The sequence below is a fragment of the Corvus cornix genome, chromosome 17 (genome assembly GCF_000738735.6).
Source record: "Corvus cornix cornix isolate S_Up_H32 chromosome 17, ASM73873v5, whole genome shotgun sequence".
In the NCBI taxonomy this organism is placed as follows: domain Eukaryota; kingdom Metazoa; phylum Chordata; class Aves; order Passeriformes; family Corvidae; genus Corvus; species Corvus cornix.
Window position 1 is genome coordinate 3,029,416 of NC_046346.1, and position 231,406 is coordinate 3,260,821.

General features: G+C 50.0%; 1 protein-coding gene across 4 annotated transcripts; it reads right to left on the reverse strand.

Annotated features, from left to right (window-relative positions):
* Window positions 1–33,051: 33,051 nt before the first annotated feature.
* COL5A1 (collagen type V alpha 1 chain) lies at window positions 33,052–166,663 on the reverse strand. Of its 4 annotated transcripts, none has more exons than XM_039561502.1 (66): window positions 166,280–166,663; window positions 136,266–136,433; window positions 130,858–131,071; window positions 130,115–130,277; window positions 107,334–107,465; window positions 105,529–105,675; window positions 105,167–105,415; window positions 102,126–102,278; window positions 101,805–101,861; window positions 98,176–98,217; window positions 97,894–97,956; window positions 91,649–91,723; window positions 89,975–90,067; window positions 87,319–87,375; window positions 86,965–87,018; window positions 86,325–86,378; window positions 85,294–85,347; window positions 83,682–83,735; window positions 83,074–83,127; window positions 81,700–81,744; window positions 79,016–79,069; window positions 77,551–77,595; window positions 76,856–76,909; window positions 76,227–76,271; window positions 75,123–75,176; window positions 72,764–72,808; window positions 71,708–71,761; window positions 70,199–70,243; window positions 69,461–69,514; window positions 68,823–68,930; window positions 68,264–68,317; window positions 66,988–67,041; window positions 62,812–62,856; window positions 62,457–62,510; window positions 61,550–61,594; window positions 60,871–60,924; window positions 60,299–60,352; window positions 58,261–58,314; window positions 56,823–56,930; window positions 56,566–56,655; window positions 56,414–56,467; window positions 55,701–55,808; window positions 54,315–54,422; window positions 53,690–53,743; window positions 52,954–53,007; window positions 52,648–52,755; window positions 52,511–52,564; window positions 52,321–52,428; window positions 52,139–52,192; window positions 51,692–51,799; window positions 50,661–50,714; window positions 50,468–50,521; window positions 49,952–50,005; window positions 49,458–49,511; window positions 48,715–48,822; window positions 48,272–48,325; window positions 48,122–48,175; window positions 47,516–47,623; window positions 46,997–47,050; window positions 46,375–46,410; window positions 45,574–45,627; window positions 44,970–45,228; window positions 44,506–44,618; window positions 42,417–42,485; window positions 38,129–38,362; window positions 33,052–35,988 (listed from the first exon to the last, which is right to left on the reverse strand). In XM_039561502.1, the coding sequence occupies exons 1-66, from the start codon at window positions 166,377–166,379 to the stop codon at window positions 35,842–35,844; spliced, it is 5,514 nt and encodes a 1,837-aa protein (XP_039417436.1). In that variant the 5' UTR covers window positions 166,380–166,663; the 3' UTR covers window positions 33,052–35,841. The 4 variants fall into 4 exon arrangements, with proteins under 4 accessions (XP_039417436.1, XP_039417435.1, XP_039417438.1 ...); XM_039561501.1 differs by lacking the exon at window positions 42,417–42,485 and adding an exon at window positions 42,541–42,609; XM_039561504.1 differs by lacking the exons at window positions 42,417–42,485; window positions 166,280–166,663 and adding an exon at window positions 42,541–42,609 and having other exon boundaries at window positions 131,015–131,071; window positions 136,266–136,291.
* Between the last annotated feature and the right edge of the window lie 64,743 nt (window positions 166,664–231,406).

The window sequence follows — 231,406 nt, forward strand, 5'->3', positions numbered from 1 at the left end:
TCAGGAGTGGTTTGGGGGGTTATGCTCTGCTTTTCATTCCTGCTCATGTAAAACATTTGTATTTCCTATCCATTTCATCCAGGACCCTTGATTCCCACTGCTTTTCCTCTCAAAAAGCTTGGCACTGACCTGTCCAGCTGAAATCTGTATTTGCTTCGAGGGGTTGAAATCCTAACCCAGCTTCATGCCCCGTTCCTGAATACAAACCAGGAGGTGAAAGGCAGCATTGTCACCCCAGTCATCGTTTTCCTGAGCCATCTTTACTGAATTTATGCAATCATGGAATGGTTTGGGTTGGAAGGGACCTTAAAGACACCTCATCCCACCCCCTTTGCACTTTCCACTATCCCAGGTGGCTCCAAGCCCTGTCCAACCTGGCCTTGGACACTTCCAGGGATGGGGCAGCCACAGATTCCCTGGGCAGCCAGGACCTCCCCACCCTCCCAGGGAAGGGGAACATCCTCACAATGCCCCTCCTTGCAGTTTCCCTTGGGATACCACAGGCAGAGCTGTTTTGGGAGCTCTGTGTTTTGATAAAACAAGTGGGATAAAAAATAAACAGTTCTTAATGACCCTCATCTAGTACAGATAAACAAATGTGTTGTTTCTAAAGCTGGCTTGGACTATTTCAGGTTTTAAATGCTGTCACCAAAAAGAAAAGCACTGATTTTTTGCAATTATGGGATGCCCAGCAGCTCTGTCCCTCCCAACACTAAGAGAGAGGGACCCTCCCTGAGACCCTCAGGGCTGAACACACCGCACAGGGAGAGAGTTGGGGTCTGTACTGGAGAACACTTGGAAAACCTTTGGAGAAACAGTTCTAAAAGCTGGGGGCTGGGCTGAGTGTGACAAAAGGGACTTGGAATCGAGGTGAATCATCCCCAGGCTCCACACGTGAGCTGGATGGAAACGTCACACCCACCATGGAGCCGCACGTCACCTGAGCTCTGAGGGACACGGATCCAAAACAAGGAAAAAAACCCATTAATCTCCCCCAGCAGCACTGGGACAGCATTCTCCCTCCTCTCCTCAGTGCCAGCATTGGATTGTTTAGATCATTTACGGAGGAGCTGTGTCTGCTTCCACTGCCTTGTGCTGGGGCAGGGCTGGAATCGCTCATCCAGGGGGGAAAGCGTGACAATATTTCATGCCCGAGCGATCTGCCTTGTGAAAGAAATGAGGCTTACACGGTGTTTGGGCTCAGCTGCTCCTTATCTCCTGATGAGACACATTTCCAGGGCTCATCATCGTCACGAAACCAACTGTGCACAGCCCTGTGCACCAGGCAGCTGCTGGGAGGCATCCGAGTGGATTCTGTTTTTCTGGCTCTAGGAACAGAGCTGGTCCTGGAGGAGCCGAGCTGGAAGCTGATAAATGAGGGTCGCTGAGGGATTTAGTGCCTTGATTCCAATTTTGGCTCAGCTGGCTGTGATTCCCAGTTCCCTATTCTCAGTGGGTGCAGCTCTTGCTTTTCCCTTCTTTTTGGGATGACCAAAGAGACTGAGCAATGGAGTGACCCCCAAAGTGATAGACCCAAAGTTACAGGTCTGTGATGGAGATGTTGGCCTGGCTGTCAAGTTTGGGGTGGTTACAGCTGCACCAGACCAGCACCTTCTCTTCCTTAAACATCCTCTTCCAGTCAACTTCACGCCAGAAGCCCCCCACTTAGTGTCTGCTGAGGGGGGATGCAGGTAGGGCATGGCCAAGGTGGGGTTGTCCATAGAAAAAAGAAGTTGGAAAAGCTCTGTTTAATTCAGGGAGCTCAGGGGAAGACAAAAATCCTGCCTGAATGTCCTTCCCTTGCTCCTAACGCAGCCCACTGCTCCTGCATCCCTGGAGCAGGGCTAATCCTTTACATCACCATCCACTTCCCGTGGCAGATCCTGAACAAGATGGATTGGTGACTTAGGAAAGAGGGCAAAAAATCCCTCAGGAACTGCAGAAGGCAGTGGTTTTACTGCTCCAGCCCTTGCTAACTGAAGCTGTTGTACACTTGTTCTCTGCTCTGAAGCCTGATGGAATGTGCTGGCACCTGGGATGTGATTTGACTTCCCTAATTTTCTCCATCACCAAAAAAACCCCACAGCAAAACCCCATTTGTTCCGCTGAGCTCCCTCTGACCTCGCCGTGGGAAACCAATCCCTCCCCATCCCTGGCAGACTCCCAGATTCTCCTTATTTTGAGGCTGGCATTTGCAAATCTCTGTATTTACAGCCAATCCCTGCTTTTGCTGAGGTGCTGTTGGTTAAACCAGGCTGGAATGAGGCAGGGACACGTTTCATTTTCGAGCTGCACATTTGGGTTTTGGTGTGGATTAATGGCCCATCAGCTGAGGCCTGCAGAGGAACAGGGACATTCTGCACTTGATGGCTGTTTGGGACAACAGGTCCAGGCAGTAAAACCGGGTTTTTTCAGGAAGAGAAGACCATATTTATAACTGAGATTTTCAAACAAACAGGAAGCTCTGGGCTGGGATGAGTCTGGGCAACAGCACAGGGTGAGGTGTGGGAATATTGGAAATAGCCAATGATCAGTTAATTGCTGCTCCTCTGGGACCTGAGAAATGGAATAACAGCATCAATTTCTGTTTTCTCTGCTGAGATCAGTGGCCTTGAAGCTCCATTACCCCTCCTTTCCCTGGGAACTGGGAAATGGGGTTGGGTTTAGGGATTTTTTGGCAATGGTTGATGCTCAGTGCAGCATCCTGGGGTGTGTTGGTGGCAGAGGGATGTCCCCTGAGGGGGTCACAGCTCTCTGCACTCATGGCCCATCCCCAACCTGCCAAGAGAAAGAGCAGAGCTGGACAAAACCCCAAATTCCCATTCCTTGAGCAATTCTAGCACTTCCAATCAAGAAAAAGAAGGAGGCACAGAGCTGAGTTGCAGGGTAGTGCAAGGGTTAACAACAGCAGCAGCAATAAAATGTTTGAAATGTTTGATAAGGAACTGTTCCTTGCTCCCAGGCTTGAAGCTCCCCTTATTTTTCTCCCTCTTTGAAAGATCTCAGAGCGGTGAGGATTTTAAACACATCCCTATAATGCAGCTTCAGACAGCAAACAGGATTAAAAGCTGCCTCCAGAAAAGGAAAGGAAGTCAGATTACTTGTCAAAATTAAATTTGCCTTTGGATGCCATTACATTCTGCATTAAAAAGCTCTGGGGATTAGGAGATAAAAGAGCTAAATCCAATCTGGAGACAGGCTCAGAGGAAAATGTCAGCCTGCCAGTAATCCAGGCTCTTTGCTCTAATAGGATCTTCCTGGAGTCAAAGAAAGTGAGAATAATTATTTAATTCCATTTTTGGAGCCTGGCTTCTTTATCGACCTGGCTCAGCATCGCTGAATCAACTGGTGGCACAGAATTCCCAGCTCCAGCCACCTCCAGGAGCAGTTCCCATCACCCTCTGTGCCAAGTGGGATTTGTGTCACTCAGGGATGGGTTTCATGGGACTGCACCGTGCCCAGCGAGGAGCAGGGAATGCTCCAACAGCTCCAGCTGGGTCATTTGGGTGTAACTCCTCACCACAGCCCATGACCAACGGGAAAAGTCCTCTCTGGGGCATTTCTTCCTTTTTTAAGGGCGCAAAATAAATCAAAAAGCAAAATTACGCCAGACGCAAAGGCGCCATCACCACCACCATAAACCCTGACACCTTCCCTCTCCCAGCCACCCGGAGGAAGAGCCTTTCCCGGCACATTCCCCTTCATCTCTCGAAGATGCCAAAATTACAGCCTGCCCCAAATATCCCAGCACCTCCACGCCTGTAACCATGGTTGCAGAGCGCTGGCAGCCGTGCCAGCCCGCACAGCCACGCCTGGCTTGACTCAGAGGATGAGTTCATCCTCCAGCGTGGTGCAGGAGCCACGAGACGCTCTGTGCCATCTGATGGAGCCGTGCCAACCTGAGCAAGCTCTTGGGCTGCCACCCTGGATGGGAATTAACGATCAACAAACACCAGAAAGTGTCAGGGCTGAGCGACGTCCACGAGCAGGGCTCTGGCTGCCAGACCCAGGAGAGCAGGAATGGGATGTGCAGCCCATAATGAGGTGATCCTGGCAGTTCAGAGCGAAGGCAGATGTGAAAATGTTATTTTTAATAGGAGAGGAGAGCAGGTGTCTCTGGAGGGCTCGAGCTCGTGCACGGGGGTTCGGCTGAGCACACGTGTCAAGCTGCAGGTCAGGAATTATTTATCCAGAGGCACTGTTCTGCTCCGAAAAGGAGGCAGAGAATTGTCTTGGGAAGAAGCCACAGGACTCTACCACCAAGCAGGGGAAAAAAAAATGGGTCTAGGAAACCCCAATGATTTTGGGGCTGGAACTGGACCTGCTCCTGCCAGCTGTGCAGCTCGGAGGTGCTGCAGAAGGCAAATAAATGTCACACAGGATGGAAAAAACCCCACTTTTCATGCCTCCTGTTGCTTGCTAAGAGCTGTTTTCTGCTGGTCCAGTGCAGGAAGGAAAGCCAGCAACCCTCAGCCCCTTCAAATCCAGAGCCAGGGGGCCCCCAGTACCTCCCTTCCAAAATTAAAACCTGTCCTGTCCTTCAGATCTTCGATAACACTGGCAAGAGATAAGGACAGCGAGGCCATTGCCACCAGCCCTGGCAGCCTGGCTGGTGCCACCCGGGAGCAGGACACGGACAGAGGAATCACTCCCTGCTTTTCCTTCTCCTTTTGCAGCATCTCAGATGTCTGAGCCTGGGGGGATGTGAATTTATCCAAGGAAAAGGGCAGTGAGGGGAAAAACTGCAGCAAATCTGGCCAAGTGGAGGCACTGGAGGGGTTTCTGGAGCTGGCAGTGTGGCTTTAGTGACAGAGGGTGACACGGGCTGCCCGTGCCAGCCCTGCCCTTCCTGCCTTGGCACCAGGGACGAGGCCCTTCAGGCCTGATGCATTGCCTTTTTTAATTAAACAGGCTGTAGGGAAATATAACATTTTCCTTCAGTAATTCATCCCCACGGCTTCCCTGTTTTGTCATTTTAATTAAAACCAGCCCCAGCCAGGGTTTGGATGTTTGCAGCCACGAGTATTAAATCAAGCCCAGGCCTCGGGGACTGGCCCCTCTCTTGCATTTTCTTGGGTTTTTACAGTAGAAAACCGCAGGTTCTGAGGGTGAACGTGTGAAAAGGGCAAACCAGAGACACCAGGCTTTGCCAGGAGGAGTTTTCCCAGTTTGCTGAGCTCCTGCTGGCTTTGCTCATCAGCTGGGAGAGGCAGCCAGGTCCGGGGCTTGGATGGGCAATGTGGGAAGCAGCAGCTCCTGGGAATTTGCTGCTGATGGAGGCAGGACCAGCACTGCCCTGAGCAGCTCCTCACAGGTTTCTTTAGGATGGAGAGCAGGCAGTGGGGTTGTGACACCCCAAAACTCAGCCGTGGGGACTCCTGAATTTTTCAACCAGAGGTCTGCATTCCATTTTGTTTTGGAGAACTGCCAGTTGTATTTATTATTATTACTATTACTATTATTACTATTATTATTATTATTATTATTATCTGAGTAAATCCAGTGTTATCCCTCACCCTGCATACACAGAGCAAAAGACCATCCCAGATCTTATAATGTGGAATTTTTTTCCATGCCCTGGGCACATGGAATCAGTCCCATCCCTGGCCAACCATTCCTCCCTCCCACCTGGAATTTTCCTCAATACATCTCCTGAACTTCCCTTTCTTCAAGGTTAAATAACCTGCCCAGTCTGCTTTGATCCCTGGCAGGGTTTTTATCGTGATCTATGAGGTTTTCAGTGTTTTTCTTAAACCCACAGCTTCAAGGCTGGGCTGTTACCTGGGAATCACACGTTTCACTTCAAAAAAAAAGAAAAGCTTTTCATGTTGGCCTTTAGAGTGGGAAAACATGATCAGTGCCTCAGCTAATGGCTCAGAGACAAAGGAAAGAAGGCAAAAGAAAGGAATCCAAGAAGAATTTGCGAAATTCGATTTTTTGGACACGATTACAAGTTTTCCCTGTGCCTGATTCTGAGTATTCCTGAGAAGCACAGCAGTGCTCAGGGATGGGGGGGAGGAAAAGGGAAGCAGCCCAGCCAATTCCAACTACCTGAGCAGCAGCAGAAGGAAAAAACAGGAGGAAGTCTTGCAGGATGACTCAAGAGTGGGTTTTGCACAAGGGAAAACTGTTCTTTCCAAAAGCACAAAACCCCCGAAACGCAGAGATGCTGTCACCAAGTCCCTGGGATCATGGCAGCCTCACACCCAGCTTCCCACACGCCACGACTGAGGGGAAAATGGGAGCCTGCAGAGCCAGGGAAGCATCAAGTCAGGGCTCTTTCCTGCTCTCCTGTTCCCCTGGGTCACAGGATTGCCTGGGGAATGCTGAGGGAGGCCAGCTAGAAACAGAGATGAGACAGGATTAAGGGAATAAAGGCAGGTATTTATTTGAAAGGCCTTCAAAGGTACCCCTGGGGAGCCTGAGGCTGTTCTCAAAATGGACCCCGAGATGGACGGCAGGGCACGAGTTCTTCACACTTTTATAGGTTTGGTTCATTTGCATAGCAGGGTTCATTCTCCAATTAAAGCTTCAGTTAATGAGGTAATTTTCCCTCCGCTTGCCCTCCCTTTAGAGGCTTTTGGTTTATAGTTTTTGGGCCTAGGACAGTCTGGGTGTCCTTGGAGAGCAGGCCTGGAGAGGCTTTGTTACGTCTGCCTGGGACGAGAGAGCAGAAATGAACAGGCTCCAAGAAACTCCAGAGTTACACACCAGGCAGTGCAGGATTGGAAAATAGAAAAGCTAAAACCTAAGGCATCAGATGCAGCCCCCAGGAACGCTGTGGATTGCAAGGAAACACTGAAAATTCCCTCCTCTGACCTCCCCATGAGCAGAGGGAAGCTCGTGCCCATCAGCACAGCTTTATGGGAGAGCTCCAGCAAGGCTGGAGAATAAATTAAACCATCCAAGTCCCCTCAAAAAAATGAATCAATCTCATTTGCACGTCTCCCCCACAACTCTCAAAGTGCTGATGCTGGGAGAAAGTTCCTCAGATTTTCCCTTCTTTCTCATTTTCCTCACAGACTGTTGTGGTTTAACCCCCGGCAGCTGGTGCTGGGTTTGGGGGAGAAAAAAGCAAAGATCTGTGGATGCTCTTCTCCTTGGAGGAGATAAACAAGATTGGGAGCCCTGGGCAGGAACCCTTTGGATTGAGGCACTTTGGGATGTGAAGCATTTCTGAGATTTCCTCCTAATCACTCCCAGTATTTTATCTACTTCCAGACTGAACCTGGCTCGTGGTCAGGAAATCTTTGGTCATAAATTGATGAGGTCTAAATGAATCAGAGGCAGCTGGGAAAGGGCTCTGGAGCCCAGTGTGGTTTTTCCCATTAAAATATCAGGTGGAAGAGCAACTGGAAGGGTCTGACCTGGGACTGTAGAACTGGGCAGGAAACATTCAAAGGGTTTAAAGTGCCAGAGAACAGGATTAGATGAGATATTGGGAAGGAATCCTTGCCTGTGAGGGTGGGGAGGTCCTGGCACAGATTCCCAGAGAGGCTGTGGCTGCCCCAGGATCCCTGGAAGTGCCCAAAGCCAGGTTGGAGCAACCCAGGATAGTGGAAGGTGTCCCTGCCCATGGCATGGGGTGGGATGAGATGAGTTTGAAATCCTTTCCAACCCCAACCACGCTGTGATTCCATGAAAGGGATGCTTGAGATAAACGAAGGACAAGTTTTATCTGCAAAACTGCTTTTTAAAAGTGAGAATTAGAGGTGAAAGCTGGAGGCTCTGGGCACACCACCCTCCCAGGTTAACCCCCAGCAGCACAGGGAGATGTTTACCCACTGCTTCCCTTGGAGGGAATATTTACAAGCCATGAAATCAAAATAATGATGCAGGATCAGCTTTCCAGGCTTGGCTCAACGGAGAGGGAGGAGGAATCCTGCAAACCCAGAGCCTTCCGTCCTCGCCTGTGCCTGGGAAGAGTCTGTTCCTAATGAAGCTTGAACTGGAGCCAGGGAAGTTGTACAAATGTAAAGGAGAAGGAAAAAAAACCCAAAATACAACAAGAAAACCCCAGGCCTTGTGCTTTAAGTCTGCATTAAATCTTGCCTGCTGAACGGATATTAAATATTACAGATAATTTCACGCCCGTGGGTGATGAGAGGCAACAACACAGAGTGCAGCACCTGCTGTGTTTCATGTTTAGGCCTGGGATGCCGGGAATCCAAGGAAAATAGACTGGAAAACAGAGCTGTGCACATGTTAAACAGGAGAGATGTCGTAGCAAACCCCTCAGCTGTGGGCTGGCACAGCCTGTCGGACCCTGTAAGGAGGGGGAGGAGGATCTCTAATTTATGAATGGGGACTTCATCCACAGAGCTTCACTGCTCTTTATCAGCCTGGATCTGGCAGCTCTGGGAGGGATTTGGAAGCAGCAAATCATTTCCTACACTGCCTCAAAACTGACCTAAATAAACCCCGAGGGACCAGCCACTCCGTGGCCACTGCTTCCCTCCAGCTCTGTGCTCCTGCCATGATTTTATCTGCAGTTGTCTGAGCACCTGTCCCATTTCAGAGCAGCTTTCTGATGAAGATATCCCATTTTCTCCTTTTCTTTTCCCTCTCTTTCCTTTTTTCCTCTTTTCCTTTCCCTCTCTTTCCTTTTTTCCTCTTTTCCTTTCCCTCTCTTTCCTTTTTTCCTCTTTTCCTTTCCCTCTTTCTTTTCCCTCGTCAGGAGAAAGGGAGGTGCAACTTTGCCGGGGATATGAAGAGAGGAAGGGCTGTTCACCCATTCCTGTGCACACACACATAGCTGGCTCCTGCTGGATCCCTCTGCAACCCTTTTTCCATCACTCCAGACAACGCTGGCTGCGGGTTTCTAGGAGTTAATCAGGATTGCAGCCTTATTTTTTCCCTGCTGTTCACCCTCTGAGAGCTGAGCCAAGGGGTGACAAGCAGCAAATGCCTCCTGTCACTCCAAGCTGTGGTAGCGCCCTGCACCAGTGCAGCTCAGCAGAGAGGATTTAATGGTTGGACTGGCTCAAGTTGTTCCTGGAGCTTTGTCAGACACCACTGAAATCATGAAGAGCTTAGCCAGTGACTTTGCCAGGAGCTTTGTTTGATTCCCAGAGTGTTTGATAAGAGCTGGCCTCACTCCTGTCAGTGACTGATCGCACGCTTGAGGGGTCCCTGGTGGTCTCAGGAGGAGTTTCCTACACTGGCACCTGGAAGCTGAGCAGGATATGGGGCCATGGAGCACCAGGGTCTGCCTCACCCCTGTTCTGGGGAGGATCGTCCCCGCCAACACGAGCCCCACATCTGCTCTGACCCATTTCCTCACCCGGTGAGGAGCAGCACAATGCAAAACCCTCTGTGACAAACAGGTTTTCCCCAAGAACCCCATAAACGACTCGGAAAGGACATTTATGGCTTCATAAAGCACTTTGCTAACTACTTGCTTTACCACTGCTAAATCAACTGGAATCATTTCGCTTTGGAACTCGGAACTTTCCACATTCGGCCTACGGGGAAAGGGGGAAAAAAATTAGAAAAAGGAGTGCTGACATTTGCAAAATACATCTCAACCCAGATTAGATGGCGTTAATTAAAATGACTTGCTGGGTAACGAGCTATAAAAAAAAAAAAAAAAAAAAAGGAAAAAAGGGAATCAATGAAAGTCTGAGTTCAATTAAACCCAGCAAGCTCTGCAGGCAGGGACAGACAGGGATGGGGTCCCCTCTCGAGGCTGAACAGCCCCAAATCCCTCAGCCTTTCCTTGTCAGAGATACTCCAGGCCCTTAATCATCTTTAGGCTCTGCTGGACCCGCTCCAGGAGCTCCACACAACAGCTCCTTCCTCCCTGTGACACCCTGAGATTCAGCTCACACCTTTCTGAGGGTTAAACCACTCCTGCCATGGCTAAAGGAGCAGCCAGGTTGCCTCTACAAGGCAGTGAGGGAAGGCAAATGCTCCTGCTGCTCTTTTTTTTCTGGCATTTTCCCTCCATCCATCCCTGCTGGGAGCAAATCCCAGTGACAGGGACTGCACAGAGCCCCTCACGTGCCCTGGCTCACCCCACTTCCCTCCCAGCACGCGCTGCAGGACCTGGCTCTGATCGATGCCAGCACAGAGGTCAGAGGATGCTCCAAGGACACTAAAAAGTGTCACAAAACAAAGCAACGAGAATGAAATTCACTGTTTCATCCCCCAAAATGAGCCTTTCAGGTGGGTAAATTGTAGAGCACATTAACAATGGGGGGAACATTTTATGGCCCAACTGCAGGGATGCTGTGCCTGAAAAGTGAATTACATAAACCGAGATGTAACCACCTCTCCAAAGCAGGGAATTTCAGTGCTTTATTGTGAGACAGAGCCTGGCTGGGGATCTTGGAGCATTTTGCTCCAAAATTCATGTAAACATCTGTCTTGGTTTAAGTGCTTCCTTAACACCAGGCTTTACTGAGCAGGAGCTTATTTCAGAAAATGCACTACAAGGTTTCTGCCTGCTAAAGCTCTTATTAAGCGTCAGAACAAAATGGGCAAAAACTCGCTGATAAAAGGAGCCTGGCTGTCAGCAGCAGAGAAAAGTGGCCTTTATTCATCTCCTGAACAGGTACATTCAGCCAAGCAGCCATAAAAGCTCCGTGCTCCCCCCAGCCCAGCCCTGGAGGACAATATACAGAGATAGAGGGGAAGTTGAGTCTCACAGCCTGGCTACCAAATCCATACAGCTCATCATAAATAACAGAAATGGCCTTTTTTTCATGGGTTCTCTCGAGACCTTTATCTGAGCTGCCAACCTGGGGAGCAGCAGGAGAGCTCAGGAAGGGGAGCTGCAGCTCCAGCTCAGCTGGGCTGAGCAGAGGCTCCCAGAAGCAATGAATTAAGCAATTGCTAAATTCCCTCTCAATTTGAGCTGGGCTTTGCAGCAACACTGCAGAACCAGAAGTTTGTGTTTCCAGCCTGTATTTATGCTGCTTCTAAACATTCCCCTTTCACCATTTTCACTGTGTTTCTAAAGCCGAACCAGAAAATGCAGTTTTTTCTCCTCTCCAGCCCTCACCACCCCATGCGTGTTCAGACCCACCACGGAGCAAACACACCTTTCAAATCTTGAAATAAAGAACTTATTACTGCCCAAGGATCCAGGAGCCTCCCCCATCACCTCCCCCTATTCCCTGCACACAACGGGAGTCTGGGCAGAGCCAAAGCAGCAGGAGGTTAAACAGGGAGAGGGAAGAGCATCTTCTGTTCCCGGTGCCCACGGGAGAGAGCTCTCCTCCCATCTTCCCTCATTCCCATTATCCTGCCATCAACAACGAGGCACAGCTGTGGTGATGATGGAAAAGTCCTGGAATGGGGCTTGATAAGAAATTCTGCTGGTCACACAAAGGAGAGAATTCCTGCCTGTCACCAGCAGCAAAGCTGGCACGGGGGGACCCAGGATTTTGGCTCTGAGCTCTCAGGCTGGTCACCAGGCACACCTGGCAACAGGGCATGGAGCTTTCCTGCCTGGTGGAGGCTCAGATAATTGATAAGAGCTGTCAGGAAAGGTTGGGATGAAGGCCACAGTACCCACAAGCCCGAAGCTGAAGCTTCTATTTATTCCTGCAAAGCCCCTGCAAATCAGGAGGATGGTCACATACGCACTTCAGATTTAATCCCTTAAATAATGGATGGTTAGAAGGGATGAGAGCTGCAGGAGGGCTCTGGGAAGGCAGCTCTGAGACACCACGGCTGTGTTGCAGCTCCAGGGAGGCCAGGGCAGGTCCTGGATCCAGATCCACACCTCTGGAAAAGCAGAATCATGCCCAAAAACACGTGTAGGGAGTTGTTCTGAAAACCCCAGTGCCTCCCTGCTGACAGTGATGGATATCCCTGAATTTTCCCCAGCAAGCACCAGGCTTCACTCTGGGGAAGAGACAAATAGGAGAGAAGATGGGGAGCGATGGGGATGAGGTTTTTATAAAGCAAAGGGGATCGAGGCATGTGGGGATGAAGGGTTTGACAAAGCTGAGCCTCTCGCCGGGGCTGGAGCCTCGGCAGGGATGTGCCACCCTCTGGAACGGCTCAGAGCATCCAGACAGCAGCGACTCCACTCCTCACACCTCGGCAGGGCTGAAACCACCTCCCCCTCGCTTTCACAGCCAGCAGAAATATTCGTGTTCTCTGCAAGGAAGACAAACAAAGGGGAGGGGAAGCGATTCATCGCCATCTGAGGATGATTCTTTTGGAGTCTGTGGAAGTTCAAGGGGTAAAATAGGGGAGTGGGCACGCCTGGCTGCACCTGAGCTGCTCCCTTCCCTGCTTCCACCCTTCCTGGGGCTGCCTTTTTAGTTATCTGCACGGAGAGGCTGTTTTGGTAACGGGAAGAGAGATGGGAGCATAAATACAAATCCCTTTTCAGAAGGAATCCTTAGGGAACCCAAAGCTTGGTGCACACCAGCACTGTCACAGCCAGGCCTGAAAGACTCCAGATCCAGCACAGAGACCCCACAGTTGTCTCTTCTTCACGGGTTTTCTTTTTTTTGTCCAAAAAACGAACAAAATCCGGTTCTCCATCCCCTAAAAGAACGGGGCACCAATGTCAGGAGGAGCAGGGAGATTTTGGGGTAAAGAACATCCTTTATTTCTAATAAATTTGGCAGGACTCCCTTTAGGAAAAAGCAAATAAAAAGTGCCTGTGTCATTTAAAAAAAAAGGGTTAAGGAGATTTTCAACAGAGATAGAGATGCCAGAAGAAGTGTTGCCTTCAGAAAACACTTAGCAGCATCCTTGTCAGAAGCCTGATCTCCCTCTTTCTTCATAAATTACCAGAGATGAGGGGGATGCAGGAATAAATGATGAATTAAAGACCTTAATTAAATACTAAAAAAAAAAAAATAAGGACTTGGGGCACTGTATTTCAATTCAGGCTTCTGACAGGGCTTCATAAGCCTGAGGACAATATTTTACTCCCATTTTGTAATGCAAATGAACTGCTGCGCTGGCAACCATCATCCCCTGCTCGAGAGGGAAGGTGGGAGAGTGGAAAGCTTTGGAAAAAACACCTTTGAGGGGCCTTTTTGGAGAAAAAAATCCATAATAAGCAGTTTTCTTGAGCTCCCAAATCTGTGGGAGCTGTGAGTGTCCTCCCCAGCCCGCTCAGTTGGGGCAGATTTTCCCAAAAGCTGAAAATCAGGGAAATTCAGTCACCCCAGGAAAAAGGGGTCCCATGGGCCAAAAGCAGAGGTTGTGAGGGGAAACATCAAGGACAGGGGCTTTTTTATCCTCAACTTTGCACCTCAGAAGATGAACCCTCCTTTTTGGGTGGGTTTAACCAGGAATTGGGTCCGTGAGGCCCTGAGCACCACAGAGGCCTGATGTGCATCATCAGGCTGGGCAGGGTGCAGAAGAAATGCGGTGTTGGTGACCCTCTCCTACTTGGAGGCAACATTTAGAGCCAAAACACTCATTAAAGTGATCAAAAGTATCTTTCCAAACACTTTCAGAGCCTTAATATATTCTACCCAAAACGCCAGGCCTTTAACACCCACATGGGCCTGACTGGAGTAGCTGCTCCCCACAAAAAAAAAAAAAAAAAAAAAGGGATCAGCCTCTGCTTTTGGATTATTTCTATTAAAACCTCAGCCCAAGGAGGCTGCAAAGGTGCCTCCCAAAGCAGCATTCCATCATTTTGGGTCCACATCACTGCAAGCACAGCGAGAATCCTAACAAAAAAACATTCTCTGAGAGCTTTTCCTTCTTTCCTTTCTCTCCCAACTCCTTCCAGCTCTACTAAACCAGGCTCACAGACAGCTCCAGCCCGAGATTTACTGCATTTAAGGCTGACAGCAGAGCTGGAGCCCTTCAGAGCTGGTTTGTATTCAGCCCCAGCCATGGGCTCAGGGAGTGGAGCTGAAATTCCCTGATCCACAGGACAAGGCTTGAAAGGCTCCAGGCCCAGTGTCAGTAGAGGTGGCTGGAATTCATTCATAAGTTTTTTAATAAGATTCCCAAGTACTCCTTTCGGGTTAAGGGAGGATTTATGGGCTTCAAGAGGAGAGGTTCTCAATACATTTTATCAGAAATCCCAGCAGGAGTGGAATAATTCTTTGGGAGACAAATGACAGCGGCCAGGGCAGTGACAGGGGACCTGGCTCCTGCAGCTGGGTGTGCTCCTGCTCCCGAGTCCCCATTACAACCCGAACAATCCTTCTCTTTCCCAGACCAGTCTGGAAGCTGGAGAAAGGGTGGAGAGGCTGGGTGCTCATTCACAACCCAGTTTGGGGTGTGCTCCTTTGCTTGGAGTATTTTGATTTAGGCAATTCAAGGCACCCAGAAGCATTTCCAAGCCTTTTCCTTCAGCTGCACCAGCAGGAAGCAGAGCCTTTCTCCCATGAAATCCCAGAAGCTCCTTGATTTTAGGGTGTTTCACCGAGCAATCAATGTCAGAAAGCTTTTGCAGGGTAATTCAGGTTTCCTGATACAGAGCCCAAGGTCCCACTGAAGGGAGGGCGGGTACCACTTGCATCCCAGCAGGATTCCATCTGGGAAGATTCCTTGGAGACTGGGCAGCCTTTTTCCTGGAGCTGCTGGCAGGGCAGAGCTCCTGGAGTGCTCTGGCAGCCAAACTGACAGCTCCCAGCTCCAGCATCAATATTAATCGGCTCATTAACAGAGCCTCGAGAAGCCAGGCCCAGGGAGGAGGGGAGGGAAAAATGGATGGAATCAGCAAACCAATCCATCCTGGAGATTTTTGGGCTTTTGACTATGGATTTCTTTCTTCCGCCCTGACTCAGCTGGAGCAGGGAGGGGGGTGAGACCTGTGCAGTTCAACAAATCAATTGATGAATTTTCTCCCTGACATTCAGGGTCTGAGTCCTGAGCTAATCGTAAAAAGGCACTGCCAGAGGATTTTAATAAATCCCTTTAATTAAGTGATATGTTTTAGAATTAAATTATGATGAAAACCATAAATCCTTTCCCCACAAATGGAGTTCAGTGTGCACAGAAGGAAAAGGGCATTCCTCTTGTATCCTGCTGTTTTTTCCACCCCTTAATACAACAAGATTCAAGCAATTCATTATCAAACAATACAGGAAGCTGGGCCATTAATCACCCTGCAATCCAGGCTTTTAAATTAGTGGGACTTAACCTTGCACTAACTAATCCTGTGCCGGCAGAATGGTTGGGATTTTTTTTTCCCCTTCCCACCTGGAGCTTTGCTCCGAGAAAATTCCCCACAGCTGAGGCTGGGGCAGCACCTTGGAATGCAGGTGGGATCTCTCCATGGGATGCCTCCGCAGCGTCCCCTCTCCAAGTTCAGGAAGAATAAGAAAAATCCTCAGTTTCTTCACCCTGACCAGATCCAAAGGCAGAGAGGAGAGGAGCTCCTTGCTCCAGTCTGGGGGGCTTGAGGAGAAGGAGTGAAATGGGAATTCCAGAGGGAAAAATGTGTGGCTGTGCTGCTCACACCACCCTCCCTGTGCCTCCCTGCTGCGGCTGCTCCTCAATTCCTGCTTTATCCTGGAGATTGAGCACAAAGAGAAACCTCGAGCCAGGGCAGCCGAGAGCAGGAATTGCATGAAAACAACTTGGGGGGGGAAAAAACCCCCACCCCCCAAACCACACACACAGCCCTTGCACGAAGCTTTCCCTGCTCCAGGGGCTGCTTTATCCATCACATTCGGGGGTGGGAAGCGAGAGCTGCCTCAGTGCGGCACAGAAAGTCAATAACGACGGGAGGGAAACTTAACAACAGGAGCGATTGCTCCCCCAGACGCTGCCTTGTCACAGCCGAGGCAAACAGAGGCTCTTTGTTCACATATTTACCTTTCCCCATCATCGTCAGAGTCGCTGCATAAATAGAGGGGCTCATTTTGCTCTCCCTCCTCCGCTGGGATAGCACAGCAAACAGCTCAGAGTCCCAGGCTGCTGTCGTGCCCTCCTCCGACAAGGCTGATGGTAATTTCAGAGAGAAAGAAAATAAAAACCCCCAGCAAATCCCCCATTAAAATCGCTGCTGAAGGTTACAAACAAGGTGAGGAAAAAAACCACACAAATAAAAGAATGCAGTGCTGAGAAAATAGAGGCTCAGAAGAGCAACTTTCTCAGCATTAACTCCTCTGTTGCTATAGAAGGAGCAGGGCTCTGCTGCTATTTCTGGGCTCCACCAGGACCAAGAGCAGCTCTTGCCTCACTCCCTGCTTCCACTGGTAAAAGCGTTGCTCCATCACTGAGCAATTTACCCCCAAACCAAGCAGTGTTAGAGCCACTTCAGTTTTTCTCATGAATCTTCTTTAGACAGCGAGTACTTCAGGGTGTATAAATTCACAGAAATTGTTCATCTTCATTAAAAAAAAAAATCCCAACCCTATTATTATAATTAATTTTTTAAAAGCCTGAACCTCACTCAGCATTTTATTCTAATTTTTTTTTCCTCCATTTTCCAAATGCTGCCAGCACTAAACCTCCTGGCTTACCTGCACCTGACTCCCCAAGCCTTCTCAGCTTGCAAAGGGACACAAAGCCAGCAGCTGCTGGGTTTTTATGGGGTAAAAGCAATGAGGAGCCTCACCTGAAGAAAACGAGCTTTACTGCCAGGTGTCTCTGAATTAACCCTCTCAAACTTGGGGAATAATGCAAATTTGAATTCTTTACAGATGGATTTTCTGGGGATTTTCCTTTATTTTGTCACAGCGTCACCTCTTCCAGAGCAGGGGCATTTTGCACAGGGACACTTCCTATGTACATTTGTCACCTCTTTATTGCCAGCAGCCCCTTGATCCCAGACTTCTGCCTCTGGCAATGTGCAAAAAACCTACAGGAATCACAAGGTGAGACCAAGAGCAACAGGAGCTGCTGTTTTCCTGCTCCTCTGTGAAACCAAAGGTCATAAATTTCCCAGTTAAAACTCTCTTGATTGATGAAACACAACTTATTGCTGGTAAAACACCCTTGTTTTCAATAATTAATATACAATATACCTCTTAGAAAGGCAGAGATCTGGCGGAGGGGAAGGTGCAATTATTGTTTCATTAAAGATTGATTACATGTGCGGCCAGTCATTTGAATAATGGCTCTGCTAACACCTGAAATGGAATGATAAATGAGGCTGGGGCCACTGGATGCACAGGTTGGCTCTGGAATGCCAGGGAGAACTGGCAGCATCTCTGCAGCCCGAAAGGTCAACTGAAATATTAAAGAGCTGAAGATCAAGTAACTGTGAATAAGGTCAAACAGAGTGTTATGGCGACAGGAGAGGAATTAATTGAGTGATAATTGTCCTGCGTTTATGCACTCATTTTTATTTCATTTTTTGTTGGGAGAAGAAGCCAAAGGAACGGAAATTCAGGGGGATTTGAAGCAGCCACGGCAGAAGGGTTTCCCTGCTCGGAGGTGCCCATCCTAAGTGACAGGAGCCATCTGGGAAAGGGAGTTGCCACCAGAGTGCTGTCATCTGCTCCGGGGAAAAGTGCCATGAAATATCTGGGAGGGACAGGAGCCACCTCTTTATGATCAGCTGAGCTGTGCTGTGTCACCTCCTGTCCCAGGAGCAGGTGTTGCACCTGAGGTGGCTTTTCTGAGGCTGAATCCTGGCAAAGGCTGGGGACAGCATCCCCTGACTCCAGAGCTTGATGGATCCCCCCCGCCAGACAGGAATTCCCAGCCTGGAATGAGGAGGTGGGATGCTCCTTGTCCCCACTCACCCAGGGCGCTGAGCAAGGCTGATCCAACCTCCCCAGCCCCAGGGCTCTGCAGGAGGAGAAGGAGCCCTGGATTTCCTTCCTGCCCACCCCATCCCTGCAGCTCCCAGCAAGGACACAGGGAAGGGAAGCAGAGAGGGGACAGGTTTGGGACAGAAAGCAGCTCCTGGTTCAGCTCAGGGCCCAGGCAGGTGAGGGCTGCTCTGCTCAGGTGCCAAGGGCTCGTGTGGCACCCAGGGCAGGGACAGCAGTCCCTGAGCCTCCCCCACCCCTCCAAACACCCCGTGGGTGCTGGTCGTGCTCAGGATAAAAGCACAACACCCCGGTGGCTGCAGCATCCTCGGGTTGCTGTGCGCAGCAGGGGTGAAATATTCCCCTCTTTCCCACAACAAAGTGAGGAACAGCCCGACTGACTCCAAGGTCATCCCGCAGCCAGGAGTCTGCCAGGCGGGAGTTACAGTAAGAAGGAACAAACACATGCTGGAAGTAAATGCCTTAATTATATTAATGATCAGTTTTGCCCTCGACTGCGGCGCTAAGGAGACCCTCTTCTATCAAAGTCAATTAAAGGGTTGCTACTCTCCTGAAGCCCAGCAATAAAACAAGAGCTGTACATATCCATTAAGCTGCAGTACACATCCATTAAACTCGCTTTTGCTGCTGCAGTTCATTTACTGCCAGGTTTGGACTGGATTCTGCTCTCACTTCTGTGGCTTTTACCCTGGTCTAACAGCAGAGACTTGGCAGAGCAAGCCCAGCTGATTTACTCCAACCCCGTGCAGATCCAGACGTGGTTACAAAGGGGATGAGACAGATACTCCCGTCTCAAAGACCTGCAAATAATCGTCGTGCATCAATAAACCCCGGAGATTAAGGGCGTGCTGAGCAGCCCGGGTTATTCTGAACACACACACACAAATCTATCTGCGACTCTTGGAGCAAATTTCTCCTGGAGATGGGGAAGCTTTCTCCCTCAGGAAGTTTGGGAGGAAGAGGAGCACTGTCTGCAGCTCCTCCTGTCCCCCTGGATCCTGGGAAACAGAGCTGGAGGTGATGATGAGGGTGACAATGAGCTGGGCCAGCTGTACTAAGTTAATTTCCCTCTGGAAAACCAGCTCCATTCCCAAATTGAAGCAAATCTCGAGCAGACCCTCAGCTGCACTCAGTTGTTAAATTAATCACTTGAAACCAGTTTTTTTCCCCTTTTATGAAACTTGGCTGGGAGTTCCTCATGCCAAGATGAGCAAGTGTGGGACTGAATTTCTCCTCAGTGTTTTATCAGACACCAGGAACTTCCCTGGATCTCACTCTGCTCTCAGCCAACCCTTCAAAGATCAGCCTCCACAAAGGCATTCCGAGCTTACCTGCTGTACTGAGACTAAAATCCAGTCTCACTTCCATCCCCACAGAGCTCCAGCAGTGCCCTGGGAAGAGAAAATCTCTGTTCTCTCCTGGGGGCTCAGGTTTTTCCCCACAGACAGTGCCAGGGAAGATGCTGCAGTGGCAGACACAGCTCAGCCACCAGCCAGGGACGTAACACATCCAGCAAATTTAACTTCTCATGATTAGTGTTGGTATTTCAAAGAGCTCTTGGGGAATGTGCTGGAGCAGTGCAAGACAAGGTGTTGAAATCATCAGCACTTTAAAGGTGCCTTTGCTTTCTTCAGGTTTCCTTCAGAAGTCTCATGGCAGTTTTCTTAAAAGGAGCTGGAGATAACAGGGAAGTGGTGAAAAGGTAGGAGAGGGAATGGAGAAATCAATGTTTGCCTGTGGGCAGAGCACAGGGGATGGCAGGGGAGCAGGGGGACACTTCCTGCAGCACACTGGGACGTCCCAGTGGTTTTCATGCCAAGCTGAGCAAACATGAGGAAGATTCCCAGCCCAGCAGACCCCAAACCCTCTGTCCCTTTGTCCCCTTGTCCCATCAAACATGAGGAAGATTCCCAGCCCAGCAGACCCCAAACCCTCTGTCCCTTTGTCCCCTTGTCCCATCAAACATGAGGAAGATTCCCAGCCCAGCAGACCCCAAACCCTCTGTCCCCTTGTCCCTCTGCCCACCCCCAGCTCCCTGTGCCTCACTCCAAGGATGCCCAGGAAGGAATGCCTGGGTGGAATCACCTCTCCTCACTCCTGCAGGATGTGTATGGGGTTGTGGCTCTCACTTTGCCTTTCCCACAGCTGGGAGCACGGAGCTGGAATGTCACAGCCCCTGGGATGAGCAGGGCTGGAATGAACCCAAGGAAAAGGGAAGGAAAAGGAAAGAAAAGGTCAGCACACCCTTGGCTGTCAGTGTGGCCCTGCAGAAAGACCCAGGGACTAATTAGAACTCCGGGCTCCACAGCCAGGAATGCAAATCCTCACATCTGTCCTGGCCTTCATTATCCACCTCAGAGAGCTTCTTCAGAAAAGGGAGAAACAACCCATATCCAGCCTAATTGGCTTAATTTCTCTAACTGCCTTCCCCTCGAGATCTATTTCTAAAACAATTTCCACTGTTCTTTCAATATCCTTGTCTTGTCTCCTTATCATCATCTCATTCATTCCAATTTGGAAAGAGGCCCCATGAAAGAACAAAAAACCCCCAAGTTTCTTTTGTTGTATGCAGCACATGATGTGAATTTCCCAACAGCAAGATTTTAGGGTCTCCTCTTAATCAATCCTTGATTTCTTTCATTTCTGACTAAGAATTAAAATGATATTTTTGAGGCAGAAAATTAATAACAGCAGCAGCATTTCCCCCATGTTTGTGGTGGAGTCTTCTCGATTTTAAAATTGAGCCAGGCTATTTTTGTAAATCAAAAGTTCAGCTTCAAAGAGGAAAAAATTCACTCACACACAGGAGGGCTGAGCCACCTCTCCCATCTGTCTCCCACTCTCCAAACCCTCCAGAAAAAGTCCCAAACCCATGGACTTTACAAAGGCTTTGAGTCGTTTTCCTTCTCAGTGTGGTTGTTAATAATTAAAGAGGAAAAAAGAAAAAGAAGAAAAAAAGGTGAGAGCTTTGAGATTTACTGTCCCCAATAAAGGCTCTGTACACAGTGATTTACAGAGCCACAGCTCTGCCAGCTCCAGGAGAGAAATGTGTGCCACTGCCTGATTTGTGAACACCCACCTGGCATTTGCAGAATTCCTCGAGCAGCAAACTGTTGGGTCAGTGACTCTGTCCGTGCCCACCCCCGGGCTCAGACACTTTGCTTGTGTTTATTTACCTTTTATTTACCTTTCATTTACCTTTTATTTACCGTTTTAATATCCCTTTACCAGCAACACTGAGCAAGGACACACCAGGCCCATGGAAATGGGTGGGTGTGAAGCTGCACATTCCTGGTTGTGGCTTTGGGGTGGATTTCATGGCATGGAAACCATCAAAGCCAAGCCTTTATTTTGGCTGTTTCAGCTTCCCAGGGCAAATCCTCTGTGGATGCAGATTCTGACCTCAGGCCTAAGGTGGGGAGCTGGTGGATGATACCAGAGAGGAAATGCTCCAGGTGCCTAAATCCCTTTTAAAACTCATTCAGTTTTTCTCTGTTCATTTATTTAAATGAAAACCAACCGGTTTCAGGTGTGCCCTTAGCCTGGAGCCCCTCAGTTCAGCAGCTTCTGAAAGCTTTTGGTCCCACCTGCCTGAGGAGACAGCAAACAGCCCCCAGCACGTGATGCCTGTGCCCAAAAGGATGGATTCCCTTTTTTAATCAATCCCACAATGTCTCTACAGACTTCCTGCACAGGAGGCCGTGTCTGGGAGTGCCACCCTGGTAAATGATGGCGGAGGGAGAGAATAATCCAGAGTGCAAGGCACAGGAGCTGGGAAATGCTTCCAGTGAAGGATTGGAAAGCAAAGGGGAGTGGATGGAGATGAACAGGGAGGGAGAACAGGCTACAAGAGAGGTGAAGGACTTTCGGCATGGAGGGGGAGTGGCTTCAAACTGAAAGATGGGAGCTTTTCATTGGACATTAGGAAGGAATTGTGCCCTGTGACGGTGGGGAGGCCCTGGCACAGGGTGCCCAGAGAAGCTGTGGCTGCCCCTGGATCCCTGGCAGTGTCCAAGGCCAGGTTGGACGGGGCTTGGAGCAGCCTGGGATAGTGGAAGGTGTCCCTGCCCATGGCAGGGGGTGGGATGGGATGAGCTGTAAGGTCCCCAACCCAAACCAGCCTGGGATTCTTTGAAGGCTGACACAGGCAGAGCTGTGATAGTGTGGAGGAGACAGGGGGGATGTGAAAGGAAAGGATGGCAAAAAGCCTCAAATTTCTTTTCCCCTCTGTGCTGATGGCCAGGACCCCCATTCCCTGGAAATACACCCCTCCCTGGAGCTGGAGCCATGACAAATTCCAGCCTGTGAGAAGCCTTTAGATCATCGATCTTTCCAGGATGATCATTTCATTCTCAACCAGGTCCAGCAAACCTCAGGCTGGGCGTGAAGCTGAGCACTGCAGTGCTCTCTCCTCTGGCTTCTTTTCCCTTTCCCCCCTCATTCCTGAAACCCCGAGCACTATTCCTCAGTGCTGGGATATATTTAGCCATCCTAAAAGCCACGGAATAAATGAGTCAGCAGCAGCCGAGCTTGGTAATGAGAGAACTCCTCCGAGCAAAAGAGGGTGAGAACTCCATGCCACGGTTAAGCCCTGAAACATCAGCCCCATTCCGCTGCTCCCTCTCCAAAGGAGTTTTCCTGTTGGTTTTCCTGGAGGGGAGGGAGTGCTGCTGGTGTGGAAGCTCAGGAGTGGGGACAGATGGCCCCGGCTGTGAGTCCTGGCGTGGGGGCTCCGCAGGGCAGCCGGTGAGGGAAGGAAATCAACTCCATGGGCTGGAAGCTGCCCGTCCCTGCCAAGGAAACTCAGGAAAACTGGGCAGGAGCAGCCCCTTGTCCCCCTCCCTGGCTGCCAGCTTGGGAAAGCTGAGGGTGATCCTTGTGCGACCCTTGGAAGGAAACCTCTCCATGTGGTTGGAAGCTTTCTGGATCCATCCCTGGAAGCTCCAAGCGGAGAAAATTCTCCCGGAAAGCCTGAGGAGAGCACAAAAACTGTGGCTGCCCCATCGCTGGAAGTGTCCAAGGCCACGTTGGAGCACCCTGGGATAATGGAAGGTGTCCCATGACCCATGGATGAGCTTTAAGGACCTTTCCAAGCCATTCCCTGATCCTATAAAAAGTCATTTAGCCCTGAGCCAGGGGAGGTGCACACAGGGGAGGAGGTGATGGGCTGGAAATGAGTTTTAGCTGAAGTTTCTCCATCATTAACATATTAATGGAGTTTTTAATAACACGTTAACCTTTCCTTGTTCCTCCACCCTGGAAAAATCACAGCACTCCTTTGGATCAGTGGAAAGGGCTGCCCAGTTGATCCAGTCATTAATTTTGGAAAAAGGAATTTGTTCCTCTGGAAAACCCTTTGGGTGGCTGAAATCCCCCCAAATCCCCGGGCATTTTGTCCGTGGGACAATCCTTCCCTTTGCAGCTCCAGGCCCAGAAGAATCTGCCTTTTTCTTTCTTTTCTTGCCAGCATTTCTTCACTGTTTGGTGCATTTTATTTTTCCATCTGCAAACACGACAGGGTAAAAACCCAGCAGGGATAAGAGATGCTTTATAGGTGCCAAAAATAAAACATCAGCAGATGCTACGCAGGAACTAAAGGTGTTGAAGAGCTTTCACAGCTCTCGTGCTCCTTGGGAAGTGCTGCTCCTTCCCTCTCTCCAATCTCCAGCGATGGAAACGCAGTTTTCTCCCCCAGTATTTCATGCAGGAGACTCCAGTTATGAACCAAGGATGTGCAGTGGGGCAGAGAAGATCCATCCCTCAGCCTCTGAGAAAAATCGCTCTGGATAAAATTGATTCCTTTGCTCCCTGCAGCCTTTTATTTCACACAGGTGGCTCTTCCAGCTTCTCCTGAAGAAACCCAGGCCAGGCAGACACCGAGGGTGATTATGTTTCATTTCTCCTCTCATGGCCACAGGCTCAGAAATCTCTCCTGAAATGCAACGCTACTCGTAAAGGGCAAAGCTTAAGCTCCAGCCACGCCGTGGGATTGATGAATCCACATCATCCCTGCCTTGCTGGGGCTTGCAGAGCTCCTACATTTCATTTTTCCTGCTGTGATTTATGGCACCGGGAGGGGAAGGCCCTGCTTGGGTTACTTTGAGGAAGGTGATGGGTTTTGCAAAAAGAAAACTGCTCTGACCCCAGCAGCAGCAGCCACAAATGGGGAGGCCCCACACAGGGAGAAGGACAGGGAAACTTCTCCAAAGTCTCTCAGAGCTGGTGATGACAAGGAAAATACTGATTTTCCCTTGATTGCCTGTCAAGCAAAATGATTCCTCCTGGGTGAGCAGATATTTGCCAGGCTGCATTTCCGTGGTATTTAAACATATGGGCAGCGCATCCATCACCGAGATAAATGAAGCATGACGGATTTAGAAAAGCAGCTACACCCCAAATCCAGGCAGGGACTGGGAATTTTTATTTTTTTCCCCATTTTTGGAGGAGCTGGAGCCTCTGAGCATCACCTCAGAGGAGAAACCTGCCCTGCAGCAGGAGCACGTGAGATGTGGCCGGGAGCACCAGGACAGCAGAGCTTAAATTAACAAATGAACCCAGTCTAAACAGGAAAAGATGTTTATCCCTCCCAACCTCAGTCATCCTGAGCAATCCTGATGGATTAATACACACCTGGGACGGGATTTACCTCTGCTCCTGGAATTCTGGCTCTGGAAAACAAAGGGGAGCAGCGAGAGCCCCATCACAGCAGGAAATGGGGCATTGGGGCTGCCTGGCTGCCTCTCCCTGCACCCCAACATCCCCAAAAGAGCCTGATCCAAATGAAACTCTGCATCCTGGGAGGAAATCCATGGATCTGGTCCTCACCCCGTGCAGTGGAATCCACGGAGCATCTGCCCCAGCTGGGGAGGAGACCAGGACTTGCTTCATGGATTGCAACCAAAAAGCATCTTCCTCCAATCCCCTGTAAATCACCTGCCCAGCCCCTGTAAATCTCACCAGCCAAAGGCAGCAACGCTCCGTGATTTATTTGTACAGCCAGCTGAAAAATGTCCCTCAAAGCATCTCTTTGAGGAGCAAATGGCTTTTTAACAATATGGACATCTGGCAAAGTTCCTCGTTTGGAAAAGTTTTCAACCCGAAAAGACCAGTTTCTGAAGATTTCTGGAATTTTGGGTGATGACAGAAAAATGGAATTTTTTTTCTTAGTTTTTCTCCCTGGAGAAAAGGGACAAATGTATTTGAACCCCGTTTAGTTTTTCAGTGTTAGTTATGTTTAGGGTTTTTCCTAGGGATGTGTTACAGGGCATTCCCAGCATTACCTGACACAGAAAAATCTCTGCCCCAACAAGCCAGGCTTGGAATATAATAAATTAATGATGGGAAAAGAGATCAGGACTTGGAGAGGGCGACAGGCTGGGACCCAGCCATGCCTTTGGTCCCTTTATCCACCTTAAACTCCTCATGGCCTTGATTGGACCACTCCAAATTCCTCCCTCACCTCCTCCTGGAGCTCCTGTCTCCCTTTCCCTGCCCCTATTTCCAGCCCAAAGCTGCTGCAATAAACGATCCCAGTCACTCCATAACGAGACTCCCACTTCCCCTCGCCTTCATTCGATTTTTCAGCCTCCATTCCTGAGCTCCTCTTTCCTCCAGCTCATTTTCACCATCTCAGCTGCAACGAATGGGCACTTTATTATCTGCAATTGGCCCCTGCCAGAGGACTGGGGCCGTTCTCGTGCTGGCTCTGAGCTCTGGTGGGTTTTTTTTATTATCTCTGAACCGTATTTCCAAGCCCTTCCCCGGGTGAGGAGAGAGAGAACATTTGTTATTGACAGAATTTCCATTTAAATTGAGGATGTTGCTCAGTGCAACACGTGTTAAACCAAACTCTTTCCCCCCAGCGAAAAGCAGCAAATTATATGAGAGGGAAAAAAAATAATGTTAGGAAGGGGAGGGAGAAATCACAAAAGCTGATGTGAAATCCAGCTGGAAATATGCCTGTAATGAGACATCTCGATCTTAATAAGGCTGTGGGTAAAGCTTGGATTACACACCCAGCTTTGTGCTGCTCAGCAGCTGCTTCCCCTGAAAGCTCCTTTCTGTGCTTGCCAATCCGATTAACTCTGCAAAACGAGAGACAAAACAACGCGAAATCTTGGGCTTTTAAAAAATAAACAGGAATTCAGCCGTGTGGAGGGCGCTGGATCAGCCCCAGCAAAGCCTTTCCAAGTGGGGAATGGCACGGAGGTTTTCAGGTGGGTTTCCTGTGAGCCACAAAGGGCTGCTTGTACTGGAAATTAACGGGAGGGATCCACTGAACTGCAGGAAAATCCATCCTGATGGAGCCTGGGAGTTTTCCCCATCCCTGGGCAGCAGGAAGAAAACTCTGGAGTAAGGAGAGGAGGATGAATAGAGTCTCCTCCATGACCACACTCCACCAGCTCTGCAGCGATGCTGGGGCTGATTTAGACATCCTGGGTTGGACATTCGGAGGTTTGGGGACACCCTGCTTGGATGGTTGAGGCTTTGGGGACATCCTGGTTGGATTTTGGGGCTTTGGGGACACCCTGCTTGGATTTTGGGGACACCCTGCTTGGATTTGGGGCTTTGGGGACATCCTGGTTGGATTTTGGGGCTTTGGGGACACCCTGCTTGGATCTTTAGCTGACCCTCCTCACTCAGCTGGAGCCACCCTGGATCTGTCCCAGGATTCCAAAGCAGTGACACAAACCAGCCCCTGCCCCTGGAACCTGTGGTGTCCCCTCACTGCAGCCCCAGGACGGGTTTGGGCTAACCCAGGGTTGGCTCATGGAATCACAGGATCCTTAAGGCTGGAAATTCATGGAGCCCAGCCTTTAACCCAGCACTGCCAAGGCCACCACTGAACCGTGTCCCCAAGTGCCACATCTGTGTCTTTTAAACCCTCCCACCGCTTCCCTGAGCAGCTTTTTCCAGCACTGAGCAACCCTTTCTGTGAAGGAACCTTTCCTAACATCCAGTCCAACCCACCCCTGGCCATCTCCTCTCCCCGAGCCCACTTGATCGCAGCAAACTGAGGTCAGCAGCTGAAACTGGTGACCTGGAGATGTTCCTGCTCCTGCTCCTGCAGCCCCAGAGAACAGGGAGAGATTATCCAGGTCATGGAGAGGGCAGCCCAGGGTGGCTTCCAGGTGCAAGGACCTGGTGGGATGGTTCATCTCCAGCTACTTTCAGATGTTTTTCTATTTCTAATCAGACAAAAACCCTAAAAATAAAGGTTTTGCAGTGAGCCAGCCTTGCTGTCACACTTCCTCTGCTCCAGGGGGCTGGGGCACGATCCAGAGGGCACATCCATGCCAGCCCAAATCCCACCATCCCATCAAGGAAGAATATCCATGGAAAACACGTTAATCCCTGAAAAAAGCAGCTTTCATCTTCATCTTCTCCAACAATGCCCCCAGCGTGGACCCAGCTGGCCCAGGTAGGGACAACAGAGGGATACCAGGCCCTTCTGCTGCTTTCTAGGATGAAAATGCTGAGCCATCTTCTGTTCCAGGCTGGTTTGTTCCTCCCTGGAAGGCCAGGATCCACAGAAAAGGGGTTTTTTTGCTGTTTGCAGGGTCACCCCCGAGCCTAAATGCCAGGTGTGAAGGAACGGGCTCCATATTGCACGTTGGCGGTTGCTATGATGAATTTATCACCCCTCGCAAGAGCTGGAGAAAGAAAGATAGAAAGAGAAAGAGAGAAGGAAAAGGAATAAGAAAAGGAAAAAAAAACCCCAAAAAACCTCAGAATGATTCTGCCTGAGCTGCACAGGGACATTATTTATGGTCCAAAAACCCCCCCAAGCCTCTGAATGTAAAGCAGAATCACATCATCGATAATGCTGTGCCCTGATCAGAGGGAAGAGACATCTGAGGAGGGGAGGGAGGGGAATGGCACATTTTCAGCCAGCTGGAGAGATTGCAAAGGGATTTTAATTCTGAGGATGCTGAGGAAAATTGCAGATGAGATTCTATGAGAATAAATAGTGTCTGGTCATAGATCAGCACAGCTTGATTTTCTCCCCTTTAAGTGTCACGGTATCAATCTTGGGAGGGGAGGGAAGGGAAAAGATCAAGGTGGCAAATGAATTATTCCTCAAATCTTCCTCCTCACCTAGGAGGGAAAACAAACCCTTGCACTCTCCCAGGCTTGGAGGAAACTGGCTTTGGCAAACTGGCTTTGGTGGAAGGAGCCTGAAATGCAGATCGGGAGAGGAAATGGGGGAGGTGGGAAAGAAGGTATTTATATACAATAAATATTTAATCCTGCTCGGTGTTTCCTCCTAAAAACTCAGAGCAGGGATTAATTTGTACATTCCTGCCCGCTCCACTGGCGCCCTTCAGCAAGGTTAATCTTTGCCTGATGCGAGTTTGGAAATTAAATCCATGGTGGTGGACAAACTTCCTGTGAGGTTGGATTTAATTTCTTCCTTCTCTTCCTTCTCCCCCCCCTCAAAATGATGGATGTGTGTGGAATCCACGAACGCTGCCTCGTGGAGCAGATAATTCCTGAATGGATGAATGGATGCTCCCCTCCTTCCTCCTCCCCCTCTCTCCCTGTTGTGTGTCTTAATTAATGTTTCGAGTCTGGCAGCTTTTTGATTTCCATTTCAACAGGGGTCTAGGATCAACCTGCTTGAAGAGAAAATCCCCAAATGGGACAATTTTGGGGTTTTTTTAGTGGCTGCTGCTCCCTCCTGAAATTCAGCCTCGTGCTGGTGGCAGTGAGGAGCAGGTGGGGCCCAACCTTCAGCTTTGGGGGAGATGGGGACCGAAGGGAGGCAATTTTCCAGCCCAGTTTTCCATCTGGGAGCCGCCAGGAGACCTCTGGGTGTGGATCTGTGCTGCAATCCTGAAGAGATCGGACTCTTCACCACACTTGGGATGTGTGAGACCACCTTTGGCAGACCCCCAGCAGCTCCTGGTCCCTTTAAACTTAAAAAGGCACAGTCAGGGCATTTTTCCCTCTGGGGCACAACAGTGGCAATGCCCATCCCTGGGGTGGAATCCACCTTCAGGAGGGCTTGGTCATGGGATATTCCCGAACAATCAGCACCAGCACGGTGCTCTCCTGACTTGGTTACTCTCTTGGCACCTTGGAATGCTCAGGGAATCACAGAATCCCAGAATGGTTTGGGTTGGAGGGACCTTAAAGCTCATCCAGTGCCATGGGCACGGACACCTCGACTATCCCAGGTTGCTCCAAGCCCCGTCCAACCTGGCCTTGGACACTCCCAGGGAGGTGGCAAAAAGATCCCTCAGGCTCTGCTCTGCCCGAGCCAAGAGAACAGAGAAAACAAAAAATCTGCGAGCTGAGAAGCAGCCAGGAAAAAAAAGAATCCAAGCACGGCGCAGGAAATTTTCCGCAAAGAACAACATCTCATTGTCAAATTAACATATTAATAATTAGGCAGGATGAGAACACGGAGTCCCAGGGAAGACGTGTTGGCTCGGGCTGCTCAGCTGTGCAGCAGCACTTCCAGGGGTGCTCGGAGCGTGACAGCCCGCGCCTTACAAGATGTAATTTCAGCGCTTCACAGCTCCCCTCGTTCTGCAGCTCTGAAGGAACAAGCGCGTTGGCTCCTCTCTGAAGGAGGGGAACAGCTGCTTCTGCAGGGTTTTCACGTGTTTGGTTTCTTTGGGGTGTTTGTTTTTGCTCGGGGCTGTTTGAGCAAAGCTGTTCAAAGCGAGCGTGGATTGGGGAGTTGTGTTTGCTGCCGAGGTAGGAACAGGCAGGGGCTGGGGGAAGCAGCAGGTTTGTGCCTCTGGAGGAAATCACTGCCACGATGCCCCGGGATGGGAAAAATCTGCAAGCAGAGGAGTTACAAGGAATAAATGAAGTGGCAATAGGTGCTGTTAATAAAAGTACAGCACATGAAACTCATCCTGCTCAAAAGCAAAACGGGTTCGAGTGCAGGAGCCCCAAATCCAGCACTTCCAGAGAAGATGCTGAAGATCCCCTTGATGTGAAAAGGGTTTCCCCAGAGCTGGAAGTGCTGAGGGAAGGATGAATTAAGAGTCAGTTATTTCCAAAGCTGGTTTTGGGCCACTGCACGATGGCAGGAGGGCAGCCCTGCCTAAACAGCCACTGACAGATATTGGGAACATCAGCCCAGCTTGGCCTCAAAGGTTGCTCTTGCCTTAAAGGAGAAGCACGTGGGAAGAAAATAAAAAGGAAGGGAAATCCAGGTTCTGCAGGGATGCAATAACTGATGGATAATGATGACAAACCCTTGCTTCCCACCTGCTCACGGCAGAGGGACACTGGCCTCGTGGTGCCAGGTGACACACGCAGCACCTAGCAGCCCTGTTAAAAAACGTGTTAAAAAACCCATGGGAATTGTCTGTCTGGAAAGCCAGAGCAGGGAATTTGCAGAGGCACAGCTCCTGGGCAAGGTGTGAAGAGAGGGGACACATTTCCCTCGCACTGTGTCAGCCTTTCTGGGCACTCTGCAGGTTAATTTACAGGTGGTGCTGAGCTGCCAGAGGCACCTCCAGCTCACTTGTTTTTTCTCACAGGAACACGAGAGGGTTTTTTGTGGTTTTTTTTCCTTTTCCCAGAGCTGTGGGTCAGATCAATTCTGCTCTTTTGCTTGAGATATTAATAAAAATAAACCCAAGTCAAAGCCAGCCTGGCTGGGAGAAGATGCAGGACAAAAAGCAGCTGAACAACAAGAACAGCTCCAGCTCCTTTGAATGCCGTGAAAGCCTCACTCTACCCAACAATTTGCATATTTTCTCCATGCTAATTCATGCACAATCCTCTCCCCTCCTCATTCCAGCCTCCCACTTGGTCCTGCTGTTTCTGTGTCTCCAGGAGCGCTTTGGTGGCCCTGAGGATGCTCAATCCTTTGTATGAAACACCCACTCACAGCTTTTCTCCTGGTTTGCCAAAACTCACCTAGACAGGGAGGGGATGCCCAGGATCTGCTCTCTACATTGAATCAGTGCCAACGCTCCTTTCTTGGCCATTTTTATTTTTACCAGTCTGCTGTAAACACAGGATTTCAGGAGATGGGAGGAACATCTCTGGGAGAGGCGACAGCAGCAGGAGCATCCCAACCAGAGCTGTGATGAAAGCAAAAGGTGTGGTCCCAGTGTGACCCCGAGGGGCACAGGGAGTGGGACATAGCAGGACTGTGATCCTGGTCCCCTTCCCCAGCAGCTCCCAGGAGGAACTGGGATGTGCTGGTCCCTGCTGGTGCAGCCGCAGGTCAAAGCACCAAAGTTTGGTGGGAGCCTCTTGGCTCCTTTCTCTGCCCCACTCTTACAAACCACATAGGATGAGCTTTTTTAGGGACAGCCAGTGCTCCCCCAGTTGGATCACTGAATTCTTTAGGTTGAAAAAGCCCTTGAAGATGACCGAGTCCAACTGAAGCAAGCCAAGGGAATCCAAGATAAAAACCAGGGAGTCACCAGTCACAGAGCAGCATGAGGGGCTGGGCCTCTTCCTCCAGAGCAGGGCTGGAAACCCAACCAGGGAACAATCCCCATCTCACAGGCAGACAGCAAATCCCACAGCAGCTCCTGGTTTACCTCTGGAAGCAGCGGGAAGCACATGGACACATCCCCATGCCTGGGTCAGCTCAGGCAGCTGCACGGGGAAAACTCTGCAGGCTCCACCTGCTTTCCTCACTCACAGCAGGGCAGAAACCCAGGCCAGGGCAGCCTCAGCCTGTTAGAACAAAACCCCACACGCAGGGCAAGGCAGAGCAGCAGCCCCCAGCCCTGCAGCCACTCCTTCCCTGCTTTAAAAGCTGTGGAAACCCCACTGGGATCAGGTGCCCTTGGATAATTCTCAGCCCTGGGCTGTGTGCTGCTCTGCTCCCCCCTGGGTGCTGATCTTGGTGGTTTTCATCCTCTCTTTGCTGCATCCCGAGCTTTGGGCTCCTGGTCCTGCCCTTGTAGGATCCCTGAGGTGGGGAGGCAGCTGCTGCTGGAGTTTGGGATGAGCAGCCCCATCCTCACCCTGCAGCTGAGCAGGTTTGGGTGCTCACACTGTGTCTCAATAATCTGCTGCTCTTTTTGTGGCTCTGCTAAGAATTCTCCTCCGTATTTCACCTGCTGGAGCCACAGCTTTGGAGCTGGAGCACTCAGTCACGGACTTTGTTATATGAAGAGAGGTGAAAAATCTGCCACACTTCTGTGTCTGGCAGTGCCACAAACAGTCAGATCCCTCCTCAGATCTTTGTTTTTCCCTAATAGCAGATCAGAGCTGCTCTCAGCACAGAGGCATTTGCTGCAAGCAGCAGTGATTGAGTGCAAATCACAACTGGCGAGGTGGGGCTGGGGTCACCTTGAAGCAGGATGGAGATCCAAGTTGAGTACTTCCAGCTGGGTTGAGGTAAGTAACGTTATTTTGCCCTCATTTCTTCCTGGAGCTGGGGTACCTCTGGGGTCCATTGGGATGAAGATTTAGCCATAATAGCCCAAGATTTCCCAAAACTACTCCTGGAAGTTAATGACAGACTAAAGTACCAAAGATTGAAGGATTTCAAGGCCAGGCTGGATGGGGTTTGGAGCACCCTGGGCTATGCAAGGTGTCCTTGCCCATGGAACTGGCTGATCTTCAATGTCCCTTCCAACCCAATCTGGGATTCTGTGACTTTGGCCCCTTCTCTGGACACCTTTTAGCAAAGAATGAAAATCATCAAAGATCTTCTGCAGCCAAAGAAATGAAGGGAAGAAGCTTTTGGGCCACAGAGCTTGGCTTGGTCACCGCAAAGCCTCGTGCAGAGATGGGCTCGTGCACTGCCCATGGTGGCACCTGACCCACCTGCAGGGCTCCAGATGTCACCTTCTGAAGGTCCAACATCTCCTCAACGGCAGCACCAACCAGAGGCTGCTTGAAGAAGCCCCTGAGATCCAGAGTGACACAGATCTGGATCAAGAATCTCTTGGAGTGAAACCTGCAGGAGAGGAGGAGGAGAGGATGAGCAAAGCGTCCCCCACAGTGTTTCCCTCCACACAGCAGAGCCCTGGAGCCAAGAATGGGAATTTGGGGGTTGAGGAGCTCACCAAGAAGCTGGAAAAACGTTTTTCCCTGAATTTGCCTTGGGATGAGAAGATCAGCAAGAGAAAAAACTCCTCTGGTGATGTTTCTGTTGCTGTGGGGAAGGTGCAGAGCTGGTGGCCACACAATCTTCTCCTCCAGATCCCAGCCACCAAAACCAGGTTGGATTTTTGCACCGGAATTTCTCACTGAGAAAAAAAAAAAAAACAAAGAAAAGATTCCAGGCCTGGAATTTTTCCCCACCATGGGTTTGGATTGTATTTTACAGCATTTATTTACCTTTGAGCACTTCCACTGCTCCTCTGATGAACTTTTCGGGCTCCACGGGGCACAGGGGTCCTGGGGAAATCCCGCTGCAATCAACTCCAAGAAGAGATTCACATCACGGGGGTTTAGGTGGAAACAGTAAACTTGATTTATTGAAAAAAAAAATCTATTACATTTATTCCTTTATTACACAGGTTTAAAATATTTAAAAATAGCTCTTATGGGCATTACACTTAAATTTTATGACATGTTTATTGGACTTTGAAGAAATGTACAATATGGCATTTGACACTATATTTTAAAAAGGGCCTTATGTACTAAAAGTTTGGGGTTTTTTTTTCCATAGGTTTTATTTTTCTTATCAACATTTGTTCAAGTCAATATATATTAAGGGGAGGAGGGAAATAAAATTACACAAAAAGAAGGTCTGCAAATACAAGTAGTAATTTTATTGCAATATACCGTAGCTAAGTGGTCTGGGGAGGATCGGAACAGTTTGGAGCTCAGTACAATTACAACACCGTGGAATTCAACACAGGAATTTTTTATTCTTTTTTTTGTTTTTTTTTTTTTTTTCTTCTTCTTCAAGCAGAGAAATCAAAGGGGGAAAAAAAAAAAAAAAAAAAAAAAAAGAAAAAGCTCCCTTGATGAGAATGAATTGAGAACAGAATCCCATGACCTGGGCAGACACACAGGTGTGGACAAATATCAGGATATGGCTTTGCTGGGATGTGCGACCTTTCCCAACCTTCCCACTGTTGCCAAGGTGACTGAGAAGCTGAATTCCTTATTTATTATCCTAAATTCCTTTTCACTGCTCTGCTGCCGGAGTCTGCAGTTTTTAGGGTAGCACCTTTTGGAGTTTTTTATTCCCTTAAGTAGGAGAGAGCACAAGGGAAGAAGGGAGAGGGATGGACACGGCTCCTCCAGGCCTAAAAAAGCACCGCTGGCATCGCCGCTCCCTCCAGCACGGCTTTGCCTCCCTTCCTCGGATGCTGCTGCTCTCAATTTGGGCAGGAGGGGGGAAAAAGACATCATATATAGGCTTTTTTCACAGTTAATGTGATGTCTTTTCCTTTGGGGTGAAAAATCCCCCTTGAGCTGAATACTCCAGGCCAAAGAATAATAATAATAATTAAAAAAAACCCCACCTTGCAATGATTATTTTCCAGCTGAGAGACCTAAAGAAGGAAAAGGGCTGAGGAGGAAAAAGAAATGGCAAAAGAAGAGGGTGTCAGCACGCTGTGAGCCGTGGAAGGAATAAAAAAAGTGGGAAGAGCAGGAAAATTGCAAATTCCTGGGATTGCTGGGTGGGCAGCACCCCCACGGCTTCAGGACACCCAACATCTCCATAAATTAGCACCACAAACATTCAGCCACCGAGGACAATCTGCTGTGCTTCCCACCGGGAAAAGGTGTGGATATCCTTGGGGAAACCAAAAAACAAGAATGGAAAAAAAAAAATTGGAAGCACATTTAGTGCTTTTTTCGACACAGGCCCGGCCAAGGAAGGAGAGGAGCAGGATTTGGACAGAAGAGATAAGAAGGTGCCATGCATTTATCAGCAGCCCAAATCTGCCTGAAAGTGCCTAAAAAAGCCAAGTGGGAGATTGGCCAGTGGCAGGGTATCCCCAGTGTTGTGTTGAACTTATCAAAGAGATAGCACCACAGAGATATGTAAAAATAACTATAAAAAGCACCTTTTCTTTCTTCATTTTTTGTGTTTTTCTTTACACTTGATATTCAGAGAGGACAAATGGATTTCCCCTGCCACTGGAATCTGCCACTGGGAATGCATTCAGGTTTAATTATTATCATTTTAAAGGAATGCTGAAGGAAAAAAAGAATTAATTTAAAATACGTGTGTTAAGCAAGTGAATAAAAAGGCAGAGTCTCAATGCAGATCCTGCTTTTAGATCAGGGGATTGTAGGAAATTTGTTAAAAAATGGCTTTAATTCCCTCATTTTGAAAGGAATCATTCCAAAAGGCATCTGTGGCTCAGGGGGCTGGTTTGCACCTCATCCTGGGGGTAATTCCAAGGCCTCCAGATCCCAGTTTGGGGCTGGGAAGAGGCAGAAGTGGGGACAGAAGCTGCTGTCTTCATTCCCAGGTGGAAGCTTGGCTGGGATGGGGTGGCTTTAATACAGACAAGGTCACTTGCATGGTTTGAAGGCAGGAACATTCCAACATCTCAAATAAAATACAACACAAATATTTACTCACAAACACACAAAAATAGAAGCACCTTTAAGACATGGCAAAGAGATGCCCAGTGTGACCTTGAGTCAGCACTTTGGAAAACGTGGAACGAGGCAAACTCAATGGAGGAGACACGGAAAATTCTGGAATTGGCCATGGCATCTCCTTGCTGGAGCTGATCCAAACCTCGCGGAAGGCAACAAAACCTCTCCGAGGAGCTTCGGATCCAGGACTGCCGGGAGTTCAACGTCGAGCTGAACGTGAGGAATTTCAAGTTTTTTCCGTATTTTTTTTTTCCCCTTAGGAACAAACAAACGCTTCCTGGCGAGGAGAAGAGGAGGAGGAGGAGGAGGAGGAAGGAGGAGTTTGCTGGAGGTGGGCTCAGCTCGGTGGCCGCGGGGCAGCAGCGGTGGCAGCAGGGACAGGGCCAGGTCTCCGCATGTGGCTGTCGGTCATGAGATTCCAAATCCGTCCTGGGAATGGCTGAGGGGGCACGGAGGGATTTGGGCAAAACCAGGGACACAACAAAATAGTGGGGGGGGGAGGGGAAACCAAAATAATAACCCATCGCTGTCCAGTTTCAGACCGTGCACGTGACGAGGAATTCTTTTTTTTCTCTTTTTTGTTTTCTTTTTTCTCTTTTTTTGTTTTTAATTAAATGGCGCAATGAGGTTACGAGGTTGCTCATTTGGAGACTAGGTTCAGGTGGCTCTTTTAGCCCAGGAAGCAAGCTGGTCCCACCTCGAATCCAAATTTCTGTGCTGCTTCTCCGAAGTCATTGAACATGATGTCGACTATGGGGACCTGCTCCACTTTGGGCGTGTTGATTTCCAGGATGGTTTTCTGGTAGCCCTTCCTTGCCTGGAGGGAGGGAAAGAGGAGCTCTGAGGATGCCTCCAAGCCAAGACACAGCTCAATAATCACCACTCTGCTGGGAATATGCTGTTGATCTTTCCCAGGAATTTTTGGACCCAAATCAGAGGCGCCACCACCCAAACACAAATTTATTTGCACATTTAGCACACGAGCCCTCAGGTGACGGCTGAAAAACCCCTGGGAGATGCCCAGACCTTGGAGCAGAAGCAGATCATGACACTCCAACTCTACTCCAGCACATTTCCAAGCTGGAAAGGGAGCCTGGGAAACCTGTTGTGGCTGTGGAAGGGTTGTTTTCCCTCCCCGAGGACACGCCTGGCTTGTTGAGCAAATGGGAGCGATTTAATTTGAATGTATTAGTGAAAAGATCACATTTAAAGTTTGATGGAATTCACAAGGTGCTGCTGTCTTTTTATCGTGCCTGGTGGCCACGGGGTTCTTTCCAAAATATAAATAATTATTAGAGGAGCAGAAGTGCCCCCGAGGGAGAACAAAGCTGCACAAACAGAGAATTTATGGAGCAGCTTTTGGCTCTGCCTTTCCCCGTGATTTTTGTGTCTCAAAAGAACAGGCTGGAGCACAGCTACTGGGAAAGGGCTGGAAGTTCAGGAAAAACATTTTCAAATAATGGGATGAACATCAGCCCTGGAGCTCCTCTGGCTTCAGCAGCCTCCAACACAGTTGGTCCTACCAGGACCTCTGTGGCAACACCGTGTGGGGCAGCCCAACCTCATCTCCACAGGGTAGGGCTCAATCCTGGAAGTATTTAGGATGGAAAAGACCTTTAGGACCATTGAGTCCAACCATTAACGCAGCACAGCCGAGCCAAGCACGTGAATGCGTTGTAGCACTCCCTCCCACAAAAGAAGCAAAAGCATCTCTCAGCTCCTGGTGGAGTTCTCTAAATTTCTAACGGCCTTTTTGTGGGTCTAAGAGTCAGATTAAAATCACCTTCCATGGAGAGAATTTATTGTAAACCCCAAACTCCTTTAAATAAATAAATAAGTAAATCTCAAATATCCTGCCTGTGCTTTGGGCAGCACAATCTGCCAGGGTAGCAGATTAACCCAATTTATCTGCCTAAAAGGCAGAGGTTTTCAGGAGACTTGTCCACCTTAAAACGTGCAACCCGTGGCTCTCCAGCACCCCTGAGATCCAGAAGGAGAAGGGAGGGGGAGGCCCTTTTTCCCAAGGATGCTATGCCAGCAGGAGACACGAAGAACTCGAGGATAAACTTCTCCTGAGTGTTCCCAGAAGGGGGCTGGATGCCCTTTCCCTCTCCAGGAATGTGTTAAAGGATCTAATCTGATTTTCCTCATTGCTCCATCAGTAAAAAATCTGTTTGTGCCAGAACAGAAGCATTTCAATCTCGAATTATGTGGGGAGCTTTTCCTGTCAAACATCTCAATCTTTCTGTCCCGTGGGCTCTGAGTTCTGCAGCTCCAGAGGGTGGGAATTATGCATGTTTTTACACCAGCAAGCTGGGGCTCAAAATAAATGCAGGCAGCACCTGCTTTGCCAAATTTTTATCTCCTGAGGGCAGATTTTTCAGAGTTTAAACCAAAATCAAGCATCCATAGAGGAGTTAGAAGAAAGGGGAGGATGTGTGGCACCTTTGGAAATTGTGGCTTGTGCACCCCATGAGCAGCACAGCCCAGAGCCTTCCTGGGGCTGCACAAACAAAAATTGCAACCAAACCCTTCCTGCTTTGCCTCCAAGATTTCCTGGAAGCCCTAAAAGAGATTCTTATCAAACCCTGCAAAGTTCATCCCAACTGGGTGCCATCACTCACCTCCCCTGTGTGAGGAATTGGGTAAGAGCAACGGCACGGGCAGGCTTTTAAAAGCAAGCAGTGTTTTTAGGCAGGTTAATTGGATTAATCAGATTAATTTGACTCCTGGACATGCTGCAGCTTCCCCTGACTTCAAGCAGGGTCATGGATTCCCGTGGAATCATTTACTTCCAACTTAGGGAAGAGCGAGTTGATGTCTCCCATGCTAAGGACAACTGCATCAACCACAGGAAATCTGGGGGTGATCTGCTCTGGGGAAGATGGTGCTGGACAAGCAGGGGAGGGGACAGAGGTACCCCCAGGGTGTCCCCAGAGCCAGGAGCACCCACATACCGCGCAGCCGTCGAGGGCGGCTCGGATGTAGGGGTTGTTGTCGAAGGACATCTCCTCGTCGTTGGAGCCCAGGAAGCGGATGGCCTTGTCGTAGCTGTTGGTGGTGGCATCGTGCCAGGCCACAGACTGGTAGCAGTTGTAGGTGATGTTCTGGTGGGCCGAGGCGCTCAGGAGACGCAGGAAGGTCATCTGCACCACCCCGATGGGGTTCCCGTCCGAGTCCACGTAGGAGAGCTGGGGGAGGTGGAGAAGGGACAACACTGGACAGTGAGGGACAGGGAAACATGGCCAGGGGCTCTGAGGGACACCAGTGCCACCAGCACACACTGCTCCTGACTGGGGGCTCTGAGGGACACCAGTGCCACCAGCACACACTGCCTGAGCTGGGGGCTCTGAGGGACACCAGTGCCACCAGCACACACTGCTCCTGACTGGGGGCTCTGGGGGACACCAGTGACACCAGCACACACTGCTCCTGACTGGGGGCTCTGAGGGACACCAGTGACACCAGCACACACTGCTCCTGACTGGGGGCTCTGAGGGACACCAGTGCCACCAGCACACACTGCTCCTGACTGGGGGCTCTGGGGGACACCAGTGCCACCAGCACACACTGCTCCTGAGCTGGGGGCTCTGAGGGACACCAGTGCCACCAGCACACACTGCTCCTGAGCTGGGGGTCTGAGGGACACCAGTGACACCAGCACACACTGCTCCTGAGCTGGGGGTCTGAGGGACACCAGTGACACCAGCACACACTGCTCCTGACTGGGGGCTCTGGGGGACACCAGTGACACCAGCACACACTGCTCCTGACTGGGGGCTCTGGGGGACACCAGTGACACCAGCACACACTGCTCTGCTCCCCCAGGAACTTTTTGTTCTCCTGCTGGATGGGGTCCTGGTGTGAGCAAAGAAATTATATCCAAGGAGGGCAGGAAAAAAGGGATTTCAGCCCTGGTTAGAAGAGGGTGGAAATTTGGGGATGTGTCTCTAGTTTAAGCCAATATTGAGTGTATTTCTCCAGATTTTGAAGTGGAGAGAAGGCGAATTCCTGTGAGGGTTCAGGGCTTTATTTTCCTGTGCTGTCTGACACGAATTTCTGACTGCTGGGGGTGCTTTGTCCTGCACACCCTGGGATGTTCCCTATTCATTTTTCCTGGGCACCAACCACTGGGGTTTGAAGCAATCTTTGCACTCCCTCTGCAGCAATCCTGGCCCTGCTGCTAAGGACTGGGGGCTGCCCTGGTTGGAAAAGCCAGGCTCAGGTAAAGGGAGAATGGATTTGCTGCCCTGTTGCGAGCACAGAGCTGCTCCTGCATGCTGGGATTTGCTCCATTCTGCCCACCAGGCTCCTTTTTCTCCCGTGCAGGAAAAAATCCCTACCAAAGAGAGTTTATTGAAACAAAATCCCAGGACTTGGAGGATTCAGGGCTCAGTGGGACTTTCATGGCCCACAAAATGATCTTTTGCAGGGATGAACTGGCTGTGTTTGAGGCGGCATCTCCAAGCTCCTGCCCTGGAGGGGCTTAGGGTTACTTTAGAAACAACCAGGAGGAAAACACAGGCACCCAAGCAACGTGGATTTCCTCCAGGTACCACGAACCCTTGAGCTGTGGTGCAGGCTGCAAACAGTAGAAGAGACTCATAACCACAACAAACCACTGAATTAAAAAGAGATAATCCAAATAAATAAAGATACCAACCGGTTGTCAGGATGCTGCTGCACTGTCCTCCTGAGAGTTAAATGTGACTGACCAGGAGAAAGCCACGCATGCCAGGAGGAGCTACCAGAAAACCACCAGCACGTGGAAGGAGGGGGACAAAAACTGCCAAGAACTTGTCACACCCCCAGCATGGCCCTACTGGTCTGCAGGGCCTTCTCTTACTTGGTTTCATTTCAAACCAGAGCTTGCTTTGAAGCCTGGCTGCTTCTTAAAGGGTTTTTTGTTGTTCAGCCTCTGCAGATTTTGTGAAGCCCTGTCCCAGCGTTGCAGATGGGGACACAGGGAGCTGCTTGTGTGCACAATGTTTGCTCAGTTTTGGGAAATTCAATCCTTCCCTCTTTTCTCTGTGCTGGCAGGTGCCATATGGCTGGGAGGAATAATGGGATGGGATGGGATGGGATGGGATGGGATGGGATGGGATGGGATGGGAGGCAGGCCTCATTAGAGCTGCTGGGAATTGTGTGTAACACACACAGAAGGGAAGCAGAGAAAACATCTGCAGGCCTCTTATCCCTCTGAACACAGCTCGGCTGCATCCCAAGGAAAAGTAAGGAATTGGCTCCGAGTGCTCTGTGGCATTGATTAATGCTGGTGTGGGAGCATCAAACCCAGCTGCTCTGGTTGTATTTCATATTGACTGCACCCTCTTACTTCAGGTGGCCCCAGAAGAAAGGCAGCATCTTCCCAGCTGTGCAATTGCAGGATTTATATGGAGCCCCTGACAGCACCGGAAATCTTCCCCTCAGCTCTGGGGTTCCCTGTGGGCTCAGCCCCTCAAGACACCAGGGACCATCTGCATGGAGTAACAGGAGCAGAGCTGCACCCAGAGGGGAACCCAAACTCCTTTTCATTCTGCCCATCCACACACAAACTTCAGCTGATTTTGGATCCAACAGGCAAAAATAGTCTCCTTAATTTACCAATCTCATGGTTCCTGGTACTGACTGAGGCAAAGTCAGAGCTAATCTTATAATAAATACATAAATAAATGAATAAAACTTTCATGGCCTGTGTGTTTGACTGTTTTGTGGTTTGTTTAGGTAGAGCTTCCACATACTGGTGGCTTTTTTATTTTTCCAAATAGAAGAAGCAGGACAGGTAAAGAGGGAAAAAAAAAAAAAAAAAAAAAAGAAAAAGCAAGAAAATGACAACACAAAAAGATGGAACAAAGAGCTCCAAAGTAGCACCAGAAATGTTTTATCTAAAAAAAGACTAAGCCTTAAGCTCTAGGCACCTGAGCCTCTAACAGAGCTGGGAAAAAGGGAAGCAGGGGAGAGGGAGAAGTGGAGGTACTTGGAACATTAACTGATGAAGTGCTCTGTAATTAAGCTATGAGTAGCTGCCCTCCAAGGAGCCTCGAGGCTGAAGCCTTGACTTTGCAGCCTGGTTTGATGATGCAGAGAAGCCACAGAAGCCGTGTCCTCCTCGAGGGCAGAACCAGAGCAGGATGTGTTTTAGTGGCGATGGAGTGCGGCAGACTGGGAAACAACGCAGGGCTTGGGTTGTTTGCCCTTTAAGGTGGAAGTTGGGGCACTGCAGGAACCCCTGGCCCTGGGGAGGGGACAGCTCAGTGGGACACAGCAGAGCATCTCCTCCCTCTGGGCAGGAGAATATCCATGGAATATTTGCCTGTCCCCCAATTCTCCTGGTTTGACTGAGCTCGTTATGTGCATCCCACTAATTCCACCGGGACTGATACCCCAGGGGGACATTCCTGTGGCTTAAGACACAAATCTGACATCCCTGCCCAGGACTGGGTCTCTGTGGGAGTGATCTCACAATGTGGGTGTCCTGTTCCAGGACAAGAAACCAGAGCTTTTCCTGGTTTGTGTCTTGCTGACATCAAACACTGCTTGACCTTAAAACAGCTCTTCCCCCTTGAAAAAAATCCTTAATTGTGATTCAGTCCAATTCTTTTCCACTAGGCTTGGCTGGAAATCTTCCTTTAAATAAATGACTTTGTGTCCCCCAAGCTCTGGGGGCAGCATGGGAGTCCCCACTGTGGCTCATCTCCATATGGGAGACAAAATTCATCCTCTGGGGAAAACCTGTCCTAGAGAGGCCAGAGACGTGCAGATCCCCCCTGGGTGGGTGACAGCACCGTGCCCAGCTCTGGGCTGGAACATCATTTTGGGGATCTCTCAGCTCTTGGGGTAAGGCTGCACTGCTGGGGGACAGCAATGTGGGGACACCCAAAATGGGGACAACCCAAAATGGGGACTAATGAGGAGACAGCAAGAGCATTCCCAGTGGGGTGGAGCACTCCCTGCGGGGTGGAGCACTCCTGCAGAGCTCTGTGATGACAAAGCTGCCCCAGGGTCCCCCAGGACATCCCCGTGTCCCTTTCTAACACAGGGCAAAGCTCAGCCCCTGCTCCCAAGTTCCCAGTCAGGCAGAGTGGACAGAAGCACCTCTGGCGGGTTTGGGGTCTCTCTCAGGATTCCACCTTAAACATTTCCATGTGCCTGGGAGGGGGATTAGTCCAGCATGCAGAGGGCAGCAGTGTGGCCATACCAAAGCAGGTGACAAGCTCTGATTCAGGGCCAGGGTTAGCCACTTACCAAGGACCCCCGCTTGTATTGACTATACCATGTGGAAGGCTGTTCTTTGGGCCAACGAGCCATTTTACTCTGTAAAATATGACAGGGGGTTAAAGGAAACAGAAAGCACCAGGATGCATCTTACCAGTTTACCGCGCTTGAATTCACTGAACCACGAGCCTGGGTTTTCCTTGGGCCAGGAAGTAATTCTAGCCTAGTTTGTGGAGAGCAAGGAGGGAAGAGAGAAAGAAAAAAAAAACAAAATTAAAAAGGTTACATTCATTCCAGAGGCTGCATGTCCTATTGAAACTGTCCAACTTGCTTTCAAAATGGTTTTTTTATCTTTATACGTCAGTAAGGAGAGCAGGAGGTAGCTCTGAAGCAGAGGAGATGGAGCGGTGCTGCTCTGGCACCAGCCTCCTTTGCTGAGGGCTATCTCTGCCTCCTAGAAACTTGGGATGCAAATCCAGCAGTGGCAGGAAAATTAAAAGGAAAGACAGAGAGGGAAGAAAGAAGCACGGATGGGAAAAGGTGCATTGATCTTCATGTGGAGGGCAGTGCTGGTGCTGGAGAAGCCTGGTGCCTCTCTAATGCCAAATCCAGGCGCTGTGGGGCTGGGAAAGGCAAAGGATGTGATTAAGGAGAAGCTTCTGCCTGCCTGCTGTGTTTGAGGTGCAGCACAGACAGTGCTGGACACTCGGGATGGAGCTCCATCCAGAGAGAGCCAGGGGGTGAGCTGGACAAGGAATGAGCCATCAGAGCACCCTTATGGCAGCCCCAGCTCAGCAGCTGAAGCAGCTTTTTTTGAGTCAGAGCTCAAGGAAGGAGCGTGGCTGCTCCCTCAGCCTCCCACATCCCCCTCATTTGTGCTGCAAATCTCTCCAAAAACAACAGCCCAGCTGCAGGTGCCTGCAGGGGATTGTCCTTCCCTTCCCAGCACGAGAACTGCAGAGCAAATCCGAGTGTTTGTGCTGGGTGAGGGATGAGCTGAGAGGAGCCACGGCTGAAACTCTGCTGTGGATCATCCCAAACCTGCTCAGCCACCACCCAGGGCTGGGGTGGTCGCTGTTTGCATCCCTTTGGATGGGAAAAGCTTTTTCTTATGGATCCCAGCACTGAATTTGTATTTGAGGAGTGCTGCAGCTCCAGAGAGCCCCTCACAGAACCAGCCCAGCAGGAGCTCAAGCCCCTGCAAGATCATGGCCAGACTCTGCTTTTTGAGCTGTCAGATTTTGAGGAGAAACACAGCACAGTGATGCAAAGGAAGAGGAAATCCATCTCCGCTTCAAACAGCCCCAAGAAAAACTCAGGGAGAATTGATGTTGCGTGGGATTTGCCCTGTGCTGACACACATTTCTGGTGGATGAAATTCAGCAGGAGAACAGCTCCGCTTTGTCACAGCTGGAGCACAACTGTGACACTGGCACAGCTCCCCCAGGCTGAATCGTTGTGTTTCTGCTTGGCCAGTGCCAGAGCTGGTCCCCAGGCAGCGGGAAGAGCAGCTCTGGAAAACAGAGTGCAGGGATACAGGACAAAAATGATGGGTATGGCTGAGCTGAGAGCATCATTACACAAGGAACTTCATCAACCTTGTGCAGCGGTGCCAGGGAGAGCTCGGAGCCTCCTCGCAATCATTTAGGATCATTTACCCACAAGAAACAGCAGGAAAAATGACAGGAGGTAAACATTTATCTGCTCTGCCTGGAGACACAGGAGGGAGGGGAGGGGGATCAGTGCTGCTTGGGTATGCAGGCAGTGGAGCAGGGCTGTGGGAGGGGACACCAGGAATGAGATCAACAGAGCCCCCAAATCCTGCACCAACACACACCCCTGCCTTGGACAGCAAAGTTCAAAAAATTAAGTTTTTTGCATTGATTATGCCTGGGAAATCATCAGAGGTTTGTCCCAAATCCCAGTTTAAATCTGACTTTGCCAACGTATTCTGTGTTATTTTAGAAGGTAATGTTGTGTAACAAAGGAACGTTCTGAATCTTTGATCCTTCCTCGCTGCTCTTCAATCCTCCTGAAATTGGCTGTCTATGAATATTCATATCAGAAAACCACCTAATCACCAGGAAAGAGGGGGAAAGCAAAGGTGGTGTGGACTTACTCCTTCAGATTTCTTATCAGGGAAGATGCAGGTCTCTCCACCAGCCGTGAAATTACAGTAAACTTTGAAAGAGTCCCTGGAACATCCTTGGTTGGGATCAACCCAGTATTCACCTGGATGAGGGAAGAGAAGGGAAGAAAGGCTCAGGACAGAGGGCACTTCAGCAACCTCCTCACCTGGGATGTTTCATCTCTCATGGGTTATTATTTATATGGAGTTTTTTGAGAACTGGTCATGTTCTGGTGCCAGCTAAAGAACATTTTTCATCCCATATCCCCACTTTTAGAACAGAACATTTCAGCTGGAAGGGCTGTCCAATGATATCCAGTCCAACTCTATATATTCCTTCTCCACCAGCCACATTCCCCATGGATTCCCCAGACTACACCTCTTCCCACCCTCACCGCTGTGTGGAGCTGGAAAAGCCCCCGAGTTCCCCCCATTCCCTCTATCCCAGGACACACCGTCTGGGAAATCAGGGTGGCAGAGCTGCAGGTCCTTGCAGGTCCGTGCTGGGTTGTGCTGAGTGCCCAAGGGATGCTTCATCTGCTCAATTTCCAGTTTCAAGGAGTTCAGGGAGCCGAAGATCTCCTCCATGCCGTCGGCATAGTCCATGTAGTTGTCGGCGTTCCCGTCGTCCAGCAGCTGGCTGGCATCAATGTTCCTCCTGGTCCTCTTGGATGCCTGGATGGGCAGGGGCTGGATGACTTCTCCAGGAGGACCCTGATGAGTGGGGAGGAGAAACCAGAAACAACTTCTCATTCCATTGGGAAAAGGACAAAGAGATGGATAAAGCAGCAATATCCCAAAATACATACTGGACATGGAAAACACCCATGGATGGTGCTGATAAAACCTCTGGATTCAACATTTTCCACCTTCCCTTGTCCTCTTCCCATTAACAGCTCCTCCCTTCCCACCCTGCTTTCTCCCCCAGCGTCTCAGGAGATTCCAATCCATTGCTAGGATTGGCAAGGAATCTTTGTCCAGAGGTTGTCTGCTTCCCAAATTCCAGCACCCTTGAAGTCTGAACCTCCTTTCATGCTTCACTTTATGAGTTCTACTTACAGGAGGCCCTGGGGGCCCAGGAAGACCAGATTCACCCTTTGGACCTGTGGGACCCTGGGTGGAAAAACAAGGGAAAACCAGGAGTTAGGAGAATTCACCTGTTATTTTTGTCACATCCCAAACATTAAAACTGTGGCTAAAGCTTCATTTTTGTCCTGTCAGGCACACAAGAGGAGTCTCCCTGTACCCACCACCCCCCACAAAATTGGTAGTTTTGGTGTTTAGGTAAAAGAGAAGATCAAACACCTGGAGTACAGTCAAATTTTTCTTATGCTTCCTACAGAATGCATAAAATGCATAAAACCTTTAACTCTCCCAACCAATCCAACAGTTTTACAAGTCAAATAAAATCTTCAAATTAATAAAACATCAACTTCTGGATGGCAGAAAGACACTAAAAAGTTGCCCAAAAGAGGAATTTTTAGCTGCCTGCACAGGAGGTCTGCGCCACGAAGTTCCAAAGTCTCATTCCTCACCAAGTTCTTCCCTTCCCAGCTTCCCACCTCCTGCTTTTCATGGGCTATTTTTAATCCCCTCCACTCCCCAGCAGCAGCTTTTCTCCTCGGGACTAAGCACTGGACTGCTCCTTGTCATCTCTGCTGCTCTGCTCTTCAGGGAAGTGCAGTGGTGGCACAGAAACCTTTCCCAATTATCACTCCTGGGCTTAGGCAGCCTGGAAAAGCAGAGATTGCTAAGTCCTCTCTGCTAATTGCCTTAATTCCACTGATGAGGGGAGTCCCAGCGTGTCCTACGCTCAATAAAAACCCCTTAACCTCTTCCTTTAGCTGTGTCTGTACTCACTGATGAGCCTTTAGCACCTTTGGGACCAGGTGGACCCTGTGGAGAGAAACACAGAAAGGAGTCAGTTCATTTCCAAGCAGAGAATTCAGGCTCTCCTCACACAGAAAGGGAATTTTTAAAACATTCACTCCCTATTTCCATTCCCCCATCCATTTGAGCTGGGTGTTGCTTTTATTTGCCATCAGACAAAAAGCATTTGTGTCAGAGCAATCTGTGCTCCATGCTCCTGTCCCAGTGAGGACTGGGAAAGCTGCTGGGTGATTCCTGGAATGTGGGGCTGATCCTGGCTCCATGCTCAGGACACCCAGCTGGGCACCCCAGGGTGCAGCATGAGGCCTTTGGGCATCCAAAAAAGTGATCAAAACTAGCAAAAAGGGCAATAAATCACTGTGGGATTGTAGATACTCCAAAAGAAAAGGGGAGGGAAACAGGGTGGGATGATTTCCCTGTGCCCATCTCCCACATCGCTTCCAGCACTCCTGGAACTCATCCAAGTGGTTTTAATTGTGACCAACATCCTCCTGCAGCCAGGGCTGTCCTGGGCATTCCTGGCAGCACCAAAGTGGCTCCTGAGGGCCTGTGCAGTTCCCAAGGAATTCCAAGATCATTCCTTGTCACCTACCGGTAATCCTGGGGGCCCTGGAGGTCCGATGGGTCCAGAAGGACCTGTGATACCCTAAAAGATAACAGCAAAACAATCTTGATTTGCAATTCTGGCCTAAAACCCCACATCCAACCCCTGCTCACAGGTGACAACCCAGTTTTGGAGGATTCCATTCCATTCCAGTCTGGAGGTTTATCTGGTTTTTAAATCCAGACAAGAACATGGATAAGGAATTTCCCATCTCATTTAGGCTCACACTTTTTAAAATCAGCCCTTTAGATGAATATTTAATGGCACCATCCCTCCAAGTTTATTCAACTCTTTCATAGGACCCTTGAGAATCTGCTTCCCACAAAAATGGGTCGTTTTGGAGCAGATCCATACTTCACACGTAGAACAAACCACATTAACACAGAAAATATCCCTCAAAAACTGGCAAGGATCTCCTGCCAGGGCTGCCCATCTCTGCTGTGCTGCACCTCCTCGAGGGTGCAATGCTCCAGAGCACATTCCAGGAAGGTTTTCTGGAATATTTACCTGTTCTCCTTTGGGTCCTGCTGAGCCCTGGGGGCCTGGGAGACCTCTGTCACCCTTTTCTCCCTGCTCTCCGGGTGGGCCAATAAGACCAATTAAACCTGGGTGACCCTGGGGGAAAACAGCAGCTGTTAATTAGGATTCCTGACTGGAGAGAGAAAAGACATCTCTAGATCCAACCCCAAATGTCTGAGCGAGGTGTGAGAGGAGTTTATAGCAATCCCTGACACGTGGAAATGGCAAAGTGGAGCAAAACAGGAGATTTTTGCAGCAGAAAATGTTACAAATATAGAAAGAACCTCTGCACTGGAGCAGCTGCTCATTCCCTGGGGTTATAGAAATATATATATATATATATATATACACACACACACATATATGGCAGAAATGTTTATAGGGTGGAGAATCACACCCTAAAACAGGCCAGGGCTCTGCACCTCCACACGGACCCACAGCAGAGCTCCTTGGGGCGCACTCAGAGCGCTCCAGCTCTCCCCTGAAGCTGTCACTGGGGCTGGTGACCCTCCCCAGCCTTGTCCTGCCAGCTGCAGGACCCCTCTGCAGTGACATTTGTCCCCCCACACCCCACCAGGAATCAGGGATTCTCACCTTCTCCCCTTTAGGACCAGAGTCTCCTTTCAGACCAGGCAAACCCGGAGGGCCCTTTGGGAGACGGGGGAAAACAAGAGAGGGAATGAATTCATGCCACACTCATTCATCCATTTCAAAAACTCAGGGAATTGGATGCTCTGCACATACCATTGGGCCTGGAGGACCATCTGGGCCAGGGGATCCCGGGAGACCTTGTTCACCCTGGAAAACAGTGCAATTCCCTCATTCCCAGTGACAGCAGCGCTCCCAGCTGGGAATATTCTGATTATTCACCTGTGCCAGGGAATGTCTGCCCTGGCTTTTCACAGATGGCAAAAGCAAAAGGATTTGTGCTCCTTCCATGCTCAAATCTCTGCTGGAAAAGGGACTTTGTGGGTCACAGAAAATCACCCATGGAGAGTGGCTGAAGACCCAAGACTCCAATGGAACATGTGGGAGATGATATTCACCATTCCATTATTTCCATGAAATACATTTTATCTGCTTCCAGGCATTCCAGCATGGACAGAATGCTGGGAAAAGGCATCTTCCAGGCAGGTGGGATACAGGAACAACCTGCCCAGAAGCTTTCTCAGACTGGGAATACTCACAACTGGACCAGGAATCCCACGAAGGCCATCGGGGCCGGGCTTCCCTGGAGCACCTTGGGGACCAATGGGCCCAGTCTTCCCAGGAGGTCCTTCCAAACCAGCTTCCCCCTGGATGAAGAGGCAGGATGCTGTGTTTGTGTTGGGACATCAGATGAGTTTGTGAGATGGTGCCAGGATGTCAGGGAGTGGATGCAGATCCATGCCAAGCACATGAAACTTTCTGCTCCTTGATTTTCCTGCTGCTCCCTCCACCTCAGGCACTCTCCAAACTCCTTCAGTTTCCAGCCTTGCCTGAATTCCAGCAGGAATTTACCCTTTGGCTCTGAGCTCTCCGGGGTTCAGGGACACCCATCCTGCCTCCCCTGTGCTGCCACAATGGGATCTGTAATTCCCAATCCCATCTCCATCTCGCCCCCAAACAATCCTGGCCCATTAATGCCGTGTTTGCCCTGGGAAAGGACACGGGATCGTGCACAGCCCGTTATTTACAGCACATTAAACTGCCAAATACAGCACTTGGGTGTTTCAAACGAAGGAAAACATTCCCATGACCTTACCAAGCCCTAATTATCTCCACAGAGCTTGTTAAGGGCTGAAACATAAGCTCAGGTTTGAGGCCAGCGGCCCCAAATTCAGGCTAATTTGTTGTAACACGCAGCAAAATCAACTCCCTGCCTTGGCAGAGGGAGATCCTCTTGGAATATCAAGGACACAGCAGAAGTGAAATCCCATTCAGCTCTTACCTTGGCTCCTTTCTCTCCTTGCCTTCCTTCAGGACCAGCTGGACCAGGAGGGCCCTAAAGAAAGCCCAGAATAGATGGAAAACACGATTAGATCCGGTGATCTGCAACGGTCCGCTGGAATTAGCAAAATGATGCTCCAGCCCCAGGGAAAGAGACAAAATGGAGACAAATATCTCTGAGAAGCTTTTGAAATTAGCTCCTTGCTAAATGAATCCCTGGGTTCTGCCAGCAAGGCAGGAAGAGCAGGAGCATCCCTTCCTTGGGTTTTCTTTGGGCTGTTAACAGCTTTAAAAAAAAAAAAAATTATGGGATCCACCTGGCAGCTTCCCATCAATTTCCAAAGGCTGTGGGTGGTGCACCATTTTACTTTTTTTAATTATCACATATTTTACACAGTATTTACACAGCATTTATTGTAGGCTTAGTAACAACACGAGTTTTAAGAAGGTAATAGAAATGCACTTGGAAAAATACTCCTAAAAAAACCAACTCACCCTTTTCCCTGGGGGTCCAGAGGGGCCTGGCTCTCCCGTGGGCCCGGGGGAACCCTGCAGGGAGAGAGGGGAGGGGAACAAGCCATGAGTGCACCATGGGATGTGGGAACGAGCAGGAAAACCTGAGTCAGGCTCTGGAGTTTGTGCTGAGCCCGGGCGTGGGAGAGCTCCCAGCCAACACCTCCTCGGGGTGCAGGTGGGATCCTGTTTTAGCCCTTCCCACCACAGAATGGCAGAAGGCAGGGAAAAGCTAAAATCAAAGGCTTGGATGGTGCTTTTCCAGGGGATAATTTATGCTTTTGGGATGTGGTGCTAAGTCTGGATGGGGGATGGATGGGGTGGTGGAGGGAGGGATGGGTCCATGGATGGATGGATGACACAGACAGGAGGGAATGAGATCCTCAGTGGGCAATTCCCATTGGGAATTCTGGGGGGAATGAGAGGCTCAGAGTCCCTGGAGCTGACACAGAGCCACAGGCACTGTGGGGAACAGCTCTCATCTCTCCAGGTACTCACAGTCTGTCCAGGTTCACCATCATCACCTTTGTCACCAGGGGGACCATCTTGACCCTAAAACGGAGGCAAAAAGGAACAAGGAGGTGTTTTGAGGGTGTGAATGGAGTCGAGCAGAGGAAATGTCAGGGGAATGAGCAGCACAGCTCAGTTTCACCACAGCAGGAGGAGGAAGCTCTGTGAGACCAACACTTACAGCTGGGCCAGGCTCTCCAGGAGGACCAGGGTCACCAGGGAAACCAACAGGACCCTGCAAAGAGAGAGGAATAGTCGCAAGTCAGAGGTGCTGCACCTGGAGAGCACCAGTGACAACATGAGGAGTCATCCTACAGAGTAAAATCCCAATTCCTACAAACACAACCCCACATCACATCCCATCTTTGCAGCTGCCATGTTTTCAGCCTGTCCCAGCCAGTCCATCCTGACTACCAGAGCTCCAAAGGCAACACTGGGACTTCCATCCCAGCTTTTCAGAAATCCATCAGCCTGGTGACAGCAGAATCCTCCCAGCTTTGGGAATGTGCAGATTGGAAAGTTTTGCTTTGCAAATGTGTGATATTTTTCACAAGAGGAGCCTCTCAGAGCATTTAATGACTGAAACACTTCACCATTCTTCCCCATACAATGTCTGTCGGGTGCTTCACATGATTCCAGGCACAGCCTGCAACCCATCACAGATATCCCAAATCCCATCTGTTAGGAGGGATGACTAAACTCCTGCTGCTTTCTGCCATCCTGCCTCATCTCACCATCAATTTCAGGCATCAGAGGAGCCTGCAAGATAAACTCTGTATCACTGTCACCTGGTGTAAATCAGCAGAGCTCCACTGGCTCCACCAGAGCTATAGAAATTTGTGGCCTGGGTGTAAAGGTACAGTTCCCAAATCCAAGAGATCTCCTTGATCCTGTTTTGGAAGCTCTGCTCTGGTGCAGAAGACCTTGGAAAGCCTTAAACACAAAGCAACCCTGCTGCAGCTCCTCACCATGGGGTGAGATTCCTTAGCCTGCAAAAAGCACTGACAATTCCCAGTATTTCTGGGCAGTATGGTACAGTGGGGTCTGTCCCTCATCAGCAGCCTAAAGAAGGGGGCTGAGATCATGGATCACCAGAGGAGCAATTCTGCAGCTGGGAAACTATTTCAGATTTCCACAGATATCTCTTGAAAATGTCTTTTCATGCAGAAATCTCTGCTGGGCAAGGTAAGGAAAGACTAAAGAGGTACTTACAGGGCTGCCTTTGGGGCCATCATCACCTGGTGGGCCTTTGGGGCCAGGTGGACCAGCAGCACCAGAGGGACCTGCTTCCCCCTTTTCACCTCTTTCACCTTTAGGGCCCTGTAAAGGAAAAAAGCTTTTATTATCCAGGAAAAAAAAACCCCAGAACCTTACAGATCTCTAATTATCCTTTAATCAATTCTGAGCAAGAAGCTCTATTTGTGTCTCCAAACACAAGGACATGATTTAACAGTCCCTTCCCACAAGGACTGAGTGGTGTTCATGGTGTTCAGTCGTGGGTAGCCCAGATTGGGTGACTAAACGTGATCCTATAAATACCCAGGAACGTGGCAATGTGTCATCAATACCCAAATCCAGGACAGGGCTGGCTCAGCCCCTGCTGTCCCTCCACATCCACAGCTCTCCAGCACATCCACGCCGCTCCCAGGGGGCACTTACCGGGAGACCAACCTCGCCAGGGAGACCAGGCTCACCAGATTCCCCAGGTTCACCCTGCACAGGGAAAAAGAGGATGGAAATATTCACATTTCTGCAGGGGGATGAGTTTTCTGCTGGCACAGCAAAGCCACTGCACGAGTGCTGCAGCAAGCTCCTGCTTCAGGCTTCTGCGGGTGCTTTACCTTCTCTCCTACTGCACCAGGATTTCCTATTCCCCCAGGAGGACCCTGTGGACCATCTGCTCCTGGTGGCCCAGATGGACCTCTGGGTCCTGGTGGGCCTGGTGGACCCTGTGAGAAAGGGGGGACAAATTTCAGACGCCTTTCTCAGAGCAATTTCAGTGAGGAAAAAAGAAATAGGGAAGCCCCTTACCATCTGCCCAACGTCACCTGTTTCTCCCTTCTCCCCAGGTGGTCCAGGCAGGCCCTGTGGAGGTGGAGAGGAGGAGTTTTAGCTGTGAACATCTCAGGTGAGCCCCAGCTAAGCCCTCGCTGGATGCTGCCAATTACCTGCAAGCCCACGGGGCCGGGGGGGCCAGGGAAACCTCGGGGTCCTTCGTCACCTTTCTGACCAAAGAGGCCTTGCTGTCCTCGGGGCCCGGGCTCTCCATCAGCTCCCTACAAGGAGAGGGTCTGATGAGCCCAGCTCACACATGGGGTCACACAAACCCCATCCCACCACCCCCTGCTGCACCCAGAGACGATGCCCGGCTTGTGTTGGGCAGCAGCAGTGCCAGGCAGGATCATTCCAGTGCTTCCCAGGAGGCTTTTTGGGGGAAAAAAAGGGGATTTCTGCTAATAGGGGGCAATACTCACAGCTGGGCCAGGCTGACCAATCGGACCCTGTGGGCCGGTGGGGCCTGGGGGACCCTGTCACAAAAAAGAAATGTCAAGTCAGTGTTAGGAGCAGAGTGACAAATTCACCTGGAAAAGGTGAATTCCTTCAACACATTCTCCATGAACTGCATTAATTCCCAAAAGAGAGAGGGAGAACAGGGTCAGGTCTCCCTGGACGCCCCAGCATTCCTCAGCCCTCGTGCCAATGGAGAGCAGGCACATCTGAACACATCTTTGCTGCAGCACAGCCATGTCCCAGCACTCAGCTCTAACCACTCACGGGTAACTCTTGTTCCTCAGGCTCTGGGCAGCACATAAAGGCTGTGGAACTGGATTTACCACAGAATCACAGGATGGTTTGGGTAGGAAAGGACCTTTAAAGATCTCCTGCTCCAATCCCTCTGTCATGAGCAGGGACATCTTCAACTAAATCAGAACTTCAGCCAAAGACCCAACTTTGATGGCAGCACTGCTCATGTTTCACAGATATTTCTATGCTAAGTGGGTGATGTGGAAATATCTCAGTGTTCCTGGGAGCTGGAGGCTCCCACTTGAGGCACTCACTCTTTTTTTACATCATGTGGGTATTTGATGAAGCACAGAAGATGAATCAACATTAAAAAGAAATTAAATTCATATCATTTTCTATTTCCAGCAAGTCCCACAACAAACCACACCCAAGAGATGCAGCTACAGCAGAGTCCCCTCCACTCACCTGCTCCCCCTTGTCACCTTTGCTGCCCTTCTGCCCAGGCTCCCCGATCTCACCCTGCCAGGAACAAAGAGACAACGTTAATGCCACACCACCCCCACATCTCAACATCCCAGCAACAGCCCTGTGTGTCTGCATCCTCATCCCAAAGATGCCAAATCCCACAGGAACACCCCAGTGTGCTGAATACTGCCAGAGATTTGGACATTCCAGGTGCAACCAAACCCTGTTCCATCCTACAATTCCGAGGCTGCCACACGATGCAGGAAGCTGCATTTTGCAGACCCTTTTAGCAGCCACGAGGGATTTGTCCCAGCTGATGTTTCCTGGGAATCCTCCACTCCAGAGGGGCTTAATGAGAGAGTGGGCAAAGGTAATTAATTTGGAGAGGCCGGGAATCTGTGGGCAGGCACCTGCTACAGGCTTGGGGGAGGCAAACTGGATTTCAGGGAATGATGTGGCTGGAAGAACACACGCAGCCCCGTCTGCTGCTGCTCATCCCACGGGACTGTGAGCTCCATAAAACCTCCTCTGGAAGCACGTCCCACCCAACTGTGGGATGCATCATGGGGCCAATGTGGCCCAGTTCCTTCCCAGAGTGACCCCACGCAGCAGGAGCTGTCCCCACCTTATCTCCATCCTCTCCAGGAGGTCCAACAGGACCTGCTGGGCCCGGCAGTCCCACGGGGCCCTGGATGCCATCCCGGCCAGCCGGTCCTTGGGGACCCTTCTCCCCCTGGAAGCAGAAAAACAGGCAGGTCACACACAGAGCTCTCCAATCGACCCATTACAGCCCATTAAGGTTTTATTCAGCTGCTAATAACTCCTGGCTGCACAGGCAGGAACAGAAAGCCGGTTCCAGCTGGTATTTCATCTGTGCTCCTTGTCTGAAAGGAGACAAAACTTCTGTCTTGAGGGATAATGAAAAGAACAAACAAACGTAAACAGTGAATATCCAGATCACAGCTGCAATTTCACTGCTACAGCAACATAATCTGATTTAATCTGAACCCTTTGCCATCTCTGTCTGGATGACAAACAAGACCCCAAGTAATTTTTACTCCCACGAGCCAGTTTTTGCTGATCCTGGTCCTGGCTGCCCCAACACTCACTGCTGCTCCCTCCCTGGCTGACCCCCAACTAAAGGAGGTTCTCAGGAGGCCTCGAGCTCCCTCCTTGAGATTCTGGACAAATAAAACCACCTGAAGTGAATAAAACAATCTCTGCTTCAGCACCTACTGGCACTCCTTTGAGCAGGAGCCTTCAATCAAATTTGTTTGTTTACAGGAACTGAACAGTGAATATTTTCCAGTTCCCTCGTATGTAATTGAATTGCATCCGAACCCTGGGTGCTCTCCCCTCAGTAATTAGATGCCACGTAAATTGCCTATTCATGCCGCCCCTGACTGACACATGGTGTAGGTACTCAGCAGGACAGATGTTCCTCAAGCTGATTCACCAGGAAATTCTTGCCTCTGGATTAGCTGCTGGACTTTCTAACAAACCAGCAAACGCGGCTGATACACGTTTTTGATAAAAATCAACCTCCACCAGAGCAGCCTGACATCACCAAAGCCACCACTGGCTGGTTTTGCTGATGGGGCTGGCTCAGTTCTCTGCCCACAGGCCTGGCCTTTGGCTGTCTGTCACCAGGAGGTGACACAGGCTGTTTGTCACCTGTCCAGCCCCCAGCTCTTCTCGTTGCCTGAGGACACCTCGGTCCCTGGGGTCATGGCCATGCTTGATAGCAGGGGTGTCACCAATGGGGCACCTGAGCAGCTGACATTCTCATGGCATTTTCTCATCTTGAGCACATCAAACCACAGCATGGCAGTGGTTTGATGTGCTCAAGATGAGAAAATTCCTTTTTAATTGAATTCCTTCCTAATTGAATTCCTTTTTTTGGGATTTAAATCCTTCATACACCTCCACAGGGACTGGTTCCATGCTCAGCTCCCTACTGTACACATCTCCAGCTGTCCCACAACTATTCATCTTTTACACTGGTACTTACTGGAGCTCCCTTTTCACCCGCAGGTCCTGGAGGTCCCTGAGGGCCAGGTCTCCCTGGCAGTCCTATAGGGCCAGCTGATCCTGCAGGACCACGCTCCCCAGGAGAGCCCTGTTGGAAGGAGGAGGAAAGGAGCATTAATTGCAGTATCAAGCTTCACCCATGCCCAGACAGAAAGAAATCCAAGCTCCTCATCCGTGTTTGTGCATGTCTGATGGGATAACTGCCATGTGAAGAGCTGGTACCACCAGCCTGAGGGGCCCTGCAGATTGTTTTTTTTTAATTAAAATCTCTGGAAGGGCTGGATTCTTCTCTGGATGGTGCAGAGAACTCAGTTCCTGGGGACACATCAACAGCCTGGAACAAGAGCATGAGCCACTTCACAGCCAGCAGGGAGGGTTGGATGATGAATGTTTCCTTCCAGGAGGGTGGCCCTGAGCATGGATCTCAAGTGGAGACAACTTCCAGAGGGAAAGCAGGTGGATTAGAAGCAAAATCCTGGATGTCCTGAAGCCCCTGCAGTTGCCTCAGCCTGTCACGTACGCCCACAGCTGACCCCACAAAATTACGGAGTTGTTACATGCATGGCTTGTAAAATAAAGGAACATCCAGGGAGTCGTCAGGAAAATCGGGATAAAGCCTGGAGCTGTGACTAACCCTCGCCTGGCTCTGCCAAGCTTGTAAATGGTGGTGCCTGCAAAGACAGGGATACTCACGGCTGGGCCTGGAGGGCCTGGGGGACCTTCATTGCCTTTCAGCCCTGGAGAACCCTGGAGAGAGGAAAACAAAGTCATTTGGGGAGTGGGGGCTGGCCAACTGGACCAGCTGGGAATCCTCCAGCTGGAGAGAGCCAGCAGCCTCTACTCACAATGGGGCCGGGGAGGCCTCGCTCTCCAGGGAATCCTCTTAGTCCAGGGGGACCGTCCTTCCCTGGGAGGCCGGCGGGACCGGGATCCCCCTGCAAGGACAGGGACAAAAAGCTGAGGATCTGCACATTCCATGGAGGCCCAGCTCATCTCGCCAGGCTCCAGCTGGGATGAGGCAGAAGCTTCATTTCTTTTCTGAATCATCCTCTGCATCTCCAGGGAGGGACAGGCAGCAAGGAGGGTGAATTGCAGTCCCTACCTTGGTCCCTTCTTTTCCAGTGAGGCCAGGAAGGCCTTGTTCACCCGGGGGACCCGGAGGGCCTGGATGCCCCCGCTCACCCATGGGTCCAGTCTCACCAGTTGGACCCTGGAAAAAACCAGTCAGAGAACATGGGGTGGGTGTTGGCAGAACAACTGAGGAAGGAAAAAGTGCAGGATATCAGGTTAGTCCTTTGGGCTGCAATGGGATGGGAGAGGTGCCTTTTCAGTGCCACCAGCAATCCCTGGAGAGATTCCCCCTCTGGCATCTACAGGAGCCTTGTTTTGGAAATGGTCAACTTTTTACTTGGCAGACTGGAGGCACTGGGAACCTCTGGAGTGAGAGCAAATTTTACACAAATGAGATGTTAACACTCCAACTATTATGCTTAGGTTTTCCTTTTTAATTGAAAACTTCCTAAGCACTCTCCAAGCCTACTGATTCCTCCTCGGATGGGGCATAAATAATGCATGAGGCTCGTACTCCGTGGCAATTACCGGCTGCCTTTGTGCCCTCCGAGGGCACTCAGGGTGACAAGTGTCACCTCAGGCCCAGCCAGAGGGCTCCCCAGCCACCCATTTTTAGGAAGACAAAAGCCACGTGCACAAACCCACGGTGTCCCTGCCCACTGGTGGCTTTGGGGACAGGGCTGTAACTCATGTCCTGCTGCAGGGGAGCACTTAGAGCACGCAGAGCTCACTCAGCAGCCACAGATCACAGCAACTGCGCCCAGCAGAGCCCCACAAAACTGCCACAGAACCTAATTTGCACTTGACAAGACAGACAGGGCCGCCAGGGAATTGCCCCTAATCAGGGAATTTACAAATCAGGGACTTTATGCTGTCATTAAAGAGGACAAATTAATTACTTTCTAATTAAAGAGCTGCTCCCCAGCAGTTCAGGGAAGAAGGCTCGACCCAAAGCATGCACTCAGTGTAGGCTCACTGAAAGTTGTGCTTGTTCCCACATTGCACAGAGCTCTTGGTGACTGAAAGGAAACCAGCCCAGCCCTGACAGAATCTGGCAGCACTTCAGATTAAAGAGGGATGATTTTCCTCACAGTGACAGGGAAGAGCACTCCGGCATCACGTTTGCTCTGCCCTGACCACCAGCAGCTGCACAGCCCTGGGAGATCTCATTTAACTCCCTGTCTGCTTAAGGTCTTTTAGCTGGGTTGTGTTTTTTACACAAATCTCTCTCTCTTACACCGGTTTTCCACCAGGGTGATTGTGCTGAGTTCACAGGAACCACCTCATTTAGGTTTTTCTAAACCCCATCCCGCCCCTCAGCAAGGTGAGCTGGGGCCATGAGGGGATTTCACACCTGCCTCAGGAATTTCAAAGCCACCTGACAAGGCTTTGTCTTCCCTGGAAAAGGAGTCCCAGTTGAACCAGTAAAGACCAGAGGGCTGGTACAGGGGTGAGCATTTGCTTCTTACCTGAGGGCCTACGACACCAGGGGGGCCTGGAGGGCCAGTCTTGCCTTGGAAACCCTGTTAGAGAAAGGGAAAAGACAAAGAGGTGACACTTCTGCCAAGGACTCCTCCTGAGAGGGTCACACTGGACCAGCTGCTCCTCCTCCCGTGAAGCCTCTGACCAGCATGGGCACCCGAAGGAAAAGGGAATAAGAAATCAAACAGAAAGTGGGAAAAATGTACATTGTACATTTCTAAAGGGTGAAACAGAGGAAGAAGAAGGGATTCTCAAAGCTCTGCTGTTTGGATGGGGCTGTTGTGGTTTGCTCATATAGATATATATATATAAATCTGTTATGCTCATAAAACCATAGAGGAAATGCCTATTAAAAATGTCATTAATGGCTATTAAAAACCAGTGTGAGTTTCTCCATGCTGAGCAATCCTTAAAAGCTATTTCCCTAATCCTGCTCCCCGTTCTGGTGCTGGTTTAGGCTCAGTTCTGTCTGAGCTCAGCTCCCAGAAGCGCGGGGGCAGCACCACAACCCGTGGGGGCTGAGTGAAGCTTTATCTCCTCCATCAACATCTGAAAGGAATCACAGCCCTGTCTGTCCCCAAACGATGACGAGCAGAGAAGTCTCCATGACAGCTCCTTCCAATGGCATTTTGAAGAGGGACAACAAGGAACTCTCAGCACTTCGATTGTTTGGCTCTCCCAGGCTACTCTTCAAAAAGCACATTAATTATGGTTTTTACTCCAGCCTGCTGACAGGCTTGAGAAATGGCATTTAGGGCTCACGGGCTATTTTCTCGTTGCCACAAAAGAGGATCAGATAAATCCCATGCCAACGCTAGTCTGTCATGCTAAAATAACTCCTCCATGCTACTCTGGCTGCCTGCAGATCAGAAAATATCCTGTCACTGATGGGGAAATGGCAAAATATCCTTAGGAAATGAAGGTACAATTGAAACTCTTATCGTACACAACTATTTAGACCATTTCTGTGCAGGGCTTTCCTTATTAACCTGAAGAAAGGGGTTTCCTTTTGTGCTCTTTGAGCCTTGGGCATGGGGTTTTTTGAATCTGTCATGGCTTTTTTAGAGCCAATCTTTGCAAATCTAATATGGCCAAATACCTCAGCGTGCCTGTTTGCTGCTGAGTGGGAACTTAAAGAAAAGAGGTGTTTGGCACAGAGATTTCAATCTTGCATGAAGAGACACTGCACTGACCACGCTACCAATGTAGAAAGAGTATTTAATTCATTTTTATGTTTCTCTCTTTGCTTTTTGTCACTCTGCGGGGAAAAGGGGACAAAAAAGGGACTTCTGCTGCTTGGGTCTGAAGGGGAAAGTGATCTCTGCAAGGTTGATGGCACAGGTTAAGAGAGATTCTGTTTCCTGGGAGAGGCAAACCGAGGAAAGCTATCAGGGAGAACTTTCAGACCCCAAAATAATTAAAAAGACCATTCTCCATTCATTCCTGCAGACTTGGAGGTTGATGCTTTTTATTCCAGTCTCAGAAGCTGATGACAGCAAATGCTGTCAAAGTTTTCACTGCTCCCTCCCCCCTTGGCTGGAGGTGTCCTTGGATGTCATGAAAAACTCAAGGAAGGAAGGCTCAGTGTCAGTCAGGCTCTGGCAGGTAAAAACTCTTCACCTTTAAGTTAATCTTGACCTGAGGACTGGGCTCAAAACCACCTCAAACCCCTTGTTTTAAAATCAGTCCTATGGCATGTAAATAAGTATCTGGTGCTGGGCTGAACAGTGTTTGCATTGCCTGGCTTAGCAAATGGCAGGCAAGTTAATTAAATTGTGTAGTAAGTTGAGGGGAAAAAATGCATAATGTGCAAAGCCCTTTTTATGCTCATTTGCTGGGGAAGGCAGTGAAGAAAAATGGGCTGCTCCTCACAGACCATCCCGGGCAGCTGGAGAGACACAGACCCTCAGGGAATCCAAACCATCCAAATGTGGGGCTGCATCTCCCCAGTGGCACAGGAGGGTTTGGAGAGACCAAAATGAGGCTCAGGACTCACGATCTGCCCAACATTTTCTGGCTACTTACAGTTTCTCCTCTCTGTCCAGGGTGCCCAGGCAATCCATCCTTCCCAGGAGGACCCTGTGGCAAAAATATCACCAAGTGCTCAGTAAAAAAACTGTGATAAGGATTGAATCAGCCCTGCTGGCCTCAGCTCCCAGCCATTTCACAGGGAAATGGGGGTGCTCAGAACCCTAAAAGCTACACCCCTTTCCCACACATCTCCCAAAGGATTTATCTCACAGGTCCAGAGCAGGAGCTGCTCACCACACTCAGGATATCACTCCCAAAACATTTCTGAGGCCCCCCCCCAGTGTACAGTAACTGCAGAGACAGCAGGGATGTGCTGTCCTCCATATCCACAGAGGGACAAGAAAGCACAAAGCAGCCAAGAAAGATCCCAGAGATCCTGAGTCAGTAGGAAATGAACATTTATAATCAGCTGCAATTTACTTGGCTATTTAAAATCTGAAACCATGGGCTGTTATCAGCATGTCTCGTTTTTATTGGGAACGTCACCACTTGTCAGGGAATCAGCTCAGGCTGGGTGGGAAAGACTGGATTATTTCTTTGGATGTCCTAGGAATTGAGTTACTTACAGGGGGGCCTTTTGGTCCAGGAAATCCAGTCGGTCCTTGAGGCCCTGGTGGTCCCTGGGATGAAAGACAAGCCAGAGAACTTGGTTAAGGAACCTGCAACACTTGATATGAGATATTACCTCTGTGTGAGCAGCAGGTGAGCACAAAGATCTGGAAAGCCAAATGCTAGGAGATTTCGTAGAAAACAATTACAAAAAGAACAAAACAAAAGCAGAAATTGAGGCTAAAATCATGGAAGTCCCATTGTTTCAGTATTTCCACCTAACTGTGATCTGGAGAGAGCAGCACAAGGTCCTCGAGAACCACATCCTCCAGAAACCAGACCCTGGCTGCCTGCAGTCACCCAGGGGTGACTTTTCCCTCCTCCCAGGAGTGATGCTTCCACAGGACACCCAAAGTGCCACCTGAGCCCTCCCTGGAGAGCTCAGACGGGACCTAAGGGCTGTGGGTGCCTTGGGGGACGCCTCTCCCCAGCAGCACTTTCACCTTGGATTTCTAACCAGAATTTTCCTTTTTTGCTTTTGCTGAGCTGCATTCCTGGCTCCTGCCCACTCCTCTCTGCTAAAAGGGCACCCAGGAGGATGCTCCTTGCCAAAAACTCCTCAGGCCTGCAACCCCACCTCCGCTGCCAGAGCACTGGACTGAGCTGAGTCCTGCTTTACCCCCCAGCTCATCTTACCCGTTCTCCAGGAGGACCAGGGGGGCCGTCACCACCAGAGTTGCCCTTTTAGGAATAAGGAAAACAAGAGACCATTAAAAAACACCCAAATCTTCTGTGTGCAAAGGCTTCAGATGGCACCAGGCCCACGGTGACACCACACCCCAGCAACTCCCCCAGCCCTCTCTAATAATAATTCTGTGTCAGGAGCAGCAGCCAGTGACAAACGAGCAGCTGCTTGTTCCCCACACATCCCTTCATCAAAATCCAGGGGAGATTGGGCTATTTCCACCACACAGTGGCCTCCCTCAGAGAGATAAATGCCACCCCAAAGAGGAGGGATTTATCAAAAATTCCTGCCAGCACAAAGCCCAGACATTTGTTTTTAAATCTGGCAGCACAGTGGTGACAACATCTTGCAACTAAAGCTTTGCTTCCATCAAGTCTGGTGATCAGTGCTCAGGTAATCAGGCACTGCCTCTGGCTTGGCTGGGAGAAAAATCCCAGATTTTGCTGGTGACCAATCCTGGGTGAACAGTGGGAAGGCAAAGTGGCTCTGGGGACCAGCAGCAACACAGGCCCTCACCCCCAACACAGCCTAAGGGCTCTAAGGGGGTTTAAACTCTATTTAAACACCAAAAACAAGGGGTTAGGGGAGGTTTAGGGGGCTGTAGGGTTGTGCTGGTGTGCAGGTTGTGCTGGTCCTCAGTCTGGGCATGCACTTCAAGTCCTGCTGACTCCCGGGCCAACACATTTACAGAACCCGTGCACGTGTTCTGCAGTTGGGTTGTGAGCCATTTAGCTGGGAATAAACCTCAGCAGGGCTCAGCTTTCCAAATCCAATGGAAAAGGAAAGCAGGGAGATGGAGGGCGATGAACCAGATGCTCTCTACACCAACACGACCCCAAAGGCCCCCCCAAGCCTTACCTTCGGGCCAGGTTTTCCAGTGCTTCCCCTGGGGCCTCTTTCCCCACGTGGACCCTTGAAAAGACACAAAAGGGGACATTTGAGGCCTTTCTGCTGCCTCAGGCGAAGCACCTCAAACACCTGAGCTACATGGGGACAACAAATCATCCCAGAAGCAGCAAGGGGTGGCAGAAGTCATCAGAAACGATTAAACCACGTTCACTGCTGAGACCCAGCCCCAAATCTGCGTCCCCCTGGCTTAGCTGCAGCTGCTGAAGGCCAGATACCCCCCAGTGAGGACACAAAGAACATCCCAGTTTCCCTCTGGCCGTGACAAGGTTTGAAAAGGCACAAGGATGAAGAACTGGCTCGTTACCGTCGGACCACGCTGCCCCCTTGGACCTGGTTTGCCAGGAGTGCCCTGGAATGGAAAAGGAGAAGGGATTAGGAACCAGCACCATAGCAGAGGAACCCGCAGCAGGGCCTGTCACACACAAACTGCCTCAGAACCTCTCTGCTTCTCATCTACCATGAAAAGATCAGCAGCAGGTTCACTTTCCTCTCCTGGTTCTTGTATTTATTTGAATTTATAGCACTTGGGCAGGTCTGGACAGTGATCCCAATGTCCAGACAACATCTGTTCTCTGAGGGAGCGAATTTCTTCAGGAACAGCATCCCGAGTCCTTTAAAACCCCACAAAGGCTTTCAAAGATGAGGCCACCCACTCAGACCATGCAATATCCCATAAACCCAGCTGAAAGGCTCTTCAACTCCACCACCCCAAAACCTGTAATCCCTTTTTCCCCCCACTGATGTAGGGCAGGACCCTCACCCTGCTGCTGCCAGGTGCTGCAGCGGGATATGGAAGGAGCGGCAGCAGATTCCTGCTCGGAGCAGTTCCTTCCCACCACAAAGGCCAATTAGGCTGCCCTACATATTTACAGATCTTCCCTAACTCGGAGCTAAACAAGGAATTCCAGGCGTTGTTTGGCAGCAGCTCATGAGATCTGACAGCTGCCCTCAGCTCCCCGGGATGGGGGACTGGGATTAATCCTGACATGGAGAAGGCAGAGGCTGCTGGGGCCTCAATCTGGCAGCACTTTAAGCTGTGCCTAAAAGAAAAGGAATGGCCTAAAAGCCCAGTTTTAGCTGGTGTCAAATGGCTAAAAAAAAGCTGAGGGGTTTGACTTTGCTCCTTTGGACCTGCAGCCCATTAATGGCACCAATCACCTGTGAAAGGAAGGGAGAGGAAGCCTCGATCCCATGGAAGGAACACTGGCTGCTTAAAATATCACTTTGCCACTTTCTGCCCCAAATCCATCACCTCGCTGCGCTGCCGGCTCGGCTCTGACACTCATTAACCAGCAGAACATAAAACAGGAGCTGGAAAACTTTACCACCAACTTTCTCCCAGCTGCTAAAATTAGTCCTGCTGAAATCTTCCTTGTTCTGCAGCTCCATTTATTAAAGCCTGCTGGCTTTTTTTTTTTTTCTTTTTTTAATTAATTACAAAATTCCCTTTAAAGTACTCCAGCTGGTTTTCTTTGAGCTCTGGGAGGCTAAATTGGGAGCAGGTGGGGAGGAGGGGGTGCTGCCTCCCCTCAGGTAGCCCCCCACACTCCTCTCCTTCTTCCACAATTCTATTTTTAAGCCAAATTTCCCCCTGCTTATTGCTGTCATTAATCATGCATTCAGCCCCGTGTACAGTCGCAAAGAATCTATATTCCCTGTAAACGTACACAGACCTGTATTTTTCAAACAAAGATTCTGACGTGAAGGAAGCTAAATTCAGATTATTTTTGAGGCACACAAAGAAATGGGTGGATTTGGGGAGTTCCACACCCCCCAGGCTCTGTCAGACTGGGCAAGCAGGGAAATCTATTGTCCCCTGCTCGTGGCAGAGGCCTCTGAGCTCTGGCAATAAGATTTCTTATTCATGTTTAACTACTGATTTCATGAGCAGCTCTTGAAAAGATCCTGAGCTCTCCTCGAGCTGAGGATGGGGTCGGTGATGAGCAGCTCTCAGGGGGTTGAATGGGTTGTTATTCTCCAAAAGCACCAGACACAGAATCAAAGACTGCTTTGGGATGGAAGGGACCTGAAAGCTCAGCTCATTCCAAACATTCCCATGGGCAGGGACACTTTCCACTAGTCCAGGTTGCTTCAAGCCCAGTCCAAAGTCATTCCAGGCTCTTTTGAACAATTTCTCTCCATCTTTCCTGCAGGTTCCCTTCAAGTTCTGGGAGGCCACAATCAGCTCCTCTTCTCCAACAATCCCAATTTTCCCAGCCTTTGCTCAGGATCATCCTTTAATCATCTTCATCCCTTTTTCCCCTCCCCACTTTTACCTTTCCATGCCTTTTTTTGTACAACTGAACAGTTACAAGCTGAACTTTCATGTTTGGGGAAGTTCAGCACTGCAACATCAAAATTCAGCTGCCTGTGCAGGTCCTGTCCTTCCACCTTTGATTTTCACTTTTTAAAAAGATTATTTAAGGGCTTGGGAAGACTCTTTGTGCTCTGAAATAACAAACAGAAAAGCTGAGTTGCATTTTGTGAGAGAAATGTGGGATTTGCATGATTTTGGCCACATCAGCCAGGGGGTTGAAGAGCTTAATGGTGACAAGGTGATAAAGAAAAGGCAAACAAATGATTTGGGGTTGTTTTAGGTGCAAATTGAGTTCTTCCACAATGAACTGGAGGAGAAAACCTTGGAAATTCTCTTTCTTGACTCCATGTGAACACACTCATAAACCCAGCAATTTGAGTGGTCTCAGGAGAACCAGAGGGGGATTTATCAAATCTGACTCAACGAGGCTTAAATTAAGATGAGGGTCTGCATTTGGACCCCAGCTCAGCCCATAATTCTGTATAAAATTGCTTTTCTCTTATTTCAAATGGGATACTTGGGAGCAAAAGAAAAAAAAAAAAAAAAGATGGATAGCAAAGCTGTTACTGAAAATCAGCATTTCTGCTGCTACTCTCACGTTTCCAAGCTGAGCTCCTGTTGCTAGTGGAAAGATTTGGCCATGAAAATCTCTGTCTACACTGATAAAATGAGTGCAGGTTGGTGGACTGGGTATAAAAATGGTAGAAATGGTCTAATCACCCATTCAAAATTTAAAAAAAAAAAATTAAAAATAGAAATTGCCATGAAGTAAATCAATGTTTGAAAGGTAAAAAACCCCTTTTTAATTCCTGAACTGAAGAAACGTGTGGTATGCCAAGGGTGTAACTAAATATCCTCACTACCTCCATTAAAGGCACAAAGATAATTTGGAATAAAAGTGACTGAAGTGCTGATTTTTTGTCTTTTCTTCTCTTATCATGGCTTGGTTCTGAAGCTGGGCCCTTCCCCATCAGATCTGCTCCTTCCCCAGTCCCTTTCAGGCTGGATAATGCCAAAATTCAAGCCTAACCCCGTCAGGATTTGTTCCAATCTCATAAATGGCCAGCTCCTGGTACCTTCTCCACTCCCTGGAAGGTTTCCCATCCCAGATGGATTTTACTCCATCCCAGAATAAAATCAGCCATGGATGTGGAGGGTTCCAAGCAGCACATCCCTCCCTGCTCTCCTACACCCCCCAAAAATCCAGCCCAGGGGTTTTATTGCTGTTGATTTGAGAAGGAAGGTGGTAATTCCAGGTAATTCCAGGGCTCCAGGGAATTCCAGGCCGAATTTCCCGGCCTCCCTCCTCCTGCCCAGCCGGAGCAGAGGGAAGGATGAGGATGAGCATTTCTAGTTCAAAATGAAATGAAGTAATAAAAAAGGGGGATGGATAGAACCCAAACTGCAGTGGCACGATATTAACACAGTGCAAAGTGATTTGTATTTCCTGGGCTCCTCTCAAAGCTGTCTGTTAGAAGTCATTTCTATTTAAATGAGAGGAAAAAGGAAACTAATTCCACTTGCTGTCCTCACTCCCCCTTCTTGTCACTGTGACCGGAGCTGGTGCAGAAAATGACTTTGTTTGTACTCTGAATCCCTTAATTCGAGCATGTTCTGCAGCAGATTAAAAAAAAAGTCAGTATATTTAGACAATTCCTATTCTGAGAGAAGGCTGTGGAGGTGGGGTGAGAGGGAGAGACAAGGCTGGGGGATGAAACCCCCTGATTTCCAGGGTGTCTCTGAATTTTGAGCAGCTTATTAAAAGCAGCCAGAGTGTTCTCAGCCATGCACGTAGAATTGCAAGTTAGGTTCAAAATGGTTCTGGCTGCTTCTGAACAGATCCAGCCATCTCTAATAATTACTGTTAATTAAAGAGCTCTTTGTGCCCTGAGCAAAGTCTGACAGTGCAGGAAGGATTCAGGTTCAGAGGAGACTCTTAAAATATCCTGAGGGGAAAATTTCCAGGGTTTAATTGGGGAGCTGCTGGCTGTGTTATCACCAGCATCCTCCTGTCCTGCAGCAGGAACCCCATCCTGGGATGAGCCTTTTTGGGCAATTCCTAGGTGGGAAAGCCTCTGGAGCAGCAGTGGAGAGATGCCCACATCCCCCAGGAGCTTTGGAGAGCAAAGAAATCAGTGAAGCAATGGACAAAACAGCTCTTACCCGTGTGCCCTTCTCTCCGTTGGCTCCTGGAAATCCTGGGAAGCCGATGGAGCCCTTGGGAAAGAGCAAACAGAGAGGGAGAGGCTCAGGACACACCCAGGGGCAGCCCTGGCCATCCCCACCAGCACCCACCAGCCTGGAGTGACCCCAGCAGCTCCCAGCCCTTGTCCCTTAAACCTCCCTCTAAAAACAGCAAAACCAACGCAGGCCTGGGATGACCTCAGAAACTAAATTTCCTCCAAAAAAAACACAAAAAAAAAAAAAACCCCCAAAAAAAACCAACAAAAAAAACCCAAACAAACAAAAAAAAAAAAAAAAAACCAACCAAACCAGATCCACGCCTCATTAGCAGTCACTGCAAAGGCCCAAGCCCATGGATGTGATGGGAGCCCAGGCAGGATTTGGATTTTAGCTCCTAAGTCACTGTGGTGCACATGGAAATTTAACTCCTGGCTTGTTCCTTTCTGATGTCAGTGCCTGGAGAATTGGTGCTGCTGCTTTTAAAATATGAATTAGTCCAAGAAAATGCAAAAAACACCCTCGTCAACCCTACTCCAGATATAAAATGCAAATTAAAAAACAAACCATCCACACCACAAGCAGGAAACAATCTCTTGCAGATAATTACGTCTCCAGAATAAAACAAGCCCGGGTTGGTTTGCTGTTTTTTTTTTTTTTTAAGCAGTGAACATGAATAATGAAATACGATTCTTAAGAAAAAGTTAACAAAAACAGAAGTTCCCAAAGCCTCCAGGGCATGTGAAAACCGGGCTGTAGCCTAAGTCTGTGGAGTGGAATTCACGGTTTTAATTTAAAAAAACGCCTCGAAAATGGCCCAAAAGGAGGTGGGCGTGGAGATAAGCTACAAAGGATGTTTGCAAATATGCAAATGGCAGCTTTATTTTCATTTCAGGGAGACCCTGAGTCATTAGCAATTCTCCTTAATTAATTAGATAACACCATCCTGGAAGATAAAAACCCTAATCCAAGGAGAAAGACTATAATGCCTTTTAGCAGCAGGAAAGCTCCCAGGGAGCCTGTCTGTATCCATCCCTGCACATCCCATCCCTTCTCCAGGTCTTCCCACCACTTTAGGACCGAAGCCATGCACAACGAGCCCCTGAATTCCACCAGCTCAGGGCTGGGAGCTATTTTTGCCCATCCCTATTTTTGTCCTGCATGGGTGGGAAGGAGGGACCTCGTCCCATGAGAGGGGCTGAGCTTGGCTGTGTCCCTGGGTTCTCCATCCCATCCCAAACTTCCCCATCCCCATTACCTTCGGGCCCTGCCTGCCCGGATACCCAGGCAGTCCTGGCACGCCGAGTTTTCCCTGAAATACAAAGAGAAGTGTGTTAGACCTCAGGAGCAGCATCAGAGCCAGCAGAAAGGGGAGATGCTGAGTGCAAGGAGGAGCGGAGCAGATGGAACCTGGGTGGAATTAAACTTTGGGGCACTGAGTTCATCCTCTGCCCTCCCTGAGGGATTCCCAGTGGGGAGATGCAGAGTGAACACTGCGACTCTGCTGAGGATTAATTGGGAATGGTTGGGGTTCTATTTAAATTAGACTGGAGTCCATGATACTTTTAATTTCTCCATTTATTCCCCTCTGATCTTTTTTTTCAAGGCATTGTACCCAAACAAATAACCCCAAAGAGACCAAAGCCTCGACGTGGCTGCACTAAACCCACATCCTCGGGCCGCCCTTCACACAAAATTCCCACAGCTCCTCTTCCTCCCTCTGCCCTAAAACTGTCCCCTCACAGCTCTCCACCCACCTGCGACAGCCAAAATAGTGGGATTTAGTGTAAAACATGGAATTCCCATCCTTGGCTCACCTTCTCTCCAGCAGGCCCAAGAGGCCCTGGATCTCCATTGGGGCCAGAGCGACCTTTGGGACCTTCGGGCCCATCCTCACCCCGAGGGCCGGGGGGTCCAATTTCCCCCTGTTAATTACAAGGTAAGTGTTAATTAGACAGGCGGGTCCCAGATCCCATAGATATTCCATGCAGATATTCCATGGAGCTGCTTGAACAGCTCTGGGAGAAAGCTGGGCTTCACCAGGAGGCTCAGGGGAGATTAAACTGTGGAGTGGGACCAAAGCTCTGGGGTTTGATCCCCACAAAACCCATCTTTTCCTGCAGCTGTTATCCCATCCACACACGGAACATCTCCACAAAAACTGCCTTCATTGGCTCTGATTGCAGCCCTTTCACCCTCCTCCCGCTTCCCAAATCGTGGCTGGATGTGCAAAGCAAGCCCTGGGAAGTGTTTAATTGAGGGCTGACGGCAACTGCAGGACAATTATGGGAATTATTGGGAAATTTGAGAGTGGAAAGGATTGAGGTGTGAGATGGACTGTGGCACTGCCAGCTCCAGCAGAGTCACTCTGTCACACAGGGGAGCAGGAGATGGTTCCACGCTGGGAACAGCCAGGAGCTGCTGGACACAGATGGATCCCATCCCAGACTCTTACCCGGTCTCCTTTGATGCCCATGTCACCTTTGAAGCCAGGGAAACCATCTTCACCCTAAATAATGGAGAAGGGAAAAGTCATCCAAGGTATAGGGGGGGGGGGGAAAAAGAATTAAAGTTTCTCAAGCCTCACTGTTCAGCCCCTGCTCAAGCTGAGGTCCCCACACTGCCCACCCCAGTGGCTTCTCCAAGTCCTTGGAGAGCACAAAGAGGCATGGAAACCCACCCAGAACCCCAAGGGACCCCTACAGTGTCCCCAGATGTGCCTTGCATCCCATCCTGCCTGCAAGCCAACATCACAAACAGGCCCAACATGAATAACAAGACCTTGGGAGCACAATTATTTCTGAAGTAGGACTGGTTTTATTCTCATGGAGGAGGTTTTACACCCAGCTCGCAGGCAGCCTCCGGGACACTGCAATATTTCCTTCAGCCATTCATTAAAAGGAGGTTTAATTGCAGATTAATTAATAATGCATCTCCTCCTACAGCTGATCCCTGAGAGGCAGTGAAGACACAGTTCCCAGAAAGTTTTAAAGTTTGGGAGATGCCAAGCTAAAACTGCTGAATTTGCTGCTGAATTGCTGTGGAGGGGCAGGAATAAAGGAAGGGTGCTCAGGCCCCCTTTTTTCCCAAGAAAAACCCCTTGTGCAGGAGAAAACATTCCAGGGAAGGTCCTGTGGGATCCACCTGCAAAAATGCCCAGAAACTGTAGAAACTCAACCCAAACTGAACTCACCTTTTCCCCCTTGGTGCCTTTCAACCCACGAACTCCATCTGCTCCCTTGGGAGAGAAACCCAGATATTACAAGGTATAGGGAAAGTTTAGAGGGAAGAAATTAAAAATCACCATTAATTGTGATGATTTCTGCTTTCTCTGATGTCGATAATTATATCTCTGCAAACTGTGAGGCTCTTAAACATATCATTAATTAAATATCAGCTGCTGCCCTCTGGATTTTGGCTCACCAGGGAGCATCTTACGGTCCCAAACCTCTGCTGTGTTGATTTGGTAGGTGGGGTTGGTGGTCTCTACCTATAAGTTCTGTTCCCAGGGACAAAATTCACAACAAAATCTTTTTTTCTGTCTGTATTTTCCATAGAAACTTGAAAAAAAAAAAATGAGCATCCACACCAGCACAAGAAAAAACACCACTTTGGGTTTTTTTTGTTAAAAGGAATAATGCTTTGCTTGGGTGTTTTAAGTTTTTCTTCCTTTTAGCACGTCAAGAAAAAGTATAATTAAAAATCCATCAAGATTTGTGCAGCAGAGCAGGGCTCTGGTAAGGGAGGAAAGATCTGAAAGTTATTTATGGCTACAAACCCAATCAGACACTTCTTTTTTTCCCCAAGCTGGAGGCTCGTGCAGTTCACGGAACGCTGCTTGTAGGAAGCTAAACCTTGGCTGTGGGGTTTGGTGCACCACACAATTTCTTGAACTCCCTCTAACGTGGAGCAGTTCCAACTTCAATGGGAAATCCAACATTCCCTAATGGATCACTCTATCTCCATCTGCAGCCTTGCAAGAAATGAGCTGCAAGTTTGCTCTGGTTAAACACATCCCACTGAAGGTGGAACAGCAAATGGGTTTCTGCTGTTGAAAAGGAGGGGTTTGAGACAATTTAACTTCACCTTTCTCAGTCTCCAAGCTGTGTTTGTGTTTGCCAGTGCAGATCCCTGTGGATTCATGGGATTTTTGGGATGCAGGATGCATGTGCACCTGAATTGGTACATCCTGATGGGCATAAAACCACAAGTTGGGGAATGGGGAATGGGGAAAAAATCCCCACTGCCTCGCCAGCAGCAGGAATGAGGCAGGAGCTGGAATTCAATCCATGAAAAAGCACATGGCTGAGACACTCAGGCTCTGCCTAGCAAGGCTTGGGACCAGGAGCATGAAAAGCTAGCTTTGTGTTGGGAAAAGGCTGCTCTGGTTTATCAGCCTTGTAAAAGGCTGCACATTCTGGCTGGGATTTACTCTGGCTGTAAACTGGGAAGAATGGGAATGGGAGCGAGCCTTGCTCTCCCAGAATTACGAGCGAAATCTCTCCAAAGTGCTGAACTGGGGTTGTTGAGGAGCAGGGAATTTGTAATCCCCCATGGATAAAATGCTGGCCCAAGACTTGCTGGAGCAATAACTGCAGGTGGTCACTGAGGTGGCCCTGAGTGGACATCTGTGCCCACCAGCAGTGTCCAGCACAGGCTGGAGAACTCCAGTGAGATGGACACTGCTTCTCCATCTCCTTACCTTGACTCCACGTGGTCCTGGATAACCAATGGGGCCCTGAGGACCGGGGGGACCCTGAGGGGAACGAAATGCAAACAAGAAAAACACATCAGAAACCAGCACAAAGGTGCAGAGATAAGGAGGGGGTGTGGAAAACAAATTTCCTCTTTCCCACATGGGATAGGAATGGCAGCAGCCATCTGAAAATAGCCCAAAAGAGCCCCAAAGAGTCCAAAAGAGCTGCAGGAGCATCACCTGCAGCAGGTGTGGTGGGCTGAGCTGATGGCAAAGACCCATCCAAGAGGAAAAGGAGAATGACAAGAGTCAGGATGGCAAAAACTTGTTAGAAAGGGGATTTATACACCAGGGTGATGATTTGTGGTTTGGGTTGAAGAAAACCAGGGAGGAGGAACATGTTCTGCTGCCTCTCTGCTCCCAAACCACCCTGGTTTGCAGGAACAGCAGAACCAGTGATGATCTCGGAGAGGAGGGATCACCCCCAAAAAGGAAAGGTCGGAATTTTCAGCCTCCTGTGACACCAGTGGGACAAATCCAGCTGTGGTTGTGTCCAGCAGCACCAGCACTCCTGGATGTCCATCCAGCTGGACTGAGCTCTAAGCAGACACTTTGGACAAGTGCAATGTTTTCTGATGCTTGGGCTGCAGCAGGAATGCAGCTGGCAAATCTCCTGGACAGATGGACCAGTGCATAATTCAAGGGCTTTGGCCTCTGGCAATAATCTCAAATACATTGTTCAAGAGGGACTCTGAGAGGGAAGGGAAAAAAACCCTATTTTCTACATTCCCTGTGCCACAAAGGATATTTATTTGTGTCTGTCAAGAGCAAGCTTCCCTTCACAGGTTCTCATTGTGTGCTGGTCTGTGGAGCTCTGCTGGCCAGGAGAGCTGGGAGGAGCTCAGACCAGGAGAGACACCCAGACAGATCAAATCTGGGCTCAGCTGTTCAATTTAACTGGGTTTGTTTCTCAGCACCTCCCCTGCCCCACATCCCTGACTCCCCAGCCATCCCTGTGGAGATCCATCTCTTGGCAGAGCTGAGGGTTCTGTGGACACCTACCTGACTCCCCTTCTCTCCAGGAGGGCCTTCCTTGCCAGGATGACCCTATGGTTAAAAGAAACAAAGAGAATTTTGGGGTTTAGTGCACATTTAATGCTTTGGTAGCTGTGATTTATTTGTCAGAGAGCAGCTGCTCCCCAGGAAGCTCCTACTGACACAAGTGGCCCCCCTGAAGCCACCTCGCTTTTCCCAGAAGGAAAAGAGCAGCATTTGGATCCTTGGTGCTTTTCTACCTGGTTATTGCTAGTTTTACCCTTCACCACCTCCCAGCAGAGCAGCACGAAGCATTCTGGAAGATTCTTTGCACAGCACAATACCTGGGTGAGTTCAGCAGCAAAGCAACAAAGGGGTTTTGCAGGTAGGAAAAAGAGATAGAATCCAGGTGGCAGGAAACTTGTGAAGGTCACAAGATGCCCAGACTGGTCAGAGCCCCTCATTAAGTTCCTAATCCCTGGAGTTCAGTCCCAGATCCCATGATGAGTGCTCAGCTAACCTGCATCCCTGTGAGACAGAGGCTGGCTGGAGGCTGGCCAGCATTCCTCTTGGGATTTGATGCTGAATAATTCAGCATCCCAGAGTTTCCAATGTGTTCTCATCAACAGCATTTAGAGCCTTTTGCTGGGGTCCCAGGCAGTAAAAATCAAAGTGTGAGTTGCCTCAGGTAGAGTTGGGAGGATCAGTGAGAAATGGGGGGAACCCAGCAAAATGATTTTTAGTGGTTTCCCTACAGCTGGGTCCCAAACGGAGCTGGGATCTAAAAGAACTCCTGGATTGGCAATACCCAGAGTATCAATGACCCCTAAAAGGGCACTCACTGCACACTCAAGGACTTTGATTTTTAAAGGATGATGGGAGCACCTCCAGCTGCTCTAAAGCCATTCTGCACTCACTGGTGTCTTCACTGAACTCTCTCCTTTAAATACGCACATTTCTTCTGATATAACAAACAAAACTCTGAGTGTCTCCCATCATCAGTTTCAGAACAGGAGTGTCAGACAAGCCAGACTCCCTAAACCAGGCTGGTTTAGTAAAGGAACAGAATGACAGCTGTCATTCCTACAGCAGCAAAATGGGGGAGAAAACTCGCATCTCAGTTTGTCCTGTGAGTTTAACGACACCAAGAGCACCAGGGCACAGAGGATCCATAAAACCACTCCTGCCTTCAGCTCCAGGATGAACCTGAAGCAGGATCTCAAAAGCTTTCGCCCACCCTGCACTAAATGTCCCCCTTTTCACCGTGCCCATCTCCCTGGCTGCTCCTGAGATCACAGATTGATGAGCAGCTCTCGCAGCAAGGCCCGCAGGGATTTTCAGGGCTTTTCCAAGACAGATTCCTATAAAAAGAACGCTTTTTGTCCTTGGAAAGAGTAGCCCAACCCCTCAAACGCTGCCCACCTGTGGGAAAGGTCCCTGTCCATGCACAGCCACTCTGCAGCTCCTCCACAGCCTCCAGGCTGCATAAAAATAAGAGTTTCTCCAGCAGAACCTCCCCGGAGGCTGCTGCAGGAATTTCCCATCAAAACCTACAGATTTAGAGATGTTCTGGGCTTTGCTGGAGCTGCTCTGTTGACTCAGCTAACAATTGTACGGATGTTCCAAGTGCCCTCCGTAGGAATGATAATCCCAGGGTGGGAAATGCAATTTTTCTTTCTTCTTTTTTTTTTTTCTCCTCGGGTCGTGCTCTGCATTTACATTTGCAGCATGAAACAATTTTGCGGTTTTCATTCTTAAATGAAAGAATGAGATGGGTAAAAATGAGACTGGGTTGAAAGACCGGTGATCTTGTTGAGACTGATTTCCAGAGCGAGGAGCAAATGATGTTTAAAGAGGGATTAGAGAGGGGGAAAGGTGCGAGAACGGAACATTGACAGGTAATTTCCACCTGCTCTTATCACCCCTGTGCAGCAGCGCCCAGGGCGAGGCCAGGAGCGCCCCAGGCACGGCTGGGATGTGAATAAACACCCACAGGATCTATCCCTGCCTCGGGGAGCTGCCAGCATCCAGAAAACACAGCAAGAGCGAGAAGAGTGGAAAGAGAGGCCTGGAGAGATGGTGAGAAGTACCCAGAGTGGGCAAAGCTGTGATGGGGCTTCCCAAACTGATCCCAGCCTGCAAGGAGAGTGAGAGCTGACCTTGCAGGGTGTGGTTCTTTTCCATATTCAACTCTCTTGATTTCCACATTAAACTGCCTTTATCCCAACCCATGACTTCTCTTGCTTTTACCCTTCCCGTTGCCTCCCTTTGAGCCGTGAGGGGCTCAAATCACAACCTGGGCTCCCATTTCCCAAGGCCAGGGGCCATTCCAGGCTGGGTGGATGCAGGATCAGCCCTGGCAGGGCAGCAGGAGAGGAGCACTTACCGGGGGCCCATCAGCACCAGGCATGCCAGGGAGGCCAGGTTTGCCCAGCGGGCCCTAAAAGCAAACAGAAAAATCAATCAGAGCCTCCTCCAGAGCATCAGAGGATAGGGATTTTCAGCCCCATTTCCTGCTTTTCCCAGCTGTGAGAGATGGAGAAACTGCCCCAGTTTGTAAGGAATCCGTGTATTTCTGTGGGCAGAGCTGTTCCAGCACCCCGGGATGCTGCAGTGCCCGTGCTGGCACCTCACACACAGCCAGGATGCAGCAATGAGAGCTGCACAGGAGCTCGAGGCACCACATCCTACCAAACACCCAGGATAATGCACAGCTGCGTGAGGACAAGGTGGAGGATATCAAACTATGGGGTCACAGGGCAAAGAAATGCCCATTTTTGGGTGAAAAACAACAAAGGAGAGGAGCTGCCCCGGCTGACTGGACTTGCTGCTCTAACACTGCTCAGTGAGCACCTTTTAATTAGCAACTGCTGATTTCTCACACATCAGGAAGTGCCACTTATCTGGCAGAGCTGTCAGTGTGCTCCTTCACAGGGGGATTATTTGATAATTCCACTCCAAACAAGCAGGAGGGGACACCCAGGGACACACACAGTGTCCCTGCTCAGTGCGAGCTGAGCAAACCCTGAACGACCCCTCTGAGGGAGAAACTTCTCCTCCTTTAAATCCTGCTGGTCCCAGGGCTGCTGGGGGAAACTTCTCCTCTTTTAAATCCTGCTGGTTCGAGGCCAGCACCAGTCCCACATCAACAGCCAGAAAATCAGAGAGGCAGAGGGAGGGGATCCATGAGCTCTTCCCATTATCATCCCACTCAGACTCCCAAAACCCATGGAAAAAGAACAATTTTCAATCCTCCCCTCATGTTTTACCATAGGCTGCCTTCAAAATGTTTCTCCTCAGAGGGGAAATGAATGCAAATATGATGAATTAGAGGTAAACCAAGCTGGCTTGATCTCTGCTCTGTCTGGAATGAGAGGCATTAGACTTTCATGGCCACGGCTGCAAACAGATGTTGCACATGGGGCAAAGGAGCAGCTGAAGGAGCAAAATGTAAATCCATGGCTGAGGCCAGAGCTGAATTTAAACTCACTTTCTCTCCTGGGGGACCGATGGCACCTTGTGGACCTGGAAGACCCTGTGAAAAGCCAAAAAAAAAAAAAAAAAAAAAAAAAAAAAATTAGGGTCATTAAGGAACGAGTCATTCCTTCCAAATGCACCTTGGCAGAGTCTCAGCTGAGCATTATTTTAGTGCCTGTGAGGGCTGGGGACTTCCCCAGCTCCATTCATTCCCAAAATGTTTTGTGAGGGGCAAGAAAATGTCCTTTTAGCTCTGGAGAGCTGCACGGGCTGTGGGCAGCCAGGCTTGGCCCAGGAGGGAAACAGGGATGCTCTGAGGAGCAGGATTCCCTGAGAGCCATGGGAAAGGCCTGGATATCTGGCTCTGGAGCAACTGGACAGTGGGATGGATGCCAAACATCAGCCAAGGTGTGACTTGGCCAAAGAAATTCCTAGAGCAGCTCTGGCTTTGCCCCAGCCAGGTGAGAACCGGGGGATCCGACACTGGGAGTGTTTTCAGGAAGATTTTGGAGCAGCAAAATCTCCTCGAGCCAATTCCCAGCAAATCTCTCAAATTGCTGCTCCCATTTCTGGCAGGGAAGAGAGGCTGGTGCTGAATTCCACCCCTTTTTCCCACCTGTGAAGAAGGAGATTTGTTCTTACCTGAGCCCCTGGGTTCCCCTGCTGTCCTGGGGGGCCTGGCTCGCCCTGAGGGCCCTGTGAGGAGACAAGGGCAGGGGTGAAGGTGGGAAAGGCGAGATGGAGCTGGAACCACAATTCCTGAATATTCCCCAGCCATATCCCTGTATTCCCACTGCCTGGACACACCTGAGCTGGATCCACACCCTCCCACAGCACCCTGAACCCTCTGTGACCTTCTCCCAGTAACCAAGAGCTCCTGGAAATGGCTTTTCCAAATGGGATAAGGGAGGGGGAAGTCACTCCAAGGCACACTGACTCCTATCCAAGCATTTCCAGCCCACAGGAGCTGAGCAAAGCTCTAACACCACCTGGCTCTGCATTTCTTCTCCAGGGAATCCATCCCCTCCCCTCCATCCAAGGCCCAGAGAAACTTTTTCCTTCTCAGTTAAATGCCTCTGGTTTGATACTCATTAGCCCAGCAAGCATCTCGACGAAAATGTTTCATCTTTCACGGAGAAATAATGTGTAATTCCATCAGAAATTACAATAAATTAACATCCATTTGCTGCAGGACGATGTTCCTGGTGCTTTTCACAGGCTTTGATAGGAATCTAGACCAGGCTAAAAAGCAATTAGCAAACCTAATCCAGCAGAATTTCACATGTTGCTGTATAGAATATCTGAACTGCTTGTAAAAATTTGCAGGGAGAACTTACCACATTCCCTTTGGGACCTGTTTGTCCATCCATGCCAGCCACACCCTTGGAAAGGATTTAAAAAACAGCAGCAGTGAGAAAATACCTCATTATTTCACACCACAAAAGCAGGGGAAATTGCCATAAAAATAATAAAAAAAGCAAGAAACCCCTTGGATCATGTGGAAAGGGAACAATTTCCTAGAGGTGTTTGGTAAAGCAGCCAATTCCATGAATCCAGGTGGATTTTTTAAAGTCATTTCAGTGCTTTCCCCTTTGGTTTCACCTGCCTGCGAGGCACAATCAGCACCAGGCTGAGGAAATCCTGGCTGGATTGCATCCCACAGCAAGCAGGCAGGGAATGGCAAAGGAAAACAGGGAAAAACACGTGGCTTGGGATGCAGGCAGGTAAAAGTGACAGGGCTGTGCTGCCTCGTGCCAAAAAACTGGGGGTCAAACACTCCCTGAGCACCTTCACTGAGGGGGGAACATGGAGATGTCCCCTGCTGCCATTTCAGAATCATGGGATTGTTAAGGTTGGAAAATAAAATCACCAAACCCAGCATTAACCCAGCACCATGTTTGCCACCAAACCACGTCCCCAGGTGCCACATCCACGTGGGGTTGGAACACTTCCATGGATGGTGACTCCACCATTCCCTGGGCACTGCTTGGCAACTCTTTCCAGGAAGAAATTGTTCCTAATACCCACCCTAAACCTCCCCCCTGGCACAACTTGGGGCCTTTTCCTCTCATCTTGTTGCTTGGGAGAAGAGACTGGCCCTCCTCACCACAACCTCCTGCCAGGGATTTGTAGAGAATAAGAATTCCCTGAGCCTCCTTTTCTCCAGGTTCTGCTGGGATCTGTGTGGAACATCCCATCTGTGGGAGATGAGACAGTTTGGGAGCAAATCCCGAGTTCAATTCCTCCTCATTAAATTCCAGCAGCACCAGGAGCTCACAGCAAAGGTGTCTTCACATCCCAGGAGGGGTGAAGGGCCACAAAATGTTCCCCATTAAACACTGACCCCTTTAGCTTTAGGGTTGGGTTTTAAGGTCTGGGATTCCAGCCAGCAGCAGTGATTTAGGGAGAGCCCCTGCATCAGCACTTCCAGGGATGAGGTCTCCTGAATAAAATCCCACATGCTCCAGCCTCAGCTCTGGTCTGGAATATGAAGGAACTGCTTCAGAGCCCTCGGGCAGGAGTTAATAGCAAAGGCACTGTGTTAATAACTCTCATTCCTCCCTCCCAGCCTGAGCAAGGCATTAATATTTACTCAGGTGGGGCAAATCTGCTGCTGCTGTGACTGGACGTGACACCACTGAAAATGGGGGAGAAGACAGACTCTGAGCCATGATTTTTTTGTTTGGGATACCACTGCTTTTCATTGCCCACATGTGGGAAATTATGCAGCTGGATGATCTGCTGGAATGGCTGAGGGGGTTTTGGTCTGGGAGGCTCTGGGGAGGGGAGCAGGGAACTCACCGGTGGCCCCGGGGGTCCTGGGGGTCCCTTGGGGCCCAGCAGTCCTCGGGGTCCCTGTGGGGGGAAAAAACAGGGTTAGAATTCCCAATGTTCTCCCAGCACTGATCAGGAGGAGCAGCACGCTGGACACGGACACAGCAGGGCTGGGAAGGACCTTGCTGGTGCTGCAGCAGCTCCCCTGAGTTACACACTGGGAGAGAAATCCCCTGGGCACAGATCCTTGTGTTATAAAGCTAAATAATATGGGCACAGCCATTTATGCCTTGGATTGGAACAAATTCCCCTGGAACCAATTTTTCTTTATAAATTTAATCCTATTCCTGGATTATTCCCACACAAGGATGCAAAACTCTTTGCAGCCAAGTCATTCCAGCAGGGAAAGTTACGAAGGATGACCTGATAACACCAATGGATCATCCCAAAAATCTCTCCAGACTGAGCTTTTTTCATGGACAATCCACACAACTCAGCAAGGCTGGGAAAGGTTTCCAGCCCGCAGCGTAAATGTACATTTTTAAGGGCATTTGGTCATCCAGCATTAACAGGTCAGGACTTCTGCTCTCCTGGTGTTTTCCTTCCATTCCTAGAATTTAACCTGGCATTGTCTTCAGGAAGATTGGTGGGATTGGAGCACCACATCGAGTAAGGAAAACACAGCAGGAGGATTTGTATTCCTGCAGCGGGAATTTTTGCAAATGCCATCCCAGCCCCTGCTGTGCCTGGAGCCTTCAGCGGGGTTTGGAGTGGAAGGAAAGGGGTGGGATCTGTGAGCACTCCCTGAGAGCTCAGCTTTTAATCCCAGGCCCTTCCTGAAATGAGGGGAACACAGGGAATTTGTATGGATGGAGCTCCTTCCCTGCCATGGAGGAGAATCGTTCTTGATTGATGGGCACTTTTATCTGTCTGCCCAAATATTGCACAGCCCCCTTTTTACGATGCAGAGAAGGCTGAGGAATTAAAATGAAATGTTACAGGGTGAAATTGAGACATTAACGAAATGTCTCATCTTGGAGGTCGTGGGGATTTTGATGCTGCAAAAAAATTTGCTGTTTCCAGCAAAAACTGGATGAATCCAAAGGTCTCTCCCAGCCACTGGAGACCTCCTGAGATAAAGCCCTGCATGAATCCCAGAGCAGAAACTCCACTGGTGAGGGCAACTGGGAGGAAAGTGGAGCAGGATGGAGGGAAACCCATTCTGAAGCCTCACCACTGGTTTCAGCCACATTTGGAGTGATCCTTTTGTGGCTGAGGGCAGAGAAGACAAACCCCCAGCTTTAGGGTGTGTATATTCACAGCAAAATTCCCTGTAATGCAGCTGAATCCTTTATCCTGGCCAGCCCAGAGATTTTGACTCCTGCTGCTGAAATAAAAACCAACTTCCCTGTGTGTGTTATCCTCATTTGAGCTCCTCTTTTGTTGCTCTGTTACCTGAGCACATAAACGCTTTTAGGAAGTTAATAAGCCATAAGTTATTGCTTGGACATGTGCTAAGGAGATAGCTGAGTTGATTAATCTTTCCCAGAAGTTAATCAGACATTTTGTCTATAATTTAGTTCCAGTGAGTCTGTAAATGCCAACCCTTCCCTGTCTCCCATGAACTGTGTCCAACAATTCCCATCAATTACTCTCGGGCCACCACGCTGGGCCTTAGCACAACCAAATCAGACATTTTGAAAGGAAATGACAGATAATGTTCTTTTCATAACAAGGGAAATGCATTCGGGGTGAAATCAGCAGCCAGCAACTGCACCACACACAGAAATCCACAGCCAGTCACAAGCAGAGTTTGCCAATTAAAAAAATACTCAGTATTAGGGGGAAAAATGCTTTTTCAGAGTATTTAACTGACAACCCAACTATTTGTTGGTTTTTTTTTTTTTTTTCAGTGGGATTCTCCTTGAAAGCATTCCTTTGGGTTGATCTGAAGAATTTGTCCAACACCACTAAGATCTCCTCCATCCTTACTGACACCAGGAATTCCCAGCTCCTGCTGCAGCTGCTCCGCAGCACGTGGGGTCCAAACACTGACAAAGTGCAGATTTAGGAAGTTTTGTGCACTGGGAACAGAATACTGACCCCACTGAGGTCAGATGTAAAAGTTTCCTTGAGTTCAATCCTGCCAGGATTTCATCCTGAGGTTTAAAAGGAGTCACTGACACTGCACAGGACAAAGTGTGTGGGAACTGGGTGGTGAAGCTGCCACTGCCCCGAGATAAATCTCTTTTCTCACTGGAATTTGCTATGAACACTCACAGAAACTGTATTTTCTATCCATTGACCACACCTAATTTCTACCCAGCCTGATTACCTCAACCCCAAACCAGGGAGAGGGATACAGGCAGGAAAAGCATGAGATTAATCTAAGCCAAGCTTTACATTTAGAGTTAGGATTTTTCTGAGCAAACAATCAGTCAGAATTTTTTTCATTGAAAATCCCCCAAACTCACAAAAAACCAATCAAAGAAGTGAACAAGCCCCCCCCTCACATTTGTGGGAGGTGTCTTAGTGAAAATAAGCAAAGCAGAGTTGTTACAGCACAGACACTCAAATTGTTCATGTGGAGCTTCACGATGAGTTCAATCCCTGCACGATCTCAGGGAAAGCTGCCCCACGAGACCCTAAAAACACCTTTTCCATACCAAATCCATGCCCCAGAGGAGAAGCCAAAGGAAAGGGATACTCACAGGTTCTCCAGGGAGACCTCTGGGTCCAACTTCTCCATCATCTCCCTGGGCAGCAGCAGAGGCACGGGGAGAAGCAGCGAGAGACAGAAAAAAACCCCAGTTTTAGTTCAGTCACCTCACAGGGGTTTTGTCCTATTTAATAATATTCACACAGAAAAGCAGCTTCCCTGGAGGACTGACAGGGTTTCCATGCCCAAGGAACACCCTGGAGGCCTGGGGACTAAATCTGAGTTTACCAGGGACTAGAAAGGCCCTAAAAATACTTCAGAATTCCTGCTGATGTTTAGAAAGATGGATTTTGCCACCAGACAAGGGCTTGTAGACACAACTCAGGGCAGGTGAGACAACAAGCAGAAGATTTAACACCAAACCAAACATCAAAGCAGGGTGGGAACGGGATTTAGCCAAATAGAGCTCCTCAGATAAACCTCAGGCAGCAAAGGGATAATTCTTCATCCCTCCTCTCCCGTATCCTGCTGGATACCCCAAAACCATCAACTGGTGCTTCCCCTGAGCTGCTTTTAAATCACCCCAAACCTGAGGCTCCCTCTTAGGAAATCAATCCTTGTAAACCTTCCTCCTCTGTTGATAAATCCATGCTCTTCTCCCCAGTTCTGCCCTCCCTGCACACCTGGAACTGTTTCTTTTTCCTTTTGGGATTCAAGTTCTGACTCTCCTCCTTCCCCCTCCAGCCACGGCTTTGCTCTGCTCTATCTCAAAGCACTTTACAGCCACAACTAATTAAACTAATTAATGCTGCCCAGCCTGTGGTGAGGAAAGTGTGATTATCTGAGCTTGGCAGGGGAAACTAACAGCCCAAGGTGGGGAAAAACCATCGTGGAAGGGGATTAGAGCCTGGGAGATCCACACTGGCTCCTCGGGTTGAACCACGCACCCGTGGGTTCAGCATTTCCAACCTCTGCCCTTAAACCAGAGCTGCAATCACTTAGTCTGGGCTTTGCTAAACTCCTTCCATTATTGACTGCAGGAGAAGTGAACAATTTAGTCTTTGATTCCCACCTCTGTCGGGAATTTCTGCTCCCCAAATCTCGCTGCAGTTCTCTGGATTTCAGAAAATCAGAAGCGATGATTCGCTCAACAAAAGGAAGAACGTTTTTCTTGTGCTATTTTTTTTTTTTTTCTTTTAACAAAACCTGACTTTCCTGACCAGATCTTTAAAGCCAAATTCTTCTTTCCACTTCCACTCCCACCTCCTTGTTCCCCTGCTTCCCTCCCCGGGAAGGCACAAGGACTGGGAGCAGCCGCCGTGAGCTGGCAGCTCCTGGCACGCCTCTGCCTGACACTGCATCTGCTTCTTGTTTCCAGGGGTTCCTTAGGAATTCCGAGGGCTGCTGAATCCACAGGCAGACTTACCCTCTCCCCATCCTCTCCAGGAGCCCCCGGGGGGCCGTGGGGGCCTGGCTCACCCTGTAAAAAAAGGGCAGAAAACGCTTCAGAGAAGGTGCAGATGCTCTGGCAATGGAAACCCTCAGGGAACGGTGATGAACCGAGGCATGGATTTGATTTTTCTGTCTGTGCTGGAGGTCCCTGTGCCCTCACAGCTGTCTCTCTCTCTCTGCTCCAGGGAGGGGAGGGTCATCCAGCCTGCCAAAATAACCACCTTCTCCCATTTTTTTCCCCTACTGCTTAATTATAAAGCAAAGAGATTGAACCCGCTGTAATTTCAGGCAATTTCCACCCCCAATGCACCATCTAACAGCAGGTTTTGCCTCTTGCCTTGTTTTTTAAGGCTGCATTGTGTTAAGGCAATTTTTTCCTCCCCATTCCCATTTGGAGCAGTCCCAGACGGATCTTGCAGCTCCCTGGGATGTGGATGTTGGGAGGGTGCTGTGACATCCCACAGGCTCTTAGGGACACTCATCCCCTCCTCATGGCACCGCAGTGCCCATCCCAGTCCCTCCCAGCCACCTCCTCCTTCCAAGGTTTCATCCCAGCCAGAAAAAAAGTGGGAGAAAACTCACCCTGTTTCCCTTCTCACCAGGCAAACCAGCCAAGCCATCAAACCCCCGGTCACCCTGGAAGAAAAACCAGTTTAGAACACATTTCTACCCGTATTTGAATCCTCTTCCCATTTGTTTCCTTTCTGTGTCAAGGAGGAATCGATTTTCCCCCTCAGACATTCAGCCTTCACCTTCCATCAGACTAGGGATGATCTCAAAGTTATAGAGTAAAACAAGGATTAAAAAAAACCCCAAAACCGCCTCAAAGTCATTTGGAGTTAAACTCTTCCCTCTTCCCCCAGTTTTCAATGCTTTTCCATGTGGATTTCAGAGTTTCTCTGGGTGATTTTTTCATCTCCCTTGTGGGCAGGTTCTCCTAATCCAATTATTTATTTCGTTGTAATTCCATGGAATAACAGACTGCAACGAGCAAACTGTGGTAACCCCACACCTGCCAACAGGTCCCCTGAGCTTTCCCACCATCCCGTACATCCTTTTTAACCCTCAGAGGAAAGAAACAGAGAGAGAAATAAATTCTGGACTGTATCTTAATGAAACTAGGACAGGAAGGAGCTGCTTCCTAAATACCACAACTCCTTGGAGAAGAGAGGACACAGAGGGGTTTGTATATCCTGGGTGACTCCCAGTGCCCAGGGAGCGGCAAGGAGCAAAACCCAGGAGCCAGAAAAGCCCCTTTTCCCTGGAAAGGAGTGAACCACACGTGTTTTGAATCATTAAAACAGCACCAGCTCCTCCCTTTCACAGTTCCCTTATCTCGCAGTGATTCGAGCACCAGGGTCTCCTGCAGCCCTCTCCTTCTGGCAGGTCCCAGAGCATCTCCCTGCCTGTGCTCACAGCAAATTCCTTCCTCCTTCCCCGGCAACCCCTCCTCGGAGGGCACAGGCTCATTAGAGCACTTTGCTGGATAAATGATTTGTGGTCTCCGGTCTCTGCATCAAATCCCTCTCCCCCACATCCATTGCAGCCTTAAGTATCCCCATAACAAAGTGCTTAAACCTTCTAAGGCACCATTCCCTGGGAAACTTCCCCTGCATTCCATTTCCAGCAGAGCAGCATCTTTGCTGCTTGGTAATTCCAACAGATCGCAGCGGAATGAAGGGGGTTTGTCTCCAACAAAAAACTACAGGGGGATTAAAATTCCTCACCACGCCTCCTCCACTTCCTCACCCTGTCAATAGGTGGGGTTTTGGTGGTTCTGTTCTAGAGTCTTTCCAGCCCCTTGTTCATGTTTGTTTCTGGTAATTGGGATTCTGAAGTATTTGTTCTACAAGTGCAGCGTATTTCATCCAGCAATTAAAAAAGGGGTATTAGAAAATAGGGAAAGAGGAAAGGAAAGCGAAAAGAAAAGAAAAAAGGAGAGAAAAGAGAAAATAAAAGAAAAAAGGAAAGGAGAGAAAAGAGAAGAAAAGATAAAAGAAAAGAAAAGATTGCTATTCTGCCTTCCAGAAGTGTGTTTAACTTCCCTCTTTTAACTTCCATGACTTCACAGGAACCTCTGGACCACCTCACAACCTCCTCTAAGCAAGGTGGGCTCCTTCTCCATGGATCCCTCAGCTCATTCCTGCTACAAAGCAGAGGCAGGTTCCCCAAATCCATAAAAACGTGGCACTACCTTTGGTCCTGTCTGGCCTGGCATTCCCCGGGCACCATCACTGCCAGCTCGTCCCTGCAACAGAGAGCAGCAAAGTCAAATCCGAAGGGTAAGGCAGGGCCACAGGGCCAGCTGGGGCTGAGACAGAGTTTAGTTAAGTCAGAGTAAGGGTTTATTTAAGCCAGAGCTCACAGGCAGCTTCCCTTGGTGAGGGAAAAATCCCTGCTCTGAGTTTGGAGCAATGTCCTGGAGCTAATGAGAGGTAGGAGACAAATGGCAGCGAAGCCACTTCACTCCATGAGGTGCTGGGTCATGGTCAGTGGTTTTTATGGGAAAAAATTATCTCCCAGCACATTTTAAGAGATGCTAATGGTGATGGCTGCAAATTGAAATGAGAGTTTCTGTTTCAAGGAAGTCAGAAGTGGGTCACACACAAGACTTGCTCCTTTCTTCCTCTGGCAAGTTGAATCATGGTCAGCCAGAGGGTGGTGTGAAATAAAAATCAGAATCAGGGATGAAAACAGAGCAGGATTTCTATCAGATCCACTCTGGGGACTGGATCCTCCTCACACACTGCCAGGAGTGGGGACTCCAAGCCAGTTCAAGGCATTTGTGCAGCTACAACCTCAACACCAGAGAGCCAAAAAACCCTGGGATAAAAAGATTGGGATGTGCAGCCTTGAATTCCCCCCACACTTTCAGATTTTAACTCCCATCCTTGTTTGTGTCCTCCCAGATTTTAACTCTCATATGTGTCCTCCCAGTTTTTAACTCCCATCCTCCTTTGTGTCCTGGATTTTAACTGCTGTTCTCCTTTGTGTCCTCCCAGATTTTAACTCCCATCCTCCTTTGTGTCCTCCCAGATTTTAACTCTCATCCTCCTTTGTGTCCTCCCAGATGGCCGGAGAGGGCCTGGCCGAGCCTGGCCTGGCCTGGCCGCCAGCCGGCTCTTGTGCAACGCCCTCAGTGCTGAGGAATTGTTTGGCAGCAGGAGCAGTTTCCAGCAGGAATTGTAGCTCCTGCCTTGCCAGCACAGCTGCCAGGACACTCACCCTGCGGCCTGGTTTTCCTGCCGGGCCGGGAGGACCTTGGATGCCTCGTGGACCCTGCAAGGAATTAAAGAGAGAGGAAGAAACGCTGTCACCTAAAGGGACCAGGAGCAGACCCAGTGATCAGTGCCCACATCAGGCACTGCTGGGGCTCTCAGGGCTTCAAAATGAATCCCTGGAGCAGAGCCCGTGGTTCCAAACACACAGGGAAGGGTCAGGACAGGAGTTGTAGGTGTTTATCCACGAGGAAGCTTTTGCCCTGCAAGCACATGATGGAGACACATCCCGTAAATCACCTCCCTTGCCATCAGAAAATGGGAACTTTCCCTTAATGCAGGATTTAAGGCTTGGAAGAACAATATCCTGAGCATTAGTGAATTCTCCACACTTCAAACTATCTTTTATTTACAGGACTCCTCCACGGATGTCTTTGCAGGAAGGGACCTGCAGAGTTTTACAATCATGTCCAGAGCCTCCATTTGGACACTTGGAGGGACATTTCCATGCCAAACACGTGTTCCCACACCTTCCTACTCCCAGCTGGCATGGGGTGACTGGATCCCTGCTTCCCAACAGCCTCTCAGGCAGGACCGGCTGCTCCACCCTTCATCTCTCCAGCTCCCCCCAGCTCCCCCACACTCACCTGAGGTCCCATTTCTCCAGCTTCTCCCTTCAGTCCTCCACTGCCTGGGGGTCCCTTTGGACAGAGAAGAGGATTTATGACATTTTTCCACAAAGGGAGCCAGAGGGAAGACTGATACCACATTAAGGAAGAGCCATTCATGGATCCAGAGCCCATAGGGAGCTGGATCAGCTGGGTTGGCTCCATCTTCGCCACCTCCATCCTCCCCACTCCAGCACTCCCCAGCTCCATCCTTCCCACTCCAGCACTCCCCAGCTCCATCCACACCAACTCCAGCACTCCCCAGCTCCATCCTTCCCACTCCAGCATTCCCCAGCTCCATCCTCAGTCCCCTCCCCCAGTTCCACCACTCACCATCGGGCCTGGCCGCCCCGTCAGGCCCATGGGCCCCGCTGGTCCCCTCAGTGCCAGCTGCAACAGAAGGACAAACATGGCTCACCTGGTGGCTCTTTGTGGCTGCAGGGGGCCAAAGCCACCACTGTGCCACCAGCCACAGTTCTCTCCACACCCTGAGCCCATGAACCCTTGGAGCAATGTCCACGTCCCCAGGGAATTCCAGGTGCTGCCCCTCCCACAAAAAGGCACTAAGCTTCTCCTTGCCCAGAGCAGCTGTGGCTGTCCCATCCCTGGAAGTGTCCAAGGCCAGGCTGGACAAGGCTTGGAGCAGCCTGGGATGGTGGAAGGTGTCCCTGCCCATGGAATTGCTTGGAATGAGATGGATTCAGTTCCCTCCCAGCCCAAACCATTCTGTTATTGTATGAAAGCCCTGGGACAGTCCATGAATCTGCTGAGAGGACATAAATATTTATGACCCCACTTTAGTTCAGGAGAATTTTTTTTGTTTTTTGTCCCGGTGGTTCAATTTTAGAGGAATTTTCCCTTTTTTTTTCTCCTGGTTACTATTTAACATCCAACAAACTGAACTCCAATTCAAGCTGAACACAGGGGGCTTTTAGCTCCATAATTAAGGAGTCGTGTTCACCATGCATCAACCCCGTAATTTCCATGGTGGGAAATGGAGCTGGGCCATGCTTTAAAACACCCCTCAGACAATTTGTTCCCTCGTGACAATTCAACACTTTCAAAGAGTTGTAATTATCTGTGTACTCTGGTAATTAAAATCTACCCAGTGATTGCGCTTGGAATGGCAGAAATATTGCACAAATGCTGGGTTCTGTGGCATCTTTTTACAACACCCCATTAAAAGGGAGATGCTCTGAACCACTGCTGGCTGCAACGACGTTTGGTGCCTAATGAAAGGCGAATTTTAAGGGGATAAATCAACCTCATAATGCAATTAACAGCAGTGATAATGAGAAAAACAAACCCAAAAAAGGAAAAGGTTATCCTTGCTGCAAGACTCTTTTTCCAATCCTGTCATATCCTGTGGTTCCCCACAAAATATGACATTTATTTCCCTTTCTGCATCATGGTTTTCAGCCCAAAATATGCAAGTTCACAAAAAAATTGGTTTTTTCCTTTCTAGAAATATTCAACTTTTCATCCACAGTCCAAAAGTTACCCAGGATTTATTTGGTTTTTCAATTTTTATCCCCAAACCTAAAAATTTAAATTAAAAAAGGGGCTTTGAGTGAGGGGAGGGAGGTTTGTTGTTTTGTCTTAAATCACAATTTTCAGCAGGCAGAAGGAAAAAAAAGGAACAAAAGCAGAGCTGGAGAAAGCAGATGCTTCTCATGAAACGTTTATCAGGTCAAACCCCCCATTTCCCAGGAAAATAAAATGCTGATGGGAAAACTCTGGGCAGGCTGGAAATGAAGACTGACAAGGTAACACCAGGAACATAATCCAGGATATTATTGTCAGCACAAGGTTAATGGACAGGAAAATGCAGTGGCTGAGGGGATCAGGGCCCTGCACTCTGCCTGAATCTGTAAAAAAATCCAACTCCTTTGGAAAAGGGGAGCTGGATGGAAACCAGAAAATTCCCAGCTAAGGCAAACACCTCGTTAAAACCCCAAAAGGGGCAGTGCTACCCAGCGGCGGGGGGATCCCAATGGATTTTATCCCATCCAGGGGAGAAATAAATTGGGTTTTTAGCCTATTTTAGCCAAAAAAATTCTGTGTTAAAGTCTGAGTGACAAAGCAGCTCCATCCAGACATCCCAGCTGCAGCCAGATGTGGGATTCAGACCTGAGGGGCTGTCCCCAAATCAAACAACCCCAAAGCTGTGTCCCTTTGGGAACTGCTGCCCTAAAAGAGCTGAGATTTTCTCCTTCATGGCAAGGGTGTGTTTGCAGCAGAATTTGGTCCCTTTTGGGCAAGATTTGTGGGGTTTCCCCAGCTCCTCCTGCATCTCTGTTTTTAAATGTCAGTGCTCAGGAAAGCAGGGGAGAACAATTTCAGAGCTCCACTGGCTGAAAATTAAGTTTTATTTTGAACAGATGAGTGCAAAGCCTTCTCCACAGAGGTGCCCATCCAGGCAGGGGACAGGAGCTGGACTGGGAATGTGTCAATCTTGTTCCACCAGCGAGCCAGGGATGATTTGAACATCAATCAATAGGGTCATCAGAGGAAAAAAACGTTGCAGGGTAAGTCAGCATGTATTCCCAAATAAATACATTAAATTACAAATCTGCCTGGTGAGATCCCCAGAGCTGGGAACAGCCTCCATCTGTGACATAGGTTTCATTATTAGGATTTATTGGGGGAAAACCATACAAAAGAAAGAAAATGCTTTGAGCACAGCCCCAGCTGTTCATAGGGACCCTGAAAATACAAATATACTGAAGGCAGTGGGTCTGTGTGGCCACTGGAACCAGCCAGAGAGGTCTGCAGGAAACTAAAACCAGCTTTCCATCAGCTGGAGCCTTGCTGGTCATTAATAAAACCCCAAATCATGTAGGTGCCATCCCCCCCAGCAATCCCATGGGGGCTGGGAGGTTCCACCACCAGCACTGGGGACAAGTATGCAGAGATGTGACAGGTTTATTCTGCTTCAGGAGGGACCTGGTGAGAGCCATGCCAGGCATTCCCAGCTGCCACCACTCACCCTGGCCTGCTGCAGGATGGCCTGGGCTTGTGCCTCCTGGGCTGACACCAGAGGTCCTTTGGAGCCAGCATCTCCTCCTCCACTGAAGCGGAACTGGTGGGAAAAGATGGACAAAACAGGTCAGGGGTTGCTGTCCCTCCAACTCTGTTCAGCATGACTGCCCCAAATCCATCCCAGTGCCCCCAGCCCACCCCATTAACCCCAGTGCCCTCGGGTTACCCAGCTCAGGGCCACCAAGCGAGGGCTTCCCACGCACGGCGAGCGCTGCCAGCTCGGGGTGGCACACAATGAGGGGGACTGTGGGCCCGGGGACCTCACACACCACATTCAGCACCAGCACGGGGCTCTCCCAGGGCTGGCATTCCGTGTTCTCCCGGGGCTGGCATTCCCTGGTGGCCAGGGGGCTCTGGGGAGATGGGGTTGCCTCGGGTTATCTGTGCAGCTCCGGACAAAGGCTGAGGTGCTCGAGCGTGGCAGTTTGTCCAAACACCAGAGTTTGGGCTGCTGTTCAAACCAGGAACCTTCAGCATTCAACAAAACCCCCAAATGTGCATATTTTACATCCACAAACTTGAAATAGAAGGAGCTTAGTATTTCCTTCTGCTTCTTCCACCCTCAAAAGCCCCACCCTCCTTGGCCTGCTCCTGCCTTCGCCAGGAGGTTTTGCAAGAGGGACGCTCCTGGTGGCAGAACCTCCTCGGACGGCTCTGTCACCTCTGTTCCACCTCAGCTGGCTTTAGGTGTGTGACCACACGAGCCTGGCAGGGAGATTTGAAGAAATGCAATTTCCAGGCCCATGGCTGGCTCCTGGAGGGGCCAACAACTGTGGTGTGGTGGCCAGCAAAGCTCCACGTGGAGCTGCCGGCCCGGCCTGCCCAGGATCCCTGCCAGGAACCTCCCCAGGCTCACCCTTTGGAGCCTGGACAATGTGCTGAGGTTTTTCCCTAAAAACTCCTTCCCTTTGGTACCCAAGTGCTTCCTTCCAGCTGTTGGCTCCCACAGGGCTGCCTCACACCCAAAAAAGACATTTTTTTTAGTGTCTCAGGACCAACAAGGCTGATTTGGGACTTGCTGGCTTTGTGTAGGAGGAGGAGAACAACACAGAATAACCACTGGTCATTAAAAGAGGAGGATTAGTTCAGGTGATTGATATTTTGGCACTTTGAAGAGCTGTTAGAGGTTCCTCAGTGTAGGACAGAGGGTTCTGCCTGGAAATTTGGCTCTTGGAGGTGTCTTCAGTTGTTTCTTCATGGTTTTATCTGTCTCTGTCCAGTCAGAAACACTTCAGCTTTTTCAGAGTTCAAGAAATGTCTGGACAAGGCTCTGAGACACAGGGTGGGATTTTTGGGGTTGTCCTGTGCAGTGCCAGGAATTGGACTCAATAATCCCTGTGGGTCCCTTCCACCTCAGGATATTCCTTGATTTTTATCATTACCCATCACTTCTGGATGTTTTAACCTGCGTGTCTGTGCTTTTGACCAGTGAAGGAGCTCCAGTGCTTTGCAAAAAGTCGATTTACAACAGGAACCATCCAGACCCATCTTTTATCTCAAGGAAAACGTGTCCTTGGGGTAAAAGGAGATGGGAGACTTCTGCAAGAACTGGCAGGAAACAGCAGCAAAACCAAGAAATCCGACTCATTTTAATGGGTTTTTTAGTTCTGTTTGTACTCACAGGCAACATAAGCATTGTCCCTGGTGGTCCTGGCAATCCATCTGCTCCTGGGAGACCTGGGCGCCCAGGGGGGCCCTACAAGAAGAAGAAGAAATTAAAATGAACTTCTAAAATATCGTTTTGGTTGTGTCCATACAGCAGCAGCTGTGGTTATGTCACGATATTGTCGTGACAGACAGGGATTGAGCTTGTGGGCATCCCAATTTTTCTTAAATTTTTTCATTTTCTTCAATTTGCTTAATTTTCTTTCCCTCCTCTTCCATCCTGCCCCCACTATTTCCAGGGTCTGCCATGTGCAATTTTGGAGTGAGCAATCCGAGCCCCTGCAACGCTCCAAGTTAACAGAATCAACGTTTAGTTGGCCCTGTTAAAACCTATTAAAAAACCCCAAAATAGATGAAACTTCGTAACTCAGGGTCAGCAAGAGAGAAGCGGAGGAGGATAAATTCATTCCCACACACCTTCAATCCGCTGGGTCATTTCATTTTTCTCTCTTCTGCCTTTTTTTTTTGTATTTTAGTCCTTTGAGGCTCCTTCCATCTCCAAAGGAGTGATCCTGTCAGGGGCTGTAAATCAGCCCAAATCCGTGGATCTCCATGGAGCTGTGCTGATTAACAGCAGTGGAGTCTCTAGAACTGGCACTAAAGCAATGAGTGCGCAGTAAAAGATCTATTGATGAAGCCATAAATAATCAAATATGGCCAATTTTCCCGAGGCAGCCCACAGATTATCTGGGCACTTGGCAAAATATGAGCTTAACCCGGATTTAAACATCCTTGCAGTGATCCCATATGCAAATGAGGGTGACATCAATGTGTCTAATTGCAATGTGCACAGCAGTTTAAGGCAATGGGGACTTGACCACATCCCAGGAAGGCCAAGAAAAGCCCCAGTGCTCGATTTGTGGCCAACAGCTCAAGAATGAGGGCTTGGATACTCCTTTATTTAGGAGACACCAATAATAAATCAATTTGTAGAGAACCACTGCTCTTGGAAGGGCAAGCAATGAACATTTTTGTAGTTCTCACTCTCCTCAACCTGCCTGGGACCTGTTCAGACTCCAGAAAAAGGTAAAGATAAAACCCTGCCACAAATCTCAGACACAGGGACACCAAAAAGGCAGGAAGTCGAAAGGTCACCCCACAAGGGAGGTGGATAAAGGTGGGAAAGGGAGAGGGAAAGACAAATAGGTAACGAAGTGCCTAAAAATCAGAATATTTTAACAAAACAACCCAAAGATTTGGTGCATTGTCCTTGCCCCACACTCTTCCAGCAAGATCTCTCCACCCCAGCCCTCTCTGCTCCCCCTTCTTCCACGTCCAACTTCACAATTCCCTTATTCCCTCCTCCTAGAAAGGAACCATTCACACTGAAGTTTCCAGCACTAAATTAGAGCCCAACCCTGGTGGGGTGAGCAGCTGCCCCTGCCCCAGGCTGGCCAGGGCTGGGGTGTCCGCTGTCCCTGTCCCCAGCCCCACAAGCACAGAGCAGAGCCCGAGCCCAGCTCTGCACCGTGACCAGCCTGGAATGACAACGCTGCAGCAGCCAGGGATGGATCAGCAGAAAAGCACCGGGAAAAATCCCAGCAGTGCCCAGGGGGGACTGCAGAACACTCCAGCACATCCGTTTCTCCAGGCAGGCCCACTCCGGAGTCCCTGACCCCACCAAGACCCCGTCCCAGACCCATCTGTTGGAGCAGAAATGCCACAAATCATTTAGGCCAGGCTTGTTTTATATGATAAAGTTTCTTTTCTCTCCCTCTCCTCCTTTAACTGCAGCCCTGCCTGTGAAGGAGCAGGGCTGAGCTTGTTTATCTCTCCTGACAAGCGTTGATGCAGTGCTTTTATCCATAAATGCCTCTTTTTGTTTCAGGCTGGGTGTGGGAGGCCTTCTCCTGGTGGAATGGACCAGCAGGAGGGGTGCAATGGAACGGAGAAAAATCAAACCCATAAAGCACTTTGGAAATTGAAATTCACGAATGCCTGGAAGAAATGCAGCCTGCCACGGTCTGGGTGTAAATCTGCGTGGCCCTCGTTATGGAAATGGGGATTTGCTGATACACAGCAGCCAGGGACGGGGCCTTCAGCTTGCATTTGGTGCAGTGCTCTAAAATGCCAGGCTCAGAGCAAACCCTGGGGCAATATTTCCATGGAATGGTTAAACTGGGAGCTGGAGGTGTTTGTGTGGGGGCTCCTCCAGTCGCAGGCAGCGAGAGTGGGACCGGCAGCCCATGGTGCTGAGCCTTGAAATTCCCCACTTGTCTCTCTCCCCCTGATTATTTTTCAGCCCAGAAAATGATACAATAGGAGATGTTCCTTGCAGTTTTGGGGGTCTCCTAACTGAGGAAGCACCTGGGGAAAACAGCACCCTGGAAATATTCAGAAGCCAAATAAGGATTTTTAGGGATCCTGCTGCACTCCTGAGGTGCAAAATTGTCCTCAGGGGAGTAAGTCCTTTGGGATCCAATGACTGTACGGTCTTGGAAGGCGAAGATATTGTTTTGGGATCAGCCTTCCCCCCAAGCTAACCCCCCCAGAGCACCCAGACACCCCGAATTTCCAAACAAACAGTGGGGTGGGTGAGGGAGCTGCAGTTTGCTCTAATGCTGCAGCTCATCTCCTTCAAAACAACACATTTCCCACTTCCTTCCTCCCAGTCTGGAGCCCCCATGGAACAGCTCTCTACTCTCCTCAGTGCCATATTTCCTTCTTCCCACTGCTCCAGGAAAGCTGCCTAAGTCATCCCAAAGCATCCTTCCCCCGGCTGAGCCCTCTGGAACCTCCCACAGCCAGGCTGCTCCTCAGCTCTGCCGCCGACACAAACTCCTCTGTGCCTCGTGAAATCGCTGGGATAAAGGAAGAAGCTTGCAATAAATAAAGCTCTTTCCTTTTTAGAATGAATAAACCAGAGCTAAATGAGCGTTGGCCAGTGTTAACAGAGCTGACCATTGTTGGGCTATTAATTCATTGCACCTGCCTGACTGCAGATAAAAAAGTCTCTCTACCAGAGGCAGGCAGAGGGAACGTTCCCCACTGTACACAGGGAAGGGTCATGTAAATTCATGAGCTGCACTCAGGGTTAATAATAAACAAATTAGAAGAGGAGCTGCTCTAATTGAAAAGGAGTGTTTTAATACAGTTGCAGCTCCTGGCTCTGCGAGTTCATCACTTATCTCTGCACAATGTGCTGTGTTACACTCTGTTCTGGACACTGGCAAAAGCCGGATGTGCAGCCTGTGCTAGAATGCAAATGATTCCCTTCATTGGAGGGTGTGGAGCAGCAGCATCGGGGACAGAGTGTCTGCTGCTGCTCCTTGGCTTTGCAGGGCTGTTCCAGAGGAGCTTGGCCAGCAAATATCTGCATCTGCCTGGACAAATGACAGGAAGAGAGTCCCTTGTCTCCAGGGTCGGCATCCAGCCTGCCAGGAATGCAGGAGGGGATGGGAGAGCTGGGCATCACGTAGGGCACATGAAGGATGGAGGCTTCCAAGAAAGGGATGAAGCCACGGGGCTCTTTCGGCTCATCCTGGACCACTGAGAGCTGCAAACCACGCCCAGCTCACCCACCCTCTGTGAATTCTGACATTCTGAGGCTGCAGAGCTCCTTGTGCTGGGGCAGGAGCGCAGTGCCACAAGGGTTAAGCCTGGCCCAGGAGCAGTGGCCCTGGCTGCCAGCCACGGGCTGAGCCTGGATTGACTTTCCGAGCTGGCAGGCAGCGATCGATGGAGTGCAGGCAGGGCCCCTCGTCCTCAATCATGTCACAGCCACGAGAAATGCTATTACTGCTCCATCAAAGCCCACAGCAAACGAGGGGAGAGTCTTCCCAGCACTGCTCCAGGGGAAAGGTGCGAGTGCAGCAGCCACAGGGACCAAGGAGGTAACAGAGAACCTTACCTAAAAAAAATGCAGCGCACAGGTTGGGGACATTAGCACAGGAGTGCCCCAACACCTCAGGAATCTCCTCCAATGCACCTTAAAACCTCGGGAGACACCTCCCAGTGCAGGCCAGCAGTGATTTTCTCTCTCTCAGGGGTCATATTTAGCAATGTGGGTACATCAGAAGGAAAAGGGGACACGGACATGGCCACTGCAGAGGAAGCCACAGCAAAGCTCTGGTACCACTGCAGCACTAAAACAAGGCCAAGGGGAGATCCTTGGGAGCACAGAGATCCTGTTCTGATCTCCTTCAGTGGAGTGAATTCTCCCCTCTACTCTTTCTGGGTCTTAGGTTACTCAATTAAAAAAAAAAATATAACCAAGGCCACAAACACTGAGCTGCATTTCCAACAGCAACCAGCGGTGTGAACGCACATCAGAGCAGCACCACACCCCTTAGCCAGCCAGACCTTCCCCTCTGGACTTGGCCATTGCCTTTTTTCCCCACCTTGTCCAAGCCAAAATATCTGCCAGGAGAGTGGGAGGCCCTACAAACCCCCAGAGTCTGTGTCTGGTCACCCCAGCTTATTCTTTTGGGCACCCAGAACGCAGACAGGATGTGGTTCCCCTTCTGGATCCATGAAGGATCAACAGCCTGCCACGGCAGGGAGCTGCCTTATCTGCCAGGAAAACTGCTCAGCACCTCGGGGATCAGATTAGGGAAGTGTTTGCTGATAAGAGCTCCTTCCTTTAGCATTTGCTGGGTGACAGCAGTGACAGCAGTGGGATGTTGTGTGTTCTGGAGCATCTCCCGGGATCTGTGGCACTGCTGCTCCCTCCCTCCTGTGCTTTCCAGGGAAAACACACCCCAAACCAAGCCTGCCTGCAGGAACACACCTGTAGGCACATTGTTTGGCTCTTTTGGGTGGAGCCTGGCACTGGGGCTGCTGGAAGCCCCATTCCCAGATGGACCAGGAGTGCTCCAGAGGCTGTTCTGGACACAGGCCCGACTGCCCTCCACACCGAGATGCACCCAGGCATCAACCAAGCTCCAAACTCCTCTTGGTTTGCTCCACAGTCAGGCTGAAATCCATGGATTTGCTCATGTGAGATGACTGCCCTGGGCCAGCTTCACCCTCCTGCAGCCCTGCTCTGACCCTGCCAGCTCTGCCCAGCTCTGCTGCTCCGTCCCCCAAAAACCAACGTGGCTTAAGGGCACTGGGCACCCCTCTGGTCTGAGCCCCAGGCTGAGCCCAGCTCGGGTTCTGTGCAAAGCCAGGGCCTTGTCTGTGCTAGGGTGAGTTTTCCATGAGATGTCAGGCCAAAATTGCTGCTGGAGAAGGATTGGGAGCAGTGGGCAGCCTGCTCCCCACCCACCCAGGCCCCTGCTCACCTGGCTGCCTCTGCCAGGGGGGAGGAACGGGCTGGAACAGGGGGTGAACAAAAGCAGAAGTCCCAGGGTCATTTCAGACACTCAGCTCAGGGAATGAGGACAGTGGGGTTTTATTTTTGGCATTTCCAAGGACATGGATTGCTGCTGGAATGCTGCTCCTGCACTTACTGACCTGAGGCTCGAGCTCAGCAGCTCCCAAAACACAGATCACTGCTGATCCCAGGTACATGACTGACAGAAATGCAGTGCTAAAGTGTGGGATTTGGGGTCACAGTCCCCAAAAAGCCCTTGGGAGCAGCTGCCTTTGAGGAGACATCCTGAAGCTGGAGGCTCTGCAGCAGCAGCACACAAAGCAGGGGCTGCCAGGGACAAAACTGATTCACAGCAACATCCACAGCTGAGTTATGGCATTGCCAAAGAATGTAAATCAGTGCCTGCTGCTCGCTGGGACAGACCAATAACCCACCTATGGAGAAGGTGAAGTGCTGCACAAGAGCTCCTTTCCCACTGGGAGCAGCCTGGGACACGGAAAGGCCACAGGGACAGACCCTGGCGTGACCCCAGGGCCATCCTGGGCCCAAGCAAAGCCAAACCCCCTGCCAGGACTCACAAGAGCAGCTGGAATGAGGGTGCAGAATCCCAGCTGAGCTCCCTTTCCCTGTGCTGGTGACTCTTGGTGTGTTTGCTCCTCCTGTTTTCCCAGTTCCACACCGGGAGGAGCAGCCAAAGGGCACAGGCAGAGCAGGGAGTTTGCAGCCTTAATACTGGTTTATCTTGGGAAAAGGTTTAATAAATGCATCTGTTTCCCAAACCTTTTTTTCCCTGGATGCAAAGCTCTGCCCTGTACCCCACCATGAACTCCTTTGGGAATTGCTCCTACAGGATTTTAAGGCTCCAGGGATACCCCACAGCCCCGCTTTGCCCACACAAACCCACCCAAAACTCCACCAGAGAGGAGAAAACCACGGACACTCACCCTCTCCCCTGGGTCACCCATTAAGCCCACGGGTCCAGTTGGTCCTGGAGGTCCTGGAAGGCCCTGGCAGAGAGAAAGACAGGGAACAAACTAAGCCACAGAAATGTGTTATTATTTGTAGCAGATTTCTACAACGAGCAGGAGAAGATTTGGAGCTCTCTGTTTATTTTTGCACCACAAAATCCACCCCAAAGCTCTCTCTGTGCACACGTGTGGCAGATGGGAGCACGGGAGCCCGGGGACAGCATCCCACACCCAAAGCAGGGGGAAAATGCCACTTACTGCTGGGCCTTCAGGACCAGGGGGACCTTCCACCAGCATTCCCTGAGCAAGAGGAAGGGAAAAAAGCGATTAGACACATCCTCAAAGTCATTTTGCCCACAGAGAAATGCCCAGTGCTTGATCTGTTCTTAAATATTTCAGCTCTTGCTGCTGCACTGAGATATTCCAGAGCTGGAGGGTTTCCACTCCCTCTGGGTGACTTCTCCCAGAGGTGCAGAGGATCATGGAATATTTAAATCACACAGGGCTCAGCAGAACAGCCCTGACTCTCAGCATCAGCCCCAGCACAGGGTCACCTTCCCTGCCACAACCATGTCCCTTTGCTCAGAGCCAGGGACAAGGAAAATCCTGGAGTGTGTCCAGCCTTGATGGTGCTGGAGCTTCAGCAAAAAGCTGTTCCTAACCCTGAACAGCTTAACAAGAAGTTAGCAATCAAATTGCAAGGTGGTTTTTAAACGATTTTTTCCAGCAGACTGCACGTTGTGATTTCTTCTGTGAACGTAGGAAATCACTGTGTGGGAAAAATGCTGGAATATTATTACTCCAGCCTCTTCAATCTAAATATTTTGTCATCACTTTAGATCAGATCTGTCATGCACTCAGGAAAATTGAAGTTTGGGGGGTTTTTTCCCTCATGAGTGTGTAAAAGGCAGGAAAGAAACCTCCCAATCCACCTGGAAAATGCTTTCCAGAAGGCATCAGGGTGATATTTTGGGAAGAGTTCCACAGGGAACTCTGTCCCTTTCATCTCTGGATCGGGAGATAAAGCAGCACCAGTTGAGTCAGCAATTCCCAGCTCACCTGTAGCAAAAAAAAATCCCGTAAAAATCTGTGGATGAGCAGTTGGCTCCTGTGGGAGAAGCCATGCAGGGGCTGCTTTGGGGTCACCCTAAACTATTCTCAGGCTTCAGTGCCAAAAGCCTCAGCTGATCCCACTCAACTGAGCTGAAGGAATTGGAAATGTCTGCAGGAAAATCCAGGCATTCCTGCCCCAAAAGGCACACTCCCTAAGCCCAGAGCAGCAAAAAATAACCGAAAACACCCTGCCATGATCCACCCCTGCTTCCATCAGGGTTTCTACACCACAAATGTGAGGCCAGCTCTATTTTCTGCCTTTCCTGGTGTCCACGGTGTTTAAAATCCCACTGCAGATCTGGCTCCCACTGCAGTCAGATGTGTGAGGGGAAATTTGCTGCTGCCACCCCAGGAAAGCCTCTGCAGTTCCTCACCAGGGAGGAATTTAGGTCGTGGGCTTCACCCTGTGCCCATTTCAGGTTCAGCCATGGAAACACTTCACTGGGTGGGAATTAGGGGTGAATTCCACACATCTATCCTCCAACCTGCAGGGAGATCACAGCATGTGGACACCCCAAAATCCAACCTTGCTGAGGTCCCAGCACATGGACACCCCAAAATCCATCCTTTTTGGGACCAATGATGGCATATTTTGGTGTAACAGTTTCTAAAATAGAAACTAATCAGGGTGCAGAGAGTCCCAGCCCACCCAAGAGGTTTGTGGGGTGCTGGTGTGAGCACACACAGCACCAAGGCTCTGCTTCCCAGGACTCTCCTTCCCACGGGGAAATGTCTGGGATAACTGGCCCATTTGGGATGCAAACATCCTTGGCATCTTCCCATATTTATCTGCTAGTTTATGTCGAGATCTGGCCTTGGGGGCATCTGGAGATTCTCCTTGGCAAGAAACCTCCAGTGCTTCCATGGATGTTCATCAACGGGAGCGATGGAAACGAGGGAGGGTTTTAGGGACAGCACCAGTGGGGTGATCCCATTGGGGGGGGGGCATGCCAACCATGGATTTGGGATTGTCCCAGGGGAAAACAGGGCAAGGCTTCCACTTCAGACACCACCCACAAGTGAAGCCAATATCCCAAAACCAGCCCAAAATCCTGCTGCGCTTCCGAGGTGCTGAGCAAACCCTCCCAAAGGTGAGCACCAGGGTCCCCCCAAAAGGACAGAGGGCTCTGAGGAGGTGCCAGCAGCCTGATGGTCCCACAGCTGGGATATTTGGGATCGCTGCATCCCTCCTCTCCATCCCTCCTGCCCCTGCCCTGCCCTGCCGCCTCCAGCAAGTGTCAGCACAGAGCAAGGATTGAAGGACAGCCGGGTTGGAACGGGAAGGAATAAAAAATCCAGCAGAATCCAACTTTGTGCTTGGGTTTTATTTCCCTTCTCCTGCAGCTCCCATCAAAAATTAAAAAAAAAAACCCTAAACAGCTAAAGAGTGCAGAAAATCCGAATTTCTCTGCTCAAGAGGAGCTGCATGGAGAGGGACAAAGCACCATTTGGTCCTGTTTACTTTCTGGCAAAAGCCATCCATGCTCCAGTGTTTTGAAATAGCAAAGGCGGCCAAATTCTTTCTGGATGATTAAACTTCACTATTTTGTTCGCTTTGTAGATTTGCAGGCTGGGTTTGTGCCATCATCTTCGTGGGGTTTGGCTGCCCCCCTTCCCTTCCCACCCCTCTGATAAGGAAATTGCTGGCTCCTCCCTTTGTTTGCAGAGTGAGAGACCCAGAAAGGAAGAGAAGGAAGAAAAGGTCAGAAATGTTTTCATAAGGGACTTAATTGGAGTTTCCAAGCCACGCTACTGCACCCAGCTCCTCCCTGGCCTCCCCTGCCTGCTACCTGCAGAAATTTCAGGTGGGAGAGGAAAAGGAGGAAAAATGAAAAGGAAAAGAATGGCCTGAGAATGATGGGAAGTGCTGCCGCAAGGCTGGGTGCTGTGCTGGCCCTCTGCCAAGGAAAATGAGGTTAATTGAGCTGCTGGTGTTCAGCGAGCAGGAGCTCAGCCCTTGGGGACTGGGCTCGGGGCAGGTGGCTGCAAGGACCTGATCCCCAATTCCAGCCTGGAGAGGAGCAGGAATTGGGGTATCCTGGCACAGAGAGAGGGGGAAAAAAAATGGGAATCAGCCAAGAGCCTCTTGCTCTGCTCACAGGAGCCCCTGAGCCAGCCCCAGCCATCCCCACCATGGGCTCCTTCCCCACCTCAGCGTACCAGGTTGGGCACCCACAGCTTTTGCAGAGTGCAGAGGGCACAGACAGCTCGGAACTGTTCTTTAGAGAGAGAAAAACAACCTCAAAATCAGGCCAGAAATATAAAGGAAGAGCACAGTGGGTTCCACCCCAGGGAGGACACAAGGGAAAAGCTGGTGGGACTGTGGAGCTGGTGCAGGAGCAAACATCTCCTCTGCAGAGCTGTGTGCAGGGATTTGTTTTACATCCCTTTTATTCCCACAGGGATGAACCCATTGGTGGCACAATTAAAGGCAGCCCCAAGCTGGGAGTTCAGGGCAGGATACGACCTGGATGCTCCAGGGATGCTCCCAAACTCCTGAGGGATGAGACCTGGCCCCTGCCTAATGCTTCAGTCCTAGGTTTTATTTTACTAAACGAGAGATTTCATGGGAATTCTTTCACTTCCTTCACGATTTAGGTCGTTCCTTGAAGCTTTAAAAAAAAAAATCATATAATTACAATGTTTTATAATAAATGAACCAAGGAATTCTTTCATGGGAATTCTCCTCCCAGCTGTCCCACTGAGAACAAATTCTCTCCACCTTTCTCCACAGGGATAAAACCAACAAAACCCCAAACCCAGGTGCTCCTTACCGGCTCAATAATGGCAGGTTCCCCCTTCTGTCCCTTCTCACCCCGGGGGCCACCGATCTGTGGGACACAGGGAAAGACAAAGCCAGTCAGTCAGAGACAACATCACCACCATCATCATCACCAATCCCAGCAGGAACTGGAGATCCTGGGACAATCCTGCTGAGATTCATGCAGGAAAGACCCAGGGCAGCCCCTCCTTGTTCAAACACACGTTACAGGTGGGGGAAGCCCTGTTTTTTGCACTGCTAATTCTGCTCTAAATTAGGGAAGAACCAACATTTTGAAGCAGAATTTTCCTGGATGGAGAAGAAACCCTCTCACCCCTTCGTAGATGGTGTCCTGGTTGGCTGGCATGCCGGGCCCGATGTCGGGAGAGGCTGTCCGGTCATAGTAATTGTCATAATAATTCCCATCATATTCCTTTATGGTTTCCTCAGTGAAATCCTTATCCAGGTCATCCCCTCCTTGAGCAGCCTGGAGAGGAAAGAGCAGCAATGGGTCAGGCTGGAATTCTCTCCTGGCTGGACATGCTGGAATATTCCTGTGTTGTTACATTAAGGGGGGTGATTTTTGCAAGGGAAGGGTGGTTTATGATAATAGTGACAGGGGAAAAACCTGGGGAAAAGTTAAAATCTGGAGTTTTTAAGTCTCTAGTGACTTCTCCAACAGCAGGAAGACAGATGGGAGAAGCTTCATGTCAAATATACACCCTGGCTTTCCCTGGGATTTCTTTGCTGATCCCCAGTAAAACACTGTGAGTAGAAAAGTTGGAGTGAGGAAAACAAAACACAGCACAAAGCTCATGTCAGGAGGATCCTGCAAACTCCAAATGCCTGAAGAAAGAGGTAATGGAAGTTTAGAGTGCTCCTCATCCCTCACAGCCTCGGTGCTGGAGACGCTGGATTATCGAGCCCAAGGAGCCCCACATCCATTCCCAGATTTCAGATGCACATCAACCCCATGATGTGTCACTGTGAGTGTCCAATTACAGCAGGAAATGTGGAAAAATCCAAGGCCACTTCTGTGAAAACCTCCTGTTTGTTTAGTCTGGGATCTAATCTGGGCTTGTCCAAAGAGCAGCAGCAGAAGTTGTTACAAATCCGATGCTTTAATCCCTGACTCCTCTCTGAATCCTTTCACCCGCAGATGCCGTGGAGCACAGCAAGGACATCCAGACAAGGCTCAGAATTTCCTTGCTGCTCTCCATATCCCTGTGCTTCCAGCAGCCTGGCAGGCACAGGCCCTTGGCACCCCTCGCTCTGAGCAGCCCTGCAAAGAACAGCATGTGCTGCTGAGATTTCATTTGGTTCTTTCTTCTCCAGGTAATGACCAAAATAGTCTCGAAATTGAGTTTTTTCCAGTGCTTCCCGGAGAAATATCTCCTCACTACTACGAATTCTAAGTCACTTCAGTGCCATCACCGCTTCCAGACTTTTTTGCTGTGCCAGAACTACTCAGAACCCATAAACACGAGCATCTGGGTCTAAAGTCAAGAGATTTTAAATTAAGACTAAGCCCAGAACTAAGGCAATCATCACCCCACCTTCTCTTACCTCTGCAAACACCAACTGGCCTTGGCAGAAGTTATAATTCGGCAATTATTCAATTAGAAAACTTGGAAAAGTCAGAATTAATTAGGGCTAACCCTAACCCTGTGCTATCACACAGCCCTTCTATCCTGGCTGGTTTTGCACTTTAAAACCTTAAAACCCTCATCTAGAAAGTCTTATCTGGCTCTAAGGGTTTGGGGATAGCAGCAAATTGCATGTCTTGAAATGAGTATCAGAAATGCCTGGTTCGATATTTTAGTTGAGGTCTCCAGGTCTGTTTGCATGGGAAGATGATATTTGGAATAACTGGGCACTTCCCTACCTGAGCTTTCCTTCTCTATTTCCTTTTCCCAAGAACTAAAGTGGCCCTTGAAGTCTCCTGCTTCCTCTTCCATTTTTTTTTATTTAAGGCTCCTCTATCCAATCTTTAATTCCTCTCTCTTAGAAAGTCCAGGCTTGGCCAAAGACTTCTGGCTCGGAAAACAGAAAACTTTCCTGTCCATGGGCTCCCTCAGGTTGGCTCCCTCAATTTTCCTCTTCTCCCTGTGTATCATTTTGAGCTGTCCAACCTCCTCCACCACATTTTGGCTGGGCTGCATCCCCCCTCCCACTCTTGAAACGGCTGGATCTGCACCTGCCTTGCTCCAGCTGCTCAGATCTTTGCCTGGACATTTTCCCTGACACCTTTTCCCTCAAATTTCCAACTCCAAGGATCCTGGCCAACTTATGCTGCCACTTTTGCCGCAAATTGTGGCAAAACAAAAAAAAAGAGACAGCTCCACAACAAGTGATTCTCCACTGGAGAAACCACCTCTAAGCTCTTCCTGGGAATTAGGAAGGGATCTGGAAGCATTATAGAAACATGGAATGCTGTGACTTGGAAAGATCTTGAAGCTCATCCAGGTCCAAACCCTTGCCATGGGCAGGGACATCCCCCACTAGAGCAGGTTGCTCAGAGAACAATTCCATGTTCTTCCACCACTGATTCCCCTGCTGATGCTCCTGGATAATGAAGAATTTGGCCATTTAATGTCGTTATTTCCTTGCTCAGTGAACTCTCACTTTGTGAACAGCCACAGTTCCCAAGAATTCATCCCAGTCTCACCAACATTCACCGATTTGAGCACCAAAAGAAACAGCAAGAACTGGGCAAGTCTTAAGCACAGAGAAGTCTCAAGTGCAGCACTTCAGCTGAAGGATATTGAAGCGTGGGGAGGTAAAAATTTAAATATTCCAACAGAATCAGCACTGGGATCTGGGCTGATCCCAGCTCTGAGCACATCCAAGCCCAGAACAAAGGGGTTCACACCAGGTGGACCCAGCAGTTTTGGAATCAAGGTTTTGTCCCAGTGTTAAAATGTTGGTTTTTTTAAAAAAATTAAACTGAAAAACATAAAGATGCTTTTCAGTGGGAACTGCAAAATGAAAAATATTGATGTTCTCCAGCAAATCAACATTTTAAGGATTTATATTAATAACTTTGGGATAAAAGGCTTTTACTGAGATTTTAACAGCAGCCCTCATTTCTCTTTTTGTCAGACAACCACTTCACCCAAGGAAATGCAGATGTCAATATGAGCAGCTTTTTCCAGGGGAATAATCCTTAACCAAATTCTAAATATCTGCGTTCCCCACCCTGAAATATCTGGAATGAAAACATTTTACAAGAAACTTCCTCTCCCAGCAGCTGCCTGAACCACTTATGGATTTACCATCTGGCTGCTCCAGTCTCCTTTGCTTCCAGGGCTATGAAACAGCAGAATTAATTAAAAAAAAAAAAAGGAAAAATTGAAATTAATGAATTAAAATTACATCAGTGTCGTTGTAGGTGACGACGGTGCTCGTGGGGAGTTCAGCTTCCACGGCATTTTCAGTGAGGCCACCCTGGGGATCGATTTCCTCGTTGTAGTTGAGATCCTCGTAGGGCATGGGGGTGAAATACTCCTCGTTGATGGTCTCGTAGTTGTACTCGTCAACGAGGGGATCATCCACTGCTCCATCCTCCTTGGGCTGCTTCCCAGGGTTCCCTGTCTCAGGGGGTGCTGTGGGAGCTGGATAATCCTGTTGCATGTGGAAAATAAAGCACCACAATCAGCGAAACAAAACATTCTGCAGCACCTTCCCCTTTTATAAAGGTTTGTCACCCTCACCCCTGCCAGGACCCGCCTCGGTACCTGCTTGGTTTCGGGTTTCTCTCCAGCAGCCACTTCAGGAGGGCTGGGTTTGGTGGTGGGGGCTTCTGGTTTGACAGCTTCATCAACATCCTCGTAGTAGGGGTACTCGTAGTAGTAAGTGTCACCTTCTCCCTCCCCGTCTGTGTACTGCAAGGAGAGGAGGAGACGCAGGAAATGAGGTGGCAGCACCCAGCGTGTCCCCCCTTTGGACATCAGGGGTTCAAACTGCCAGAGGGCAGGGTTAGATGGGATATTTGAGAAGAAATTCTTCCCTGGGAGGGTGAGGAGGCCCTGGAATGGGTCACCCAAAGCAGCTGTGGCTGCCCCATCCCTGGAATTGTCCAAGGCCAGGCTGGACAGGGCTTGGAGCAACCTGGGATCGTGGACGGTGTCCCTGCCCATGGCAAGGGGTTGGAATTAGATAAGCTTTAAGATCCTTCCAACCCAAACCAGTGACTGTAATATTTTTTAACCTTAGATTGCTGAGACCTCCCAGCTCTGCCACATCTGACACCCCGAGAGAGAGGCAGAGAGCCCTTGAGCCCCGTGGCCGCTCTGGCACCGTTCCTGCACCAACAGCATCCATGAGACTTCCCATCCACCCCCGGCCTGCAGGCAGGAGGCCTTGGAGAAGCAGATCTTTGCAGCCTTTTCCACAAGGCGTCAGTCATTCTTCAGCAAGAAACCCAAACAAAGCCGCTGGTTCCAGCCGGGCACGGCACCGCTCCTCGCCAGCCCAGCCCTCCCTGGCAGCGGCCGCCAGCGCGTGGAGCAGTTATTCCTACATGGAGCAACACAGCCTCGGGACAAGCCAGCTCTTGTTGGGCTGCTGGCTCCAAAAGAAGAGGTTTATTTTCCTGCTGCCACAGATTTCGACCAAAGTGCTGTTTTATTTGTCCTATGTATTGTTTCTCCAGAAGCGCTGGCGGAGCGGCCGCAGCACTTCCCTGGGGCTGCGCCTCACCGGGAGCGTCCCAAAGCCCTGCTTAGGTGCTGGATTAATTTAATCCCAAAGATAAACTGGGAGGGCTGATGGCATTACTGGTTTATGGGGATTCCCTGACTCTGCAGATCTGGGCTCAGCTGAAAGCAAATCAGCCCAAGAGAGTAGCTGAGGATGCCAGACAGCAACTGCAGTGAGCTGAGACCTCTGAAAAAAGGGCAAAATTCAGGTGCTGATCACTGGAAATCAGCCACACCCAGACATTTCTAATTGGGCAGCAAAAATATAAATGGATCTGGCACCAGCCTTTTTTAATGTGTTTCCTTTTTTTAAAAGAAAAGACCTGCGGTGAACCCTTCATACAAAAATTATTGGGCACAGCAGCTCCTAGGGATGACTTAGGAGCGTTCCTGCCAAAATGAAATTCAAAGCAAATCCAGGGGCAAAAATCTTTCTCGCTCCTTTAACACCTGTAGTTCCACAGAATATTGAGAAAGAGCTGTTTAATCCTTTAACAAGTTCAAAAGTGTAATCTGAAATTTAGAAACAGGTGCCTGTTCTGGATGGGGCTGGAGCTGCCAGGGAAGGTCAGCATTCCACACTTGGCTCACGTTGTCTCTCCTGTGTTTCTGAGCTCCAAGTGAATGCTCTTTTCAGTCTTTGGAAATGGGAGGAGCTCAGAAAGAGGGGAAACTCCAAAGAGCCCAAACCCAGAACGTGCAAATCCTAAAAACAAGCTCCGTCTGGGATGCTGGACGTGAACCATGGGGAAGCTGAGTAGGAGGAAGGAGCCACGTGTTTGCAAGTGTGGTGTACACCCAAATACCGGTGGTTGTGACCCAAAACATCCCGAGAGACTCACGTATTCGTCCTGGTTGGGGTCCTGGGACTGTGGGGAGTCGGGGATGGCGGTGTCACAGTCGGGGCTGTAGTGCTCACAGTACTCGAGGGCTGCCCGCGGGTCCGCCACGATCAGGAGCTGCTGGATGTCACCCTGCAGGGAGGGAGCACAGGGGGTCAGGGATGGATGGTGCTCGTGGAGACACCAGCCCGAGGCTGCGATCAAAGCCATAAACACAAAGAAATCAAAAGCAAAACACGTGGCAGGGCCACCTTCCCGACATGGGCACGTCCCCTGAGACGAGCCAGGGGAAAACCTCCATGTCCAGGGATTGGCTGCTCCACGAGGTGGGAACCTGCTGTGCTTCATCCGCAGCCCCAAATCCACCTCCCCAGAAGACAAATCACCCAGAACAACAGCAGCACAACAGCACTGACAGCCCCAGGCAGGGCGGGTGCAGGAAAATTAAGAGAGAAGAGCTCTGTACCCCGCCAAATCAGCAGCATCCTGGGGACAACAAAACAACTCCTTTCCAGCCGGTCCTGTGCAGCTCTGCAGGGCTGCAGGGTCACCCTGCCCAGTCCTAAAAGCTCCTTATTGGCCTCAAAACTCCTCTGCTTCTCCTCACAAAAGGCATCACACCCCCTTTTTTACATCTTGCCTCACCTCGACGACATTCCACCCACAGCAGACACAGAGAGAGATTAGAAATGCATCTGATAAACGCAGAAAAGAGCCAAAGGGAGGCTTTTTTCACTAAAAACCAGGTGCAAAGGAAGCTCATTAGGCACCAGGGCTGCTTAATGGGACAGCTGCTCCCTGAAGCCCTGCACAGCCACAGCCCGAAGGTCAGAGCAGAAATTGCTCTTGAGTTTCCTAAAGAGTCACCACGCTGCTCAGCCACGATGCCAAAATCCAGTTCATTCAGCAGACAGTTACATAAGACTTCACTACTTGGATGCTTAGAGCTGATACTTTAATTAGGGGAGGGAAAAAAAATCTTATTTAATAATAGACAAACATGGCTAAAGCATCAGGGGGAAAAGCAGGAGCGTTACAGCCAAGCTGGGAGGATGATTTGGGCAGTAATAGGAACCAGAAGCTCCAAAGGGAGCCTGGCCAGACTGGCAAACAGCCCTGTGGAAAAGGATATTTTTGAAATTAGGGGCCAAATCTGCCTTGGTGTCGCTGGATCAGGGACGTGTCCCACTGACTTCCCCCCCAAAAAAGGTGCTGTTCACATTTTGGGCAGAGATCCATTGGGAAAGGAGGTTGCCAGGAGCCCTGGACACATCAGCACTGAGGGGAAGGAGCAGCTCAGAGCTGTCTGGAGTTCCCTCCTCCATTCCCAGGTTGCCACTTCCCTCCCCACAGCAGCTCAGGGAACATCTGGGCACCTCTCAGACCTCCCCGAGTTCCCCTTCAGTTCACTGAAGCTCATTAGTCATTGTTTCCAGTGAATAACCTTTACAGAATTAACAGAAATGTCTGCAAAGTGGGTTTCAACTTTCCATTTTTAAAACCAGAAACATCTTTCTTCCCCTTTCCCCTTTCTTTTTTTTTTTTTTTTTTTAAATAAATCCAGTCCTGCCATTCCTATTCCAGCTCTTTCTTTTGCAATGTAACCACCAAAACTGGGCACAGAGTACTGGGAAAGCAGAAAATTCCAAGTTTTTTGCCTTGTAGAACATTTCCCTTTTCCAAGCAGCTCTGGCCATCACCTGCCAATGGGACCCACAGGGGAACTGGGCCGTGGTGTGACCTCCAGAACATCCCCCAGCCCTGAGGAGGGGGTGCTGGGGGTGTTATGGGGTTACTCAGGCCATATTTTATATCACCATCCCTTCAGAGCTCCAAACCAGCCTGTTCCTATGGAATTGCCTCCAGCAGGGAATGCCCAACCCAGCCAAGGAAATTTGTGGCTGATGTGAAGACCCTCCCAGCTGCTATTTCAGCACACAGGACCTCAGCCACCCCTCCCTGACACCCCAGCTGAGCCATCAGTGCCCTTCTCTCACTCAGGTGCTTAAAGCTTCCCTGTTTTCCATGGGAAGATGGGAAGTGCCCGGCATTGCTGGGATAAGCTGAAATAAAGCAGCCCCAAAGCAGAGCTGGTACTTGTCTCCAAGAGGCAGGGGAGGCTGAAAAAGCTTTTTCTCCCTGATAAGGTTGGATTTACACCTCATGGAGAGCTGATAGGCTGCATCCCATCAGTGAGCAGGGCTGGAACTGCGTTTCCTCAAGGAACAGATAACGCAAGGAAAGGCATCTGGGCTGAACCCCTGCCAAAGGTTAAGCAGAAGAGAATTTGCTAAAGCTGAGTTTGTTTTTAGTCTCAGCTGATGGCAGTTCCTGAGCTGTGCATGGGGAGAACTCCTTGATCCCATCCTGCTTCCCTGCAGGAGTTTGAGCATCCTCAGCCTTGGAGAATACAGAAAAAAACCACCTGCAAGCCCAAGCCCCTGGAGCCTCAGCAGAAAATTCAGCCTCGACACAGGACAGCACAAGTCCCCCAGTTTCTGCTGAGTGAGAGGGGGAGGCCAGACAGGGGACACTTGCTGCTCATTCTGGGTCAAGACCCTGGGAAAGCCAGTGCGTAACTGAATAAATTTGGGATGCAGAGAACGCCAGGAAAAAGCCTCAGACGGCTCCATCAGAGCTCACCAGGCTTCAGCAGCACCCCTCCACAGGCTGCTATTCCCCTGTTCCTTTTCAAACCCAATCGATCACCCTGCCCAAAGTTCATCCTTCTCTCCTTGTTCCAGCGTGCAAAATCCAGGAGAACCGAGGCTCCCGAATTCAGGAAGGATGAGAGCCCCATGGTGCAGCCGAGCCGAGCACAGGGCAGGGGCTGAGCAGCTCAGGGGAGGGGGAAGGAGAGCTCAGACCATCCCTCTTTGTTGCACTCCCAGCAAGTGCCCAGCACTGGGGGATACCCCGTGCTAACCCTTGTCGAAAGCAGCCAGGAGTAAAAACCTTGTTAGCAAGATTCCCAGTCAATTGACCTCATCCCTCAGCGCCCAACAATAAAATGGGCTAATTTAGCCTGCAATAAAAGCCCCACTATCTGCACCTCACAAAAGCTGCACAAAGCTCTGCTGTCAAGAGCCCCCTTTCTGGGATTTAAAAAGCCGACTTTAAATAGAGCGAGCCGCGCTGGGAGGCTCGGAGCCTTTTGTGCCCTCTCGAGTGTGTTGCCGCTCATAAACTGTGCCCAGGGATCCGGGGATCCTGGCTGACAAAGGGGAGCCAGCCCTGCTCCCGTTCCTCCCTCAAGTGTCCATTTGTTTCCCTGTTTTGGTCACGAATCACCCAAAAATGCCCTTCCTGGCGGGATTTCTGCAGCACTAACGAAGATCCCGTTAATCCACACGCACGGCTCCGTGCGGGACAGGCTTTTCCAAGAGAGACAACTTAAAAATGCACCAGTAAAGTGGTTTAAAGACCTGCTCAGCCAAATCAAAGACTTATTTTCAAGTAATGGGGTATTTCAGTCAGGGAGCAAGAGAGCAACGCTCTGGTGTTGCTTTGTAGAAGTCACCAGCCACTCACACACAGTGGGTAAAGCTCTTTTTTGGCCTGGGAATGAGTTGAGCACAAGGTTCAAAGAAGTTCTCCAGTGTCTGGAGCACCTGGTAGCACCCAGAGGCAGAGCTCCGTTGTGCTTTGCTGGTTTAACCAAAAAAATTTGAAGCGAAGAATGAAAAAGTTGATTTTTTTTTTTTTTTTTTTTTTTGCCTGCAAATAATCACAATTCATCCATCAGGAGAGGCAATGTTTAAAAAAGGGGATAAATCACATTTTGGCCTTTCCTCCTGAAGCTCCTGGTGAAGAGGAAGAGGCAGGACAGCACATTTGTGAGAAGGACTGAGAGCTGTGAGGGTTTTATTTGCTCCACCAGACAGATGGAAGTGCTAACTTTCAGGAGCAGTAAGGATCTGCCTGACATTTCTGCTGAAGCCATTTATGCCTGATGACTCATTTGCGTTATGGATTAAGTTCCATCAAAACCAGTTCAACTCAACTCCCCAGCCAGCTCCCAGACAAGGCTGGAAAAGCTCTTTCTGGAGCATTTTTTAACACTTATTCTATATGCGTGCAAAAAATGTCACGTCGCTTCCAATGACATCAACTTCAGGAACTCGGAGGAATCGTTGTGGTTCAAGGAAAAAAAAAACAGCTGGAGAGGAGGATCATGATGAGTGACTTCATCTGGCACTGGAAGCAGCTCCCTAAATCCTGGGATTTTCAGGGCTCCCACTGCAGTGCATTGATAATTCACTGGGCTCTTGGGCTCCCCAAAAGTCTGAGACACTCAATATCCCAAAGAGTAAATCCTGCTGGATGTGCTTTTGGAAACTCCTGCATTTAACTGGATAAACACAGGCCCGGAGTGAACAATGGTAACATAAAAACTTCACAATTATTGGGAATCACTGAGATTTATCCTGACAAACTCCCAGGCTCCACACCCCCAAACCCAGTCAGAGGATGAAGAGTGGCAGGGGTTCAGTGCGGCTCCAGGATGAAGTGGAAGCTCAGAGATCCCACGCCCCAGCGAGCCTCCAAAACCCCTAATCCCTGTCTTGGAGCCAGCCTGCCAGCCCTCAGATGTTCCACTTGATAAATCCTGTCACCAGCACTTCCCATGGATTCTCACTGCTGTGGACACAGCCCGGCTCCAGCCTGGAGTGGAAGTGGTGTTGGAGACACACAGGGATCCTCGTGGCCCCATTTCTGTCAGCCTGGAAACCCCAAAAATCAGAGGTGCTGGAAGTGCTCAGAGCATCCCAGAGTCCCTCCTTTAAACACAGCAGCTCCAGAAAAGCAGCAAAACTGCAGCAAAACGGGCAAACAAAGCCTCACCATCCCCCCCAGTCCCTGTCCCCGTGTCCTGAGCCCTCTCCTGGCCAGCCACACACAGGAGTGGCCCCACAGAGAGAGCACCCAGTGCCTAAAGAGCCTCCTTTGGGCTCCCAGAGCTTCAGCACTACAAAATGGGAAGGAAATTGTTGCAAGTCTGGCTAAATAATAAATAAATAAATAAATAAATAAATGAGGCTTGACTCGCACACAGCCGTGACTCAGCTACAAATTCCTGGTGGTTTGGCTCAATCCAGCCGGATGTTTGTGTCCCCATCCGGCTCAGAGGGGCTGCAGGGTTGGATGGGGCTGCTCTGCTGTTCCCCCTCTGGCTCCTGCTGCTTTGGGCACTCAGAGAGGAGCCTCTGCCCAGCCCTCTTTGGAAAAACCAGGTTTAATTAAGCAGAGCAGGGAGAGAAGAGTCACCAGAACTAAAAATGGCTCCAAACCCTCTCAGAAGCTGGTCAAACTTTCTGTTTCTCATGGCATCTCCGTGTGGGGACCCCAAGAAATGCCTCAGCCCAGTCCTGCACCCCCAGCCCCAGATCAGCCAAGAGCATCCCTGACCTCGCAGAACACAAACACAGCAATGACCTGCACAGCCCACGAGCCTCTTCCCCCGACCACAGCAGCAAGAGGAAAATCAGCCCTCCAGCTTGGTGGTAATGAACCTCTCTGGTAATTCCTTACCCTTTCTATCTTACAGTCCTGGGGAGGAACCCGATTTCCCATCGTGCGAGGATCCATGAACTCGCTGTTAGTCCTGGCTGCTGGATTTGAAGGAATCGGGCAGGGAAGTGTGGTCCCCTCCTTGTCCCCTTCCCTGAACCCTAGGACTTCTCCCTGCTGTCCCCAACACCCAGCCCTGCCCCTACACAAGACCAAATCCTATTTCTGTTGCTTAAAATTAAATTCAGACTCATGCCTTAAAATTAAGAGGCTTTTTGGAGCAAAGGGCTGCTTGCAGAGCCCACAGAATGCTGTAAGTCTGTCCGTGTGCTATCCCAAATCCAACTGTGGAGCAGTTTAGCAAGGACTCCTGACTGGAAGGGAAGGACAAGCCATTCCCTCAGAGGAGAACAAAAGCCAGATGGCTTTGCTAATTCTGGAACGCTCTCCTGCAGGAGCTGTCGCTGTGCCAGCACCCAAATACCAGTCAAGGACTCCATGGCAGGGCAGGAAGCACCAACACAAGGTTCATTTCCAGGTGGATACTTCCCACCCCAATCCCAGATAACCCCCCGAGTCAATAATCCCTGCCCTAGAGCAAACACTCCCCACCAGGCACAACCCCAAGCACCCTCTGAGCAGCTGTGGAGGCAGAGTTTGTGCCAAAGTCCTTTTCTGTGAACTCGGAGCTCCTTCCCAAAGACAACACACCCGGAATTCACCCCAGTATGGATTATTTACATGGCAGTGCTTTCCAGCACCCAGCCACCTTCCAGCTTCCCACCCTCAAAGATTTTCTTGCCTTTCTGAGTTTGTCAAACCCATTAATCATGGCTGGCTCCTTCCTGCCACTTTCCCTGGAATGCTCACCGAATCCTGACAGCCCCAAACCCCTTTGCTCTCTGCAGTCCCTGTAACAGCTCTGAATTCCCCCTTTCCTCAGCCCTCTGCACCCTGCTCCACTCAGTGTCCCCTCCTGCCCCACAGCTTCTCATGGAGCGACCAGAGATGCCCTGGGGAGAACAGAAAAGCCTGACCAAGCTCAAATGGACATTTACTGATGGGGCAAAAGCCCAGGCCAAGCTCCAGACTCCCCAAACATCCTCATCCTCCCTGCCCCAGCTCCCCAGCCCTTCCCTGCCAACACTGCTTCAACCCCAGCACTACACCTGAGGCCTCCATCCTTTCAGAGAGACATCCAATCACCCCTTGGAAGATGTCCAAAAGCTCTGGGGCTGCTTTGGGCTTTGTCTTTCACCTTACCCAGCCTTGCCCTGCCTGCCCGAGGGGCTGCAGAGCTGGCACGGAGCGTTCCGTGCACACCGTGCGCTGCTGGTCCCCCCACCCCCATCTGGAAATGAGAGCTGCTTCCACAGCCAGGCCGCCTTCCCCAGCTCTCTGCTGGTGCCCAGACCCTGGAGAGCGAGTTTTTGTCAGAAAATTTACCAAAACAGTGGGGAAAAAAACCCCAGCTCAGGCAAATCAGCAGCGTGTCATTTAATTAAGATCCAGGAACTTTGGGGACACAGGGCAGGGAGCAAAACAATCCTTGAGGCAGAGGTAGCTCAGAAAACAAGGTGGTGTTGGCAGGAGCACAGAAAGCATCAACCCTCCAAAGCATTTACTGCAAGGCCATCCCAGCAGTGCATTTCTCCAGGTTTTTTTTTGGTTTTCCAAGCTGGAAAAGGCACTTTGGGAAGGGCACAGCATCCCTCAGCATGTCTGTCCTACTCAGCCTGGCATGGGGGGGACAGAGCCAGGCTTCACAAGAGCCACAGCTGGGATTTCCTCCAGAAAATGGGAAGATTTAAGGTCGGGAACACAAGCAGGGAAAAGTGGAGTGTGGTTGGAGTGCCCTGTCCCTGCATCCTGGGCCAGGCAGGTCCCCCCCAGCCAGAGGACGTGTCCAGCTGTCCCCTGACTCATGTCTGGGCCTCCAAACCACCACACGTGGGCTGTGTGCTCCCCTTCAGAGCACAAAAGTGGTTTTTTAGTGTTTCCTGCAAGGAATTCCACCAGGGAGCAGGACCCACCCTGAGGAAAAATGATTCCTCGGCTTCTGGTTTTCCTCCCGCCTGACACCAGCCCTTGGAGCTTGCTGGCATCACCACTGCAGCCCTGTGGGGCAAAATATTGGCAAGATTTGGGTTTTCACTTCCATGTCAAGCTCCCTGCTCAGCCAGGTCCTTCTTAAAACTGGATTTGTCTGCATTTATCCTCACCAACCCCACAACCTCCTCTATGGGATGGACAGGGGCATCCAGAGAAAAGCAGCCAAGCAGTGGGGACTGCAGAAAAGGGAAAAAGCAGCCAAAGTGCCTTAAAAGAAAAATAGCTAAAAAATATTAAAGCCAAAAAAAAAGCAAAAAAACCACCCCAAAAATAATAAAGCAAAAAAAAGGCAAAAAAAAAGAAAAAAAGCAAAAATAATAAAGAAAAAAATAAAGCAAAAATAATAAAGCAAAAAAATAAAGCAAAAAAGGTGAAAAAAAATGAAGCAAAAAAAAGCAAAAAAAATTAAAGCCAAAAAAAAGCAACAAAAAAAGCAAAAAAGAAAAAAAAAGGCAAAAAAAGAGCAAAAAATAAATCAAAGCAAAAAAAAAAAAATCATAAAAGCAAATACAAAGAGCTGCTGAAAACACCCAGAGAGAGATATCCTTAAATCAACAACCTGCTCAGCCACTCTGCTGGCTATTTTTATATATTTATGTCTGTTAAACAAACCACAATTTATCTCCCAGGATTTTTGGGTGCAAAACAATCAGTTCTGGCCATGGAAAGCAGGATGGGACTGAATGGCTCCTGCAGCCCCAGTCTGGAAGGGTGGGTGGACTGGGAGAGGAGCTGCTGTGACAAAAGGCTGCTTTATATTCCCTCCTTCTCCCCAGCCTGGCCAAGCACTGTGCTAACACAGGCAAAAATCATCGGAGAGCTTTCTGCAGCTCTTCTGCAAAGAGGAAAAAAATAATGGCCCAGCTCAGATCTTTAAAGGGCAAAGAACAGAAAGAAAGACAAGAAGAACCCCCCTGACAGTCCCACCTCTCTCCACCCCAGGAAAGAGACAACCCCACCGTAGGAAAGTGAAACTTGAGAGCAAAACCAGTCTTTAGATTTGCAAAAGGAGCGCTTTTAAACGTTTTCTTTTTTAGCTGTGTGCTCTGAGCAGAGGATCAGAAACACGTGTGAAGAACCAGGAACCTGAACCACAGGTTCCCATTAAACTGCACCACTCCTAGCTCAGATTTCATCCCGTTCAAGTGGGTGTTTTCTCTCTAAGGCAGCAGCTGCTTGGTGGGTTCCCCTTCAGAGGGGCTTTATGAATGTCCCAGACCTGGCTGTCCCCTGAGCGTGCTGATAACCCTGGGGGATCTCAGCGATGCCCCAACCCTGTGGCTGAGGCTGATTTTGGGTCTCTAAGCCTGGATATTTGTACATGTGACAGACATCTTCTCAACCAGCTCCTCCACTGAGAGAGGAAAAACCACCCAGGTTTGGGTACTTCTGGAAGATTTCTGTCACTTCTGCAGGACAGGAGCTGGGACTGAGCCACCAGAGGTTCTCACTGCCCTGGGATGGAAACCTTGCACTGGATCTAATTTGGATCTAATTAACCCATGACACAAACCAGGCTTGGCTGGAAGAAGTAACTCCTCTGCTGGCTTAGTTTGGAGCTGCTGGGCAAAGGTGCCCCTTCTATTTCAGGGGAAGAGTGAGAAAAAAAAGGTAAAAAAACCTGACTGCAGAGAACCCTTCCAAAGTACCTCAGTTTCCTTTGGCTGCTCCCAAACTCCCATGAACACGGCAAAGAGTCTGACTCGCTGTTCCCCACGTCCAGTTTGGGCTGAAAAGGAGCAAACTCAGCTCTGAGAAGTGCTGGAAGGAGAGGCAAGCAGGTTTGGGATGTGCTTGGCACAGCCACAGCACGTCCCAGGGAATGGCAGATGTTCAGGTCACACCTGGGGTAGGTCCTCAGCAAACCTCTCCTGTGTGGGGTCTTCATGGGGCCTCCAGTCACAACCAGCTCATTTTTAGCCCTCACAAGGAGCTCAGGCAGGACTGGATCTCTCCCTACAAGGATCCTACTCAGAGGAAATCCTTGGAGTAGAGCTGTTGTAGGCATTTCCTAGAGGGAAACACCTTCACCAAAGGAACAACCCACTCTGTGTTTACAACTGTTCATCCCTAAATATTCACCTCGTGGGCACCAGAAGCCACATGGAGCGATTCCAGCTGAAGGTTTAAAGCCAGCCATGAGGAAGCTCTCTCCTCTAATGAATTCATTAGGACAGCACTGCATTTTTTTGGCTGCTTTCCCCCCAAAATCAAGCCCTGGGTGATCCCTTCGTGCAGCCGCAGGTGTGTCCGTCTATCCCAATAATTATTCCATCTGATGGCTGATTTCAATCACTTGTGACAGGGAAAAGAGGCTCAGGGTAATTAAACTGCCATAAATGTCATGGAAACAGACAGCTCAGGCAAAGAAATCATCCCAGAGCATTGTCTGTGGTGAGCCCTCATCTGATCGGATCCAGGCACGCACAAAACAGCTCTTTAATGTCCCCACCACCCCTTTAATGTCCCTACCAGAAGCTGAGGCAACCACGAGACACAAATTAGAAGGAATCTAGGCCTGACTAATCTCAGAGCATCTCTGAGCTTCCCAATTCCCACAGCCGCTGGAAAAAGATGAGCTGAGGCACCACAAAATGAGCGGTTTGTGCCTATACACGGAAAAAAAACCCCGTTCTCCTCAATTTTCCAGCCCCAAGACAGATGGAGGAGGAAAGGGAGCGTGTCCAGGCCTCAGCTAAGCCAGATTCCAGAGGGATTTCACGGGATACAGCAGAGCCCAAGGGTTTGTGGATACCTGTCAGCAGATTCAGGGCTGGCACTGCCACCCAGGTGACCCCAGATGAGCCTTTCCAGTGGCTGCTCCATCTGCACAACGCACTTGGAATCATTCCTGCCTCTCCAAACACTCCTTGGAGTTATTTTTTCCCCTCTGTGACCACGCAGCAGCCTGGCACTCTGTGATTTCTGCCTTCAAACTCCTCATTTGGTAGCTCAAAATCAGCATTTATGTCATTCTACACACAAATTACAGCCCTGGGCCCTAAGAATAGAGGCCCCACAATCACCATGTGCTGTGTTGTCACTGCTTTTACATCCAGACCTTCACAGTGTGGTCCCTGAACAGCTGTTTTTTCCTTCTCCACCTCCAGATGATAAATTCCTAGTGGAAATCTAGAAGATAACTTTGAAAGGAATGCTTTAAAAGCTGCTCAGAAGTGAGTTTTCAGGTATTTTTTAATCAAGGCACCCTGCATCTGTTTATAACATTAATCTCACCCCCTGAGAGGGACTTCATAGCAAGAGATCCCTCAAAACCCCCAAATCTATCCCTCAGACACCTCTCCAGAATTCAAACACGGGGTTTTTTTACCCTTTCTTTAAGTTATTCTCTATCCCAAAGCCTGCACAAAACCACCAGTGTGAAAAACCCCCTCAGCAGAATCTTTTCCAGCAGTTCCTTCCCATTATTTTCCAACAGGAGCTGATTTGGCTCAGGTACACTCACACGGGGTGGTTTTGTTCCCTAATTGAAGCATCAAGTCAGATTATGCTTCTGAAGCAGCAAACGAGACTATTCACCAAAAAAAAAAAATCTCTTTATCCTTGCTCAAAACGTTTCCTTGCCTGGATATGCTTAAGCAGGATAACTCAGGAAGCACCTAAAAATGGGATTTTGCAATTTTAGCCTCATCATGACAGTCCGGAAAAGGAATTTCCATGCAAGGACAAAGCAATGGGACAGGGTGACACGGCGGTGCTGTCCCCAAGAGCCACCCCGAGTGTCCCATGTGCCAAGCAAGGCTCAGTCCCATGGACAGCATCCCAAAAACCTCATTCAGACCCTCTGGAAAACTCATGGCCAGCACATTGTGGAAGGCATTCACATAAAGGAGGAGAGGGTCAGCCTGACCTTCAGTGTCCAGCATGGAAATTTCAAAATGAAGAAAAGGGAAAAGAAAAATCCCACAAAAGCCCAGGCCAGGCCTCTGTGAACTGAATGGGGCAAAATGAATGGGTGGCATTGTGTGCCCTGCCGTGCCAGCCCTGTAGCTGGCAGTGAATAATGCTGGGATGGGGAGAGGATGGGGCCATAAGCAATTCTGAAAGAACTGCCCTGGTGTTGTGTGCGGGGTACCCCGAATAACGCTCACGCTCACTGCCCTGCGCTCCACAGGACAGGCTCAAAGAGAGATTTTCTCCATTTTCCTCATCCCATTCATTAGGAGTCCCTGGAAGAAACCCAAGGCCCCGTTTCCCCTTGTCCTCCACTGCTCTCTGAGCACCAGGTAGCCCAGGCCAGCCTCAGGCTGTGCCACCACCGTCCAGGTCCTGCTGTCACCTTACAAAGGCTCAGACAGCCCCAGAACCAGGCTGGTGTCCCCATCCACAGCCCAGGATCTGAGCAGTGCCCTGTTATCCAGGCTTTTCCATAGGAAACTGCAGAGTTTTCCGTGGAGAGGAGGTGCAGTCTCCGAAAACTCCACGCAATCCCAAATTCGAGGCTGCCCGGCCTTCCCTTTGCTTCCCATTCCTGCAGACCTGCCCACACGCTCCAATTCCCTATTTCCTTCACCATTCCCTTCAGTGCTGCCTTTCTCCCACTCCAAACCCCATCCCCTGCTGTCACCGCCTCACCCAGGCCCTGCTCTTGCTGTTCCAAGTTTCCCCTCTCCATCCAAATCAAATAATCCCCCAATAACCCGGAGCTCGAGGGCTGGCTTTTTCCTGGAGGAGTTGTTTTTCCATGACATATGTGTGAACCATCAGGGATAGTTTAAAAACAGATTCCCCCTCATTACAAGCCCAGCACAAAGCTGCTGCTTTGTGTCTTCCCCCTCTGCACCGTTCCCTGGCTCCGCTTTCACGTTGATTTATTTCCCTTTCATCTCTGGAAAAATTAGGAATTCTGCTGCCCACGTGAGGATGGATACGCCAGTGGATTGTGAGGGGGTCTCTCTCACAGTGGAAAATACGGAGTAAAGCAAAGCTCTTGGCTTGAGTTACTCATCTGAGAAACTCACTGAGCCAAAGTGGAGGCACTTGCTCGGGTTTTAGTGCAAAAAAAGGGTCGCAGAGTCTGCCTGGGAGGTGTTGGTCCCAAAGATCCAGAGGGTTTTACTCCCACCTTTGGCCATGGTGGAGGTCGGGGATGCAAAGGGAAGGAGAGGATTTGGGGAAGGTGGTGAACAAGAGGGACTGGAGGAACAGCTGCTCTTTGTACAGAACGGGAGGGGGCAGGAAAGAAACCCTGAGATCACAGAAGGTCTTGGGATGGAGGGGACCTTGGGATGGATCCGGTTCCAACTGGGCTCATTCCCAGTGCCAAAGGGTGGCTCTTAAATTCCAGAGCACATCAGGGCTCCCTGCTCCCATCCCACAGCAGCTGGAGCCTCCTGAGGTACCCAAACCTTGCTTTTTGCTCCATTTTTTTCCCTCACCACCCAATTAATCTGGAAGTGGAGCTGCTGTTTCCTCGGCCCCACAGACAGGATTTCCACCCCCAAGATCCACCCTGAGGTTTCCTCCACACCAAGGTGGATCAGATCAAGGGGGTTTTGCGTGCACAGAGGCTTTTAATCAGCACTTGGAATGTTTTCTGCCCCAGGAGGTGAACACAGAATCCAGGTTTTATGGATTAAAGGCAATGGGGGGAAAATAGACCTGGCTGCCAGAGTTATCTTGGGATAGAAGTGGGATTACCCCCCTCGGCTCGGGGAGATCTGCTGACACACTCAGAAAATTGAACTTAACACCAAGTTTTGGTTGGAAAAGTATTTCCCTGCATCTGGCTGGCGACAATCACCCAACCACAGAACATGGACCTGCTGGGACCACCCGAGGAGGAGGCTTTGTGCAGGTTCCTGTTGCTAATTCCCACCATTCCTGGAAATCTGGCTGCTCGGGAAAGAGCTGGGGATGGAAAGCTGAGCTGGTGTACAAACATAGGTGTGACACCTCTCGTCCACACACCTTTCTCCCTCTTTCTCTGGGAAATTAAAATGTGTCCTTTGCTAATGTTCACACCCCAAAGTGTTTGTTCAAGGAGGTTTTACAAGTTGTCTGTGAAAAATGATTTGCGTTTCATTTATTCCATGCAGCATCTGCCACCTCTAATTCAGCATTAAAAAAAAATTAAAATCTTGCCCTGGTGTTGGACTTGGACAATCTTTGGTGGGTCCCTTCCAGCTCAGGATATTCTGTGATTTTTTTAAGCATAAAAATCTGCATAGTTCCATGGAATAGTGCTCCAAATTTTCATCCCAAGGAAGGGAGCTGGGTTTGTGCACCGTGGGGCCTGAAAATCAGCTGTGAAATTCATCCCAGAAAGGAGGTTCTCCAAAGGAAACCCATGAAGGAACAGGAGTGGATGTAGTGTGGAGGTTCTGCATCCCCAGCTCGGATTTCCCCATTCTGAGCATCCCCAGCTCGGATCCCACCATTCTGAGCATCCCCACAGTTCAGATCTCACCGTTCTGAGCATCCCCAGAGCTCGGATTTCATCATCCTGAGCATCCCCAGACCAGATTTCACCGCTCTGAACTTGAAGCTGGGAGAAGGGCAAACAAAACCTGCAGATAAATTCATTCCTGCGAGGCACCAAAGCCTCAGGAGAACCCTGCAGCATTTGCAGCCATCCCAGAACAGAGAACAGTGCCCAAAAGTCACATTCAGCACTGATTTCCCCCACACTTCTCCCTGCAGTGGCCAAAGCTCTGTTTGTTCAAGCAGGTCTGACCTCCTGAACCCCAGCCAGCGCTGGCTGCGTGTGCAGAACAACGAGCCCACGCTCAGGGACTTTTTTTCCATGTTCTTGCAGGGGATAGAAAACTCCCAGACACCCCAATCCCCATCCAATCTTCTGCACAAATCATTAGGAATCCCCTCTTCCAGCTCCCATCCCGGGGGGATGTGTTTGTTGGGAACATTTCCATTTAAGCCCGCTCGGCTCTGTCAGAGTGAGCACTGCACCTGCACGTTGGGGATGTCTGGAGTGGGCTTGGATTTTCCTTTGGGTTTTGGCAGGCAGCCCAGACTACCTCAAAAAAAAGGAGAAAAAGGGAAAAAAAAGGAATAGAAAGACCTCACCATGTGTGAGGAACATGTGTTTCATTTGTTCAGGCCTGAGTGACGAGGGAAGGGGGTGAACACGGAGTCAGCCCAGAGGTTTTTAGGTTGGGATGGGTTTTTACTCTGCCCTGGTGCAGGAAAACCTCCCTCAGAGAAGTGGCAAAAGGCAGGAAAATAGCAAAAAAGGCTGAAATTTCAGAGAAACAGCAGCTTGAGCAGCACCAGGCTGACAAGGACACAAACCCTGACCAGCTTCACATCCTTGTGCTCATCATCTTCTTCCTCCAGCTCCCAGGGTTTGGCTCAGATGAGCCTTTACTTCCTATAAATTCACTGCAACAATGCAAATCCATCCCTGCCTTTGCAAATAGAAGAGGATTTTTTCTTATTTACAGGCTTCTGCTGCAAAACATTCACTTTTAGGCAAATAGGACTAATTGGTGAATAACCTCCCACATAGAACGAGGTTCCCAAGTGAGCAGGGAAGGGAAACGTGCCCTGATTTGGGCCAGGGCACCCTGTCACGCTCCGCTCCCAAAAATCCCTTTTCCATCTTGCTCAGGGATGCTGCCAAAAACGTTCAGCTGGAAGCTTCTCCCCCAAAGCACAAGGATTTGGCTCTTCCCCCCTGCTCAAGCTGAGGAAAATCATCTTTCCCAAACATATCCATTTGCTGCTCCTTCCCAAATCCGTCTGTGGTACCTGTTCTGCTCCTGAAACTCCATCCTTGTCCCTGCAGATCCCCCTCTGTCCACACCAACCCTGCAAACCTTGGAATGATGTCACTGGAGAGAGGAGCAGGTTTCCAGCATTACATCAGCCTGTCTGGGCTCAGCAATCAGCCTCCTGCTCCTCAGACTTTCCATGGAAGAAATTGAGCCCAAGGAGGGGGGAAACAAACTCCAAACGGAGCCAGGGCTGGAAGAGTAATGACCCTGCACCTCGGAGCATCCATCACCCCAAACGAGCCTGGGGCTGCTGCCTGCCAGCATTTAAACAGAGAACTCTGCCAGGGGGATGTCAGGAACAAGTAGACACAGGTCCCCAAATCCCACAGTGCCTGTGGGGGATGGAAATTGCTCCCAAAGGATGAGTTTTGCTTCCCAGAGATCGCTCGGTTTTCCTCTGATTTTTTTGCAGGAGGGACCCCAGGCCAAGGGAAAGGGGACACAAACTGCCTGTGCCCTCCAGAACAGCAGGGATGGAGAGTCCTGCAACATCCCCACTCATGGCAGATCCCAATTTCCCCTCAGCATCCCAGCCCGTTCCCTTTGGAAAACGCTCCCCTGAACCAACTCGCCTGCGGGAGCCCCTGGTACCCAACCATCGGGCTACCAACTGCTTCTTGGAGGAATAATCACAAAAAAAGTGTTGATTTTCCACTGGCACATCCCAGCAACAGGAGCAGCAGGATGTCAGTGGCTCCTCAGACAGGGATGAAGTCCCATGTCCTCCACCAGGAATTCCCAGAGAGCATTAATCCTGGATTTTCAGGCCTAAGTGCCCCATCTCCTCAGCATTTCCCACCCTTTGCCAACAAAATCCTCAGCAGTGCCATCCTGGGCCAAAAACTGCCCAAATCATGGAATTCCAGACTGGTTTGTGTTGGGAGGGACATTAAAATTCATCTTTTCCCCCCCTGCCATGGGCCTAGACCAGAGTCCTCCTAGAACTGGGCCTTAAATCTGGACAAACTCTAAGAAGCTCTGAGGTCACGCAGCTTCCTAAGGCTGATGTTTCACTTGGCACTCTGTGAAGATAAATGATAGACTGCAGGAGTGTTTTAAACATCAATAAAAGCTCTTTTATGATCTGTTTGAACAATAAAGTGCTTTGTAAGCTATCAAAGGCCCGCAGGCATTTGATACCAGCAAACTGCACTAATTAGCCACACATGCCAATGCAGTTGCTTTTGCAGTTTATGAAATGGAATTTACCACTGACCAAACCAAAAAAAAAACCAAACCCAAACAAAACAAAATAACAAAAACCACAGAAAAAGCAACCCAAAAATAATAAAAAAAAAGGGTATTTTGTAATCATGACTAACAGAACTCCATCATTACAGGCAAGCCTGACCCAGTCACCAAGCTTGACTGCAGGCCAGATGGCTGAACCTGCAATTACCCAGCGAATCTAAATGAAAAACAAGAGTTTCAGCAGAGTGTATGCAAACAATCCAGCTGATGTTTCCACCCAGGCTCTCACTTTCCTCGCTGGCACCTGGCAGTGAGGGGTCAGAGGAGCCAGCGCCAGTTTGGGGTGGAAATGAAAGCCCCGAGTCACTTTTACAAGCTGGTTTGCAATTCTTATTCTGGCCCAGGTGCTGCCCCTTCCTCCCTGATAAAACCAGATGACGTCCCTGGGCACCTGTGTAAGGTGATGCTGTGGTTGAGGAGTTGCCAAATGGGGCCAAATTTCACATTTTTGATCAGATCGACTGCATCGCTTGGACTCTGGCACCAAAAACCTCCCCGTTAATTGCAAACCCATCCAGAGGCGTAATCCTCAGTAATTGCAGACATTTTCTAGGCAGCACTGCTCTCCTGGAAGAGCCCAGAGCTGTGATTTCATCCATATGTCTCAAGTGCACCATTTTAAAGAGAATCCTTTGGAAAATAATAATAAAAAAAAAATTTAAAAAAAAGGCAAAGCAGAAGGAATGACGAGAAAAGCAGCGAGCAAATGGAGAATTATTAGGAGACTGGGGAAAGCTACAGACATCTTCAATAAAGATCCCTAAATGCTGGCTCAGGAGGTTTTATTTTCCATCCTCTCACACCATGGTATATGGTGGTGGTGTAAAACATCCCCTCTGTGCACTCCCTGAAAGGCTCCGCAGCAAAGGAGGTGAAATCAGATTTGGCAGGGCCAGCAGAGCAGGCAGCCAGCTCTGTAAATTACCTGCTGAAAGCAGCCTGCCAAGGCAGGGAAAAAGAAATGGGAACATGGATCCGTGGTGCATCCTGACAGACAAATCCAGGTTAGTCAAAACCCGCTAATTTTTAAAAATGTATTTTTTTGAAGTTTAACAACAACTTCATAAATCTGAGCTTTTCCCGTTCCTTCCCAAGCCTCTGGGCTGAGCCTAGATCCTGTGGGACGTGATGGGTCCAACTCTGAGCTCATGAGGAGCCTCACTGAGCTCAGGGGAGCTGTTGGAATGCTGCTGGTTTGAAGATTGCAGAATTCCAGGATTATTTAGGTGGGAAAAGGCTCCAAGATCGAGTCCAAGCTGTGCCTGGTCCCCACCTTGTCACAAACCAGGGCCCTGAGTGTCACGTCCAGGGGCTTCTTGGACACCTTCAGGGACGGGGACTCCAAACCTCCCTGGGCAGCCCCTTCCCAAGGCCTGAGCACCCTTTCCATGAAGAAATTCCTCCTGAATTGAGGAATTTCTTGCTTCTCCTCTATCAAAAGTGTCCCCCCATACCTTGGCACTGCTGTTGATGTTTGCACAGGACCTTCCTGCCACCAGGAACAGCCAAGACAGAGGTGCTGAGGCAAAATTTGGTCTAAATGTGAATTAGACATGGATTTAGACCTGAGGCTCCCATGGGTTGTCCCTGGGAGCTGAGAAAAGTCCAACTTAAATTCTCCAAGTTCACTGCACCCCAGCACACCAATCCTGGGAGTAGAGAGAGAGTCAATCTCCTCCTGGAGCTGTTTGATGTGTTAACAACAGATCTGCTTGCAAGAGAAGGCTCTGAAACTTCTCCATCCTCAAAAACAGCAAAAACCACCCTAAAAATGCACCCACATGTATAAAAAGGTGCCTTCATTTCTACCCCTCCCACTAAAGCAAAAGCTTTTGATCCAACATTGCAAGCTCAGAGTAGAACAACCTACAAAACTTTAAAAGCCCTTTCCAGAGATGAAAACAGCACAGCCAAGAGCATGGGAAGGGAAGGAGAAAGGCCTGACGAGAGTGAAATGAAATCTGGGATTATCAAGCGCAGGGATAATTGAGGTTTTTAAGTGTAAACAAGGCCCAAGATGAAAAGAGAGGAGGCATTTCAACCCCAAGAGCACCTGAAGGGCCCCAATGTCTGGGCTGGAGCATTGATGTGTCTGTCCTGCTTTGTCCTGTGGTGCCTTGCAACTCTCAGCAGCCCTAAGAGCACCTCTGGCACCCTGCCCGGCCTCTCTGGCTCATCCCAAATTGTTTTCCCTCCATTTCTGATGTCTTGATTTCACTCGTGGTCTTCAAAAAAAAGTCAAAACAACACAAAGGAGGAGAGGGAATCAAAAGCAGCATCTTTCAGCATCCTCCAGGGCGCTGTGTCCCGTCCCAGGACGGGCTTTGGCACAATTTTTGTCAGCCCCTCCTGGCCACAGGTGGCTGAGATCAGAGGAATCCACTTCTTTGGGTTTTACAGCACCAACTGCACCACTGAGACACAGTTATGGCACTCAGCTGCATAAAATAACCTCCTCTTGTCTCTAAAGGAGCCAGAAGTGACCTTAAAAAGCAATATATTCATGCTCTGAGCTTTTCCACACATGAGAAAAGTCATTTCAGCCACTCCAGGCACTGCTGCGAACCAAGAGGGTCAAAACCCCACTTAACTCGTGGGACAACGCTGCAAAATTTTACGCAGATGAACCAAAAATAATCGGCAGCAAAAGCAGCCACTTGTTCCTAGGCTGTCCTCAGCAGTTTAGCCATAACCTACTCAATTTTTTACTCATGTCCACACCACAATTTAATGATGCCAACTCCAGCCCTGGAGCCAGGGGCTGTACAAGACTTTTATCAGCACACGATAGTCCCTGACTGGCAAATCGGAAGGCAAAATGGGAAATCCAGGAGGAAAAGGCAACAGCAAGGTCTGAACAAAGCTCCTTTTGCTCATCAGGCCACCACTGGAGTAACACAGAGCAGAAAACCAGGGCTGGGCCCCTCCTCACTGCACAAACCAAATTTCTTAGCCAACTTCTTACCTGAGATGCCTCCAACCTCCCCCACAAATGGGGTTAAGTTCACCCCATCCAGCCCACAGAAGGAAACATTTCCCTACCACAGACTTTGGGCAGCGCTTTCCCCACACAAAGATCCTCCAGCTGTGGGTTATGGGATTGCCCTGCTCCCTGCTGGGATCCAGCACTGAGAGGTGGCTCCTGTGAGAGCCCATGGGCAGAAAATGGGCATCACTGGGGTGTTTTGGGAAGTATCCCTGGGTTTCAGGCTGAAGATGCTTTTTTTTTTCTGTGAAAGAAAAAGCTTTCCCAAGCTTCCCCCTCTCTCCATTCCTACACTCAACCACCAGGACTTGTTTTTAATTCATGTTTAAAGAAAAGCACATTAAAAGGAGCACCTTTTCCCTCTAAAACTGAGGCACATTGACGTGTCTTGACTTCCCCCAGTGCTGCTGCACCACAGAACAGCTCTGCCTGCAGCAGGGAAGGTGTTTATCCTCCACCACGGGCTGGATTTTTGTCCTTCCCTCTCTCCCTGCAAAAAAAAATCCCTTTGCAGTCTCACCCAGGCACAGCTTGAAACTTCCCAACTTCCCAACCCTGCAAGAGCCCGTCCTGCCGTTCGAAAACTCCTGTTTTGAACAACAAACCCAGCACAAAACTCAACTTGTACAACCTGGCCTCGGGGCTCGGCCCCTTTTCAACCCTCCCCAGTGCTCGTACAGAGACCCACACAGCCTCCCAGCTAATTGAATTTTAATGAGAGGAAGTCATTTTTCCACTGGAAGAATGTTTTGCTAGAGAAATATTTTGAAACTCCTCTAACCTTTCCTGCCAGGCTTTTTAAATTTTTTAAATTTTTTTTTTTTTCCCCAGCAGAACATGAGTGAGGAAGTTCCCATCCGGGCTCTCGAGCTGCTCCCCTCACAACCCCAGCCAGGGCCAGCCCTTCAATAATTACAACTTGCAAAACAAAAAGTATTTGGGGTTGGTTTGGTTTCAGTCCTGACAAGGAGGATGTGAATTCGCACTGCTTTACAGCTCTTGTGCTGAGACACAGCCAATCCCAGAGCTGTCTCCAATCCCACTCCCACCTCACTGGGTTATTTTAATTTCCAGCAAAAGTGACAAACTCATCAGAGCCTGGCAAACCCATGGATGCAGAAAACCTCGTTAGCTGGGCTTTGCAGAGCAGCTCCTGGGGGACAGCAGCACCTTCATCTCCTGCATGTGCTCCAGAAAAGCTCAGCTTTCCAGGAATTCATAAATTTCACAGCTTACACCCTTTCCCCATTGTTCTGAGGCTTTGCCTGCACAGTTTCTGCTTAGCCTCACAGAAAGGAGAAGGGGGGAGGCAAAGGAAATGAAGTTGCTGAGATATGAAGGAAATTAGGTTCTAGTCCACTGCCTTCAGAAAACCTAGTCTACCCCAGTGAAAGCTGCTGGAGTCTTGAGGACTGTGTGAGGAGGGTGACCAAAAAAAATAAAGGATAAAGATCAGAACTAGAGGGGGTTTCTATCCATGTTGTATAGTATCAGTACATGCAAGACAAAGAAAAAAGAGTATTTTCTAATTATCCAGTTCTCATAAGTGCCAGCAAGATCTTGTAGCTGCAGCTTAGAGCCAGAACAAGCAAGAGAATCCTTTCCCTCCCAAAACTGAGGAGGTCTCACAGCCCCTCAGAGTTTAAGGCCTTTTCAGCAAGGGAGCCGTGGCCATGGAAAAGGCTAAAAGAGGAGCAGGGAGAGCACTTCCACCCATCAACACCTGGATTCAATTCCCTTCCTGGCAGAGGAATCAGCTGTCCCAAAGTCAGGTGAGCCCTGAAGGCCACCTGGGAATACCCCAAATTTCAGGGGCAGCTATGGAAATCCTGTTATTTTACAAAGTGCACGTTTTTCATCCAGCCTGGATGTGATACCAATTCCTTTAACTGGATCTTCTGGACCTGAGCTGGAGAAGAACTCACCCCTTCATGTAACAGCTCAAAACACAGCATCCAATGCTGAAATATTTGGCAGAACGTCCAACACTTGCAGAAGACACTCCAGTACCCACTAAACCCAGCTTTTACTTTCCATTTTAATTGTTCGACTTCCCAGGGAACGTCTCTTAATTTAATACAATTTTGAGATCCAGCCCTCCCTCTGTAACTGGGACTTTGGCAGAAATATTCAGCCCATGCATTCCTGCTCTGTTTACAGCAGGCCAGCTCCCAGATGTTGGTAATATTAAACAGACTGGAACTTTCCCTCTGAGTGGCAGCAAAATGCAGACAAGATCTGGCTTTGCTATGGCTCTAATTAGCCATGGATAGGAGATATTCCCCATCCCTCTGCTGGGCTGGGGAGGCCCTGGAGACCCAGCTCTTCCTTCACTTAAATTCCATAAAAATAAGGAGCTGGAGATCGATAGGGCTTGGTTTACACCCCGTTGCACTCGGTGGTGATTTTAGGAAGCAATTCCAGCTCACGAGAAAGATCAGGAACGGGATTGTCATCCCCAGGAAAGTCTCACAAGTGCAGCAGAGCACAGAAGTTGATTTTGCCAGGGAAATGCATACATTAAACAAGCTGCTGAACAGTGGGAAAAAGCTTCTCCCATCTGTACCTTGTCTATAAATAATGCTCTGCCTCTCTGCTTCCATCACAGGAGCTCATGGGAACATCCCACCCCTCAGGATTTTGCTTTGCCTTTGGAAGCAGAGTGTGGGAAGTGACAGGGCTGCCACCCAAGCTGTCAAGGAGAGTCCCCTCGTGTCATGGAGCAAAAGAACCAGGAATCCATGGCCAATGTGTGGAAAAAGAGCAAATTCCTACAGCCCAAGAGTGAACTGGGACTTGGGGGGGAGCTGCTTCCCTCAGCCTTCATTCGCTGCCCCTGCAGCTCTGAATCCCAGCACGGCAATGAATGAAAACCTCGTGAGCCCTTCCCAGGCTAAATGTGCCAAGAGCTACAAAATCCCAGTGCAGAGAGGGGCTAGAATCCCAGCAAGGCCTTGAAACCAGAGAACCAGAGGAGCTCTCTCCAACAAGGTCACCCGGCCCCCAGTTTTCATCCTTACTGCGAAAAGTCAAAATAAAAACTTCAGAATTACAAACAACAGCGTTCTGCTATGCAAAAACCCAACAAAAATGTCAAAAATGAGCTGGAAGTCTCTCATCATCCCCGTGGAACACCTCCAGAGCTGCTCTTTGCCATGGCTCACCTCAAAGACCTCCTCATCCAATATCCTGGTGCCGAACACGATGATGCCGTTGACATCGATGATGGGATGCTCGCTCCGGTCCAGGAACTTGGTGATTTTCTTTTTACAGTCCAGAACCAAGGTGACGTTTTTCTTCTGCACACTCAGAGCCACTCGGTGCCACCTGTGAGAACACAGCCCGCAGAAGGGTCAGGCAGAGCCCTGGGCTTTGCAGAACAAGGCAATGATTGTACAAAAATGAACTTTCAGGGACTGACGTTCTGCAAACCTTCGCGGAAATCCTCTTTGAGGTGAGCCTAAAGGGTTCTCTGGCAAGAGAAATGCTGAGTGACAGCTTTCATCCCTCCAAGTCAGGCAGGAGAGGGCCAGTTCTGGCTTCAGCAAGAAGCAGGGATAAACACCACACAGATGACTCCCTTTTCCACCCTCTTTTTAAGCCCTGCACAAGCCTCAGCGTGGGTTTTGCACGACCAACTGATTTATTTTTAAGGCCCTTCGCAGCAAAATCAATGTTCCTATCCCCACAAGTACCAGACAGCGGCACTGATTGCTCATTTACAATTCTTACACATGTCAAATGAATCCACTGAAGGCCAAAATGACAGACTGGGGCACCTGTCAGCAGCCAGGGGTGTGCAAACACATTTCTACAGGCATGACTCCTCTTTTACACAACGTTCAACATGCTGGCATCCATACAAACAACGAACTGTTTTTTCCTTGGTGCACAAAATGTCACTTACTTGCCATCTGCTAGGTTAATGCCTCTAAAGAGAGGATAGTCTTCTGGGCCTGGCTTTCCTGTATGGTCTTCATACAGGAATACAGGAGATCTACCCAACTCCACACCAATTTGCTGGATCCCTTGCTCATTGTAAATTGAGATCAAGAAGGACTGACCTCCTTTCTTCGCTTTTACAGTGGTTAGAATGGAGAAGTCCTCTGGGAAGGGGGAAGCTGGAGTGGAAAAGCAAAGAGGTTAGTGAGGCTTCCTCAAAAATCAATCCCTACACGAACAGTCTGCAACATCAGCAGCCCTAAAAATTTATACAGGGCCAGGTGAAGATCTGGCTTTTCCCCAAATACTCTGGAGTGAAACCCCTGTGCTGAGGAAACAGAAATTCTACAAAAGTTGGCTTAAATTTGTATTATTTGCACCCAACCCTTCCTCAAGAAGCTCCCCTAAAGCTTTTTAGGAGACAAGGCAAAAACTTTCTGTTATGTACATCATTGGGGGGGGCTCCAAATGGACTTAAGATGCCAAAGGGACAGAGGAAATCAAGCATCAACACAACCTTGAAGGGTTTTGTTTAAGGGAGTAGGGAATTGCATCAGGATTTGTCCACTCCAGATGAGAACAGAGGAATTTGTGGTTTTGGCTTTCAGGGTTGCTGTGGACACACACAAAAAAATCTGAGAAAGGAAATAAATCTGGCAATCAGTAGAAAATGCTAATTTGTTTACTTATTAAACAGCATCTCATTTCCTGCCTTTTTCTCCTCTCAGGAAAGAACTGGGTCTGATCACAGGTGATTTCTGTCTTTATTTCTGCAAGGTTTTCAGGATTAAAGCCATGAAATCCTGTCAGTACATGGTCAATCTGCAAGGCCAGACAAACACATCTACAGTTTCGAGTCAATCTGGGCATCACCCTCTTGCAGAAACCCAAACTCCTCTGTTTGGCTTTCTCTGCCACTCAGACCGAAAAAAATGTGCCCAGACTGAAAATCCTGGATGCACACCCTAAACAGGGCAGCTTAAAAACCACCAGGAGCACTCCTAAAGAAGATTTCTTGATCAAATTATACACACAACCCCCTCAGATGCTGCATTTCAGAGCATGGGCCTTGCAGGGAATCTCCCCTTGGAGGTCCAGGCTTTCCAAAACAAGGATTGCTTTGTACCCCTGGAGAAATCTTCAGGCACAGCAGGGCAGAGCAAAGTGGGGCAGCCCCACCGTGGGGTTTGTGACACGTGTGGCACTGGTGGCACCCAGGGGACACAGGGATCCCGTTTAAACTGCAGATGTGCAGCCAAATAAACCACAAAAAGCATCAAGCTCAGTGCCCAGAAGCTTCAAATAGATTTTCTTCACTACTTTAGATTTTTCCTAGATGGCATCCCAGGGGGATTTGACTCAGGGAGGGGATGAGGAACGTGGCAGTGGGGAGTTCTTGGCACCACAGCAAAGCTGGAGTTCAAACACAGAGGTCCTGAGCTCATCCTCCTCCTCTTCTGCCTGGGAGGTGCTTAAATTTTTAGGAAGGAAATGTTTTAAATGTATTTATCTGCCTTCAGCAAGGAAGGGGATGAGGCAGGAGCTGCACCAAAACCAGAACTGCTACAGAGCAAAGGGAGATAACTGAGGATACCTTTCCAGCAAGTTAACCCCCCTCACCTTGGGTAAATAACATCTGGGAAGCAGCAGAAAGCAGCACTCTGCAGAGAGGCCTCCCAGTCAGGAATTAAATGCCATTATAGCCTGATTTATCGCCAGGACACAGCCCCGGATATTTGGCAAAAGCAGCACCCGATTCTGGTGCCTCCCACTGGATGCCCTGAGCTTTATCCCCCTCCCCTGTGCACAAACCCTCCTGGAGCACTGAGAGAGGACCATATGCCTTCCTGGCTCCAATTACAGCCTACAGATTTGGGCCTTTTATGTAAAATAGTTCATGTCCAAAATTTCATTAGGAACCCACAATACAGTACCTTTCAACTCGGACAAGCTGCCAACTCATTAAAAAGCTGCTTTTAATTTTTTTTTCATTATTATCAAAATGTCTCCATGGTGATGCGAGTTTCTCAACCCAAATAATCATAATGGATGAATTATAGCTGACATTACTCTGTTACTGCTCTGCTGTCCTGGCAAAATAACAATGCCTGCACTGTCAGAGCCAGAAATGACCCAGGCTGCTGCAAGATGGATGAAAGCACATCCCCACCCACCCCAATACTGATAAATACATCATCATAAATACACCAAGCACGGAGAAATTGACCCAAATCCCTCCAAAACAATGGAGACATCCCTCCAACAAAGGCTTTGGGATGGAGTCCTCCTCTTTGATTCACTCCTCAAACAAGCTCACGCTGTGAGATGCTGCGCATCCAGCGCTGCACCAGCGCGGGCTCTGGCTCGGCATCCCCCTCCCACCCTGTGGCCAAAGCCTTTCAAAATTGCTCCAAGGGACCTCCTGCAAGGCAGCAGCATGGGGGGGAGCCCCCAGTCCTGCTGAAGCTGAAGGAGCTCCAGGGTGGGCACGGTTGAATCCGTGGGATGCTCCAATGGATGAGCCGGAGTGAGGCTGAGCCTCTTCTTTCTCGAGCAGCACGGTTAAAGGCTCTTGTACAACCTCGTGGGCTCTGAACAGGGCAAGTTGTGACCTTCCTCCTAATCCAGGCATACCCAAACACAGCCTAAAACACAGTCCTGCTCCTGATCTGGGAAGGGCAGGAAAGCTTGAGCTGCTGGATAGCAAAAATCAGGAAAAGCAGGGAGTTGATCCCATTCCTGGCACAAACACAAAGCGAGAAGGTGGCATTTCCAGAGCCTTTAAAGTTTTCCCCTTCAAAGGAAAGCTGTTTTCCAATGGTGTCACCAATTTCTGGCCTTTTCCTTCATCTGAGGAGACTCTCAACTGTGCAATGGCCTGTTTTCCTCAGGGGTGACTGCTTGAGCTCTAACAGAGATTTCTGAGAAGGCAAATGACAATTGCAAATTTGATGGGAGCACACAAATGACATTTTGCTGGCTGCCACTGAAACCCTGGCCTTTCTTGCTTCTCCTGGAAGAGCACAGATTTTGCTGGGAAGCAGGACTTCTTTAGGGAGCCGGGGCAAAAAGCATCTCAGCAGATTTTTCTCACTCTTTTGAGCTTGAAAAAACAAGTTTTATATATATATATATACACACACACACATACATCTTGCTTTGATGGCTGTGGCAGCAGAATGCAAAGCCCATGAAATTACATCTTAGAAAAGCAGCAACTTCTAATTAGCACAAAATATTCTGTGCAGAGCTCGTTTGCCAAGGGTGCTCCAGAGCAGAGAGGGAAAGTTCTGCTCCGACCCACCCTCCTGGTGACACAAAAGCCTTAAAACCACATTCCCCCGGGAAGCTGCCCTGCAATTACTTTGTTATCTTTATCCCCTCTCTCATTTGGGGGCAGGAGCTGAAGTCACATCTTGTGAAGGAGATGAGGAAACATCCGCGGATCTGCTGGAAAACACTGGGAGTCCTTCGCTTGGCTCTTCCCTACTTCCTGAGCAAGCAGCAGAGAAGCCTCAATGACTCTGCAAGTTTCCAGGGGGACTGAGCTGCTTCAAACACCCCGTGCTTGCCCAGGTGATGAAATGATGGAAAAGTTGCTCCATAAATCCATCCAGATCTTCTCACCCGAGGAAGATGCAAGCCAAGAACTCGGTGAGGGTGAGGATATAAAAGTAACAAGGTAGGAGACAACCAAGAAAATCTTCTACAATGCTGAGTTCCCTGCTGGGACCAGGATTCAGTTCTCTCAGGATCCAGTTCCCTGCTGGGACCAGGGTTCAGTTCTCCATGCTTGAGTTCCCTAGGTCAGAGCTGCTGTGATCCAATCCCCTTGTTAAATAATCAGCCAGAATATTCCAGCCTTGTTTTTACATCTTCACTTCTTGCTGGTTTCTGTTACATAAAATGACCAGGCAAGACTCCACAGTAGCTACAGAAACTGCTGGCAAGCTCTCAGATCCACTCCAGTTGGATATTCCAAACTGGAACCATTTCCTTTGAACACTTTTGAGCTTGTAGACACCAGGCCCAAAATTCTAACTCATTTCAGGAACATGACATGAAGGCACAACCTGTGCAGTTGTGAAATTATCTGTGATCAGATAGAACTTTCCTGCCCTGGGCAGCAATAAAGCCAAATTCAGGATCTGGTTTGCCCTTCTGCAGACACTTAAACCCAGCTTTAGGCCAGACTGAGCAGCTCCTTTGCTAAGGGTTGGCCTTGCAATGATGTCCAGCCTGACACACGTTGCACTCCTCTATCTCCAGGTCAGGCTGAGTTTTTAGGTGAGACACAGCCTGTGCTCCTGCTCACCATGGATTAAATGTAATTATTGTCACAGCAGGATAATAATGAAGGCTGAAAATAACCTCAACAACGAGGGAACTGCAGGAGGGGAGGGTTGGAAGCACATCCCCAGCCCAGCCTCAAAGTCTTGATTTGTGCTTCTGCCAGGCTGGGGCTGATGGATGCCCTGGTTAATTAAGAAGCACTGCTGGTGGCACAGCCCATTAGCTCGGATTTAGCCAATCCATTCATCCCCTCCCAAGCACTGAGGGAGGACGTGTGTGCCTGCCTTGCTTAAATCCCCTCCTGCCTCCCACAGGAGGCACAAGCAGCTCCTTTCTGCCTCCTGCCAAACCTGCCTCAGCAAAGGCACTTTTCTCACCGAACCAAGTCCTGCCATGCCTGATTCCAGCATCCCAGCATTCCCCCAGGTGAAACAGGGACACCTGGAAGGCTTGGGAAGGAAGGATTTGGGTGGTGACTGCATCTCTCAGGCAGGGAGGAGTTTGGGTCCACAGCTTCCTCTCACGAACACATTTGACTCTGTAGTGATTATGCCATGGCCTGAAAAATTCAACTCAGGCAGCAATAAAATGGTCAGTGCTCCTCAAGGGCTTTGTGCCTTCCTCTAACGAGCCTCCCATCCCTTCAAACAACTTTCCTCGGGACATCTGTTCCTGTGGGACAGCCTGTTATTTTTATGTGGTGATTATTTGTGTTAGGAGAGACACCACAGCCCCAGAACCAGACCCCACTGTGCTTGGCACTCCCCAGGCACTGAACAAAACACAGCCTGTGCTCCTCTGCCTCCTCCAGGGCTCTGTCCCCAGCTGGGTGTCACCCTGTGAGAATGAGGAGGAGGAACTTTCCAGTCTGGGAGGGAGCAGATGTGGCACTGGCCACATCTTGTGCAGTGACAGCCACCACCTCGTGCAGACACAGTGATAAAAGGATATTATTTGGTGGCTGGAGATCTGCAGCCCCCTGAAACAGCACAGCCACTGCAAACATGCTGGGGAAATGAAGGAATTACACAGAGAAAAGGATCAGACACTTCCATGGGATAAAGAAAAAGCTGGACTCACCAGGATACAGCTGCTTTGTCGGGGCACTGAGCTGAGCATCTTTTGTTACTCTGTAAGCAACGTCTGCTTCTTTTGAAGATCTTCTGCTTGTGCAAAACCCTGTGGTTTTTGTGATACCGTCAGGTAAATTATGAAAATCTAACACCTTCAAGAGGTCTGCGGGTTCAGCTGCAAACAGAAAAGGAGAAAGAAGAATTAGGAGACAACAGGAGTGGCACTGCTCGGCTCCAAATCAGCCTTGCAACACACAAATCAATCACCACAGTCTTAAAGCCAGCTGAAATCTGCTTTCAATACAAGGTTAATGCCAGCTGCAGAGCTGGGCCGTGGTCAAAGGCACCAATTCAGGGCAGAGAGGAGCAGCAGAGCAGCTGTCTGCACCAGGGCAGGGGGCAGAACGCACTGCCCTGTTTGTCCCAGGAGCTGGATTGTCCTGGATGTCTTCACCCAGCCTCCATCACTCAAGTACATCCTGAAGATTAAGCACCAGGCAGGAAATTCCTGATCTGAGGGAAAGGCTTTAAACCAAGCACTTCCCACCACACCAATACAAACCTTCCCGTTCTTTTGGCTTAAGGTGGTAGAAGCAAAAAGTTATTTGGAAGCAAACACCTGAGCAAGGCTCCCTCGAGGGACAGAGATCAGGCAAAACAATCATACACGAACCCACAGTGGCTGGGATGACAGGAAAAGCCACAAGGAACGTTCTGGGATACGAAGCAAGGCGAGGAGGCAAAGATGCTGCACAAGTCCTCCTCAGGCAGCTCAAGCCCAGGCAGTTGCCACCAGGTATTCCTCAGGTATCCCATGACACCAGGATTCCTGCACAGCCACCAGTGCACCCAAGTGTGCAGCTGGATGGCCAAAACCCCACAGGTGCTTTACAGAAAAGGGAAAAAACCTGAGTTTTGATTCATGGTGTGCAGCAAAAGGCTCCTTTCCTCACTCACATCCCATTAAGCTCCGATCCTGACGTGTTAATTAATGAGGAGACCTTGCCTGACATCCCACACCAGCACAGGCAGAGCAGCTTCACCTCCAGATGTTCAGGTCTCTGGGACATCAATTAAGTCATGCAAGTGAAGCATCTCGTTAGCTTCAGAATCTGCATCTCATTAACTTCCTAATCTGCTCTTGCTCACCTCAGGAGAGGTGGAGGCTCCAGAAGCAGAACAGCCAGACCTGACTTTAAACCCTTAAATGAAATTATTTTGAATTTTGACTCGGTAGCTGGAGCCAAATGGTGTCAGAAACACGAACCAGTCCAGCAGGGCCCAAAGCAAACTGGGCTGCACTGGTTTTGGCTGGGGTAGGGTTAAATCTCATCCTAGCAGCTGATACGGGGCTGCATTTGGGATTTGGGCTGAACACAGGGCTGATAACACGGGGATGTTTTCATCACTGCTGGGCAGGGCTTGCACAGAGCCGAAGGATTTTCTGTTCCTCTTTCATCAGGCTGGGGGTGCACAAGGAGCTGGGAGGGGACATTGACCCAAGGGATATTCCATGCCATGGTGGAGAGCGGGAAAAAGAGGGGGACACTTGAACTGACGGTGTTTGTCTTCCCAAAAAAATCATTATCTGTGCTAAAGCCCTGCTTTCCATGCCCAGGGGGAGGGAGAAGAATTCCTTGCTTTATTTGCCCTGCTTTACCTATTAAACCACCTTTATCTCAACCCACAATTACTTTTTTTTCCTCCCTTTTTCTGATTCTCTTCCCCATCCCACCTGGCTGCATCCATGGGGAAGGGCTGCACCGTGTCCACGAGCACTGAGCACAAGCAGCAGTGGGAAGAAAGAGCACAGACAGACCTTTTCCAATACCACAAGTTTTGGTTACCAATAAGCTCAGCCCAACGTTTGCACGGAAAATTGATGTCCATTGTTAGGCAGCTTTGAAAAGTTTCCACAATCCTGAGAAACTGGGCCCTCCATGAGAGATTACAAACACATGGCAAAGCCAAGGGAACAGTGCAGATAATAAAGGAGCTGAGGGAGCCTGGCCTGAGCAGCAAACAGCTGGAATATTTCCTCATCCCTCATCCTCATCAGGCCGTGCATGGATGACACGTTTGTCTGAGCTATCCTTGCCACTTGGATCCTCCCCTTGCCTTCAACTACATTTTATTCCACACAAAATACCTGCACATCTACAGCCTGAGTCGTGTTCAGGCAACCAAAATGCAATAAAACTCCATCCTTGCTTCCAGTCACAACCCTGTGCTCCAAGAGCTGCAGAGCAGCCAGCTCCTAAGCTGCCTCCAACATTTATTTAGGGAGGAGAAGGGGGGGAAAGGCACAGGCAAGGGGAAGAGATGTGAATTCCAGACTCCTGACATCAGCTGGGTCCCCATGCCAGGTGTGGGGGGTTGGAGCTCTGTGTGCACATCCAGAGGTGCTCGCAGGAATAGGAACATCTGCAGAGGAATCCATCCTCTGCATGGATTTACCTGTGGGGGCAAAAGTGCCCCTGCAGCGGTCACAGGGAAGTGATGGAGCCTCAGCGGGGGACTGGAACCCCTCCAGGAGCCCACCAGCCACAGGTTTGGAGCTCCAGCCCCTGTCTGGAGCCCTCTGAGCAATCCCAACCCACCCCCAGTGCCCTGGTGCAGCACTTCTCATCCCTAAAGGACGATCCAGGCACCTGCACTGCCTCCAAACACGGCAATTCATCTTCATTCCCCAGGAAGATCCTCTGTGCCTCCAGAACGATGATGAATTAGGGCAGAGCGAGCTATGAAAGCAGAAAACCAGTCTGGCACTGCACAAAGCAACTGAAAAGCAGGCAGGTGACCAGCAGGAGAGGGAATCCTCTGCTCCCAGTGTCCCACCTCTCCTGGAAATCAGAGAGGAGGTGAGGAGCCAGCCAAAGCCCCACAGCCCCCTCATCACGGAGCAGCATTTCAGCAGCAGGAAAAGCCCCAGCCCTGCCCACAAAGATGAGCTGCACACAGCAGCAGCTCTCACTCCTGCCCAGCCAAGCGCTTCAGTTATTTCCACAGGATTTTTCCAAATCCAAGCTCAGCAATCTCCTGTAGGAGCTGCAAGGGCACCGTGCACAGGAGGACAGAGACCTGACTGACTGAATTCCAGGGGATTTCTTACAGGTTTGCTCTGGGCTTGGCCTTCAGCCGAGAGCTGAACGAGCTGTGGATTTATGAAAGCTTTCTTTTCACTCTCTGTGTCATGAATAACATCCCTATGCAGCATCTCACACAGGAGCATTCTCTGCTCGAGGTGCACAGAGCTCCCCCGAGGCACCAACTCAGCCCCTGCTGGGTCAATATGCCCAGCACACAGAGAGACAAACCCCAAACACCCCAAATTTTACCAAAATCAGACCAGAGGTTGCCCCAAAAATCTGCAAAGTCCTTGATTAAGACCGAAAAGGAGCCTGACTTCCCATTTTACTCAGCAGAGAAGGCAGGGCCCGAGCAAGCTCTGCAAAGCCCAGAGCAGAAATAACGGTGCAGAGCACTGGAGGAAGGGACAGAGGGAGAAAAATTAGTGCCAGAAGTCTGGCTTTTTTTCATTTCCAGGGAAATGGGGAACAAAGTGATTGTCCCATCCCTGGAAGTGTCCAAGGCCAGGTTGGACAGGACTTGGAGCCACCTAGGCTGGTGGAAGGTGTCCCTGCCCATGGGACCTTCACCACTCTGTGATTTGGTGATTCTGTGAATGACTCAATGAAGAACCAACAGTGGCAAAAAGAGGAATTAAATCCCCAATTCCTCCACCACCACAATTAACCACAACCTTTCTGTGATCACCTGATTCCCAGCTCCTTGAACACCTGTTAAAACCTGGATCAGAGGCTGCTGATATTAAGTTTATCACTCTGCCCTGACCCAGCAGTGGCCAACAGAGACTTTTTCTCTCTCTCCTTTCAATATTAGAGCAAACCAAGCAGGATTCTTTGACACAAACCCCTGGCTTTGGGCTGGCCATCCACCTGCCACCACTACAGCCAAACCACCCTCTTGGACTCAGCCAAGAGCAGAAAAATCCCTCCAGAACTCCAAAGGAAACCAGAATTTAAGCCGGCATTAACATCCACCAGTGGATATCTGAGCCCACCAAACCCCCCCTGCCCAGGAGCAAACCCCATTTCCAACTCTCCTTCCCCTGACTGTTCTTTAAGACAAATTTTTAGAGGAGAAGATGCCTTAAACCCTGCTGCTCCTTCAGGATATGTGCAATAACAAACAAGGATTTTATTTCAATCCATTACACCTGTCAGTCACAGAGCACAGCACAACCAGCTCTGCTTCAGCCACTGCAGGGAAGGGCAGGGAAATGCTTTCTCCACTCAACCATTATCCAAAAGTTAAATTATTTGATTTCCCATCCTAATTTTTGGTTTTTCCTCCTAATTCCATCTTCCCTGGCCACGGCATCCCACGGGGAATGCTGTCCTGTCCTCGAGCACTCCTGCAAGGGCTCAGGGAGTCAGCCCAAAGAGGGCACACACCACCAGCTCCCCAGCTTGATGCTCTTAAAAGGAGGATGGAGCAGCATGAAAATCAGGAAAATAGTTAAATAGTATTCACCCCTCAAAAAAACCCGACAAAACAACATCAAACCAAACCGAAACAACCCCCAAACAAACCAAAACAACCCCAAACAAACCAAAACACCAAAAAAAAAAAAAAAAACCAGAAAATCCCAGGAACCCAATGGAAATGTTGCTCTTGAAATTCGGTGTAAGATGGAGCTGCAGCTCCTGCTCTGCAAATCCCAGCCTCAGCCAGCAGTCATTAATCTAAGCCATATTTATGCCTGTAATAATAATTTTTAACACCTGAAGCAAAGCTCTTGAACAACCCCAAAGCACCGCTGTAAGTCACTTGTGTGTTACTTGTGCATCTCTGTGTTCCCAGCGTGTGAAAAATTCCCGAATCACGGGCACCAAACCTCCAAACAAATCGCATTTTTCAAGGTCGTTAATGAAATGCTGATCCCCGAGGAAAGCCACAGTGTTTAAACTTGTCACTGAGCTGAGGGCTGCAGCTCCTGAGGATCACCAGTGCTGGGAACAGACACTCCCTGTGCTGTCCCAGTTCTCCCAGTGCAGTGAACTGGGCAGCACCGGACGAAAGGAAAAGCCAGGCTTCTAAAAAGAGCACGGTCTGCATTCCAGGGAATTCTAAAGCTGAGCTCTGCCCAAGCTGGTCTATGAACCTGCCCATGGCAGGGGTGGAATGAGATGAGCTTTAAGGTCCCTCCCAACCCAAACCAGTCTGGGATTCTGTGACAAAATTTATGGGATTTCCTGGAACCTTTCTTCAATTTTTTGCCTTCCACCATCCTTCAAAGTGGAAAAAACTCATCTTGAGACACAAATTTCCTGTGCACAGCTGCCCTGTTGTTAACTCCACAACTGAGATATTTGGGGGTCTGCAGGAGGGGTCAGCAGCCTGGAACAGCAGAACTTTCTTCCATATTCACTTTTGGAGCAGCCAGAGGACATCCCAAAGCCCTTCAGGACTTAATGCTGCAGCTCTCAGTCACGCTGTGGTTGATGTGCAGTGGTTTGAGGCCATAAGGTGAAGGATGAATAACCATTGCCAGCTCATTCCAGGTGCCCTCTGCAACTTCCCCATCCTTTACCACCAGTCCCACCAGGCTGGGGATTCGCATCCCAGCAGCAGGGATGTGGATTTGCTGGGATGTAAAGCCTCCTTATAGGAACAAGCAACAGAAATTTGTCGTTTATCTCCCAGCAAGCAGTGACAGCAAATAAAGGGAATAAGGATTATTTCAGGAGCAGCATCTCCTTGAAAAGAATTTCAAGATGCCTTCCACTATCCCAGGTTGCTCCAAAACCCATCCAGCCTGGCCTTGGACTCTTGCAGGGATGGGGAATCCACAATTTCTCTGCACAGCCTGTGCCAGGCCTCCCCACCCTCACACAGAGGCTGTTCCATATTTTTAAGGGAAAAGGTGTTTTCCAGCAGAACCCCAAAGCATGAGGGGCCAGAGCAGCTGCTGAGGGACAGAAGGAGCCATCTGTGATCCCAAAGCTTTAATCCCAACGTGGAAAACCCATCCAAGGTCGGGGGGTCCCTCCATGAGGGAGCTGAGAATTCCCACGACAGAGGGACTGGTGCTCCACATTGCTCCAAAGAAACCCTTCCCCTTCCAGCTCTACCAGCCTTGGCTTCTTTAAGCACTTTTCCAAGATATTCTTGGCCCTACATAAACACTCAGTTATTGCCTTTGGACCCAGGCAGGGCAGAGCCCTTTCCCTGGGCTCCAGGTTTCTCACTCCCCAGAGGTTGACAGGAACATCTGGGCTTAGATTTGGAATTAAATACAAAGAGGTATTTATACATGATATCCTAATTTAGGTATATTCTGTTTTATTATCCCTAGAGTTCCTGTGTCAGATGCACAAGAAATAAGTGAGGACTGGAAGCTGCTTCCCCTTAGTGATGCTTTTTTTATGGAGCTGGGAGTCTCCTTTTCAGGCTTCTGGGATTTCAACAATTTTGACTCCTTATCTAAACACTTTTCACCACAGCTGACCCAGCTGCAGCCCTGGGATAACTGACTAAAACAGGGTGGCAGAGGCTAAAATAAAAACCAGGGCCCAAAATAAGGATATCAAGCACCAGTTGCCGTTGCTCCAGCATCCTTTGGATGGGCTTTACAGAGCCTCTTAAATTCTTCAGCACCCCAGCAGCCCAATAAACCACAATTATTTATTTGGGCAAAGAGAAAAGGCATTTTAAGCAGGAGAATCGAGGAATGCGAGCTGCAGGACTGAAGTTTGTTCCCTAGGAAGGGGCAGAATAGAGGGAATAAATAAAACCCAGCTACGGAAGGGGTCAGGGCTCATCTGCTCCTCCCAAGAGCTTCCACAGAGCTGTGTCAATTCACACTGCTCCAGATTGCAGAATATTTCACCAATGACTCATGACATCCCCTTATTTATTTATTTTTTCTTTTAAAAAAGCCCAAATAGTCCCAACTGGGAACAAAGGAAACCATTGTGCAGAGTCAGATTGGAAGGATCCTATGTATAATCCCAAAAGGAAAAGAAAGAAACCCAGAACTGACACTGGAGCAGCTCAGAGACTCCATTAAACTCAAAAAAAATCAAATAATCCCTGTTCCTTTGAGCAGAAATCCTTTTTTTTAAATTAATTTTTAAAAAATAATCAATCATTTGGGTTTCTAACAAAGCTAACAGTGAGCAAAGAGCAAGGTTTTCCTTCATGGAATATAATTAAACAATCTGCTGCAAATTCCATGCAAAACTTACAGATACAATGCCCAGAAATCAGGCAAATGCTGAGGATTTGGGGGGAAATCCCAGCCCTGTTCAAGGGCAGCAAAAATTCCGCACATTTTAAGAGCTGAGGATTTGGGATTCTCCCTTGGGAGGAGGAAAAAAAGAATCCATCAGTAAAAAGATGGCTCAGAGGAAGAGGATGGGCTTTTCCTGGAGCAGATCCGGCCAGGAAAATCCCTGTCCCACGCCAGCCTGGGAGCCAGGACATGTCCCTGCACAGCCAAGGAACAAATCCATCCCTGGACACTTGGGGACGGCAGCTGCTCCAGGACAACAGCACCCACACCGGGTATTTTGCCACTTTCAAGGACCTGCTGCCCCCCATAACCACAAATCCAGGGAAAAAGCAATGAGAAAACCCCAGGGGACAGGGGAAGAGGGTGGTGGGGTCCCTAAAAGGGCAGGTCTGAGGGTGCAAAGGCAGCGCACAGCATTTCCCTTTCCCTGCTCGTGGGCAGGGATCAGTGGGATTCTCCCTGGGTTTCCCCAGTTGGCCCCAAGGCAGGTCCAGGGCACAAATTCCTCCTTGCTGAAGGAAAAGCCCCATCCATGGAGCAAGAAAAGCACAAAGCCTTTTAGGGCAGAGCCCGAGTGAAGCCGTGTCACCCTCTGACCCACATCAGTGACTGTTCAGCGTCCTGGGAATTTTTAGGAGCTCGCCCTGACAGCGGGATCGGAGGAATGAGGTGAATCACCAGCTCCAGGGGCCGTCCTTGCTCTCCTCACATCCCACCCTGCCCACGGGGCTGCTCCCATCCTGTCCCATCCCAGCCAGCCCTGATCCAGGAGAGCTTTCCAAGCTCCCCCCTCCACATGGAGCAAGTATTTCTGGGTCACTGTGACATTTTGGGAAGTGTTCCAGCCCAAATTTCTTTACTGGCAGGAGTCTTGCCCTTTGAACGACTGAGGGTGAATGGAGGCTGGAATTTTGGGAGCTGTGGAAGCTCCAAACTCACACCCTCAGTAGCTCCACAGATGGAAACGATGATGGAGCAGGACCCCATCTTTGGAATGATTCACTGAGAGCTCTTACAGGGAGCTGGGTTTAGGAGCAGCTCCTTAAAACCAGCCCTAAAGGGATGCAAGCCCTGTCCCTCCCACCCCCAGGCTCTGCTTTTTTACATAAAATCCCACTTTAAAATCATTGCAAGGCCCCTGGATTGCCTCAGCCCTCAGGGAGCACATGGAGATGGACCAGCAAGAGATGGAAATCACATCCGAGGAGTCTTCCATTCCTCCCAAGGAAAACCTTGGCACCTCCTCTACAGGTGGAACATTGAGGTTTTCCAGGACTTTTGACAAGCGAGAATTGCTTTCAACCCACAGAGGGCAGGTTTAGATGAGAAATTAGGGATAAATTCTTCCCAGTTTCTCTCCACTGCCATGGGACTCACTCCCAAGCAATGGACTCAGGTGCACTTGAAGGTGGAAGAGGAAATTTCAACATTTTATCTTTGCTCTGAAGAGTCCCAGTGTTCCCAGACAATCTGGCACAGGGACAGCAGCTACATTTTCAAAGCAATTTGTAATAATCAACCACTTAAAGCCCTGCAAGGCTTAATTAGGGCCTGAGCTTGCGGCACATGAAGATCAACAAGAAGCTTTGCAATCAGTTTTAATGGGGTGCAGAACAGTTATTCCTGCAAGGAAGCATCCAAAGCTGGCAGGATCATCTCCCAGAGAAGGGCAAGGAACAAAGGAGACCTGGCCTAAGAGCCTTGTCAGAGGCAGCGTGAGCAGCAGCCTCCTCCTCATGGCCTCTCTCAAAACCTCCCAAAAAGGAACAAAATTCACCAGCTAAAACGGAGTTTTCCTGCAAAATCAATTCCCTGCAGCCCTCTGGCTCGTTTTATGTGGCTGATGGTCTCCCTGCATCCCAAGGGTGTCACTGGGGTGGGAACTGCACCAGGCTGGAGCCATCCTACACACAGAGTGTTGTCCTCCACCCAGGAAATCCCAGCCCATCCCTGTGGGGTTTATATGGGATGCTGGCAGGCAGCCAGCAGCCTCCGTGGGTGTCAGAGCACTTTGGGAACAGAGTGAGCAACAATTTGGGCTTTTTCCCCCACTCCTGTGCCAGGGGAAGCACAGCAGGATGCTCCAGGAGCCAACAGGAGCAGCCCGCAGCCTCACGGGATAACCAACACCCGCGCCTCTCGACACTTCAGGGGTATCAAAAAGGATCGTAAAGCCACCTTTAAATGGAACTTTGTGCCCAGGAAAACACCACGGCAAAGGATTCTGTTCCCTCTCAGCATCTTCCAGCAGCACTCAAAGTGGGAGATGCTGAAGAAATCGGAGCAGGATGTGCAACAACCACGGCTGGAGCTGCGGTGTGAGGACACAGGGGACGAGAGGGACAGGCAGCATCTTTTATCTAGACCAACAAACCTGGAAAAAGCAGCCAAAACTTGGGGGAACATGAACGACTGTGGGATAATCCCCTCTCTCCAGCCTTCCCAGAGCCGTGCCCAGCCCTTTGCCGAGTGGCTGGGCCAGCCCTGAGCTTAATTAATCACATTAACACAAGCACCTGCAGAATCAGCATCACTTCCAGCCCGCTAAACCCAGCTCAAGGCAGGCCTCGCACATCACATCACCACTTCAAAGGCAGCAAATCCCCCGCGGGGCACTGCCCTATGCCCAGGTAAACCCGGCTGGGATGCTCCCAAAAATACAGGAACTCGGAAGCTAAAGACTCATTTTCATGCACTGCAGGTTTTTGAGTTGTCTGCAAAGTTAATGGGAGCAGGCAGAAGTAATTTCATTTTAAAATATTTCATTTGAGGATTTGAAAAAAGCCCAACGCTGAATTATTTCCAGCCCTACTCTATACTCCAATATTTCGACACGGGGAGAGAAATGTAAAACCAATTATTTCCCTCAGATGCTTAAACCAACCAACTCGGAGCATTCAGTTCATATCTGATTCTCCTCAAAAATACAGCCAGCAGGCAAATTTCAAATTAATACCTGCTTGACTTCATGAAAAGTGTTTCTGAAGCTTGTTTCCCAAGGTTTTCTCCGGAGCATTAATTCCTGAGTTTATATAACCCACACTGCACCATACAGGTGCTGCTTTCAAGGGAAGAGCAGGAGGAAAAAAAGCCCAGAATTAACCAGAGCTCCATCCATTCTCAGCCCCCAAGGAGCTGAGATGCCCTCAAGGGATGTTTTTGGGAGCAGGGAGACATTCACCACTTAAATTCCCTGCTCCCAGGGATTTTCTCACTTCTAATCCACATTTATCCAGCAGGTCTTGTTCCCAATTAGGTGTTTAAATGGATTTATTTTCGAACATCACCGGGGAATGTTATTTTACTTTAGGCCAGTGGAGGTTTTTTATAATAATATAGAATCTGGTGATCCCAAACATGCAGGAGAGGCTCATCCAAGCACAACATCCAGCTCCCACTCCTTCCCCGTTTCCCATTATAAATAAACCACGGGTACAGGGTGTATTTCCCTGCTGCCCACGTTCCGAAATGGCACATTTTGGTGGGTTTTTACACTCAAATCCCGCGGTTCCTCCCCAGCCATCCCCTGGCCCAGGGAGAGGGTTTGTTCTTATTAACCGAGCACATCCAGAGGGATTAGGGCAGCGCCAGGAAACTCCTCTTCAGCCTTGACAGAGCTTTGTGATCTCTGCTCCTCGGTCATTAGGGGAGAAAGGCAACCCCATTAACCTCCCCCGAGCGGCATCTGCATTACAAACAGCGCTCAGGAGCCAAATCAGAGCTAATTACCCAGCTAATTAGCCGGCTCCTCCCTCCCCATCCCACCTGCCATGGGATACGAACCTCTCCATGGGGACACTAAACCCTCCATGGGATACAAACCTCTGCACGGTTTTGGATCCCTCTGTGGGGATCCAATTCTCTCTGCATGGGGATCCAAACCCCTCCATGAGTATCCAAACCTCTCCACGGGGATGAAAACCCTTCCCATGGGATCCAAACCCCTCCATGGGGATCCAAACCTCTCCCAGGCAGCAAAGCCACCCCAAAACCCATCCCTCGCTGCCATTTCCAAGAGCTGGTGGATCTTTCCTCACCAATATCCCCATAAAATCCTGGCTTCATCTGCCTGGAACCCACAGCTGCCACAATGGGGTTTCAAGGGGGGACAAAGGGCTGATTTTAGGAAATTTGGGTCACAGCTGCATGTTCTTTCCCTTCCCTCCTTTCAGATATTCCCTATTAAACCGGTTACAAGGTGACTGGGACATTGGAAATATCTGCTGCTTTTAAGAGCTGAGATGTCATTTCAGGTCTCCCATTATCCACCCAGGAGGACTCAAACCCAAAGATAGCATCTAAAAAACTGAAATATGCTCCTATTAAAGCCAACAAGAAATATCCAAGATCCTCATCCAAAAAGCTTTCCCAGGACTCAACCCAAGCCTGGCCCAGACAAATATTTACATAATTATTCACATGGGTTTGTTTGAAATAAAGAGCCTTTTATGATCGTTACTTTGGCATCAAACATCTAATTAGGGGCCAATGACAGTTATAAAAACCACTGAGCTCTCCTTGTCAGCGCTGCCGCGAGAAGTGGGGCTGATGGCCCGGCCCTCCTGCTCCCCTGGGAAAATCCTGAGGGGACTGGGACAAGGGGATGGAGCAGGAATGGCTCTGCCTCCTCTGGGAAACGGAAAATTGATGGGCAAAGGCACAGAAATGCCCACTCGTGGCTGCTTCAGGCTGTGACCCAGGAATTGGCGTCTTTATGCCTCTCTGCTTCACACAGCCGCTTTTGGGATGAGCCTTTCCTGAATTCTGGCTGGGCACCCAGAGCACACCTGGGCTCTCAAGTCCCACACAAAATGTGGCTGAATTCACCAATCTGGGCAGATCTTCAACGCTTGAATCCCTTCGAGCTGAGTCTCACGGGAGGACTTTCCCCTCCAGAGGGTCCCTGCAAGTCCAGCCTCCAAACCCCACCACTGCCTCAGGTGCTGGTTCCTAAATCCCTTCCAACTTTGTGAAATCTATTTAAGAAGTGATAAACCGCAATATTCCCACCGCTGCTTCAAGTGTTCATTCCTAAATCCCTTCCAATTTTGTCAAATCTATTAAAAAAGAGATAGAACAGAACATTCTCTCCACTGCTTCAAGTGCTGGTTCCTAAATCCCTTCTAATTTTGTGAAATATATTTTAAAAAGAGATAAAACTCAACATTCCCACCACTGCTTCAAATACTCGTTCCTAAATCCCTTCCAACTTTGTGAAATATTTTAAAAAGGAGGTAAAACACAATATTCCCATCACTGCTTTGGGTGCTGGTTCCTAAATCCCTTCCAATTTTGTCAGATCTATTTTAAAAGAGATAAAACTCGAATATTCTCTCCACTGCTTCAAGTGCTCGTTCCTAAATCCCTTCCAAGTTTTTGGCATCCATTAAAAATGAGATAAAACTGAATATTCCCATCACTACCTTGCAGGGAAGGATCAGGGACCACATTTTCTCCCTCAGTTTGCAGGTGGAGCTCAGAGGATGTGGCTCCCTCTCCCTCCCCACATTATTCCATGAGCTGGTGTCCAGCAAAGGATGACGGAAAAACTCATTATCACTCTCTAAATAACCTTTTTCCTTCTTTTTTCCCCCTCCCAGGTTTCACTGTGCTCCTGAGGCTTTTCTGGGTGGGATTCATGGAAGTGAAAGCAACATTTGAGCACGGCTGGGGAAGGAGAAATGGAATTCTCTGGGGTTGTAAAGCTAAGCTGGAACAGCAAGAAAATTCCTCAGGCCTCGTGGTGATCTTCCCAGCCCCAGGATGGATGTGGAGAGAGGAAAATGGCACAAATGCTGTGTTGGGAGCTGCTGTTGGAACCAACTGAGGATTTCCTCATTCCTGGGGTGAGCAGTGTCCCATTTTTCTGTAGGTAAGGAAAGGACTTTGTATTTCTTTCTCCACGGCATCTTTTTGGGGCTGTAAGCAAAATAAAACTCTTGGGTTGGGAAACACTGATTCCAGTTCATTTTTCCTTGCCTGGAACTGGTTCATGGCAGGAGCTCTTAGAACCAGGTTTAAAGAGCTCAGCCATGACTTTGATTTAATATTTGCAGACTGAAATTTACAGCGATTTTTAGCATCTGTAGGATTATAATGATTTTTTTTTTTTTGTATCCTTATACTAACATAAGCCCAGTGGTCCCAGAAAATTACACTTCTGCCTTCTTATCTGCAAGCAGGTAACTTAGATGGTGTAGGGTCCCTTTCCTGATGTCCCCTGACCTAAAATAGTGCCAAATTTGAGAAGGAATTCAGGATTTTATATGAGGAGCAAGAAGTTCTCAGACTGTTCTGAGCTTCCAGGGCACAGACAGCTACAGAGAGACTCTGTAAAGAGCACAAAAACAACACCTTGGTCTGCTGGCCACTAAAAACTGGGTATTTTGGACTTTATTTTGCTTTTTTGTAAACACTGAAGAGCCTGTTTGCCATCAGACAACTGATTTCTCCAAAGGGAAACAAATAACCCCCAGCTCTGTAAATAAATCTGCTTTTACAGGGGAGCTTTTGTGCAGAAGCCCAGCACAGCCAGATGCTCCCCACAGAGCTCTTCCAGGCCCTACATCCCACTGAGGAGGAATATACAGCTCTGCTTTCCCACAACCCCAAGTTGTTCCATGGCAATTCCTTAACGAGGCTGGCAGAACCTGGCCCTGAGAGATGGGCAACAAAAAAATCACATTTCAACACAGAAACTTTCATTTCCAGGGTGCTGAGCAGTGACATCACAGCACAGAGACACAAACAAGATCCAACACCACAACCTCGGGCACCTCCAGCAGCAAAATCAGCGTCCCAAGCTCCAGGACTGAGGGATTTTGCTCCTGCACTGAATTCTGCAGCCCCACAGGAGGTTTTTGGCTCCAAAGGATTAATCCCACTTTGCTGGACTGAACACATTGGGGTTGATCTGTTCTCTGCCCATGTCTTGAGTACAGCACAAGCAGAGCCCACATCATTCTCAGCCTTCCAAAGGGTGCAAATGAGCAGCAGGTTAAAAACAGATGAGTGAAAAGTAGCAAAGAAATCAATACCCTGGCACATGAACCACTTCTTCAACTGCTCTCTCCACAGCACGGGGCATTTACCTTGACATTATCCCTTTAATTGCTTGAAAGGCTCCCAAAATCTCCTGCTGAATTAATTTTCCTCTGTTCTGATAAGCAGGGTGATAACACCAGCAGCCTCGAGCAGGAGTCAGGGAGAGTGAAGAGCGAGCTCCTGAGCAGCTCTGATTATCAGCCCTGCTGACCTGAGCAACCAATAAAGCTCTCCTTAATCACCCACGGTAACCATTAAGTGTTAATTAAGCATGTGCTTTATAAACCTGAAACTGGAAGTTTTTCAGCCCCAAAAGCATCAGAAACTTTCCCAAAGCACCAGAAGCTGCCTCAGCTTCCCAGCCTCCAGCAGAGCCCTGGGATGACTCTGTCATTCCCTGGGGATGGCCACCAACATCCCCATTGCCTTTTAAACACCACCCCAGGCTGGTGGAGCAGACAAGGGACAGGAATCTGCTCCCAAAATCCACACAAAGTTGTTGTCGCCTCCCTGCCCTGCCCAGAGCTGGCTGTGCCAAACTCACCTCCAGGTTTTCTCCTGGAGCAGCTGCTCAGCACCTCAGAGCAGGGTTTGTCTTTGGAAAACACCGAGGTTAAACAGGATGTGGCACTGTTCTCCCGTGCCAAGCACAGCCTGGCACTCAAAGGATCATCCAGGCAAAGGAACCAGGATGAGAAATCTCCTCCCAGTGCTGACTGGGATGCTCTGGAAGGACAGAACACTTTGGGACGTGGTTTAGTGGTGCCATTGGGAGGACTTTTCCAGCCTAAATAGTTCTATTCTATGACAGCTGAGTCCAGGATGATTTTGGAAACCCAGCCAGCCCACAACACCCCCGCTGCGTGTGGCAGCAGTGCCACAGGTCCCACCCCAAGGCAGCAGCACAGGCAGGCAGAGGGAGGAAAGGCTTTTAATTTTGAAGCTGGATCTGCAGAGATATTGCAAGGACTTTGGCTGACAGGGCAAGCACGGTGTGGAATGGATGATAAAGGTGTCTGAGGGATGCTGCCCCAGCCTGGCTGCTGAAAACAGAGCTGGGAATGCTTTCCCACCCAAATCTGTGCCTGGAGGAGTGCCAGGGCTCTGATCAGCAGCAAAAAGGGGATTTGGAGTAATGAGATATTGATGAGGTGGGAAAACAGCTCAGCTGTGCCAGAGAGCAGATCCTGGCGTGGGGTAAATCAGCAGCACTCCCTTGGAATCCCAGCAGGAGGAGAAAATCACTGCAGGGAGAGAGATCCTCCACCTGGAGAAAGGTCTCAGCACATGACTGGGGTGCATGAGGAGATGTCAGGTCCTTCGTTTGGAAAAGCAGCCAGCCAGGAGGAGGGGACGTGCCACCAGCATGAATATTTTGCTTTCAGTGGTGACAGCAGCACCAACACCTTCAGGGAGGCAAAAACTTGTGGGAGCCACACAAAGAGCTGGAAAGACAACCTGGGCTCCAAGTGTGCAACTCCACAAACGGGAAATATTTGGGAGAGTTTGGAGCCTTGCAATTGAAGTTCTTCCCAACCTAACCCATGAGGGAGAAGATTTGTGTGAGCCAGGTAGGAATGGAGCTGACAAACTCCTCCAAAACTTCCCTCCCTGCAGGAAAAAAGCGGGGTCAAAGGGAAACCAAAAGATGAGCGGGGTCAAGTCTAATTAAAGGAGAGAGGAAAAGTGACAGCCACAAAAGGGCAGGGGCTCTTTTCCTCCAGAGCCAAGGGTCCTTTGCAAAGCCCCAGAAGGCAGGAGAAAAGAGGTTCTTTGTGAGAGGGATGGGAAGCAGGGGTAGCTCATAGGCATTACTGTACCTAGCACAAAAGAGGGGAACAATAGCGGGCGAAAAGAGATGGGGCCGTTTATTTTTGTGGGGGAGGTAAAGCAAGGCAGGGCTGGGATAATGTTGGGATGATAAAAAAATGGCCATGAGGAAGGGGAAGGATCAGCCCAGAGAGTGCTGGGAATGTGAGGTTAAAAATGGGGAGTCCTAAATTAGGCAAGGGAGTTCTCCGCTGGCATTTCCCCAAGGTGAATGGCCAACTGAAATAACACTGCAAGGTATCACCAGAAAAGAGGGAGAAGTGTGTCTGAGAAATGCAGGGGATCATTGGAAGGAGTTCTCCAGAAAAGCCCTTCCAAGGACATGGAATGAAGCAAAAGGCAGGGTGCAAAATAAACACGTTGAAGCACAGGCAGGGTTATTGTTCCTAGGAAGCCTCTCCACTCTGCCTCTCACCCAGGGGCTGCACTAAATGCCAAGCAACTCCCTGGAGCTCTGCAGAATTCCCAAAACCAGGACTGAAACGTGGGAATTCTCTGTGACTGCTTCCATTGCCACAGGAGACTCACCCACCCCAAATTCCAGGTGTGCCAAGAACTCAGAGCTTTCCTTCAGAGTTGTTTAAGCTGAAATTCAGTCCTGCCCCAACCTGGGCACCCAAATCCAGCATTAATCCCCGAAGTTTTGCCAGCTTCTGACCAGAGCAGCTTCTCCACAACCCTGCCCAGCTTCTGCAATTAAGGAATTATTATCACGGAATTATGGAATATCAGGTTCAAAGATCACCTGGTCCAAGCTTTTTTGGGGTGATTCCTATCCCCAAAGAGCCTGAGGATTTATCAGGACATTAGCATAAATAAAAAGCCCCACAACATCATTTCCTTAGAGATAAGGAAGGGCAAAGGATTCAGGGTGGATACAGAACTCCTGGGATATCAGGGAACAAGCAGGAGAACTGCAAGGCCCTTCCCAGGGAAGCTGCCATGCACAGCTGGGAAGAAATCCAAGACAAAACTCACCTTTGATTCTCCAATCCATCCTTCCCTCACAACCATTCCCTCCCTACCAAGCCCAAATTTTTCCCCATTAACAGCTGGTCCATCCTGCTGCAAATCCCAATCTTTCCCCTGCTTGGGGTCACACTTTTGGGGCTGCCTTTCAGCTCCTGCTCGGGGTTGTGGTGAAACTGAGACAAGAATCCCTCTGTCACTTCAGCTCTGGGAGGCACTCATCCCACCGGGTTTGGCATTTGGGATAACTGAGGGAAGGAACACGCTTCCAGCATCTGGGAAAGCGCAGGCTGACACTTGCAATCATTTGGGAATGGGGGGAAGTCGTGGTTGGTGGAGGGGAAGGGAAATGACACCTGCAGGCATCAACCCCTGCAGCCAAGCATGGCCCAGCATCACTCAGCACACGGATGAGCTACAGCGAAAGGAGAGAAATGAGGGAAGAAAGTACTTGGGAACCTGGAGACATGGCAAATGCTGAGTTCTCAGTGTATTTTATCCTCTACTTTAGAATTAGGAAGATTGATTGCTACATGGAGCATTTTGAGGTCCTCCTCGTCGCTAAATAAGCAATATATGAACAACCTGGTACTGGGGGATACCAACAGCTTAGAAGTGATCCGAGCACATTTTCTGTGCCCCCATTCCTAGCTCAGATGGAAGAGACACTTTCCATGGCTACAGGAAAAGAAATTTTGTCCTTAAAATGCAGACAGGGCACTCAGAGTGATCCCTTCACGAGCATGCTGAGAGATTATTCCAGAGCAAGGAGAAGGGAGAAATCATCCCCGAAAAACACAACATCGGCTGCATGCAGGACTCTGACCTGTGAGAGTCTGGGAAGGACTCTGCCCTTTCCCATCCTGGTCCCTTCTCCTGCCCATTCCTGCCCAAACCCACCAGGACATGGATGGAAAAAAGATCCAGCTGTAAGCCCATCACTGCCATGCACAAATGATAAAATAATTCTATATAAAACCCAGGGTATTACAGGTCAAATTCAGCTCAAGAGCAGCTCCTGCCTCACATCCAGCCCTTCCCTCCTCTCTGGGAGCCTTTACAGGTAATTTCACCTCCAGGGCTCCCCAATGATTATTCCCAACTAGGCCTGACTTCCCAAAAGAATTTTTCACATTTAATCCTGTGTCAACTGACCCTGCACAGGCCTGACCTACCTGCCTGCACCACACTCCCTCCTCTGTCATTCCTGGCTCAATAAAACTGGAAGGAAAGTGTGGAAAGCTCCCCCGAAATGTATTTCTGGGGCACTTTTGGTACTCAGTACCAGAGAACCCAGTTCAGTTTCACAGAAGCTCCCTCTCATCCCCACCATCTATTTTTAGCCTTTTCATTGAATAAAACTGAATTTGGGCATTTTGCCACCATCAGAAAAATCATCAACCTGACCCCACAAGGCCCCACAGGGGCAGGCCCCAAATCCCACCCTGGACTGAAGCAAAGAACGGGGCAGACTTCACTCCCCCAAAGGCAGATGTTTCAGCTTAATCCATAAAAAGCTTCATCCCAGGCCACAAAAATGGGGCAGCTCTGCTCCAGCAGCAGAGGCTCAGCTATTTCCAGGCTCGAAGGGATCGTGCTCCTTTTAGCAGCACGGCTGTTCGTTATTTGGGATCGGCGTCCCCAGGGCAAGGAGGGCCCCGGTTTGTCTGGCCAAGGCTTTGGAGAAGGGAGCTGCAGGCAGGGAAGCACTGCTGGGCTCTCAGTGCCCCTCAGGGTGCAGAACATCTTTAACTCGCGCTCTGACTGCGTCTCAGAGCATCTCGGGGTTTATTGGTGTGGATTGTGAAGTCCCTTTGAGGAACCCAGAGTTCTTTATGGGTATTTCCACACCCAAACCAAGCTCTGGGTTTGGCTCTGGTTCCTGTTTCATAGCAAAAATCTGCATCAGTTATCCCTGCCTAGTCCGCATTGCCATAAGAAATCCCACTGCCTTTTCCTGCCCTGAATCCCACCCAGGACTGTAAATTGCTGGAAAAACTCCCAAGAACTCCTGTGGGCAGCAGAGGCAGCACATCAAGAACAGCAGCAGGAAGAGATGAAGGGAAGTGTTGTAATTTGGGAGCTATGATGCCGCGCTACTTCCCTGCCCAAATTCCCAAAATCAACAGAGGCTGCTCCCGGCCCTGGATCCACCCACAGCTCCACGTAGACGGCTCCTGCACCAGGGCAGTGCTGCAAGAGCCTGAGGCACAGCCAAGGAGCCAAAAAAATCCCATTTCTGCCCAGCCACAGGGCCCTGGGCCAGGACAAAACTCAGCCTGAGCCTCAGAGGGTCGGAGCAGAACCCTGGCCCGTGCACAGGGATGACTTTTAGAGTCACTGAAGCTGGACCAGATCTTAAGGATCATCGAGTCCAAGCCTTTGGAGCAGAATTCCCAGCACAGAGTGCACAGCTGCCTTGGGAGTCTGGGAAGTGCCACATCCAGCATCTTTGGGAATGGCTCAAAGGCTCTGGAGCAGCTTGGCTTTGCTCTCCCATTTTAGGGGTGAGAGACTGATCCTTCCCAGCCTTTCTCAGTCAGCCCCTGCTGTGGGAATGTCTGTGGTTGGAAAAGCGTGTGCCTGCTCCCTCCCAGCCTCGCAGACAGCAGCCCCCACAGCTCCCTGATACAGCTCCCTAATTACAGAGCTGGGAAAAATGGATGTTTCCAGAGCAGATATGGCCCTCATTGTTTCGCCGCTCTGCATCCTGCAGGGATCCGGGATTTGAAGGGGGGGAAATAAAAAAGCCGGAGCCAGTTCGGGTCTGTTGGCTCCTCCTCCCATCCCAGCTCCTGAGGTCAGCAGGGAAAGCATCCAAGAGTTACAGAAAAGACAGCTTGTTTTAATTTAAATTTGAGAGAGGCAGAGTGAGGGACTCTCTCCCCCCGAGTGCACAGGACGTGATAATGCGCCTCTCCCGATGCCGGCAAGCCCTGGTAAGAGAACATTCCTCGCAGTTTTCCGATCGGATCCCGAGTGCCAGAGGGATAAACCCGCTTCCCCCTCCCACCCCGGTGGCTCTCCTGGAGCACAGACACCACGGGGGGACTCTCAGGGACCTGCTCTCCCCGTCACACCGGGCAGGACACGCAGTGGGAATGAGGAAAACATCAGGATGAGCGCTTGGCACCTGGGGCGAGCAGTGCTGATCCTTCAAGGAATCCACAGCTTTCCTCTGAGCAGCCCTCAGGCAGCAGATGCTGTATTTGAGGCATGGACAGCCCCGTATTTTCCAGGGAAAGCCCTCCAAGGGGCATTTCCAGGGAGGCTCTTGCCCTGCCTCAAGGTTTCTCCCATGGAATCACACCCCAGCCCTGCTCCCACCATCTCCCTGCCAGTCAGATGCCAAACTCCCCCCCCATCCCTCTGCACGAATCCTAAACTTCCATGGGATACTAGCACAGAGGTTATAACCCCAAATTTTCATCCCACAACCAGGCACAGCCCCCCCAAAATCAGCTCCTGCCCTCAGTCAGCTCTGCTATCCCACACCTCTCCGTGCCTGTCAGCAGCCAAACACTCCTCCCACCCCCTCATCCCTCTGCAGAAATCCTAAATTTCCATAGGATACCAGCACAAAGGTTATTATCCCAATGTTACACCTCACAACCAGGCACAGCCCCCCCAAAATCAGCTCCAGCCCTCAGCCAGCACCACACCCATCACCCTCCCAGCCCAAACCATTCCATGGTCCTATTGCATCACCAGCAAACGAGCCCCAGTTCCCAGACATTTGATATCCACTGGAATTCCGGCAGAATTTTTGGCCACCTCGGATCAAAGCCGAACTGGCAAATTCATTTGCAAAGTTGTTTATGGAAATTAGCTCTGATTAGAGGGACGAGAAAAAGGGTTGCCTCTGGTTTTCTACTGAAGGTGCACTTTGAGTGTGCAGAATAAATGAGGATCCTGAAGTTTAGCTCTTTTTCAGAGGAATATCTATTTTACACCAGCAGAGTGACTTCAGAATTGAAAAATCCAATGGCTAGAAATCAAAAATTTCAAGATTCCTCTGCACTTTCAGGGTTCAAACACTGCCAAAACCCCAAAGGAGTGCTGGACAATATGCAGGGAGGGCTGTGGCAGCACACCACGATCCCAGATGCACCGGGGCTGCTTCCTTGCCAGGACAGGGAAAAGCAATGAGCCAAACTGATGAGCCCAGCAGAGGGCATGAAAAAGGAAACCCACAGGTACAGGAGCCCAGCACTTCAACTCCACCCTATTAAAAAAGCATTAACAAGCCCTGAACTCCTTCTGTGCCTTGGCCACTGCTGCTGTTCCAGGGCAATTACAGCAGCAATTAAAGGGAAAAGCTCTGGCCAGGTCCCCATCCCATCCCACCCACTTGGCACAGCCCCCCCAGCTCCCCAGCCCTTCCACACGTGCAGCCCACGAGCCACACTCCCCTTCCCAGGGCTCTGCCAGTGCTTCCCCAGCCACCTGGGGCTTCTTGGATCGGGCTTTGGGCAGGAAATTAAAAAAGCTTCATTTACAAGTGGGCATTTGCAAGGGGCCAGGCAGGGCACGGGGCCACGCTCAGCTCCAGGTACCGTCAGATCCAGGGGTGCCACTGCTCCAACCCTTCCCTGGGATGGTGCAGGGACAGGGGGGGACCCCACTGCTCCAAGTGCACCCATTTGCTCACCAGAATTTCAGGGATAATCATGGAATTGCACAATGGTTTGGGTTGGGAGGAACCTTAAAGCTCATCCAGGGACACTTTCCACTATCCCAGGTTGTTCCAACCTGGCCTTGGACACTTCCAGGGATGCAGGGGCAGACACAGCTTCTCTGAGCACCCTGTGCCAGGGCCTCCTCACCCTCACAGGGAAGGATTCCTTCCCGTTCTCCCATCCAGTCCTGCCCTCTGGCACTTCCTTGTCCTCTCCCTGTGTCCTTTTCCCAAGTCCCTCTCCACGACACTGTCCCCTGAGAGCCCCCTCACCCCACCCTCACTGTAAAAGCAGAGGAAAGGTGATTCTGGCTGAGCATTAGGAATTTCCACATGGATTTGGAGGAATTGTTTCCTTCTGGCTGCCAGTGGCTGTAGAACAAGAGCTACCAACCCTCCCCACTCCACCTCTGCGTTTTCCAAGCCACCAGCACGGAGCCCAACTCTTCCAGAGCATCACCCGGATTTTCCAACCAGATCTCACTGCAGCTCCAGCTGCCCAGCCCAGCTCCAGCCCCTCGCTGGGTTTTTTAGGTGCTTGAACACTCCAGCAGATCCCAGCCAAGATTTCCTCTTGAAACTCCCTGCGAGTCCAGCAAACCAGAGCAGCCTGGCACCAGCTGAAGCACCTCGCTGGGAAGCTCCTTTTTCCCGTTTCTCCTGAGCAGAATGACACTTGTGTTCACTGTGACTCATCTCCTTGACCTTTCCATTCACTTTTAATGGTGCAAGCTGGAAATAAGGGCACCCAAACAATGCTTTCATTATCCAGCTGGTGAACTGCAGCCCCCGGAGCAGATCTCTCCCCTGCAGCAGACAAGAGCACACAGAGTAGGTATCTCGTTCCAGCACATCCAGGAGGAAAAAAATTAAAACAAAATCATGCAAACTCACTGCTTAATTCGTATTTGAGAGCTAAAAATTCGTATTTGAGAGGCAGCAAAAATCCCTGTGTAAAACACTGCAGGAGGAGAGATCCTGGGAAACTGGCAGTGTCATCTCCAGGAATTCAGCTGCAGTGAATTCTTACTCCAGTATTGTCTTGGAAACAAAAAAGGGGGTGGAGGGAGGAAAAGCAGAGGAGGAGAGGCCAGCCAGGCTCACGAGCTCAGGCAGAGCGTGGCTCCTTCCTGAATTTCCTTACTCAAAAGCAGCAGCTCCAGCTGACAGGCACGAGAAACACGAAATCTGGTCCCTAAATCTGACTCCAGCAGACCCCTCAGTGACCTCTCCTTTCCCCCTCAGCTCCTTCCTGAGCACTGCAAACTCCCCTTCTTTGCATGTGAGAGCAGAAAAAAAAGCAAAGAAAAAGATTTGAAGGAGTTTGCCGAAAAGCTGAGCCCAGGAAACACTTTTGGCTTTATTTATTCCGAAAGAATTCACGTGGCCCTGGCTGCAAGCTGCACAGCTGGATCCAGGCAGGGATGGCACCCCGAGCTGACAGGGAGACTTAGCTGAGTTTAGGCAAATGTGTATTAATAATATTTGTAATAAATAAATTCAATAATAAATGTATATAATAAATTTAAGGTAAGATAATTCCGGTGTTCATCGAGCTGAAGGAGAACAAGAGGCCCCCCAAACATCCATCCCATCCCTTTTTAGGAAAAGAGGGTGTCCTGCTCCTTTGATGACACCCAGACCAGAGCAAAACCAGCTCTGAGCAGAGCAAAATTAAGCTTTGGCCTTTAAACTTTTTCCCAGTGACTCCAGAACAGCAGAGCATGGGAGACTTCCCCGGAAATCCAACCTCACTCCCAGGGATGGATGCACTCAGCCCATGGCAGAGCCCTCAGCAGAACACTGGAATTCCTTTTTGCATGGGGACAACAGCTGGATGTCACCACCCCAGGGCAGGTGACAGCAGCTCAGCCCCCAAAACCCCAGTTCCTCACCATCCAGCACATCCCACTCCCATTTGCACCCCAAAAAGGGCTTTTTGCCCAGTAAACTGCCATTTCTCTGGCTGCCCAAGAGATCTTCTGCTCCAAATTTCCTTTTTAGATCGAATCCAAAGGATTCTGAGACCAGCCAATATAACAGCACAGTAGTCTTGGTATAATCTGGAAAAAACCTGTCCAAATCTCCAGCCAAAATCCAAATAAACTCCTGGATTTGTAGTGTGAGGGGCACTGGTGTGGCCCAACAGGAAAAAAAATATCCCAAGCAAGAAAAGAATTTTAAAGTAGAAAGAATCAATCAGCATCACAACCTGAGGCACAGCGATGGAAGGAGACTCTTGGAACTCTGAAAACTCAGATTTTATTGGCACATCAGCAATAAAATCCTGTTAAAGCAGCACCTCAATGTCAGCTTCCACACAGGGATGCAGGATCAGCCCCCTGGACATGGGAAATCCAGGGAATTGCCTGAGGGCTGGGAGAAAATCCACAGCAGAGGTTAGGAATGAGCCCTGATGCAGCTTCTCCACTCACTCAACCTCACAAATGCCATTTTTCTCTCAGGCTTCTTACACAAACTTGAAGAAAAACCCTATTGTAAATACATTAATACCATTTTCCTCCTCTAAAAAATGACATCTCATCATTGTGAAAGCTTCCAGATGATGTTAAGAATCCTCTTGGCTTCTGGAAAGAAACAACAAAAAAAAAAAAAAAAAGAGCCCAGACTTGGAGCAACCGACCTCAAAAATGCCTTTTGTGTAGTTCCTTCATTTATTTATTTTAGTTCCACAGATTTTCCAGACACGTCCACAGAGAAACCACGACATCATTTGGATGCTTCAGTCAGTGCTAGGCTGAATTTCAAGAGCCTTGGGACTTGCCAACAGCAACCAGTGGTTAATTATACCACGTTGCCAACCCAATTTTTTCCATATAACATTAAGATTTCAACAAAATGTTTCCATTCTTTCATGTCTCAACCTTTTTATTTTATTTTTTTGTTCTCCTGGTTTTGCTCATTCTTCCCATCCTCGGTGTTGCTTTGTTTCACACAAAGGTTTTATTGTATTTTTAAGGACTGAAAATTCAGTCCCTATCACATCAGATTTAGTGGGAAGAGAAAAATATTTGATATAAAGGCCAGGGTGGAAGTGAAGAAACTGCTCCCAAAGAAGAGAGGAAGGCAAAGGAAAGGGAATTCACTGCCTGGATAAACAACAGCTGGAAGAACAGAAGGTAAAGGCAGCACCAGGATGGAGAAAAAAAATTATATTAAAGGCCTGAAAGTTGGATTTTGCATCGAGAAGTCCCCAAACCTCAGCAGAACCAGAGCCTGGAAGGAAGGATGGAAGCACAGGAGATGCCTTTGATGGCATCAGCCCCCCCCGGGCTGCTGATCCAAGGGAAATCCCCTTTTTTTTGGGAACAGCATCTCCCACACCATGCCAGTACTGCTTCTATCACCCAGCCTTGCCATATATCCAAGAGAACGGACCCATTGCACACAAAACAGAGGCTAAAATGCAAGAATTTACACAGGAAGATCACCCTGAACTCCAGGAGGGATGTGCACTGATTTTTCTGTGGGACCAATACTGCAGCTCAGATCTGACCCAATTCCAGCAGCTGACTGTTCAGGGCCTCAGCATTCCCAAAATATCCTGAACAGCAGCAATATCAGAGACACACAGCAGAGTCCTAAATATGTGATGGGAAGTCTGCACCGGATAAAAGCGTGGAACAGAGGGGGAGAACTCTTCCCCCGCATGAAAAAAGCCTCAGGTGTGTTTTGGGGTGTAATCCTGGTTGGTTTCCCAGAGAATTCTTCTCACTTTAACCAGCACTTGCCATTTACCAAAATCTGGGTGTTGTGTTTTCCAGAGGACCCCAATAATACTTTATACCTTTGCAAAATCATCCATTTTATACAACAACGGCTGCATCCCGGGGATCAAACTCCAGCTGAACTCACCAGGCAAGAGGAGACGTGGGCAGGTATGGACAGAGGGGGTGAAGTGCCAAACTCATCCTGGTAACACAGCAGGGATTTCCCCTGTCCTAGGGGCTGCTGCACTCCAAAGTAAACTCCCATGACAGCAGAGCACCAGATCCAAATGGAACTGCTCTTCCCAAAGAGTCTGGGAAGACCTCAGAGCCCCTTCAAGTGTCCACAAGAAAATTCGTGAGGGGCTCTGGATGAGGGGGAATGGCTTTAAATGGACAGAAAGTAGGTTTAGAGTGGATATTGGGAAGAAATTCCTCCGCTGTGAGGGTGTGAGGCCCTGGCACAGGGTGCTCAGAGAAGCTGTGGCTGCCTCTGGATCCCTGGAAGTGCCCCAGGCCGGGCTGGATGGGGCCAGAAAGCCCCTAAGCTCCTGTGAAAGCATTCCCAGCTCCTTGCTCCCTGCAGTTTTCCCAAGTGCAGACTTCCACATTTACACAGGGACCAGCATCCATCCACCCCCACTTCGGGAAGGGCATTCCCAGCACCCACATCCAGAGGGAGCAGGTGCAGGGATCAGGACATGAGAATAAAAGCAATGACTGAAAGAATTAAAGGCCAGTTTTAACTCCCCAGCAGATAAACCCCTCGGAGCGAAGAACGCTTTCCTGGAAAGCGCTCCCAGATTATTCCTGAAGTCCAGACAGAACTCAAAACATCTATAAATGGCACTTCACGCTGGGCATGTTCCAGAGCAATTCCTCCTGCTCCCCAGCCTCATCTCAGAGATCAACTCTAACCCAAAGCAGGTGTGACAATGCAGATCCTGGGGACAGGCAGGGAAATGGGGACTCAGATGGACAGACAGCAGCAGGAACTGACCACAGCCTCAGGGGCAGGGGAAAAGCAGCCAGGCACGTGCTGCCCAGGCTGGTGGGGACATCTCTGAGCCACTCAGGGCCTCTGGCCCAGCAACAAAATAAATAAAATAGAAAATCCCCTTCTGAATAAAGCTGTGATTTGCTGGGCTTTAATTGGGTGGTGTTCAAAGGCTGAACTCCAACCTGGAGGTCTTCTCCAGCCTCGGGGATTCTGTGCTGACCACTTGCTGCAGCCACACACAGGGAAGAGGAACCCGAACTAACACCCCTGGGCACCCCCAGGTAAATCAGGGTCCCACCTGCACAGCAGCATCCCACAGAGCTGGGAGAGCAGATGTTTGAGTCACCCTCCAGTTCTGAGAAATATCAGCACAACCCCTGCAGTGCTACCACCCTCAGTTCACCATGAGATTTACTACTTCAAAAAGGAATCAACCTGAAAAATCCATCTCCAATTCCAAATCCTAAGGGGCAGGGATAGCACCCACTTCAAATAGGGATTCACAACCCCTTTCCAGCCCCTCCTGATTTCTTCTAGGGCAGACAACATTTGTAAGCTCTACAAGCAACACCAAGACACCTTTTTTTTAAATTAAACTTGCCATTAAAAACATGTTTTGGTCAGAGCTGGGTGAGCCCTCTCTGCTGTCCCTCTGTGCAAACCACAAAGCAGTGACTCCCCAGCAGTGCTACCCCAAAAAGATGAAATGGGATTCATCCCATTCCCAAATTAGAGCTTTGGAGGGAGCCGATGGAATCAGCTCCTCCTCACGAGCCTGGAATCAGGGAATGCTCAGCACAGAGCTTTCCTCCTGCTCCCTGGAAGAACAGCACCAGACCTCTGCTGTCCCCTGGCCAGGGCATGTCCCACAGCTGGGTGCTCTAAACTTCCAAATTCCCATTCCAATCTGGCAGTGCACTGACAGCATAATCCAGGTTTTACAGGGGAAAATCAGACCTGCCATCAATTCCAGACTTATAAAGTCAGATTTCTTCTTGTAAAACAATAGCAACACTTTTGATTGGCAAAGCGTTTTTAAAAAAAACCTGGTTTTAACTGGCTGGATAAAGTTGGTTTGGTTTTTGGTTTTTTTTAGCTCATTTAGGTGACTGGGGAAGAGCCAAGGGGAGAAGCAACAGCTGGTAACAGGATACTGCATAATTTCCAGCATTTTTGTTTTAAAGGCTGTGCCACGGATCCTCATTACACTCTGCCACTAAAGGAAACTGCTGCATCCAAAAAGTTTCACCCAGAAACCCGATTCGGTTTTTATAGGGATTTGTAAAAGCAGAGACGGGCTCCAACTTTGTCTGTGGGTTAGATTTTAGTGTGACATCATCTGTGCAAATACGGGAAAATCTGAGCTGGATGGGCAGTGGTGGGAGGCAGCTCAGTTCGTGTTGCCTTTGACATTGTTACTTCCCTGGTTTTTGCTGGAAATCCTCTGTGCCAGATGCCATCCCTCAGATTACAGGGAAGTTTTACCGCTCCACACAGAGAAACCAACTATCGTGAAACTAAAACACGCTCTGAGCTGAAAAAAAAAACCCCAAAGACAACGTGGAAAAATTAAAAAAAAAAAGCCATAAAGAGCATTAGTCAATGCCATCAGCAGCCCCAACTGACTCCTCCCTCATCTAAATTATTTGATGTCCTATTAGGCGGCTCATTAGGAAAACTCAAAGCCTTTCACCACAAGAGTCATTCCTCAGAGCTGCACACTGGCCCCACAAAAGCTCCCAGCCACCCCTCTGCTCGGGCAGCTGCCCCCAAAAGCTTTCTCCAAAGTTACCTGGTAACTTTACAAAGGAGTTTGGGAGCTGTCTGAAGGATAAACACAGACAAGGAAATGCCTGAGGATGCTCTGGAAGCGTTAAAGCATCAGCACAGGCTAAAGCGAGAGGGAAATTTGTTGTTTTCCCTTTGAAACAGAGAGGTCTGGTGATAATTCAATTTTCAGCTGATACAAAGCACCCGAGCAGCAGCCTGACAAGAGGAGCTGGTGTCATTCCAGTGCTCTGCCAGCTGGAAAACGGCTCTAAGAGCCCAATTCCTCTGCAGCACCAACTCTGGGATCTCCCACTGCCCCGAACTTTCCCTGCTCGAGACATTTTATTCATTGAGCAGCCCCTGCTTTTCCATCCTGCTCAGCCTCCACAAGCAAAGCCTTAATGGGAGCATTCCTCCAACGCCCACCTCTTCTTCCTTAAGGTCATTTGAAGAGCCCAGAAATGAAAATAATTCCCAACGCCGCTGCTTTACACACAGAACCCCGCCGGTGCTTGTCCTGGTGACACTCAAACCAACCCTGCACACCCCGCTGCCAGCGCTTCCCAGGGGAAAAAAACACCCGGAGAACACAAAACTCGGGCAGGGAAGCTGAATCGCAGACAGCCCAGCTCTTCAGGGCACTTCTCGGGTTCTCAAGTTACCCTGAAGAACTCGAGTTTAACTTTTTCGGATATCAAAACTCAGCCCTGCCAACAAATCCTGCTCCGCAGTGGCTCTCCTGAAATCCAACACAAACAGAGCTCGGGAGCGCCGGTGCCTCCAAGTGTCCACTGCGAACTGGGAAAACGCTCTGCCAACACCCAGGAAAACTTTTCCAGCAGCCCCGTAAGTCTCCCTGTGCTGTGGCATTTCCCAGCCCACCCGGGGAAGGCGGACATTTGGGGAAGCAGAGCTCTGGAAACAAACTGCACAACCCCGCAGGGAAACAGGAGCGTGTTTAGTCCCTCTTCTGCACGATTATGGGAGGGGAAAAAAAAAAAAAAAAGAAAAGAGACATTCCAGTGGTTTTCTGTGCTGCTGCACATCTGGAACTTCAGAGTTTCCTCCTGCTGCACTCGGCAGCCCCAGTTTTAGGGAGAAACCCTGCAGGATTGGGGTTGGCGAGGGGATAGCGAGCTTTGAGGTCCCCCGAGCAGCTCCAAAGCTTTTGTGTCCCGAGCTTTGATGTGCTGAGAGAGAGCAGATTCCTGCGGGACAAAAAACTTTCTGCTCCTCAAGGAGGAGGAACTACGCAAGCCCGGAGGTTTCGAGTGGACTAAATATACATTCACATACATATCCCACAGCCATATCTAAAGAACCAGAGCCTCCAGAAACTCATCCCCGACTTTTCCTCCGGAAAAAGCAGCCCGGCAAAGAAGCAGCTCTTGCTCCAAGAAAGGCGAATAAAGAATTAAGGTTTTTTTTCCCCTTTTACGGGCCCCCTGACAAATGGCATTCAGAGACTCGGGCAGCTAAAGGAGGTTGGGTGGGTTTTGTTGGGTGGTTTTTCCTTCTTTTTTTTTCTCCTTTTTTTTTTTTTTTTTTTTTTTCTGGAATGCACGGGAGGAAGCAAAGCCGAGAGTTTTGCCCCGCACCAAAGCCCCCCTCGCCCACTCCCCCACGACCCCGCAAGCATCTCCCCACGCGGTTTGGGGGGGGCTCGGGGACCCCCCCTTACCTGCCCGGCCGAGGGACAGGGCACCCAACAGCACCAGCGCGGCGGGCACCGAGCAGCTCCGTATCCAACTGCGCCTTTTCCACCGCGTGTGCGTATCCATGCTCCCCAGAAAAACGGGGCACCAGCTCGGGACAGCTCGAGGGGGATAAAAAAAAATTAAAAAAAAAAAAAAAAAATTAAAAAAAAAAAAATCCAAGCTCTATCTAGAAGCGCAGAGCAGGCGCTCAGCCCCCCCGGCAGCCCCCCCGGGGAGCAGCCCTTTATAAAGCCATGGGGCGGGCGGAGGGTGCGGGGGCTCGGCCGCGCTCAGCTCCGGCCCTGCCTGCTGCCGGGCTGCCGGAAAGTTTCCCTTCTCTCCCCACACCGCCCTTTTTTCCCCCTTCTTTTAAACCCAAGGCAGGAGTTTGTCAATCTCGGAGCCGCGCAGCAAATCAGGGCCGGGCGGAGCAGCCCCCCACCCCGAGCCCGGCCAGCCCCCGCCCCCGCCGCCACTTCCAGCGGCATGTCCCGGCCCCCAAAAGCCTTTTTCCTCGCTTTCCCCCCGCTGGAATAGCGGCCGACGGAGTTTTTCCGCCTCTTCCCCCTCCCATCTCCTCGCTTTTCCCTGCGTTTTCCCCCCTTCGGGATCGGGAAGCAGAGGGGCAGCGTGGATGTCCCCCCTGCTGCCCGGTGACAGGGAACGGCTGGAGCTGTGACAGGAGGTCGGGGTGGGGTATCAGGGAAAGTTTTTACACCCAAAAGGTGGCCGGGCACTGAACAGGCTCCGCAGGGACCGGTCACTGCCCCAAACCTCAATGACTCCTGCACAGGGTGGGATTCTTGGGTCAGGATTGGGCTCGATCCCTGTGGGTCCCTTCTGGCTCAGGATATTCTGTGATTCCGTGAGATGGGGCACGTGGATGTGTGGAAAATGCGAGGATTTGGCAAAAAAAGAGAAGCGCATGCAAAGAAAGGGTAAAAGTGCAAACAAGGAGTGGAAAGGGAAGTTGCTTCCCAGGATAGCTGGGAGGTGGGGTGGCAAAATCCACCTGTGGCAGGGAAGTGAGGGAAGGGATGGGGAGCTCCTGGTCCTGCTCTGCGCACCTGACTGGTCCTGAGCGCAGCTCCTGGGGCTCTTTTTCTCACTGTCACTCAGTCCCCACCCTTCCCACACCAGTGACAACTGATAAATCGCACTGGTTAAACACCAATTTTCAATGTTCTGGCATTGTGGGGCAGCAATATCCGAACAGTGCTCAGGGCTGGAGCTGGATCATCATAAAGTCCCCTCCTACCCAAGCCTTTCTCTGATTCCAAAGAAAAAACCAAAAACTCCCCCACGCCAGTTCCTTTCCTACACCATCCCCATCCCTGAAGTCCCAGGAGAGTAGGACAGATCACACTGCGGGACTGAGTGGCCCACAATGCTGCAGACCCCTCTACAAAACCAAAATCAGCTTAAATGGAGAGCAGAGAAGAGAACCAACAACAATCCAGCCCTTTCCCTTAAATAAATGCTTTGAAGACACTTGCTGGTATCAACACTTGCTTTGTCAGTGCCATCAAAGATCTGAACATCACTGCTGGCATCACTGATGTCACATCCTGGTGGCAATCCCAGCTCCTTTAATGCTAATTTTTCATGGAGCAGTGATGTCACCTCCAGGCCCATACCCTGGACCTCATCAGAGCATCCCAGCCCTCTCCACTCTCCCTGCACAGCAGCAGCCTTGAGGCCTTCATCATCCACAGCAGAAAAAAGCATTGCCATGAATGAATTCCCACCCTGGATTCCAATTTCTTTGTCTATGGGTTTGGTCACTCAGCACTCAAGGACCTGGGCAGCCACCAGATATCCTATCCCATACAAGGAGGACAGTGAAGGGGTTTGGGATCGCTCATCCTGTCCCAGATTTTGGCTGTCTGATGGAAGAACTCGGCACCACGAGGTGTTTTAGCCATAAATCCTTGACCTGCTGGAATGAGAGTTATGTGGATGGATAACGAATATCAAACACACCAAAACCTAAAAGGACAGGAGGCCAAACCCCCAGACCAAGCAATGGGAAGGGGATGCTCCCAGTCCACTCAGGCTGCAGCCTGGGAAGCTTTTCTCAGGATTCAGTGGGGAACAGCCGCAGGAAATCCCTCCCTTTCCCTCTGGAGCTGCTGAGGTACAGGGAGGCTGGCAGCAGGGGGAAGGTGAAAGTGGAAAAGCTGGAGCCTGAGCCACAGGCAGGAAGAGATTCCCTGCTGACAGAGGCTTTCAGCAGGCGGAGGTGAGAGGCAGAGCGGCTGCGAGCCCCGGGGCAGGAGCAGCGCAGCACGTGCGGAGCCGGGGACCGTGCCAGTGGCACTCCTGGGCAAACCCCGCGGATGAAAACCCCTTCCAGCTCTGCCTTTCATGAGTAACCAGGTGACAGGAGGCTGGCAGAGAAATCACACCGTGCTCCATCGCCAGGAGGAGCCTGGAGGCCGAGTCTTGCAGGGCAACACCTGCACAGCCCTGCAGCCACCTCTGGCGAGCACCCACGGAGTGGAGACCGGCATGGCCACCCTCCATCGTCCCTCCTGCTCCAAAGTATCCCGGGACTGACACTGCCCATCCTCCCTCCTGCTCCAAAATCTCCCAATATTCCCAGCTGGGCTTTCCCACAGAGAAGCTGTCCCACCCACCATGATGAAGATCCTTTCTCTCTCCCCTCCATGTGTTCAGAGCATGGAGTATCCCAAGAATCTGGACATGGAACCAGGGTGGTGAAAGCACCAGCAGAGCCTGTGGGCTGCAAATCCCCTTCCCTTGTCCCTTGGGGTTGGAACTTGATGGTCTTTAAGGTCCTTTTGACCCAAAGCATTCTATAATCTGGCGATTCCCAATAATCCCTTATGATGACACCAAAGCAATCACTCAGTCTGGGATTTCCCTGGATGTCTCCTCACACTGCCAGGTGTGGGGTCCCATTTCTGCCCCAAATGCCAGGATCCTGGGGCTTCTCATCCCAGACTTCTGCCTCATTGTTTGGGAATGAGCCCCTGCTTTGTGTGGTCCAGCAGCAAGAGAAAATCCCAAACACCTGGACACCAACCCCGGCCATTCCCTGCCCTTCCAGAGGCACTCAGCTGTGGGAAGGGGATACCTAAAGCACCAAAAGCACGGCAGACAGGGAGGTTAGAGCAGCTCAGAGCAGAAAACTCCCACTCCACCCCTTTTTCCGTGCTCCAGACCGACACCAGATCAACCAACCTGGGCCTGGCTGAGATGCAAAGGAGAAAACCTGGCCCAGGGAGCTTTTGCTGAGCAGGAAGTCTGAGTTCCCAGTTGCTTCCCAGGTGATTTGGGAGCTTGCACAGACCTGTTTGCCCCTCCTCAACAACAACAGAAACACAGAAAGCAGCCTGTGATGGCAAACTGGAAAATTCCAGCAGCCACGTGCCAAGTTCAGGGAGCCAACCCCACACTGGGAGAGGGCCAGATCATCTGCTGGGAGCTCCAGGAGCGTTTGCACGAGCTGGGGGGGCTGATGCCAACCCCAAACCCTTCCAGCAGCCAGCCAGGGTCACGTCTGACCAGCCAAAGGAACACAGCAGTGGCAGGTGGCCAAATTTCTTTAAGGAACAGCAGTTTATGGAAGTGTTTTCATGCCTAAATGCATCTTGAGCGCAGCTGGCTGTTGTTTATAGGATGGAGGACACGTTTGTGAGCTTTCAAAATTAAAAAAAGGCTTAAGGAATATAGGTAATGTAAAAAAAATTAATCATTTGTATGCTGTGGAATCATCACCAGCATTCAGCCAAAAGCCCCAAAAGGCCATCGTTGTGTAGTTTGAAAGAACTGGGAAAAGTTTGAAAGAATTATTGATAACCAGTTACACCCCGTGGCCAGCTGAGGGGAAGAGGCTAAAAATGAAGAATTAAAATGACCTGAGCTGTTGTATAAATAATTCGGACAGGCAGCTGCTCTCAGGAATGATTTCCAATCCCATTTATGAAAAGCACATATCTATAAAATACACAATTTTCCTCCACAATCTCAATGCCAGCCTTTACTCCTTGCAAATTTATAACCAAAATTTCATCTCTGCCATTAATTCCATTTTTATCAATTGTCCTGTGCCCAAATGAGATCCCAAATCACAGCCCTGATTTATAATCTCACACCTGCTGGCCTGGAAAGGATTGCTCCCAAATTCAGCTTTAAAAAATGGAGGATTTCGCCCTAACAAGACATTTTGGATTGAGAGGCTTGGCAAATGAAACTCTCCATTTATCCACAGAGGAATTTTCACATCTGGAAACCCAGGGCTCAACACTGCCCCAAACTCAGAGCTCTGTGTGGTCTTTAATTTGAACAAGGAGTTCAGTGCATTATCCAGGACTGCTCACACCCGTTCCCACCCTGCAGACTGGCAGCATTTTCCCCAAAACCTCCCTGAAAACACCATTTTGAATCCCAAATCCACATTTTTAGAGGATGGTGATGAGCAGCCCATCATCACTGATAGCAGAATACTGCAAGTTTTCAGGTAGAACAGATAATTAATGCTCTAATTAGAACCCAGGCACAATGAAAACATTCACCAGGTACCTCCCAAACAGCAAAAGACTAAAACTCTTGAAAGAGTTAAATTTTCCCCCCAGAAAGACAAATCACAAAGAAGTACAAACTTCCACCCCCCCCCCCCCGAGGTTAAGCACCTGTTTTGGCTTTGCAGGCCAAAAAGCAGGAGCTGGGCAGCCAATTCTCCCAAATCCCAGCTGCTCCCCTGGAAATTCCAATCTGATTTTTTGCCATGAGGTGGCACCAGGACCAGCCCCGTCGGCGGAGGGAGCAGGCAGCACAAGGTGGGGTTTGTTTTTGTGCATGTTTGGGTGTTTCACACGCAGGGAGCTCCGTCTGAGAGAGGAAATAGCTTTACAAAGGGAGCAGACTTTCCACTCCTCCTCTTTTTCCAGCCTTGTCGCCTCCTCTCCAGCTCCATGTAATGAGGCCAAGCCTTGGATGTGTTTGAGCCATCCCAAGCTGTGAAATTCAGGATAAATTGCTCCTGGTGAGGAGGCTGAACTCAGCTGACCTCCCCCTTCCATGCCAGCCCTCCCCACGGCCGCTGCCAGCATGGGGGACAGGGAGGAGCTGCCATTCCCTGCTCACATCCCTGGGGTTTAATTCCCCCTCTCCCTCTGCCCTGCCGGCAGTGGCTCAGGCTAAACCCAGATAATCTGTCTGGACTCCAGGAGATAATCCCTGGGGGTACACAAAGTGTTGTGTTAAACCAGGAGCTGCCCAGGAGCAGGGACCTGGCACTTCCCCTCCGCTCTCCACAAGGGTCAAGCACTGAAGAAGTTCCCAAACTCTCCCTGACCCCACAATGTCTTCATTGAATACCAAAGAATTTCATTTTCCAGCTGCAGTTTGCCCATTGTAACCATGGTTGAAGATTAAAGGTGAGCCCAAACCACAGATTTATGGACCCAAACCACCCAGCAGCAGCTCCAGAGGTTCAGCTTGGGTTCCTGATCCCAAAATCTTCCTCTACATCCCTGGGGTGTTCATTTTGATGGATAAGAGATGTTATCAGAGTAAGTAAAAATGAAAGAATGAAGGCCAAAGCCCATCTGGAATGAAATCTGGTCAAGAACAGCAAAAAGAGCTGCTTCAAATACATCAAAACCAAAAGAAAAATGAAGGAAAATATTCCTCCAAGCACCCCCAAAATTAGCATTTATGGATTATTCTGCCCAGCCTAGGAACTGATTAAAGCATCCCAGGACATCTTGGTTGCATCATCCTCTAGCTGTCCTTAAAAAAAATAAATAAATCAGCTTAATACCTACAGATTTCCCTTTAGCAACCGATTACCATCCCCATTTTCCCCTGTCTAATATTCCTGTTGATTGACCACAGCACACAACTTCCAAGCAGCTCTTTCCATTCCTAAAGTTGGTGGCAAAAAGAAAAAAAGGCCCATTCTGTAGGTTCCCCTTTGAATTCCCAAGATTACAGGTTCATCCCACCCTTCTGGAGTGACAAACCCTTCATTTTGCTGCCTTTTCCTGGTTCAGAAATGAGGAGAAATGATGAGAATTCAGGGAGCTGTGTGCACCACCCAGCTGTCCCAAAGCACTCCAGACAAGAGGCCACAGTCTTCCCGAGGCTGAGATGCTCCCTAAATAGAGAAGGGAAAAAAAATTCCATCGTTTTTGGAAATGAATCACTCGAGGAATCCAATCCAGCTACAGAGTGGACTCTGCCCTGACTCATTTTCATTTCTCAGCCCAGTGTTTCCAGTAAGGCACCTTCAGACACCTCACCTTTCCACAAATCCCCACTCCATCCTCTCCCCACAGAGTTTTCCACTTGGGGGAGCTCTGGGAAGAGCCAGAACCAGGTACCAGATCAGGGACATTTTTCCATGGGCACACAACGTTCATTCACCCACATTTAGCCCCAAAACAGCACCTCAGGTCAGCTCTGCTCCTGCTCCAGGCCCTCAGCCTGTTATTCCAGCTGGAATTCCAGGATGCAGCTCCCCCATATCCATTATTCCAGCTGGAATTCCGGGATGCAGCTCCCCCATATCCATTATTCCAGCCGCAATTTCATTAACCAGCACCCACATATCCATTATTCCAGCTGGAATTCCGGGATGCAGCACCCCCATATCCATTATTTCACCTAGAATTTCATTAACCAGCACCCAGTCTCCATTATTCCAGCTGGGGTTTCATTATCCAGCACCCACATGTCCATTATTCCAGCTGGAACTGTGGGATGCAGCACCCACATGTCCATTATTTCAGCTGGAATTCTGGGATGCAGCACCCACACACCCACTGAGGTCGTCACCAGGTGAACCCACAGATGGGTTGCTCAGCTCTTGCTGAATTATTTTTAAAATCCTGACCTTCTTTTGTTCCCAGTTCAGACCAGACCAGATCAGCACCTTGAAACCTCACCTTTATTTGAAGTTTATTTTTGCATTTCTCTGAGAAGTCCAAGGAGGTTTTGCCACACATCCTCAACATCAACAGTGCAAATCATCCAGCAGCACTTCCCACCCCTTTGAGTTCCTGATCAGTGAAAAACCAAAAACCAGCCCCGATACTTCTTTCCTGAGGTAACAGCGCCAGGGAACAGGCAGAAAACTTTGATTTGCTTTTTCTTTTTACCTGCAAACCCATCCTCAGAGGGCTGGAGATCTCCAAAAACACTGACACTCCCCCTGGGTGTTGTAACTCCATTTCTGGGGGGGTTTAATTAACCCTGGGAAGCAGCACTGGTGTCATTAAATATCCAAGGCCTATGGAAAGCTCCTAAATATTAAGGAGTAGAGGTCAGCACAATTAAGGTGACACAGGGATTCTCGTGCTCCTGATCAGGACCAGATCTGTGGGGTTTTCACTGCTGGTAATCCCAGCAATGGGAATTTGGCTCCTGCAGGAGGAATGGGACAGAGGCTGGGAGACCCAGCTGCGTCCTACCCCTTCCCCAGAGCCCAAACTGGGGGAAGTTCCCTCCCAGTGCCTTCAAGTGTCACAGGAAAGAACCTTCAGCTGAGTCTGCACACCACAAACCCCCCTCAAAACGCTGCTGGAGATTTATTCTCCTTCCAAACCTGTCCTCACTCAGAGACAGGTCAAAAGCCTGGGATTACATTAGACCTGCCCTAAATCCTCTGCTGAACTCCAGACTCTCCCTTCCCACAGAAGCAAAGCTCCTGTGAGCCAGCAAAGCCTTTTCCAGCTCATTCCACCTCCCATCCCTGTGATTCCCCATTTCTGGGCGCTTTTCCCCCTTCTCCTGCCCCAGTGCCTTTCCTTTACCTGTCCCACAGCTCATTTCCCTCTGGCCAGGCTTCCCCGTGCCTTTGTATTCATAAATCAGGAGGCCAGAGGGGTTCGTGTTTCACAGAGGCCACGGGGCTTCCATGAATTAAGTTTTGTTTGAACTGGAGTATCTTTTTTAGTAAACCAAACAAACTCCTTGACCTGACTTGTACTGCAGCAGAACGAGCCCAGAAAGAGCTCCTGGCTGCAGCAGGAAGGTATTTTGTTCAAAAGAAGTCAAGTAAAACAGCTTCTTGTGGCACTGCTGAGGGAATGGAAGGTCTGAGGAGACACCTTCAGCTCAGACATTCTGCTGGGTCCAAACCTGATCTCTGTGAGGGCTCTTTATAGGATGCTGGCAGCCCTTAAATGTCCATTTTGCACTTTAAGATGCTTTTCTTGGTGTCGTGTTTGGTCCCACTGAGCAGTTTTTCCTCTCCTTTGGGTCCCTGGCCTCAGCAGCAGAATTATATGGGCATTTTTTATTATATTTTAGCCAGCTAAGGTGCTCAACTGATTTAATTTGGTTCCATCAAAGGCCACGAGGCTTCAGACGTTCCTGCTCACAGCACCTCTGCCCCATCCCTTCCTTTAAAAAGTCAACTCTTAATCACCAAACATGACAGATTTCCCTGCCAGGGTGACCTTAAATCCTATTGCTGACTGGACTTTCACTCTACAGCCTTCCAAGCCCCACAGAAAATCCAATCCCTTTCCAGAAACGCTTTTCCATTCAATTCACTCCCAGCTCCTCCAGAGCTGTCTGGACTCAAACGTTTACTGGGAGTTCCACAAGTGGGGCTCAACTCCTGCCATGTCCAACCCAAGCCCAGAAATTCTGGGTCTCTTTGCTCAGCTCTTCACTCTTGGGATATTTCAGCCCATATCCTACTTTTTTTTTTTTTTTTTAATTTTTTTAAGGAGCTGTGTATTTAAGAAAGACAGACGAGGAGCTCCAGCTGAAGGATTCAATTGACAAAGGTCAGCAGCAAACATGACTAATCCATTATGCTGTTAAACAACTCAACATGCAGGGGTTAATCAATGCTAGCCCGAGGTCTAATCCCTCTTTCTGCTAAATAACTCACTGAAAACAAACTCTGCCCTGCAAAGGAAGATAAATGCACACGAGGCTCGAGGAGGTTCAGTTTTCAGGGCTCTCAGCTCCTCCAAAGCCTGACTACTGTCAGCCTGGCCAGATGTTATTCCCATCCTTGCAAGGAGAGGGATTAGAGGAAGGTTTTGTGGCATCCTGCCAGCTTAAAAAAAATAATAATTCAGAGCTCTGGATTGCTCCCCAAGCTGGGTTAGCAGGGCTGTCCTGACAGAGAAAGCCAGGCCCTATTCCCAGGAGATATTCCCTATTCCTGTGCATATTCCAGCCCCCCCTATTTATAGCCCTGATTTGGGCTTTTACAGGATGGTAATTTCATGCTGCTCATAAATCTCCCCCTGAAAAGTGGTATTTGTAGGTCAGCAAGGAGAGGCAGCCAGCAACCAAAACTGCTGAACTCGGGCAGAAACTCTCCACAGACACCAAAATGCAATTCGGGGCAATCAAAGGGCCTTGTGTTGTCTCTCCTGCTGGAAGGGGACACGTTTGTTCCACGAGGATCAGCTGCAGGAGGTTTTTGGGGATCTGGGAAGAGGGTGGCAGCACTTGGTGCCCCAGGGCCAGAGCTCCTGGCACCACCAAGGGCTGGCAGATCCCATCATGGGCATTACAGCACGAAAGCAGCGCTGCCTCCTGATTTCCCTCGCCTTCCTCACACCTCTGGGATGGCATTTTCCCCTCCAAAGGGAGCAGAGGCTCAGCAGCAGCTTTCCTTTGACATTTAAAGGTTTTGGGAGGAGACTAATCCTAATTTAGGCTCCACAGTATTGGAAATACAAAAACTAATTTGTCTTCAAATCCTTCTGGGTTCCGCTGATTTTGGGGCAGCCTCGCAAAACTCCTTGGAATAAACAGCCTCACACAGAATTCCTGCAGGTGATTCCAGGTTTAGCAAAGTGATTCCACAAGCAGGGTTGGATTCTCTGGCTGCAGACACTCAGATGCCACAGTTCCTTTTTTTCTGGCCATGCTTCCACCACCAATAACCAAGGAAAGCCTTCGGGCCGTGCCCATCCCTGCGTTTGTCACACCCAGTGCTGCATCACTGCAGTAAAATGGCTTTTACTCCAAATTCCTCACTGTTACCCATCAACAGCCTCTTTATACTCAGAAATTCTGCTCAATTCCTGAGGGAAAAATGATGAAAACAAACAATTTTCTCAGTTGCTTTGACTGTAAAGGCCCCTCCAACTTCCAAATAACTTCACTTTTCATCGAGACTGTTTCTCCTGCCTCTGTTCAGCACTGAGTGACTCGCAGGGGGTTTGCTGCTGGGTTAAGCAGCCAAAACACTCACTGGTTTTCCAATCTGATTTTTTTATCCATCCCTGGGAATTGCAAGGTCCACAGAGTGGCTCCATGAGGAATTTGCAGCTTCTCTCCCTCTGAGCCCTCCAGGACTACCTAAATCTGACACACCGGAGACACCCCAGGAGTAATCGTGGTTCCAAAGCAGAGAACGTCTAAAACAAACTCTTAAAACCTCAAAAAAAAATTAAAAAATTCAAGTCCCCCCTTAAAGACCCCGGCATGGAGCAGGAGGCAGCAAATGTGGAAAGCAGATGTGAGAGAGGGGAGGAAATCGGGTTTGCAGGAGACAAGGAAAGGAAGCACAGAGCCCGTGGGAGCAGCACCTGTCCTGCCGAGTCCCAGTGTTTTCTCCCAAAAAAAAGCCTCTGGAGCAGGGGCAGGCACTCCAAGCAGGCAGCCCTGTCCCACACCCTCAGCAGGAAGCAGTCTAGCCTGGGAGATATCAGGAGACAGCAGCAGGGACTGGGATGAGAACTTCCAGCAGCGGGATGTGCAGAATTCCTGCCTGGAGTGGGAGCTGGCCATGAGAACCCAGGGAAAAAGCATCTCACTGAGTCACTGGCATGGAGAAGAAACTGAAAATATTTCCCAGCTCTTCCACTGACTCTCAGGGAAGCAGTCCCTGAGGTTGAACAGCAGTTCCTGTGCTGGCTGCAAAAGTTCTGTTGAGAAAAGCCCTGAATTTGGGTATTTTGAGATGCAGAACTGATCCAGAGCACAGATTTACACCTGGCCTCCCCCTCCTCCCCAGCTAGCAAAGAGAAATGAGAAGTTTCCACAAGGTTTAGTCCCAGAGAAGCAGAGCTTGCCAGCCTCAGAGGAAGCAAACATGTCAAAACCATTCTCAGACAGCTCTGAAAAATATCCTGCAAATCTTCCACCTGCGGCTTTTCGCTCGATCCGCTCCAAGGAAGGATGGAGGGCAAAACTCAGAAGTGGCTTTTTATTCAGGCATGGAGAGCTGTGGTGTAATTCAGTGCTAATTTGGGGCTGCAGCAGTTGGGGGCCTGGGCAGTGTTGGACTGAAATGACTCAGTCACATCACACAAAACTTCGGTGGTTTTGGTGCAATTTGCGGTAGCTGAGCTGTGTTTTAGTGCAAGGACCATCCCAGAGGTGCTGGTCCAACCCTTCCCCAATATGCTGGGCCTCTCCAGCACCTGCATTTTTGCATCCCCCAGGGAATAACCCAAAACCTCTGAATCTCTGTGTTCCTCAAGCACAGACTGAGCAAATTCCTCACCCAGGCAGAAACTCATCCCCCAAAACATCAGCCTGGGGTCACCTGTAAAATCATTATCCCCCACAAACCGGGGAGTAAAGCCAGACAAGCCCAGTGCTGCTCTGCACTGCCCTTGCCACATCCCAAATCCTGACCCTGCAGGAATTCCAGCCTCCCAAGGGAACCTCTGGAATCCCAAAGCAGCCCCCAAAATCCCAGCAGTGACTCAGTTTGCTCGTTTTTCCCTGTGATTCATTTTACCACGCCCCTGGGACATGACAGAGATGTGGCTGGGGCTGTTTTATCTGCTGCCAGCATCTGATAAGCCATATCCGTGTCTTCCTTATCATTTCCACTCACTGAAGCCCCATGAATACAGCAGGATAATATTTGGTGACAAAGTCTGGCCTTCAGAATCACCGAGCACCTCAGTTCACATCAGATTTTCAGTTTTAAAGACCAACATTTGCTGTTTGAAATGTCCACTCAGTGTAACCAAGGTTGGTTCGCCTGCAGATCCTCCCAAAGCGTGAGGAAATTCACGCCCAAAATGAAACTTTGCTGAGAATTATGCAAACGACCCAGCAGAATTTGCATTTTCCACACCAGCAGCAGCACCAAGGATAAAAATGCATCCAGAACCAGGCATGATAATCAAGAGAAAGTTTGGGGTGAGGTTTGAGCCATGTGCACAAAGCCCCTGGGGCAGATTATTCCTAGGGTTTATCCCAGGAACTGTGGAGAAGAGGCGTGTGATGAGAGCACTGGCACTGAGAGAAAGTCCTAAAGAGAAGAGGGACGAGCCCAGCATCCCACAAACGTGGTCCCCACATGGATGTGGAAGCTCTCCGTGCCCATGCAGCACCTCAGCAGCCCAGCAGAGCCTCTCTCCCCGATTCCCCACCTCTCTCCCCAGCTGGAAATGGGGTAAAATCCCTTCTTGAGCCATTTCAACCCTGTCCTCGTGGCTCTGCTCCCAGCCAGGAGCTCTCCCCTTCCCTCACCACCCCAGGACTGTCAGCCCCATTCCTCCTGCCCAGAAAAGGTCCCCCAAAGCAGGCAGAGCATTTCCAGAGCTGTGCTGAAGCCAAATGGCAATTAACAGGGTGAGTTCACCCCTGGCAGCCTCTGCCACGCCAGGCTGTTAATATTATTACTTCCAACAGGAGCTCTGTTGTTCCCCAAATGCTGTGCTGGCACCAGAGCCCTGGGGAGGAGGAAAAGAGCTGCTCTCTGTAGCATCATTCCCATTAAAGCTCAGGAATATGAGCAGGAGATAATCTGTGGCCCTTGTTAGAGGCAGGAAAAGCTGAAAATTCCAGCTTTTGATAATTCCATGAGCATCCCTCCCCAGCAGCGCTCAGGGGCTGTCAAACAGCCCTGCCTGGGCACTCAGCACTTGTTTGTTCCCAAAAAACCCAGCAATTTCTCCAGTGTCCCCCCCCTTTCCCAGCTGCCACAGTGACTGCAGCAGCTTTTGGGGGTCTTGGAGGGAAATATTCCCAAGCAGCATCTCAGGAACACCAGGGGAACAGCAGCAACCGGATCCTTGCTGCCACAGGACCTGGAATAAATCACATTTGCCGCCCTGTCACGGCTTTGCCTCGTGGCACTGCCGCCGTCTCTTCCCCGTGTTTTGCATGAGCTGGAATTAGTCTGGAAAAATCCCCATATTCAGAGGTGAGAGACAAGACTTCTGCCACACTAAAAGGTGGAAAGACGAGGCGAGTGCCATAAAAAATGTTTTTCTCCGGAGCTTGTTAAAATCCTGCATGAAAATTGGGAACTTCTGGAGAGCAGGCAGCACGAACGCGGATTAAAAAATACAAATATTTCTGGTTTACATCTGTGGAAGAGCCAAACATGAGCATTTTCAGGATATTTAGGAAGGTTTAATTAAATCTTTTCCAAGGGAAAAAACAGCACAGCGCATCAGCCTCCTCCAAGAGCTGAATTACTCCTGGCTTTGCCACTTCTATCCCTGATTCTTCCAGGGGTTTGACAACAGCTGACAACACACAGCGTGAGGAACCAGGGCCAGGCTCAATCCCACCCTGTGGAATACACTCCCATCCTCTTCCCCACCTTCCAACACCATCCAAGAGATTTGCATTTCTCACAGCTTTTGACACAAGGAGAGAAAAAGGGAATTTTTTCCTTGCCAGACACATCCCACAGCTCCAAGACACCATAATGAATCCACCAGCCCTCAGAGAGATCCTATGGAAAAAGCTCCAGCCCTCCAGGCTCTTGGACAAAGCTTCCTTTTTCCCCTTGTTAGATGGACATGGGGAACAGCTGGGATGTTGTTTGGGTTTTTAACAAGAGCAATGCATTTAATGAAATGTGAAATTTATGAGCTGGTCAGCCTTAGGAATCGTTAAGTTCAGGCACTCTCTGGGATCCAGAGGGATCTCAGTCATGGAAAATCGGTTTTCCTCCAGGATCTGCCAGGAAGAAGCTCCTAACCCCTCAGGGATTGATGTGCCACAAGTGGCACCACGAGGCAGAGGTGACATCCCAGGTGTGACCTGGAATATCCCACTCCCAGCACTCCCACCACACTCCACAGCTGGGATTTGTGCTTCTTCTGGGCTTTTATATCCCAAGCTGCCTCCAGCAGCACCAGCCTGGAGTTCTGGGAATCAAAGCTGCAGCTCCCAGCCTGATTTCAGCTTGGAGTTGATAAATCCATAAGCGAAATTGCACCTGCAGCGGGAAAATCTGCCGTGCTTGGGATGCAGCACAGCTTCCCAAGGCCATGGGAACGGGGGATGAGCAGTGCCTGCCTCCCTTCCCCCTCAAAAGAAAGGTCCCACAAACCTTGGGGACATAAATCCCATGGGAAGGTAGCAAAAAACTTACTACACCTGGAGCTGCCAAGACACTGCCTCTGAGACAAACCAGCCTGCTCAGAAATCCCAGGGCAGGAAATTCATCCCGGGAGGTAACAGACGGAGCCTTTGCTACTGTAAATAGACCTTTTCATTCTTCTGGAGCGTCTGGAGGCCAAAAGACTGTCTCAGCATGCTGGAAAGTGTAAGTCAGTGTCTCACTTCTCTGCAGAAGAGGAACATTCAACAGGCAGGGCAGGACAGATGGATTCATTCTTCCAGGGAGCTGGCAGGGGAGGGAGGACACACATCCCAAAATCCCAATACAGGCTGGAAAGAGCTGACACTGAGGGAACAGAGAGGTCCAGGACGTGTCTCTCTTGGCTAAACTCTACGAGGTGACACATTTGCAGGCTGTGATGGGGATTAGAAAAGGTTTTTCAAACCCTGCTTATGACTTTTTCCTTTATTTCCTAAGCTGGGAGGTCCCTGTGCCTCCTGCCTGGCAGCAGGGGGATGGCACAGGGTTTGTCCTGGGCAGGAAATTATTTGGGGAAGATTTAAGGAAGAAAATACCCAAGAAAATATTCCTTTTGCCTTTATTCCCAGGCAGGGAGCCCTCACCAGCTTCTGCAGCACCCTCTGAACGAGGAGCTGGTCCCAGCTTTTCCCAAACAGCCCCAGACAGAGGGGAACACTTTCCAGAGGAGTTTCCTAAGGGTATTCCCCACCTTCAGCTCTCCCCAAGGACCAGCACCTCAAAGAGGCTTCAGGCATGAAAAACCCTCTGCTACCCTTCAGCAGGAGCCAGAGAAAGCTGTTACCTGCTGTGGCTGTCTGTCCGTCCATCCACCCATCCATCCTCCAGCCCAGCCTGCTCCAGCACCTCCCCAGGGAATGGAGGGAGAACGTTCCCCACGGGCTCCTAATAAACCTTCCCCAGCCCCACAGAACTGGGCTCAGCTGAGCTGAAACCACGTGAAACTTCAGCCACCTGCTGCTTTTCCCCCTAAGCTTGGTCATTCCCAGGCGTTTCCTGTCAATCTTTCCCTCCTGACCGAGGTGGGAACCCCACTGCCCTTCCAGAGCCTCCTCACCCCTTCCAGTTGCTCGGGCAGGTGCTGAGGGCAGGATTTGCATTCTGGTACCCAGACCCTGCAGCCAGATGTGCTCATAAAGAAGCTGATGTTTGTCCTTGCCACGCCCACCGTGTCTCTGCAGCACAGCGCATTATTAGTAATTTATTAATAAAAATTTAAAAACAAATGAAGGGGAAATAACCCTCCAGGGAGAGGTAGAAGCTTTAATTTAGCGGTGCAAAGGCTTGGATGGGCCAACTGGAAACTCCTGGAGTTGGGAACACGAGGTAATTCTGACACAGGTGAGAGGTGAAGGTGGAGCTTGTCCTCGGAGAAGGGGTCACGGCCTCCCTGGCACCTCGGGCTGCACCTCTGGCTCTGCTGCAGCCACTCAAACACTGGGATGATCCCCCCTCCTGCCGCTCCAGTCCCATCCCATCCTGCTCTTTCCCACTGCAGCTCGTCCCTCGGGACATCGGGAGCCCCCCCTGGAGGAGGAGGAGAGCAGGGGAAGGCTCCACAAAGGACACAAAGTTCTCCAGGCCTGGATGATGGTCACCCACCAGCTTTGGTGCTTTTCCTTGGAAAGGGGAAGGAGAGATGATGATCTGTGGGAGAGCAGCCTTTGGGGCAAGGCTTGAGGTCTGGATTTCATCTCAGCTCTGCTCCGTGCTCTCCACACGGCCTCTGCCAGGCCCTTTCATTGCTTGGGCTGTTCTGAAAACGAGCAAATGGCTCTTTTCCACCACCCCTTATCTCCTTTGGGTCACTCCCCTCGAGTTTTGCTCTGGCAGCTCCCTCTGACCGTGCTGGGAGTCCACAAGGAATTCCCAAATATCCCTTACCAAAGGCTATGGACAGATGGATGGGCTGCAGGTGGAGCATTGCCCTCGCTGGAGCAGCTCAGGTCATTCAGCCCTGCAGGATTTTGTGTCTCTGGCGTGACAAAAAACAACCACATTCCCTAAAATCATGCCCCACTCTGCAGCCTGTGCCCAGGTCAGGTCTCTGCTGGAAGTGGAGGGTGCAGCCAGAGCTGGGGCTTGTCTGGTGCTTCCTCAGTGAGGACAGGATTTCCATGTCATGCTTTAGCAAGGAAATGCCATTCCTGCTCATTCCAATTTGGGAGCAGCTAAATAAGAAGCAACTCGAGTGAGGATAATTGCTGGCTGGTAAATAGAGGAGGCAGAACTATTCCAGCAGACAGTGCCTTTACAAATTGAGCCCTTCATGGTGATTATATGATGATTTTAGCCGGGTTTCGTGCAAAACCTTGGGAAAACTTCCCCAGGAGAAGGTCCAAGCACACCTTGACTTTAGAGCAGGGCTGAGCCCAGGCCTGGGGGGCTCTGGACACTGAAATTCCTGCCTGGATCTCCAGGGAAAGGGAGACAGAGCCTGAGCTGGCACTGGGAAAGCAGCACCCAGTTCTCAAGAAATAAAACTCAAACCACAGCTTTGGGACCAGCGTGGCAGAATCATTTTAGAAACGATTTCTGTGCTCCTTTATCCTCACTTGTTCCTGACCAGCTGAAGGAAAAGAGCTGCCTGTGATTAAACCTGACAAAGCAGCTCGAGTTCCCCTGGTTTGGGGTGCTGGGGGAAGAGTTTTGGCTTTGGCCTGGGGAGATGTAAATAGAGAGGCAGCTTGGGCTGGTGCAAATCCCATCAGAAAATTGTGGGATTGGGAAATAAACCCCTGCATGGGATCTGCAGTGGTAGGAAAAGGTTGGATGCAGATGGGTCACCCAGAGCAGGAATTCCTGCCTGAGCATTTGGGATTGGTGGAGCCCAAATTGGGGTCATGGAGCATTTCCCTGCACCCACCAGTCCCAGTGAGATGCTGGCATGGGAGGAAGGGTTCTTGTTTCCTTGAGCAATTGGGATTGAATTTTAACGTTTCTCCAAGGTGCAGCATCCAGAGAGCTCCTCCTGGCTATTTGTGCACCCAAAAATCACGGATTTCGGGCCAGTCTGTGGCCACGAGGGCTTGCTGGTGTCCAGGATGGATTTAGTGACCAAACAGAGGAAGGGAATCCTGAGAAATCCCCCCAGGACAAACCGTGTGCGTGGAATTTGGTCCCAGGCTGGTGGAGGAGCCAGACTCTCCTTTAAGGGGATTTCTTGTTCCTCTTCTGTGCCAACCAACCTTGAAACACGATTGAAGCAGAAGGGGCTGTTCCAGGCACCAACCCTAAAAAATCAGTGGCATCTAATTCACTCCTGCAGGGAGGCTTTTGGAGCCTGGGCATACGGAAGGGGCTGTAAAAATCCATCTCCTGCTCTATAACCCCTGTCAGTGCACGAGTTAATTGCCCATCAATATGCCAGGGTTTTATAGGGCAAATCCTTCTCCTGCACTCGAAGGAGCATGCTGTGCAAGGAGGAAACATAAGGAAGTTTCTTTGTTGTTTTCTAGCTTGTTTTAAGCCTTCCCTGAGTTGACATTTGCTTGATTTCCCTGTGTTTTTAAAGCCCCCCTTGGTCCAGGTGGAATCTTGGTGCAATATTGAGCTTTGAAGGAGAAATGTGGCTGCTCTGGGGCTGAGGAGCTGCTGAAGGAATCAGGGACAGATGAAAAAACTACAGCTGTGCTTCCTCATAGGAAAAAGAGTTCTTTTTTTATGTGCTCGAGTGTACCAGCACCAGCAAACCGTGCTAGATCCTGATTTTGATTAATAGTTGGCTGGAGATAATCTGCAACTATTGGGGATTAGGGAAACAGAACTCCAACATGGAAATCTTGGAAGGGAAAATCTGCTTGCGAGCCAAAAAGCTCCAGCACCAGCCTAGGGACAAAACAAGAAAGCAAAATTGATGTGGACAGAGCCTCAGCTGGTGACAGCAATGCTGAGACCTGAGGAGCTGTGTGGCATCCACGGGCTCGGGAATTCTGAGGGCTGATGTCCTTGGAGCTGGAAGCAGGGAAGATCAGGGGGTGTCTCCTCGTGCTGCTGTAAGGTGGGGATTTGAAATGAATTTATTCCCATCAAAGGTTAAAAAAAATCCACAGTGCTGCCCCCACCACACCCCCTGGGCTGCTGGAGCTGCTGGAAGGAACCTGGGCTGCCTCCCAGTTATTCCCAATCCCACACAGACGCCATTAAACATGCCAGGGACAGCTGCAGGTGGGTTTGGTTACCTGAATTCATGGTCAAATCTCACTGGTTTGGCCCTATAACAAAAGTCCTTACACTGGAAGCTGAACTGGGAGCACTGGAAGCCGAACTGGGAGCGCTGGAAGCCAAACTGGGACAGAGTCTCTTGGTGTCCAAAGAGCTGCCAAAACCCCACTGAGAGCAGGTGCAGAGACCCCAGAACCCATGGGGAGCCCCCGTAGGGCAGAGCTGCTCTGAGCAAAGCATCTCCTCCCGTCTGGATTTCAGTTCTGCAAGAGCTGCGGGTGCTTTCTATCCCTGGGGAATCACTTCCAAAGCTGAATTACGCTCCCTGTAAGGCAGGGAAGGCCTATTTCCCCCTTTTATTGCCCGTGGAAGTGTTTTTCAGGGAGGAGGAGGAGCTGGATCAGGTGCTGGGAGGATCATTTGGATGGTGCACAGAGCCAGGGCTGGTTTCTTCCCTTTGAGAGACCGAAATAACTCGCTGAGGAATATTTAGGAGCTTTGCTGAGGTCTCTGAGAGCAGGGCTGAGCTCAGCTGATTGCATTCTCAGACAAAGAAATCGTTTGAAATCCACGTGGTTCTTCTCCAGCAAGAACTGGGACAATTATTTCCTGGCTGGGAGAAAGGTGATGTTGGTGTCTCTGTAAATAAATCAGCCCGGGGATGCCATTCTGCACAAAGCCACCCACAAATCCATGCTGTGACAGCTGCAGGGAGCTTTCCCAACTTCAGGAATATCATCCCCAGGAATCAGGAGCGGGGCTGGCTCCCACAGGTGCACAATTTCTGGAGAAATCCACCAGTTTGTCTCTAAATCTCCTCAAAGATGCACAGGCACCTAAACACATTGGTCTGGTGAAATCTCCAACTGCTCCGAGGGAAATTCCCTTGTTTGTCTTTATTTCTGAATTATGTGGGTTATAAAGTTACAAATGATGGTTTCTCTGTCTCATTAGTGAGTGTTTGATGATGGATAATAATTGTCATCATGATTTCATACATTCATGGATTCAAGTTTGAGAAGAGTTCCCTCACAGATTATTTTTCTTCAGGCATTAAAGACATCTGCTTTATAAATGTGTTCTAATAAACCAAGGACTGGATTTAATAGCAGAGGGTTTATAGATTTCTTAAAAATATCAGCCAATTATTGAAAACATTCCTGCTGAAATGCAGCAAATCTGGAAGGGGTCTGTACCCACAGCCCAGCGAATCCTTAGTAAATATTTATGTAACAATTTAATTGGACAGAAAAATAATTATTTATTTAATTATTTAATTGAACATAAAATTATTGTTTATGTAATAATTTAATTGGATAGAAAATATTTTATTTATTTATTTAATTGAACATAAAATTATTGTTTACGTAATAATTTAATTGGACAGAAAAATAAATATTCGTTTAATTATTTAAATTGAATAAAAATTATGACTTAAGTAATAATTTAATTGAACATAAAAAAAAATATTTATTTAATAACCTGGATTCACGGTCCAATACCCACCTTGCCCAGGACAGGAGGTTTTCCAGTGCTTGGCAAAGATCCGTTCTCCCCTGTCAGAGAGGAGAAAGGCTCTGCCTCCACATCCCAGTTTCAGGAGTAAAGTGGCTTGTTCCACATCCCATCAGGAATTCAGGGACACACCCACCCCTCTGGACCATGAGCATCCCTCTCAGACCTTCCACTTGGGCACCAGTTCAGTTCTGGGGCCAAAATGGGCACTGGCTGCTCCTTCTCCCCCCTGGCATCAGCACCAGGGACCTCCCCACGGATCCTTCACTCCCAAGTGCCATCCTGAGGGAATTCCTGGCCCTGGGTATCCCAAACTCTGTTCTGACCCGCACAGGGGGGGAAAGACAATAAAATAAAGGGAGCAGCAGCACCAGTGCCGGGCAGAGGGGAACAGGAGCTGGATTTGCTGGGGGCTGCTGTCCCCGATAGCTCCGAGTCCTGCTCCCCAGCCTTGGCTCCTTCCCATCGAAATATCCCACCCATACCAACCCCATTCCCGATTTTCCCCTCCCTGATGTCACAGCTGAGGGGTTTCCTAGAGGTGAGTCCCTGGGAGTGAATATTCCAAGCCTTTGGATGGAGCAGGATTGGCCAGCAGGGCCCTCTGCACCCGGAGCTGCTCAGACCCACAGAGCAGAGCCAGCGGGGATTTTGGGAGTCATTCCCCACCCCGAGCCTGCGGGATAGGCTGTGCCCAGAATTCCTGTGGTGCACACAGGTTTGTGTTGGCCTGCAGCACGTGAGCTGCGAGGGCCAAGGCAAACAAAGGGGGAGAAGTGATTCCACTTATTGGATGCGTTAAAGGCACTGCCACTTCCAGCAAAAACACGGGAGGTGGGATGAGGCTTTTTCCTTTTGTGTGGCAGAGCACGGGGCTTTCATATTTTTCCAGCTCTGGCACAAAGCATCGCTTGTGAGCTCTGCTCAGGGATGCAGAGGATAAAAGGCAGCAGCAGCAGAGCTGAGGCACACGTGGATGCTGCCTCCAGGAGAGGCGTGAGAGGTGGATTCGTGGAAAACCCGCTGGCTTGGCACAGGAAACTCTGCTCCTGGTGTTAGGAGCTCTGCACGGCACTGCCACAGAGCTCCCCGGTTACTGGGCAGCAGCAGAGCTCAGCCAAGCCAGGAATATCCCAGAGAGAATTTTACCCTCGGGATGGCACTTGGGAGTGAAGGATCCGTGGGGAGGTCCCTGGTGCTGATGCCAGGGGGGAGAAGGAGCAGCCAGTGCCCATTTTGGCCCCAGGACTGAACTGGTGCCCAAGTGGAAGGTCTGAGAGGGATGCTCATGGTCCAGAGGGGTGGGTGTGTCCCTGAATTCCTGATGGGATATGGAACAAGCCACACCAGCCCCAGCTCCACAGTGGGGTTTCAGACCCTTCTTCCTTCTTTTCCTTGGGAATTTTAGCTGCTGTAACGACACCAGGATGCTCACCCCAGTGATTCCAGCTGCTGCCTGGTGACCTCTCCCTGTCCCAGACCCCGGACTCTCTGCAGAATTAATTTTGCTACCCAAACCCCTTCTGCACTGAAACTGTGACGTGTTTGCAGCAGCCAGTGGCCATTGGCAGGTGTTTGGCACCTGCCCAGGCCCTGCTGGCACCAGGGCCAGGCGTGTGGAAGGAAAACTCTCCAAATCCAGCAGGTTCTTGCCTGTCCTGCCCCTCCCAAGGCTGTCAGAAGGCATTAACAACAGCACTCAGCTCCTCCGCTGCCTCGCAGCATCCTCCTCCTTCCAGCTCATTTGCATCTCCCGAGTGGATCTCACGCTGCAGCAATTACTTAGCAAAAAAAGAGGACACTAATTAAAAGGCTCGTTAATGGGGTTACTGCAAGAACCACTTAAGCAGAGATCTCCCTTTGAGGCAGCAAGCGCAGAACAAACAGGGAAGTGGCCTGGGAGTACCGAGGTTGTCCCTGGCCTTCCAGGAAGGGATTCCATGGTGAGGTTTGCCTGGCGAGGTTTGGGATCCCCTGGGAGTGCTGGCGACCCCAGGAACAAAGCAGAAGTTGCTGTGAAATTCAGTTACGGCTTTGTGCAGATCCTCAGTGCTGGAATTTGAAATATCAGCACAAAGTGCCTCAGGCTGGGGTAGATCACACTGGTTTGAGCTGGGAGAGTTGCTGGGTTAATCTCCAGCCCAAGCTGGACCACAGCCAGCAACCCAACCCCAGCTGCTGCCAGGGGAAGGACAAGGACCATCCCAAACCCTGCACTGAAAATGGGGGAGATGGGTGAAAACACCACTAAAACATGGAGTGGTTCTGGAAAGGGGAAGAAGGAAAAACAATGGAAAGGGAAAGAAGGAGGAAAAAGAAAAGTCCTCCACGAGGTTCTGCTGCGCTGGGGAGAGTCCTGGTGGCTGCAGTGGGAAAGCTGGGCATGGCCCCAGATCCCAAAGGACGATCCCTCAGTGCAGGGATTGCAAAGGGCCACTCGTGGAGCGAGGCAGCAGCGGGAGGAGGCTGGGAAGCGCTGTCAGGGACACAGCTGGCAAAGTCCCCTGCAGGCTGATACATCTCATTTTCCATCCAAAAGGGCCAGGATCCACTGGCCAGACAGCGCTGCCTGCACGGAGCTGGGCGCAGAGGAGAAAATAGCCCCGAGGTTCAGGAGAGGGTCAAGTTTCTGGAGCTCTCTCTGGCATGGACTGTCCAGTGGTGCCTCCAAGGGAGCCAGGAACATGTGCTGGAGGAGACAAGCCCTAATCCTACCACAACCTGCAAAATCACATGGATATCAAAGCACATCCTCACAAATGAGGCTTTTCCCTTCTCTTTAGGCCACCACGGGCCGACCCTTTCTTGAGATTCCTCAAACTTTGGTAGCTGGAAAATGGAAAGGCTGGAAAGAAAGAAAGCTTGCATGGGAAAGGAGAAAACAAGGATTTTCTGACCCTTCCCAGGCATGATTTTTCCTGTTAGATTTGGTCGGTGCTGCTATTTTTATTTGCATGGCTTCCAATTGCTTTCTCATTCATGAAGAACATGTGCTCCCTCCTCGGTTCAGGGAGCAGGGGAAGTGGTGGGAGAAATCCATCAGCTCTGTGTGCTCCCATCCCTGCTGACAGCAGAGGGGGAGGCTGAGGCTGGATCCCAGGGGAATTGGACAAGGAGATGTAAAGAGAGCGAGGAAGTTCGGGATGGTGGGGTTGGAGGAGGACAAGGAGAAGCAGCAGGAAAATTCCCCCGAGACAGGAGGATCTTCAGGGACAGCCTGGTGTGGAACAGAGGCCCTTAATTACAGAGGAATCCGGGCCTCGTTTGGTGTTAATTCAGCCCTGGGAGCAGGAAAAGCACGTCAGGAAAATGAAGGTGGTTCTTTGACACGTGCCCTGCAGGGAGGGCACCGTGCTGGGGGTGCGGTGGGTGGGGACCTGGGACAGGCAGGATTTGCTCTGGGATGGCAGCAGCCAGGAGGGCTCTGGATGTCCCTGGAGGGTTTGCTGGGGATTTGGGGAGGATTTGCTTTTTGCATGATCAGGAAAGTCCTCCTTGGAGCACTCCAATCCCCTCTATAAACATGGTGACCTTTTCCCAGCCAGGCTTCCTCTGCACTTTGCACCTGCAGCTCTGGACGTGCCAAACCTGAGTGTGTGAGGGGAAAAAATCCAGAGGATTGAAAAAGGAAGAGCTCACGGGGTCACCAAACTCTCCTTAGCAGGAGGGTGAGCTGCCTGATCCCAGAGTTTCTGAATCCATGGCTTCTAAAACCAGTGGGAGTGGGGGTGGAGTGGGATCATGGGATCCCAGAATGGTTTGGGATGGAAGGGACCTTAAAACCCATCCCATCCCACCCCCTGCCATGGGCAGGGACACCTTCCACTGTCCCAGGCTGCTCCCAGCCCCAATGGCCAACCTGGCCTTGGACACTTCCAGGGAAGAATTTCTTCCCAATATCCCATCTAAACTGGACCAGGTGTGAGATTCCCACCTGGCCCAACTGGTGTAGGATAAACCTAAAGGAGGGGTGCAGGAAGGGCTGGCTCAGAGGTTTCCACCTCTATCCTGGACAGGAATTGCTAAAGAGCAGCTGCCAAGCCCTCAGCTGGTGGCATTCCATGGGTGACACCGAGTGCTGGAGCCCTCCTGGAGACATCCTTTGTGTCAGGGCTGAGCAACTGCAGCTCCTGCAGCATCTGCAGCACCGAGCGCTGGGGAAAAGCCCCACTGCAGCCCAGCCCCAGGACTTTGAAGGATTTTGGGTCATGCCCAAAGCAAACACTGGAAGTCACATGAAGAAAATCATGGCATGAGGATTGGGACGTGGATTTTTAAAACTTGGATCTGTCAGGGCACTCGAAGAAAAAAAAGTTTGTGTTTCATGGCCTCTGCTTGACTCTTTGACCTCCACACTTTATTGATTGACCAGGACTTTCCAAATGCAGTTAATAGCATTTTTAAATGTTTATGTTTGCAGTACTTACGTTGATTAAGGCAAGGCTTCTTTTTAATATTGGCCTTTTCTTTCTCCTTCAGCTGGCAAGCAGCTCCCAGAAGCTTGGGCTGATTCTGATCAGATGCCTCAGACTTTCCACACAGGACGCCAAATTAACATCTCTGCCCGTAGAAATGGCTGGGGATAAACACATGTATATCTAGGAAAAACAAATGCTGAGGAAAGGATACACAGAGCTGTGTGTGCAATAAAAATGCCTCTCTCCTTCTCCGTTAGAGCCGTGCCAAAATGGGAGATGGGGAGCAGGAGGGGGGAAAAACGGGAGGGGAAGGATCCAGATCTTCCCTCAGTGCCCAGATCTGAGTGCCCGTGGTGATGCCAAGGGGTTGGGAAAGGAGAAACTGTTGTGCAGTGCGAGGGAAGGGGGAAAAGTGGGATCAATAAACTGCATCTCCGTGAAGGCTGATACCACGCTCCTGCTTTTCCAAGGTAATAAATAAAGGGAGAGCTCCCAGAGCAGCGGTTAAAGCAGAGAGAATTGGCAGACGGCGCTCTCAACATCTGCTCCCTTTAAAAACATATGTCTGTGGAACACAGGCGCTGCACGGGGCTCTCTGAAGGCCTCGCCTGGTCCCTGCTCAGGGAAGGGAGCTGGGAATGGCAGTGCAGGGTGGGATGGAGCCCACCCAGCTGCGCTGCACTCGCCTTTCCCTGCGGATGGGGCCATGGAAAAGTCTCCAGGAGTTTGCCATGAGCTGCACCCAGGATGAAAGGTTGAATAGAGGTGAGCAAGCACAGCTTGGTGAAATGTGTCTGTTCCCCCTCTCGTGGCTTCTCCAACAGCCTTTAGTGCCTCTCTTGCCATCCACTTGCATCTCGTCATCCCCAAATCCTGCCTCTGATCTGGGGACTCGGTGAGGGGCTCATTAAAGGTGCCCCTCTGTGCAGCCTTGTCCCCAGTTTGCCACTGAGTGTTAAGCCAGGCCCAGAAGGCTTGAGGATGAAAAGTCAGGAATTAGGCACAAGTTTAGAGCCCTCCTCCTCCTCCTCCTCCTGACACGCTGGTTCTCCTGGCTCTCCAGGACATGATAAAACTGATGCACACTCAGGGAACGTTACTCATCCAAAGCTTGGTGCCTCAAAGGGAATATGTCATGGGAAGGTGGAAGGCATCAAGGAGGCCTTGATTCCTACAATTCAGAGCAGCAGCACCTCGGGAAGGAGACAAAGCTCAGCTGCAGAGCTGTAAAGGCCCTTGCTGAAGCTGCTTGATCACCTTTCACACCCTGCTGAAAGAAAAACTGCCTGATTTTAGGGAAGGGCCCATCCCACTCTCCCCGAGCTTTCTCCCCTTGCCAACTCCATCCTCAAAGCACATCTGGCTCTGGCCACACCCCCATTGGTGCTGTTCTCCATCCCATAACGGCATCACGCATCCCAAAGGGTGTCCCTGGGACACTCCTTGCTCCGCTGCTCCCCACGAGCCCCGCGCTGGCGCTGCCAGCACCACGTCCCTGCCATGTCACCAGGGTCGGTTCGTGGCTCGGTCACATGCAGATGAGGAGCTCGCAGCGTCCATGTGGCACTGTCCTCCCACAGCTTCAAAGCCAGCCCTGCATCCCCTTCCCTTCGGAGCAGCAGGGACAAATTCCAGAGCCGAGGTTGCCATCTGGGCCGTGTCCATCTGTGCTGAGGCGCTCGAGCTGCAGCTGATGAAACGCGAGGTCTGGACTTGAATTTTCCAATAGCTCATGAATGTTTCGCTGAACTCTCCGTTCGGTGCTGTGCATTTAATAAAGGGGGGGTTTTGGTGGTTATGTACTGTATTCAGCATGATGCTCACATAGGAGTAGGCTCTGCTTCCAGTTACTCCAGATTTCCAGAGGCCATTCCCCAGTTTCTGCTCATGGAAGGAGGAGAAGATGGTCGGTAATTTTAATTGCTGTTCGAAATACCTGCAAAGGAAAGAGGGGTTTCTGTCTGGTTGGGAAGCCCAGCTGTTGGCAGATGTTTCCAAAAGCTTCGTTATAAATGCAAACAAAACTGAGTTTTTGCACTCAGAAATTTGCCAGGGGATGCAGGAGAAAGCAATAAAACCATGATAGGTGATTCACAGGGCAGCCTCCCAGGAGACTGAAAAAATATATATTTACCATCTGGTGCAATCAGACGCCTTCCAAAATCATCCAAGCCTTCCCATTTTCCTCAGAAATATCTTCATGAGCAAGGGACAGAGGCATCCTTGGAGGTTGCCAGAGCATGGCCAAATTGAGGACAAATTTGGAGGAAGAAGTCTCTCCTTTCCCCTCCATATCCTGTTTCTAATTTCCACTAATCATGTACATGTTATTTTTAATTTCTCCTGGGTTGGAATCAGCCTGTGCTGGGGAAAAGGGCTGGGCCCATGGCTGTGGCAGTGCATGAGGGCTCAGTCTGGGCAGAGTTTTAGAGCAACTTGGTGGGATTTTGCCTTTTTGGGGAGAAATCAGGTCAATCCCTTTTGGGCACAGTGAGGTTCATGGAATCCCAGAATGGTTTGGGTTGGAAAGGACCTTAAAGGTCACCCAGTTCCAACCAATTCCATGGGCAGGGACACCTTCCACTATCTCAGGGTGTTCCAAACCCCATCCAACCTGGCCTTGAACACTTCCAGGGATGGGGCAGCCACAGCTGCTCTGGGCACCCTGTGCCAGGGCCTGCCCACCCTCCCAGGGAAGGATTTCTCCCCAATATCCTGTCTAACCCAAATCCCTGTCAGTTTACAGCCTTTAAGGGTTCCTTCAGACCACCCGATTCTCGGGCACTGCCGTTTCTCTTACTGCAGAACAGTGACAACTTCTAAATAAAGGGAAATACCTCCCTTTTTAAGAGGCAAAGCCCTTTTGTGAGTGGTTCCTGGACACCTGGAGCCGTTGGGAGCAGGAAGGTGACGGTGGCCCCAGCAGCAGCAGCAGCAGCAGCACCAGCAGCTGGGTGTGCAGGAGCAGATGTTCTGCACAGGAACGTGTCGGGGCCATCCTGAGAGGCACAGGCATCTGCTATGTGCAGGCCTGGGGTGATCCTGATTCGTGTGGACAGCACCTCCTTCTCCACAGGGAAAGCTTCGCTGCCCCCGGCGCCGCCGGAGCGGACCCAGGCTGGGAGCAGGTGTGGGCAGAGCTGCCTCCCAGGACACTGCCTGGGCGAAGGGATGCTCCTGCCAAGAAGCTTTCAAGGAGCATGTTGTCTGAACAGGGATTGCTTTGGAGAAGGCTGCTGACCTCAGAGTATCCCAGGAGTGACAGGGAGCTGTGGTTCCCAACACCAGGGCCACACTAGATCTCCCTCTCCCCAGTTGTCACTTATATCCCACTCCCCAACTGTCCATTATATCCTACTGCCCAGCTGTCCATTATAGCCCACTCCCCAATATTCCATTATATCCCATTCCAGGCCCATCAGCATTCCAGGTACCACAGCACCAGCTCCATCTCCTGCTGGAAATCCCAGAGCAGAGGACCCCACTGCAGTGGCAGCAGAGGTGAGGGGACCTGGTGACAAAAGCCAGGCTGAGGTCCCTCAGCTCCCTTCACACAGAGCCTCCTCCAAGCAGCCCCTGCACTTTCCAAGCACCCAGACAGCATTCCTCAGCCTCGTAGATGAAGGAAAAGGCTTTTCCAGAGGCTGTCTGCAGCCCAGATGCACTCAAGGGACAACTGGGCTCTTCTTTCCAGGAGCTCCTTTGATCTCTGCCTGCGAACGGACGCAGCTTTATTATTTTTATTATTATTTTTCTTTTTTTTTTGTTCAGTCTGTGTTGCCATCTTGGGGAGATGCACAAGACATGGGACATTTGGTTATCGTCAAGCGGTGGTTTCAATTAGCTGAGCCCTCCTGCCCCCTTTCCAGCCCCCCGGCCTCCCTGTCACAGATGCTGTGATGGCATCTGGGGCACATGTTGGGAGCTGAAGAGGTTCTCGGGAGCCTCTTCTTCCCTTTCTGTGCTGTTCATGGAAAACATGCTGGTTTAATAGAGCCCAAATCAAAGTGTCACTCACTCAAAGACCTGATCCTTATGGATGGATTTTTTTGGAGGCAGAAGCCAGAGGAGGGTCACAGAAAATGGTGTTGTTTTGCTTTTCTTTTCTCCTTTCTCCTTTTTCCTTTCTTTTTCCCTCACTCTTGCTTCCCCATCACAAAGGAGTTGGGAGATGCTGCAAGACGGCTCCAAAAATGGGCAAAATGTGAGAAATTGTGGTTGGCCATGCCATGCTCACATTCCCAAGGGCAGCAGAGAGCCCAGGGATGGAATGCAGGACGCCAGAACACCGGGACACGTTCCAGGACATCCCCATCCAGGGTGCCCATCCCTGGAAAGCAGCTGGCTGCCTTTCTCCACTGGGTATTATTTCTTGCAGAATCCACGTTTTTTTCCCCTGTATTTTCCTTGGCAGTCAGGAATTCCCCTTCCCCCCTGAGCAAACACTCCTATCAGTTATCCACAGGGCGATTTCCTCTCCCAGGGCTGCTCCCTGGAAGTGAGGGCCGAGCTGCCACGAACCAACCTGCAGCTGTTTCTCCTCTCCCTTCCCTTCTCCCACATTCTCCTCCAGTGCAGGAATAACCTCAGGAGCTGCAGCTGAGCTCGTGGATCCCAGATCCTTTTGCTGCTGAGCCACGGAGGAAGCAGAGATGGACAGGAGCCTTTCGAATTCCTGGAGATGCACTTCCAGAGTTTCCCAGTCCCTTGGAGGAGGAGGAAATTCGTGGCAGGAGGGAGTGTGGATGAGGAGAGGAGGTTCCTCAGTTTCTGGGCGCTTTGCAGCACCTACGTGATGCAACCACCATTCCACAGGCGCATTTTTAGACGGTGAGTCAGGTTTCATGGAAGGTTTGCAGTCATCCCAGGAGCACGTTGGGTTTCCAGCTGCTTCCCACCAGAACACAGGGAAGGACACTCCAGCTCTGTTAAGAAAAGCTGGAAATTACCCAGAGAGGGATTCTCACAGCAAACTAAAGCGGGAGGACAATTCTCCTTGTCTGTGGAAACTGAGCATTGTTTTACTTCCCTGTTCCTTAACCCCAGGCTCGAATTAGCTTTTAGAATAAAATTGGAGATATCTGGATCCAGCCCTAGATTTAACTCCAGCCTGCTCTGAGTGCAAACTGGATGCACTCAGATATTTCTGATATTTCTGAGCACAGACACGTGAGTCCTGCTCTAATTCCATCGGTTCACTCTGGATTTCTGGGGGAAAACATCTATTTAAAGGGAAGTTTCACGCTTGCAACAGGAGAGCACAGCACAGCAAAACCTCCTTGTCTCTGCTTGGATGTAAAGACCTGAATGAAATTTTAGGATGAAATACAAACATGACCCTAAGTTATTGCCTTGTGACTCTAATTAAACACATCCTAATGAGCAATGAGCAGGGCTTGTGTAATTCTGTGTTTGTTGGGCTACCTAGGAAATGAATCTCTTCCCTCTGGTCCCTCATGGTTCGGGGAGAAAGCCTGAGAAACCTATGGATGCTGCAGAGCAGGGAAATAGGGATTAAAACTCCCACATCTTTCAGCAAAGCAAAGCTCCAGGCCGCACATCCCCTTCCAAGAAACCCCAGTCCCTCTGTCCATGCCCTCATTTATCCCCTCCTTTAGGGCAGCATCCACAAATCCTGAGCCTCGGGAGTGCAGAGAAATGAATTCTGGAGATTTTGTGTTAATTAGAAAGCCTTAATTAACGTTTCCCTTTCTGCTCCTTGTAGGGAGGCAAAGGTGCAGGATTCACAGGAGCTTCTCCCTCTGGATAATTTGACATTGGATATTTCTGTGTGCATGGAAAATACTGCACTGTAACTCCCAATTCACTCCTGCATTTGGCTTTATTTGAAGGAATTTGTCAACACAAAAATAGGGACAGAGGGGCCTTGCTGGGTCTTCCCAGATAGGATGGGCTGGGACAGAGCCAGGAACTGCGAGGAAAGTTCCAATTATTAAGGACAAGCTCGGAAATCGTGACCAAAACTGGGAGCTGGGGGCTCTGAGAACCATTTCCTGGCCATGGAGATGCTTGAACTGGGCTGGTGGGAGAGGAGGAGCTGCAGCAGTGGCAAGGTCACGGCCACAGCCTTGCTCCCAATCCGCCTTTTTTTGGGATAAAGCAGGGGGTGGAGGGGTGACTCAGCTCAGGGCCTTTGATCCTCTCCAGTTGTCTCTTCCTGCCCCAAGCTGAGAACATCCAGAGGGGAAAATGCAGTGGATGGACCCTGGGAGTTCTCCTTGAGGGGAGTTAGGACTGGATCAGGTTCTCTCCCATTCCTCCAGCTCGTACTTTGTGCTGGTCCCATTTCCACTCCTTATTCCTCCCTGCACTGAGGAACCAGCACACCACCTCTGCAGATTTTTCCCCCCCCAAAATTATGTTTTTTTGGAAATGCGTTCATGTATTTCTTAATTTTTATGTTTTGGGAAGTACATTTATATTTTTGGGAATATAGATATATTTTAAAAATGGCTTTCTTCGAAATATTTTTGTTTTAGACATGGAAAAAATGGTAATTTTCAATCAATTTCACTGTTGAACCCCTAATTTCAGCAGTCTTCAGGATGCTCTGGGTATCCCTGAGCTGCTGGTGACAGAGGTTGATTCCTGTCACAGTCAAGGAAGAATCTTTCCCAAACCATCTCCCACTGTAAGTTTAAACACTGAGATTTTCTGCTGTAGGAAACAAACCACTCTGGTAACTTCAGTCTCAATTAAGGCTGCATTTAAATATCAAGTTTTATCAAGTTTTATCAACCAGTGCTGATTGGGCTTTAGAAATGGTGGGAAAACAACCAAGCTTTGCTTGGAATATTCCTCCTCAGCTGGAACACATCTGGGTTTGAACAAAGGTTTGAGTCCAAGCTTTAAAACATTGTTCCTTTTTAAACTAAAAATCCCAACCTAACAGATCCAGTATTTTCAATGATTATATTTATTAATTTGCTGGTCCTATAAAAATAGAAATCTTTACCTTGTTTCTAACAGTTTGCTATTCCAAAACAACTTTGGGTGTTTATTTTTTTCCTAAATGACAGACTTAGGGGTTCAATGCCCATTTTTAAGGCACTCAGGTATTTTGGAACCAGGTTGGAAGGAGGAAATGTCCCCTCTCTAGAGTGACAATTCCAATAAATAAACAAAAGCTGCCAGCACCCCCAATGCAATGGGTGAGTGTGCTGTGTTTAATCACATCCACACACAGGATGTCCCGGGAATGTTTTCATAGCTGGAGAAATCCAAGGCTTTTTCTAGGAAATCATCTCCTCAAGGCACCAACGATATGAAAAAGCTCCTTTGGTTTTCCAACGTGGACAGCGCTGAACTTGAAGGTTGGATAAAAATGAAAAATTGGGCTTTAATGGCCCAGCGAAATCCAAAGTGACATCCAAGGTTTCCACGGAAAGAGAGGGAAACACCACATCCTTCAGAGGTGGGAGGGATGACGTGTTTAGAGAAACATCCCCGAGCCTGGCTCGTGTCCAGCACATGACTCGCGGCGCAGGAATGCATTGAGCAGCTTTTGGAGGATGCGTGTTGGAGCCCAGCGCTCCGTATGTCCCCTGTCACCGCCTTTGGGATGCACGGCCGCCATCCCACACGGCACAGCTCATCCTGCCTGGAGCTGAGCACACCCAGCCCCGCTCCTGCCCCTCTGAGGCATTTTAGCCCCAAATCGCCACTGCAATCCCAGCTGCTCTGCCTGTTAATGCCCAGGACTGCAGCGAGGCACGGGTGGGAATTTGTGCCTGAGGAAAACCTGCAGTTCATCAACTCTGCCCTAATCCTGCTGCAACAGGGAATAACTCAGGCTATTCCAACAAAACATGGGAAGAAATGCCGGTGGAACACCTGAAATTAAGGAACACACACCCTGCAGGGAGCTGTGAATGCAGCACAGGGGACAGGGTTGGGTTCCTGCAGTCCTGACATCGGGAGCTCCAGCACCGGCACCTCGGGAATCTCAGAGCGAGGGTCCAAATTCCCTTTTCCCTGCTGGTCAGACCTGTTAAATAACAACCCCTTTGCCTCCGTGGCCTCTCTGTTCATTGCTTCCAGGTACTGTGGGGTCAGCTCAGGCCAAGCAAGTGGTGCTGGTTAAGAACTGGCACCGTCTGGGCCGTCGGAGCGAGGGAGAGCCAGACCCCATTCCCGGTGGGAATGTGCCTGTCTGAGTCAGGGATGGGACCTGCTCACCCTGCCCTGCTCCAGGAAGCCTCAACACAGAGTTATTCCTCTTTCTTCTCTTATTCTATTCCTTTTTCTTTGTGCACTTCATGCCGAGGTTCCCTGGAGTGCTGGGAATGTCCAGACCCAGCAAAACAACCGGGTTTGTGTCTCTCCCAAATCCATCCCACGGGATGGATCTGTGCTGGGGAGAGGGGTCCCCCACCAGCCAGCCAGGTTTGCATCCCAAATCCTGGGGAGAATTTGGACCTGGGGATTTGGGCTCTATGATCTCAGATGTCTTTTCCAACATTAATGATTCTATGATGTCGCTTCCTGTTATTAAACAAGAGCCTCATGTCGAGAAATCCCGGATAAAGTCACAGAGATGCTTATCCAGGCAGAGAGATAAAAGTCCCTTCCACACTTACAACTCCTGGAGTTATCTGGGGCTGCTGCAGAGCTCGAAACAACTTCAAATAGATGGAATTACAGTCGCCTTTACGAGTTATTTTTCTGTTCCTTTGCTGCAGAAATAAATCCCTTTGTTCTGTCAGATAAAAATGTGCCAGAAGAAGCAGTCCTTGATACGAGCTCCACGGCTGATTATTCCTTAAAATAAACAAAAAAGAGATGTTAGGAAAATAAGTGGAGTTTTCTAAGGATAAATCTGAACCTCACGTGCATTTCAGGCGGCAGCTGGGGGTCGTGTAGGGCACAGTCTGTGCTCGGAGTGTCCAGTTCAGCAGGAATGGGGTGGGATCGCTGACCCCCAGGACTGGGTTTGGGCTCTGATTTCCCAATCAAGGGTGGATTAATCCTGACCCAGTGCCCAGAGCACAGCACTGGGAATAGGTCGGGCTGTCTGCAGGAGCCTTTTGGCTGACGTGGCCAAAGGTCAGAGGTTGTGACATTAAAGCTGCCAGGAATTCTCTGTCAGGGACTTCTTTTAGTTCTTTCATTATTTCTCATCCCAAAGCAAAAATTCTGGCAGAAAACTGTGTCCTGTTCTTCTGCTCTCTTTCTCCTTTATTTTTTCACCTCATCGCTGCGACAAAGAGCTCTTTCCACCAGCAAAAGAACAACGGAAAAATGATGGTGAGAGAAAAATGAAGGAAATTGGGTTTGTCCCCAGTGCCTTGTTGGATCTGTGGCAGCAATTAAGGCAGTAATTCCCAAGGAACCTGTGGCATTGCGTGCCTGACTTTCCAAGGAATTTGAGTGCCAAATTCCTTTGAATTCCTGAGAAAAGCACAGCCCAGGTGCCTGTGGAACAAGGAGCAACCCTGAGCTTTTCCCAGCTCTCCTGCCTTTCATGACAGCTCAAGGGTTAAGGGAGTCTTTAACTTCTCTCAGCCGGATTGAGCCTCAATTTTCCATTTCATCTCCATCCCCAGAACTCCTATTGATGGCAATATCCTGTTCGGGCCTTTTCCTTCCTTTTGATGTTTGATTTTCTCCTGCTGGCTGTGTGCTTGTACACGGAGGCTGATCAGAGGAGCTGACATTTATTTGAACAAGGGACGAGAGGGAATGGGATGTTTTGTCTCACTCAACGTGCCCCGCTCGGGGAGAGGAGGGAGCTGTCACCAGATTCCAGCGTGTCACAGATGGAATACGCAGTTCCTTGGCTGTTAATTGCAGGGAACGGATCCTGCCTGGGCTGCTGAGGGAGTGAAAGGCTGGGTGAAGCCAGCCTGAGGTGTGGGGAGGGCAGGGAGCTGGGGTGGGATGCCGGCCACGTTCCCATCCAGTGGCAATTCCCGGGCACTGAACACACTGTGGCCAGCTGGGGCTGCTCCCGTGGCAGGGCGGTGACAGCTGCAGACTGCCACGTTTCTTGGCTGCTCCTGAAATCCTCCTTCCCTCAAAACACTGTCATGGGCACTCCACATCCAGGCTGAGACTCGCAGCTGCTTCTGCTCCAAACGTTGTTTTGATGCCCCTTGGACGAGGATGAGAAGCTGCGTTTGCTACGTGCTCTCCCTACAGAGCACTCCTGATAAATAATGCCCCTTTCCCGTGGCATAGGCACAATAAAAAAAAACCTCACAAAATCAGTATTGGTGTTGGAGCACCTGAACATCACGAGCTGCATCCAGGCAGAAAAAATTGGCTGTGAAAATCTCCCCTAAATTTTTTCATATTTCTCAATACAGCGTTTGGAATTCAAAATCTGTGTCCAGATTTCCTTTGGCAGCGACTTCTCCAACTTAGGATGGGCTGACACAACTGGGGAGTGAAGGCATGGATTGATGTCTGAGACAATTTGGCCTCTGCTCAGAATCCACAAGTTCAAGCCTTGTCTTAGCAAATAATTCCCGCTGCTGAGGCTGCCCAGACTCCTTTCCTCCAGAGGAAGGGTCAGTGTCTAGGAAAGGGCAATTCCAGGCCCACACAGGGCTGGGCAGGAGCTCCAGCACCCACTGGGTGTTGGGTTTGTTGCTGGAGGAGCCAACCCCACCTTCCCTGAGCTCTGAGTGATTTAACAACGAGCAACGTCTCTGGTTTTTGGGAATAACTCCGACCACAGGGAGCACGGTGGTTTTTCCGTGCCCTGCACCTCACCAGGAAAAAATGCAAACCCCACCAAGAACAACTGAAGTCTGCACTTTTCCCAGCCCCCAGAGCGTTTTGCCCAGTGGCTGGAATGCTTCTGATGTGGCATTTCCTACCATCCTGCCGGGCTGGGAGCTGCAGGAGCACGGCTCAGGAGCAGGGATGGTGGCACTGGGAAGGCTCAATCCGTGAGGGAATTCCCCATCCAGTGCTTCACAGATGGGATATTGTCCACGGGACAGGAGTAGGGAGACACAACCACAGCCCTGGAGGACAGATCTGTCACCTTCAGGCAGCCACTGCTTGTTTTTATAATATTTTTGTAAATTACCAGGCTCATCACTCAATTCTAAACCTTTTCCTTGCTAAGCTCACACCCTACAATCAATAAGTCAGCACATCTACAGGGATTTGGGATTCCCCAGTGGGAAACAGGGCAGATAAATAATAATTAGATCACTGTGAGAGCAGATCCTTGTCTCTTGATCAGCACAGAATACTCTGTCACAACAGACATGAAGGAAACGATGATAATAATGATAATAATAATATTAATAACAATTTGTAAGATAATAAATTGCCATGCAAACCTGCCAGCCAGCAGGAAAGCTTTTCCCTGGCCTCTCTCCACATTATAGGGTTTAATTAATACAATCTATGGACAAACATGTATTTTATTTCCAGAATGGGAGTTGTAATTTCCTGAGGCTTGGAAACCCAGATGGTTTTGAGTTTAGAATATATCAGGATTTGTTTTTAAAGAGTATTTCAGCAAAGGTTGGACAGGGAGGGGGCGAAGGGGTGTCTTTTATTTAGTTCAAAGTTTAATTTGTGTGCCTTCAGCTGAAGTTCAGAGCTTCCAATGGGAGCAGGAATAGGGAAGGGCTCAAATATGCAGACAGCCACAGGACAATAGCTGTGGGAAGCCTTGTCTGCCTTTGAAATGAGTTGTCATCCAAGGGACTGGGATGGTCCCGGGCTAGGAGTAGCCTGGGATGCTGACAGGGGAAGGGAGCAGGGATGGTGGCCTTGGAAAGCCAGACACAGCTCCCAAAATAACCCTGGCCTTGTGGCACTGCCGTGGTGTGGCACTGGGAGGGTCCCCGAGCTGGCTTTGAATGATACCCTTGAGGTGAAAGTTAGAGGGTGCCTGGGGTTACTCATCCCCAGGCAGAATAAAGATCCATTTCTTCTTTTTCCTTCTTTTTCCCGGGGTTTCTCTGCCTTGGAAGGGCTGGAATTGTGACTCACATCTCAAGCACATCAAACCCTTCTCCACGGGCCTGTGGATGGAGGAATCATTAAGGACTTGAAGACATCTCAGGCACAAAAGTCAGCGCACACGGAGTCATTCCATGTTCCTGAGCTCTGGATGGAAACCATGGCGCTGTCTCTCTACCCCTCCTTCCCAGGCACTTTTGGAAAGCTTGGGATTCTCATTAAGGTTTTGCAGTCCCACCACCTCCACAGAGCCTGGGAAGCTTTATTCCAGATGTGCAATGCCAGCCTCTTCCTGGTGCTGCTTCCACACTCACGGGATGGAGCATTTCTCAAAAAGGAAGAGCCACTAAGGCCAAGTGAACAGAGGAGTTGGAAAAGCACAGAATTCCTCATTTTCCTTCTTATCCTGTTATTTTTTTAATGCCACTGGTCATGAGAGCAATTGCAAATCCACTCCTCTACCAGGCCCAAAAAGCTCTGATTGTCTCCTTCTAACCCTTTTAGCAATTAATATAAAATTAATTCCATCTCAGTGAGTGTCTCACTTCATTTTCCTTCGTTTGGCTCACCCAATCAGGGAGTCACCATTCAAAAAACTGCTTTTTGCAGTGCTGAGCAACCCCCAGCAGCCCCTGCCTGGCAGACTCAGGCTCTTCTGCAGGAGAAATCGATTGTGGCAGAAGCAATTTTGTACCCAAACACTCCAGACCCTGCTTTTCTCTACATCCACTCACACGCCGCTCTTCATTCTTCGTGGAGTCCAAAGAGTTTCAGCAAGATTAACCCTGGAGATCGACAGCGCGGTTGAGAGGCGAATAATTGTGGAGTTTGTAACCAAACCCAGGGCTGAGAGCTGCAGAACCTCTCTCAAGGATTGTCAGGGGATGGAAACTCCAGCCTCAACTCGGGGTCTGCTCAACAGCTTTAAATAATGGGCCAATTAAGTGACTTGATTCCCCAGTCACGGAGAGAATTGCACTGGAGATGTGGCCTCAAAGTGTCCCCAGATCAGGGGTTTTGTGCTGTCACAGCCACCTGGGGCACAGCTGATTGGGACGCTGATGTTTTCCACAGTCAGAGTAAATTGCTCTTAGGCTGAGCCTAAAAAAACAGGTCCTGCCAGCAGCAGCTCAAGGCCAGGCTTCAAACTGGGCTTATCCTTAGGATGGCTGGGATTGGGACAAGCTGAGCTCCAAGCAGAAAGGCTCAGCTGCCACATGGAGATCCCCGGGGCATCATTCCTGTGTGACAGCCTTTCCCTTCAGAGGGTTTGGTGGATGCTGGGGAAAAAACTCCACAGGCAGCTGGAAGTTCTGGGCTGGGGGAATTTTAAGCTGCACAAGTGGTCTGAAAGTTAGAAGGGTCTTCTCTGTGGGCACAGCAACACTCAGCCTTCAAAAGTCAGGAGATGGCTCAGAAGATCCCATTTAATATCAGTGTTGTCCCACCTTGAAAAGCTTCCAGCTCCCAGGTCCAGCTCTTCCATGATTCCATGATTAAATTCCACCTCTACAGGTCTCATTTGCTCTGGGAGCCACTGAGGGCCACCAGGAAAGCACCTGGATATCCCAAGACTGCTGATAAATGGAGGAGTGACCACGAGAACTCCATCCATCAGAATCAACTGATCAGATTTTTGGGAAGTGAAGTCAATCCCTCCATACCTTGGTCCTCTAAATTGGGACCTAAAAATAGAGGAGGCTGTCGCTGTCTAGACGGATTTTAATCAAGAGCTCATTCTCCTCCCTCCTGCTACTTAGCATGGAAGTGCCGTAGCTGGAATCATCTCCCAAATGCAGAGACCTCACGAATTGCAGGGAGGAGGCACCACCATGTCATTATCCTGCTCCAAAGAGCCTGGATAAAAATACCCCACATATCCATGCAGGCTGCAGTGGCCAGAGGGGCAGCAGCCAGCAGCTCGAAGGGATTTTAATTTGGGATAAGCAGTCAGCTGGAATAGTGTGGGTTTCAATCTCTATTTTATATTCCATTAAGGAATCCTGGTTGAGGTTTCAGCTCCCATCTTCTGGTCTGGGAAATCATCTCAAAGTCCATTGGATGGGGTGGGACATTCCAGGTGAAGGAGGTGATGTGTTCATCTGGAGCATTTTGGAATGGGAATGAGCAGCAGCCACAAAACCACATGGAAAACATTGCCCAGAGGATTTGTGGCTGCCCCATCCCTGGAATTGTCCACGGCCAGGTCGGAGCAGCCCGGGCCAGTGGAAGGTGTCTCTGCCCAGGGTGGGACTGGATGAGCTTTAAGGTTCTTCCCAACCCAAACCACTCTGTGATTCCGTGATTCCACGATTCCAGAGGTGATTTTGGGGGCTGTTGTGTGCGTGTCCATGCCCTGAGGTTGTTCCCTGCTCCCTCCCAGTGCCAGAGGGAAGGAGGATGGCAAACAGCTCCATTCCTGCTCCTCTTTCCAGCCGATGTCATCTTCCTTCTCCTCATGTTTGGCTCGGGAGCCTCAGACCATGAGCTCATTTGGCTGCTGGGAGCAGAGGCAGAAGCCAAAGAGAAAAAGGGGAAAAAAAGGAAAAAAATACAGAGCAAACAAGCTCCCTGTTTTCCAAGGCTGGGGTGGCACTGGCTCCTCTTTCCATCCAGTCCCTTGGCACCACAATCCTGTATTTTGTGGGATTGCTCCCTGCTCCAAGTTTTCTGTTTGTGGCTCACCTCGCTCAGGACACTTTTCGTGTGGTCCTGGTCCCCTCCAGAGGACACCAAGCTCAGGAATGGGAATATTGCAGCTCTGGGAGGCCTCTCCTGCCTCCATTCTCCAGAGGGATGTGGCATCCTGGTGAGGTGGGAGAGCCTGGGACAATGCTCTCCCCTGGCACCTCTTCCAGGATGTGTTTAAAGTGGCCATAAAAGCCCCTCTCCAGCCCTTCTTCCACTGCTTTTTCCACCCACCTCATATCCAGGAGCTTCTGCCAAGTGCTCCAACCCCCCAAAAATCCCATGGTAAGGGAGAAGCTCCTGGGAAAATAATGCTGAAATAGCAGAGCCCAGGAAAAACCATTTTTTAAAATGATTTTTTTGGGTGTGATTTTTATTTTATAGCCCAAAGCATTTCTATGGACATAGTGAAAAAATATTTTCACCTTTCAGCATCAATCCCAGCTCCAGCTTTTCATTCCAAATGAAACAGGGGGATGGAGGAATCTCCCAGGCCAGGAGAACGTGACTCTTTTCTGCTCCTTCTCCCAAAACCTGCTCAACACCACAACATAAAGTCAATTTTCCGATAGACAAACATCGGAAAAGGCCAAATATGGAAAGCAATTGTGAGGGATGGCTCGAAGGTGTGTGTGTATAGATTTTGAAGCACTGATAAGGGAGGGTTTTGGCCTCCCTGCAGGCCATCAGAACATGAGAACTCGCCAGATTAGGAGCACACAGGATGTTTAATTCTCTCCTGAGAGAGCTGTGCTAAAAAAACAGGGCTGAGAAAAAAGAATCAGTGATGATTCTGGTACCAGCTGTGCCAAGGGAAGCTCTTTGTGGATCCCTGGACTCATCAGTTCTCTCTCTGCTGGTTCTATGAGATGGGCAAAATATAAAATTAATGTGGGTCAGGAAAGGAAAATAGTAAGAAACTCCAAAACCAGGGCTGGTTTTGTATCCTGTTCATCAGGACCATGAGGAACACACAAAAAATGTAATTTATTTCTCTCCCCAAACCAGGGCACCTTCTGATGATGATTCTGGTACCAGCTGTGCCAAGGGAAGCTCCTGGTGGATTCCTGGACTCACCAGTGCCCTGCCAGCGTCAGTTCTCTCTCTGCTCGCTCTATGAGATGGGCAAAACACAAAATTAATGTTGGTCCGGGAAGGAAAATGATGAGACACTCCAAAACCAGGGCTGTTTTTGTACTCTGTTCACCAGGACCATGAGGAGCACACAGAAAAAATATCCTTTATTTCTCTCCCCAAAGCAGGGCACCTTCCCTCCTGTTTGCAAACCTCTCCAATGCTCCCATCTGCCCCCAGGAATCGAGCCTCTCGCCCAGAAGGGTTTCATTAACAAACAGCAGAATTCTCCTCAGTTCTGCAAAATTCAAGGGCTGTCAGTTCCCAGCACTGGGAAAACATCAGGCTTCCCATGGCTCTTTGTTGTAGGATCGTTGGAGAGCTAATGGCCATTCATGAACTCCCAGTGTTGCAACACGATCCCCTTTTTTTTTTTTTTTCCAGGATGATTTAAGAAAAAGAGGAGAAGGAAAAAAAGAAGAAAGTCTTTTAGCAGAGACATTTCAACAATTCCTTTAATGGCTGTAGAAACAGGACCAAAATCAAACAGCAATTAGCTGTAATTAGACTTTAGCCTAAAAAATCCCCCACATGTGGAACGATTTCCGTGGCAATTACTGGGGACTTCTGGGCACACTTGGCTGGCACAATTCTCCTGAGTGTGTCCTTCAGGAGGGAGCAAATTCCTTCCCCTCCTGGTTGCTGGGTTTTCCTCCTCCCTGAGGAACTTCCATCCTCAGTGATGGCTTTTGCAGTGGCTGGAGCTGAGCAACCTGAGTGGGGATGGCTGAAATGAGTGAGAAAGCCAGGGAAAAAAATTAGGAAAAAAAATTTAATTTTTGATTTAAATAAAACACTTTTTATGTGTGCTGGTGGTAACTGAAGGCTCAAGGTAGCAGAGCTGGGAGCTTTGTGTCACCTTCATGTTCACACACCAGGCTGGGGCTGAGGGATCTTGAAGGACATTTTTCCTGGGAATGCCACCTCAGGCATGATTACAACACGAATCCTCCCAGGAGCTGTGCCAAAATTCAGGATTTCCCAGCACGCAGGTGAGGCTGGGGCTGACCTGTCCTACTTGTAGAGGCAACAGCACTGGCAGGAGTGGTGACAATTCCACTTGTCCCCACAGAAATGAATTCTGGAGTCAGGTCAGGGCCTGTGCTGGGGTTGTTCTGCCTGTGGAGCCCCAGAGCAGCCTCTGGCTGATTCCTATTCCAACCAGCACCGCCGCTTAATCTTGACTTATGGAGGAAACATATGGAATGGATTGAAAAAATATTGCTGTGCTCTGTGCAGCTCCTCTCTCCCTTTCCTTGGAGCAAGGAGCAGGAATATGAAACATCTGGGATTCCTCAGCACAGCCTGACTTGCTGGGCCCAGCTCTCACCCCATGGGCCACTGCTCCGTCCACCCTGCAGGTCCCTGGGGTGTGTTTGGCTGGAATCACCCCCTCCCCAGGAACTGGGATCTGCCTTCCTGAGCCACGGGGGCTGCAGGTGGAGGAAGTCATGTCCAAGCCTTCCCAAAGCTCTCAGCTGCCAGGGCTGGCTGAGCAAAGCCCACAGGTCACAGGACCCCAGATTGGTTTGGGTTGGAAGGGACCTTAAAGCTCCTCTCATTCCAAACCCCTGCCAGGAGCAGGGACACTTCCGTTGGAAGTTCCTGCCATCCCAGGCCATCCATCCCAGGTTGGATGGTGTAAGACCTCCAGTGATATCCACTTTTCTGAAAGCCTGGCTTTAACCAGTGCAATTTTCTTTAAAAAACAACCAAACCGATTTTTTTGGTTGTGCAGTGACAACACCCCTCCCGTGGCAGGGCAGCCTGTCCCGCCAATCCCACTGCCCCATGGAACTGGATGGGATTTTGGTGCTGGGGAAGGCTTGGCTCTGCTCAGCACAGGGCTGGAGGTTCCCTGGGGCTATCAGCACCTCCACTGTGCCCTGGGAGGGGGCAGGAAATTGTTGGGTGCCCCATGCCCAGCCCAGCCACGGGGAATTCACACCTCTGGCAGCTGCTAGCAGGAGCCAGCGGGCTCTGACTTGTCCCTCAGATCATCCAGGCTGCTGGAGGAGATCAGCAGCCAAGAGTTAGATCCACCCTTTCCCCATCCTTGCCTGTCAGAGGGAAAGGAGAGCAGAATCGGGGTCATATGAGGACGCTGTGGTTTCAAACACACCGAGAACTGTGGATGCTTCGCTGAGTCTCATCCCTGCCTTGGCCCTCAGCAGCAGCTGGGGCTGTCCCAGCTGGGACAAATACTGTTGGCCCAAAGACCCTGGGCCTTGTCCTTCAGGATTTTTGTGAATCAGGGCTCAGCAGCACTGATTCAGCTCCTCAGGAACATCCAGGGTCTCACAGAACCCTCTGCCAGAGGCTCCCCTGAGCAATGGAGAAAATCCACACTCCCCGGGAGTTGTGGTGGGGAAAAAGCCTCCCTGTCTGTGCCAACAGCCCCTGGGACACCAAACCCCCTCCAGTCCCTCCCAGCAAGGTGCAGAGCTCAGCTCTATCCCCTTTCCAGCCCGGAAGATTTATGACTCCAGCACCAAGTCTCCCATTCCCTGAACTCACTCACCAGATCTTATGTCAACTGCACATTCTTTCAGTGCCTGCTGTGTTTATTCAGTCCAGCCACTGCTTTCTTCTCCTGAAATATCTGTTTTAATCTGAGGCAAGTTCATTGCAGGTTCCTATTTCCCCACTGCTGAGCTTTAGGATAAAACCCCCACTTGACAGCTGAGTACATGACACCAATAAAGGGCTGTGCTCGGCCTGTGGAACAGCTGAGGGAGAGCAGGAGCAGAACCGAGCTAAAGATGTTCTTATTTATGTATTTGTTGGGTCTGCTCTGGTGTGGACCCTCTGTCTCTACTTTCCTGTGGCTTGAACCAAGTGTCAGTCTGGGTATGGTGAGAAAAACCAACATTTTTTAATTGTAGCTAGGATTGCTGCTGGGAAAAGGGGCTCATTTACTTCTGAGGGCTCAGCATGAGCTGCAAGACCCCTGGGATATTCCAAATGGGAAACATGTCTGTGCTGCCTCCCGAAAGGAGGAAGAACAAACTGCCAAGGCTGAAAGCACAGGCTCTTTCATGGGACCCAGAAGGTTCCTTTGTGTGGCATTGATTCTCCTGCACAGGCATTTCTCTATATTTTTCAGGCTTTTAAGTTAAGGGAGAAAAAAGAGCCCAGGCTCAGCGTTGTGGAAGGATTTTCAGTCAGCTTTGTGGGACTGCCTGAGATCCCTCCAGAGAGGTGAAACCGTGTGGTCCGTGTGCAGCAAAAGGATGGGGAAACAACCACGGAGCCTCCGAAGGACTTTGGGAGAGGTTTGGATTCCTCCTTGTGAGCTTCCAAGAGGCCCTTTATTAGGGCTTTGTGGGTGTGGATGTGTGTTCACTCGGTGTCTGGGCCAGCTGAACTCAGTGGGAGTCCTTTGAAAGTCCTCTCCTCTGCCCTGAGCAGGCTCTGGACTGAGCTCGGACTGGGAATACTCGTGGGGAAGGATTTACTCGGAGGAATGTTCTGTGGAAGGAGCAGCTTTTCAGGGCCTGTTGATAGAAAGCCATTACTGAAGTCATAAATAAGAGCATTGGCACTGGCAGGGGTGAATGAAGTGAGGAGTGCATTAGGAGCAGGGGTCATCCAGAGCCAAAACCCGGGGAAGAAAGGCTTTTAACTCCCAGAAAATGCTCACATGCTCTCAATCCTCCCAGAAACTTTGATTTACATCGCCTGGGCAAGCTGCTCACAGCGTGATGTGGCAGGGGGGAGCAGAGACTGTGTAAGCACTGAGGTGCTGGGTTTTGGGTGGTTTTATTTTGCACTGAGGGGTAAATATTGAAGCTCTGCAAGATCTGGAGCAGTCAGGGAAGTCCCCACTTCAATGTGGTGACAGCACCCTGGGGATGGGGCCCTTCTCCTGCGCTGGGCTCTTCAGCTGCTCTCGCTGTTTGAGTGCTCTCCTGGCCTTCCCCTCACATCAGCTGTGCCAAACCTTGAGTGGAACCAGCTGATAAAAGCTGGAAGTGTATCAAAGATGGGATTTGAGCACAGCAATTCGGGCCTCAGCTGCAGGCCAGAACCACCATCTGCTCAACGTGTCCCAGCCTGGTCCTTCGCTGCTGGGTGAGGGCCGTGCACAGCATCCCTGAGCGTCCCAAAGGAGCCCAAAAACCTGATTTCCCCCCCACTCTGGGGAAAGATTCTGGGGTTTTATGGGTGTCAGAAAGGGGAGAAGGAACTCCCACGTTGCACAGCTCGTGGAAATAGCAGAACGTGGTCAGGGAACTGAGGGATCGGTTTCTAGGGAGGAATTAGAGCTTCCATCTACAGCTTGGCTCAGGGAGGTGGAGGAGCAGGCAGAAAAGCAGCCTGGAAGGATTCCAAGGGTGTGAGCACAGAGAACTGAGGTGGAATATGTGGAATTGGACTTGGAGGTGTGACTGGGAGTACAGGAACCAGAGGGAAGAGGGAAGGATGGTGCAGCATGAGGTGAGCGAGATCAGCCTCTGGCCCAGTCTCATATTGTTGCCATGTAAAAGCAGAAAGCAGGGATTTTTAATTTAGCTAACTGCTTCATTTATTTTGTTGAAGTGCCATTAAACATCATCATTTTTTACAGCTGGTTTTGGAACTTCCAGAACAATCACACAGAGGTTTTGTACGCCAGCCCTCTGCACAGCACCATGAATTGTGCAGTTTTAGAAGTAAATACAGATATTAAACCAGGGGATATGCAAAAATGACTGTTTTTTCCACAATAAATTGGCAAGAAAGCAGGATCCATACTCTAAAAGATTTTAGTCTCCAACATGTGTGATTGTGGAATCTCATCTATTTTTCATCTTTGGCTGCCCAAATCTCTGCTGGCGTAAAAAAGAACTCTCTGAGAACGGCTACACTTTATCTTAGCCCGGAGTTATTCCTTAAAAACCTCTGCACATTCTTACGTCATGCCCTGGGAAGCTGTCACTAATTAGGGACAGATGAATCAATCCAGATAAAATTAAATCCTGGTTCAACTTTTGCCCCAGTTTTTCCTTTCCTGCCGTTCTCAAGAGCCTGGAGTGCCTGACTTGTTCTCATGGCTTTGGTTGTGTTTTGGTGGCTGGAATTCTTTGGGAATACAGGAATGGGATGCTTTTTGTCCTATCTAAAAGAAAAGCTGTGCTTGTTTCAGCAAGGAAACCTCAGACTCAACAAGCCTCAAGGGGAGGTGAATAGAAACCAAAGCTTTACCCTGCTGCTGCTGCAAAAAAATCAATTTACATTAATCAAAAACCTCTTAAGAGACTTCCAACGTGGTTTTTCCAGACTCAAGGAGCTTTGCAGGCAGAGGATTCCCACTGGCTGGGTCGGAGTCTCTGCTGGCATCCATTTGGGGTGTCTAATCCAACATATCTCCCACTGATATCCACCAAAGCTCCTCTCTTGGAGGTTCCTTCATCAAACCAAATCACCTGTGGTCCAAGGAGCGTGTGCCTGTGGAATGACATCCAAGGGAAAACTTGGCATGTCAGCAGAAGTACATTTAGAGCTGATTTGTGGTCGGGTGTGCAAGTGGAAAATTGGCTTTGCAGTGTTGGGATGGACACCAGCAGCTTTTCCCTCAGCCAGGCTGAACCCCCAGGCTTCCTGAAATTCATTTATCGCCGTGCTCCCAACCTCTTTGGGAACAAGCTGAGGGTAATTCTGCATTCCACAAACTTTCCTCTCCCACTGCTGGGTTCAGGGAAGGCTCCAGTCATTTCCCTGAGCAGGATTTGCTCCTCCACAAATCCCTCAATCAAATACCCACAGGAACCTTCCCTTTTGGGAAGGTTGAGGAGTTCTCCTGAACACCCAGTACAGGTGACAGTCCCATGGCAAATCACTTTTTCCAGCTGGTTTCCAACACCTTCATTTTCTAACAGGGAAAAGTGGATATTTTTCCCAGAAAAACATACATAAATCTTGTTTCTGTGGGTTTGGGTTTTTTTTTTTTTGCTGAAACCTTTCTTTTGCTGCATCATCCCCCTTGGAGTGTTTGCAGGTTGGGACAGAGAGGTGGAGAGAAGGGTTCGGGAGTAGAACATTTCTCTATGTCCTGATGTACACGTGAGCCAAAGCTTGACTGGTGTGATATTCACAACCAGGATGACTCAAAAAATCATAAAACTGAGATATTTCCTGCTCAGCCATCATCATGGAGGCTTGGCAGGAGCTCATGGTGGCTGAAGCCTTCTTGATTTCCCTACAAAAAGCCCGCTTGGAGAGGAGGGAGAGCTCCAGCACTAAAACCAGAACCCAAACAGCAGGCAAGATGAGAAGTAGAAAGTTCCCTAAACCACCTCTGGTTCCTGCACATTTCCAACAGATCCTCTTCCCAGAGTTTAGTGGGACAGCCCCTGGTTAGGGGGACAGCACTTCGGGATGGGACTCTGGTCTTTTTGGAGGTCATTTTCCATTAAAATTTCCAGCTGAGAAAGACGTTAAATCCCCAATTTCCACCACTCTTCCCTCTGGGAAGAGGATCTGTTGGAGATGTGCAGGAGCCAGGGATGGTTTAGGGAACTTTCTACTTCTCATCTTGTCTGCAATGTGCTGTTTGGGTTTGGATTTTAGTGCTGGAGCTCTCCCTCCTCTCCAAACAGGCTCTGCTTTTTGTAGGGAAAGCAAGAAGGCTTCAGCTACCACGAGCTCCAGCCAAATCTCCAAACAAATCTGTTTGAAGGTTCCTGGTCTGGGAGTGATTAATCCAAGGTGGAGGAGGGGAGAGAGAGAGAGAGAGAGAGAGAAAGGGAATCAAGATAAGGAAACCCTTCTTGCAGGGATATTGCAATTATTCCGGGTTTAATTTACGGACTCTTGGGCCTCTTTGCCGCGTGTTCATCTCGGGTTTGTCTGCGGTGAAAAAAGTGCCTTTCAACAAGGAGAAACTGAAGCTTGGGCCAGGCTGTCACAGATGTTTTCATTCTCATGATGGCCTCAAAGACCAGCAGAAAATACCCAGTCCCCAGGCACAGGGCTGCAGCCAAGAGGGAACCAGACACCATCTCCATGGGCCCAAGGCAACCAGGGACTAAACACCGTCCTGGGGACTCCTCCAGCAGGGGCTCTGGCTAGGAATTAAACGAATTTGAGTGTTTTCTAAACACCCTCCACAAAATAGCTTGGCTTCCTCGTTGGTGAGTCAAGTGAAGAGCACCAGGAGCGCGCGGGAACGCGGCCGCCACGACGGCGTTTAATTCATTCTGGGGATGCTTTTTCTGCGTGGAGAGCCTTCCATAAAAAACAGAGCAGCGCCAGGATGTGCAGGCTCCGTCCCTGCCGGGGCACTGAGCAGCTTTTCCACGGCTGGAGGGAAGGGATCCAAGCTCCAGGTTCCAGCCCTGCCGGCTGCAGGAGAGGCGCGGCCGCAGCTCGTTACCTGCGCCTTCCCCTCCCTCTCCCGGCACCAGGGATGTGGGAATCGGCACCAGGGATTTGGGAATCGTGTCTCAGGCGCTGGTAAAGCCATCGGAGGGGACGGTTCAGCACCGGGGCAGCTGTTCAGCCTCCTGTCTCAGATGCTCCTAATGCAGAGCTCAAATTTTCCATCCGTCCCTCCAAGCTCTGCTCCCTGTTTCGGGGTCTGACGCTCTGTCCCTGCTCCGAGCCCAGTGTCAAACGTCTGTGTTACAGAATATTGAGAAAAGCTCCAGCCAGACTTCCTCCCTCGATAATTTTCTTGGTTTGGAAGGATTTTGCTGCCGTGTATTTTGTCACCAAATCCTGGCATCCTGCTGGTGATGCCGTGGGCAGGAAGCAGATTGTTCCCAGCCAGGGACAGAGGATGAGGGGATGAACACCCTGCACTCACACGCAGCCTGGCACATTCCAGGCCTCACCAGTAGAGCCTGGAAGGTGAATTTTGGCAGAGAAAGCCAGGCTCCTGAAGAGGGAGGCTTTGGGGCCATCCCTACCACCCAGGGAGGATCTGCATGGAAAAGGAATAATTTTTTTCCCTCCATCACTCTTAAAGTGCTGGCAGCCCGCAGGGTGGTCCAGAGAGATGGGAGCGCACGGGGTTAAAAGCAGCCCTGGCTCCACTAAAACTGATTGCAAAACCCCCTTTGGCTCCAGTGAAGCAATTTTCCCACCACCCTCACCACTTCTGCCTTCCCAGAAAGGTGAAGGACACTCTGGGGAGTTCCAGTCAGAGCCGTGCAAGGAATGCAGATGGGTTATTAGGAATCTGTGCCGGTGCTCCTGCAGCAGCCTCAGTCCCCCCGCGGCCCTGCCTCGCAGCTTTGTTCTTGAGAATCCTCCGGGGAGCTCATTTAAAAAGCAGGAATGCTCACCAAAAAAATGACGTTCTGTCTCCTGCAAGCTGGGAAGCAGAGGGAGAAAGCAGGAGAGCGTTGAGAAAGGCAGAGACCCATCAAGTCAGGGCACAGGGATCGTTTGCTGCAGCAAAGCCAGGATCTTACCTCTGGATTTGCTGCTGGCTCTGCCCCAACACTCTCCAGAGAACTCCAGTTGTCCTATTTTTGGTTAAGGCTGCAGGCTCCCCCTGCAAACCTGGGCTCAATTATTTGGGTCCAGCAGGCTGGAAGCTGACCTGCAGGTGCACAGAAAAATGTTAATAAACCAATTGCGTCTCTCCAGCAGAGGAACAGAAACAAAACCTGAATCAGGCACCGTTCGGCTGCAAAAAAATTTGCAGAGCAGAGGTGTTTGCAGAAGCACTGGGAGTAATGTGAATGATTAAGAAATTAGAGTTGTCTTTGCTGAGACAACTTAGAAATAAATGCATAAATTAATGGGAGTTTGATGAGAAGTTTTTAATCATTTTTACAGACAGCTCTGCACTGACAGCAGCTCCCTCTCTGTTCTTCCTGCAGAAGTGACTGGCAAAAGAACTGTGTCAGTTCTGATGGTAGGATGCCACTGAAGGGGATTCAGGGAGTGAGGGGAAGGCTCTGAGAAGTGAGCACGTTTATTCAGGATGAATAAACCCCTTGTGGTAAACAGCTTCCTCTAATCTCCCTCTCTCGTGGTGTAACTCCTCCGATGGTATCAGATCTTTGCTAGAACCAGCAATTTTTCCTACCAATTACCCAGCAGTTCCAGCCCATCTCCCTCTGAAATAACAGGCAGGCACTCCTGTCAGATTCCAATCGGATGATAAGGGAATTTATTGCTGAGATGATCACTGCAGCCAGGGTGATGAATGGGCTAGCAAGGACTTTAGGGCATTATTTCCCCGTGCTCCTTTTTGTGCCCATGGCTGCAGACTGGCTCCTCCACGGCCTCACTTTGCTTTTAAGGGGTTATTTCTGCACAAGGATGGGCATTTTTCTGCAGGTTTTATTCCTCCTCCATCTCTTCCCCCTCAGAAAACAAGAGAAGGACAATTAAATCCATCACAGGCACGGCGCTTTTGGTGGGGTTTGTCGTACTTGGCACCCTGTCAGCAGTGGGGCCTGAGATGAAAAAGGTGCACATTTAAGGGGCTTTAATCATTGCTGAAGAGCCATGTAGGGTGTTAAAAATGAGCTGCTCTGCTTCTGAAGCTGCTGAGGAGATGCAGTTTGAAGATGCAGGGCTCCCTGCTGCTGCTCAGCTCCAAGATTTGGGTTGTTCCCTTTCCTTTCCTAGAAATGAGCGCCGTGGTTTTACCTGAAGCTGTTTGATGGCAAAGCTGGATCAAAGGGGAAGATTCCCAGCTGCAGCCCAATAAATTTGGCTGGTGGTAAAGCAGGTTGGCATTTGAAGGGCTGGTCCAGCTCATGGTTGAGGTCAGGCTTTTTAACAATCCTGAACATCAGGAGTTGCTTTCCTTCACCCAGCCCAATTTACACCTGTGACAGCAGCAAGAAGCAAAGCAGAGCCAGGGAAATCCCCAAATTGCTGCTTCTGGTGGAGAGGAAAAACAATCTGATGGCTTCCAGCAGCCCTCCAAAGCCTGAACATCTCAAGGCAGGCCCAGCAGATCTTCCCAGACAGTTTCTCTCTCCAAGCCAAACTCTTCAGTGTCCTTTTCTCATTAAGGATCATCTGTTGGATCACTCTGAGGGAGCAGTGGGATGTCCAGAGCTGTCACTGCCATCTCACACCAGCCAGTGATCTGTGCCTGTCATGCTCCAAGAGAAGAAAACAGCTGAGGATGCAGATTTGTGGTTTATTAGTGCAAAAACCCTGATAATTTAAAAATCTGGGGCTGTACTCTGATGTTGCACTAACAAGGAAGGGCAGAGGGCACTTCCCAGGGTTTATAACCAGCTGGAAGGTTGAACCATGGCTGTTTTTCCCATTCCCAGAGATGCACTCAGGCTTAGCATGCCTTTATGTCATTAGAACCTGGGAGGATTTTGGGTTTGGGCAGAGAAAGGCAATTTCCAATGGAAGTGCTGCCCCTTTGCCTTGCTCTGCCTTTGCTCAAGGACGGTGCTGTTCTTGCCTGGTGCCCTGCAGCTCTGCCAAAGCAGAATTCCTCAAAAGTGATCCAGTCTTATGGTGGGAAGGAACGGGAGTTAGATCTGGCTTTTATTTTCAGCTGTGCTTTGGCTGGGTTTGCTTTTGCCTCTGTAGGTGGGTCAGGGCAAGCCACCATCAGTGAAAAGCCCCCCAAAATCTGTTTACAGTCAAAATTCAGGGGAAAAAAAGTGCATGTCTGGAAAATCCTTCATTTCTTTAGGAGTTAAACCCCTTCTGTTCCAAAGATTAAGTCAAAGCCTTGGTGATTGAGGAAGCAACTGCACCTCTGGAAATCTCCCTGAAAAGGCATCTCAGCATTATTTCCATCAGAAATCCACTCCAGGTCCTGGGATTGCTGCAGGGATTGTCCACCTCCAAGCTCTGGTGGTTTCTCCCTCCCTCCTGGCTCCTGGGTGATTTGGGATCAGTCAATTCATCTCTTTGTGCTCCTTTTTCACCTACAGGGACCCTGATCTCCTGTAGCTCTAGAGAACAGGCAGTGGGAGGAATAGTGCTCTGCCAGGTTCTGCTGCCTGAAACTCGGGATACTGAAATTTAGGGACCATCAGTCTCCTCCAGCTGGGCCTCATCTCCAATATCTCACTGAGAAAAACGTCCAAGGTGTTTAAAAGCAAGAGCCTTTACTAAATGTATAGAGATGCAGATTTTCCTGTGTCTAAAACTGACCAGGGAGCAAATGTTTGATCTGGGTTCAGCCTTCCCCCACTTTATTGGAAGACGCTCACATTCGGGGCTCTGCAGTCTGGATCTAATACACAGCACGGCATTAATAGATGTTGGAAAGGGTTGCTACAAGCTATTACTGAGGCAAAGTAAAAGAAATCAGATGTTTATGTACAATTATGCTTTTGTACAGAGCCGTGGCTGGGAGAGAGCAGAGACAGTAAAAAGGAAAAGTGCCTTTTTCCATTTGGGGACGGCGGTGAGATGGACGGATAAGGATAAGGAGAGAAGGCACCAGGGGCTCAGGTTTCCCTCACATCCCTCTGGCAGAGCAGTGCAGGGAGCAAACAAATCCCAAATCTGCTGACTCTGCCTCGGGGAAGGCAGAAGGGGTTTTGCAGCGGTGCCTCTGCTGAGTTTTGTGTCAGGAGTGGAAGTGCAAGCCCACGGTGACATCTGTGCCCCACCCATGGCACGGGCAGCAGCTCCTGCTCTGCTCCCTGTTGGCTGCAGCAGCAATACATCCATTTTCAGACATTTTGCTCTACTTCTCCATCAACCATCTGGCTCTGTAACCCACCCTGCAGACATCGAGATCTCCAGCAAAGCAGAGAAGGTTCATCTCCACATCGACCCTGGGGTTGGCAACATTTTCCTGTAGCCAAATTTCCCTGGGCGCACCTAGAGCAGCTCCATCCAAACCCCCTAAAAGAGGTTCCCCAGGCACTTGTGGTGCTGAGCCAAATCCCATCAGGGTGCTGGCCCTGCCCGGTGTCCCTCATGGCACCCAAACCCAGGGACAGAGCCACCCGTGTCCCAGGGGAGCAGGATTGGTGTGTCACTGGGCAGAAAGGGCCACGCCACCAGCAGAAAGGGACAAGTCAGCCAGCAGAAAGGGACATGCCACCAGTAGAAAGGGACATTTCATGGTCTGCAGTTGCCCTCTCTACAGCCACAGCTGTAAAAAAAACCCCGCCAGCATCCCCAGAAAATTCCCATCGCCAGTGCCCCGGCCATCCACGCAATCCGTGGGAGGATAAAGGCAGGGAGAGGGAGAAGGGGGGCAGAGATAAACAATTTCCTACACAGTTGTGGCTCGAGCCCGCCTTACAAGAAACACATGGTCCCTGACACAATATTTAGCTCTCCTGTAACATGGTCCATTTGGAGGCTGGTGGCTGTGTGGAGAGCTGTAGTAAAACATTCCTTGCTGGTAACACACACACACACACAGACAGAAAAACCCAACCTCAGGAGGAATGATTGGGGTTAACTCCATAAAGGCCGGACAAGGGGATGGCAGGGAGGTTCCTCTGGAGCAGGGATGTGCCTCAGCATCTCCTCAGGAGGAGGAAAACCCAACTCCATTGGTTTGAAACCCTTATCGTGATGGGTGGTGACCCCTTGGCTTTGCCCCATTAGACCCAGAGGAGAGTAGTGTTTGGGGCTGGAATTTTTCCCTCACTGCGCTGTTCTCCGCTCAGAAAACACTCCCGGGGAGGATCGCTGTGTTACGCCAAAAAAAAAGCCTCATTTCTTTATTATTTTTATTCAACTTTTGTGCTCATTAGCTCAGGAACTTACAGTTGGAGTTGTCACTGGGCTCCTCCTGCCAACATCTTGCAGGGCTTCGCGGGAGTTACATCATTTGGCCTCGGAGGAGCAGCTAAGTGGAAACACATTTGGGTTCGCTCGTGTTGCTCCGGCTCCTTTTCCCTCTCTCCCTGGATTCCCGGAGCAGAGCAGGAGGTCAGGCAGCTCTCAGTGCCCACGGAGCACCCCTTGGGATGCTGCATCCCACGGGCATTGCACTCCCCAAAACCATCCCAAATCCTGCAGTTGTTCCAGAAATGCTCCAATTCTGGGTGAAAGCGTGAAAAGCCGGGTTTTTAACTCATCCTGGCTCATCCCTTCTGCCTCCTTAGGTTTTCCCTCAGATTTCTCCTGGAGCTGTGTCCTTCCCCTCCCAGCTCGCTCTGAGCCAGCGTGTCCCCATGGCCAGCACTCTCTGCCCTTCCCACTCCGTCTCTTCCTGCTCTGCAGTGCAGGCTCTGCTTTGCCCAGACTCAACATTTTTAGTGAGGAATTGCAAACTCTCCCAACCCCAGCCCAGTCCTGCCGTAACCAAGGGCAAATCAGATCCCACAGCAGGAAATTTGTTGGTGATGTAGCCTGAAATTTTTCCTGACCATGACAGGGCTGTGAAGTGACAATTTTACCTACAATGGCTTCATTTGCTCCTCAATCCATCCAGTAATAAAATTCCAAGGGTGGCTGACACTCAGCCTTGGCCACCAGAACTCCAGATCTTGCGGGATGCTGGTGCTTTTCTAAGCTCAAAGCCATGGAGAAAGGGGATGATGAAGCAAAATGAGGGTCCCAGTTGCAGGCTGGAGTGGATTTTTAATTAGTCACAGCCTGTGGGCTGGCAGCCACTCGTGCTCTGCTGTGCCCGGCCTGCTCAGGGAAGGGGACTCGAGGACTTGCCGGGAGCCAGAGCTGGTTTGGAGCTTCCCCACCAGCTTTGCGTGTCAGTGAAATCCCAGCTGCTCCTCTCCCTCGTGCCCTGATGAGCTGCTGAGAAATAGCTCATTATTTATAAGAATAAAGCCAAGAAGCTGTCCCTGCAGAGGCCACCCCAGCGAGCTCCCTGCCACCCAGGTCACCAGCTGGACACAGGGAGCTCTTGCAAAGGAGCTGCTTTGGAGCAGCCCTCGCCAGCACACCCAGCCCCTCTCCCTGCATCTGCTTCACGCCACGACACCCACACCAACCTTTCCTCTGAGCTGGGGACTCGCTGATGGGTTTGAATTAAATTTATGGTCATGGTTCTTTTTTTTTTTTTTTTTTTGTCCGTTGATGCTTAGTCTTGAGGAAGCAATTCCTTGTGAAAATGCCCTGAGCGTGTGTGGGTTTGTCCCGCAGGATGTGGTGGGTGCAGGGCTGGCTGCACTGACTCAGGGCCGAGGGAGCCCCAGGGAGGTGCAGCAGTCTGGGGAGAGGCGCTGATCCTTGGAAGGAGCAGCAGAGTTCCGTGAACACCCCAGCGACACATCCTGCAGCACCCCGACCCCGTCCCTCCCCGCTGACAGCCTGGGGACAAGCGGAGAGGTGGGAAACATCTTCCTCATCATTGTCATTAATGGCAACGACACCCAGGAGCCCCCTGAGCATCCCCGGGCGCGGCTCCGCTGCTCCGGGAGCTCGGGAAAAGGCAGGCGTGAGCACCATCTAGTGATGCCGGTGGCGGCCTCGGGGCTGTCCCCTCCTTGGGGGCCCCCACGGGCCCCAAAACCCCCGCACGAACCGGGCTGTGCAGGGCCGGGTACCCCTGTGCTGGGTTTGGTACCGCTGAGCTGGGTTTGGGTCTCGTGAAGGGTTGGGGACCACTCTGCAGGCTGCTGTGCACAGCATTGCACCCCCAGGGAGGGATAAGAGGAGTGCTGGCAACAGGGAAATTAGGGAATCCGATCCCTGGGTAGATCCTGGGTGGTCCAAACCCTCTGGATCAGCTCAGGCACTGCAGCTTTTCATCCATCCCTTCAGGCAATGCCCACCCTTTCACATCAGGCCGTGGCACAGCCCTTCCCGGGAGCTCATCCCAAGGCTTCCAGCAGCCTTTTGGCAGCAGAGAATGGGGAACTCTGCAGGATGCTGGAAATCCCTGCCCTGGAAGAGCAGAGGAGGCAGATGGCAGCAGGACCCTGCACTTCCTAGGAAGGGTTTTGGTGTCACAGGTACTTTTCCTAATGATCCGTTTCCCAGCATCATTTAAATGTACGAGAATCTCAGGGGTTTTTTAACAGTATTCGTTTGAAACTTGGGAAAATATGAGCTAAGAGAGAGGCAGGGCTTCAGAAAGAAACTGGAAAAACCAAGCAAAAGTTGTGCTGCAGATACTGAATTTTAGAGATGAGTGCGAAAAGCACAATCCCACTCAGTGAAAGTTTTCAGGGTACTGAGGGAAAATGGGGCCTGTTACATATTGAAAAGAAAATGTTTAAAAGTCAGGGGTTTGCCCAAAAAATCAACCCTGCTTGGGACAGGGATTTCTGATCCTGGAGCTTCTCCAGGCCCAGTTTTGTAAAATCACATTTTGAGCAATGCAGAGACACCAAACCCCTGCTTTTCTCCCTCACAAGGAGCGAGGTTGTTGGTTTATTTTGTTTTAAAGTCACAGCTTTAAAGAGAAACCTCCTGCTTTCTGGTACCAGCCTGGAATCAGAAATGATGCATTTTGCTACCAAAGCCTCATTTGACAGGCTCTGAACTCCTAACACAAAATATTCACCACATTCCTGCTTTTTTTCCCCCAATTCCAGCTGAGGATGTGCCACACACCTTGTCCCATGTGTCTAAAGCACACCAGGGGACAGGCAGGCAATTTGTGGATCGTGGCTATAGCACAGATCACTGGAGTTAAAATAACAGGAAGCATTTGGGAAGGGATTTTCAGTCTCACTCTTCAGGGTTTAGGCTGATCTGTTGTTCCTCAAGACAGGGATGAGACTCAATAGGGGCAGAAACGAAATAATTTGGGCTGTGAGAATCCTCCAGCTGCTCCAGAGCAGCAGAATCTGGCTGCTGCAAGAGACCCAGATGGGTTTGAGGTCTCTTTTCACCTGGGATTTCCTGGGCAAGGTTTGGTTGTGTCCCTGAGCCCTGCTGCTGAACACCAGCCCGTTTTTAGGGTGTGCCCGATGCCCTCAGCCTCTTCGAGAGGTGAGGCCTTTGAAAGGACAGCTGCCAGCTCCAGGGATTTCCACTTCCCAGGTGGTTTGGGGGCAGTGGGGGTGGGGAATGGCTCTGTTCAAGCCTCTGAAGGTGAAGGGAATGTGCCAGGGAGGCTCCCCCAGAGCAGGGCTGCTGCCCACAGCCCCGAATCCCGAGCTGTGCTCCCTGTCAGCCCAGCTCCATCTCTCCCTTTTCTTAAGGAATACAGAGCCTGTTCCCAGGCTGGGCTGAGGACCAGTTTTCCCCGTATCCAGAGGCCCGCTGGCCCTTTCCTAGGTGAGCTCAGCAAGCACAAATGTCCTCCCTAAACAACAACAGAGAGGAGACAGCTGGATTTGAACCCATTCTGGTGCAGGCTCCCTTTCCAGTGAGTCACAAAAGTTCCTTGGCAGCTGCCTGTGTGTATCTAACGGGGATCAGGCTGGGGGAAGTGTGGAGAGCTGAAGATGGAAAATATGTGTTGAATTTACTCCTCTGTCCCACTGCTGATCGGAAGGCTTGGGAGTGCTCCTGCTGGAGCCCTCTGCCACACGCCAGCTCTGCTCCGAGCTCTCTGGGCCTTGTTCTCCCTGCATTTCCCTGTCCTTCCCTCTTCTCCTACATGCCCCTCTGCATTTTCCTCTAGAACCCAAGACAGGAGCATCCTGAGAGGGGCAAGGAAGTGGCAAGCCAGAGTGCCAGGGGGGACAGCAAGCAGCAGCCTCCAGGCACTCAGCATGACTCACATTGTCCAGGCCCCAAAAAAAGCCTGAGGACTGAGGCTTTTCCATCTTTTTTTCTGTCTGAGCAGCAGCAACTGGCAAAAATTCCCATCTCCTGCCTGCAGCACCCTCCTGTCTCTCTCTCTGAGAGCCCTGACTGGTGCAAAGTGTGGTAACCCCCACAGACCTTGTCTCAGCCTTGCTGGGTGTTGGACCAGGCTGATGCTCCCACTGTGTCCTGACACTCACCTGCTCCGTGGTTATGGAAACAGGAGCTGGATGTGCACACCCCAGTGGGAAACACCCAGTAGAAAATGCTCCCAGTCCTTTCCAGGCTTTGTTTTGCCTCAATAAAAGTGGCAGGGCCTGGAGGAAGCACCATGTGGAGGCTCAGCTTGGATGTGGTTCCATTGCCCTCATCCCCAGCCCGGGAGTCTCGGTGCTCGCCCCAAACACCCACAGCGAAGGGAGGAAGGAGCAGCACAAAGTTCTTGGAAAGAGATTCCCAGGAAATGGACTTGCTGAAATCCTGGAGGAAACGGAGCTCTTGGCATGGAGCAGAGCCGCGGTTTTTTTGTAGATCTGTGTTTGGTTGAGAGGAAGAAAAGCCCCTCTAAGGAGCCTCTGCTCTCAAGGCAGAAAGCAGCACCCTGGTTTGAGCAGAGCCTGCAATAAGGAGGGAAATTCTCCCAAAAACATGAGGAGAAGCTGCCAATTCCCTTCAGCAGCCCTTCCCCTTCCCTTGTCACGGCATCTGAGCCCTCAGTCCCACCAGCAGCTGTCAGACACTGCTGTCCGTGTTTGCCTCCCACTCCCACCTCCAAACACAAACCAGGATAAAAGAAACCTTGGGAAGGGCCCCCCAACCCCCAGCACCCACAGCCACCAGGCAGATCCTCTCCAGGTCTGCAGCCAAAAATGCTGCTGGTTCTTCTTTTCTCAGCCATTTCTCTGCCTGAAGTGGACACTGAGAAAGGAAAAAGTGAGAAATGAGCAGAGAACGCTGGGCCTGCAGATGTGTGGGGCTTCCCTGCCAAAATCCCTGCTCTCTCCTTCCCCTGCATCCCAGCTTGAGGAACAATTCCAGGGGCTCCTCGGGGTGGGAGGTCACATTTTCTATTTTTTCTGCTGCAAAGAGGCCAAGGCCAGGCTGGACAGGGCTTGGAGCAACCTGGGATGATGGAAGGTGCCCCTGCCCATGGAATGGGGTGAGCTTTGAGGTCCCTCCCAGTCCAAACCAGTCTGGGATTCTGGGCTATGTCCATATAAATCCCATTTCTTGTGGCCAAGACCACAGAAGGAGGTCTGAAGGGGCAGGAAGGGCTCATCCCAGCAGGGAGGATCCCTGTGGATGCTCACTCCGGGGGATGTTTGCAGAGCAGTCTCAGCTCTTGTGTGTTATTTTTGCAAGCATCCCCCTCACGGGGTGTGAAGGATCTCTGCCCTCTCTCCGCTCACACTTTTCCCTCAGAAAATAAGTTTGGCTCTCTGCCAAAAAGCTGAAAATTAAAAAACTCATCTTTGAAAGTTTAATTTCTTGTTGATTTTTAGCGTTCAGAGGAAAACTTCAAACCAAAAACATCTCCGCAGAAATCCTGAAGTTGTTATTTTGACAGAAAAGTTGGCGCTGTTGAAATTCCTCGTGGAAAAAAAAAAATATTGAAGAGCCATCCCAGCAGTGATGCTGAGCCTGGAGTACCACGAGAGGCTCACAGGGCTTGATCAGCTCAGGATTTCTTTAGAATGAGAGATTTTCCCTTTGCAAGAAGAAGGACTGAAACAAAGGCAGGGAGGAGCTGCAGTTCTCTAATTTTAGGACACTTTCTCTAATGGATGAGAACTTCTCCCAGGCAGTGAGAGGTCACTGCTGGGGTGGGATGTTGGGTAATGGGGACCACTGGGTTGATTTCAAATTTTCTCAGCAATTTTACGAGTCCAAAATTCCTAAAGCTACCTTTCCTACCCTAAAACAACCCAAAGCTGAGCCAGCCCTGCCACCACTCAGCAGCCACACGCTGTGTCAGGAGCCACAAGAGGGCATTAGATTTGTATTTTTTCCCTATCCAGAGAAATCCAAGATATTTTCTGGATCACACTCCATTTCCCAGTGCCCAGGTAGGACTGTGGGAATATTTAGTGAATCCTAAAGCCTTAACAAGGCAGTTTGGCTTCCTTTTCACTCCTGCAATTTGGCTTTTTATTGCCTCTGTGGAGCAGGAGGAAAGGCAGGGAGTGGGAAAAGCAGAAATAATGAAAAACACAAACAAACCCGAGCCACAACATTTCCAGTGCCTGCAGGAATTGAATGGATGTGAAAAAAACTGAAAAAATGTTAAATAAACCTTTGAATATGGTAAGGGAAGCAGGTTCAGGGGGTTTTCTGGGATGCAGGGATTCCTTGTGAGCCTGGATTTCATGGAGATATTTCCTACCCCAACAGCAGCCGTGCTCAGGCCTGTCTGGTGTCACTCCAAAGTGTCCCCCTGTCCTCAGCTGAGGTCATTCCTCCAGTGAAATGACATTTATAGGACCAGGACCATGTGCTAGGAGTACCCTTCAAGCATGGAGGGACACTTTTCAACCCTAAAGTGCCATTAGGCCTCCACCCCTTAATTAAAAAATCATTCAAAGCAGCTGAAAATAAATCAGCAGAGTCCCTTGGTCTTCAAAGTTGAAGTCTTTTTCAGCAACATCAGCCCTGAAACAGGTAAAGAAGTCGATGTAGACCAAGGTGTGTAAACATGAACCTGCCAGGGTGGTGTTTAGGGGAGGAAGGTGCTGTTCAAAATGCCACAGCTGCTCTGTGGAGGGAGAACATTTGGTCTGCAAGGAGCTGAAAAAAGAGAAAAGAGAAAATCCAAAACTTGAAGCAATTAAAGGAAGATTTATTCCCTTTTTGTTCCGTGCTCTCCTGGGCTGCCTGACTCCATTGGGAGTCCAGAGAGAAACTTCCCAGGCCAGGAGGGAAATGCAGATGGAGTCAGGCCTGACTTTGCTTTCCTGGTGTGTGGCAGTGGGTTGGCATTTCAGATGCCAAAGTTTGCTGCTAAAACCATGTCCTAGGGAAGTGTGGCACCAAATCCAAGGCCTGGATTCAGCTCTTGGTGGTGATGCCTTAGGTTTTAACTTTTCTATTTTCCAATCCTGCACTGCCTGGTGTGTAACTCTGGAGTTTCTTGGAGCCTGTTCATTTCTGCTCTCTCGTCCCAGGCAGACGTAACAAAGCCTCTCCAGACCTGCTCTCCAAGGACACCCAGACTGTCCTAGGCCCAAAAACTATAAACCAAAAGCCTCTAAGGGGTGCAAGCAGAGGGAAAATTACCTCATTAACTGAAGCTTTAATTGGAGAATGAACCCTGCTATGCAAATGAACCAAACCTATAAAAGTGTGAAGAACTCGTGCCCTGCCGTCCATCTCGGGGTCCATTTTGAGAACAGCCTCAGGCTCCCCAGGGGTACCTTTGAAGGCCTTTCAAATAAATATCTCCCTTTATTCCCTTAATCCTCTCTAGTCTCTGTTTCTAAGAGGCCTCTTAAGGCACCAGTGGCCTCGCAGTGCCTGGTGGCAGACACAGCCCTGACCCAGTGTCCCCAACTTCCTCGTGGATTGAGGAAGCTCAGGAGCTGAGCGCTGTTCCACTGAGCAAACCTCTTAATCCTCAGCTGCAGGAAGGTGGAATATGAGCCCTGTGGGCAGGAGGAGCTCAGCCCCCGGCGCTGCACCGACGTGCACACGCCTGAGTGTGTCTGCAGGTGTCTGGGAGAGGAACCACTCCAAACCCTCTCAAGCAGCAGCAGCCCTGAAGTGGTGAGGGAGGGCTGGAGTTCTGTCTCCCTTCCTTGGGGGATTTGATGTTCTTCCAGCCCATCCCAAGGCTGCCAGGTTCTGCAGCTCGAGGGGAAGCAACAACAACAACAACAACGCTCATTAATGAAACGAGCCTCGGGTTCCTGCCACCAGCACGTGGCTGCAACACATCCACTTCCCCAGCTGACATCTGCCATCCCAGGGAAAAACGTGTGGATTCCAGCCCAGGAATACCTCCCACAGCAAAAATACCTCTCACAACCCTGGATGGAGCTGAGGGAACTTAGCCGGGATGGAAAATAAATCCCAGCAAATCCCAGCGGGGAGGGAACATCCCTGGCCAGCCTCTTCCCCCGATCCTTTCCTTTCCCAAAGCCACTCTCATCCCTTAAAACACGTTAAGCACTGGCACCCCCGGTGTCTCCTGTGTTCCTCTCCTCTCTAATATGATTTATTTTGCAGGCCAGATAATAAGGCCATTAATTCTTTGGCTCCTGCTGTGAACAGTTTAATGGAACATGACAAGAAAACAGCGTTTCTTTCGTGGGAGTAATTATTGGCTGACTTTAAGTCTTTACCTACAGCAATAGCTGTGAGGAGAACAGTCCCATTAAAGGCAGGTGGAGACACTAAATCCTTGGAAATGGTGAATGTTTTTAACCTGAAAGCAGAAATGACCAGAGCTGGGACAGTCACCTTAGAGCAGGTGAAATATTTTCCTCAGGTCAGAGTAGCTGCCCTGGCTGTGGCAGAGGATCCACCCTGTGCTGAAGGAGGGGATCAAGGATATCCATTTATTCAAATTTTTCAAGGAGGAGCTTGCTTGTGGGATGCACCCACCCTGACCATTAGGAAAAAATCTTTAATGGAAAGAGATAAAAGGGGGGAGAACACTGAAGGAGAATAAGACAGAGGAGGCGTGAGAGCCACGGGCAGATCCAGCCCTGACCTTGGGGCTGCCTCAGACAAATGGTTTCCCTCTGCTTTCCCTGCAGGACCCAGCTGGAAAATCCTCATCAGGCAGGCTGAGTGGATGCAGGTTTGCTGTCGGGGCACTGGTCCCACTGGTTTATTGTGGTGGGGCTGCTCCATTGCTAGGAGACGCCGTGTTGCTGTTGGCACTGGGAGATGTTGGCTGTGTCCGAGCCCACATGTGCAGGGGGAGGGGACTCATGGGATCTGGATCCTGACTTTCAGGCTGCCTTCAAAATGCTGGAGAAGAACATTCCCTTCTGCTGACACGCGGCCACGGCAGCTCCCAACAGCCACCCCAGAACCCCACGGGGACCTGAGCACCTGCAGGGCTCCCAAATCCGGGGTGAAGAGCCCTGGAGGGACTGTCCCATCCCTGGAGGTGTTCAAAGCCAGGTTGGATGGGATTTTCAACAGCCTGGTCTAGTGGAAGGTGTCCCTGCCCATCAAAACAACATCTTTAAGGTGCCTTCCAACCCAAATCCCCCCCAGAAGCAAGGTCTCATCACAGCCCCCTTTCCATGCTCAGAAACCACTGCAATACCAGTGGATTTCCCTTTTTCTCTGCATATCTCACACTAAATATTGCCTGAACCTCCCTGGAACCGCCCAGGCCGAACACAGGCTTTGCCATCACTGTTGGTTGTTCGGATGTCTCCTCCTCCAGCTCCTGGCATCCAAAATTTTGAGGTCCAACTCCTTGCTTTAAATGAGCCACGGGTGAAAAAACACCCCTGAGGAGCCACATCCCCAATGTCCCCAAGGCCAGGCTCTCCTTGGAGCCAGGGCTGGGCTGCAGCTCTGGAAGTGTGGAGGAGTTCAGGAGTTCAGCCACGGCTGCATGGCTGTGAAACATCTCCAAGCTGCAAAATCGGCCTGGAAAGGCCATGTCCCAACGCCTGGCTGCTCTTGAAAGTCAAAGTCCCAAGAGCAGATAGAAACCTCAGATGCAACCCCTCCCCAGGAGGGTTTGCACTGAACTCAGCCCCGAGCTGAGACCCAGCACCCCACAGCTCCCACCTCCTCTGGTTTGATGATGTTTTCCCCCAAAAATCAAAGAACTACACCAACCTGAAGCCCAGGCCTCTGCATCCCACTTCCCTGCTTTGCTCCCCAATTTTCCACAGCTCCTGGAAGCCTTTGGAGACACGGAGCAGCTACAAAGTGCATTGTAGGCACACAAAAGCCTGGTCACTGCCTGTGTCGTGCCCTACCTCTTGTCCCTGTCCTTAAAAAGCCCTGGAATGCCCCTAATCAGCCCCTTGTGTGCCCGCCGGATCCCTGGAGAGTAACAAATCTGCGATTCCAGCTTGCACAGATGTCATAAAAGGAGGAAGGGAAAACTGTTCCTCGAAAGTCGCCCTTTGTGGGACAGAAGTCCCAGCTTGTCCTGGTTTGTGGGGCGCCTTGCTGAGGGTGCTCTGACACGGCTCGTGGGGATGCTGGATGGTGCCTGGCTGCATTTTGGGGTGCAGTCCCTCTGCTCTGGGGGTGTGGGACCTGCTCTGGTCCCTGGGGTTCATTCCAGGCCGTGTTGAGCAGCTCAGAAGGGACCCTCTCCCTAATTCCCAGCAAATTTGCCGCGTTCAGGCCATCTCCGAATTTCTGCAAGCCCAGCGTTGAGGCCACCCCTTGCCTGCAGAGCTGCCAAGCCTCCTCCCAAACCTCCTTGCCAACTCCTGCCAAACCTGGCTGAAGCCCAGAGGCCCCAGGGGAAGAGTTTTGAAGAAGTTCCACACCGAGGTGCAGCTGGAGGGAGCCGGGAGCATCCCGAGAGCACCTTGGCAGTGCCAACAGAGCCACTGGCGATGCCACACACACAGCCCTGCTCTGAGGCTGGGCACGGAGGTGCTCACACGTGGCCTCAAGCTGCCATCTAGTGTTTTCCACACGGATCCTGCTGCCAGAGCCAGGGAAAAGCAGCCCGGAGCTGGATTTGGCTGCAGCTCCAACAGGACCCCAAGAGCAGCCGGGCAGGAGGGGGCTGCTGGCTGCCAGCACCAGGAATCTCCAATATTGAGGTTACGGAATTGTCCAGATTGGATTTTAGCTCTGCTGGGTTAGTGCCATATTCTGAGGAAGCAGAGCATCCAGAGCTTAAAAGTGTTTATAAAAATCAGCAATTTTAGAAATAGCAAGATTAAATCAGTCCAAACAAAAAAGGTCCGCTCTGATCACGGCAGGCCGAGCGGGGATGGTGTCACATAAACAGGGAAGGGGTGGCCACAGTGCTCGTTGGGAGTCAGATGGAGCTGCCAAAGACAATAATAAGGTTATTTCTCCCCTTGAGAATCCCAGGGTTTGGCCCCAAAGCAGATGCAGGTGGCACCTTGGGATGCAGCCCCCGTGTCCTGCTGGAGCTGCCTCTGGGGTGGGAGAGAGGAGACTGAGCAGAAGGGTCAGCAGCATCCCCAGCACAGGGAATGGGATGGGATGCACAGAGCTGGGCTGACATCAAAAAGCTCTGGCCACCTTCAGCCCCATCTGGGCTTAACCAGCCTGGCCTGAGGGAGCCACAAAACACAGCAGCTTCGGGCAAACAGCCTTTCCTGCCTCCTTCTGAGCTTCCATTTGTTAAATTCCCTTTCCAAACGGAGACGTCAGGTGGTGAATTCTCTTTGGAGTCCCAGATTACTCGTGCTCTGAAGCCACAGTGGTTTGTCTGTTTTGTAAACCAGGGCCCCTCCTGCTGCTCCAGCACGCCCTCCCTCCCTCCCGGCGCTGAAATCCAAGCCCTTCCCACCGAACAGAAGCTCCATTCATTCCCTGGCAGCTCAACCCCTTCCAGAATCCCCCTGGGCAGACTCTGAGGTTGGTGTGGACAGAGGCTCCCAGGTGAGGCTGGCACAGATCTTTTTGGATGGGATGCTTTGCCCTCCACCCTGGAATGACGTGGGATCCCTCCATGGGCTCTGCTGCTGCACCCTGTGCTCGGTGGGGACAGAAACGTCACAGCAGCCACCCCTGTGTCACCAAATGAGCATGCACCAGGACATGGATGGGCTTGGAGCAACCTGGTCCTGAAGAGCATCGATGTTTTATGAAAATCAGATTATTTATTATCTCCAGTTCACACTTCAACTTCTCATTGCCCTCGTAAGAATTCCCTGCAGGAGCCAGCAGGTTTGGTGGAATTCTCCTCCTCCTGGCCCTCCCCACCCATCCCATCACCCCCTCCAGGCCTGGCAGCATCAGAGGTGGCTCAGTGTCTCTGGGCCATGACCTGAGCGTTCAACATGCGAGGCTGAGCCCCACACTACCCCAAATGCATCCCAGATAACGGGAGAGTCCAGCAGGGTCCAGCCTTGGGGGGCTGCTGGAGCAGCACCTCAGGATAACCCTTCACTGGGCAGAAAAGTTTGGATTTGGGGGATATTTCTCTTTGAGGCCTTTCCACTGATTTTTTGGTTAATCCTGCTCCTCAGGAAGGTGTAACACCACCTTACCCTAAACCAGGTTGCTCCAAGCCCCGTCCAACCTGGGCTTGAACACTTCCAGGGATGGGGCAGCCCCAGCTGGTGGATGCAGCAGCATCACCCAGTCACACCCCAACCTCACAGGGAGGCTCTTTGCACAAATAAAAAAGAAGGGACTGGCTTAAATGAAATGGCTCATCTCACTCTGACAAACTCAACTGCAAGAACCAT

What these genes read in the sequence shown, in the direction of transcription:
- COL5A1 (XM_039561502.1), bottom strand. Translation starts at nt 166,379, where the DNA reads ATGGATACGCACACGCGGTGGAAAAGGCGCAGTTGGATACGGAGCTGC. An exon ending in ACCCCAACCAGGACGAATAC is followed by an intron (nt 105,676 to 107,333) that starts GTGAGTCTCTCG and finishes CTCTCCTTGCAG; the next exon opens with TACACAGACGGGGAGGGAGA. An exon ending in CGGGGCGGCCAGGCCCGATG is followed by an intron (nt 87,019 to 87,318) that starts GTGAGTGGTGGA and finishes CTCTGTCCAAAG; the next exon opens with GGACCCCCAGGCAGTGGAGG.